Source organism: Musa acuminata, chromosome BXJ3-6, assembly GCF_036884655.1.
Source record: "Musa acuminata AAA Group cultivar baxijiao chromosome BXJ3-6, Cavendish_Baxijiao_AAA, whole genome shotgun sequence".
Classification (NCBI taxonomy): Eukaryota; Viridiplantae; Streptophyta; class Magnoliopsida; order Zingiberales; family Musaceae; genus Musa; species Musa acuminata.
In genome coordinates, this window is record NC_088354.1 from 11,606,682 (window position 1) to 11,851,045 (window position 244,364).

At 40.5% G+C, this 244,364-nt stretch overlaps 33 protein-coding genes, 2 non-coding genes and 2 pseudogenes across 55 annotated transcripts; 16 read left to right on the top strand and 21 right to left on the bottom strand.

Annotated features, from left to right (window-relative positions):
- Positions 1–13,501: 13,501 nt before the first annotated feature.
- Positions 13,502–14,056, bottom strand: LOC135641339 (endoglucanase 13-like). The gene is made up of 2 exons (XM_065156700.1): positions 13,928–14,056; positions 13,502–13,849 (listed from the first exon to the last, which is right to left on the bottom strand). The coding sequence occupies exons 1-2, from the start codon at positions 14,054–14,056 to the stop codon at positions 13,502–13,504; spliced, it is 477 nt and encodes a 158-aa protein (XP_065012772.1).
- Positions 14,057–15,711: 1,655 nt separating this feature from the next.
- On the bottom strand, positions 15,712–30,441 carry LOC135583888 (probable AMP deaminase). 3 transcript variants are annotated; one of them, XM_065154009.1, is made up of 20 exons: positions 29,960–30,441; positions 28,845–29,017; positions 27,282–27,489; positions 26,680–26,858; positions 26,517–26,568; positions 26,293–26,423; positions 25,961–26,140; positions 25,800–25,867; positions 25,570–25,712; positions 24,647–24,708; positions 21,458–21,571; positions 20,055–20,195; positions 18,185–18,337; positions 17,934–17,987; positions 17,748–17,858; positions 17,434–17,607; positions 17,215–17,295; positions 16,692–16,790; positions 16,494–16,590; positions 15,712–16,063 (listed from the first exon to the last, which is right to left on the bottom strand). In XM_065154009.1, exons 1-19 carry the CDS (start codon positions 30,351–30,353, stop codon positions 16,522–16,524), a joined length of 2,586 nt encoding a protein of 861 aa, XP_065010081.1. In that variant the 5' UTR covers positions 30,354–30,441; the 3' UTR covers positions 15,712–16,063; positions 16,494–16,521. The 3 variants fall into 3 exon arrangements, 2 of the variants coding, with proteins under 2 accessions (XP_065010081.1, XP_065010080.1); XM_065154008.1 differs by having other exon boundaries at positions 15,924–16,063; positions 27,282–27,552; XR_010497113.1 differs by lacking the exons at positions 15,712–16,063; positions 16,494–16,590; positions 16,692–16,790; positions 17,215–17,295; positions 17,434–17,607 and having other exon boundaries at positions 17,834–17,858; positions 17,934–18,037; positions 27,282–27,552.
- A 6,556-nt stretch (positions 30,442–36,997) lies between these two features.
- Positions 36,998–37,069, top strand: TRNAH-GUG (transfer RNA histidin (anticodon GUG)). Its single transcript has one exon. It is a non-coding gene; the product is annotated as a tRNA-His (tRNA).
- A 2,828-nt stretch (positions 37,070–39,897) lies between these two features.
- On the top strand, positions 39,898–40,981 carry LOC103988431 (LOB domain-containing protein 12-like). Its single transcript, XM_009406961.3, has 2 exons — positions 39,898–40,088; positions 40,169–40,981. The coding sequence occupies exons 1-2, from the start codon at positions 39,933–39,935 to the stop codon at positions 40,499–40,501; spliced, it is 489 nt and encodes a 162-aa protein (XP_009405236.1). The 5' UTR covers positions 39,898–39,932; the 3' UTR covers positions 40,502–40,981.
- Positions 40,982–42,619: 1,638 nt separating this feature from the next.
- On the top strand, positions 42,620–45,504 carry LOC135640593 (uncharacterized; annotated as a pseudogene). The gene is made up of 2 exons (XR_010497393.1): positions 42,620–43,695; positions 44,929–45,504. The product of XR_010497393.1 is annotated as an uncharacterized LOC135640593 (transcript).
- A 216-nt stretch (positions 45,505–45,720) lies between these two features.
- On the bottom strand, positions 45,721–51,094 carry LOC135640216 (uncharacterized protein At5g01610-like). Its single transcript, XM_065154453.1, has 3 exons — positions 50,921–51,094; positions 46,981–47,035; positions 45,721–46,303 (listed from the first exon to the last, which is right to left on the bottom strand). The coding sequence occupies exons 1-3, from the start codon at positions 51,005–51,007 to the stop codon at positions 45,933–45,935; spliced, it is 513 nt and encodes a 170-aa protein (XP_065010525.1). The 5' UTR covers positions 51,008–51,094; the 3' UTR covers positions 45,721–45,932.
- Positions 51,095–51,332: 238 nt separating this feature from the next.
- On the top strand, positions 51,333–54,722 carry LOC135640234 (small ribosomal subunit protein eS7). Its single transcript, XM_065154493.1, has 6 exons — positions 51,333–51,412; positions 52,437–52,532; positions 52,610–52,683; positions 52,778–52,901; positions 53,630–53,812; positions 54,340–54,722. The coding sequence occupies exons 2-6, from the start codon at positions 52,458–52,460 to the stop codon at positions 54,460–54,462; spliced, it is 579 nt and encodes a 192-aa protein (XP_065010565.1). The 5' UTR covers positions 51,333–51,412; positions 52,437–52,457; the 3' UTR covers positions 54,463–54,722.
- A 1,065-nt stretch (positions 54,723–55,787) lies between these two features.
- On the top strand, positions 55,788–58,071 carry LOC103987921 (protein trichome birefringence-like 33). Of its 2 annotated transcripts, none has more exons than XM_009406385.3 (5): positions 55,788–56,562; positions 56,637–56,808; positions 56,885–57,090; positions 57,160–57,318; positions 57,389–58,071. In XM_009406385.3, the coding sequence occupies exons 1-5, from the start codon at positions 56,030–56,032 to the stop codon at positions 57,726–57,728; spliced, it is 1,410 nt and encodes a 469-aa protein (XP_009404660.2). In that variant the 5' UTR covers positions 55,788–56,029; the 3' UTR covers positions 57,729–58,071. The 2 variants fall into 2 exon arrangements, with proteins under 2 accessions (XP_009404660.2, XP_065013381.1); XM_065157309.1 differs by having other exon boundaries at positions 55,908–56,562; positions 56,634–56,808; positions 57,389–57,862.
- Positions 58,068–61,171, top strand: LOC135641689 (CASP-like protein 4B2). Its single transcript, XM_065157311.1, has 3 exons — positions 58,068–58,565; positions 58,636–58,771; positions 60,800–61,171. Exons 1-3 carry the CDS (start codon positions 58,198–58,200, stop codon positions 60,989–60,991), a joined length of 696 nt encoding a protein of 231 aa, XP_065013383.1. The 5' UTR covers positions 58,068–58,197; the 3' UTR covers positions 60,992–61,171.
- LOC135641883 (U6 spliceosomal RNA) lies at positions 59,091–59,184 on the bottom strand (annotated as a pseudogene).
- Positions 61,172–62,106: 935 nt separating the features above from the next.
- On the top strand, positions 62,107–86,318 carry LOC103987923 (transcription factor IIIB 60 kDa subunit). Of its 7 annotated transcripts, XM_065157191.1 has the most exons (23): positions 62,111–62,176; positions 62,823–62,950; positions 63,029–63,151; positions 63,621–63,658; positions 64,143–64,233; positions 64,380–64,461; positions 64,571–64,646; positions 65,979–66,064; positions 66,150–66,226; positions 69,331–69,387; positions 69,502–69,614; positions 75,420–75,499; positions 75,612–75,698; positions 76,914–76,994; positions 78,053–78,199; positions 78,287–78,442; positions 79,880–79,958; positions 80,099–80,196; positions 80,359–80,439; positions 80,522–80,659; positions 84,794–84,883; positions 85,020–85,067; positions 85,778–86,318. In XM_065157191.1, exons 5-23 carry the CDS (start codon positions 64,169–64,171, stop codon positions 86,000–86,002), a joined length of 1,866 nt encoding a protein of 621 aa, XP_065013263.1. In that variant the 5' UTR covers positions 62,111–62,176; positions 62,823–62,950; positions 63,029–63,151; positions 63,621–63,658; positions 64,143–64,168; the 3' UTR covers positions 86,003–86,318. The 7 variants fall into 7 exon arrangements, with proteins under 7 accessions (XP_009404666.1, XP_065013263.1, XP_018683415.1 ...); XM_018827870.2 differs by having other exon boundaries at positions 62,823–63,151; XM_018827873.2 differs by having other exon boundaries at positions 62,823–63,151; positions 80,108–80,196.
- Positions 86,319–87,030: 712 nt separating this feature from the next.
- LOC103987924 (wound-induced protein 1) lies at positions 87,031–88,026 on the bottom strand. Its single transcript, XM_009406394.3, has one exon. It carries the CDS (start codon positions 87,716–87,718, stop codon positions 87,356–87,358), a length of 363 nt encoding a protein of 120 aa, XP_009404669.1. The 5' UTR covers positions 87,719–88,026; the 3' UTR covers positions 87,031–87,355.
- Positions 88,027–91,873: 3,847 nt separating this feature from the next.
- On the bottom strand, positions 91,874–94,177 carry LOC135639751 (protein NRT1/ PTR FAMILY 2.7-like). The gene is made up of 4 exons (XM_065153635.1): positions 93,918–94,177; positions 93,609–93,826; positions 92,961–93,499; positions 91,874–92,849 (listed from the first exon to the last, which is right to left on the bottom strand). Exons 1-4 carry the CDS (start codon positions 94,012–94,014, stop codon positions 92,003–92,005), a joined length of 1,701 nt encoding a protein of 566 aa, XP_065009707.1. The 5' UTR covers positions 94,015–94,177; the 3' UTR covers positions 91,874–92,002.
- A 2,323-nt stretch (positions 94,178–96,500) lies between these two features.
- Positions 96,501–97,522, bottom strand: LOC135641225 (mitochondrial import inner membrane translocase subunit TIM23-2-like). Its single transcript, XM_065156437.1, has one exon. It carries the CDS (start codon positions 97,349–97,351, stop codon positions 96,746–96,748), a length of 606 nt encoding a protein of 201 aa, XP_065012509.1. The 5' UTR covers positions 97,352–97,522; the 3' UTR covers positions 96,501–96,745.
- Positions 97,523–100,572: 3,050 nt separating this feature from the next.
- LOC103988436 (adenine/guanine permease AZG1-like) lies at positions 100,573–102,397 on the top strand. Its single transcript, XM_009406966.3, has one exon. It carries the CDS (start codon positions 100,601–100,603, stop codon positions 102,305–102,307), a length of 1,707 nt encoding a protein of 568 aa, XP_009405241.2. The 5' UTR covers positions 100,573–100,600; the 3' UTR covers positions 102,308–102,397.
- Positions 102,398–102,531: 134 nt separating this feature from the next.
- Positions 102,532–106,556, bottom strand: LOC103987927 (CBL-interacting protein kinase 18-like). Of its 2 annotated transcripts, none has more exons than XM_065156435.1 (3): positions 106,376–106,556; positions 103,606–105,246; positions 102,532–103,242 (listed from the first exon to the last, which is right to left on the bottom strand). In XM_065156435.1, exons 2-3 carry the CDS (start codon positions 104,919–104,921, stop codon positions 103,164–103,166), a joined length of 1,395 nt encoding a protein of 464 aa, XP_065012507.1. In that variant the 5' UTR covers positions 104,922–105,246; positions 106,376–106,556; the 3' UTR covers positions 102,532–103,163. The 2 variants fall into 2 exon arrangements, with proteins under 2 accessions (XP_065012507.1, XP_065012508.1); XM_065156436.1 differs by lacking the exon at positions 106,376–106,556 and adding an exon at positions 106,167–106,364.
- Positions 106,557–112,110: 5,554 nt separating this feature from the next.
- Positions 112,111–113,283, bottom strand: LOC103987928 (uncharacterized). The gene has a single exon (XM_009406398.3). The coding sequence runs from the start codon at positions 112,789–112,791 to the stop codon at positions 112,231–112,233; it is 561 nt and encodes a 186-aa protein (XP_009404673.2). The 5' UTR covers positions 112,792–113,283; the 3' UTR covers positions 112,111–112,230.
- Positions 113,284–113,713: 430 nt separating this feature from the next.
- On the top strand, positions 113,714–121,004 carry LOC135640956 (alpha-galactosidase 3-like). The gene is made up of 15 exons (XM_065155848.1): positions 113,714–114,097; positions 114,337–114,395; positions 115,736–115,792; positions 115,878–115,912; positions 116,835–116,938; positions 117,110–117,182; positions 117,328–117,386; positions 117,485–117,550; positions 117,625–117,708; positions 117,790–117,854; positions 117,968–118,050; positions 118,366–118,456; positions 118,813–118,871; positions 119,859–119,999; positions 120,750–121,004. Exons 1-15 carry the CDS (start codon positions 113,916–113,918, stop codon positions 120,858–120,860), a joined length of 1,269 nt encoding a protein of 422 aa, XP_065011920.1. The 5' UTR covers positions 113,714–113,915; the 3' UTR covers positions 120,861–121,004.
- Positions 121,005–121,175: 171 nt separating this feature from the next.
- On the bottom strand, positions 121,176–125,972 carry LOC135640955 (rhodanese-like domain-containing protein 7). The gene is made up of 5 exons (XM_065155846.1): positions 125,443–125,972; positions 123,227–123,478; positions 122,982–123,080; positions 121,887–122,174; positions 121,176–121,765 (listed from the first exon to the last, which is right to left on the bottom strand). The coding sequence occupies exons 1-5, from the start codon at positions 125,857–125,859 to the stop codon at positions 121,406–121,408; spliced, it is 1,416 nt and encodes a 471-aa protein (XP_065011918.1). The 5' UTR covers positions 125,860–125,972; the 3' UTR covers positions 121,176–121,405.
- Positions 125,973–126,016: 44 nt separating this feature from the next.
- LOC135640957 (transcription factor WRKY45-2-like) lies at positions 126,017–127,475 on the bottom strand. Its single transcript, XM_065155849.1, has 3 exons — positions 127,072–127,475; positions 126,829–126,933; positions 126,017–126,729 (listed from the first exon to the last, which is right to left on the bottom strand). Exons 1-3 carry the CDS (start codon positions 127,458–127,460, stop codon positions 126,255–126,257), a joined length of 969 nt encoding a protein of 322 aa, XP_065011921.1. The 5' UTR covers positions 127,461–127,475; the 3' UTR covers positions 126,017–126,254.
- A 5,215-nt stretch (positions 127,476–132,690) lies between these two features.
- Positions 132,691–134,047, top strand: LOC103987932 (bZIP transcription factor 11-like). The gene has a single exon (XM_009406403.3). The coding sequence runs from the start codon at positions 133,420–133,422 to the stop codon at positions 133,885–133,887; it is 468 nt and encodes a 155-aa protein (XP_009404678.2). The 5' UTR covers positions 132,691–133,419; the 3' UTR covers positions 133,888–134,047.
- Positions 134,048–134,277: 230 nt separating this feature from the next.
- LOC135641241 (large ribosomal subunit protein uL16) lies at positions 134,278–138,042 on the top strand. Of its 2 annotated transcripts, none has more exons than XM_065156467.1 (4): positions 134,278–134,435; positions 136,107–136,608; positions 136,818–136,899; positions 137,739–138,042. In XM_065156467.1, exons 1-4 carry the CDS (start codon positions 134,426–134,428, stop codon positions 137,817–137,819), a joined length of 675 nt encoding a protein of 224 aa, XP_065012539.1. In that variant the 5' UTR covers positions 134,278–134,425; the 3' UTR covers positions 137,820–138,042. The 2 variants fall into 2 exon arrangements, with proteins under 2 accessions (XP_065012539.1, XP_065012541.1); XM_065156469.1 differs by lacking the exon at positions 134,278–134,435 and adding an exon at positions 134,444–134,555.
- Positions 138,043–138,612: 570 nt separating this feature from the next.
- LOC135641240 (reticulon-like protein B1) lies at positions 138,613–143,242 on the top strand. The gene is made up of 6 exons (XM_065156466.1): positions 138,613–138,774; positions 139,047–139,221; positions 140,788–140,968; positions 141,406–141,547; positions 141,639–141,708; positions 142,831–143,242. Exons 2-6 carry the CDS (start codon positions 139,053–139,055, stop codon positions 142,998–143,000), a joined length of 732 nt encoding a protein of 243 aa, XP_065012538.1. The 5' UTR covers positions 138,613–138,774; positions 139,047–139,052; the 3' UTR covers positions 143,001–143,242.
- Positions 143,243–143,816: 574 nt separating this feature from the next.
- LOC135641242 (protein LURP-one-related 8-like) lies at positions 143,817–144,995 on the bottom strand. Its single transcript, XM_065156470.1, has 2 exons — positions 144,648–144,995; positions 143,817–144,351 (listed from the first exon to the last, which is right to left on the bottom strand). Exons 1-2 carry the CDS (start codon positions 144,897–144,899, stop codon positions 143,992–143,994), a joined length of 612 nt encoding a protein of 203 aa, XP_065012542.1. The 5' UTR covers positions 144,900–144,995; the 3' UTR covers positions 143,817–143,991.
- A 1,847-nt stretch (positions 144,996–146,842) lies between these two features.
- On the bottom strand, positions 146,843–151,423 carry LOC103987936 (protein EIN6 ENHANCER). 2 transcript variants are annotated; one of them, XM_009406407.3, is made up of 4 exons: positions 151,314–151,423; positions 150,985–151,187; positions 149,931–149,998; positions 146,843–147,205 (listed from the first exon to the last, which is right to left on the bottom strand). In XM_009406407.3, the coding sequence occupies exons 2-4, from the start codon at positions 151,157–151,159 to the stop codon at positions 147,074–147,076; spliced, it is 375 nt and encodes a 124-aa protein (XP_009404682.1). In that variant the 5' UTR covers positions 151,160–151,187; positions 151,314–151,423; the 3' UTR covers positions 146,843–147,073. The 2 variants fall into 2 exon arrangements, with proteins under 2 accessions (XP_009404682.1, XP_009404683.1); XM_009406408.3 differs by having other exon boundaries at positions 150,985–151,196; positions 151,314–151,420.
- Positions 151,424–154,713: 3,290 nt separating this feature from the next.
- Positions 154,714–156,207, bottom strand: LOC135640156 (transcription factor CSA-like). Its single transcript, XM_065154337.1, has 3 exons — positions 155,827–156,207; positions 155,168–155,638; positions 154,714–155,079 (listed from the first exon to the last, which is right to left on the bottom strand). The coding sequence occupies exons 1-3, from the start codon at positions 156,128–156,130 to the stop codon at positions 154,841–154,843; spliced, it is 1,014 nt and encodes a 337-aa protein (XP_065010409.1). The 5' UTR covers positions 156,131–156,207; the 3' UTR covers positions 154,714–154,840.
- A 4,426-nt stretch (positions 156,208–160,633) lies between these two features.
- LOC135639995 (WUSCHEL-related homeobox 6-like) lies at positions 160,634–162,442 on the top strand. Its single transcript, XM_065154064.1, has 3 exons — positions 160,634–161,237; positions 161,658–161,833; positions 162,276–162,442. The coding sequence occupies exons 1-3, from the start codon at positions 160,682–160,684 to the stop codon at positions 162,291–162,293; spliced, it is 750 nt and encodes a 249-aa protein (XP_065010136.1). The 5' UTR covers positions 160,634–160,681; the 3' UTR covers positions 162,294–162,442.
- Positions 162,443–169,535: 7,093 nt separating this feature from the next.
- LOC103987938 (protein ETHYLENE-INSENSITIVE 3-like 1a) lies at positions 169,536–173,795 on the bottom strand. Its single transcript, XM_009406412.3, has 2 exons — positions 173,550–173,795; positions 169,536–171,844 (listed from the first exon to the last, which is right to left on the bottom strand). Exon 2 carries the CDS (start codon positions 171,776–171,778, stop codon positions 169,871–169,873), a length of 1,908 nt encoding a protein of 635 aa, XP_009404687.2. The 5' UTR covers positions 171,779–171,844; positions 173,550–173,795; the 3' UTR covers positions 169,536–169,870.
- Positions 173,796–180,291: 6,496 nt separating this feature from the next.
- On the bottom strand, positions 180,292–187,255 carry LOC135583925 (RNA-binding protein P-like). Of its 3 annotated transcripts, none has more exons than XM_065153136.1 (2): positions 185,697–187,255; positions 180,292–180,549 (listed from the first exon to the last, which is right to left on the bottom strand). In XM_065153136.1, exon 1 carries the CDS (start codon positions 187,189–187,191, stop codon positions 185,707–185,709), a length of 1,485 nt encoding a protein of 494 aa, XP_065009208.1. In that variant the 5' UTR covers positions 187,192–187,255; the 3' UTR covers positions 180,292–180,549; positions 185,697–185,706. The 3 variants fall into 3 exon arrangements, with proteins under 3 accessions (XP_065009208.1, XP_065009207.1, XP_065009206.1); XM_065153135.1 differs by lacking the exon at positions 180,292–180,549 and adding an exon at positions 183,287–183,556 and having other exon boundaries at positions 185,697–187,254; XM_065153134.1 differs by lacking the exon at positions 180,292–180,549 and adding an exon at positions 183,287–183,567 and having other exon boundaries at positions 185,697–187,253.
- A 1,101-nt stretch (positions 187,256–188,356) lies between these two features.
- On the bottom strand, positions 188,357–196,945 carry LOC135639398 (tRNA-specific adenosine deaminase TAD2-like). Of its 3 annotated transcripts, none has more exons than XM_065153139.1 (11): positions 196,792–196,935; positions 196,013–196,078; positions 194,933–194,970; positions 194,407–194,473; positions 193,198–193,357; positions 193,019–193,115; positions 192,167–192,267; positions 190,126–190,646; positions 189,564–190,000; positions 188,504–189,395; positions 188,357–188,422 (listed from the first exon to the last, which is right to left on the bottom strand). In XM_065153139.1, the coding sequence occupies exons 2-8, from the start codon at positions 196,076–196,078 to the stop codon at positions 190,600–190,602; spliced, it is 576 nt and encodes a 191-aa protein (XP_065009211.1). In that variant the 5' UTR covers positions 196,792–196,935; the 3' UTR covers positions 188,357–188,422; positions 188,504–189,395; positions 189,564–190,000; positions 190,126–190,599. The 3 variants fall into 3 exon arrangements, with proteins under 3 accessions (XP_065009211.1, XP_065009209.1, XP_065009210.1); XM_065153137.1 differs by having other exon boundaries at positions 196,796–196,929; XM_065153138.1 differs by lacking the exon at positions 190,126–190,646 and having other exon boundaries at positions 196,792–196,945.
- A 2,130-nt stretch (positions 196,946–199,075) lies between these two features.
- On the bottom strand, positions 199,076–202,983 carry LOC135583933 (F-box protein At4g18380-like). 3 transcript variants are annotated; one of them, XM_065155803.1, is made up of 2 exons: positions 202,882–202,983; positions 199,076–200,677 (listed from the first exon to the last, which is right to left on the bottom strand). In XM_065155803.1, the coding sequence occupies exon 2, from the start codon at positions 200,599–200,601 to the stop codon at positions 199,447–199,449; it is 1,155 nt and encodes a 384-aa protein (XP_065011875.1). In that variant the 5' UTR covers positions 200,602–200,677; positions 202,882–202,983; the 3' UTR covers positions 199,076–199,446. The 3 variants fall into 3 exon arrangements, 2 of the variants coding, with proteins under 2 accessions (XP_065011875.1, XP_065011874.1); XM_065155802.1 differs by lacking the exon at positions 202,882–202,983 and adding an exon at positions 201,005–201,415; XR_010497497.1 differs by lacking the exons at positions 199,076–200,677; positions 202,882–202,983 and adding exons at positions 200,684–200,899; positions 201,005–202,874.
- Positions 202,984–205,836: 2,853 nt separating this feature from the next.
- On the bottom strand, positions 205,837–210,213 carry LOC135640928 (calmodulin-like). Its single transcript, XM_065155804.1, has 2 exons — positions 209,896–210,213; positions 205,837–206,468 (listed from the first exon to the last, which is right to left on the bottom strand). The coding sequence occupies exons 1-2, from the start codon at positions 209,969–209,971 to the stop codon at positions 206,095–206,097; spliced, it is 450 nt and encodes a 149-aa protein (XP_065011876.1). The 5' UTR covers positions 209,972–210,213; the 3' UTR covers positions 205,837–206,094.
- Positions 210,214–212,957: 2,744 nt separating this feature from the next.
- On the top strand, positions 212,958–213,030 carry TRNAA-CGC (transfer RNA alanine (anticodon CGC)). The gene has a single exon. It is a non-coding gene; the product is annotated as a tRNA-Ala (tRNA).
- Positions 213,031–213,304: 274 nt separating this feature from the next.
- LOC135640927 (calcium-dependent protein kinase 2-like) lies at positions 213,305–218,346 on the top strand. Its single transcript, XM_065155801.1, has 8 exons — positions 213,305–214,074; positions 215,323–215,466; positions 215,547–215,699; positions 216,334–216,449; positions 217,039–217,206; positions 217,323–217,450; positions 217,566–217,665; positions 217,766–218,346. Exons 1-8 carry the CDS (start codon positions 213,429–213,431, stop codon positions 217,856–217,858), a joined length of 1,548 nt encoding a protein of 515 aa, XP_065011873.1. The 5' UTR covers positions 213,305–213,428; the 3' UTR covers positions 217,859–218,346.
- Positions 218,347–221,463: 3,117 nt separating this feature from the next.
- On the top strand, positions 221,464–225,988 carry LOC103987946 (F-box protein At2g32560). Its single transcript, XM_009406421.3, has 5 exons — positions 221,464–222,727; positions 223,091–223,170; positions 223,484–223,662; positions 223,838–223,912; positions 225,546–225,988. Exons 1-5 carry the CDS (start codon positions 222,050–222,052, stop codon positions 225,731–225,733), a joined length of 1,200 nt encoding a protein of 399 aa, XP_009404696.2. The 5' UTR covers positions 221,464–222,049; the 3' UTR covers positions 225,734–225,988.
- Positions 225,989–226,556: 568 nt separating this feature from the next.
- LOC135640926 (calcium/calmodulin-dependent serine/threonine-protein kinase 1-like) lies at positions 226,557–231,799 on the bottom strand. The gene is made up of 11 exons (XM_065155799.1): positions 230,688–231,799; positions 229,721–229,851; positions 229,524–229,565; positions 229,295–229,403; positions 229,065–229,143; positions 228,662–228,958; positions 228,480–228,589; positions 227,638–227,745; positions 227,502–227,564; positions 227,236–227,403; positions 226,557–227,038 (listed from the first exon to the last, which is right to left on the bottom strand). The coding sequence occupies exons 1-11, from the start codon at positions 231,168–231,170 to the stop codon at positions 226,901–226,903; spliced, it is 1,728 nt and encodes a 575-aa protein (XP_065011871.1). The 5' UTR covers positions 231,171–231,799; the 3' UTR covers positions 226,557–226,900.
- A 5,416-nt stretch (positions 231,800–237,215) lies between these two features.
- On the bottom strand, positions 237,216–240,485 carry LOC135640403 (tubulin beta-1 chain). 2 transcript variants are annotated; one of them, XM_065154795.1, is made up of 4 exons: positions 240,436–240,485; positions 239,399–239,798; positions 238,772–239,041; positions 237,216–238,143 (listed from the first exon to the last, which is right to left on the bottom strand). In XM_065154795.1, exons 2-4 carry the CDS (start codon positions 239,790–239,792, stop codon positions 237,464–237,466), a joined length of 1,344 nt encoding a protein of 447 aa, XP_065010867.1. In that variant the 5' UTR covers positions 239,793–239,798; positions 240,436–240,485; the 3' UTR covers positions 237,216–237,463. The 2 variants fall into 2 exon arrangements, with proteins under 2 accessions (XP_065010867.1, XP_065010866.1); XM_065154794.1 differs by having other exon boundaries at positions 240,370–240,485.
- Positions 240,486–244,364: the final 3,879 nt, after the last annotated feature.

The following is a 244,364-nucleotide window of genomic DNA, read 5'->3' on the forward strand; positions in this document are numbered from 1 at the left end:
CACGCATATGGTAAGTGTTGCGATGAGTAGAGATTCAGATATAAGATATCCGTTGGAGCCCCTATCTTATTAGATATTCAATAAGTCTCTAAATTATTGGATCCTATGGATGAGATCCAATAAGAGCCAATGAGAGATTATTGGGTAAAGACCTACTAATCTAAGAGGCTTGGGTAGTTTGATGGAGATCCAATACCCAATAAGGTAGGATTTATAAATAGGAGAAAAACAAATGGTCATAGGCTAGACCTCTTTTAGCTGTCACTTTCTATTCTCCTCTCCCCCTCTCCTCCTCAGTTACCAACTCTTGCTTAGGGTGTATGGACAGCAAGAAGGGCTAGCCCCTTCTTGATTGTGTGGTTCGCTCAGCGAGGAGATTTAAGCAGCAATTTGAGTAGCGTTTTCGCAGCCCCTGCCATGTGGATCACCGCTAGAGGGGAGGATAGTTGACCTTCTTCATCTTCTCTCACATATATATAGATTTTTAGAGATAAACGATTTTCCTAGGTAATATATCTTTCTTATACGTGTAATTTTTTGTTTCATAGGTTTTTACGCACCAATCTTCGCATGATGACAAGAGAATATTTTTTGGTGAAAATTTGAGATTTTTATTTCTATTCTTCCACTGCACATATAATCTTTTTGAACATATTTCAAGAAAACCATGTTGGTTCCCTCACCGTAGTCCGACCTTAAGAACTTTAGGAAATCTCATCTTTCTTGAACCCACCACCTTTTGTTATTCATTCCCTAATGCAACAAACATTGCACCGATTCATCAAGAGTTCATTGTATTCCTCCTTGCTATCACCATCCCAATCGAAGCACTTGACAAAGTGGAGGGAATCGATAGTGAGGGTCTTGATAGGAATGAGGTTGAGGTCTCAAGCTCCACGATCACTCCTTTAACTACTTCGATAGAGGTTATTTCTGGTGTCAGCTTTGTCACCTCATCGGTTGGCTATCTCACTCGACCTCTTCATTGAGTTTGACTTCACATTCTTCTGCATGAGCTAAAGACTCACTGTAGTCATCGATTCCATCATACCGATGAAAGATACTTCATTATCGATTAGGTATCTTCGCACTAGGATCTTCAAGAAGATTGAGCCTAGCATAGTCGAAACATGATCGTGAAATCGCGAGTTCACATCCAAAGTTGAAAAAGTTAAAACTCAATTCGGCTAGCCCCTTCTCGAACCATTGAGATGACTTATATTCAGCCACTCCTTCAGCATTGATCTCCATACGATATGCCTCCTCTTCTTAAAGCTGATTAGTCAGGTGCTCCAATATGTATTGGAGGAGTCAACCTCAACTTGTAGTGTAAAGTCTTAACTTGAGCATCTCACAAATTATGATCCTCTTAGCCTTCACTTATTGAATGTGTGCTTGTACACATCTAACTGGTTCTAGAGCTCTACGGTGGACCTTCATCCTGCCTCAATCTTGTGCTCTAGCTCCTCAATCCGAAGTTGGAGTCGTGTAGCTTGCTCATCATAGAAGCCACTCTCGATCATCTTATTATTTAGCTCATCCCTCTCTTTCATCTACATGGACACGATAGACTTGGTCAATCAATGTTATCATGAGGTGATGATTCTACAATAAATAACAGGTTAGAAGATGAAAGAATAGGAATTAAAGTTCAAAGTAGAAATGATTGAGATTTGGCTACTTACTATTATAGCATGTTTATGGGCATCAGCCATGAGGTCCTGGGCCTCACCTAAAGGTCTTTCATTTGACTCGAGTGCAAAATGCTATGGTTCTAGTAAGCAACCTCTCGCAACACCTGTCAAGAGTGGTTGGCTTCCAAAATTGCCCAATTAAAAGTAAGAGGATCCTCTACCTCCTCCGGCTAGCTTGACACTAACTCACAACAAAATGAGGTCCACTAACTTGGATAGACATCAAACACACTAACAGATGATAGAATACTCGAGTGGGTAGAGGGGGTGGACGGTTGTGGCTGTGTGATAGAAGATAAGATTTTCCTAACTATATGAGGAAATTTTTCTATTCTGTTTATTCTGTTGAGGGAAATCCTTCCTCCTAATCTATATAAATAGGAGAGGGAACATGTTAATAGATTCAAGCTAAAAAGCTATTTCACCTTTTCAATAAAATTTCTTCAATTATTATTCTTATCTTCTATTATTTCTATCAGTGAGGGCCCTCCTTTCTTACTTGGGCATTTCAGGATGCTTAATATGAGGCTTCAAGAGGCTTGAATCTATGAGAGAGGCTTGTTTTGCTCTCGATCTGCTTGCTTCTCATGGCATGCCCTGATCGATGGGTGCATTACCATGATATTCTTTTTCTTTTTCAACTTTTTTGTTGCTCATAAGACATTCCCACGAAGATTCATATCTGCTAAAGGCAAAGCAAGATTAGTCTCGAGTAAGACATACAAGAAAAATTGAGAAGAATCCAATACCTTACCCTAACATGTTGGGTTGAGACTTGTAGCAACACTGCTTGCTCATGTGAAGTAGGGTGATAGACTTGGACAAGACAAGAGCAATTCAGCATAACTGCTCCTCCAACCCATGCAACCTCGGAAGGCGTTGGAAAACATATAGGTGCACCTTGACTTTATAAGAGGTTAGTGTCCTCTTGAACTTATAGATGGATCGGGTTAAGAAGAAACAAAAAAAAGTATCTTTAACTTTTGTTAGAGTTCAACGCTCTCCTAATTTTATGCTAGTCATAAATATCAACATGATACATACTTTTTTTATTATTATTATATATTTAATACTTTTCTTACTTTATATTGCTTATTACATATATTGTGATGCTTATGAATCAGTACAATAGAAATCGGATCGTGATGAGATTATGATAATGAGACCGATTTGCTAGAAAATCTAGGGTGACATCATATGTGCAGCGAAAAAATAGAAAATTAAAATCATAGAATTTTCCATAGAAAAGAAGGTTTCATCGTCGTGCAAAAATTGATGCGTAAAAACCCACAAAACCGAAAACTACACATATAAGAAAGGTGTGTTACGTAGGGAGATCGTATATCCCTGAAAACCTACAGATCTATAGAAGAGGATGAATAAGATCAACTATCATTCTCTCCAGCAGTGATCCACATAGTAGGGGCTGTGAAGATGCTTCTCAAATCTCTACATAATCTTCCTCACTATACGCATCACGCAATAAAAAAGGAGCTACCCATTTTTGCTGTCCACACGCCCCAAATAGGGGCTGCATGTTAAGGAGGAAAGGGAGAGAGGAGAATATGAGGGGGCAACCAAAAAGAACCAAATCCATGACCATTTGGTTCCCTCTTATTTATAGAGGCCCTTTATCAACTTAGCCATAATGGATCCTACAATATTTGATAATAGATCTGCTAGTCATAGGTGCCCAGCAAGCCAATCACGTGAGTGATGACACGTGTGACTTGATACAGAATCTTTTTGCTTATTATATTTTGACGTATATCACTTTATAACTATTGCATATACGTATATATATATATTGTGATGTCCTTGGATTTGTGCAATGGGAATCGAATCGTGATGAGATCACGATAATGAGATCGATTCACCTTTAAACACATATCCTAAATAATCTCGGTCATAGGTTACTCGAGAGGGACATCGTGATAACCGGACAGACTGGTGTGCTGTATACCCGTCCATATGATGGATGCAGCTGGTCTCATAGTTGCTCGTGTAGGGACACTAGGGATACAGTGCAGGTGCTCATTGGAGAATGAGTTCACTGATTGATCCGCTTACGGAATGCTGGATGGTTGATGATGCCTTATTGTCAAACAGTGATTTCGTAGTCCTAGTGGTATATCTGGTCCTTAGACTTGAGACACCAAGGATGTCCTGTATGAGTGCTCTACTCTTTGATACCAGATTTATAGGTTTGGTTGTCCCAGATCTAGTACAGCTGGTCATTGTGAGTGGTAGTCGACCTTACGAGGGTTATTGAGTGTCGATAGAGGATCATCCACTCCCGACGTCATGAGAGGAATATCCCATGTGTTCTTGCTCAGAAAAATCCCTGGTTAGGGTCATTCGGGTTGAGAGAGAAAGAGTTCTCCGAGAGAATCCGATTAGAGCGAGACTTGAGTAGAAACCGTATGGGTCTGACAGCACCATGCTCGATATACGGTCTCTGGGATATTAGATAGATGAGGGATTATAGGTACACGGTAACCGAGGATAGACAGGTCCAATGGATTGGATTCCCTTGTATCGTCTAGGGACTACGGCGTAGTGGCCTAGTACATCCGTAGTCGATGAGTCAAGTGAATTATTACAGAGATAATAATTCACTGAGTTAGAAGGAGTTCTCACAGCTAGAGAGAAGGACGCTTGACCTCCTTCACCCTCTCCTAAGGATCTGTAAGGAAATAGGGATATACGCAGTTTTAAGTTTCGCGGATTTTGCGCACAAATCTTCGCACGACGACGAACATCTCTTTGGGAATCAAGGATTTTGTTTTCTTGTTCTTCTATTGCGCATCTGATGTTACCCCCATGATTTTCCAACAGTGGTATCAAAGTCAAATTGTTCGTACGAATGATTGGTTTTGAACTGCGTGTGTTGTGTTTAGGAAAAAACTTTTGACGTCAACGATTTTGCTGCCCTTGATCTGCGTGCGTGCAGCGCAGCCGCAGGCAGGCAGCACATGGGCTGTGTCTGCAGCAGCCGGCCGGTGGCCTGCTTGCAGCAGGCTTGCGTCCGGCGGGGCTGGCAGCCCGCGGGCAGAGGCGCCTGTGGCCGCTTCTCCCGCGGGGTGAGGCGCCGCAGGGCAGCGGCGCCTGCCGCCGCTGCTCCCGCGGGCGAAACCCCCCACAGGGGCGGCCGCCCGGCGGGACAGCACCGCCTGCGGGCGGTGCCCCGCCGGCAGAACCGCCCGCGGGGGCGCCCACCCGCAGCGGTAGTGCCGCCAGTGGGCGTGCCGCCGCCAGCAGGGTGGCGGTAGCAGCAGCAGCAGCAAAGCGGAGTAGGGCATGGGGGTTTTCTGGGCAAAAGATAGTTTTGTCCCTCGGAATTTGAGAAATTTCAGTTTCTGTCTTTTATCCAAATTACTAAAATACCCCTATGAATTCAGAAATTTCCTATATCCCTGATTTCACAAAATACTAATTAATTAAAAGATTTAGTTGATTATTATTTTTATCATTATCTAGTAGTCCTACATGATAATGATTAATTATACATGTGATGTATGATGTGTGGACGGGTGATCATGGACCGTATGATGTGTGTACTTGTGATTATTATTATTGAGATCTGCGAGCCTCCATTATATTTCTCGTTTATTGTCGGGCCTGCGTGCCTATGATTAAGTTGTAATCACAAGAGGAGGCGCAGCGGGAGCGTTGATGCGATAGCGGGACCCACGAGACGAACGATCGCGATGCATGAAGATGCATCAAGATGTCGACGGAACCAACGAGGACGAGATAGACGATCACAGGGCATGGAGATGTACCGTTGCACACATAGATCTTGATGTGAGTGATTAGGCCTACTGGCTCGGGCCTAATCACATTAGGTTGTGGTTCATGATCATCTGGTGTGATTGCTTATATACATACTAGATATGTATATATATTTGCATGCGATGTAGATATATATTAAATATGTATATGTGTGACATGTCATATTAGGAGACCAAATCATAGAAACATCTCTCTCGATAATATTAAGTCGATAAACGTGAGGCAATTAGATTGACCCACATGGCCTTCCATCGTTATAAGTAGGAATCGATTTCCGGTGTAGGTTGAGTTGGTCGAGTCCCTCGAGACTCACCTATATCGTGATTCGCTATCTTGCTTATGACATAGAGATGTCACCGGTGACCTGAGGACATGGTATGCTTGGTCGAGTCCCTCGATGGTATATTATCAAATCAGACTCATCTTGTAACGAAGGTGTTGACTTACCCGAGCATCATGGTTGGTCGAGTCCCTCGAGGCCATGGTGATTCGGAGGTCGAACAGGACGGGAATCACAAGGAGTTGTGATCGGCAAGAGTTGCCTACCTTTTAGGCTTAGTGTGATTGGTCGAGTCCCTCGAGGTTACACTAAGACGCTGATTAGATCCTGATCCCCACTAGAAGTCTGCCGGAGACTTCCGTTTCATGTGCTGAGGGTGTCGCGTGACTCGTTAGTAAAATAGTGGGAGCTCTGTAACTTGAGAATTGTTCTCACAACGGAGAAAATCGTGTACGTCCTTGATACAATAATGCCTACGCCCGAAGAAGGGGCAAGCGAGGATGAGATCGCTCGCTACGTGAAGTACATTGATGACTCCACTCTTGCTCAGTGTTATATGTTGGGCTCTATGACTCCTGAGTTACAGAGACAACATGAAAAGATGGATGCCAGATCCATTCTCCTACATGTCCGCAAATTGTTTGAGGAACAGGGAAGGACTCAGCGATATGAGATATCCAACAGCCTCTTTCGCGCTAGGATGACTGAGGGGACACCGGTTCAGAACCATGTCCTAAAGATGATTGAGTGGATAGAGAAACTCACAGGTCTAGGAATGGTCCTAGAGGATAACTTGTGTGTGGACATTATGCTTCAGTCCCTACCAGATTCCTTTTCACAGTTCATAATGAATTTTAATATGAACAAGCTTGAGGTGACTCTCCCAGAGCTCCTCAATATGTTGAGGGAGGTAGAGAGTACTATTAAGAAAGAGAAGCCAGTTCTCTACACTGGTGAGAACAGAAAGAAAAGGAAAGTAGAAAGGTCCATAAGAAGGGAAAGGGCAAGGGTAGACCAGGTAAAGCAAATGTTGCTAAGAAAGACCCAGCAAAGGACAAAGGCCAGTGCTTCCACTGTGGTAAAGATGGGCACTGGAAGAGGAACTGCAAAGAGTACCTTGCAGAAAGGGCAAAATAAAAGCTTGATGAAGCTTCAGGTACATTCATGATCAATCTCCAATTGTTAGATTTTTGTGATAGTGCATTGGTATTGGATACCAGTATTGCTTATCACATCTATAATTTATTGTAAATTCTAACAAAGCCGAGGGGAGATTGGCGAGAGGAATATTGCATAAAGATTTATTTATGCTAGACACTACTCCACATATCATGAATGTAAATGTGTCCAAGAGGAAACGAGCGAGATGAACAGTGCATACCTGTGGCATTGTAAGTTAGGTCACATCCATCAAAGAAGGATTCAAAAGTTGCTAAATGATGGATATCTAGATCCATTCGACTATGTGTCATATGCAACTTGCAAATCCACTAACAAAGTCGTTGTCTCAGATTGTCTTTGAGCATCATAGGGGTCTAATGGGGATCAAACACATAAGTGATTGGCTTTAGGTCAAGTGGGAGATTGCTAGTCATAGATGCCCAGCAAGCCAATCACGTGAGTGGTGGCACGTGTGACTTGATACAGAATCTTTTTGCTTATTATATTTTGGCATATATCACTTTATAACTATATATATATATATATATATATATATATATATATATATATATATATATATATATATATATATATATATATATATATATTGTGATGTCCTTGGATTTGTGCAATGAGAATCGGATCGTGATGAGATCACGATAATGAGATCAATTCACCTTTAAACACATATCCTAAATAATCCCGGTCATAGGTTACTCGAGAGGGACATCGTGATAACCGGACAGACTGGTGTGTTGTATACCCGTCCATATGATGGATGCAGCTGGTCTCATAATTGCTCATGTAGGGACACTAGGGATACAGTACAGGTGCTCATTGGAGAATGAGTTCACTGATTGATCCGCTTACGGAATGCTAGATTGTTGATGATGCCTTATTGTCAGACAGTGATTCCGTAGTCCTAGTGGTATATCTGGTCCTTAGACTTGAGACACCAAGGATGTCCTGTATGAGTGCTCCACTCTTTGATACTAGACTTATAGGTTTGGTTGTCTCAGATCTAGTATAGCTGGTCATTGTGAGTGGTAGTCGACCTTACGAGGGCTATTTAGTGTCGATAGAGGATCATCCACTCTCGACGTCATGAGAGGAATGTCCCCTATGTTCTTGCTCAGAAAAATCCCTAGCAATGGTCATTCGGGTTGAGAGAGAAAGAGTTCTCCGGGAGAATCCGATTAGAGCGAGACTCGAGTAGAAACCGTATGGGTCTGACAGCACCATGCTCGATATACGGTCTCTGGGATATTAGATGGATGAGGGACTATAGGTATACGATAACCGAGGATAGATAGGTCCAATGGATTGGATTACCCTGTATCGTCTGGGGACTACGACGTAGTGGCCTAGTACATCTGTAGTCGATGAGTCAAGTGAATTATTACAGAGATAATAATTCACTGAGTTAGAAGGAGTTCTGATAGGTATGACTCATGGCCGGCTCGATATTGGGCCTAGAGGGTCACCCACATATGGTAGGCATTGCGATGAGTAGAGGTTCGGATATGAGATATCCGACGGAGCCCTTGTCTTATTGGATGCAGATCCAATACCCACTAGGGGAGGACCCATTAGGGTTTGACAGGGGACCTCTATAAATAGGAGGGATTTAGAGCCTCATATGCTAGAGCTTTTGCTTGCCTCTCCTATTCTCCTCCCCCTCTCCACCTCAGAGTAGGCATGGAGTTTTGAGGAGCGTCGTCGCAACCCTACTATGTGGATCACCGCTAGAGAGGGGAACGCTTGACCTCCTTCACCATCTCCTAAGGATCTGCAAGGAAATAGGGATATACGATCTCCCTAGGTAACACAATCTACTATATACGTAGTTTTAAGTTTCGCAGATTTTGCGCACCAATCTTCGCACGATGACGAACATCTCTTTGAGAATAAGGGATTTTGTTTTCTTGATCTTCCGCTACGCATCTGATGTCGCCCCCCATGATTTCCCAACAAGATCTCCATCCAACTACCTAAGCTTCTTAGATTAATAGGATTCTACCCAATAATCTCTTGGTTCTTATTGGATCTCATAAAAAAGATAGGTGCTCCTGCGGATATCTCATATCTGAACTTCTACTCATCGTAACGCCTATCATAGTAACCCTCTACCTAATATCGAGCTGGTCATGAGTTATATCTATTAGAACTCCTTCCGGTTCAGTGAATTATTATTTTCATAATAATTCACTCGACTCATCGACTACGGATATATTAGGCCATTATGCCGTAGTCTTCAAACGATATAAGAGAATCTAATCATTTGGACATATCGATCCTAAATTATCGTGTATCTATAGTCTCTCATTTATCTAATATCCCAAAGATCATATACCAGCTATGACGCTGTCAGGACCATACGATTTTTACTCAAGTCTCGCTCTAATCGGATTCTCCCGAAGGACTTATTCTCTCTCAATTCGAATGACCTTAGTCAAGGATTTGTCAAGCAAGAATACATGGAAAAATTTTCTCCTAATTCCAAGAGCAGATGATCCTCTATCGACACTTAATAGTCCTCGTAAGGTTGGCTGCCACTCCTAATAACCGGCTATGCTATATTTGAAACTTTCAAGCCTATAAGTCTAGTATCAAAGAGTGAAGTACTCATACAAGAAATCATTGGTGTCTCAAGTCTAAGAACCAGATACACCACTGGATTATGAAATCATTGTTTGACAATAAGGCATCATCATCCATCCAGCATCCCGTGAGCGGATTAATCAGTGAACTCATTCTATAATGAGCACTTGTATTGCATCCCTAGTGTTCTCACATGAGCATGTATGAGGCCAACCACCTCTATTATATGGATAAGTATATAATACATCAATCTGTCCGGTTATCTCGATGTCCATCTCGAGTAACCTATGATCGAGATTTTTTAGGGTATACGTTTAAAGGCAAATCAGTCTCATTATCATGATCTCATCATGATCCGATTTCTATTACACAGATCCATAGACATCATAATATATACATACAATAAGTATTAAAATGAGAAAATACCATAATAATAATAAGTAAAAAGATTGTGTGTCATGTCACACGTGTCATTACTCATGTGATTAGCTTGTAGGACACCTATGACTAGCACGATTCGTCTTTAAATACATACCTTAAATAATCCTAGTCATAGATTGCTCGATAAAGACATCGAGATAACCGGATAAATTGGTGTATTGTATACATGTTCATATAATGAAGGTGATCGATCTCATGGTTGCTCATATGGACACTAGGAATAAGTGTAGGTAATCATTAGAGAATAAGTTCATTGATCGATCCGCTCACAGAATGTTGGATGGTTGATGATACCTTATTGTCAAACAATGAATCCTATTAGGAATAAGTCGGCACTAAGAGGGGGGGGTGAATTAGTACAACAGATAAAATCACGTCGGTTCGAAAAATTCATTTTGATTAAACCTATTTCGTAAAGATGCTTAAATAGAAAGCATACGAAAGAGTATAGCAAGTAAGGAAGTTTACAGTTGAAGTAAATTGCTCAAAAGAAATTATAGTTATAGTGGTTCGATCGTTGTGACCTACATCCATTCTTGATTCCTCTTCTGTCGAGGCCACCGACATCGACTAATGGTCTTCCTTCAATAGGCGAAGACCAACTACCCTTTTACACCTCTCTTCTCCTTTTCACAAGTTTAGGAGATAACCTTTTACAAGCACACACTCCTCTCTAAACAGAATTCTAAGTTTAAGCTAGAGGAAGAGATCTCTCAAGTAATTTATACATCATATTCTCACTTTTAAGTTATTTGTGCTTATATGTGTTAATCAGAGATGAGAGGATATTTAGAGGCCTCAAGTGGATTCAAACTTGGAACCTAAAAATATTTCATCCCGGGTCCTCCGAGTACCGGCGATACCACCACCAATGCTGGCGGTACCACCGTCAATGCTGGTGGTACCACCGCTAGTGCTTTCTGACACTGAGCGGTACCACCGCCTAGCACCCTATCACTGGGCGGTACCACTACCTGACAGCCTCGGAGACTAAGTCTGGGCGATACCACCGCCCAGACTGGCAGTACCACCGCCTGACATAGTCTCAAAGACTATGCCACGACGATTTCACCCTGTTTGAGCCTTTCACTTGGCCCAACACAGCCCATACATGAGCCCAACTAGCCCCTAATTAGGTTGGCCCAATTTCGATCTCAATTATGTGCTAGCTACGAGTTCTAAGACATACACTAAGCAAATCTGGTCCGGTTAGTCTTGGTTTCTTCTAACAAACTTTCGGCGATCTTTCGACAAACTTTCGACAATCTCTCGGCAATGTTCCAGCGGACTCCCGGTAAGCTCCTGGACTTCATAACAATCTTCTTGATGATTTTCGATGAGCTTCTTCGGCAAGCTCCTAGACTTCTTGGTCAATTTTAGTAGAACTTCCGATGATCGTCCGTATTTCTGATGAACTCTCGAACTTCCAACGAATCTCATTCTCGACTCTAGGACTTCAGTTTGCTTTATGCCTTGATTGCTATCGTAGTTAATCCTGCACAATTAAAACCTATTTTGATCTAGATAATTATTACAAAGCTTGAATTATGTTGTCCGACATGTCATTAGTTCATTGGCGCTTCGTCCAAATATTTGGCACATCGTCCTCTCTTGCGGGCTATTGCCCAATCGACTAGTTGACCTCCGCAACTCCGATATCCTTGGCATAATTTTCGCTCTTCTTGGCCTGATGCTCGAACTTATGGCCCGAAACCTTCTACCGATATGTCGATTGATCCTCTGGCTCGACGTCCAATCTTCTGATATGTTCCATTCTGGCTCAATATGATTCTTCCTGCTTTTAATTATCTCTCCCTGATCGAAGCTTCCTGCGTCACTTAAAACGCAGATCAAATTATAAATACTATTAATTGGTTTTATCGTCAAAATCTAATATTCAACAATTCCGTCGTCCTAGTGATGTATCTGGTCCTTAGACTTGAGATACTAAGGATGTCCTATATGCGCACTCTACTTTTTGATATCAAACTTATAGGTCTAGAAATTTTAGATCTAGTATAATTATTCAACGGGAATGGTAACCAATCTTACGAGGGTAATTGAGTATCGATAGAGGATCATCTTCTCTCAGTGTCATGAGAGGAATATCTCATATATTCTTGTTTAGGCAAATCCCTAGGCAGTGTTATCCGGATTGAGGGAGAAAGAGTTCTCCGAGAGAATTTGATTAGAGCGAGACTCGAATAGATATTGTATGAGCTTGATAGTACCATGCCCGGAATATAGTCTTTGAGATATTAGATGGATGAGGGACTATAGATACACGGTAACTGAGGACAGATATGTTTAAAGGATTGGATTCCTCAGTATCGTTTGAGGACTGCAGTGTAGTGGCCTAGTATGTTCGTAGTCGATAAATCGAGTAAATTATTATAGAGATAATAATTTATTGAGCCAGAAGAAGTTTTGACCGGTATGACTCTTGGCCAACTTGATATTGAACCTAGAGGGTCACACACATATGGTAGGTGTTGCGACGATTAGATGTTTGAATATGAGATATTCGCTAGAGCCCCTATCTTATTGGATATCAAATAAGTTTCTAAATTATTATATCCTATGTATGAGATTGAATAAGAGTCAATGAGAGATTATTGGGTAAAGATCTACTAATTTAAGAGGCTTAGATAGTTGAATGAAGATCTAGTACCCAATAGGATATGATCTATTAGGGTTAAGTTGATAGGAGATCTCTATAAATTAGAGGGAACCAAAGGGCCATAGGCTCGATCCCTTTTAGTTGACACCTCCTGTTCTCCTCTCCCCCTCTCCTCCTCAGCCAATAGCTCTTGTTTATAGCGTATGAACTGCAAGAAGGCCGACTCCTTCTTAATCCCATGGTGCGCATAAATAGGAGATGCGTAGCGATTTGTAGAGCATATTAATAGTCTCTACTATGAGGATCACTGCTAGAGAGGAGGAGAATTGATCTTTTTCATCCTCTCTCATAAATCTGTAGAATTTCAGGGATATACGATTTCCCTATGTAACACATATCTCTTAACACATGCGATTTTTTTATTTTACGAGTTTTTGCGCATCAATCTTCACACGATGATAAGAAACTATTTTATGTAAAAATTTAGAATTTTTATTTTCTATCCTTTCACTGTCATGCTTTCCCAGACTTCCCAATACTTTACGGCTAGAGCGGACAAATAGGAAGTAAGTTGAATATTTGTAACAAACATTATAGCATAGGATTGACGTCATGATAATATGGAGTCTGCAAACAAAAATTTCCAATTGTGACAACCCTTACAAAAAAAAAATGTATTTGAGGAAAAATTTGAGACCCACCTTCAATGTATCGGTGCATATGCAAAAGAAGTAACACAACTTGTAAAGTCAGTCGCTAGGCCAAGCAATAATTAGTTAGAATTTGATTAGACCATAAAAAGCCAACTATATAGGTTGAAGCCATAAATAACTGAGTCAAAGATAAATAAACCCATCGAGAGTGGTGGGTATCTATTGTCGAGTTTAAGTAACAACCACTTCAACTCTTTCATAAGAGGAGAAGGTTTTCCTTACCATCACTAAGGGTGGTGATAGTATCGATGACGAAGAGGTTGGCATCCAAAATGTAGTCCACCAGCGAGGTGACGAAGGAGATGAGGTCTTTAGGGCCGACGTTGCCACCGAGGCATTCCAGGGTGGCTTCTGCCGCTTCGAGGTAGTCGGCGTAGACGGAGAGGACCAGCATGGAGGAGGTGATGTACTGGGTGTTTCCCCACGGCTGAAACCACAGCATTCCGCCGGGGCTCATCCGCACGTTGGTGTCCCTCGCCTTCTGCAGTACGGAGCAGACGAACATGTCGACGTTCTCCTTGTACGCTGCCCAGGGATTGTCGTTCTGCAGTTTGCCGCGCAAGATGAACTGTAGATAGCATTAGCGCTTGCAGGTGAACGTGAGGTATGTGAGAGGCGATACCTTTGAGACCAGGAGCTGGACGCCGAAGAACTTGTCGTCCCAGGAGAACATACTGCGCACGCCGCCGTTGTTTCCTGAGGACAAGATGTCCAAGCAGGACTCGTTGCCGGTGGCGCGGAAGAGCCACATAGCAGCTCAAGCTATCTCATCCTGTTGCAAGGGAGATCCCGAGTTAATGCGAGCTATCAGTGTTTGGTTCCTCAAGGGTTATGAGGGGCTTACATCGTCTTCGCTGCAGGAGTAGAACTGTCCAGCGGGTGTCCCTGTCATCGCCTGTGTTATCCTTAGGCCGTCGATTGATGAGTCGGCTCGACTCGATCCAACGCCAAAGTGTAGGTCCTTCTTGGGGAGTTAACAATGGGAACTATCATGGAGAGGTAGCGTAGGGCACGAGCATAGATAACTTTCCGCCTATGAAGGAGGTGGATTGATCTTAGGAAGACGAACTGTCTTGCTCGTGGGAGTTGTCATGCAATGCCTACTCAGTTGCACCGGGGATCCTGCACGGCAAGTCAATGTCAGGGAAGTCTTGACGAGGAAGGTGGGGTAGGCGAGCCATGCCACTAGCCATTGATGTGGGAGCGTGACCCTTTTAGCGAGGAATGGTTCTTGCGAGCTCATTTTAGGAAGTTAAACGCAAGGATCGCAGGTTGATCTCTTATCGGCAACTAAAAGGGGTTGGTGGAAGCTCCCATATTTTTGCTTTTGCTTAGGTGGTCTGCTCGGCCCAAGTGACGAGATGAGCCAGGATTGGAGTCGTCGATCTTGTTGGACGTGCGAGGGGTGGTCATGTCCTCCGGCCTCTGCCAGGACTCGTGGTCGGAACTGCCCTCGCCGACCTCGACGTAGAGGACATTGCGCTGGGGGTGGGCACGGATGAGTTAGTCGGTGCCCAACCGGATAGCGGCCAGTGTGTTCTGGAACTCTTTCTTCGCCACGAGGCGGGCGTCGAACTCGAACGCCCCCAAGGTGAGTATGGTTATGACGTAGGCCATCGGGAACCCAAACTTCACGTTGTCCCCGGCGTCGTAGTATCCTCCGGTGAGATCAACCTGTTCCACATTGATCCGCCAAACCTCTAAAACCTGAGAAGAGTATGTGATACGAAGGGCTACGGAGAGGGACTCACACGGTTATCCTTGCCGTCGTTGAGAGCAGAGTCGCCATGCCAGGTCACTCGCTGGCCGGGTGGAAGCTTCGCCGACCTCTGGGCTTGGAAGAAGAGCAATGACTTGGTGAGAGCCAATCCATAGTCAATCGCAGCGCCGGTCTACCGTAGGAGAAGGGAATCAGCGCAAGCAGAAGCTAGGTCCTTGCGGCCATTCTATCGCTGTGTGCTCGTTGTTGTTGAGACGACTCAGCCATAGGTATATACGGAGGAGGGAGGAAGGAGAAGCAGAGTTATCCCATGCATGGGTGAATGGAGGAGATCAAGGTATGGATTGAGAGGACAAAAATGCTGATTTCAACTACATAAATAAAGAGTGAAATATATCAGCAAACATGATCTTAGTATTGGCTCCATGAAGCTTCTAGGATTGAGTGTATCACTCATATACATTGTCAACTACATCAGTTGGCAAATCTCATCGGAAAATTTAGGATCAACTAGAAGCCAACATACAAAAATCTGAACCATTGGCTCCATGGAGCTTCTGATTTCATATCATCACAAGAAGAATGGAACTCACCTTGATAAACAAGCATGCATGCCTTTATAATAACCTTTATGAAAATTATGGAACCTCCATAACAATGACTATATTATCATTCACTCTGGAAAATTTGGTTCACCAACAGATGCTTCTTTATTTCGGAGAGTTGACTGACCAGAAGACATTATTACAACAATGAATCAGTAGGAAAACAAAAGCGCAGCAAAAATAGCTAGTGACAAATAGATGAATCACACCCTCTACTAGTTCAGCTACTTGTAAAAGAGAAATTATGTACATTATTGCAATTATCCATCAAGTAAATAGAATATATGCTCTTTCTAACCCCCCCTGGGTGGCCTTGATATCATGCATCAGATCCGTTCTTCCTGATCCATTATTCTGCTGATAGGTAACGCTGACTAAGTTCATACTTTCTAGCTTAGGCCAGAACGTAGTGCCAGGCGAGGTCATCTCTAGTCTGCTTTCCATAACATATGGCCAAAAGCACACAGAATCAGTACTTATGTTGGGTTCATGTTTGTAACAGGAAGAGCTACTTTGATATAATATGTGATGTTGCAGATTGAAGAGTGTATCAAGACATCTTACTCAAAAACCATCTGGTTCAAGAACAAATGCTAAGGCAACAGGCAAAGTTGATCGATGATAATCTCAAGAGAAAAATACTTGTTGCCCCATGAATAACAAGAAAATGAATACTTGCACTTTGTTTGGCTATAGACTAGATAAGTAACAGTTGATCAATAAAGATAAATCATGTAAACTCTATTGCAAGTTATTACAAGGTAAGCCCCTATACCAGCAATTCTCGAACCGTGATGGCCCTAGGTTAACTACCAGTGCTAAAATACAGGGGTAAGGACTATTTCTGCAAGCATATAGCTTACCAGGTTTCAAGCTGCTGGCCAGAAGGATTCACTTATCAATTTCTTCAGGAATGATGGCCTTTCCTAAAGACACCAGTTGCATCTCTGCCCTCCATATCTGAAATTTCAATGTGGAAGATGGATACACATAAGAAGCAAGACAAACCAGAAACATCAGAGAATTGAGGAAAATAAAGTTTTTAAGTTGGAAACAGTTACCATGTAGCGAAATTCAACACGGATATGAGGCACGTTTGTTTTATGGATATCATTTCCTTCAGGACCTCTCTTATAGTAGCTTTTTCCAATCCAATGCGACTAGAAGAAATTGGATGACAATATCAAAAATGAATTTTCTGACAATAGATGACTTGATAAATTATCATGTACAGCAAGCAAAGGCATTATAATTAATAAAGATGACAATAAATGACATGTTTAAACAGAAAAGATATGCAGTGATATGACTTTGTAAAGGCAGACTGCAAGAAAAACAGATAAATGCAAGCACCTGGGGTTGCATGATTGACATGATTACCATTCACACAACTCAGAAAGCATAATATATAATAGGGCTTATTTGATCTAGTAGCAGCAGCCAAAACATAATGGCAAACACTAAAAAATCAGAAAAATCCAATTTCATCCACGAAAAAATCCACTAGCCATTTCAGCTTGCAACAACAGCATCTGCTGTATGTTTGGCACAATCATTTGATATTGCCTAACCTAAAGTACATACCTTGAGAGCATGTGAAAAACCAGACTGTAAAACTGAATTCCTAGCAATTTCACATAAATCACATGAACTTAGCTTCCAAACCTGTAAAATCAACAAGTAAACCATCAATAAAGAATAGCAAGGACAGAGTAAGTGTGGAAAGGGAGGGGGACACAAGGGGAGAGAGAGAGAGAGAGAGAGAGAGAGAGAGAGAGAGAGAGCAGATTAGATGAAGATTACTGAGGCTGCAATGCTGTACTCCTCCACCAAAGGTTCCTTTGTTAGGTGGATTTGCAGAGGATCATCCGTTGAAAGTGAAACATTTAGACCTCGAAGGAAGAATATCGGGAATGGGTTTCGATGATAATCAAGAAATAAGGAGTTGTTGCTCAAAGGAGACATTGCCAAACCAATCTGATGACATATTAGTCAAGTCACATATTAGTTTGTGGAATATAAAGAAAAATGAAGACACGACATCACAAGGAATCATCGATGATATATGCACAATAAAACAAGTCTAAGCTCCAAACAAGGAACACAGCGTTTGTTACCTGAGCAAGATAATACAAATACTGAAGAACAGGCGACTTTCTTAGGTTGATCCCATGAGCAATATTATTTGCACAAAGAAAAGTTGCAGCAAGGTGGTCAATGTCACCAGCCTGTGGATAACTAATGCCACTGAAAACATGCAACATATATGACTATGAAATGAAAATGATCTTTCCAAATATTACCTCTCCACAATGGGGTCGAAACTTGATAGTTGTCATGCCCTTTGACTCACGGAGCTGACACATGTCAATGGCATTTAGAACTTACTCAAGATCATCACAGATCTCTATAGAATTAAAACATGATTAATATCTAAAGCATAATCAGATACCAATTTAGTTGTATATGGATATTGACGGTAAAATACATGGAGGCTTTGGGTAATGATGCATTAAACTAATATCCCTTTGAATTGAGTGAGGAGAAGAACTACCTTATTGAGTGTGTACAGGTTGGCATGACAGTAGTACACATAGTACGAGAATGCAGGATTGAAAACATTAGTCCACTGTTCTGGTGTTGGCATGTGTTTTGTTGGCCGTCTTTCTGGTTTGCTTTCATCATCCACCAAATCCAACCCCACAACCTGATAGACATAGTAGCAATGACAAATAATCTTATGCAGGTCCAGAAACTATAATTAGATGGACTAATAGCATTAGAGAAGAACACAACTTCAGAAAGGGCAAGATGAAAAGGCAAAAAATATATGGATCTCACTAGCAGATGAAGTTTACAGTAGGGAATTTTTAGGATACCTTCATTCTTTAGGTTAAAGAAATGTATGATATGCTCTTATGCATAACAGATTCAATGAAAACGACCCTAGTAAACCATCAGTGATTGATAGGGAAACAAATTATTTGCATGCAAAACCCTAATGGGCTTTTTTTTGTAATTTTAATTCAAAGTAGAAATTTCAAGTGAGGCTCTCACCTGGAACAAGTAAAAGAACAGGAACAGCAACAAAGTCTTAACGCCCAATTGTTTGGCATGAGCTATATGGATCATCACTGGTTAATTGGTTGTGTGACAATGACAACTCAATCACAAAAAGCTATGGTGTATATCCACAGAAGGAAGCACAAGAAGTAGAAAAGCTGCAAGGAGATACGTAAAATGATGGCCCAGTTCACCAAGTTCCCGCCAATCCAAACAAATATATCCGGAATCAAACAGACATGAGCTCTAAAAGAAGCAAGGAGTACACTCTTCATAGAAAGTCTACAGCACCCAAAGTGCAGGTCAAATCACCAGAGGAAGAACTAATCAACATGGAAGACACACTAATAATATTGTTAGCTGATAACCAAGAAAATTATTTCAGTACTCTTACATGCTACCAGTTACATCAGTAGTAAAGAATTTAGTCATGACTATCAACTCATTCCCAAATTTCCTAGCACTGACTTCATACATTTAGCACCACTTAAATTAATTGGTGATTTAGCAGGATAACTAAAAAAATACCTGATCAGGTAATTCACACACATTCAAGTACCCAATAAACACATGCATTTGGTGTTGGCATATGAGAAACAAAAGCAAATAGAAACAAGCACATGTTTAAATGGACCAAAGGGAAAGCTGATAACCATATGCCCTGATCAAATTTATTCAGCATACATGCCTCTAACAAACATTTCACTATTTCAGTCCTTTATTATATGATAGTTAACTATGAAAAACAAAAGTTTAAACTGAATAGGAAACTGATGGTTTCTAGAGGATGAAAGATTTTAAGAAGGAATATGTGTTCATAAATATCAGCTAGCATGACTTCCTCAGAAACAAGGGATTTCAAGGGAACTGGCCGAGTAGTTTCTAATTCCAAGCTTTTCCATCCACCATACAAATGTTTATAACTAGGGTTGGTTATATGAACTCAATCCGCCAAGTCCAATTAGTAAACAAAAAATCATGTCAGGAAGCATGAATCGTTCCGATCAAAATGAAATGATTGAAAGTCATGCTACCAATATATTGCATGCAAAAAGTATCTACTTATGACATCAGAAAATCAAATAAATTTCTAATTTCTCATAACTCAGGACTAAGGAATTGTTAACAATGTGGTGGATTTTTGTCAATCAAGCAGACAAAATGGATTGCAAGATTTTTTTTTTTTTTAAATGTCATCTTAAAGAACATTAAATTTACGTCAATCCGCCTACTTCTGTTTGTTATTACATGAAAGCCAAGTTAGAAACATAAGAATTAATTATGGAAAGGCAAACCAGACAAGTGGATGGACATGCAGATAAAGCTTAGACTACAAATAAACAAATAGGATAAAGAGATACCTGTTTCAAGAAAACATGCAGCTGAGGGTGTGAATCTGGGTCTACTGTGACCTCAAAAAGAGGAAGGAAAATATTGTCAAGCATGTTCTGGAAAGATGTAACTATGCCCATTTCCTTGTATATGTTATATAAACGTGGAAGCTGCAAGGATAAATGGTGCTAGTCAAACCAACTTCAAGTAGATAATTTTTGGAAGGAATCAAACAATAATATTGACTACTTAAATGTGAAAACCGTAACTCTGTGAATTTGATCAAAGAAGGTTGCTTTAAGAAGTACTATCAAAGAAGAATTTAGACAGTCTGAATTAATTTTCCTAGCTTTAAGTTATATGCAAAATATCGCCATCTTAATGACTTGACTATGGAATGCGACAAGCAACACTTTAGAGGCCTTCTGAATATGAATGACAGATTTTTGTCCACCCAGCATTTTTTAATCCGAAGTCATGTAAAAAAGGATATTTTTGGTGTGACTTCAAGATGAGATTATGGAATTCAAAGATAGGAATATTTTTTGACTGAAGGCCCAAAATGCTCTCAAGCCCAGATTTCACCCAGAATTGTTTAATAAACTTACAGTAGAATCTGAAGGTCAACCACCATGAAGTAAAAGCTAGTTCATCAAGTAGTTCTTTGGCAAGGTCGCTCAGACAAAAGTGTGCTCAGGATAATTTCTAATTCATAGGACATTGAAGGTATCAACATCAAATTTCTACACACTCTGATGCGCATGGTTAATTACCCAGAAATAAAAAATTATTTTCTAGAAAAGGATTCCTTCTTCAACAAAAGCAAAAAATCAGTAGCAAAGAAGCAAAGTCTAAAAGATGACTAATTTTATTACTGTCAAATAGCAATGTTCAAAATTTACCTAGACAATATAGTTCCATCATGCAACCCACCATCAATGTTTTACATAATAGTCAGTACTCCGTGGTTCAGATATTCATCAGTGCAAAAACTCTCAAAGGTTTTCATGTGCAGTTATCTAATGAATATCAACTAACATGCATAGTAACAACTACATGATGACTATGATGTTTCTCGGTATCAAAGCACAGGGAAAAAGAAAGACAAACGAGATATCTCAGCTTAGTATTTAGGTAATGTTAGCCAATAATGGAGCTATACAAAGTAACACCTTGGTGCAGATATCGTGCAGTCATGAACAAGATCACTTTGGAAGTCGATCATAATTACTACATAATGCTCAAACGAAAGATGGACAGAATAAGGTAGATAAAGTATCTTAATTTCACAAGAGGGCAAAACATAAAGCAATATACACATCACACAACCGAAACCAAGGAAACAAGAAGTTATGACCATAGAAGGAATTGAAGGCTACGCACTTGAATGAAAAAGAAAACAAGCAAAACAAGGCGAGACTGATGAAAATACCTGAATCAGCCAAACAACATTTTCACTGTACAATTCATTATTCACTATCCAACTTGCTAGTTGATCCCACTCACTTTGTTTTCTTCCGTATATTGATACCCTATATTCAGCCATCTGACAAAGATAGACAGATATTTAAGCTATCTAATAAAAAAGTGATTTGAGGATAGAAACTCCAATAGAAAATTCTGATTTATAATAAGAGACATTACAATAAAATTTTGGAAGATTTTTATAAATGAAATATTACGTATTTAATAAAAGGTATCTTCAACATAGTCCCACCTTATTAAATATTACCTATTTAATAAATGGAAGATTTTTATATAATAAAAGGTATCTTCAACATAGTCTACTAATGATGTAATGCTCCAATGGTCCCACCTTGGCAATGAATAATTGGTTGGGTCCATATAAAATTTGATAGGCTTACTACCAATAACCCTGACTTAAAACATTTTGGGCCACAAAACTAAGAGCCAATCTATTCAAGTTATTAGGATAGTTGGTCTATCAAGCCATCTCAGATAATGTGCATAAAAGCCGAGATCGCCCATCAGATGTGGATTAGTGAAACCAATAGGAAAAGGTGATATCAGTTGCCAATGCAACAGGTACATCACCATGTGGGGTCACTATTGGTGCTATGCATTGCACATGGGATATTGGGTTAGGCCTCTGGCATTGAGTCACTTACAATGACGCTAAGCCTTTGGATATAGAGATAAATCTTGTAAATCCCACAACTTCAAATTAGTATTGGTAGCTACAGAATTTGCATTGTGGGCCACATGACTAATCGCCCATTCTTCTCAAGTAATAGTAATACAGCTAGTAAGTCTATCAGATGGAAGCATGATAAGGATGCAAAAGAAATCAAGTATTTGGCATTTGAATATTATAAAACCAAATAACAAAAACAGATCTTTTATGTGTCAACAAGTATTTATGCTAAATGCATTTGATTACAATAAAGGCTGCCAGGTAACTAGAAATTGTGGCCACTGTTTGTTGGAGATAAGGTTTATATTGTTCTGATCGTCACCAGTTTGCAATTTAACTAAGTATTAAACTTCCACAATGTTGTAGTTGTGCATATCCAAGTTCCTCCAAACTATTCACCAAAATACTGAACTTAAAGCTTTGTTTCGAGCAGGGTTCACTGTACCACAGTATACTGTCTAGTATGAGCGGTATGTACTAGTCTGATAGGGATCGGCATGGACGGTACATACTAGTCCGATAGGGACCAGTACGCAAATCACATTGTATCGGGTGGTATATACTAAAAGGATTTGTATCGCCTGATACAGGCCTATAACAGTCAGTAACAGTCGAATTTCTACCGTTACCAACAAACAGGTCAGATATGTCAAATCAATTTGAAAGGGTTTTTAAACTCTTTCCTCCCCCTCTTTCAACCTATTTCACTCTCTCAATCTCTTTCTCTCATTCTCACATTTGCACTCTCTTAAAACTTCATAAAGTTGCGACGTGAACAGCAATGCCTCGATCAATGATGGCATTCAGCAACTCGCTCAATCCGGGGACATGGCAACGACGTGAACAACAGTGCCTCGATCAACGATGGCGGTGACGTCGGGGAGTCGACAGTCCCATTTACACAGTTTGAGAGTGGTACATGGAATAAGAAGCAGCATTTTACGCATGTCACCTAAGATTCAAATCATGGAGCTCAACGTCATAGTTGGTCATTCTTCTCTGCGCAACAGTAAGATGATCGATTTTATGATACGAAGCAACAAATCAATGGCAAAAGTAGAAGTTCTAACATTCTCCATGCTCTACACAAATACATACCATAATTATACTTACCACGGGAGTCGTCTCAAACAAGTGTGGTTTAAGACAATTAGACTACGATCATCACCATATTGACGTACTAATGGTATACGGTGTACCAGTATACTATGTCCTGGGATCAATTTCAGGATTGGGCTCGACTAACATAGCAAATTGATATACAGATACATAGGATTGAGGACCCCGATCCACCACCCATGGAGTCTCGTCGTTCTTCTTGGTAGTAGAACCAGGTATATCCATCGATCGATTACTTGATTCATTTAAATCTTAAAGTTTAAGTTGTTTAACAAATAATCTAATAATTTAAATCATTTCTTTGTAGATAATTTAATATCAATGGAAGGACGGTTCGGAACGTACCACAAAGCTACTCCTTAAAATCTAAAAAAGATATGTGACATTATTCTTTTCTAATTTAGATCATTTTTGCTAAAAGTATACTAAATTTATATTTATTTTCAACTTAAAAACCCTAATCTAACTTTTTTATATTTTTTAAGAAATTTTGGAGCTATTTTTTATCATTTTTTCTTGTCGTTGGTACACCTCACCATAACGACACAGTTCGCCGTATCAACACATTGTATGTCGATACGGAGCGATATGTACTGTACCGTCGACCGACCAATACATTGGTTCGGACCAATAAGACGAACCTTATTTTAAGTACAAAAGGTCACCAAGTATTAAACTTCCACTATAGTTGTACTTGTGCATATCCAAATTCCAACTCTTCACCAAAATACTGAACTGAAAGCTTTTTTTCAAGTACGAAAGGTCACCAATTCTTGGCATTATTGCTAATTAAATAGTAATAGTTCAGATCATACAAATCAAGCATGCTTCACAGATTAAAGTCTATACAAGCACAATTCCATGTTGGTTCTATATTTGTACTTGACTGAGAATTCAGAAAAACTAAAAGAATGGTCAAGAATTCTACTGTTAGCTTAAATTGTAGATCCTTACTAAAAACGAAGAACCACACTCATAAAATGTCAATGGATAAGTTGTCTATTAACCTGCATAAAGAAATCCATCTTGAACTACTGCTAAATCTAGACAAGATATTATAGACATTCAATGACAGCCTTGAAGTAATAGATCTCATGCTTTCAAGGAAGAGAGTCAATCCATTGACCTTTATATCTTGCATTGGCGGAAGCTTCGTGCACTGATTTCACTTCTTTTTTCAAGAGATTACCCTAAATGTGGTTATTGTGCAGCCAAACGATATGAATAGACACAGATATGAAGACACATGGACATTAATGTCAGATCTATATTAATTTAAAAAACCAGCAAATAAAATCACATGAAACCAAGTAGCAAGATCTTTGAAGGCCTATGAAAGGATGATACCTGGTATTTACTTGCAGCAAGATCAGTAAAAACTTCCTTTGTCAGCTCGGCAAGGAAGCGACCTAATAAAATCGAAAATATGACAAAAAAGTAAGCAACACTTGCAGCTCTAGCATCTGGACAAAAGGTTCCTCAAGGTGACTAAAACGAAAATGAGCAAATATGCCAATCTCAATTATCTCTTGTATGGAACAACCGTTTAAGATCATCAAACAAGCTATAGTCAGAAGACAGTTTCAATTACCAAAGGCATAATGAATGCAACATTTGAAAGTTGAAGCATGACATCAAGATTAGATACTATTCACAAAACCAAATGGAGCTAAATAACTAGACAATTTTGCTAGGGCCATACCTTTTTTTATCTATAAATGAGTCACTTGATTTAGAATGTGCAAACTGAAGGTGGATGGCCACAGGACAAAACAGAAATTAAAACATGCCAGATAGATCCTTTGGTGACCAGCGTACACTGATCAATTGGATGACATAAGATATTTTAATTTACTCTGAAATTTCCAAATTTTCATAGCAAGAAAAAGTTTCTATTCTAAGAGAGTTGTGAAGTGAGAAATAGAACAGAGACAATGAGCACAGGAATTTCTCTGGAACATGTCCATAGCATACTAGAATATAATGTTCATGAAGCACTTTTAAGTACCTTAAAGAAAAGAAAGCTTAACATCACCCTCAGCCAAGGACATTCAATCTACAAAGTGTAGGAGAGGCTACAACATACATTTGAGTGATATTGAAGAAACCATTTCTTTATATGTAGAAAGAGTGGCTCACAAAAACAGTGGTGGTGTTCGGTGACATACCAGCAACTTAAAGAATCACCAGAAAACTCACAGATATATTCGAAACATTAAAATGTACAAACAGGACCAAAGCCACACATGGTTAATAAGTGAAATGCATACCTTGTATGAGATTGTCCTGCTTCAAAAAGATCTCCCTCAGCCTACTCTGGCCACATGGATTGTACTTGAGGTTGAACTTGTCAAAACGATGGAAGGTACTCTTGTCTGCATGGACATCTAGAAGATCAACATTTAGGTCATACCTGTTCATAAGCAGATGAGTTAAAAATGTGAATCTAGAAAACTGACAAAAGTTCCTGCATATATGTATTTGAGACAAGTTCCATCACCCAGTTAAGTCCAAACTCTCGAAAACCTCTTTCAATGTCAGATATGTCCCATCTCTGAAAATTACGACCTAGAAAAGCATCCAAGTGAGGGTTCAATTTCAACTAAATAGAAAAACACATAATTACTCAGACACCATAAAAAGAAACTTAAATAGTCTAACCTCATCAGGCTCCTTCCTCAACTTTGACTTTATAAATCTGAGCAGATGCTTCTGGTTCATGCATGCAGAGTGATGAACATGAGTGTCGACCTTCCTGACATTGTAAAAATCACGATGCGGTGCACTTTTCTGGGCAAGGAATTCTCTATCCGCATTGAGCATTAAATGAAGATTAAATTTCTGCAGATTGCCAACCAGGATAGATGCCACATCTTAGCTGCTATTGTGCAAATAAAAATAATATACCAATTATATCCAATCATCACATGTTTATCTAGCAGAAAATAAATTGATCAAAGAATATATACACAAAAAGTGACAAAAGAAACTACTTGCTCAAGAAGAACCAGACGACGATGGCATAAGGTTCTAATATTTCCTGCAGCAATTACTCGAAGAAGATGATGCAAGTCTGTAAAAAAGGTTGTAGCATCAGCTACAGGGAAAAGTCTTCTATCCATTGCTGAGAGGGAAAAGAAAATGAGTTAGACTCAACACAACTGAAGATGTGGATAAACAACAAAGAAAACAGATTTAGTCGAAGCAGATGTCTCACAATATTTACTCGCATAAACATGCACTACTCCATCTACCATTCGAAACACATGCTACAAAAAGAATCATTCAGGAAATTAGAAGAAAAAACGCATAGAGAATATCACTTCAAAGTTAAATCAGAGAATATTAGGTAAAGAAAGAAGATAATGATCAAGACTCACATCTGATTTCTGTTCAGGAGTGTAGGCGAATGGACTAGGATTAGGCTTTGGTGTACTAGGGTCAGTTATGACTTCTTTCTCCCATGGAGCAATCTCCTCTCTGAAGACATAACGTTCCCGAAGATCAAGACAATTCTGGAGAATTTTATAGACCTCAACTTCATCAGGAGATGGTTTCTCTGAAATCACAACAATGATAAGAGAATTCAATCAGCTAAAGAAACTTAAGGACATAAGTTGAGCTTTAGTTATTATATAATGGACGTCTTTGTAATTTTTTTAGCTTCAATGATATATGTTCAAAAACCTTTCTGTTCAGAGAATAACATAACAAGTTGGAAGGGCTATGGTAGCAGCAATTATGAACTTCTTCCCAGAAACTTAGCCTAAAGAATAAGCAGCATGCTATTCATGCTAATGAAAAATAAGGTTTAATTTATCAGTTCAATCAGCAAACAAGCATGGCGGTTTCATTTGATCCTAGTTTTAAAACATCCTTAATATCACACAAAATAAGCCATGGTGAAAACAACATAGAAGGAACTAGGGACCTGAGTAGAATAAATTCATACAACATAACTACCATTAACAAGGGGTCATACCATTTGGTGTAATCCTCAATCTGACAAAAGTTTCTTGTTCAGGTTCTTTTCTAAGAATATCAGCTGCTACTGGGTCATGCTGCGCACCATGCAGATTACCAGATACACTGTGAGATCGAATGATGGTAGATGCAGATAATGATTTCTGATCCCCATTGTCAGTGATATGATCAGGCAATGCTTGAAACAAGTCCTTATTCTCTGGGCCCTTTGACAAATACATTCCATGTAAATCAGATTTGACCACCTGGGTCTCCATTATCAAATATGCCTTAAAGAAAATCATTATGACATCAAAGACAAGAAAAAAGAACCAAAATTACTAGCAACATATCAGGACTGTATATGATGAAATATAACAATAACAAACACTTCTAAGCTTCTAGCAAATAAACATAAAGCAATCCATGGTACTAAAATTCAAAGAAAACCTCAGAATTTAGATATCAAATTATTAAGATCACCTTGTGGAAATGGCCTGTGTCCTCATATACTCTGACCACAACAAAATAAATTAATAAAGAATTATGTAACTGATGCAGAGGAAAAACATTGAGTTAAAGAATCATGGCATACGAAGCACAAGCCAGGACAGAGAACAAAGCATATTCTTTACTATTATACAGTTTCTTTCTCCTTCATATTACTAATATCCTTCTAAGATATCTTAAGGAATATGAAGGGAAACAATCCCGTCAATTCTGCTTGCATCTTCCGTAGCTGATCCCAATTATAATCCTGTGACTTTGCTGAAAATTCATTTCTTTTGAACAAGTATTTTTCTTAAACATATCTGCCATGTCCCCCCATTTATCCTTGTAAAACTTATATAGTATGACCAAATTTTGTAAATTAATATTATTTTAAGTTTTTGACCACAGTGCATGGCGCTCCTATATAATTGAAATATGAAAAAATGTTATATGATTAAGCTATAAATTTTATTTAGATGCCTATGAAGACCTAGTCTTCAGTCAAGATTCATGATATCTTCTACTCCTTGCCACTGCCTAACCCATTGATTGCCCACGGATGACATGTTTGTGTCTTCCCACTCATACTGATTTGTGAGGGACAAAAAAGTAAATGAGGTTTTAATTCCTTTATGTTGTTTTCTAGATCCCCATAATAAAAGAAAAATCAAGAAAATCTATTGTTGTGTTGGATTCAGCTTTTCATTAGGAATCTTTCATTTTTTAATGTTAGTACCCAGTTAATTCTCATGCATCATGCCACGACTTCAGTATGACTTCACTGTCTTAGAGAACTTTTCATTTTATACTATTGACCTCAAGAAATGTATTTTTAAGTATTCAAATAACATTTCCACAAAATAAGCAAATAAGTGAAACAGGTAAGTTGTCTCCAAAAAATGCTGAAACCACCGCTCATTTGTCCCCAAAAAGATGTGTCAACGTCAGCCCTACATAATGACAGCAAGATAAGGGAAGGAATAATTGAAAATGCTATCTGAGACAGTGAGACTAAATGTTACTTTATATATATGCCACAGAATACAACATTATGTCTTTTTGTCAACAATGAACAAAGAAATGAACTTACCATGTCCCCATTTGTATGCAAACAGGTATTAGCAAGGATCGGATCATTTGGCAGAATATCATCTTCATCAGATCCCTCTTGGCTCCCAAAGGCACTAGCAACAGGAGACTTAGGAGAAGTTGGTCTGATACCACCTCTTTTGTTGAAACTTGCATGGACACATTGCTTATTACCTGACACATCATGAAAACCAATGTCATTCCATGCATTATAACAGCCCACAAGAAAGTCATGCAGCCATTCACTTGCATAATTTCTTTCTACATGTGCTAAACCATAGACATATAAAATTGATGACACGTCTATAAGATTGTCCTTTAATACCCCCAAAAAGAGTTAAACTAAGTAACATGTGATGCGTACTTGAAAGCCTATGATTTCAGTCTATATCAAGATTCAATGACAATTTGGTGCAAATTTATTAGTGATATAACTTCTGACAAATATGTCAGTTATCCATCTATTCCCATGAAGTGCAAATGTATCTAAATGCTACATACCTCAAAGATATTGGCCCAGAATACAAAGTAGTGACATCCTTTGGTTATCAAACAGATACCAGAAAAGATGATTCATTAGAAAATATGTCAATGAATAAAGGACTTATCACTTCGATTAACACTAGATATAATAAATAGAAGGTACTTTTACCATACAAGAACAAAGCTAAAGATATAACAAAAACAACCAGTCTTTTTCAAACAAGAAAATCTATTTATAGTTTGGGAAGTAAAAACCAGATTGACAACAATTAAATGATCTAGCCGATGTTTTGGAAAGCATATCTAGGTTCATTCCATATAAACATATTTCTGTAGTCAACTAATATCTAGTCCTGAAATGGACATTTCCTGTCTCATTATAGGAAAAAAATTATACATATACTATTTATCAAGAATATGTCTATCTTCAATTTTATTGGTGAATATGCCTTCGTTCAATCCATCCATTGCACATAAAAACATGAAGATTTGGAACACAAAGTTACTCCTCGATCAACTAACATTGACATGTCCTGAAATGATTACATCTTTTACCACTTATAAGGATTCAACTAGCAAACTTCATCGATCCCGGTCACTACGAGGGGCCAGAGAACGGTGATCCATATATACCTTCCGGAACCGTCTGCAGACGAGGTAACCCGGGGGGAATCGGAAAACTTGGGAGAACATCCTCATCCTCATTCACAACGGGCCGTCGCCTCGTAATCGGCTCATCATCATCCCCCTCCTCTTCTTCCTCCTCACCATCCAAAACAGCCGCCGCCATCACATCCGGCAGCGACAACGAGCCTGCGCCGCGGCGGTAGTACCCAGGCCCCTTTCTTCGGCCGCCGCGGCGCGACGAGGGACCCCGCTTAAGGCCGCCGTCCCGATCCCGGTCCACGGCGCGGGCGAGCTCGAGGAGCTGTGCTAGGGTTTTGCGGTGGACGTAGTAGGCGGAGACGGCGACGAAGGATGCTCCGAAGAGCGCCGCCATCGCAAGGTGGAGCGCGTAGGCGTTCATGGCCTCGCCTTCGCCAAAGATCCCCCGAAACGAAGCCAAGAAGTGGTAATGGGAGATGAGGGCTCGCTCTACTAATTAGCTCTAATTACTGTATGGATATACATATATATAGAGGTCGAAGAGGAGAGGAGTGGGGAGAACAGAAAGAGCAGCGGGGCCCATCCAAACCTCGCTCATCCCTCTCCCACCGTTGGTGTAGGTTTTGCGTGCGGCATAATAAAGTTGCTTGATACACATTACGTACATTAGCAATGTTATAGGATCTGCTAATGTTATGTTTATATGGCACATGGAATGTTTCAGTCATGTCATGCACACGCAGATACCGATGTTTGATTCGGTACATTTGTCTTCTTGCTTCATTCGTGATGATTCTACCACGTTAACATGACATGTCGGTGCTCCATCTCGACCGTCCACGTTTCGATCATGATGCAACACAACTTAGCTGATCCTCGGCACGTACCGACCCACGAATGCGTCGTTTCGCTCCCATCGCTTCCTCGTTCGGAAGCGAAGTGACGAGTTCACGGGTCACCTGTAAAGGTTCTGCTCGATAAACCTGAGAAGAGAAGATGGAGGAGGGCGGTGGACGGAGCAGAGACAGTCGAAGCATCGAGTTCATATCAATCCGCCATGGCTATGGGATGTGGAGCTTTGCTGTCCTTTTGTGAGATTTCTATTATAGTATTAAATGAACTCATGAAGAACAATGTCGTTTCTGATATGAAAAGCTGTTGTTGAGCTGTTCTCAAGCCTGAAGAAGTCATGGAGTTCTCATGCTTGATAATAATCTTTTCACTCGATATTGTGCACACATCAAATACATGAGCAATATTGATACCTCCAATAAGTATTGCCTGGATTTATAGTACGGATGTCTCGTCCCATAGCATAATCTCCATTTTGGGATCTCGATGTTGATCCTTGTATTAAAAAATAATTAGAATAGGAAGTTTTGGTCATGTTAAATGTAAAATGTCTTGGGTGAATACATTATGCGTAGACGAGATGCACATCATGTCGGACGTATCTAATATTAAACGTAGACACGAGGGATGCTTAGAGAGTATCGATTGCATCATGTAGAAGGAGATGTTTTGGTCATGTTAAACGTATAATGTCTTCGGTGAATGTCTCATGCATAAACAAGATACACTAATCATGCCAAACATATTTGAATTTTTTTTTTGTCATGGACAAAAAAACTAACATGTAAGAGAGATGCTTTGAAAATGTTTTTGAATGGACGCATCACATATAAGAAAGATAATTTTGGATTACGTTGGATACTTCAGATTTTTTTTTTTTTTTTTTCGAAGGAGGCATGCATAAGAGGAATGCTTTTGATGCCTCAAATATATTTTTTACTATAGGTGGATACATAACATACAAAGAGATATTTTAGTCGCATTGGGCACGACAAATATTTATTTATCTTGGGTGGACGAATCACGTGCATTAAGACACTTTGGGACACATCAAATATTTTAGATTTTTTTTATCTTGAGATAATTCTTCACATTAAAAAAAAATACTTTGAACCATATCAACCTCATCGAGCTCCATATACTTTATCCTATTAGTATGTGTTGGGTCATGTTGGGCTCTAGGCTCAAATACACATTTATGTATATTTGTTTTATATTTTAAACTTTAGTAGTGGCTTGCATAATGGTAAGAGCGATCTCTCTGAAGTCGTCTAGTTCGAACATAAGGAAGAATGAATAGATTCCCCCTTTTATCTAAAAAGGGCTATGCAAGCTTAAGCCATGCCTGGAATAGCATGCAAGGGGGCTTGACATAGGATGCAAGGCAAGTCAAGCACAAGCAAGATGGGCATGCCAGGTTCAAGCATACGATAGTTGGGCTCAAGCGCATTCCTAATCAAGTATCATGGGTTAAGCACTTAAATTGGTATTTGACAAATCGACATAAGATCGAGTAGTTTCACATCGAGTACATATGCCGACAATTAGATGCACCTATATCAACATAGGGCGTGCAAAAATCGATGGTCGAACGACCTTAGTTCAGCATCGAGCACATATTCAATGGCTCAATAGATCAAGTATGGGCAAGTCTAGCATGATAATTGGGCTTAGGCTTGAGTTGTGCTCGTTCGAGCTACACATTGGCTCTATAGACACTTGACCTAGGCTACTTAAGCTAAGCATGCCTTGTTGGGTACAAGCAATCTAACTTGGCCTCAAGCCTGATCAGATGTGGTTTGGACTTATGCATAGCTATTTCGACGTGGGATGGTCAAGTTGGGTTCGGTGGCTAGGCTCGTGTTTAACTTGACATGCACTAGTGATCGATTTCACTTAAATCAGGTTAGTCATGTGATTTTGCCCCACCCATGGTTAAGTATCATGTCTTATTTTTTATGCCTCTTGACCTAGGCTAGTCAAGCACGTCCATTGGGCTCCTTTTTTTTTTTTTCCTTTTTTTTGTTTTGTCATATGTTCAGCTTGAACATTTCAACTTGATCTAGTGAGATAGGGGATCTTGTTATATCAATAGTGAGGGGAGATCTTATATGTCAAGGCATTATCGTAGAACACTTCACCTTGTCTATGATTCATGGCTTTATTTGTTGTCCAAGACGTTGCCCACCATCCACAACTTCATTTGTGGCTGCCTCCAACATTCATGGCTTTGATCATTGTCCATAGCTTCCTTCAACATCTATACCTTCAATCATCATATATGTTTAATGTTTGCAACTTCCTCCAACATCTCCATAGTCAACAACTTCATCTACCATCCATGATATCATCAGCCATCCATGGCTTCCTTCGATGTGTGGCTCCAATCATCATATGTGACTTCTTCTTTGAGATAACTAAAACATCTCTATCTGTCACAACTTTAAAATGACCATGATGTCTCAGTTTGCTATAATATCAAGTCAGATGTGACATCTTTATTGGCCACAAGTTCAAGAAGACCACGATGTCTCCGTTCACTATAACTTCAAGATGATCATGATATCTTTATTTGCTATAATCTCAACATATTTGTCCACCACATCTTCAGGTTGATCATAATGTCTCCACCCGATGCATCTTTTCGAGATGGCCATGACATCTCAAGTACTTGGCACCATCTCCCTAACATTCTCTACATATGTACTCCAAGTTAGCATTTTTGGGTGATCTTATGTTTTTCCTAAGTTTGATATTCCTCATGTCTTGAAACCCTTATGTATCTCTTGTGACTAAAACTCCCTATATGGGTAATTCAAGTCCATGTCCTTGGGAGTTTATTGTGTTTGTTATATGTTGGCTAGTCAAGTCAACACACTTCAAGGTCCTAGAGAGTTGCTTATGTTTGATATATGTTAGCAGTTCAAGTCAGCACACATAAGTGCACTCGCGTCTCCTATATCTAGCACTTTTGACATAGGTAGTTAAAGTTATGATGCATAACTTAGTGCTCTCATATGTCTCTTATATTCTACACTCCCTATATAGATAGTTTAAGTCGGTATGCCTTAATATACTTACATATCTTTTAGTTTAATGTTTTCTATACAATTGTATAAGTCAACACACCTTATACTCTCACATATCTCTTTTGTTTGGTGCTCCCTATAGAAGTAGTTCAACTTAAAATGTCGTGGCACTATCACACTTCTCTTACAAATACCGTCGCATATCTCTAATATTTGATACTCTGTATGTGGTTAGTTCAAGCTAGCATGCCTCGATGTCTTCTCATATATCATTCATTTAATACTCTATATAAGTAATTCAAGTCACCATAACTTGATGCACTCCCATGTCTCTTGTATCCAACATGCCCTATGCATCAACATGCCTCGATACTTTCTAGCATATTCTAGTTTTGAAATTTTCTATGTGAGTAGTTCAAATCAACACACTTTGATATTTTTATGTGTCTTCTGCTTCTCACACTCTCTGTATGTATTGTTCAAGTCAACACACCTTAAAGCTTTCATGCATCTCCTGCTTCTCACACGTCCTATGTAGGTAATTCAAGTCAACTCGCATCAATGCCCTCACGCATGTCCAATATATGATATTCCCTCTTCAAGTCAATAAGCCTTAGTGCCCTTGCATGTCTCCTATGTCTGATGCATCCTACATGGGCAATTCACGTTAACACAACTAAGCGCCCTCATGTATATCCTAGGTTAAAAATTCTCTAAGTGTCTCGTATATAGGAAGTTCAAGATGACGCGACTAAATACACCCACATATATTTTATGTTTGACACTCTCTATATGGGCACTTTAAGTTATCATGCCTCAATGCCCTTGTGTGTCTCTTATATCTGACATTTCTTATATTGGCAATTTAAGTCAGCACACATAGAGCCCTCATGCATCTCTTGCATTCAATGTTCAATACACAAGTAGCACACCTTGACAACCTCCTATGTCTCTTATAGTTAACACTTTGACATTGGTAGTTCAAGTCGATAAGCCTCGATATCCTTATGTGTCTCCTGCATTCAATAGTTTATATGTAAGTGGTTGGTGTCATCATGCATCAATGTCTTTGCATATCTGTTATGTTTGATGTTCTCTACGTGAGTAGATCAAGTGGATATATCCCTATGTCATCATGTGTATCCATCCTACAACTGATGCTCCATACATGACCAATTCAAGTTGGTGATCCTCTAATGCCCTCATATATCTATTGTCTTTGATGATCCATTTGCGTGCAATTCCAACTGACATACCTTGAATCCCCCCATATGTCTCCTGCTTTCATCATTCTCTATGCTAATAATTCAAGTCAGCATGCCTTAATATCCTCATACATCTCCTGCATTTGATACACGAGCACTCGAAATCAATATGATTTGATGTCCTTACATGTTTACTATATTTGATACTCTGAATGAGGGTAATTTAAATTGGCATGTCTTGATGCCTTCCCACATCTTCTTTATCTTGTCATTCTTCAATACTTGTGTATCTTTTACATCCGATACTTTCCACATAGGCAATTCAAATCAACATACCTTAACGTTGTTATATGTTTTCTGCATTAAATGCTCCCTACATAGGCATTTTAAATCAGTATGCCTATTTAGTGCTCCCAGCAATTCAAGTTCGCATGCCTCGACACCTTAGCATGTTTTTAATATTCTAACTTGGCATGTAATGACTCCCTTGCATTTTTTACAGTAAACAATACTTAGAGAGGTCACTCAAGTCTACACGTTTCAATTCTTTCATACATCTAGTATATTTGATATTTTTTATATGGTAAGTTCAAGTCGATATGCTTATACACTCTCATACATCTTCGATGTCTAACACTACTAATAAGAGTCATTTAAGCCAATTGCTCTCATATATCCCTTATGTCTGATGCTTCATATATGAGCAGTTAAAGTCGACATGTCATGCTCTCATGTGTATGCTTCATCTGACACTCCCTAGATGGGTAGTTTAAGTCAATATATCTGGCTCCCTCATGCTTTTCCCATGTTTTGACACACTTTATATGGATTCTTCAAGTGGGCGTATCTTGATATCTTTGTGCTTCTCTTACATTTGTTTAATGCTCCCTACATAGATAGTTTAGATCAACATTTCTATACCCTTTTCATGTCTCCTATGCTTGGTAGTCCTTAAGTAGGTAATTCAATTCAATATTCCTCAACACCCTTGTGAATCTCCTACATTCCACCCTACCAATGTTGGTTGTTCAAGTTAGCGCATCTAGACAACCTCAACGTCTCGAGTTTGATGTCTCTATGTGAGTAGTTCAAGTTAGTATGCCTCAATGCCCTCGCATGTCTCGAGATTAAGGGTGTTTAGACCCATTCGAATCGAACCATTAAGGGTCAAACCAAACCGAATTGATTATCTAGTTCGATTCAACTAAAGTATGGACTCTAAACTGGAACTAATTCGGTCCTACATAACTAAATCTATTTAAAACCAATTAATCTGGTTCGATTAACTGGTTAACCAATTTCTAATTTCAAATAATTTGAAAGATAAAATTTCAAACGAACCGGTTTAATTAATCTGAATTGAAATCTTATTCAATTGGACTAACACAATAAGATTTATGAAATTGAGCTCATGTCATTTGTAAAATTAGGCCTTTGGGTTGATTTGATTAACCGGTTTGAACCAGTTAAGAGCTTAAAGTAGTAAACAACGATGGGTACTTTTTGATATGATAATCAACTACTGCAATTGATGAATTAGAGATCTATCGATAAATAAGAGAATAAATTTATATAATAATATGATTCCTAGAAAATTCTACCCATATATAATTATAAGAGTCCCTCACATTAAAATCCTAATATATCTTAACTAATTAATTTGGGCCTAAAACCTAATAATCACATAGTAGTTTGGCAACCTCACTGTGGCTCACCTCTCCTGATGCACACTTCGTTGAACTGATCTCAGTAGCACATGAGAAACTACATCTTAACTCATGTAGATCGTGGCAAGTTGCTATAGGCCAACACATATCCTTTCGTAGATTAAGCATGCTATGGCAGGGGATAATTTTCAATCAGGATAAGACGTTTCGTCGATACGGGCAATTATGTTGACTTCATTTTCTCTGAGGTGGATTCCCATCATGAATATATAAATAGTATAAATATTTATGTTGTAACAGAATTATAACAATGTGGCTGTAGTTTAGTGGTAAGAATTCTACGTTGTGGCCGTAGAGACCTGGGCTCGAATCCCAGCAGCCACAAATTTTTTATGCTTTTATTTTTCTTCGTATAATAATTTTTGAAGCAAGACATGGTCCCACATTTGGTACCCGCGCGGACCCCTGTCGAAGCTCCAATGCCTTTGTAGGTGGCCGAACGGGTATCTCCGAAAACAAAGGAAACTACGATAAAAGCTACTCAATCATATGTTTCTCGAAGACTTTCTTTCCTCTTCATTGGAGGAAGACATGGTCCCAAAAGGTGCTCCAGTGGACCCCAACCTAATCTCCAATAAGATACAAGGTGAGCCAATGGGTACGTCAGAAGGAAATATTTACTTTTTTATATAATATTTTTTTAGTTAGGTATTGTTGTCATTGGATAAAGACATGGTCCCACAGGTGGTTCCCATGCGGACCCCGTGGTCTAATCCCCAATGATATGGAAGGTGGGCCAACGAGTATCCCTAAAAGGAGGGATACTATGCTTAAAAAAATAAAACGGGAGTCTTTTGTACTCATCGTTCTGTGTGTCGATCAGGTTCTTGCCACTTAATTGGATGAACATGTGGTCCCAAAGATGGCTCCCACGTAAACTCTATCTACCCTCCAATGAGATGGACGGTACCGAAACAGGTACGTTAGTAAGAAGCAATACCAATGTTAAAAATAAAAAGAGAGCTCTTTTTACTCGTCCATCTCTGTCTTGATCACTTTCTTACCGTTTCATTGGTCAAAGACGTGGTCCCCAAGGTGGCTCCCACACGGAGCCCCTGTCCAATCACGAATGTCATTGAAGGTGGGCCGACGGGTACCTAATAAGGGAAGCTTTAATGTTATAAAAATAGAAAGAAAGCCCTTTCCATTCTTGGATCTCTTTCCCGTTCACTTTCTTGCCTCTTTATTGGTCAAAGACTTCGTCTCAAAGGTGGTTCCCACCGGGACCCGGATCCAATCCCCGATTTCATGGAAGGTAAGACATCGGGTATGTCAAAAAAGAAGATAACTAATCTGAAGAGCAGAAACAAGCACACACTATTCTTTTACCTTTCAATGCTTATATATATATATATGAGTTCTATTAAATTTGATAGTACAAACTTGTTATACTATAAGTTTCATGAATACAATCCACATATATAAACATCCCTTCATCGTAAGGGAAGTTGAGATGCATTGTGAGTTAAGCAACAAGAGTTACAGCACTCGATGCACAACACCAAGACCAACACACAATGTATAGCTAATGGGCTCATCCAAAAGGAATCTCCCTACAACAGCGTGCACCATTAATTGTTGCAATTCTCCAAGCAACGGAAAGATGTCTGTGTCTGTCTTTTGCTTAGTTAGAGGCCTCTCCTCCCTAGTGCTTAGAGCTACCCCACAAGAGACATGCTTTGGAAGCAAAACAATCATTTTGTTTTCCCCGTCACCAAGATCACACTGCTCCTTTTCTTACTGCAGGTGCTCATGGCGGGCGAAGGCCATGACAAGCAGCAGGTTGAGCAAGTGTAAGGTTGAAGGCTGTCATGTGAGGGCATTAAATGCAAGAGTGGTGGTGGATGTAGAACTTGGGTATTAGCAACTCGTGGTTCAACTTTCAATAGCCTTATTATTTCCCACCACCCCCTCGAGATGGGTTGCTTGTTGTCTTTTTTATGATCTCTGTGCTTTAAATTGATGTCGGAGATCATTAAAGAGGACAAAGTTCTACGTAGCCTTAGCTTGCATTTCGTCAAACAGTTTCCTCTCTCCTTGTTTTCCAATCTTCGCTGCTACATGCATGTGTACATGTAAGCCATAGCAGTGATGCCTGCAATCTCATCAGCTCTACATCTACTCTTCTTCTACTTATCATACATGGGAAGTGGCTCGAGTTCGTACAAATCTTGTGGTGGATGAAAGCTTTCGCCTGTATTCATATAGATAGATAGGTAGAGAGAGAGAGAGAGAGAGAAAGAACAAGAACTCGTGAACACGTGAACGTCTGCCAACAAACATTCACGTTGAGCCCTTCTCTCCTCTCCTTTAGAGTTAGGGTTTTGCGTCGTTTCCACACCCTCCCTCATTAATGGAGATTCTCATCTCTCTATGTACGTGAGAGGAGACGATAGAAAACAATCTACTGCCTATATATATATATTCTGTGGAGGATGGAGTGTATATATCAAACATGTTGTCGATGAGCACGCCCCTCCCACCTGGTGTTTCATAGATTCTTCCTTCTCGACCTCTCAAGTTAAACTCGTAACATACTTCATGTGCGACGAGACCAAGAAGATGTTGTCTTACCCTCCTTGCTTCATGTTTACTACTATATGTCATGCGCACAAAGTATGGGCAACCATAAATGTGTTCTTGCTGAAGGCTGAGTTGGGATCAGTACCTGTAGTCACTTTGATCTGCGTCCTTATGTAACATCATAAAATAAGACTGAACGCTGCACTGGTTTAAGAGTTACTGTCCATCGAGCATCACATTAACAATGGCTGCATACGGCATGCAAGTAGCTTAATATGAGGTTACTGTATATTTGACTGCAGGTATAGCATGTAAACCAGTATGTTCGTCACATGATCACATGCTCGATGATGAGCAGAGGCGCTGTAGCACAGTTTTATATGCAGTTGATTGAACTTTGGCTGAGTGAGTGACTTGGAAGTAGGATTCTTGATGATGAGCTATAGGAACAGTTCTTCCTGTATCTTTCTGACCACAGTAGTGAAGAAGGTCAGATTCCCTCTCTGAAACCTAAGATTTTATTACTGTTTTCTTCTGGTATTCAAATCAGTAATCAGCTTAGGCTTCAATGATAAATAGGTAGAGGCATCTCCATCTAACCTCACCGTGCCAAATTCCATATCTGCAAGTATATAAACAGTCTTCTTCTTTGCTGCCCTGTCAAATGGGTGGCAACTCGCCTTGTGCTTCTTGCAAGCTTCTCCGGAGGCGATGCACCAAGGACTGCATCTTTGCTCCTTTCTTCCCTTCCGATGAACCCCACAAATTTGCCATGGTCCACAAGGTGTTTGGCGCAAGCAACGTTAGCAAAATGCTGCAGGTTTCTCTTCCTCTTCCTCTTCCTCTTCCTCTTCTTCAATGTGGTGGAGCCAACTGATGCCCTTTGATGATCGACTGCAGGAGCTTCCGCTACACCAAAGAGCGGACGCAGTGAGCAGCCTCGTCTACGAAGCGAACGCAAGGATGAGGGATCCGGTGTATGGCTGCGTCGGGGCCATCTCCTACCTGCAGAACCAGGTGTCCCAGCTCCAGATGCAACTCGCGGTGGCGCAGGCGGAGATCCTGTGCATTCAGATGCAGCAGGAGCCGGCCTTGCCTGAGCCGCAGATGGACGCCGACGACAAGTCCTTCGTCGTGCACAACGAGCTCAGCAGCATGGCTCAGTTCATGAACCATCCATCTACCAGCAATGTACCCCAGGAGGCTCTCAAGAGAGAGTATCCATGGACATGAAACCTTTGTTTCTGTTCTGTTAATGGAATCTAGACGGTGCCTCGGCCGTAAGCATATGAGACATGGAGTAGCATTTTTTGTCTTGTTTGCTACAGAGATTAACAAGCTCGCTCCACGGTGGGTCGGTGTTCCGCTCATCCTTATCTTCACATGGATCAAGTGCTTCTTCCACGTACGTGTCCCCCGTCATTGCAGTGTTTAGGTAGGCAGAAACGCTACAGACACAAACTGGAAGATTCCTGCTGCTCTTCCTAACACAATTCCCTTTGTCAGAATCATAGGGTGATGATGCTTGTCATGGGAGAAAGATGAGGGCAGCTGCCAATATTGAATCATATGTCCAACTTTTACTCTTCCCGTCATCCTTTTCCTTGAAGAAAAACCTAGAAGCAACCTCTGCAGCTCCGTGATGACCTTCTTCTCTTGGCCTACATTGTGTTGTCAGATCCTTCGCATTCAGATGCTGCAGGATTAAACTAGAAGTAGGGCATTTGGCAGCTTATGCTTTCTCTGTGCTGCCATTATACTAAGTGTGATGGTTAAGCAACGGGGATGACTACCGAACGTGTACGTGCGACACGCATGTGTTTGAGGAGTAAAGAATGTGCTTGCAGTTCTTCTTTATACCATAAACTCTGTTGTCAGAATGTTGCTCATGCAAAGATGCTGCATGAGCCAAAGAGTTTTTGGTTTAGGGATGAACTCAGAACAATCCAAACTAAAACAAATGACAATATATGCTTTAGTTTGATTGAGATAGAAACCAAGAAACTGAGTAAAATAGTAAAGTAGCACGTCTACTTCTTCTTGATGTTGAGATGGAGCTGCCGATCTCATCAGCTTTCTTTCAAATGCGATGGTAGATACTTATTAGCCCTGCGTTGATTCAGCTCAAGCTGTCGATGCTGTAGTCAACATATAATCGTAGCTTAAATAATGACCATTCCACCGAGAACTCAATAGATCAACCTTCTGCAAGATTCCCAAAAGTGTACTTGAATCAGCCTCACAATATTATTTCTCTGGAACAGATCACCGTCACATCATATATTAATCCCACGTCTGGTTTCTCTCTCAATCTCTCGCTGACCCTTAGGACGAAGACCTCAATCACTCATCGACATGGTGCTGACCCTTCTCACTGCGATGCAGAATAGTGTCATCTGCTTAAGCGAGGCCTCGAGGAGGTCGAGGAACAGGGGGGGGATAACTCGATAACAATGTCGACATTTCTTGTCTGCGTCAGGCTTCGGTGGATGAGGAGTCGACGGGAACACGTCGAGGGAAAAAGCTGTGGCGGGACGCGACAGCTGGCTCCTCTCCCGCCGCACAAGCTCGCGTCGTCGTCGCCGGGCAGTGCTATCCGCGCGTGCTGTGCGCAGGGAAGAAAGCGATGACCGCGACGGGGTTGCGGTGCTCTTTATCTCGTTGGAGCCTGTGGAGGACGCGAGCAACGAAGAGCGCAGCCACAGCTTTCGCCCAAGATTTTATCCGCTGTCGCTCGTGTCGGTCTTCTTCGCCAATTGACGGCTGCTTGGTTTGGCCGTATTATCTTTGGAAAGAATATTTCTATGTTGAGATATTTTGGTCGTGAAAATGTATTACGAATTCGTGAGAGAACATTTGATGTGCAGTTTAATGTAAAGAATATTTCTACGAGAGGAATTTATATTATTATATTATTTGTGAGAGCCAGCGTTTTAGCGTTAGAGAATTAGCTAGGATCCTCCCCACAGCATACGAAGAATGAAGTTCTTCAACTCCCACATCTAAACCGTCCATTTCTCGGATCCTACGGTTTAGAAGTGAGTCACGGAGGATTTGAAGTCCTTGCCGATAGGAGAGATTCACTGTCAAGCCCGCTGCAGGCTTCAGCTCGTCCTGGCACTGATAGACGAGAATGAGAAGCGAAACATGGATTAGTGATGGGTCCCACACAAGATATGAGTCCTCAATCGAGAACCGTGCGGCCGAGCCCCCAGCATTAACTAACACCACCTCCTTCCAGCGGCAACGCTGACTACGTTCTCTTCGAACATGACGGCGAAAACAGAAACAAATTCACACGGAGGCGGAAACGCATAAACAAATTGGTAGAGCGAGAAAACAAAAGAAAAGAGATGTGCCCACGGAAACGGGAAAACAAAAACAGAGGGAGAGCAGAAACAGAAGCAGGCATGGGGAAAACGAACACCGCATCAGGCGAAGCGAAGACGGTGCTGTCCACGACCGCTTCGATCCAAAACCTTTCCCCCCCTGTCGCTCTCGCGATGCCTCTTCTCCTCCTGTTTTCGATCCGATGTGACGCTTACCCTCTCCCAATCTCCTGAATTATTGCGTGGGAGTCAAACCCCCGGGTCGATGCATGCCCTTTTAAGCCCCTTCTGATCAACCCTAACCCTCGCAGCTTGATCTTCTTCCATGGCCGATGCCTCCGCCAAGTTCCGCTCGCCGGAGCTCCTACCGCCGGCGGCCACGGCCGCCGGCGACCTCAGCATCGAGCAGCAGCACGACGGCCTCCACTTCTGGCAGTTCATGGTGGCCGGATCCGTCGCGGGCGTCGTCGCGGCCTCCACTTCTGGCAGTTCCCCGTCGACACCCTCAAGACCCGGATGCAGGCCGGCTCCCCTCCGTGCCACCCGCCGCTCGGTCTCCGCCAGGCCGTCCGCTCTGTCCTTCGCGCCGAGGGCCTCCTCGGCCTCTACCGCGGTCTCGGCGCCATGAGCCTCGGCGCCGGACGCGCCCACGCCGTGTACTTCTCCGTCTACGAGATCTCCAAGGACTCGCTCTCCGGGGAGAACTCCAACAATTCGATCGCCCACGCCGCCTCTGGGGTGCTCGCCACCGTCGCCAGCGACGCCGTGTTCACGCCCATGGACACCGTGAAGCAGCGTCTCCAGCTCAGAAGTAGCCCGTACTAGGGTGTCGCGGACTGCGTCGCCAGGGTTCTGAGGGAGGAGGGGAGCAGGGCGTTCTTCGCCTCTTACAAGACGACCGTCGTGATGAACGCCCCCTATACAGCCGTGCACTTCACAACGTACGAGGCAGCCAAGAGGGGGCTGATGGAAATCTCACCGGAGAGTGCCAGTGATGAGCGGCTGGTGGTGCACGCCACCGCTGGTGCTGCGGCGGGTGGCTTAGCAGCAGCTATAACAACACCGCTCGGTGTGGTGAAGACCCAATTACAGTGTCAGGTAAAGCTTCCAAGCCAATCTATAATATATAGTAGCTTAAAGATGGAATCTTTTTTTGCTCTTAGTATTTGCATCTCATATATTAGGTGTTTGTTCCATGAAGTGGCACTTAGTCTCTGATATCATGTCCTTGGCAGATAATAACAAAGTTGCAAAGTCTCTGTATCATGTTCTTGTCCATGTCAGTTGTTGCATAGCAATTAATATCATAACATGATAACAATGCACCTCAAGCTCCTCATTTTTCACATTCTGCTTGTGGCCACTGGCCATACAGGATCTGATTTTTTTTTTTGTTTGGACTGGTGTTCTTGAATTTTTATGTATTTATGTGTGCTTGGTTGAGATCTAACTCATGGAATTGGAGACAACAGTATCAAACTGATTTGATGAGGAAACATATGATGAAATTCAACAAAGCAGAGACTGATTGCTTGTGCAGGATAAGAACACTTGGATACATTACCACTAGTACTACAATCACGGTAGGGAAAATACCTTGATAGAGGGTGCTTGCACAGGAAGATTATGCCGTAGCAAAAGAAGGGTGTCAAAGGGTTCTAAGTCAGAGAAATTGTCCCTCTGAATGGCAGGATAAGTCTCCATATGTCTGAATTTTCGAACTATGCTCTGGTGGGAGGCTGGTGCGTTGGATTTTTTTTAGTCCTTTAATCTCATAATTGGTACAGCCTGCGACGTGGTGCTACTCTTTGCCTGATAGGTGGTGCAACATCATTCCTGCACTGTAATTGCTTCTTATTACCTAGTTAGGGCTGAACCATTATATTTCTTTGTTAGATTGGCTTTCAAAGTCAAACCTCCATCTTAGCACAGCCACCTTGGTAAATCAGTGTCACCTAGATGCTGATTACTGATTGTTAGAGTTAAGAAGACATTAGAAGTTATATATGGGAAGCTTTTGACTCATGGAAGAATGAAAGTTGGCGAACCATTATTTTGGGTTTTTGGTTAATGTTGTATGTTATCTTTGTGATGGTTGATTTGGTATTCTCTCTCTTTCATAAAAAAATAGTCATGATGTTAGCATTTGAATATGTTCTCTGCATGCCCTTGCATATTCTGTTGATTCTTAATCTGTCAACTGTTTTATGTACTTATCTTTTCAGCTCTCTTAAGTGACTTTTATGACTTGTGGAATTAGTCAACTGGACATTCCCATAATCTGTTTTCTTTTGTGTAATCTGAAGTTTTATTATTCCGTTCTTCAAACAGGGTGTTTGTGGTTGTGATAGATATTCAAGCAGCTCTATAAACGAGGTTATACGGGCTATATTAAGGCACGACGGTTATGCTGGGCTGATGAGGGGATGGAAACCTAGAATGCTGTTTCATGCACCAGCCGCAGCTATTTGCTGGTCGACATATGAAGCAATGAAGTCCCTTTTTGAAAAGCTGAATGACCAAGAGTGAGCATCCCAAGATTCCAAAAGGACGGCTTCTCTTTCAGAGTTCTACATCTCATACAGAAATATATGCCCTATTCACTGATTAAAACCAGCATAAAAAATGTATGCTGCCATGGCTGCGGCTGTCGAATTGTGTTACTCCCACATCTATTCCAAAGTTGTATCTGTACAAGTTTTCTTGTTGAAAGAAATGAGGATCATGCTTGGAGGTGGGAATTGATGTGGGATCATGATTCCATCATCACATCATCATGCAATGTGTTGGAAGAAACTCATGCTCAAACGAAGATTGATTTTGTTATCTGTATGTGCAGAGTTGAAAAGACAAATCATGAAAAGATTACTCGTTCAATGGAAGGATGATGTTAATTGGCTTCCTGAAGTGTGGAAGTGATTTTTTGTATGTTAATGATTACTTGTCATGCCTCAGTTGATTTTTATGCCTGTGATGTCGATCACAAATAATTGAAAATTTTTGATTTTTTGTTGTTGTTATTTTATAGAACAATTGTTTTCTTAAGCAAGAAACGAAAAATCGATAGCAGGAACCAAACAACAAAACTTATCATCACAATCCAACTTGAAGAAACACTAAGACTGCAACATGGGAACAGTTTGTAAGCTGCATAAAGCTGATAAGAAATGGTGCCTTTAATTACAAGCACATTGACATACTAAGAAAAAGAAAACAATAGAGAAGCATCTTGAAGTGCAGGGTTTAGAGATTAACAGGATAACATCATGTAAATGATGACATCTTAGCTGACATTAGCAGCTTCCACACACAGTAATTTACCATCTCAAAGCAGCCTAAAATTTATCCACAGTGATACCAGCTCTGAGCACCTGATATGCATCACGACTCCGGGTTTTCTTCACTCCAGTGGTGAAATGTATTTTGGATCCTTCCGTGGAGATGCGAGTTACTTTCGACCAAATCAGCACTTTGGTCTTGATTCCTTCTATGTCAACTAGCTTTCCTTTCTCCAGATACCCAGTCACGATGTTTAAAAATCGCAAGACCGAGGAATCCCTGTAACCCACCTCGCATATGGAGGGTATGAAAACAGTAAGCTTCCCCGTCTCTTCGTTAAATTCGTAGTGAGTGGCATCTTGTGGAAAGAGGCCTATTGGCATGTCGTATTCCCTCAGCAGTTCAGGCAATGATTTCTGCATCTTTCCTGGAACAATACAGTTCTTCTATGAGTTTGCTCAAGCAAGTTCATGAGAGATTAAAACCACCAGTATGCATTGCACAAATTGAAAATGTCTGAACAAAAGAAAATCGAGTTATCAGAAAGAAATGTCTTGCACATTGCATATGAGAACATGTATATATGATCTTAGAGGAAGTTGACAAAAAGAAACATGAGTTGTTTACGACAAGTCCAGGTAGCGCACAGGCATTATCATGACCACAGAAATTACCGAGAACCCCAAAATAAATGTTTCTATTTTTCTATGCTTTATTTTGGCAGATTCAGCAAAGTGTCACGGAAGAGTCTTTATCGAGAAACTCCAGCAATTTGATTTTTTTTTTTAATCTCACTCTAGATGAGCCTGCTTTTGTTGTTTTAAGAAGGTTAGATAAAAGATCATTGCAAGGTCCTGGGATGTAAAAAAAAGACTCTTCCATGCAAAGGGTAACCTTAGATGATGCTTGCAAGTATCATTACAAAAATTTGACCAACTTGTCTGAACTACATGGAAACAAATTGGAGATTACAGCTCAACACGAATCGATCCAACTTACCAAGCCTTATCCTGTACAATGTTAGGTTTTAGTCAGCTTGGTAGCTTTTATATGCTAATAATGCATAGAATGCAGTAGGGAATCTGTGGAGCTCAGAAATTGCACCTTTTAACTTATTGACCAACCATTTTGCTCCCCCTTCAATGCTGCTAGAGAGTGACTGAGAAAATAACAAAAGATTATGTCACCAACTTTTTAGTTCAAGTGAGTGGAAAACAAATGTACCAGCAAACAATATATAACATTACACAAACTCAGCGACGAGATCTCAAAAGAAAAATTGTTGCAAAAAAACCCATCCATCAGGAAATTAAGATGTGCACTATACTTTCCTGCAGCAGTATGTTCAGGTCTGAACTAAAAGTAAAAAAGACAAACCATTAAAGGAATCAAATTGTACAATATACAGTCCAGTAGCGGAAATCAGTATGCCGACCCTTGCCTTCAGCTTGCCTTGACCAAAGCTCATGTTTTTGACATTTTGATTGCATTACAGCTGAAACATAGAGTTTTGACGATATTGATTTCTTGGTGACCTGATCCCTCTGAACCAGTCCACTTCAATCGCCTAGCCCCTTCTTGAATCACACCTGGATTAAAGCAAGAATTTATGAGGGGAAGTAGTTTTTCTCCTTTCCACCGTCCTTGCTTCTGTTTCTGGTAAGAATGTGTATCAACACATGAAATATCGATCCATACCATTGCAATCCTAACTATCCATTGGCCATGTAACACCCCTGATTAGTCCCACATCGAAAGTGGTCAAGATTAAGATTGGCTTATAAGGTCTGATGATTGTATTATTATTAACTTTAGTTTAAGTATTTTGGTCAGTGGTTTGGACCGAACGAAGTTGATAGGCTAGTTAGCCCATCAGACCTAGGTCGTGACAACCACCCATCATAGTGAGTGATGACCCAATTAGTTTTTGAGATTTAGATTTTGAGAATTCGATTATAATGCAACTAAAATATGAATTTAAGATATTATGATCATTTTTGAGTCAAATATGATTTTGTTTATAAAAATAATTGATTAAAGATGTTACTTAAAGAGAATCTCGTTAAATGACTTGAAATGGGATTATAGAGTAAAAAGTCAAAAATTTATTTTTCTCTAAATTAAAATAAGTGTTGTATTAGTTTATACTCTCATAAGGTTTTACATTTTGAATATAATTTTTCCATGACCCTTTTGTCCCCTTTTTGAAAAGTAGATTAGGGTTGTTAATTTAAAAAATAAATAATATCAATTGACTTAGTTATTCATGAAGATTATAGTAAGCTTTAGTTATTCTCTGTAAAAGTTTTGATAATTTTAAGTGCAAAAATTTTATAGGATCTTTTATAAATATAAAGTATTTACCTTTATAATTTTGGTTACCATATATTATTCTTAAAATTGATATTAAATTTGACATATGTTAGGATGGTTATTATTGACATATGTTAGAAGTTATTATTGACGGTAACAAAATGTGCCTTTGAAGTTGAATAAATTTGATTGTACATTGATATTTAAACTTAATTGTATGAGTAATTAATTTAAATAGGGTTTTGATTTAATGTCAAATTAATTATCAGATATTATTTAATGCAATGATGAGTCTAATGAGAATTAAATATAATGTTATTTCTTTGACATATATAATATATAAATCATTTGAAATTATAAAAGAATATATGTTGAATAGTTGGATAAATTTTCATCATTTCAATTGCTTTTGTTTGTTGAGTTGTACCTCAACTTATATTTTATGTCAATTAAATAATTTTTAAAACTTCAAAGTTTTATTGATCTATCGGATATAAAATTTAATATACTTGTTATAGGGTAATCTAAAATCAAATTTATTCAATGAGTTTCATTAATTTTTCATATATTTTATGTTAAAAAAATATATATCTTTTGACTTAAAAGTTTTAGAGTGACACATTAAATAAGCTAATTTAGTTTTGTCCTTTGGCTTAGTATTTCAAAAGCTAACTATATTGATTAATGTTATGTTTAATCAAATTTGGAGACCAAATTCCTATTAAGTGAGGGAGAAATGTAATCACCGATAATTTCTCCCTTAACATAAATTAATTACTATAAATGATGTCTCACTTTATTACTAACTTCTATATCTGTGTACTATAGTTAAGGAAATAATTAAATTTAGTTTCCTTAATCACATGGATAAGTTAGGAATTTTACTAATCATTTAAATTATTAATTGATTTATTTCCTAATGAGTGATTTGATATTTAGGAATTAAATAGTTTACATTCCATTTTTGTGTGTGAATAACAAGAGATGAATATTATATTACTTTCTTTGTGTGTGAAAGCAAACGAAAAATAAATTAAAAATAAAAATTAAATTATTACTTATCTTTCGGGGAGATCTTATCTTCTCCTATATAAAAGGGCTACTTCTCCCACATTCTCCACCATAATGATGTTTTACTTTCGAAATTTCATGGGTAGTAAATAATGATAATTGATTTGTGATGTTATAATGATTATTTAAGTGGGGGTGATTGTAACACTCCTGATTAGTCTCACATCGAAAGTGAGCAAGATTAATATTGACTTATAAGGGTCTGATGAGTGTACTATTATCAATTTCAACTTAAACATTTTAGTCAGTGGTTTGGACCAAACAAAGTTGATAGTCCAGTTAATCCATCAGACCCGGGTTGTGACAGGCCACCTGATACCCGGTCTTGATTTAAACTCTCATACAATCTACTTTAAGGGTCACATTACATAATTCACTATTTCATCACATTTCTATTTCTCAAAAGTTGTAACATATAATAATAAGGAAACAATAAGTTAATAAAGAGTAATGAAGAAGGAACCATAGCGAAGCAAAAATCAACAATAATGACTATAATAATCAACCAAATCAACTTACAATAAATTTAACCAAATCAATAATATATATAACCATGAAAAATTGGCTCTGCAGTCCATCATTATATCTCCTGCTCACAAATATTTTAATATGACTCTAATAAACAAACTCTTCAAATATTTAAAATTTCTCTTCAACTTTTTTCTTATTTCAACTAAGCGCCCTCTCATGGTCAGCAAATATGGAAGTAATCTACAATACATTATTATGGAAAATAGTCCACCTAAATTGCTTCTCATTCTTGCTGACGCGTCAATAAAAAATTCTTTAGTATCTCTCACGACCTATTATCTTTATGTGACATAATTTTAATTTGTTGCTCCTCTTCTGGTATTCATCTTTGACATTTTTCAAGAACAGAAGCTAAGCCTTTTTCATGACAGGAATGTGCATAACCACAATATCCAAATTTTTTGGTTAAGCTCCAAAATATTCTAGTATCTTCAATGCCCATCACTTTTCATTAATACAAACCGAATCCAATGAGTAGCCTACGTTTAACAAGCATTAATCTGACGCTGAGGCTAAAAGAATTAGCAGAAGGCATCATTTAGGATGATCCACCACACTTTTCTTTATCATCTCCAAACACTGAAGCAACATAATAGAGACAAGATCATCAAATAACAAGAATAAAAACTGTATTTTAAAATCTTGATAAACCATCGAACTGTATCACATTCTTTGAAACCTCTCTTCAGGTTCTTTTAAGTGCGAACTTCGGTTCTGAGTAGCTCAAAGGTTCCACCTTTCATGCACCATCCAACAATTTGATTGGCCGTTATAACAGGAACATTTATACCACCAGTTAAGTTGGCAATTTTCACAGGAACATCATAGCACCAAACTAAAACAAAGATCATACCTTTCTTTGCTGGAAATTCTTAGATCCACATGAATAGTCTTACACGTAACCATCGACAGGAAAAAGAATGTCCAAGGAAAAAGATTCAAGAAATCAACAAAGTGAAAGAGCTAGAGGTGAGCTCAGAGTGCTGATTGAATCCAGGTTTCTACGGAGGAATGAGCATCACAATCGCAAGAAAGCACCCAAAATCCACAAGCCCAAAAGCACAAAGGGAGCGGGAGCTGGAATTAAGCGCACAACTGAAATGAGGGGAGAATCGGAAGGAGCGCTTACGTTGAGGTCGTCACCGACGGAGGAAATCTCCTTGTTGGCTCTCTTGTTAATCCAATACGACCCGACCTTGTTCAGTATCTGATCCATCTCTCGCTGCTATCTCTTCCACTTGGGAAGGAATCGAGATCCAAAACCCCCCTTTCGCCTCTCCTCCTCGTCGACGGGAAGAAAAAGGTCGACATCTCAACCGTGAACAGTCATCACATCTATTCCATCTCAACCGTCCACTTGGCATGTCAAGAAAGCATGCGGCAGAGTGACGCACGGTTGACATCAGTTCCAGCTTGCGTTGCCAGCGAGCGATCGTTTACGCTGTTGGACGGTCCAGATTTAATCAATCAATGTCACTAAATTAAGGGCAAAATTGGAAATATGGAACATGAAATCCCTCGTTGCCGTCGAGCGATAAAGAGGATGCGGCTTGAGACCAAGAAACCCTCAGGGCGCCGCTGTGATCTCTGTACGTTGCTTGCGTCCTCCTCGGCCCCAAAGGTAACTCCTTTCACCCGATCTCGAGTTTGAGAGTTCCGATCGGTGCCAGCTGGGTGCTCTTTTCTTCACTCCAGTTTTTATTCTTCTGGGAAAACAATCATCACGTTCTTTTCCTTGGGTCGCCGTGTTCTTCTTTGGTGCAATTTTTTGATTTCTTGTTTTGCTGTCCATGGCTGTAATTTTTTTCATGGTAAGATCTGCAAGTTGTTGCATTTTAGGTTTGATGAGGGTGGAATGGTGTTCATCTTGGTAGAGTGTGATTAGAGGTTGATACCATTTGATGTGTTTCTTTTTGCCTTTTACCAACTTTCGAATTAGTTGACGCTCACTGAGTTACCATGTTATTTCTCAACGATTGGAAAGATTTTGACAGATGCTACTGTCGTTGGACAAGACTCTGCCGCAGACTGCAAAACGTGACGGAAGCGATCTTTTATTAGATCATGTTGCTAGTTACTATATGTTTATTCGCTCGGCACTGGCTTTTCGGACTAAGTCTTTAGTGAGCTCGCCGTGGCTGCGAAGAGAGGATTTAATGACATTGACCTCATGCATTAGGAATAGGTCTCTTTGTCTTTGTTAAGTGTTTTAGGGTTAGGCATTTAATTTCTGAAGTGTTATGAGCCGTGCAAAATATTTATCTAATTGGCATATTGTTAGGTTGAGGATTTGCTTTTTTTTTTTTTTTTAGTGTGTGTGTGTGTTGTAGATTGGTAAGCCAGAAAATGGCAGTCGAATGTTTCTATTAAAAAATGATAATATTATTTCATTTCATTTGCATAATACTTATGCAAGATATTTATCTAAAAAATGATAATATTCTTTAATTTCTGAAGTGTTATGAGCCGTGAAAAATATTTATCGAATTGGCACATTGTTAAGTTGATGATTTGCTTTTTTTTTTGTGTTGTAGTTTGGTAAGCCATAAAATGGAAGTCAAATGCTTCTATTAAAAAATGATAATATTATTTCATTTTGTATGCATAATACTTTATTTAGTACCCTCTGGTGTAATGTTATGTAGGCTAAGCGATAAGAAAACAAAATGTTTACTGCAAGGAAGAAAATCCAGAAGGAAAAGGGTTTGGAGCCAACAGAGTTTGAGGACACTGTTGCTCAGGTAGTGATACTTGCTTTAGCCTTGTTTTCTTTTGAAGTTTTGGTTTTAGTTGCTGATAGGCTTTTTACTTCTTGTAGGCATTCTTTGATTTGGAGAATGGTAATCAGGAGCTGAAGAGCGACTTGAAGGACCTCTATATCAATTCGGCCATGTGTGTATCAATTTTGACCTGTGGAGTACATTTTTTTTTGTCCAAGAGATAGGGTAGCTGAATTGTTTGTTGTCTGCTATGGTCTCTAATGCAGTCAAATGGATGTAGCGGGCAACAGGAAAGCTGTTGTTATTCATGTTCCTTATAGGCTTCGGAAGGCCTTTAAGAAGATTCATGTGAGGCTGGTCAGAGAATTGGAGAAGAAGTTCAGTGGGAAGGTTAGGCTTCATTTTCCTGTCTTCTTGCCTCTTAATATTATAATTTGTAAGATGAAGTTTTTTTCTGTGGACACTCAAAATATGTTTATAGTTCTCATTCATCTTCAGCATTATCGCTGAATGCTTGTACTGAATTAAGATGCTCTGACTTTATTTAATTAAATGACAGTGATTGAATTGATCCTACTTTCATATTTCTAAGAAAACCTACATAGTCTATCTTGAGCTTCTAAATGTTTTCATGTGAGGTATATATTTTTAATTTACACTACTAAATTCTTGTTACTTTATTTTTTTGAGCTAATCTTGAAATTTAACTATGTGATTGATTTTCTTGTCAGCATTGCTGATTGAAATCCAATGTTCTTTTGTGCTACATGTTAAGGAAGTGGGATCTTTGAGGCAAATACCAAGATAGAAATACTGATGTACTATTTGTTTGCTGGAAGATGAAATAATATATTTTATTATCTCATATCATATGTATAGACATCTTTTAATCAAAGTGGAAATTTTCAAATTTTTACATTCTTAATCATTGAGAGTTATGATTCTTTTGCTATATGAAATAGATTGTATCTTTACTGGTCATACTTATTTATTATCTTTGAAGTTGTAATGAACTCTTCTATTATTTCTGTACATTGAAGATGGCTATATGCTGTTTAAGTTATATTTTCTTTATTCATGATTCTTTGTGTTGCTATGTTAATTGTTTTTTCCAATAGGATGTGGTTCTTATTGCAACAAGGAGGATACTCAGACCTCCAAAGAAAGGTTCTGCTGTTGTGCGCCCACGCAGCCGCACTCTCACTGCAGTTCACGATGGCATCTTGGAGGATGTTGTCTACCCAGCTGAGATTGTTGGGAAGCGCATAAGATATCGTTTGGATGGCTCCAAGATTGTGAAGGTCAGTTCCTTCTGGTTATTGGTTCTTGATTTTTTGACCTTAGGGGTCTAGCGTTTTCTCTTTTGTGGGTTTATGTATATTTATTGACTTAAATGCCAGCAACATTTTAATATAGTTTCTTATTAAAAATCAGTCTCTAGGTGTACCCAGATGTGCATTCAGTGATGTGATTAAGTTAAACAAATGGTTTGATTCCAAATGGTTCTGTTTTGTTGATTATCGGTTTTCATGAACCACCAATTTTTATATTTGCAGCTGTCAAGATGCTTTTCGATCGTTGCTAACCTCTAAATGATTTGTCCATATCACTTTATTATCTCAAACAATGGGTTCTTTTGGGTAATTTCATTTAATGGCACACATCTGCAGCATAACTAGAAGGCAATGTTTTTTTTATTAAGGTTCTGCCCCTTGTGGAATCTAATTTTGATGGCATTGTCTTCTATGGTCACTTGCAAGCAATCTCCCTTTTTTGCATGCATTGTGGCAAGCGATGGTTTTATTTAATATGAATTTGTTTGAATCAGATATTCCTGGACCCAAAGGAACGCAACAACACGGAGTACAAGCTGGAGTCATTCACTGGTGTCTATCGAAAGCTTTGCGGAAAGGATGTTGTCTTCGAGTACCCTCTGACCGAGACTGCATGAAATGCAGCATGCAGCCCTATAAATCAAGACAGTTTTGTTGTCGTCTCATTTAGTGTCGAATTTCTTGAAGATTTGATGTTTAGTTAAATTATGCCAAAGATCATCACAGAAGCTCATCCTGATCCTCTTGATTTTAGTTTTTGAGCTTGAAACCTTTTAAAAGTCTGTCATTCTCTCTTTACTCTGCAGCAATTTTCAGATTGTAACACTAGTTAAACTTGGATCATGATTAATGATCATTGAGATTTGCTCCCTTTTAAGATAGGATCCTTAATTGTGAGTATCCCATATTGGATAATGTACTCATGAAATGTATCTTGTTTGTTTCTAGACTCGATTATCTAAACCTGATCACTTTATTTATACATCCCAATCCCAATTATTTGGTATCATAATTCAGTAGGTCAGATATCTAAACATGAAACATGAGAGAGTTTTTTCATTTCAAATGTTTCAAGGAATGATTGATCTATTTACTTATCCAAAATGTTATAGATGAGTTTGTAGTAGCTGATCCATGAATTGTGTGATTAAATTATGATGTCATGTCACAATCTTACTCGTTAAAAGGCTTTCAACATCATTGTTTAAACATAACCCAAAATTAGATGCTAGTAGGATGCACATGCGATCTATTTCAATAATAATTTTATGATATTGTTTTTTATTTGAATCTCTCAACATCTGATATCACTGTTTAATTTCATGAAAAAATTGATATATTATTTAATTAATTTGATGAATCTGATGTATAATTCACTTAAATTAACAGTAACCTACTGGATATCAATGTATGAGGGGTAGCTGTGCAGTCGTAGCGTGGATGACATCATCGATGGTGACCGAAGCAGTGACAGGCCAACCAGCGTCGGATGAACAAGACAAGAAGCCACACCTGTTTCTCCCACAAGCACCCAATTCAAGTCAATCTCGTTGCAAAGTTGTCCCATTTTATCTGCAACGTCGGATTCTACCGACAATTTTGCTCTCCAACTTCGTTACAACTGATGAATCCTCCCTTTTCTTTCCCAAATTTTGCTCAGAGCCATTTCATCGAACACCTTCGATACGAGCGAATAAGGTAGTAGATAGCCTGCACTTCAAATTTCTTCATGTTCAGTGCAATTAAAGTTTGATGCTTCCCCAAAACAGCATCACCGCTCATGATTGCGAAGTACCATCGGAAACATCCCATCATAACACTCTTCCTCATGGGAAGTTGCATGAACCTAATGGCATTCTCCTGTTCGAGGGATGGATATTGTACAAAGTGAACTCATTTATACCATGATTTGGATGGCGGAACAACAGGCTGTCCTGCCTCGTGACCTTCTTGTTTGGTTGGTGTGTCCCGTTCATGACACAGCTCTGATGCATGCAGTTCTTTGGAGTGTTCATCTGAGGTCTCTACCGAAGCTCTGATCCCGCTGGCTTACTCGTACTGCACGCAGCTGCAGAAACCGAGAACGAGTCTTATATCTGATGGTCCAAAGCTTCGCGTCTCTTCGAGGCCGAAGAAGCCACAGCCGTTCTCTCCACCTCACAGCCTACCTTTTCCTTCGTAAAGATGAGTTCCTTCACTATCCACCTCACGACTCTCTCCCTCATCGTCTTCGTTGCCATTCTTTACACGGAGAAGCGGTCTCTAGAGAAACCCCAGCAGCTGAAGCTAATCATACAGCAAGAGTACGTGCCGGTTCAGAGCAAGGAATCTAAGTGGAAGGACGTGGGCATGCCATTCACCACTGATATAGCGAACGATATCAGCTTGCAGATGGCCAATGGGAGCACCACGAAGGGTGCAGGTGCGCCCCTCGCCGCAGGAGGGACGGAGAAGGAGAAGGAAGAGGAGGAGGAAGAGGAACTGGACGTGGATGTGGATGGCGAGGACGATGAGTATGTGCCGTTCGCCGTCGGGAGGACCGAAGAAGGGTGTGATGTGTTCAGCGGCAAGTGGGTGTACGACAAGGCGTCGATGCCTCATTACGCCGAGCAGGAGTGCCGCTACATCAACCCTCAGTTCAAGTGCGAAGCTTTTGGGAGGCCCGACAGGGCTTACCAGTTTTGGAGATGGCAACCTCATGGATGCTCTCTGCAGAGGTAAAATGAGGCTGTCAAACGTACTGTTCTTGTGAGAAGACTGTCAACACTGTTTTGCCATGCTCAAACAGCAGATTCAACGCCACGTTCATGCTGGAACGGCTGAGAGGCAAGCGCATCTTGTTCGTCGGAGACTCCTTGAGCGGCGGCCAGTTCTTCTCCATGGTGTGTCTCCTGGACCGACACATCGCCCGCTTCCGCAAGGGCCATAAACGCTCTCCATCCCTTACCATCTTCGCAGCTCCGGTAACTCATCGCACAGAATCATGTCGTGAAGGACATGCAACCAAAAGTGTTTGCTGATATCACCATGCACATTTAGGAGTACAACGTCACGATCGAGTTCTACTGGGCACCATTTCTCGTCGAATCGAACTGCGACAACTCGACGAATCACCGGGTGAAGGAACGAGTCATACATCTGTATCCAGGATCGATCGAGAAGCATGCCGAGGACTGGAAGGGAGCAGATGTTTTGGTCTTCAACACGTATACGTGGTGGCTGACAGGAACGAACATGAAGACTCTGTAACTCTCACGATCACATCCGCTATCTTTTGCCTTCCAATTCGAGACGATACTGATCGAGATTTGTAGGCGCGGGGCTTCTCGAGATGGAGCAAAGTTCATCAAGGAGATGGAGCTTGAGAAGGCGTACCGGCTGGTGTTGAAGAGGATGGTGAGGTGGCTGGAGAGGAACTTGGATCCCCTCAAGACCAGAGTCTTCTTCACAAGCATGTCACCTACTCATTTCAGGTAAACCTTTCTCATTCTACATGTCCATGTACAAGACAGAGCATCTGACTCGAGCCTGAGAAGATGGCAGGAGCATTGACTGGGGAGGGGATCGCCAGGGGAACTGCTACGGGCAAAGGATGCCGATATTTGACCCAACCTACTGGGGCTCTGCTTCGAAGAAGAGCGTGATGCAGGTGGTCTCCGAGGTCCTGGGCAAGACGAAGCTTCCCATCACCGTCCTCAACATCACACAGCTCTCGGAGTATCGCAGGGACGCGCACACCAGCATCTACAAGCAGCAAAGGTACCCGCTGACGAACCAGCAGAGAAGAAACCCGAGGAGCTACGCCGACTGCGTGCATTGGTGCTTGCCTGGCCTCCAGGACACCTGGAATGAGCTCTTCTACAACAAGCTCTTCTTCCCTTAGGACAGAGAGGCTCATCCATTCAGTTCATCGTCTTCAGTAAACTCCAGTCTTGATCTCAGACTGTAGTGAAGCAGCAGCAGTTAAGCAGATCAGACTAACACTTTGTTTAGGTCAAAGAAGGATTACAATTGCCTGCTCCTCATGCATCTTGAGGGACAAAGAACACGCATCAACAAACTTTCTTTGATGGGACCTCAGAACATGTTCTGCTGAGATGCAAAACCACATCCGGCCAAAGGCATTCCTTTTCTCATCTGATTCCACTCGCTTTGTGCTTCTTTCTCATAATTTATCCACCTTGCAAAAGATAATAAAAAGGGGAAATAAAATTACTCCTTTCTTTTGTTCCCCAAAGATACCTCTATCTGCATTCGGCGAATTTTGATGGGACCCACCAAAAAAGGTTTGCTCGCTGGAAAGGTAGAGCTTGCGTGTGTGTGTCATTGGGGTGGGAAAATTATATTTCGTTATGTCCATGAGCACCAAGCATTTATTTATTCCCCCCCACACTCCACTAGTGTACTGCTTCTTCCACATGGCCGCCGACGACGAGGACGAGAGCGCCGAACCGAGGTCGATCGTGCCGGTGATGGCCCCCGGGCCGCCGCCTGGCATCGAGAAATCCACCCCGAGCCCCCTCCCCGCCGCTGTTGCCGCCGATGAGGGCAGCGTGGTGGTGCGATCGGTGGTGCGGAGGTGGAGGAGGGAGCACCTGCTGGAGAAGAGCGGGCTGATTCTACGCGCGCTGGCGTGGATCTTCTCGCTGATCGCCGTCGCCGTCCTGGCCTCCAACCGGCGCGGGGGATGGATGAGCTTCGACCACTACCAGGAGTACCGGTGGGTTCGACGAATGGATTTTGCTTGACTAGGGTTGTGGATTGAGTCGGTGGTGGATTTTGGCTTATAGGTACTTGTTAGCGGTCGCAGTGGTGGCGCTCGTGTACTCGACGGCGCAGGTGCTGAGGCAGGCGCACCGGTTAGGCACCGGCAAGGATTTGGCGCCGAAGCAGTACTCCGGGATTGTGGACTTCGCCGGAGATCAGGTTGGTTGGAATTCCACATTTTTTGCCTTTAGGTATATGAAATTTGAACACATGAGATCCGGTAATAGTTTGTGAATTGATTACTGGGGCAAAATTTGTTGCCTGTGGATTCTATTGAAGGAAGATTGCTTGAACTTTGTGAGAGAATTCCTTAATAGTTAAATGTAGTAAGAAAATTTATGCAGCTTACCAGGAATGTATGAAGAAAATATACTGTCACTTTTGATCTCAAACACTAGCCTTGATAAAATAAAATAAATAGAGGCAGAAGTGCTTTGATTTTTCTATTTAACCCTTTAAAATATATATAATTGTTTAAAAAAAATTGGATAATTTCTCGATTTTTGCATGTCATCCTTGCGGTCATGCTAATCTTCTCTATATCCAATCTTATCGGATGTCTCTGAAGAGATTAAGTAGATATATATTGAAAAAACACAAAAAGCTTATGCATATGCTATTGTAGTTAATAGGGTCGGCATAATGACACTTGAACAATGAAACTCAAAAAATATTACATATATTACCCTGACTAAATTGATGATTTCGAGCCTAGAAAACAGAAGGTCAAATAATCGGTTAAAGAAATAGGGAGCGCTTTAGGTATATAAAATTAATACTTTCTCAAACTCATTCAAACTTCTCTAAGTTCATTGGATGGATGCGAAAAGGAGTAGAGTTTTTGTAGGACTGTTACATATTTGAAGGGATAGAAGTAAGATTTATATTATTTGGAGGGATGTATATGTTGTATTAAGAGTTAGAGGGCTGGCTGCTGTTTCCAAACTTCAAAAGCATATATATACATAATACCCACCAAAAAAATTATAAATTTGTTTTGACCGAAATAAGCTAATGATTGAGATCAAAAGTGATCATGGAACAGACAATTTGGTGAACCCTTTATAACATTCCTGTTTCGGTACCTTGCATTGAATTTCTATTTGCTTACCAGTTCCATATATTTTATAGCAATCTTAAGATAGGAGTGCTAGTGATTGTACATGTCTTTACAGGAAAGACTGCTTTTGATGTTGGAATGCACTGTTTGTATGGGTACAATCTGGGTTAACAGAAACAGAACCTATGTGAAATATGAAGTACATTGCTAAACGGAGTTTCACTCCTACTATAGTTAAGGTTACAGCTATACATACTAAAGAGAAAATTGAGTAAGTAACAAGAATATAAAATATTTCCATATGACTGTAAGGCTTCTCTCTGTTTTTGCTCCAGCAGTTTCTCCTTCCCAGTTCTTTAGATATCAACCTCACCTTCAATCCATTAGGTCATGGCGTACCAAAAGGTTTGATTCTGTCTCATCCCTATATTCTTTTCCTAAGTGTATTCTGCCCAAAATCACAGTAATGAGCATTTTTAACTGCACCCACAGATATAGTGATGATAATACTTCTTTATCGAGTCATTAAAAAGTAGGCAGTGTAGTATCACTTCGTGAGAGTTGGAGTTCATTAGACTTTACTTCCATGCATCTGAGCCGTAAAAAGTATTAACTTTAAATATCCAATACCTTCCCACAAGCAAACACATGCTAGAGTAGACCATTAAGTGTTTTCAATGCTAAATCTAGTATAACTTTTGTAACATACTGTTTTTCCTTTTGATGCCATTCCAGTGGTTCTGCTGATTCTGGTACTATAAACGAGGACAATTTACTGAATTGCAACTTCTTGTTTAAGAGGTCAGAGGGCCATGACCTTGAAAGTTCATATGAATTTAAAGAGATTTAAGTTCCACAACAGAAGTCAGAAACCCAATCAACAGCTTCTAAGTCAACATCTCAGGGAAGCTAATTTCACATGAGCATGTATATGTGTCCAATTATTCACCACTGCACCTTGATATCCTGGAGTTCCTTTCTTTTGGTTTGCGACGCACCTCTAATAAACCAATGATCTAAAAGAGGGATGATTAATTGTTGCCGTGTGTATGTAGATTCACCTGTCAAATCCAGATCAAGATGCTTTTCTTGGTGATACAACGAAACTAACAACTTGGTTACTGTAGGTGATTGCGTACCTGCTGATCTCTGCATCATCTGCAGCAATCCCAATCACAGACCGCATGCGACAGGAAGTGGTGAATACCTTCACAGATGCATCAGTAGCTGCAATCAGCATGGCTTTGTTGACATTTGCAGCACTTTGCTTATCTGCTCTAATATCGGGCTTCTTAGTCTCTAAACGAAGTTATTTTTAGAATTACCAAGTTAGTGTGTTTTCTTCTCCTTCCTTTTTCTCTTCTTTTTCTGTTGGTCTGTACTATAAGTTTCTCACTGGATGCTGGTGTGATCTGCCTTATTTTGTTAAGACTGTAAATTGGAGATGTTATTTGGCCCTTTCCTTTATCCTTTCAGAGGTAATGATAAAAATTGCTGCACTGATGTTGTTCTTTTGAAAGAAGTACAGTTAACTCATTCTTCAATTTAGATAGAGTTGCTTGTGTGTATGAGCATGCAAAGTGATAAATTTGTATAACATCTCGATTCTCCTTTGCAATTTCTCATAATATTTTACATTCGGTAATTCTTCTTCAATTTCTAGTCTTTGATATTCTGCAATATTAAGTTGTGAGAACTTTTGTTTTTAATATCGCATATCGACAGCATGTTGCCAATTATTATTGCCACTTCAGATGATAATTGTTTATTTTCTTGAATTTAATAGTAGGCCCGGAGAATGATAAATATGTCACGCATGTGCTATTTGCTTTTTGGATACGTTGAACATTGAATTCTTATTGATGTTCATAGTCAAATTTATATTTTTATATTGTAGATTTGCCTTTAAAATGATGTCTTGCAGAAGAAAAAAGGGCAAATTACTTAAATTCTTGTTTAAAAATATGTATTGTGTTAATAATAATAATAATGAAGTAAAAAATATATGAAAATAATTATAAAGAGGAGGAGAGTGGGAAGGTGAGAGGTAGACTACATATACAGTGGCGCACCAGATTCGGGAGTGGTTGTGGATTCTCGGGTCATATCACCGTCACGGTATACGCTATAACCGTCTGATTAAGATCGTCTGGTCCAGAGTTTGTAGACGCACGTGTATCGATGGGCGCATTGGAAGGATACATTATACATTGTATCAGATCGTTATATTCAGATTGCATCCATCCGGGAAACAGCTTCGAACCCAATCTTAAATAACCGAGCAAATTGGGTTTCAATTCGACTGGATTGAACCGAACTCAATTAGAGTCCAAGCGACCTTAAGAAGCCCTGGGCGTTATTGGGTCGGGTTGAAACTGACGCACTTCGAACCGTAACCTATATAAGCAGCCTCGCCAATCTCTCTCGGGTGCCCTTCCCACTCGTTCGTTCGTGGCCTCGTGCGCGGCCGCCGCGGTGTTGGTTCGTCTTCTGCCTTCCTTCAGGTGCTCTTACTTTTCTCCGTCCTTTCTCCCTCCCCTTCGCCCTAGTTTTCTTGTTCTTTTCTTTGTTCTGTTTTCTTGATTTCTAGAGGTCTGAGGGTTTTCATTTGATTGATTCGGAAGGTCCTTCCGAATGATCTTGCGGTTCATTTACATGGTTTTGTTGATGTATGATGGTCCAATTCTGTCAGGTAAATAGTATGCGTATTGGTTTGAGGGTTCTTGAAAGGTTTTTGCATGGTGATGTGCCTACTGCGATCTCGGCGATTGCCTACCGGCTTTAGTTTTCATTTGCATATTGGTTTGAGCCTTTGAGGGTTCTTGAACGGTTTTTGCTTCTTGTTGTGCCTAGCGCGATCTTGCGATTGCCTAAAGGCTTTAGTTTTCATCCTCTCTCTCTCTCTCTCTTCTCTTTGCCCTATTTTGTTTTTCCTTTTGGTTATATTTTCTTGATTTCTTGAAGGTTTTCATCTTAATGCGAATGTTCTTGAAAGGATTCTTTTTTCTTTCTTCTTTTTTTTTTGTCTGATTTGTTTTTGTTTTGGCACCAGTCAGTTAGGGTAAACCTGAAGCTGGATGCTTTTTGCTTCCTTTCTGGAAGCTCTTTGGTATCTTCTTGCCATCCCCGTTATCCGCGTTCTGCGTGCAGGTGCTTGCTGCCATCTTCTTGCCACCTCGTATTGCATCCTGCCAGCGCTCGCCTAGGCGAAGCGCGTGGGCCTGGACGCCGCCCACGCGAGCGCCGGGTGGCCCAGCGCATCTGATCAAATTGCTAAGGTTTGGATAAGATCTTGGCTCGAATCAATTGGTTTGGTTAGATCCTGATTCCAGCCGCTCGGTCTGATTTGATCGAAGTCAGTAAAAACCCAAACCCCCTCCTCATCCCGTGCTGCCCTTCGCGGCGACCGACGACCGCTACCGGCTCTCCTCCTCCCTGTAGACGACGGGCGACCGGCGGTACCTCTCCTCTCGCGGACGGTGACCTCTCTCTCCCTCCTCGCTCTCGTAGTTTTCCCTCTCCCCTCTCTCTCTCCCTTCCCCAGTTCCCTCTCGCTGTCGCTCTCCTGCTTTCCCCCGGCTTCCGGCAGCCACCTCCCCGACCCCTGGCTCTCCTTCTTTCTCCCGGCTGTCTCTCTTCCGGTAGCCGCGTCCCTGCCTCCTCGTCCTCCACTTTTCTTCCGCCATTTTCAGCCCCTCGCCGACCTCCTATTCTACCTCTCTCCCTCCCCTGCCGTCACAGGACGGGCAACCCCTCCCTGTCTCTCTTGCCTTCACCGCCCTCCCTCCCCCTCTCTGGGAACCCTCCTCCAGTTCTCAGCCTCCTCCCTCGCCTCCGCCTGAATTTAATAGTTGTTAATAACAGTAATGAATTCTTGTTATTAATAGTTTATGAATTATCTCAATTACCCAATTTGTCGCTGATAGAATTTTGAATTCTCACTTCTAGAATTCTTGTCAAAGTTCTTGGACTTTGGACTTTTGATGGTAAGCTTTCTTTTTTTCTTATTTTTGTTATTAGATTTGGGCAATTTAGCACTTTAATGCTTTTTAGATAGTTGATGTAATTCGATGTTTCAGTTGTGATATTTTGAATATAAAATGATATGGAACTTATATATTATCCAATCTTCATCTTAATGATTGTAACTTTACTTAATTATTTTTTAAATAAGTTTTATATTGATGAGACACTCATTTGGGGGAGTGCCCTTTGGGCATTTTTTGAACTTTGGCATCTTTTAAGGCCTAGCACTTTTGACAACACTGCCACCACCACAATGTTTCATTCCATAGCTGTAGAGTCTCAGGCCAACCCGTAAACTGTTTTTCGTTTCTAGTTTGAACATTATAGTCTTTAATCCTTCCTTGGGTTCACTAGGTACCAGAACATTGAGGTAGACATTGGCAATCTATTCAGTTTTCAAATGGAAATATTTCATGGAAATAGCTAATTTGGAATCATTTTTAGGTTGTCTTAAGTTGTTGGTTCCCTCAATGGGTTGGTGTACTCATTGTGCTGAAGAATGCCCGACCGTTAGAGATCCTGATAAAGGATACATGTAAGTGGTTCTTTGTTCCATTCTATTCTTTCCTTGATTGTTTTTAGTTACGTTTGTTGATTAGATCTATATTGGCACTGAAATGCTAAAACACTTAGATTGTTATATTATTCTTGGATGATTGCTTTTCCATGATGATATTTTAGATGCTGTGCCTTATGTGGAAGGATTATTGATGAAGATATATACTTTACTGGGCCCACCTTTGCGAAGGATAGCAGTGGTCAGGTTTGTCATGCGTCAACCCATGGATTTCCGAGATTCATTTAAAGCCTATGGTCTTTTCTTTATTTTAATATGTCAACTTATCTATTCTGCTCTGTTTTTCATTTTCCAGAGCCGATTCGCTGGTAGCATCATGCATAGTGTTCAAAGTGGATATTCTGCATCACATGAAAGAACTTTAATGAAGGGTATGCTGGCATATAGGACCTAATCTGTTTATGGGTGTTGAATATAGGACTACTATCTTTGTCTTTGCTCAAGGTTTAATCTTATCTTTCTCAGCTTAGGTAACTACCAAAATAATGCTTCTGCAACAACATAACTTATGATAGTTTTGCAACTTTTGGTACTACATTTGCATCGGATTGTATGCCTGATTTTAGGGAGGGAGGGAGGGAGTGAATAAGTTAAGTTAGCTTGCTTGCTTGGTTGAATCAAATCAACTAATTCAGGTTTAACTCAAGCTCAATCAAAGTCGATTTGGGCCAGACTACTGCTTGGACCACCTAGTTTCTGGGCCAGGCGCATGCTTAAGCGGCTCCCAATCAAGATTGCTTGCACGCAGAATTTAGAGGCGCTTGAGCCTCACCTCTCCTTGCACGCAGAATTTAGAGGCGCTTGAGCCTCACCTCTCCTTGCACAGGCGCCTAGGAAAGCACTCGAGTGCCCCATGACCATACTTGTAGAGATGAACCTTAAATGCCACTCGATACAACATAGATGAGTAGAGATGTTCTGCATACTAGTGCACATCTATAGAGATGTTCTTAATGACTAGGTTCTGCATCCATTTTTAGTTTGCAGATGCATACATAAAACAAGTGTTGCCTATGAAGTCTAGAAATCTTTACTTTCCTGTATAAGTTTCTGGATCATTGTAATTTTTTCGCAGCTAATAAGCACAATGAACAACCATGACTGGTGGCCTGTTCTTGGGCCCTTGTCATATCTCACCTAGTCTTATTGTTTGCTGTAATGAATTATGGAAATATAGCATGTCTGAAATTACAAATCCTATTGTACCTTTTGAGTTTCGGCTACTGACTTCTAAATTCAAGTGTACTGTAGAATTTTGTCTCTTAAATGTATAAAAATTTTATTCCAAAGGCTAATGAAGAAATAGACCATTTTGAATTTTTATGAGAATACTGGTGCTAAATTAACTGTTATTCGATCAATGGGTTTGCAAGTTTTACCATTCTCTCCATGTGGATGTGTATGCTGGTGTCAGCATTTAACTTTGGTTCTAGTAGCAAAATTTTATCATGCTTAATGCATCTAAAGTAAAAGCATATCAATTTTATATTATAAACAGCTGTAATTTTCATTTTACTTGTATGTATAATCTTTTTTAGACATCCTTTATCTGATTCTTCCCCCTTCCTATTTCTCCATGTAAGCATTAAAAGTAAATGTCTCTTATCAACTTTATGTTACCAAAAGTGCAGTTTACGTTTTGTTCCAGTGCACAAGTGTTTTAAGATTAATTCTCAATCTGGTTTACGCTCCTATTTCTCCAGGAAGAGATGAGATTAGGCATATTGTTGATAGCCTGCGTGTTGGTGGTGGAGACTCTATAATCAACAAAGCTCATGCTTTTTATCAGGTACACAAAGTGTAACTTCAAGCTTGATTTGTGGTGAGTGCGATATAAACATATTAGTTTAATCTCAATTTCCCATTCTCTGAAGATAGCTGTTGACAAGAATTTTACCAAGGGACGTAGAACTTCTCAAGTTGCGGCTGCATGTCTTTATATTGCTTGTAGGTGAGGTACACACTTTAAAATATGAACATGATTGTTCCAATATCAGTCATGCCACACTGTTATGGTTTCTATCATGCCTCCATTAAGTATTTTTTTTATGTTTTAAGAGATGGCACTTTCCTTTTTTTGCTTATTTTCTTGTAGACAACTTGATTAAAGTAATATGCAAGTTTTTTTTGTTTTTTTTTCCAAAGAAAAAGGATTTACTCCTTATATTTCATTTGTTTACACCATGTAAAAGCTATAGTATGTATTCACCGAATGACTTCAACTTCTTGGTGCTATGTATCTGGATTAAGGGAAACAAAGGATAAAAAAGCTTCTAAAGCAAGTATGACATCGAGTTTCTGGATGGATCAGTTTTATTCTAGTCCAGATGGCCAGCAACTGCTCATTGCTGATTACAGAACATTATCCACTGTTCACTAACACATCAGCTCAAACTAGATCCACCTATAGCATGTCATAAGTTTATGAGGAACATATGTTTAGATGTGAATAGAGATTCTTTTTATGAGGACCCTCTAGAAGTTTTGATTAATATTCAGGACTATGAAAGCCATTAGCTGCTTGTCTGGGTTAAATTCTTTACACCATGAGTGTTTAATCCAGTTAGATCTGTGGACAAGTTGACTCAATTCAAATTGAACCGAGGCTGCCATTTGTATATAGGCATGATTTGAACCTCGGCTTCATGTGGGTGAAATCTGAACCATCTTATATAGCTGGTGTGTTGGGTTGGGGTGGGTCGAATTAGATCCTCCTGGTAGGTAATGGCAGGTATTCTTTAAGGAAAAAAAAAGGATCAAATGGGATTGAGTTTGGTTGGACAAACATACACTTGGATGAAACGTGATCCAACTTGTCAGCCAGTCAAGATCTTCTGAAATGATCCATGAAACCAAGTGGGTCATTAAGTGGTCACTTGTCAGGTTAAAGGTATTGTCACTGCTGAAACCAACCTAATATTGAATGCAGCCACGATAGTTTCGTTCATTGGCTTTATCCAGCAGGGAATTGGAAATCGACTCATCAGTTGTCCTTCAACGAGTTGCTATAAGACTTTAATGTTTGGCATTCTAATTTAGTTATCTGTTCACTTCTGTATCGGGGTTGACATCACTTTATGTAAACATTTTTAAGTTTTCATGAAGACTTGCTACATGATAGCATGGACAATGCATGGAAGGTATGACAGCTTGATGGTTCCACAAATTTGAATGCCTATTTAATGTGTGTTCCGCAAATTTGACTAAAAAAATTCTTTTATGTATCTAACATGGCTGACAAGCAATTTGAAGTGCCGATGTTGTGCAAAATCTAATCATCTGGGAATCATATGGTTTGCTAATGTTGAAGATTCCTTGAGTTGGACCTAATCTGTGAACCATATAAATTATCTTTAATGGGTCAAGTCTGGGTGGTTTGTTTGACTGAATGATAGTGGACTTTTAGACATTTTAACTGTTGGGGTTTTTTTTCTTATTTATTTTTGTGGAGGGACTTGTGATTGTAAGACTATCATTGCTTGTTCAGTTACCTTCTCCCACTACCTTGTGGATGAATCAGATGTCAGTCATTTAGTTACTCTTATATGGCATAGAAAGCATCAGAAGTTGGATAGGTGGATAGGTACACAGACACTTTTGAGGGTCAGTTCAAGAACACAAGGAAATGATAAGTTTCAGGGTCCTTTGGTAACTGAGAATAGAGACTCGAGACATCTTTCTACCAGTGATTTAAAAATCGCTAGGTGTCAAAAGGCGCTAAGGTCCAAAAACGGTCGAGGCGCTCGCCCAAGCGAAACGAGTTAAAATTTTAAATAAAAATATGTTATTAAATTAAGAAAATTAACAGTATTAAAATCAAAATAATATATTATTAATCTAATAAATACAAATACTATTATTAGTATACTGTTAACAGTATATTGTATACTGTTAATAGTATATAGAAGGAGAAGAAGGAAGAGGAGTGTAAGGGGGTGCTGACTGAGAAAAGAGGAAGCGATAACAGGAGCGGGAGCGGGAGTGTAAGGAGGCAGCGGGAGCGGCGAGCGACGACAGCGGCAGCAGCAGCGGGAGCAGGAGCGACAGCAGTAGCGGGAGCGGCAACGAGCAGGGTTAGGGTTGGGCAGCGACAGCTGATATAGGTTTTAGTTGGTTCGATTGAACTAACTAACTATCGGAGATCGAACCAGACCTAAAATCCCGGTTCGGTCGCCTGGTTTAACTCAGGCGCTCGCTCGAAGCGCCCAGTGCCTGGGCTCGTGCAAGAGCCCAGGCGACGCCTCTTTGAAGCGCGCCGCCTGGAAGTGAAGCGAGGCACTCGGGCCTCGCCTCGCCTCACCCGAGCACCTATGCGAGCGCCCGAGCGCCATTTTAAATCACTGCTTTCTACAGCTTATAAAAGGACCAGGCCTTTTGCAACTTTTAAACCAAAAAATTTCTCTTGCAAAATATTATTGTTTGATAACAGATTTTCATCAATTTTTTTGGAAAATAATGTAAAATGTTGCTTTTCAGAGAAAGGGAGCTGGAATCTCCTCCAGGTTTATCATAAATGGTCTTTTGCTCCCTTTATTTAAAGCAATGAGCTGAAGTAGGATAGAACATATTCTTACAACTCTGATATTTTTTGAATTCCAACTCTTCTCTTTTTTATGGTTAAACATTATTTATAATCATATTTGCTGCAATCCATTCTAATTGTTATCTTAAATAGTCCCACTGGTTTGTAACCCTCCTCAGCATGTAATCATGCTTATTGCCTTTTGTGGTTATATTGCTTCTGTCATAGCTAACTCGACTCAAAATGTCTTCTTAGTTCTCCTTAGTTAAATTTAATGACATTCATTTCCTATGTGGCATTCTTTAAGGATACAGTTTTATCTTCATTTCGAAAGCATATAGTTGTATTAGCTCTCTATTTCTCTCATGAAAATTATATGTAGGAAGTGCATGACAACACAAAAACATTGTTTTCTGCAGTGATGTTGCTTGGAAGCAGGAAAGAACTATTATTTTTTATTATTGCAGTGAATTGAAGGATCAAGTATCAAAATTGAATTGACGCTTTAGCTATTTATATTGTCCTTTATACAGGCAAACTAAAAAGGCATATCTTCTCATCGATTTTTCGGACTACTTGCAGATTAATGTGTATGAAGCATCTGGCTCTTTGCAGTCTATTTGCCCTCTGTACTAATTAAACATAGTAGTCCTTTTTCACTATAAATATCGGTTATCATGCTTTCTAAAGTAATCTTTTTTCAGTTATGTGTTAGGTGCTGTGTTTTTGCAGCTTTGCAAAACATTGAGCCTTTTGGAGCATCCAATTGTTCAGAAATTAGTAGATCCAAGTCTTTTCATTCACAGATTTACAGAACGTAAGTGCATTATATCTTTTACACTATTTCTGTAAATTATTTTTTCCATTATAAAACTACCTTAATTTTCTTTTTATAAGGAACTTAAATCCTTATGCTGCAGAGAAGATCCTAAAGTTCATTAAGTGAAAGTATAATTTTACAATGGTGTATAATAGATTAGTAAGTGATTTCATTATAAACATTGTATTTGCAGTGTATATAAGATTATTAAGCGATTTTATAATTCTTTTTGAAAATTTATATTTGCTCAAAAACTTTGGTTCTTCAGTAGTGGACAAACTATTTGAAGCAGCGACACATTTGCCTCTGGTATTATGTTTGTATCAGCGGTTTAAATAGGCGCCCGAGCGCCTCAAGGGCCTTGCCTTGCCTGAGCACCTCAAGCATGGACCAGGCTGTCACGGATAAACTTCTAAACAAGATGTTTGATGTAATGCTTATGTATGTCCGTGTCTTTTGGCATGTTCATGCCTTGTACAGCATGTAAAGGGGCGGCCGAAGACTTAATATTCCCATTTTAGTTGGGTTGGTGGCCTATTTAGGCTTGTAAATAAAGGTTGTGTCATCTGGACACGTGCGAGAGATTTTCGGTCTGTAATGGACCATTTTACCCTTTGTTGTGCCACTGTTCAGAGCTTGTAAAGTCTGTTTGTAATTTGCATTGTCTATGAAGTGTTTTTCGGAGATGTTTGCTTGTGGATCCCGATTGAGGCGTTCTCTCTAACCCGTTCTCTCTTTTGTTGGTCCTAAGGGACAATGGGAGGCTTCGGGGAGGCTGACCTTTGCGGATGGACACGCAAGGGTGCCGCACGACTTAGGCAAAATCAGCTAAGTCCGTGACAGATGGTATCAGAGCGGGACAAGCACTCATAGAAACACTTAACATGCAAACGTGGGGGACCTAGCGGGGCTGCGTTGAGGGCAGTCAGCACACGCGCGACCGTTTGGGGGAAAACGGGCATGGAGATGTAGGGAAAAGGAGTCGCTCGGAGGAGCGGGCATCTGACATTGGCATTCAGAGGAATGGCCAACCCTTCGCGCAAGAGGCACCACGAGAACAGGCAAGCTTGGAAGAATGCGGAGCGCACAAAGGTTGGGATGGTTGAGTTTGAGCTACGGCTCAACGTTGACAACCATACTTGATGATGCTTAAGACAAGCAAGGCGCTTGGTAAAGGATGAGACCATGCAAGGTGGAATGAGTTGCGCAACGACCAAAAGAGTTATGCAAAGCTCACAGAGGTGAAGGGAATTGCTAACTCGAAGAATTTGGTACTCATGCATGGGCTTGTATGCGGACGATGGAATGTTCGTGGTCGTCCCAAGGCGACCGAAACTCGGCGCCATGGAGCATTGAAACTTTCTCTTCGGCATGGGAAGGATACGTCCGTAGGAGGCTGAAGTGTGCAACGAGTTCAACATGTTGCTAGGCCTTGAGTGGTGTAACGGGGGCTGTATTGACATGGAGTCGCAATCTAGCAAGTGCGTTTGCAGGAGGCAGAACAATGCACAGTTTGTTCAGCAGATCGGAGTAGTCCAAGGGGATGGTGGTCTCCGAAACGAAGAGAGATGTTACTCCAATGGGATAGTTATCCAGGAGGGATAAGTCCCGGCTCTCTAGAGGGAGAATCATGTGAGACGGACCTCACATGTTGAGGAGGAGTACCTCAACAAACAACGACTCCACGAAACTCAATGGACTGAGCAAGCGGTGAGGAGTCGTCGCATGATCTCACTTGAGAGAATGCATTGGTGGATGCATTGCGAGATTAAGTGGGGGAGCGACCCAAAGCAACACAAATGAAGGCACACTTGGAGTCGATATGGAGATCGGACTCAAGGGAGGGCTGACCCGTGGAATGGTGGGCGTGAGGACCACCATCGACTCAATGCAAAAACGAGGAGCGGAGCAACTTGGGTGTAACTTGGCGAAGTACCCAAGCCGAATGAAGGGAGCCAGCATAGAAGTTGGAACATGGAGCGGAGACACGGTGCTTTCCTTAGACAGAGGTCAAGGACATGAACTCTTGCAGAGGCAAGAGTAGAATCATGTTGTTCTATGGGTCCTTCATTCTGACGGAGCGGACTCATCTTGCATGGTGCCAAAGACGAAGGGAGCTTCTGGGCACATGCACCTTATCTCGGAGGAGCATTTGATGGAGGAACTAAGGCGACTCAATTTGCGGAGGCGAAGTTGGGTTCGGGAGGCCTTAGCACGGGGCAAGAGGACTCAGAGGTGGGTACTCTTGAAGAATATGCTACAGTGTTGCCATTCAAGTTGCCATGAAGGAAGCGGTGCGCAGCGGAGATTGTGCTGGTAGGGGCAGACGCCCAGGATCCAGACAATGGTGCATAAACTACAGTGAAGTCGGTGGACTTCAGGAGCTACTAGGCGACGGACTGTCTTAGAGCGGTGCTTCATCTAGGTGTGACCCAAGAGTGGGTGGATGAAGGTCGATTGCCAAAGGAGCGAACAAAATCGAAGGTGGAGGAGACCCTGCGATATATTGGCAGAGGCCACACATGGAGGGTTCACAATTCGAGTTTATTCCACAAGGATCAGAATGCAATGGAGATGTCACCAGGAGGCGACATGGTGCAGCGGATCGTGGTGGAACAGTTCGTGGCAATGCGATACACATGACATAGTCCCGTGAGGGACTAGATCATACGGAGGTATGATCGGGAGCTACTGGGAGCTCCACTTCGGTGAACAACACGACGACAAGAAGGGCTATGGATTCAAGGAGTGAAGGCCATGGTATCGCAGAGGCAGGTCTTTCGGGCGTGCATCGAATTTTGCATCGGATGAAAATCTTGGTCATCAGCATATGGGGGCTGTGTTCCACCAAGGGAAAAGTTCGAATGTAAGTACCAGTGAGTTCCATGGGAGGGACTTGATCATGCAGAGGTATGATCGAAGCAACTGGAGAGTTGGACTGCTCCAGAGCTCATATTCGCTTAAGGGAGCCCGGCAAGTCAGAGGACAAGGTCGAGTAAGCGAACGTTGCTACCAAGGAAGCTAAGGAGAACAGAATCGGTGCAAACCCTACAACGTGATGGCAGAGGCCATGCATGGGAGTTGCAGTTTGTCTTTCCATCGACCAAACAGACTGCTTGGAGAACACAGAGGTGTTGAAGCAGGGGGTCGAAAGGGGCGAGGAAGCGACGACGAGTCCAGAGGGACTTAGCTACCCAAAATCAAGCATCAGTTAGAATGGAGGTGGACTCAGAGGAGTGCCACGGAGACATATCTACTGATCGTGAAGAAAAGGGATGCAGATGCGAGGTGACGGATAGTAGGGCCATGGACATGGCAGCGCCATGGTACCGCAGAGGCGGGACTTCCGTGAAAGTCATTGATCCCTTGCTCTCATGGAGGGAGAGCGCTTGGTCGTGAAAGGGGCCGAGGAGGTGGAGCATGCAGAGGCAATCTCCAAGTACCGAGACAAGGCTGAAGGGCAGAGGCCGAGGAACTTCGTAAGACCAGTGTCAATGAGCTCATCAAGATAGCCGAAAGTGAAGGACTTCGGGTCATGCAAGAGTGCATAACCAAGGAACGAAGCAGGCAGTACGCGGTGCTGTACCTTTGCTACTCAGTGGAGTAGGCGGCAGGGTTGATGGAGAAGACGGTACAATCCCAGAGGCGACCAAACCTATGAGAGAATTACTCCAAGTTGGGGTGAAAACTTCTTGCATTCCAGAAGTTCGATGGCATTGAGAAGGTGAATCACAGTAACTAACTCAACGCAAGGAGTGCAAACACTTCAAGTGCTTCAGAAGTGTGAGCAAAGAGCAGGCGAAGGCTAGTAACCAGCTCGATGCATGGAGTACAACCTCGAGGAGGCGGGCAAAGTCAAGTAACCTTTGCCTTCTCAACCCTTAAGAGAATGGGCGAAACCGAGTACCCCAATTCTCTTATGTATCCAGTAGAGGAGCTCTGCACAAGTTCAAAGACCCTTCGAAGATAATGGAAGACAATAGTTGTCAAATCCTCACCAACGGTGATCAGTGCTACTGAGAGTAGATTGTCCGCTTCATTTCCCAACGAAATGCCAATCGAAAGCGGAAGTGATGCGAATCTACTTGGATGTGACAACTAAGCGAAAGAAGAGTCAATGAGCAAATATTGTGGAGGAAGGACCCAAAACTTTAGAAGTTTGCGAGACGATGCTCGTTAAAGCTCCAACAAGCATCCACCCAGTTCAAGCAGCATGAGGCATTTGAGAGACTGGCGCAGTAAGGATGGTCTTTTCCTTCATCTGGGGGATTCGCAGGAATCAACAAGGATCAACACAACTCAGCCAACCCCACACCAGAGTCAGAGTCATTGGTGAGTTGAAGCAGCATGGCGGATCAAAGGTTCGACTACTCAAAAACAGCAGCGAAGAGCAGCTAGGAGCCAAGAGGCGCATTGTAGCTGGAGAAGAAAATTGAAGACTCAGCAAAGGCGAGGAGTTGCAGTGTCGACAAAGGCTTTAACGAGGACGTCGAAGGAATAAGTGGGGGAGAATGTCACGGACAAACTTCTAAACAAGATGTTTAATGTAATGCTTATGTATGTCCGTGTCTTTTGGCATGTTCATGCCTTGTACAGCATTTAGAGGGGCGGCCGAAGGCTTAATAGTCCCATTTTAGTTGGGTTGGTGGCCTCTTTAGGCTTGTAAATAAAGGTTGTGTCATGTGAACACGTGCGAGAGATTTTCGGTCTGTAATGGACCATTTTACCCTTTATTGTGCCACTGTTCAGAGCTTGTAAAGTCTGTTTGTAATTTGCATTGTCTATGAAGTGTTTTTCGGAGATGTTTGCTTGTGGATCCCGACTGAGGCGTTCTGTCTAACTCGTTCTCTCTTTTGTTGGTCCTAAGGGACAATGGGAGGCTTCGGGGAGGCTGACCTTTGCGGACGGACACGCAAGGGTGCCGCACGACTTAGGCAAAACCAGCTAAGTCCGTGATAAGGCGACGTGCTTCAGTGAGGTGTCACTTGGGTGCTTGCCTGAACCTAGGTGCTGGGAGCCTTAGGCGAGCGCTCGATTCAAATTAAGCAATCGAACCAGACTTATAAATCTAGTTCGGTTAAACAGCGGCTAGTTGGTTCGATTGAACCAACTAGTCACTTTCTTACCAGCAAAAGCCACACCCTGCACCCCCACGCGACCCCGAGCCATCAACCCTAGCACAGCTTTTGTCTCCACCGCCAACACTTACCGCCACTACCTTCGCCATAGACGCAACGGACCGCGGCTTCTTCTATTGTCGATGGATGGATCTGACGGCCTAGCCTTTGTTTGCAGCTTCCTTCTGCCACCTCTGTTTCCATGTGCAGCGCCTTCCACCATCAAAAAAGAGGATCGCAGCTTCTTCCACCACCGACAGGCACCTCTAAAGCTTCCTCTGCCCACGACGTCATTGTTCGCAGCTTCTGCAACTGCTATTGTTATCGTCTGCCACTATCGCTGCTATCGTCCGAAAGTTACACTGTCGATGACTTTTTCTCCCCCTCTTAACAGTTCTTTTCTCCCCCTCACTTAGCTCGGGCACAATTCTTTTCTCCCCGTCCAAAAGTTACACTGTCAAAGTCCCTCGCTTTACTCGGGCCAGTGCCTAGCGCTTCGGGCATTTTGGGATCTTAGCGCCTAGCGCTTTTTAAATCATTGGTTTGTATAGTAGTTAAGTGTTTTTTTGTAAACAGCTGCTTATTCCTTTCATTTCCATTCATAATGTTCCCTGGTCATTTGTAAGAGTTAATTTTGAGATTAGTTTAAATAACAGATCATTTTAAATTTTGGTTTGCATTGTAGGGTTATTGGGCAGAAAGAATAATGCAGTTTCTGAAACTGCTCTCCGTATCATTGCAAGAATGAAGAGAGATTGGATGCAGGTATACATTTTTTTATTTGCATTTTGTTCTATCTTTTTCGTTTGTAAATTTAATTATTAATGCATTAGATCATAGATTTTATTTTATCTCTTATATCATGTTATATTTTTAGACAGGGAGAAAACCTAGTGGATTATGTGGTGCAGCACTGTACATATCTGCACATTCTCATGGGCTCAAGTACTCCAAAATAGATGTTGTAAGTAAAATTTTGTAGGTTTGCTTCCACTATGAGATATAAGGTTGATTGTTAATATGAATTTCTTTAGAATATGATAGCAAATTTGGCACACAAAAATTGTCAATTATGATCTTCTGTTTCTTGGTAAATTAGTTATCCTGTTCTTCTTAGGTTTATGGAGGAATTAGTGACTTGATATGCTAAGTCTGCAGGCCAATTAGTGACTACATTGTGAAAATGTTTTTTAAGTAAAAGAATGCTGTTATGGTGTTAGAATAACAGAACAGAAATGCTGTCAAGAGGAAGAAGCTGAAAGATATATGATGTTATGGAAAACAATGACTATCATATTATTTTAAAAATATTAAGGTTTATCATGTTATCGGGCCAGGTCAAATTGTTCCAAACAGTGTTGATCCATATTGGTCATGCTGACACATGACTAGGATATTTTTTGTCCAACACAACATGGCATGTGCCCCTTGCCACAAAATTGTAATCTGTTGGAGGGAACAATCAGAAGAAAAGATTACTTGATGACGTTTTACATATGAAAGAGGGAAAATGGGGATACAGTTGAAAAATCTAAGGTTAAGAGAGGAGATATTGGTGAAAGACAAACAATTGGTAGAATTTTCTGTAGTCATACCCTTTCCATCCATGACCCTCAAAACATATAATTAACTAATTGGAAATCTCCTTTTTATTCACATCTTGCTTGTGAAAAGAAGGAAAAGGGATGTGTAGCAATAATTATTTCTCTTATTCCAACTGAGAACCTCTTTTACAAGGTAAGTCAAATCCATGTCTTACTGAAACTGTCAGAATTTGTTTCAAATATATTAAGGTTAACAGATTTGTTGAAGACCTCCAAGAGAGCAAGCAATGTCACATGCTTTGTCATCTTGTCCTACATGATGGTCCAAGATTGTCATTATTTGGCCTGGAAGCCTCAGAAATCCTTGCAAAGGCACAGACTCTAGAGTTTAACATCTAATGTTTAGTCATAAAGTCAGCTAAATTGATTTTTACCTTCAACTGTGTGCTTTGTAGTTCTGATATTCAATTTTTTTTTTATTTGTATATTTTAGTTTTTGTTAAAACTAATGGAAGGCTTTCCTAGTGGCTTTATAAATATATCTCTCTATGATATTTAAACACAAATATCGCTTTAAATCTTTGATTCTTGTTTCTTTTGCCAACTGCTGCAACACATCCTTCTTGTTTAATCAGGTCTCAGTTGTACATGTTTGTGAAGCAACTTTGACCAAACGGCTGATTGAGTTTGAAAATACAGAGTCTGGCAGCTTAACAGTAAGTTTCTCTGACTACGATGAGTATTAAGTGAAAGTTTGACTGGATATGATGCTTACAAGTTAATTTATGTCAAAGACTCATTGGTCTTTAATAACTTATGCTGCATATTTTAATATGAATGAGTTTTTCTTAACATTTCAATCTGTTTCAGAATTCTTGGTTCTCTGATTGCTATCATCTGTTGCATGTCCTGAACAAAACATACTGGCATAATTTTTCAAAGATTAAATCTTGATGTAATATTGATTTTGGCAACAGGTTTGACTGGTATGGTACAGGTGACATTTGTCATTCCACCAACTATTAAGCTGATGTCATCCATGTAAAAACCTTTTTGTTTACTATCCAACCAATTGAATGTGACAAATCGCCATAATAATCAGATATTCCACATATCCAGGTGTTAATGATTTTCCATCAGGCCCTGCGAACCATTATCTTAAATTTTAGGTAATTAAGCTTAGACTGTGCACTTAGATGTCTAGAGATATGCAGGAGTACAAGCTTCTTTTTTGTAAGATCAGGTAAGTAGATCCAAGAAGGGACATAAGGTTGCTGCCCACAGTCTGCTTTATGAGTTGCTTGTGACTGTTCATATGAATGTCCTTAATGTCAGCTATCCTTTATGTAAAAATGATAAAGATCAAGGAAGTAACGTGCCCAGAATTTAAGTTGGTAAGTTGAGAATTTTGATAATGTAGCTACATGGATAGATACAGTGAAAAGTCATTGGTTCATGGTATGTTTAAGGTGGCAACAATTAAGTGCCTGTTAAGGTGAATTGGGCTAAATTATCCATATGGCTGACATTATTTGGTTTGAGAGGCTCATAAGGGACACAGACACAAAAGGTGTCACATGGCCTTTTGAAGTACCACTGTAACCACACTGGCAATTGACAAAACAAAGATTTTTGGATAATGCTGTATCTAAAGGCCGGCAACTAATCATCTGTGCTTGCATTTGTTATGATTGATAGTTCTTATAAGCAATTATTTGTTTGAGGAATTCTTCCTGAGATTTCAGGGTTACCCATTTTCTTGTAATGTCCTTAGATAGAGGAGTTCCTTGCAACAGCTGATGAACTAAATGCAGAGAGTGAGCTAGACCAATTGCCTAAGGCGGGTAAAGTTCTGTGTAAACATAAAGATTCCGAGGTGCCTCATTTTGCACATGGACTTTGCAGAAAATGCTATGATAAGGTACATCCTAGTTTTTTTTTCCTTCAAAATTTTATCTTAATGTTAACCACTGTTCACACTGGTGTTTCTTTTTTTTTTTTTCTGCAGTTCATTAAAATATCAGGAGGACTTCAAGGTGGTGCTGAACCTCCAGCCTTTCAGCAAGCTGAGCGGCGCAGGATGGAAAAGGAAGAAAAGGAGAAAAAGATGAGAGACTCCAACCTAGATAATCACCATACTTATGAGAAGAGCGGATCTATTCATGTGTGCCATCAGCTAACATTTTGCTTGTTTACATTTTTTTTTTTTGTCAGTATTTCACTTTTAACCAAAAAACCATATAAGATTGGATTCTTTCATGCATTATATGCTTTTATTTGTATGACTTGTGGTGTCTTTTTATCTACACCTGGGTTGGTGAATTTTTTAAACTTCAAAGGGCTCTTGGATCGGAAAAAAGTTTGAGAACCTTACTCCTGTGTAGATTGATCTTTTTTTACATATTAAGTTTGAAAGATCAAGATCAGTTTCAGGCTTTGGCAACTGAATTTGATATCATTAGATAGTATCTGCTAAATCAGATTGCCAAATGGTGTTTCAGAAAAATGATAACTTAAAAATTAAGAAAAAGAATAGCCAGAACAAATATAGATAAATCAGGAATAATTTAAGAATAATTAAGAGATCATAGCAATTGATAAAGAAGCCTATGGATTCACTGAACAATGTGTAGTACATGATCCAAATGAAACTATAATATAATAAAAGACAGCTAAACTTTAAAATGAAAATATTGAGAATTATACCAAATAATTCAGAGATTACTTCTTTGACAAAGTCAAAATTTGAGGAGGATTACCTACAGTGTAGAACTTAATTTAAAGAAGCAAAACCTAAGTTGGGGTTTTCTGCAAGTGGAAGGACCGTTGAGATGTTCTTCATCTTCTTCGTAGTTGGGATTGCCCTGTTTTTAAGCCATGTTTGATATCATAGGCATTCTTAGGCCCAACTTGACATCACTATGATGTACCTTTTTCTACTTGATTCATGAATTATGCATCGTATCATTTTAATTTCCTAATTTGGGTTTTTCCTCTTTTTTTTATTCATTACGCAAATGAACATCCTCACAGCCTTTTCTTGCACCATTTTGTATTTTGATAGTTAAGGTCCTTATAACAACAATATATTTTTATTTACCTGTTAATCATTTCCATAAAAGACTATGTTCATGTTTATTTTATGAAAGCCAAAGATGTAAAACTAGTGATAGTTTGTTTTTGCCACCATATCAGGTGCCAGAATCATCATGCCATTGACATTACGTTCTGAAACTGACCAGATTCCCTGCCACCTTTGTTCAACATTTAATAAAGCATCTTATATTATGGGGGGACACCTCATGCATTGCATATTCTGTTCCTTTTTAAGCTTTTTTTCTAGCTTTTCCACATTCATGTCAATATTATCAATTAGGAATTTTCTATTGTTGTATGAGTTTCCATAAAGTAATGGCGGTATGCATCACTTCTATAGTCCAGAATCACCATTGGGAATATCTAAAACTATCTCAGAGTATCATGACTGATCTGGAAATTGTTTGTGCTACTCTTGCATGTGGATCTGTATCATGTAAGACAGTTGCCGTTTATTGGTATCCTATTCTAGTTTGATGTCATCTGTGGTGGCATATTTTTCCAGGACAAGGAAAACGGTTCTGCTAAAATTCCAGATATTGGCCAAGCCGAAGGGAAAACAACAAATGACCCTGAAAGTGCTGGTACCATCACTAGTTGCACAAAATCTTTATTTAAAGAAATCATCGAACTATCAAGCCCACTAACATCTATTGTCCTTTTTTGGTATGTATTCTACTACAAACAGTAATGACTTGGTTGGGAAATTCTCTGTTTTTGCAAGGATCTGCAGGAGACAACTCTTTGGACTCAGAACAACAGGATTTAGACGACACAGCAGATGATGAGACAGAAAATTTTTCTGATATTGATGATGTTGAGGTATGTCATATTTGATAGAAATTTTTTTGTGGACGCCAAGCTCAGAGTTTGAGTTATAGATATCTCTATATTGCACCTGTTCTTTTAGTGGTTGTCCACCAGCAATGTCTGCATATATGGAAGAGTTTTGATTCTATCTGAATCAGTATATTTTTTTTCTAGGTTAATGGATATCTACACAATGAGGAAGAGAAGGAACTTAAAAAGATTATATGGGAAGAAATGAACAAAGAGTATCTTGAGGTGATGAGGGTCAATTTATAGTGTGTTGATTAGGTATATCCTTGATTAATAAATCTGATTTGTTGAAGTCAAATCTTTGCAGGAACAAGCGGCCAAGGAAGCAGCTGTTGCAGCTGCCAAGGAGGCTTATGAAGCTAATTTTGCAGATGGTACAGAAGATGTTTTAGCTGCAAAGGAACTTGCTGAAGCAACTGCAGCAGCCCTAGCAAAGTCCAGAAAGGTACTGATGATTAATGACTTGGTGGCATGGTACATAATTCAATTGTTGTTTATGTGGCTTTTTTCTTTCAAATTGCTAATCTAGGGCTTTAGGAATCTTGTATTTTTCCCAAATATGTCCTTAAATTGCTAGTTCTTTTCCATTTTCTTTGTACATTTTCTCTAATTTTTCACCAGTGCTAAGAAAATTGCTTTGTCCTTTTATAAGAAGAAAATCTGAATCTAAGTTTTGACTCCTTCAAATAGCATCTATTATGTGAGGATAATTATTCGCAAATGGATAGTTGCTTAAAAATATCAACTTATTTTTCGAGAGGGGCATACATCCTGGGATGCCCTTCACTTTTTCCCCTTATGGAGAAAAAAATTTAAATATGGAGTCATTTATGCAAACAAATAGACGGGCAACAAGACCTTTTCATGGCTACCTATTTCCAGAAGGTTCTATAGGTCTTCATTATTTGTGGCTTTATGAGGAATTGTTTGCGCCCGAGATCCATTCCAAATTCATTGAGGAGGCAGCTTAAGCTTTATTGTTGTGTTTCTTGTTGATACATGACTTTGTAGATATAATTGTGCTTGCCCAAGGAAATCAAGGAAGTATGAAACTCTTGGGAAAATTTATTGACCACAAAGCAATATTGGTGTTGGATCCGGAAGTTAACGATTAATTTTGTTTTGATGGGCAATAAATACAAATGTTCTGATGAAGGCATCTCCATCTAGTACAATAAGAAATGATTGTCAGAAGCTGCAAAATAGTTGATAAGATATATGGAAATGTTTTTGTAATTATTATCTTTTATTTTACGAGTCTTTTGCATATGTCATCTGCTAGTTGCATAATTGCCTATATAATTATAGCATGAGATTGCCATGGAGTAGGATACCTGAGGATGCAGGACACAATTGAAAGGGCCTGCAGATCAGGATGAAAATGTGTGGCAGATTGTAAGCTTCTGGAACAGTTAACTGTTTGTTGATTCCTGTTGCAAAGACATTACCAATGTGATTATGCTCCCAAATTAAAAACTATATATATATAGTACAAAAGTTATTCACACAAGTCTTCTCTAAAAAATTTAGTAAGTAGTATCTAATATTCTGTTAGAAAACTATCAAACCAGCTACAAAAGAGAAACCTGCAGGAATTTTAGATCTGAATATATGTATTCAACATGTGGCAAATTATTATCAAATCTAGTCATGCAGAGAGATATTACTGTAAGAAGGAAAAGCAAGGAGCAAAGAAAGTAGAATCAGATAACGAGAGATTAGCAATCAAATCAGGCGGAAAGCTAGGAGAGGCTTCTCTTTTTTTAAGACAGCAGCCAAGTTACCTCCTATAACATAATCTATGGGCTTCAAAAATTTTCCCCTCCAAATATATACCACCGATGCACCTTCTTCAATAGTTTGACCTACTAGATGATTCATAAATTGGATACTGGTTTCACTTGGTATCTGATGGTGCTGTTCATTCTTCATTTATATGACTGTCAATGGATCACTTTTGACCCAATTCAAGATGTGATCCTGTCAGAATTGGATATATATTCAGTTAATGATCTGATGATTCAAACAGTGACCTGATTCGATGATCCTTTTTATAATCTGACCAGATATAGATTGGATCCATCTGATCTGAAAATTTCTTCATCCAATTCCATATGGTATCATATAATATCATATATAACATGTAATATATACACTATGGTAGCTCTTTTGTCCACCTATATATATATTTAAAATGGTAACATAATAAATATTTCTTAATTTGGATCATGTACTCCAGCCACCAGAGATCGGATATTGATTAATCCTGATGTGATTGGGCTCAATCTGTTTACATCCGTATATAGACTTGATAGTGATAAACAAGTCTGTCTCATATTTCTTTCAAGAATAATCAAGATGTCTAACATCTGAATTTTTTTTTTTTTTTTGAGGCCCTCGCTCACTCCTATTAATTGTTATCATTGGATGGAATAATTTTTTTAACTTGTACTGGTACAACTCCTAGAAACATATTGTGCAAAATTGCTTGGCACTGCACCTCTGTGAGGACTTTAACTTGATTTGTAATTCATATATGTCCCAGCCTACAGATTCATTAAGAAAAGGACATGGTATGAGGTGGGATGGTGGCTGAAGAGGCTGAGGTGATCTTGTTCAAGCAATCATGCAGCAACCATAGCATATACTGGTCCTAAAAGCTTGCAATATAGTAGCTATTGCCTATTAGGACCATAGTTGGGTGGTCAGAGGATTAGAAGAGAAAATGTTGGCATTAGAAACATGTGTAGAAATGGATAGGTGAGGTGTGGTCCACTGGTCACAAACATTGAGAAGAAACGGATTTATGATAAACATATACTTTTTGTGTCATGACAGTCACTGACATATTAGCAACCGTCTCTCAAATGTGGCTCTTCTGAAAAGCCTTGTAAGAATTTTATTAGTTCTCTTGCAAGGAACACTCCATCAATCTTCCCTTGTATTCAGCAGCACAGAAGACTTTTTAGAGTCCAATTAGGAATTTCTTTTAGTGAGTGAGCGAGTGAAACATCAGGCTCAAGTATACAGATGCCTACTATATGACTTTGATGATAAGCAGTCCAGTCAAACTCGGCTAATCTGCCTCTCCATCCAAATCTGAAGAGGCTGATCGTTTTTACCGAATACTTTGATTCAAACTTTGATGGGATGAGGTTCATATGTTTCTAGTATATAAGAAAACAGCTATTGTCTATTGATTCTTGTTTGCTGGCAGATGTGTCCTCTATCAGTGTTAAGTAGTGCTGATTTTATTTTGACAAGCCTCAATCAGCGCAATAAGGTTATGTTTTCAGCTTATGTTGCAGGACTTGGTGGTCAGAAACATTTGGGTGTCAGATAGTGCTCCATATGTCTCTCATAGATCAACCTTATCCTAGTAACTCCTATGTTGTTTTTGATTGGGTGTCTCGTCTTTTAACTCCAGGGATAGTGGCTTATGGTTCCAAGAGTTTGTATAAGTTTGTGAATTGTGAAGGATAGCATTACAATGAAGGATTAAGATTTTGATCCGGTACGGCAATGGTTGATGGTCACTGGTACAATGTTGGTACTGTATGGTGTATACCGGATATTTTATTGAACAGTGCCAGTCAGACCATTGCTAGCGAAGGGAGAAAAAAAGGGGGAGAAAGGATGGAAATAAGGATGCAAATAAAGAGGAGTGAGAGCTATAGTGGGAAGGAGCCAACAGTGACTGGCAGGTAGGATGAGAAGAAGTAGCAGTGTAAGAAGGAGCTAAAGGTAAAAAAAAACAGGATACAGTTGATACCAGTACTAGTTAGCCAGGTGTATGGTTACCAGGCACCTGGTGTATGGTTACCAGGCAGTAGGTGTACGATCAGTATCGCTTGGTACCAATTAGCTTACCGGGTGTGCTTGGTGTCAAACTGTTAGAAACCTTGCAGATTCTAAACTTGGGGTTGATCTCTTTAGGGGATCGGCCTCCTTGGAACTATATAGGGGTTCCTTCCTCCAAGTTGCTGCTCAAAGGCTGCAGAAAAGATTCATCTATTGCTTATGAAAAGAGGTGGAATACATGACTATTTATAGGGCTTCTAAACCCTAACTCCTAATAGGACTCTTACTTAAGACTCCTACTTCTAACCAACTCCTAATATGACTCCTAATCAAGACTCCTACTTCTAACCAACTCCTAATAGGACTCCTACTCAAGACTCCTATTCCTTTACAACTTCTTATTCTTCTCTAAGAAATAACCTCCTAACCCTAGCCGGCCACTTCACATCTTTAATAGGGGTTGACTTAGGTAGGTTTTACATGAATGTCCCTCTCAATTAGGACTCTCCTAGCTAGAGTCCTAACACAAACCAGATGGGAGAAATTGCCTGGTCTACTAAACAGTTAGCACTGGTACAGTTCAGTTTTTAAAACCTTGGTTACAACAATCATATTGTGCCGAAAACAGACGTTTGAAATTTTATTGTCAAATTTGTTCGCTTTTGGTATATTTGTTTTTTGTGATGGTGTATTCACATTCTAAATATTTCTCATTTGAAATATGATCAAAGTTGTTTTTGCACCTTTTTTTTCTGCTATAATGCAATCTCGGATACAGGAACGAAAAAAGAGACGTGCCGAGGAATCCAAGAATGCAGCTCCTGCTCAGACTCCTCTCGAAGCAACCCGTCAGATGCTCAAGAAAAAGGTGCTCTTTCTTGTCAACTTAATAGGTTGTCATTGCATGTGCTTGCGATAATGGGAGATTTTTGCTAGTGTTCATATCGTTTCATGGATTTCAACATTTTCTATTGTCTAATCAATATGCCTTTTTTTTTCTACAGACCTTCAGTTCGAAAGTCAATTATGAAGCATTGGAAGCTCTATACACTGTAATTCTTTGTCCCTTCTCTTAATGAGCTTTTTTTATGCTAAGAACTGCAATTTCTTCATGTTTATGCCACACAATTATTTGATGTACCAGGAGAAATGCTCTTAATTTTTTTGTGTAGTTAAAGCATTGTTATAGATCATTTCATCATACATCTCTTGTAGTTTAAGAATCTTGTTGTTTTTTGTAAAAATTAGTTTATATTGAACTATCACCTAGTGTTGCAATATCTCAATTTTAAATTAGATATTTTTGGCAACAGACATGCTTCTTACATTGAACAGGAGATTCCAAATACACAATGCATTTCTAGAAATAACTGATATTAGTCTCTGAATCTTTCTGCTTTAAAGTACATATCCAAGAGTTGCATTGGTCCCATTAGAACTTTTCTTTTTCTTTTGACGCACTGGGAGTTAAGGAATGAATAATGATGTTCTATCAGCTCTCTCATTATCGTTACGGAAGAATCCTGGTAGACTTCACAGGTAGTGCAAAATATTGCAATATGTAAGGTTGACCTTTGTATCGACATTTCTGCATCTTATGAGCTTCTTGGAATAGTAGTTTGGACTGTCAATAGATATACCACCTAGTAAATGCAAAATGATATACTAAATGCAATGCACTGGGAATTATTATGAAAGAAATGTTTCTTTAAATGTAGTTTTAGATTTTTATTCTGCCTTAGTGATCATGTGTTTTCAACAGTCTGAACAAGACAATGGGAAAAAGCAAAAAATCGAATCAGATGCCGCTGATCCTTACAATCTCCATGACAACATTGAGAATCATGGAGTTGATCCAGGTGCTACGGAGGATGGTGACAGGCCTGAAGAATTTGAAGACCACAATTTTGCAGAAGTCAGTTATGATGATTACAATGGGATTGGTGATGAAGATTATGGGTATGACGAGGATTTTGATTTTTCGTGATGGCATAACGTGATCTTACACGCTCCCTCTATCCAGTAAGACTCTTCTAGCTACATGTTGAAGTGACTGCTGCCTCTCCTGTAGATTTATCTGCTATTTATTTTATCCTATTTAATTCTTCTTCTTTTTTACATTATTCTTTATAATGCAACGCTTGCTGGGTTTTTGAGTCGATGGTGCATTGACTAGAGTTACTATAGCTGTATCCCTGACTTAATAACAACTTAGTAGTTGTAATTAGCGGTAGTCTGAGGTTACTGTGTTTGTGAGCTTTGTGAATATTATTAAGTTTATATAATTATGTATTTCCGTTACACATCATTGTGAGCTTTCATGTGGCATGTTGTGGGCCCACAGATTGGGATGCGAAAGTGATGTTATGTGATGATAGTAATGTTATATAATTACTGTTTGATCCCAAGCCATGCATAAAAATTGTTATGTAGTTATAGCTACACGCTATCTCACAAAGTAATTGCCCTACCGATAAAGTCGAGGGTTTTTACATCACCTGATATGACCGGCTAACAGAAATAAGTCGTTATAGGAACAAAGAAGGGATGATGTCAAGACAAGCACTTGATGTTTGGAAGCTCAGACCAAGAAAAGTAGGTGAACGACGACCCAAAGTTATATCTGTTTAATTTGGTCGTACTGTCTTTCCCATTCGTTCTCATCGTGTGAATGGAGGAGCGATGGTTTCAGAAGAGACGGCAATTCGGAGACCAAATGACCCGTAAATTATCGGCTCCCACAACATCACACGTTTCCTCCATTAAATATCTTCCCCGCTGCACACCCACTCACGTAGCTGGAAATAGGTTGTAGCGACGGAGACAGAACGTACGATTCTTAGACGTGGCCATCGCTCCGCTGTCTTTGTTTGGTCCACACACGCTAGCTTTCCTCGATTCATCCTCGCTTTCTTTCCTGTGTTCCATCGATCGTGATGTCGATGTGGAGGTTCTTCCTCTCCTCGTCTCAAATCTTATCGCCTGCCAATAGCCTTTACCATCTACGCACGTCGATTTAAAGCAATCACACGGATATCTCTTATTCATGTAACCAAACAAACACACAGCAGCATGACCTGAAGAAGAAGAAGAAGAAGAAGAAAGGAATCCTCTCCCCCTCTTCATCTTGGACTCCTAACACGACACACACACACACACACCAGACTTGATTCCTAAGACACGACTGACTCGGATTCCAACAAGAAGAAGAAGAAGAAGAAGAAGAAGAAGAAGAAGAAGAACCCCTCAGCCCATATACGGTATATGGCAACAGGCGAAGCCTTCACCTCCTCTTACCTATCTATCGCGATAACAACTTATTATTTGGGATTATGTCGATTTAGATAGCCAGGACGAGGCCAGGAAAGGACTTCCCGGCTCGCTCGGGGCGGCTGCTCTCCCACACGGGAGTCCCGTGAGCCGACCCGGAGGAAGAAGAGGAGGAGCAGGAAGCGGCGGATTTGGAGGCCGAGTCGGCGGCGACTCGGGTGATGGTGAGGGAGGTGTTGAAGTACTCGCGGACCTGGGTGATTATCCCATCCGGGGCGATGGTCCAGGCGTGGACCCACGCGGTGTCGGCGTCGGGGCCGCTGCCCTCGGCGACGACGGTGGAGCCGAAGGCGGCGACTCGCTCGGGCTTGAACTGGAAGGCGGCGGCGGCGGTTGTCTCCTCGTAGTCCGCGCCGGTGAGCATGCGCATCATGTGCTGGTGCTCCGGCGGACCATGGAACCACCACTCGATGTCGGGGGCCAGCAGCTGCTGCACCCGCTCCACGTCCCGCACGTTCAGGGCCTCATACAGCGTGAGCACTGCCCACTTGTTGCGGTCCTCCACGCTCTCTCCGCTCTCGTTAGCCAGTTCCGGTCTGAGCCCCTCTGGCTCTCGCTCTCTCTCTCTCGCCTCTCTTGCCGCGCTCGCACGCACCAAGGGAAAGGAAGGGTAGCTGTGGGAGGACGATCGAACTCGGAGCGAGTTGACGACTCGGTGAGCAACCAAGGGAGGGAGGGCGGTGTGGTTGGGTGGGTCGCGTTATATAGAGAGAAAGAAGGGCATGTGTGGCGGGTCCCACGCACCCCGGGCGTCATTAACTCTGGGCCCCGCCACCTAACAGGTCGGTCGCGAAGGTGCGAGACCGCGTGTGAGTGCGCGGGCGTCATCGCAGGTGCGGTCGGTGTGGGTGTGGTGGAAGTCGTTGTGCTTGGTTCGGAAAGCTACGAAAAAGTCAAGCCTACCTCTTTTGACCAAATCGAGTTCCGTGCGAGCAAATCACTCGGCAATATAGTTTAAAGGTTGCTTCTCATGTGATCGTGCTAATAAATCGGGGATGATTCGTTGAAGTAATTCTCACATAATCTTGAATTCAATTATTTATAATCCCAACTATGGCATTAGTGTTCATTTGTAGACCAAAATTAAAATAGTTATTAGCAAATATAAAAATCATGCACGAAGCAATTAATGAGGGAAGAGACGGCTATCAAGTCCAAAGATAAAAGAAATAGATAATAGTTATACAAATTAAAGTCGAGAAGAAGAGGAAAATATAAGTTGGACAATTTTTTAAAAAAATATACTATTTTTGGAATTTTTTTATAACATCTCCATCTTAAAAATTTTTAAAACTAAATAAAAGATCATTTTATCTCTTTTTCCATTGAATCTATCATCGCCCGAAGATTGATCATATAAAAAGATTATCTTGTTCCTTTTTTCAGTCAAACTTATCATCACCCATGACTTACAAGGATTGCTTCCGCTGAAGATTAGCATGCGATTACCCCCTCTTCTTTCTTCCCTTGTTGTCGATGATAAGAACCGCAAGTGAAGAAAGAAGGCGAGTCTACAAACGACGACGAGAACTACAAGCGATTATTCGAGACAAAGGAAATGATCGATGGGCTAGAGGTGGGCGAAAGGCGATTACCAACGTGGGTAAAAGGATCTTTATCAAAATAAATATATTGTTTCAATTTTTTTTTAAAGTATGAATGCTTTATAAAAAAAATTTAAAAAGAAGATATTTTTTAAGAATTTACCCAATATTTTTTTGATTTAATAGTTCAATGTCCAAGTGCAATATGTGTTATTTAAGAAGGTTTAATTTTCGATACATATGTTTACAAGTGGTTTATAAGCAAATCAAACATTAATAACCCTCTTGCTATAGAATTAATTACCTTCTCTACTGGTCATTATTAAAGCTTCTTAAGAATCTATTGATATAAATAAATAAGATCATCCAATCACGTAGACAAAGGCTAAATCAATCATTCAATTACTATTTTATTTTCTATACAACCAAGATGATAACTGGCAAATGAACGCACGATCTAGAAATCCTTATCTATATCTTTCGTGACATTTTTTTCTACATGTCATGGTGTATTATTGTCCTCAAACACTAAAGTATGGATGGGTATGTATGATGGTTGTTGGGGGTGCTTTGATGGTGGATGTTTGGGGCCATGGCAAGTCCATTATGATTTGAAGGCAAAGGCTGCCATCATGCAATGTGGGTTGGCGTGTACCGCATTAAATAGTTATCTTCGTCCTCAGTAGGTTCCCGAAGCATAGAGGTGCATTCCGGGGTTGGATGATGTGGGGAAGGTGAGTTGGGACGCTCATCCCAATTTGGATCCAATTTCCAATAAATATAATTTTAGATGGGAATTGATGTGGTCGAAAATGATAAAACAAGCTAATTATATAACAATAAATATTCTTCGAATCAAAAAATAATTTTAATGATAAACAATTGAGGATAGGTATTTTTTATCACTTTCACGTTCTACTTTACCTCAAACTATTTACTCATTTCGAGCGGTAGCTTATTTCATCGTCAAATGAGCTTACTCATAGAGCAATCTCTCATCGTTAGTCTCTTTTCATAGGTAATAGATAGATATAAAGAAGATCTTCTTCGGGTTCCTTTTACATTAATAATGCTTGCTCGAGATTCATATTAACAGATCATGTTATTTTAAATACTCGAATTGATGATCAAATTTGAAACCAATAGGAGTAGGAAGTAACATAAATTAATCCTAATTTGTCATATCATGTTGCAAATCATGATATGAGTTAGGATAGAGATTAAATACAGATGATTTAGAGTCAAATGTTGTTATCCCTAAAGATGAGACAACTCTTGTTCTCATGTGCAAGAGATAAGTAACATGTTCTAATTGTAGAATTATTGATTGAAATGGGTCTAACTCTACAAAAACATAATGTTGGTGATTCCTCAAATCCATGATACATTCTTCAATTTAAAGAATTCATGAATGAGATTGTGTATGTTAGATATAATCTAACAAATTACGGTTTCGAGATAAGTTTTTGAATAGGAGTTTGAATCTTATTCTACCTCTCTTTATTTCATCTAATATTTATGTTTCTTCTAATTAGTTTGTACCATGCCATGCACTTGTTCATAAATTTTGTCTGAGAATGAGAAAAAAGAAAAATCTAATAACAAAAGTTTGGCAAAACAAAGAAATTTTTTTTTTCTTGTTCTTGCACTGATCCTTTTGTTCTTATAAACAATTCCAAGTCTCCTTATTCTTAGGAGCATTTGTGCCACTGTTAATGAGAGGGTGATATAGCCACTGTGAATGTTCAGCTAGTAAGGAAAGAGAGATGTGTCCACTTGAGGTCCCACCACAATGTATTATTAGTCTTCTTGAAAGAAACGTTCTTCTTTTCTTTTTTTTTCTTATGCAAATAATAATAGCACACTGTGAGGATAAGTGGAGCTTTTCGATAGTGCCGTCCACAGTAAGTGAAAACAACAGCTCGTTATCGTCCGATCTCTCCAATTTTTTTTTTGGTGAAAAGACATAGAACACAGAGAGAGAAAAAGAAAAAGGTCGAATTCTCAATCGTGAAGGAGCATATGATGCTCCTAAATTTTATTACCTCTGAGAAAACTGAACTAATCAGGTTTTATTTTGAGTTGTTGGTTGAAATTTATCTCCTCCAGCCCATACGTGGGTTTGGACCGGATAATTTAATCTTGGAGCCCAAATCAATAATTAAAAAAAATTAAAAAAGAGATAGCGTTCAGTGAGTCACGACGCACAGAGAGAGAAAAATAAGATTTTAAATTTTTTACTTGACGATCAGAGATAAAACTTTGTCAGTTTAAACCTAAATTATATTTGGAGAATTCTTATAGCAAGCTCTACAATCCTAATGATGCTGATATACAATTTACCCTCTCTGAGGTACTTTCATGTTATACCCACTTGGGGAGACTTAAACTTTTTATTGATGAGATCTGTGATATCCATGTGATGATGATATATTATTATTGAGCCAAGATATGTAGTCTTGATGCTATTATGTTATCTTATTATTTTAGAAAAGATTTATTATAAATTTATTATCATTATAGTTTGAGGTGGACTACGGTCCCATGGTTTTTTCCTGCATTATGTTTTTCACGTTAAAATTTGATCTCACTTTGTGATTGATTTATTACTCTACTGCTCTAGTTGATATTTATATTTTGATACCACTAAAACACCATTTTAATATTTACATTTTGATATTAAAAGAGGTGGACTACTAACTTTTTATTTAATGATGAAATTATTGTTTCTCACTAAAACACCCTCACTAAATTCTTCAAATTTAAAAATAATCCATTGTCTTATCACTGAATAATATATTGTAGAGTGACAGCTTTACATATATATATATATATATATATATATATATATATATATATATATATATATATATATATATATATATATATATCTTTAAGCTTTCAACTTTAATAATATGGATTCTTAGATCCCCTCTCATCATATAATAATGAATTTTGCTGAGTTGTAAAAGGATTCTAGGAAAAAGGAGAAAGTATTCAGAATATTTTCTCATGATGTGATGGAGAACAAGTCCTCAAAATGCATACAATAATTCATAGGCAATGGTCTAATGATCTCATGAACATCAACAAGCAACGCTATTACATGGAGATCAGTGACCTCCTTCATTTGCAGCGACACCATCTGCCTCCTTGGGAGCACTTCGATACTTGTAGAGCATTGCACACGTTAAGTAGTACACGAAGTTGACCATTGTCAACGCTGTCAGCAGCCAATACACGTTCTCCATCTTGGAGCCGTTTATGTTGTCCGGCAGCCACCCCGTGGCCCGTCGAACCAAGGATACGACGGCGGTGCTGAGGTAGAAGCCGACCGCGACGAGCACGGCGACCATCCCCGTCGCCGTGCTCCGCAGCGACCGCGGGAACTCCTGATAGTACAGCGCCACCTGGCTTGGGAAGTGCAGCGCCTCCCCCACCCCGGTCACCGCCAGCGGCAGCACCAGCCAGAGCGCTGTCATCGGCACGACCCACCCGGGCTGGCCCTCCGCGTGGTGCGCGTGCACGACGGCCGCGCGCCGCCGCTCCACCAGAGCCGACGCGGCCATGCCGGCCGCGTTGATGACTTGGCCGAGGCCGATGCGCTGGAGCGGGGTCGAGGGGCGGCCGGCGAGCCGGCACCAGAGGGGGAGGAGGAGGCGGTCGAGGAGGAAGAGAGATACCGTGGTGGCGGCGAAGGAGGAGACGGCCATGGAGCCGGCGGGGATGGAGAAGTGGGGGCCCAGAGATCGGTCCATGGTGAGGGCTTGCAGCACGCTGAGGCTGAGTTGGATGCCGATGGAGATGCTGAGGAAGATGGAGGCGCTCCAGAGAGGGAGCACGCGGACGATGGCCTTGAGATCCTCCACTTGTCGGACGGTGCAGAGGCTCCATGGCCTGGCGATGGAGCCGTCGGCCCGCGTGTTGCCATGGCAGATCCATGCAGCGCGGTTCAGAAACCTGGAGACATGCATCCGCGGTCAAAGTCAAAGGACACAGCACAAACATGTCAGCTGCAAACACTTGTTGATGCAGCTTTCCTTTACGACCGGAGTCATGTATAGCTTCTACCTGAGGCTTTGAGTCGGAACATCACTGTTAGGATCGTCATCCCCACCTGAACCGTAGTAATAACTTGGGTTCTGCTGTGACACTTTCACGTTCCATTTCTTGAAGGCGGCAACGATAACTCGAGCCATGCCGGTGAATGGGCTTCCTTGGGCGGCAGGCCTTCTGTAGTACTTGGTACCGAGGAGGAGGACGACCACGGCGACGGCGTTGGCGACGGTGCACAGTGCGTAGCCCAGAGTCCAGCTGACGCTGTCCTCCACGAAGACGAGGACGGTGGAGCCGACCACGGCCGAAACGTAGAGGACGATGAAGTACCAGTTGAAGAAAATGACCTGGTCCCGAACCTCGTCGAACTGGCCTCCTCCCATGGCGAGAATGTTGAACCGCGACCCGCCAGCCCCGACGGCCACCAGCGCCACCGCCGTGAAAAGGAACGCCATCTGACCCGCCGTCGGCGCCTCGCAGGCGTCGGAGCCGAATGCGCATGGCGGTGGCTGCAGCGACCGGACGGCGGCGGTCAGCGTCAACAGAACCACCGCCTGCAACGGATTCAGGTTGATGAGAACCACCAATTAGGTTCTTGGAGCTGCATAAGCATGCAACGACGGAATATGGAGTGTGATAGTTTATGAGGGTAAGTCAAAGTACCAGCAGGGAGATGATAGTGGAGGAGACAATAACAGTGTAGCAACCAAAGAAGGCATCTGAGACGATAGCCCCGACCACGGGTGCAAGGTTGGTGCTGCCGCTGACGATGTTCCCGATCTGGGCGGCGTCGATGCTCTTCACGTTGTACTCCTCGACTAAGTACACGATGAGGTTGGCTGTTGCTCCCGACAAAGCCAGCCCCAGCCCCAGATTGCTTACTGGAACCCAAGCAATGCTGCTTCTTTAGACGAAGGCACTTGTACACACACACACACACAGAGAGAGAGAGAGAGAGAGAGAGAGAGAGACCTAAGATGAAGGGGAAGGTGATCCACCCCCCTGTGCGAACTTGCTGTGCTTCATCGGGATCACCGAGCCGAGGCTGCTCCGATTGTGCCGCTCTCATCCTCAATCCTACTCGACTCGTGGAAGGTCACCGCTCCAATATATACAAGGAACAAAGCACCGTGCGTTTGACCTCTCCCGTTCTCCTTTTATCTTCTGTCGAAGAGACCGGCCACCCCTCGATTCACCCCATCAGAGACTGCAAGCCAACTTCCCTCGACAGAAAATAGATTCACCACTTCACGCAGCTTTTCCGTCAGTTGCACTATCTCACCAAAAAGTTTCCCCTTTGATGCCGATGGAATAAGTTGTATGCATTGGTATGCTGGCATCTAAACTTTGTGGAAGCGAGATGGCTTCTTCAAAACGTTTGTATACACTGTACCACGATAAACAATGGAAACTACCACCCAGTGCAGAATCAAGAAGATTAGAGATGTTCTGTATGATTGATGTTGAGCATGTGATCCATCAGACAGTGGCTGCAATCGGTGACTGCTCCCACTGTAATCTCACTGTCAGCCGGACTGTGTAACGAAGCGATTTCACCTGTCGAGGCCTCTTACAGTTGACTGTCTGATAGTAAAGAAGGCGGTGAAGAATTGACGTGGACAGCTCGAGGCACTCATCTTGCCCTCGCTTTCTAGTTTTGTGCCAAGCAACACATGCAGACAGCATTGGAATATAAATTTTACCATTTTAACCTTCGGGATCCCTTACGATCGTCCTAACATGTGAGAGAGTTATCGATGGCGTGTTCACTCGAGGAACTTCCGATATTAATTCGACACGTGGATATTAGAACCTACGTGGCACACCCACGACCACTCGATTTGCATACAGTAGAGCCCAAAATGATCATTGACATCACATGCAAATGAACAAAAAGACATTGACGGGAGGAATCCATCGGTTGGATTTCATGCTTCCATCAACGGTCAAAAAGGCCTATGTGCCTTAGATCATTGATCAGGTACTTCAAACGCCTGCAGTTGCTACATTTAGCATATTTATATAAATATAAAACTATACTGTGACTAGAATTAAAATCACATAGTTTAAACATAATACACATAAGACATGACGCCCCAAATACAAAGAAGCAAGTGGAAGCATCCACCATAGTAAAACATCAGCAACACAGATAAGAATCCTACTTTGTTTCCAATAACCATTAACCACAACTGACAATGGTAAACAGGTAGCAAGCACAACGGGGACATGATAGTTAGGTCACACACATGCAAGCAATACCGCATACCTTGATGGATGAACTTACAAGATTCAAGAGCATACATACCTTTCATCGCCACTGTTCTTGCTATTATTCTTTTAAATGACTTGAGCTATCCACTTTACAGTTCCAGATGGGGATAATGGCTACTCACTAAAAGGTAGTCTTCACATCATAACTAAGCCTGCCCATAAATGACATAAGGTTATATGCAGATGAGAGTCATAACCACTGATTTGAACCTCAAGTGGAACCGAGACTTGCTTTCTCAACAACTAGAGCTGCCTTGGGACACAATTATAGCTTCAGAACACAAGTTCAGCAGGGCATTCTTTTTTTGTCATTGCATCTGCAGGCACCAGAGTTTATAATGTAACAGGCAGACACCGATAGTGTTAAGACTGTAGAATGCAACACTACTAGCTGTTAACAATGAATTCATCAAATATAAGTTATCATGGCTGTTTTATAGAATTTCTATGGTGGAAGAAAGCATTTACTAGCTTTACAAAATAACATTCAAATATCAGTGATTAGCAAGGGCCACATGCTGAGTATTATGACAATAGCAGCAAGATATGGCTACAGACTTACCAAAAAATTTCAACTTACCCAAAAAATAAAGATATGGCTACAGGTCATCGTCTAGCGCACTTATAAATCGGTTTCGCTAGCACAGGCTCATCAACCACTAAAAATTAAACTCATAAACAGCTGATACTTAGCTTGTTCCATGAATACCACATTAGGTTAGTAGATTAGCATGGTCATCAGATAAACAAAGATGTGGTCTTGCAGAAAACAGTTTATTGACGTTAGGTTAGTAGATTACCAATGTAAGGTCACTTACAGGATGTGGTCCTGCAAAAAGCAGCTGATTCACAGTGAGCAAATGGAACTTAGATCCTGCCAAAGAAACAAAAACAATTAACTCAATAAAAACACTTAGTTCCTGGCAGAAGTATTCAACTTTTGAGCAAGTCACTGAATAACAGACATGAACAGCTGAAACATGGCTCCTGTCAGACAACTCCCCTCCATGCCCTAATAATGCAAACAAAAGACAAAAAGGCCATCTTGTCACTTACCAGACAGGTGAATCACTTAGCCTCCTGCACATTGTTCTGGCTTCAAGTCTGCAATCTGAGCTCCACTTGATGAACTGCCCCAATAGCCATCCTTGAAACTAATGAAACTAAAATCAACATGTCAATTCAAACATTAGGGCATCATAAGGAGAGAGCAAAATCAACCACCAAAATGCTTCAAGAAACATCTAAACCCTCCAATACTACAGAAGCAAGAGACAAGACTGAACAAACTCAAATATTTCAATGCTACGGAACAGAGAGTTTCAGTTCTAAGGCTACCAAACATACAAGAAAAATAAAAGAGAAAGAAGAGAAAAGAACGGCAAGATCCTAATCGAACCCCTACAGTTTCTAATTGCTCCAATACTAAATCTATCGAGCATAGAGGACAAAGGAAAAGCATTTGAAGTCCTCAACCACTACAGTTTGTACCACGGAAGCAAAGCCCTCCACAAAGATCAATCCTTTCATATTGGGACATATCTCTTCACCACTTGCTTCCCGGCGACGGCGAATCCCGCCGCCAGCCCTCCGATCGCCCCGGCGACCGCGGCAGACCTCGGTCCGGACGCAGCCTTGAACACCGCCCCGGTGCCCAGCCCCGCCACCACCGTGCTGACGACCCCCTCGTCCCCCGTGGCGGCGGCGATACCGCTCTCGAGCCCCGCGAAGATCAGGCCCAGCACTCCCGCGGAGTTCCCCAGCTGGCGACCGGCATGCCCGGACGCGTTGAGCACCCGGTTGACGCGGATCTTGAGCGACTCGCCGGGCTCAGCGGCGCGGATACCAGAGAGGGAGCCGCGAGCAGCGCCGAGGGCAGCGCCGGAGAGGTATCCGACGCCGGCGCAGAAGCTGAGGTTGTGGCCCCAGGAGCGGCGGCGGAGGGCGGCCTCCTCCTGGAAGAGGAACTCGGGCGAGGTGGGGAGGTCGTAGATGCGCTGGTACATGGGGAAGGAGTAGGGGTTGTTGAAGGACTCATAGGGATTGTAGAGCTGGTGGGTCCGCCGCCTTCCGTCATCGCCGCCTCCGCCGCTACCGGCGTCCGACGAATCAGCAGAGACGGAACCCGACATCTTCCGTGAAGGTTTTGGCGGGTCGACGAGTCGAACGAGGAGGAAGAAAAGGAGGGATCTTTGGGGAGGCAGGAAAACGACGAGTAGGGTTTAAGGAGGAAGAAAAGGAAGGATCTTTTGTGGGGTGAGAGGGGGGAAGGGAAAACGACGACTAGGGTTTAAGCGCGCAGGGTTTTGGGCGATCGTGACAGAATCGAGTCGGTGCCTACAATAAGTAGGGGGAGATGGACCCGGTTCGCCGTGAACCGGCCATGACGTTGACTACCTTTGACTACTGGTATCATACTCGAAAAAGTAATTCTAAAAAAAAAGAAAAAGAAATATGAGCTCCAATGTGATTATTTTTATAAGAATAAGATTATTTTTCACATTAAGTTAAAGAAAATAACACAAAATAATAAGTATATATTACGGTATTATCTTCTATTTGACTATCATGCATTTCTCCCACCAAATAGTCAGTCAAACAAAGATTAAAACATCAGAGGATGGTCAACCAACACAAGTCAACATCGGCCCATCCCTGATCTAATGTTGCATCGTTAGGAAAAGGAATCTTGAGACATCTCATCCATGTTCATACTTTTGTTGGACATCAAGTTCTTCCCTATCCGAGTTGTAAGATAATCTTTATTGAATGTCTATTTCTCTATTAATTTCATTGATGTGCATATATAATAGGAATGCACCTATAAACGCCTAACGCGCACTTATAAACTGTACGTATAATATAGGAATTTCAACTCCTAACTCATTAAAGTTGAAAATTAGGTTTGGTTGAGGATAAATCTATTAGATTATGTGATCAGATAAAATATTTTATAATTATAATTATAATTGAAAAAAAAATAATTTTTTAGAATATGATTTTGATGGGAGAAACCCTCCTAATTTTACATAGACTAAATAGAAAGTAATGAAAATTTAGTTCGACTATGGTATTGATTACAAAGTGTTTTTTCAGATTAAATAAAAAAATTTTAAATGACATCCAAGAATATGTACATCTAATCTTTGATCTATGTTTATTATATTTCAGTTCTTGATATTAATTTTTTTTTCATATAATAATAGTATGATTATAACTTTTATATTTACAATTGGTACAAGAGACTACTATTTTGAAATCAAATACGTTATATCATAAATGTATATCAGATCTGTTTTATCTTTATATCTATTTGTTACTACACTTCATTTACGAAAAGGTATTATTCGATTTTTAATTATACAATGTTTAAACGATTCGTCTGTACTATCAATATGTTTTGCTATCTCGTCCATCTTGTCACATACTTGCGGACGATGCAAAGTTCCTCGCTTTACGCAAGTAGAGCCAAGGATGGCATATTACCCATGTTTGGTCAATGGGTTATCCTAGGTAGCTTGCTGGCAACGATAACATTATGGAAAGTGGCAACCTAGTATGATTGTTGATCCTACCGTAGGCAATGATACTACTGTCGTCAGCTATTATTATGGGTAGCGATTAAGGAACTCACATGTGGCAGTGCTACGTGCAATAGTTGTCGCTAAGGGAAGTAGTGGCATTGTGTGTAGCGGTTGCTACCGTGGGCAGAGGCTACGTTCGATGACAGCTTGTGTTATTAGATTAAAATATTAAAGAATATATCTAAAAAATTATTAGAACTTTTTCAAATAAAATATATTGACGAACTCTCGAAGAGATTTAGTACGTAACTTTACTCGACTAATGATACACAGATAAAAAAAAATTTAATTAAAATTAGTGTCCTAAAAATAACTTTTAAAAAATCAAATGAATCATATTACTTATGCGTACGTAATTTAAATTTTATTATATGATCAAACTTATATAAGACATCAAACTTATATAAGACAAAAATTAGTCTTATAATTAAAACACTATATAGATATCAAAACAACGTAGGAATGAAATAATGAAAAGTTACAAAGAAAATGATGAAATATCTACGAGGAATAAAAGATTATATGCGTATATACATAAGATTAAATCAGCTTAAAGCAACAAAATATTTAAATGCTAATTTTATAAATTACTACAGTATGAAGCTCAGGATTTATATTCATACTAGTTGGAGAGAGAATTTGTTGAAAAAATGTAAAATGTAAGGCTATAAATATACTTTTATAGTTGTAAAATTTCATCTGAGAATTTAGTATGATTGACTCAATTGTCAGACCATTGAGGATATTTTAAGATAATACCATAGTATTTTTTTTTTCTAAGAATAATAAGTACTAGTAGTTTCATACATATCAAAATAAATTACTTGTGGTCATAGAAAGTATCTAAAAATAACATGTATCAATTGAGAACTTGAGTATTATTTTGATAATATGATAATACATATTTAAGTAGATATTATTATTAATTTTTTATTTACTTAATTAAAATTATTTATTTTTAATATCCTATTTATATTTATGTATATGTATAGTATAATTGAACATAATAATATGATTATCTTGAAATGATAAATTATAAGGGTTATTATAAACTATCTTAAAAAAGATTGATAGTGTCGTAGCAAGACGTTGATGACATACAATTGATGAGTCTAGTTCATCCTACAACTTTGTGCTGTTACTTTTGACCTATGAGAATACGAAATATGTTTTCGAATCAAATAAAGATTTCATAAGACGTCCAAAGAATATACATATTTAATATTTAATTATTATATTTAGTTTTTGATATTAAAATTTTTATATAATAATTATAATTTTTTATGCTAATCATGGTAAGAAAGTCAACGGCCGACTCATCGGCTCTGAACGGTGTGTGATTTGCAGTGCAATGATCGTGGTGATTCGCGTATCCATCCTGCATGGAAACAAAACAGATGTCTTCGTCGTTGTTGTTGCGTGTGCGGACCGATACAGATGACAAATAATTCTGAGCCCCCATTCATTTTCTTTGATTCACACAGCATTGATGCTGAAATCTGGAGCGTGCATTCAACATCTTCCGGCTGTAATGGGGACGGGACCCTTCATGACCGTCCGATTTCGATCGGGCGATCGGGAGAAGAACAAGTTTGGGAGGAGTGGTCGTCCAAGTGGGGATTAGATGGAAGAAACAATGCATGAAGGGGAAGACGAGAGGGACTGCTGAAGTGGTGGAAATGACACGTGGGGAGATAAAATATTATATTTTTATATGCATATTATTATTAGTGTTATTATTAATGTAAACCAGCTGCACTCTTCTCCTTCACGGAGCGCTCGCTACTCTCTCCTACTATGGATTCGACGGCGGAATCTCCGCCGTCAGCGTCCGGTGTGACGGCGACTTCGATAGCGGGAAGGGGATCACGACTCGGCCGGCTTAACGCAGCGGTGGCTAAGTCGTGGGTGGGCCGACGGTTCAAGCTGGCGGAGCGCGGCACCACCTTCACAACCGAACTGCGCGCCGGAACCGCTACCTTCCTGACCATGGCGTACATCCTCGCCGTGAACGCCTCGATCCTCTCCGACTCCGGCGCCACATGCTCCGTCGACGATTGCCTCCGCCCCTCCCCCTCCTGCAGCTTCCCGCCGGTGGACCCGGGCTACGACGCCTGCGTTGACCGCGCTCGCCGCGACCTCATTGTGGCCACCGCCGCGTCGTCCATCGTCGGGTCATTTATCATGGGTGCCTTCGCCAACCTGCCGTTGGCTCTGGCTCCCGGCATGGGCACCAACGCGTACTTCGCCTACACCGTGGTCGGCTTCCACGGTTCCGGCGACCTCCCGTATCGCACCGCCCTCGCCGCCGTCTTCCTCGAGGGCCTCCTTTTTCTGCTCATCTCGGCCCTCGGCTTCCGCGCCCGCCTCGCCAAGCTCGTGCCCCGCCCAGTCCGTATCTCCTCCTCCGCTGGCATCGGGCTCTTCCTCGCCTTCATCGGCCTCCAGAACAACGAGGGCGTGGGCCTCGTCGGCTACAGTTCCTCCACGCTCGTCACCCTCGCCGCCTGCCCCCGCAAGTATCGCGCCTACCTTGCGCCCGTCCAAACCTTCGACAACGGCACCGTGGCCCTCATCCCAGGCGGCGCCGTCTCCGGCGACGTCCTCTGCCTGCACGGCCGCATGGAGTCCCCCACCTTCTGGCTCGCCGTCGTGGGGTTCCTCATCATCGCTTTCTGCCTCATCAAGAACATCAAGGGCGCCATGATCTACGGCATCGTCTTCGTCACCGCCGTCTCCTGGTTCCGCCACACCTCTGTCACCGCCTTCCCGAACACCCCCGCCGGGAGCGACGCCTACCGCTACTTCAAGAAAGTGGTGGACGTCCACCGCATCGAGTCCACAGCAGGCGCGCTCAGCTTCAAGGGCATCGGCACCGGCCGATTCTGGGAGGCGCTCGTCACCTTCCTCTACGTGGACGTGCTTGACACCACGGGCACGCTCTACTCCATGGCGCGCTTCGCGGGCTACGTGGACGCCAACGGGGACTTCGAGGGGCAGTACTTCGCCTTCATGTCGGACGCGGTCGCCATCGTGGTGGGCTCGCTGCTGGGCACGTCGCCCGTCACGGCGTTCATCGAGTCGTCGACGGGGATCAAGGAGGGGGGCAGGACCGGGATGACAGCGCTCACGGTGGCGGTCTACTTCCTGCTCGCCTTCTTCTTCACGCCGTTGCTGGCATCGATTCCGGCGTGGGCGGTCGGCCCGCCGCTAGTGCTGGTGGGGGTGCTCATGATGAAGGCCGTGACGGAGATCGAGTGGGAGGACATGAAGGAGGCCATCCCGGCCTTCATGACCATCCTCCTCATGCCCCTCACCTACTCAATCGCCTACGGCCTCATCGGCGGCATCGGCACCTACATCGTCCTCAATGCCTGGGACTGGGCCTACGCCTCATGGACTCACTACGTCCTCGCCAACAAGAGCTTACCGTTGGCTGCGGCAGCCAATGCTGACAGTGGCGACGGCAATGGCAAGCATAACGTGAATGATAATACTGTATAGCATTAACACTAAATCATAACTCTGCCGTTTATGCCGAAAAAAAAGGAATTTAAATGAAAGAAAATACAAAAAAATGATTTCTTGTTTTTATCTTTGGTTCTTATTTGGCCTCGCTTTAGCTGAGGACATGACAGACAGGGAAATGGCATATCTTGGTGCCGTATCTAATCGTATCAAAGTCTGCTTCTCCATCTCCATGTCTTGGATTCTGTTCCGCGTCGAAAGTAGTTGGAGAAGTCTGCGAGCAATCACGCAGTCCAACTTAAGGATTGGGACCCTCTCGACTTCTTCTTGCCCATCTTCGAAGAGGGAGGCATTCATTTCCTTGCCTGTGGGACATGGAACGCAGACACCTTTGCTTTCGTTTCTTGCCCGATACCTTGGAGTCTTCGCTTCTTGAACATGAGATGGGCCACATTGCAACATCACCGAAGAACACTGCACGAAACCCAGTCATTTTTATGTTATTAGCACTTGCAACGTTTTGCACACAGTAGAGAGAGAGAGAAAGTTGGGGGGAGTGAAGGAGACGGTTCAAGTGGCAATAAAGTTGCAGAGGGGCTTTCACAACAGCATGTGGGAGCGTGAGCACTCCGTCTTCATCTTTTGCTTTTCCCTCGAAGGAGGTCAAGCTGCCCTTTCTTTGGGGCTTTTGCCTCCATGGCCAGGTACATAACTTTCCATTGCCCTGTCAAGCCTGTGGTCCGTGCGCTTCATAATGAGCACGCTGTAGTTAATCCCATAAAAGGCTTCCCCAGGTCAATCCACAACTTGCCAATGGAAATTAATTTGCACACCTACATCATACTCGAGATCTTGTTTGAGAGTGACAACAATTAAGCCACCCTCATCAATCTCAATCAGCCAATTCAGAGCTAGCTTGCGGGTTCATGATGCAGGACAAATCAAAGTGGTGACGACTACTGTCATATTTCCTGCAACCATGTATTGTTCTATGTCAGTCCAAAGTGCTTCCATGCAAAGATTTGGTAAGATGTAATTGAACAGGAAGAGAATTTAAGAAACCATAAGCAAGGAGCATGTTTCATTTCTGAGATGGTGAGGACTATTTTTCTTCACTTTGATCCATATAGAAAGCTCATTGAAACAAATGTTCTATAGGAAGATAAGTATTACCACACTGAACAAGTTTACCAGAAGCAAGATGCCCACTACAGCAAGGTGACAAACTAAACAAAGATAGCAATAAGAGACTATTTAGACAAGTTATACTGCTGCCTCCTGCATAAGAACCTAGATAACTTCATCAGGTCAGAGCTGTTGTTGCTGCTGATCACCTTGCCATGTCCATCCAAACAATGTCTTTCAGGGCCGGTCTAATGTCCTGTTTCCACAGCTTCTCATACTCCCAAGTATCCCCGTCGGTCTTCTTGATCTCCACCAGATGAAGTTCAGGAGTAACCTCAAAGATCTCAGCATCAATGGCCAAAACGCCACTTCGCCCTGATTTTGATCCTTCCATTTTCAGTACCCCTTGATCCTTCTTCTTCACTTTTAACTTCAAGAGCTTGGCAATCTCCTCCAGCTTTGAGATAATAACAGACGCTGGGTGATCAGACGTAAACCTTGCTTCTCTCCTGTGGTCAGTCTCCTCGAACAAACCTGAAATATCAAATCCTGCTGAAAGAGAGATGAGGTCAAAAGCATTTAACGTAGCAAGTTTTCCCGTCTCCTGTTTTGCCTCAGCCATGTTGCTACCAGAGGAACTTAACTCTTCATCAACATGAGAAGGATCAGTTTCCTTTGTTTCCTTGGAGTTCTTAAATAGTTTGTCATCAAGTCTCTTTCTAAACCAAGGAGTTTCCATAATCTTTGCAAATGAGATCCTACTATTAGGATTTGGGTCAAGAATTCGTACAAGGAGTCTTCTAACATCGGATGAGAACCAAATGGGGCATTTAAAATCGGCTCTCCCAATTTTCCTATACATCTCCATCAGATTCGAATTATGAAAAGGGAGATGACCAGCCATCAGAACAAACAGAATGATCCCACAAGACCAGGTATCAGCCTTTGCACCATCATATCCTTTTCTGCCAATCACCTCAGGAGCAACATATGCTGGAGTACCACAAGTCGTATGGAGCAAGCCATCCTGCTGTTTGGACTCAGCAAGAGCGCTTAAGCCAAAATCTGAAACCTTTAAATTTCCATTTTCGTCAAGCAAAAGGTTTTCAGGCTTTAGATCACGGTGATAGACACCTCTGCTGTGGCAGAAGTCGATGGCACTGATCAGCTGTTGGAAATATTTCCGTGCAACGTCTTCTTTGAGCCTTCCTTTTGCAATCTTGTTAAAAAGTTCACCACCTTTTACATATTCCAGGACAAAGTATATCTTAGATTTGGTAGCCATGACCTCATAAAGCTGCACAACATTTGGGTGTTTCACCAATCTCATTACAGAAATCTCTCGCTTTATCTGATCGATAAGCCCAACCTTCAAGACCTTCTCTTTGTCTATGACTTTAACAGCAACACTCTGGGAAGTTCTCACATTCCTAGCATAATAAACTTTGGCAAAAGTTCCTTTCCCTAGCAATCTCCCGACTTCATACCTCTGCATCAACACACTTTCTCTATTTTGCCTTTCCATTTTCTAATATAGCTACAACCCAAAAAACAGTGTCTTATTCCCCCCTGCTAGGGTGATCTATGCTTTCTACGATGTAAAGGAATTCGGCACAGTTGATCTCAACCGTCTTCCACAAGGTCATAAAATACAAGAGCCAGATGAACACTTATAGCCCCATTGTTTGGTTGTGCATCAAGCATGGATTGGATATCGATGTGCACTCCAACGTCATCTGGGGCAACCACAGAGACCTCATTTTGGGCAACACTGTTGTATACCTTAGACGGGGATTTGACATACAAACACATCTTTCTGCATTCCCTGATATTTGTCTTCCAAATTTCAGCTGGAAATCATAAAAGAAACACAAACTATAGTTTAATTCCATATTAGATATAACTACTTGCAGCGAAACAAAAACAGTTTAAAAGATTTGTCTTGAGTTGGTTCAATTGAGTCATCAACGGATCAAGCTTGGTTTACCATGTTAAAAATACTTGGATACTGATGCATCACTGCGCAAATGTAATGGTACATAAATAAGGTTTTGTTTACTTGGCTTTTGAAGGACAAGGTTGTTTACTTGTCTTTTGAGCAGAAACTAATTAGATGGTTGATGGCTGTGAAAGAAACTAGAGTTTCTTGCATCATTTTTCTTTTCTTGTGGCTTCCCTTGTTTCGATTTCCCTTTGCTATCTTAGTTTTCTTTCCCAAAACAGTGTCTTCTTCCTTAACCTCTATGTTTCAACTTATTCATCCAAACTCACTACTCTCATTTTTCTACTACCTATCAACTGTCTTGTAAAATTTGAGCAGATAAACTAACTACACAAAGTATGAGGTTCATCACCAAATATAGAGCAAACATGTTCTAATTTTGTCCTTTCAACATGTAAGAACTAGCAAGCCAATCTAAATAGCAAAATATATACAGCAAAACCAATGCTTCAGAGCAATGGAAATAGACTTCGGCTATAGATTACTACATAGCAAATGCAGGATTTTCAATCTAACCATCCATTAGATCCTTTGTAGGAAGTAAAAAACGATCACAATTGAATAATAACAATATAACATGGTAGATTAAGAGGGCCGATAAAGCTAAATAAATGTAGATTCTTGTTTATACAGCGGTCTATAAAGAAGCATCCAGCAAGCAAGTCAAATAATAATCAGACAACAATAGTACCAGCAAATAGAACTAGAAAAACAAATCTTGAACCAAACAGACATTTGAAGCGAGAAAAAATCAAAACAAAATCAAACCTTCCAAGGAAGAATGCCGTGAAAATCGGATCTTTATAATATTGAGCGAACCGATACGGAATCCAACAAAACCAAATCTTTCAAAGAAAAATGCCACAAAAATGGGATCTTTTCGGCGCTACGACGCGAGAAAACATCGTGGAAGACGATCTGAAGAAAAACCATCCACCAAATCGGAAGAACCGAGGGGAAGAAAGCGCAAACGGTACCTTCCGAGCGAGCGGCAACGCCGAGACAGTGCGCTGCAAGAGTTGCCGAGAGATTTAACCACAAGGGGCGCTAGCTGTGAATCAGGTGGCGAATTGACTAACAAAGGAGAGGAGAAAGCGAAATTGGAAGCCAATCAATGATGGCGACAAAAGGAAGAACGCGGACCATCACCTTCCCCTCCCCCACCCCCCCACTTTTAATTGCCTCGGTCGTCGAAGATTCCTTAATTATTCCTCCGCGATTCCCATCACCTGTTAGTTAAACTACCAAAATACCCCCCCACCTTCTGTATCGAGTTGACTCGGTCATGAAGGTGACATCTAAAGGACCCTTTGGTCAAGTAGACATCAAATGTTTCGACGGTCTCATATCGACGGAATACTTTCTCCTTTCTTTTGTGACTATAATTGACTGGGAGAGGCGCATTGTGCTCGGTGAGCCGCCGACCGACTCGGCACCGCCACCGGCCGTGCCAACACTTGTCTCGGTCCAATGATCCTCTCTGTCCTTGCGGAAAATACATCACGTGACTTCTCCAACACGTACCTCAGGTACACGTGACTCTACTATCGAGAATATGATAGAATTATACTCGTTTGTTCATCACATGTCGAAAGATGCTAATGGTTTTTCACTCTTATCATTATAATAGTTATAATAGTACTGAGATAATCTAATTTATGTTATACGAATACATTATTTGTCATCCTAATTTGTTACCGAAATTATCGCCATCCTCACATCCCCAAGAAGGAAGTATGTTGTGTGGATTTGCTCTTATTATAGTATTTTAGTATTTTAGTATCATTTTTTTGTATATTTATATAGTGATATGCTAACGGGTTACTTCCAGTATAATCAATCGTCAAAGTGTTAGGAGTTAACGATTGTTATCTAATAATGATCTCCAAAGATCTCTTATTGGATGAAAAGATTCTTGTAGGAAGATTGAGCTATATCCAATAACTTTATCCGATCCCATTGATTGATACTCACGTAGTATCAAAGATATTGTTCAAAGAATAAATTTATTTTTAGTTTGACCATCCGTTTAAGGATAAAAGCTTACGGAGAAGTATAAATCAAATTTTAATAATTTAAATAATTTAGTTTAGAATTATCCGAAGAATCATGTTTCTCGATCACTAATGATATTATACAAAACTCCCTATTACTTCACCGCTTTCTTTATCATTAATTTTGTCGTCTCCTTGGTTGAGCAATGAATATCAATGAATGCTACATAATTTTAAAATTGATTGACCATTATGAATATCAATCCACCACTATATCGTTAGCAAGCTTGATATAAAATCTAAGGAATTGTTCTCTCACGATCTTTTTAGCATGAATAATGCTTACAAAACTCTTATTGGCTTTCGTTGCTCTACCTATCTTATTGGCAAGTAAGACACGTCTGAATATATACTTTTACATCAGTCTCTATCTTCGGCTAATAGAAGGTCTTTGTCACAATAGTCAACCTTTGGTGAATACCTAGATGTAAGAATCATGAGTCTCTCTCAAAAGTTCATACATCAAATTATCCACTCAGGAAATATAAACTCTATTATTTCTTTTAGTGCATATAAGTCATTCTTAGACCCAAAATCATTGTCTTATTTTCTTTAATCAATTACATCTAGATTACTATATGAGAATTACTATACAGTTTATCCTTGATCTTGGAAAGAAAGTTATAGTATAATATATAGAAAAGTATAAAATTATCTAGATACTCCTTAAATAAAACTTGTATGCTCCATACTTGGTCATATAAGTGGTCTTCGTTTTGTTGCCTTTAGCTATATACATCAGCCAATACCCCGACCAAAAGTTAAGTTTGGAGAAATATTTTACCTTGCATAATTAGTCAAATAAGTCTGCGATGAGTGGGATATGATATTTGTTCTTCACCGTCACCTTATTTAGAGCCACATATAATTGGAGGCTCTCATCTTATTTCTTTTGAAAGAGAATTAGAGTATTGAATGATACTTTAAAACTGCATATGAGAACCCTGCTTAGCAGTTTATCTAGCTGCTTCTTAAGTTATGCCAACTCTGAAGGGGTCATGCAATATGGTGGTCTCGCTAGAGGCTTCACTATTGGCTCCAGCTTAATACGGTGATGATCTATATCTCTGTGTGATGATAGAATTTTTAATAACTCAAGTGACATAATGTCTGTAAACTCCTTCACAATATTCACCATTGCAATAGATTTATGAGTGAGCTCTATACCAAGTGTCTCCAGTTTTATAACTGCTACAAAAGTTAATTCATCTTTTCACACCCCCTTCTTCAATTGCAAAGCGGATATTTGTCGTGGGTCTTCAATTCCTTCATAATAAACTAGAATTACACATGGGTCATCGCCTCCCATCAAACATAGGGAGTTTAGGAATGATATTAGCATCATCTTCATCACGTGCATGAACTTCATTCTAAGGATTATTTGGAAGTCGTCCAATAGCACAACGATCACATTTATGCTTTCACTCTATGTTATGATTTTGATAGAGACCCCATTTGCCAATATGAATATTTGCTACCATTCAAGTTCATAACTATTATTTGACTTGGGCTCTTCTCTAGGTTCAACTTAAGTCGCCTTACTTCTTGATTGACAATAAAATTATAGGTAATGCTTATGTCCACCATCGCATGAGTTGTTCAACCATTTTGCTTGATGTCTACGTATATCAGCTCACTGCTTATTATTTTCTATTACTTTCTCTTCACGTTCTCCCCTACTTGACCATGCAATATGTTCAACAAATACATTGCTCCCATCTAGGGTCCCTTTGACTCCTTATCATTATTGATGGATTCCAAACTACTCAAACTAATGACAATAAACCTATCCTTGTCCGGCTTAGGGAAATGAATTTATGTTGTCAATGTATTAGATGCTTACTTTTGTGGGTATGTGCAGTCCTCTACACAAGAAGTATCTACTAGGTTTTGAGGTCTTACCTTTTGAAATTTGCACTTTGTGAAATTTTTTTTCTTTTGCTCGATTATGGACTCCTTCCCGTAGGAATACTTAGATAGGTAATCTTTTAAAGATTGTTTCTTCTTCTTCAAGTCCTCCAAGGAAACAAAGTCAAAGAGCCTTTTTACAATTGTAATTGCCTTGATCAAATCGATTATATTCCTTTGATATAATTCTTATTGTGCCTATGGCTTCAGGCTATTGAGAAAGCTGAATAACTTATCTTTCTTAGACATATCTTGTATCTCTAGCATTAGTGTTGAAAAATACTTTACGTAGTTCTGAATAGAAGTGCTTTGGCAGAGTTGTCTTGGCTTCCTTCTTGTGATGAACTCAATGTTCTCGAGTAGAAATTAAGTTCTTAACTCTTATTTCAAATCCTCTCATATTGCCACTTAACATCAAACTTGTTAGATTTCCTCCCAATGTGTTCGTCATCAAAGCTTTATGTCCCCATTTAGATATATGGTTGTTATCAAAACTTTGATTTCTTTATAATCGAGCCTCGTAGCATGCATGGAGATACTATTTCATATTGAAAAGAAAATTCTTGAGTTCTTTCGTATCCCTAGCACCCCTGTAGCAATGCGACTTGCGTACCCTAAAAATTTTGTGACGAATTAACATAGGTGTTATTTTCTCATATATTAAGAGCCCTTGTAAGCAGTATAATCCTAGACGTGAGTTCTGTCACAACTTGTGTAGATGTTGCATGAAGTGTTTGGTGTCTTCCATTAATTAATCAACTTAGAACTCGACCTTGTTAATCTAAGATTTTGCTTCCTCTTATGAGTCTTCTATCACAAGAAGCTTTTGTTAGCCTCGGTAGAGTTCCTTTAGACTCGTTTTGAGAACATCAAACCAAGGTTCTATAACTATAAATCCTCTTCTTATAGCTTCTCTTTTGGATTGACACTTCAGATTGCATTTCCTCTGCTCGTGAAGAATATCCAACTTCTCACTCACCATTTTTGTTGTTGCGCTCCTCTTGAGCAACTTGAGGAATTTCAAAGTGAGCTTGTACTTGCAACCACCTACAACTACTTGGGGCAATGGTCCGACTTGCTCCATCTTTATCGATTTGCCATGGTGCTTCGCCATGGCGAGATTATCAACTTTCACTATTTACTCAAATTGCTTATTTGCTCTGATATCAAAATATCATGGACTTAGCTGAAATTGCCTAAGGTATAAGGTACTCTTGCATTATCCATTTGTAAAGGGTCAACCTAGTTGTAACATCACTCAAGTCCCGAAGGATCTATAAAATTACAATTTGATTAGTTACAAATATGAGCGATAAATAAGTCTCGATATCTTATAAAGGGGGCATCTTTATAAACAATTTAATAAACACTTGATATGTAAGAGAAAAAAAAGAGGAAAGAGAAAAAAAAGACTTTAGAAAATAAATAAATAGTCACTAAGTCCATAAATGACTATCACTGGGTGTCAAATATATTGACAAGTCCCAATAAGCTTTACATACAAACTTGTGAACCCATTCAATGCCCAACACTACCGAAACTCCTATATAACCTTATGCCACTTAGGTGATTTTAGGGTATTAAGATGACTAACATTTCATACCACATCGTAACATATAGAAAATAAGTCATAACATACAAAACTTGGCCATACTAGAGCAATTTTATCTATTTTACTGAGCAGTCATTCCGTAGCCCTACAAAATATTCCTACTCATAGCTGGTGTTTGAAACTAAATCTTCTAAGGGTCTGATGATGTTATTGATGCACAATTATATCGAAATATTACTTTATCCCACTAAAGGGTGGTACGATACTATTGCAGCCGTCTATGTTACTGCTCAGCCCCAATGGTAGCTCTTATACTTAAATTATTTATAATATTTTTTTATTGAAATCTCTATCTAGCTCTATTTAAAGCATAATTTGGTTTTGGATGCGAATAGGGATTTGGATCTTATTTCGATTTGAGTCAAAGTTTGTGGCAACTTTGATACTTAAGTCAACAAGGAGTTTAGTGGATTTGGTCAAGTACCAAATCTAAGTGTTGAAAAAAGTTAAGGTCCCAAACTTACCTAAGAGACCTTTTATAGTGAGGTATAGGACCTTTTGTATTAGATATCATGGTTAAATGTTTAAAACTATTATACATTTTCTCCAACAATAGTTGTGATCATGTGATGTGGAACTTGAAAAATATTTGATAACAATTGGTTAAATCAACTTTCTATATAATCGACTCTATAAGGTTGAATCGATTACACATTATTCGAATGACAATGAGGCATCAATCACTTGGCGTTGAGGTATCGATCCTATATAATCCATGTGACAATGAAATATCGATATCGATACTGTTTTACATATATGAGTATTGGTTGACATCTTGCTAATATAACAAATTGATTTTTAAAAAAAAGATTACTTGAGTAGGGATGAGATGGTCAAAGATACATACAAGTGATCTTGATTCGCCAATAAGATAATAGATCTTGGTTTGGACTTTGATATCTCTAGCTATTTTGTTCAAGTCACACCATGTTATTGGCTATTGTTTATTTTATCTTTATTTGGAGAATAAGACTGTGAATGAAGTAAGTGATAGGTACAAATATATCATTTAATATAATATATTTTTTTATTTTTTAAAACACTATTAAATTCTCTTCCTATCTGTAAAATACAGACAGATACTTTACCTAACAATAAAACATAGAATTAAGATTGTATAACATATAGTCATCCAACATAAATGCATGATCATATCTTTCATAAATCTTCACATGAATCATTTAGAAATAATTGCAAGAAAGAATAAGAGGATGGATGGAGTCCACAATATTATTGAAGGAAGACAAATATGTGTCCTTCACAAGTCTTCATGAAGCAGCTCCTCCTCCTCGCTGCCTATAAACAACTCATTGCATACTTGTTCGTAGAAGCTGCACACCAGTTCAACAAAAGCAGGCGACTTCAAGCTGCTCCAATGGTGAAGCAGCTCCTCGACGTTGACCAGATCCTCCACCCTGCCCTCCTCCGCCAGCATCTCCGCCAGGCAGCTCCGGAAGCTCCGGCAGGCCGCCTCCACCTCGTCAAGCCCCTCCTCGGGCTCCCTCGGCTGGAGACTCGCGAGCTTGACGTAGGCCGGAGTGATGGGTGACGGGAACGGCGCGCGGAACCGATCTCGTTCCGTCATGCTCCGGAGCTCGCCGAGTCTGTCCAGCTCCTCCGGCTGCCTCGAGGTGCAGAGGGTGAGCCGGAAGGATTGGAATCTGCCGCTCCAGCAGCTCCTCCTCTCCCCCGCGCGGCTGAGGCTTCGGAACCTCAAGGCTCGTATGGAGAACGACCGCTTGAAGGGCGGCCTGAGGAGCCATGAGAGCTTCCTCCATGTCCGGAGTAGCTTCGAGTCGCAGGAAACCAAGTCTATCATCCTTGGAACTGTCGATGGAGGGCGCTGCCGGTGATCAGGAGGATATGGAATGGCTACTTTGTTTCGCTTTCTCAAGGATCTCTAAGTTGCAGTTAAGTTGGGGTTCGACATAGACATGCATGTTTATGTATACACACAAGAGAGGGTGGTGGTGGTCACGTACTTCTTCTCATGGAGAGAGTGGGTAGCCATGTTCAAGACCTGGGTTGCATGATTGTAGAGGTGCACAGCTCTCTCTCTCTCTCTCTCTCTCTCTCTCTCTCTTATACATAAGAGAGGGTGGTGGTGGGTTGCATGTTTGCAGAGGTGCACAGCTCTCTCTCTCTCTCTCTCTCTTCTCTTCGAGTGGGTAGCCATGATTGCGATGCCTGCCATGGGAAGGCTTGCACTCTTAAGCAACTCCCTTTCGTCCTCAACAATACATCCAATAAAATGATGTCTCATCTTATGCTATCAGTGGGGTCGACATTAATTATTGTTCGCGTGTCATCTTACCATCCATTGATAAGTTGGAATCTTATTATATCCACGTAGTTAGGTGAACACATGGCGGCCAGTGATGAGTTCGAAGGGAAAATTTTGAGGTAGCTTTGACATTCGTGCAATGTGATTGATACAGATAAGGATCGAGATTGACTGTAATTATGTAAATATCAAGTAATTTAATGCGGATTATAAAGTGGACATCTTATTTCAGATGAAGTGATAGATATTGGATTCCACCTCTTCATAATGATGGGAATATTTATACAGGAAAAAGAAAAAAATATAATATAAATAGTAATTGCTCGACCATATTTTTAATTCCATGCATTAATTGTCTAAAATGTCATAAGATAATAATAATACGGGCCTAATAAAATCAATCGGATCAGGATCCGCATCTGGTTTTAATGGGACCCGTATCAACCATAAGTCCTCTCTGCTAAGGGACGCTCGCTCCACGCGGCGGTCCCGGTGACCGCGGGTTACGTCCACTGAGCGGTGACGGAAGTCGAGTACTTCCCCGTGACGACGGCTACCGAGCGCGGTCGGGTCACCGCCTCCGCTATTGATCCGTCGCCTCCTCTCGACGCTTGCTGTCCGACACGGGGAAGTGGGGGAAGAAGGGCGACGAAGGGCTGATGGGTTCGACATGCGTCTTTGTCCTCCTCTGCCTCTTCGGTCTCTCCGCGGCCGCGGCGGAGAGATTGACCCCGCTGATCGAGCAACTCGGGCGGCCGAGCGCCGTAGCAGACATCTTCGACACCTCCAACTACGGGAAGTTGCAGCTCGACAACGGATTGGCTCGGACTCCACAGATGGGGTCTGCTTCTTTGGTTCCTTCTTCGTCTCTTCTTGATCCCTTGTTTCGTGGTTCGGTTTTACGCGGATTTTGATCTCGGTGTGAAGCAAATGCTCTCGTCTTCCAAATCTTCGTATAGGGAAAGGGTTCTTGATCGATTCTTTTGTCTAAAGAATTGATGGTTTTTGGTTTTCGTGGGTTTCGTCTATGTGGCATTGGTTTGGATAAGTTCGTTGACGAAGGGAATTTTGTGGATGCAGATGGAACAGTTGGAATTTCTTCGCTTGCAATATCAACGAGACGGTCATCAAGGCAACAGGTCTGACCACCAATCGCCTATGTTTATTTGGATAGGGTGCATATTATGATCAATCGATGCCCTTCTTCTTTTTTCTTGCAAATAATTTGTATAGTTTAATAGATTCTATAGTTGGCAACCATGAAGTAATCTCGGTTGAACATATGGAGTTCAAAAAAGATCAAAGTGGGTCAGAAGTTTTTGTTTGTTACTCCTTGAACTCCTATATGGAACTTTCTCCATTCTCTAACTATAGGCTTAAAATGTTCCAAATATCATAAATCTTTGGTTCATGCTTAAAATTAAAGCAAGAATTCTTCTTTACCAGGATATTGAGTAAGTTATTTAATACTAAGATCGGTATCACGAAAGAAGCAAAACAGATACAACTTGGTGGTCTGTTTCTTGAGAAGGAGAGCCTATTTTCATGGCCAACCTTTTTACGAATTAAACAAGAGAAGCTTGTTTCTACCAGTTTCCTAGATTCTTCTCAAGCTCAGGAAGGCTTCTAAATGACAACTATTGAGGTGAAGATTTCTATGCATCAACCGATGTTGTAGGTTTTATTTCCTCCGAAGAGAAAGTCAAGACATCCATCGCCTAAAACTTTCTTTTGCTAGGAACATGGGACCAATTTAGAGGATTCTAAAACCATTGTTCTTGATTATGGTTGTTGTATTGTTGGAATTATAAAATGTAGATCACAATATTTTCCGTCATGCCTTCATGCCAAGCACCAGATGTGCTGACTCCTACAGGATTAGGCTGTGCCAACACTGTTTTGGCACACCTTCATAAGCACAATTTATGTTGGGATGGTGCATACTGACTAGCACTAGCCATGGAGTACATGTGCAATGCTCAGTAAAACATACCAACTCAATCAATGATGGATGAAACTCATCCGATCTCGACGACAGGCATGAGGTGCGTCAAGGATGGGCTAAGCATGTGCTCAGATGTTATGATGCAATCTTTGGTTTGCTTTTGCATAAAAAGTGAGGCATTCATATTATATATGTAAAGCAAGCACATAATCCACATTGGTTGTAATATGTTGTGAAAGTAGTCAAAATGCATTGCATATAAATTTTTGTAAGAAACTCCTGATAAATCATTTTTAGTGCCTCTGCTGCTTTCTTGCTGACACAATAGCATGACTTAGCCGTGCATATCACTTGCACTATATTATGTCACTGTGGCATAACATGTATTACTTTTCAGATTTTTGTTACCTAGATTTTCACAGTATATATTGTTCTTGCTGCCAATTTCTCAGTGGGCTTTGAGTAATTCATCAAATAGTAGATGGATAGATTGCTTAGCCTGAGTTGCAAAATTTGTTGTTTGTTGCTTTCCAGCTGATGCTCTCGTTTCGACTGGACTGGCTGCTCTAGGCTACAACTACGTTAATATAGGTAATTCCTGAATTGACCTTCTCACCATTGACTATCCAAATTCATTATCTTTTCGATACCCTTATTCTTTCATATTTTCAAACAGATGATTGTTGGTCTTCTGCAACTCGAAATCTTGAGGTTTGTTTTATACTGTTATTCTCTCCAAACATTCTCTTTTTATATATTCTTTTAAGTAGTTGACCTTATCCTATATATATGAGCTTTCTTTATTTGGAACGCAAATGGAAATTATATGTTAATAACTCAGCATTGATGTATTGTTAAATTGTTCATTTAACCATAATCAAAATGCTTTATGGCCCCTTTCCCGTCCCTCTTCTCCTTTGTGAAAGGCTAAAGTATAGGTTTTGATTTTAAATTAAACTAGTGGCACTTTCCCTGTCAAGTCCATGGAGTACATGAAAATCAATTGGGGGCTATTGAATTTTAGATTATCAGGAACAATACCACTATCATCTGGAGGAAGTCATGGGACAGTCTGCAGCTCTACCATTTGCCGAACAGATCTGCACCTGGCGTATCCAAGATATGAGAACACAGAGCATACTTAAGCTAATTAATCATGTATGCTCTGTGTTGTCATATATTGGATACGCCAGGTGCAGATCTGTTCGCATACTTTTAAATATATATGTTCAATACTTCAATTAGAATTGGTAAATTTTTAATCAATCAAATGAGAGTCTACTCAGATTATCCTCGAAATGGAGACTTTAAATTCAAGTTTTAAGCATGATATCAGATTTCTCAATAATTATTGCCATCAGGTCATAAATGAAGAGGAAAAGTTGGAAGAGGAAAAATCGTTATAGTTCTCCAGTACTTTGGATATTTTATAAACCTCCATATCCATTTTCATGATTGAAATTTCTAATTAGCCTGTATTCAGTGATTTGGCTGTGGATCTATTTCCTGTGTCATCCCTTGTGTAGGATAATTGCTAAAAAATGAGTGTGTTTTATGCCTGCATTCTGATGCTTGTTTTCCTACCTCCACACACATTTTAAGATGTCTCATACCAACTTTTTTGGATATTCAGGGGGAACTGGTTCCTGATCCACAGACTTTCCCTTCAGGCATCAAAGCTTTAGCAGATTATGTGCATCAAAAAGGCCTCAAGCTTGGTATCTATTCCGATGCTGGGTAGGATGTTAACTACTTAAGCTAATTAAGTATAGGACATTGGCTAGGTCCTTATGAGGAAAATAAAGTTCTACGACATTATAACTAATAGCTGGTTTCTCAACCATAATACTAAGACTCCTTAATCATTCTCTGCTAGAAATTTTTCTCTTAATCAAAGAAAATTTTCAGGATGTTCACATGTCAAGTTCGACCTGGATCCCTATACCATGAAATGGATGATGCAAATCTTTTTGCCTCATGGGTGGGTATTACTGCATTCTTCGTTGGAATTTCTGAATGTGCAAACTCTTGGCTTTCTTTCTAATGAGCCTTATATTATGATGGAATTTTTTTCCTTATGTAACTATTTACTGTGTATTGATGCTATTATTTGCTTGATTCTTCAGGGAGTTGATTATTTAAAGTATGATAATTGTTACAATTTGGGAATAAAACCAGAGAAACGGTACAACTAATCTTACATGTCTACAGTCATATATGTGTTAATTAACAGATATCATTTATTGGCAAACTTGGATTTTCTATGATAACTCCTTTTTCTAGTTACCCCCCAATGCGTGATGCATTAAATTCCACTGGGCACGCTGTTTTCTACTCTCTTTGTGAATGGTAAACTTCTTTGTCTTGATTGCTGACATTTGTATTCAGCATGCGATTACTCTTAGAGTTATTTTCTTTTGCAGGGGTGTAGATGATCCGGCCTTATGGGCTGAAAAAGTTGGGAATAGTTGGCGGACAACAGATGATATCAGTGACTCGTGGGTAAGGTAAGTTTTATTTCCCAGATTTTTTCATACAGGCTTAAAATGTTGCATTTGGATAACTGATAAGCTTATGATTATTTCTAGCATGACTACCATTGCTGATCTAAATAATAAATGGGCTTCTTATGCGGGACCTGGTGGATGGAATGGTACATTGGTCTAATTAAATCCGTTTCTGTATGATGTAATCCCTAATTTGATCTTCAATCAAATTACTGTTTAATCTGTCATAACTTGCCTATACATATTGCCTCCTTGACAGACCCAGACATGTTAGAGGTTGGCAATGGTGGCATGACCCATGCAGAGTATCGTTCACATTTTAGCATCTGGGCACTGATGAAGGTCACTTTTATATCCGACCAATTATTGGTTCTTTTTCTCTTTGCTCACAACAGTATTTTATCATAGCTTTATCTTCACCATGGTAGACATTGTTGGTTCAAATTTAAGGCATTGACTAACTCAATATGGCTGAAGTACCTGCTGGATATTCAATAGCATCGAGATGAATATGTTCTGTGATGCAAGTGTTGTTGCAGATAAAATTTTATCCAACCTGGCCATTGGTTGCATAAAAGAATGTCCGAAGCTCTGAGCCATCATTTTAATGCTCAGTTACTTTGTCTTAACATTCCTGATCATTACCAACATTTGCAGGCTCCTCTTTTGATAGGTTGTGATGTGAGAAACATGGCCGCTGAAACATTTGAAATCTTAAGCAATGAAGAAATTATTGCTGTAAACCAAGGTAACATTTTTCTTGCTGGTCTCTTTAACTCATACAAGTCTTCATTCGCCACTAAATCTCTGTTGGTGAATCATCAGAAGTCACTGGATGAGTATTAAAATTCGTGTATGTTGTATCTGAAGGATGAAATATTGCATGGTGTTTTAGTATTCAAGTAGGTCCTTAGTTTGTATTAGGGAACTATCAATTCTACTGTACACCAAAGCATGTCAAATTTGACTTTTATATATCTGTCTATATAAGTTTAGTATTATTGAACCTGTACTTATCTTTGCTTATTAATAAATTTTGCTTTAATTTAGTAAAGCATCATGAATTGATTCTTTCTTAATTGAACTCCAATTTTCTTCCTGCAGATCCTCTTGGTGTTCAAGGAAGGAAGATTTTGTCTGAAGGAAATGATGAATGCAGTCAGGTTGCAGCTGTGAAGTGCCCTTAAATTTTCTTATATACCAGCTGTTTCTACAGTTTTTACAGCTAAAAACTGCAAAAATGTTAATTCTAAAATATTCATTCACAAGCTTATTATTATTTCAAGAACAACCAAAATCGTTAGCTCTGATATATTCTAAAAGAAGATTATGATAATATTTTTAATAAACCAAATACTCTCAATGAAAATGAAGACAAAAGAGAGAGAGGGAGAGGGGAGGTGGGGTCTGTAATTATATTAATTTGCAAGGAGTACTTTGCTCATATGTGAGCTATACATTGAAAATTTTACATGCATCAGTTGTATGAACATGAAAATCAATGGTTTGACATGTACATACAGAAGCTGCAGTAGAAGGGTATGTTTAATAGGTGTAGTAGTTTAGTTGTCCCACAGACTGTAGTACTAAGCCATGTTTGAAGCAGAATCTAATCCTTCAATTATTTTCATGACCAACTCTGTTTCTTTGTTCCTTCTATTTAATGTAGTCGAACGACTTGTAGACTAGACACCTTTCTGTACTTATTTCCTTCAGTTTTTGTTGGCACCTGCACTTGTACAATGTTAACTAACCTTATAAAATGATACCGGTGCGTTACTTTCTAAAATTTTTATGTTTTAGTTGATTATAAAATACAGGCCTTGGCAAGATTAATAAGGTTGCTCCTTTTTGACATGGATAACTAGAGTTCAAATCACCAAAACATCCTCTTCGTTCGCAAATGTTAAAGGCTGTCTACATACACACTTCTCGGACTCTGCATGATGGAACATCATTCACTGAGCTGCCTTTTGGTTTGAATTGATTATGATGTTCATGGTGCTTTTGTTTTAAACTCGAGGCGTGACCATACCACTTGACTAATGTGCACATGATCTTGACTATATTATTTTCCTGAATGCTCATGAATTTATGTTTGTTGTTTGTGTTTCTTTTATATTTGTTTAAAAGTGCTTGTCTTAATCCAGGTTTGGGCTGGTCCTCTTTCCGAAAACCGCTTGGTTGTGGCTTTATGGAACCGATGTTCCCAAGCTGTCACAATTACTGTTACATGGGAAACACTTGGTCTCGACAACACAACTTGCTTTTCTGTAAGGGATTTGTGGAAGGTACGTGTAACTTTGTTTACTAAAGGTAACTTGCAGGATCTTGTTTGCTTATGTACTTGCATAAATGATCCAGTATCAATGTTTAAAGGATATCATAGAGTAAAATAAACTAATCATATGATGCAAATTGCTCAAGTGTCCTATGGACAGCAAGTTCTAGTAGGACTTCAATCTATCCAGTGATAGCTAGTTTGAAGGTTTGCTATTCAGAGTAAGTCTTCCTGTTAGAGTTATTATATTTAGCATTCAGGATCACTCAACACCTGCTCTGGGGTCCATCTGAAACGGGCAGCCGTATCAACCACTGATACAAATTAGGTGCAGTTTGCAGTTTAATGTACCATATCAGGTCAATGGTTCACGTATACTCTGAACCTATGTTTCATCAGTAAATATCTCCTAGACGAAAATAAAGGTTTGAACAATGGTAAGGCAATCAACCATTGGTCGTGTACTGGGGAGGTTTTGTAGCGAGTTCGACACTAGTAGTAACGATCTTTTGTTCACATCGTCAAACTTATTGTTTGGTCCTAAACAGGAAATTGTCTGATTCAGGAAAGCTATCTTAGCTATACTTATCTCCTTTTCTTCCTCTCTATTCTTGCTGCATGATTGAATATGATTGACTTATTGTTTGGTCCTAAACAGGAAATTGTCAATTCAGGAAAGCTATCTTAGCTATACTTATCTCCTTTTCTTCCTCTCTATTCTTGCTGCATGTTTAACTGATCTAGTCTTGCTTTAACACAGCATGAGACCCTGGAAGGAAACATGGCTGGAAGACTTGGAGCCGAGGTTGACTCTCATGACTGCAAAATGTTCATCCTCTTGCCGCTGTCGACTTCCATCGTTGTAATTTAATCGTCTCTCTCCGTATCATGCTCTATCTTGCACAGGACATCGTGTCATTATTCTTGTGGATTCTTGAAATCGAATTGAAGTGGACAGGACGCTTATGTCCAACATGTCTTTGTTGAGTAGAAGCATTAGTAGTGTTTGAGGTCATATACAGGCATTGTCGTGTACTCCAAACCATCAACTTGAATGCTAATGGCTAATCAAACTGTAGAAGACAAAAAATGAAGACCATGAGAGTTTAGAGCATATGCTTCTCACTAGAGATTCCTACATGTTGAAATACGGAACAACAAGTCGAGTAATTATGGCTACATGAAGTTATGGGAATATGTATGATGGAAACAACTCCGTTGTGGCCACATCAATCCGTTATCATAATACATACCTGATCATCACATCATCGGCAGACAAGCATGCACATAGCACATTGCGATACCCAAAAACAATCTTAAGGTCTTTGGGTGTACTCTAAACATGATCAGAGCTCAGGTACAATAACAATCCTAACAAAACCAACAACAGTTAACTCTAAGCAGGAACAAACCATGCTACAGTGAGCCAGAAAGATGTTTCACCACGCCGTCAAGATTGCGATGACCTTTATCTGGTCCACCAATAATCCCCCAGGCCTCGAACTGCCGTTGCCGAGCCCTTGCCCTCTCCTTCTCCTCTTCTGGTTTGGTTGAGAAGCAATGCGGGCAAGAAACACCATATTCCCATTCCGGGGCTTCCATGTCTGCATCGCTCACAGGTTGCTTACACCCATAGCACAGTTTATATGTTCCTTGCACTAATCCATGTTCAACAGAAACCCTTTTGTCAAACACAAAGCACTCCCCATCCCATAAAGACTCGGCCCTTGGAACTTCCTCAAGATATTTCAAAATCCCGCCCTCCAAATGATAAACCTGGAAGAAATTCCAACAAGGATTCAGGAAGAAAGTCACGAATCATGTTAAGTACATAAAATATGATCACATCTCGTGTTGGGATCCTGAGAGCCAACCGGGAATTCAGCTTCGAGCATACCTCCTTGAAACCTTTGCTAAGGAGAAAGCTTGAAGCCTTCTCACATCTGATTCCACCCGTGCAGTACATTGCTACACGAGGTAACTTTGTAGGTTCTTGTATTTGATTCTCCTTCGGTTCACCTATGGTATCAACCATGGAGTCTGACTGGTGGCTCTCTGTTTTAACCAACTGAAATTGATGGTCCACCCAAGATGGGAACTCCCTGAATGCAGTGGTGGATGGATCAACTGCACCTCTAAACATTCCAATTCTAGTTTCATAGGTATTACGGACATCAATTACCATCTGATACAGCCCAAGAGAACAACATGGTTGATAGAAGAAAATAAGAACATCATCTAGAAGAAAATAAATAAACAAAACTGTGTTTCTGGAACTAAGGTTCATAGTTACAAAAAACTGTCACATCTAAAATTAAAACAGTAGGACAGAACCAGTCAGCAAAAGTACTAGTACTTTCTAGATGTTTGCATTAACACATTGATTCATAAGCAAACTGGTTTAAGACAACATGTTATATTAATAATAATCTTAGTGAAGCACAGAGGAAACATTAATCTCATTAACCTGAATGAAAGAGCACAAGTGAACGCTGGTAATACATCAGACACTTGAATGACAACAGCATTTTCACACAAAACTACACAAGAAAACTAAATAAATCGATTTCCAAAATCCTGATAACATAGTGGATGAAGAATCAACTTGCCACTAGGAACTTCTGAAGTGCACCGGAGGAGAAAATAAAGCTTGCAAAGATTTATATAGAGAGGCTGTGCAGAGGTATTATTACTTTCAATTCTTGCTATATTCCCTTGCTTTCAGTATTCACTCACTTAGTAAGATAGTAAATTAGTAACAGCTAGAAGCATTTCCCAGTTTAGCTGTAATTAAGAAAGATGATCTTATTGACCATTATTTCCACTTCCATTTGTTCAATATGAATAAACAATAAATACACACACACACACACACACACATATATATATATATATATATATATATATATATATATATATATATATATATATATATATATATATATATATACTGGTAAAGCAATATAGCAAATTGAAACTTCAAGCTACTCACAGTATCTGGGTCACTTATCAATGTGTTCCAATCCTTTGGCTTTACATATTGGCCTACCATCTTGGTCGGCATTACTCTTGGATCTCCAAAAGAAACAATCTAAAAATATGAATACAGCATCATCATAAAACACAATGTGAGTTTTATTTGGAAAAAAAATCAACAAAGTTAGAAAACAAAAAGCTCACAGCTTTCCTCAATTTACATGAGGATGAAGGAAGATTCTTCAAGTCGATCAACAATACCTCTTGCTTCAGCTTGACTCGAACATGATCCCACCGAAATGGTGCATCTTCACCTGCACCAAGGGGGGAATGGCTAGTATGTCCATGGTGGATAGCCTCATCCTCAGGACTAACAGGTGACTCCACTAATCTAAGGCCCTTCAGTCGCTCATCAGACTGAATAAATTTCAAAACCTTCTCCACTGAAGCTGGTGTCCCGCATATGCTGCCGTTTATTCCTTCTGGTGCAAGAATAATACCTCCTGAGACACGCTGAACAGAATCAGCTATGTGAGTTATAATTCCGACTTGCACGAAAGTGTACTTGTGGCAGAAAGAAAGAGAGCATCTACTTTATGATGTTGATGAAACATAAGACAGTTGCGTAGTAAATATAAATGGTAATGTCCTTCTGGAAGGGCTAACAAGTGCAATCTATCTGCTGCCCGTCACTCTTCATAAAGACATTTGTTACTACTCAGTTGACTATCTACCCAAAGGGCTTCACCATTTTATGATTATAAGGTGTTTTGCCATCATCAAACACATACATCTAACCTTTGCCCCTAAGGTGGGAAACATATTCATGGTGATCATCTTGGTGACATTTACTCTTGGCTAGTCAAAGATTCGTGTTTCAACTAGTACATAGATCTCATGTGAATTAATCACCTAAGCTCCTGCTAGTTATTCTTGTTGTTTAGACTCTGAACGTTTATAGTTTGGTGGCTGAATCCCCTTCTTCAACAGAATTTACTATTACAACAGTAGTTTGTGATTCTGACATTGATCAACATTCTAATTTTTTACCCTTGTAAAAGTCTGTCACAGTGGCACCTGAAAATATGGGTCCAATACATATATCCATCTATGGCTTCTCATATAAAATCACCTGATTGAATTTGCAGGTTCTGTATTTTGCCGTCAAGTAGTAATATCTAATTACCTTCAATTTAAAAGTAGTAGTTAATTGTATATTTATCATAAATCTTACAAAAATGAACATGCTTGCCCTTTTTTACAAAAAAAATGATAGTAGATAGATCCTCTTTTCTTTTAAACAGACATTTATTTCATAACTATTATTACTACATCTCATGGTTTTCTTTATTCATCAAATTTAGAACTCCTTTATGGACCAATATAGCATACTAAAATCCTTAACTATGTGCCACATGCATTAATTAGATTACACCTGTGATGGCCAGAATACAAACCTAGTAAACTTTTTATTCCGGTCTTTAAGTTAACACATGCTGGTACAATTAACCTAATTGGGTTTACTCATATCAACAAGGAATATGGCTTTCCTCTAAAACAATGTATCCTGGGCTGAACTTTGCTTTTCAAGTCAGTGGCATACCCTATTTAGTCAAAATATAGTAAAGGAGTTCATAAGCATCCAAGTCCAAATGAGTTTGTCTTTTCGTAAGTGTTGATTTAGGCACTTCTATGGACGCATATTCTCAACCATGAATCTTAACTCTCTAACTAAGATGGACTTGCATTGTCCTCTAAACCTATAGTTTTTTATCCAAATAGCAAGATAAGCATTCACATCCTGTACAAGTCAATCTTTTAATTTAAACAAATAATTTTAATGTTCTACATCTCAAGTAAAATTTCATGTCTACTAAAATTACTCGATTGTTTATACGAACAATATTTTGGGTGGTTAAGTCAGCATATCCTTTACTATTCTGCGATTTCCTTTTCTTCCATTATACTTGGACAGACAAACATATGCATCTGACGTCTATCAACTACAAAAGACAAGAAACATCTAAAATTGTAATTTAAATTCCTCTAGTTGTTTCCTTTTAGCATGCATTCCAAGATAATAACAAAAGAAAATGACACATCATTAGCATACATGACGGAAAGAAGAAGAAAATTTTTGCACAGTAGTACATAAAATCTTAGGGATTCCACATCAATCCCCTAAATCTCACATGTGTATATTAGCCCCTGAAATCCCTAATCACGTCTATTCTTGGTTTCGAAACTGCTTGTTCTTTGCAAGCTTTCATAAATAGGAAGCACCCAAAGAAAGGAAATAAACCATTGTAAACAATGACATCCGAAAGATTTCATGAGGTCACACAGCATGGCACCAGACATCACTCACATTCATGAACAGAAAAGAACCAAAAGTACAATTTATATGCTAAGATAACACGAAATCAAAAATTCAAGAACGGTCGGAACGCACGAAGAGGTGAGATATTTCCACTTACCACGTCCTCGCAAAGATCTTTCAGTGGCTTCCGCATTGCGGCATGGTCCGGAAAATCCGCGAACCTGTAGAAGGACACTACCACGAGAAGGGGGGCCGGACCGTCCGCAGCCTCGGACGAGCTCAAGGCGGCGACCGACGAGCTAATTCCCCTGGCTCCAGAGAGGACTCGCGGCGAGGCGATCTGGAGGCTCCGGCGACTCGGAATGAATGGGTTAGGGCCGGAGAGATTAAGGGTGTGGAGGTGGTGAGCGATCACGGTTTTCTCCGCCTCCGAGGCCATGGGGAGAGGGAATCCACTAGGGTTAGGGTTAGGGTTGGGTTTCACGTAGGGGCGAGAGAGCATTCTCAGTAGAGCCGCGGCCGCGCCCCTACCGCAACTGCTCTTGGAGAAGGCGAGCGGCGGCGAAGATAACATCAGACTCCGTTTCCCACCGATCACAGAGGAAACGGGTTCAATGAATCCTTTTTTGTGGCTCTTATTGGGTTAGACCCGCTTTCCTAATGGGCTCCACCCGTTATTTAAACGGGTTAAAACTCATAGCAAATCCGCATTAGAATTGACACCGGGAAAATGGATTCAAGAAGCAGCATATCGGATCCAAAATTGGACTCCATTAGTCAGCTATCACGATAGTCTACTGCGTGCAGCTTGCACTGTACATGAAGAAGAAGAAGAAGAAGGGCATCTGTAGCCCACTGGCTTCAGAGGTGCAACTCTCAACCTGCAACCTCATAGCCACACAAACTTATACTAGCTTTACACCATGAGAGAACTGTGAGCAAGTCCAAGTCTTCTGAATCTGAGTTCTTCTACAGGAAGAAGCAATCAGAGTCGACGCCAAGCAGACTCTCCCACTCAAGCAGGCCCTCCATGAACTCCATCTCCACACTGCTGGTAGGAGCCTGGAACCCGGAAGTCACATCGCCATGGTCATGACCTGCAAGTGGAGCAACTGGTGCAGCGACTGCAGGGTTCGAGGTAGCCGCCGGCGATGAGCTGACGGTGGTCAGATTGCTCAGTACCTCTTCATCACACTCCTTTTTGAGAGAAGGATGTGGGGCTTCTCGTGTAATCTTCTCTGAGTCTGCTCCAAAGCTAATCAGATGGGAGGAGTTCCTCGAGTCCATGGCTGAGATGATAACCTGAGGGGCCATGGAGGGACTCTTGCATGTGTGCTCACCCAAGTAGGTGACGATGTAAGTGGAGGGATCATCCTGTGATTTCTGGACCTGCCTGACGGCCATGCAACCTTGATCATGCTTGTGGGTGCATCTGAAGTAGCTCCTGCAACATCAGAACCAGCAGTGTCATCAACTCAGTTCCTCCATTGCCATGACACTCTTGGCAATCTCAAACAGTAGTTTGATGGCAAATAGGAAGTACCTTGGATATTTGGCACTTTGGATAACCTTCTGCCCATATTTCCTCCATGTGTGGCCATCATCCAAAGACGATGATATGACCTTTGTCCATGAATATGGCCGTGATCTGCAAGACAAAATAACATATATGCTTCGATATATGTCTAAGAGATGTATCTATACGACACAAAAACTAAGATTAGGTTGCAATCTAATCTAACCTATCTACTATAGATAAGACAAACAAGGAAGCAAAGGAAGTCACCTTCTCCTGCAAAGTCTTCTCCTCTCTCCCACCGAGCTGATCTTACTCTTCCCACCTGAGATCTCGCGCAGCTGATCCTCTCCGGTGTCAGCCACCGCCGCTGTCTCCTCAAAGACGGCTAAGGTGAGAGCTCTCGATACCGAATCCATGAGCTCATCGAAGGTGGACTTGGCCGCTGCATGCTCGAAAAACAAAGGTCGTAGCATGACGCCGAGATGCGCGGCGGTCTCCCGGATTCTGATCAAGCTCTGGACCGCTGGCCGGTCGGCCACCGATGAGGCCGCTACCTTCGTGGGGGACGACGACATAGCCTGATCGATCCTTCCTCCCCTGTTCACCTGGACGACTTGTCGATTAAGCTGCAAGGGAAATGAGAGGGAGGTGTTCATCTACTTATATAGAGAGTTGTCGTTCTGAAGGAAAATTCACGGAAATACATGGCTAGAGGAAGCTACAAGGAAGAGAGGGCGACGTCGAGCAGTCTAGTTCACAGGCGTCATCTCTATCGTCAGTGGGATGACGACTCGAGGGTGAGCTTACGCTGCAGCCGATGGATACGTCGTGGCGGGTTCGTCGAAATCAAGCACAGCGCAAGTTGGGTGTTCTCATATCCACAAGTCTCGGAAAGTAACAGGAAAAGGAAGCGACTCAAAGTGTGAATGCAAAGAGAGGCTACATCACGATACACTTCTCAGATCAGCAGGTTTCAGCTTTGTCTTCGATGAGTGTCAGTAGAGTTTCTTGCGCGTGCCATAGGTTAACTCTGCATCTGATTGGTTGATTAGATCCGCACGAACGAGACTTCTTTAATCCTTGGCTTGTGTTCTTTTCCGATGCTTCGATGGTGACAAATCTTCAAGTTTCTTCACGGAAGCTTCTTGGAAGGGAATAAAAAGAGTACAAAACCTATGAGAGCAGGTGGCATTTGTCCATGAACGGACAAAGGAAAAGCCAAGGGTGGGGCAGATGCAGGGGGCGACAAGGCAGAAACTAGTTGCCATGGAGACAAGGAGAACTCTGGATGAGAGAGATCTGTGGACTCAAACCATCATGAGGAGATAAGGATGAGGAATACTGCATCTAACATGCATAAGAACGTACAATGTGAAGTCCCTTTCAACTTTCAATGTATGAGAAGTTTTCTTCTCTGTGTTACCTTTCAACAGTCTGCTCTTTCAATTCTTTCGGCTTTAGAATAATTTAACTATTTGATAAGGACACAGACATATATATATATATATATTGCCACTTGTGACGCACGAGCCCACTTTAGTCTCGCCTCCTACTAACCCGTCAAATCTAACGATTTCCGTCAAATGTACCGTCAAGAATCACGGCTTCACCGTCAAACGCGGTCGTCGTCGAACACCTTTGCGGTGGCCCCCCCCCTGCTCCTGCTAGAGAAGGCTTTGCTGGGCCTCTCCGAGGAGGTGACGCTCGCCAGCGTCGAATTCAAGCTCCTGATGTACACCAACATGCATCTGATCATGTTCAACTACGGCTTCCAGGGCATGCTCGAGGCTGCTGACGGTCTTGTAATCTCTGAAAGGAAGTACTCATCGACTCGCGACAAAAGGTGATAAGAAGGCCTTGCTTATTTGATCTGCAACATTGCTCATGTGGAAGAAGGCAAAGCGGGATGTGATGGTACTTCAATGCAGCTCCATGTTCGCAGTGCTGTGTCTGCTTTATGAGAAAAGGAACATGAGAAGAGAAGAAATCTTGCCTTCCTGTTCTTTTCTCTCCTTTTTGGTGGGATCACAACTCCACAAACCGACCAAATCTTGTGTGCTATGACTAAAGAAAGGATCCAAGAAGAAAGTTGAAGGCACGAAAGCAGCAGCAGCAGCAGCAACAACAACAACCAATCCCCACATTTTGGGATCTATCAGGTAGATGATATGAAGCACATTTTAAGTACAATCACGAAGCTTTTCAGCAAAAATCTACAATTAGAGAGCTGGGATTTCCAACCAGTACTACTTCTTTTCATCAGTTCTTTTATTTGTGTATATATGATTGAGAAATTGTGTTAGAGTTTTCTATATATTAATTTACGTTGTTTTTGAGAAAGCTTTACTGTACTTACTTATTTGATGTTTCATGTCTCATTAGTTTATTTGATCCAGTATTCCTCTTCCCTTCTTCCCTCAGGTTTTGCTGCTTATCAGCTAACGAGTACCTTAACCTTGAGCTGCTTGTAATATTAATGGTTTTAAGGTGGGGAGGAAAAAGGGACAGTTGAAAGGCAAAGTAGGTTGGCATGCAAATATACATCTCAATTTAAGAAAGTGAACACATGCATTAGGAAGTGTGGAGAAGCATAATTTCTTGTTATGCCCCCTCCAGAAAGAATCCAGTTGAGAGGGCATTCTTCAGCCCATGTTGCAGCTTGTCATGGTGAATGCTGCACAAAGATGAAGCTGTGGTTCTTTTTCTGCTTCTTGTTACTTTATTGATGTGCTTGAGAAGGGCAGGGTGGGGAGGATGGTGTGATGATGCACAAGCTTCCTGTCTAATTTATGGTGGAGGAGTGCTACATATCTTGACCTTGGATTCTAGGAGCTAATGAAATAGGGATGGCTTTTACCTTGTGTTGCCCAACATAAGTTGCATTCCTAGAGATCTTGGTCTCTTATTCTAAATCTATGTGAACATTTGCTTTCTAGCAGCTACTCAATGTCTCAGTTGCCCTTGTGCTTTACAGCACCATCATCTTTTGGAGCCTTCTTGAAATCCTGCTATTGAAGTCTTTGTCCCTTGAAGAAATCCCAATCTGTGATTTCTGATATATAATTGGATAAGAATCTACTTTTCACTAGTGATGAAAAGATGAGGCAAGAATCCTTGTAGCACCAGACTCTGTTAGGTGCTCCCAATTTCTTCCCCAAGGATACAGACTGCAATCTGATGACCATTAAGATGGCCTAAAGGCCAAAACCATTGTGTGTGGTTGGTCAGTGGCATAGCTTTGTATGTCCAGTGAGACTGCAAGATCATGAGTTGTTGAGAGCAGCTGGGACCTCATAGGTCACCATTAATAAACCTATTGAAGCTACCTGATTCACAGAGTTCATTGACTTCACCTTAAAATTTTAGCCTTCAAAGTTTATTCTTGGTATATAGGTGACATCTTCTTCCTTTTAAATGCCTCATCTTCTCTCCCCTTTGGAAATGATTTAGTGCTCCTGGAGAAAGCTAATAAAGCATCACTGTCTTCTTTGCCTGTTCTAGTACTGCAAAATAAAAGGCTGCAATCTATTTCCTCTTCTTGCCACTCATGAGTAATGTTCCTTGTTTGTGATGAATAGAACCAAATCTAGATGTTTTTTCCTTCAATGTTTTCTAAATGGTGATGAGCTATAGTTGTGAGGTTCTTCTAATATGCAGACCTAACATTAATGTGGTCTAACCCTGCAATTTTTTGAGTTGTAGAGCTTGATGCAACTAAATGAAGCTACTGGTTGATCAAACAAAGAACAACAGAGGATAATTTAGTCTCTTTGATAGAATTTTGATTGTTTAGCATAATAGAAAAATACAGATGTTGTCTATAGCATCATAATCAGACTATAAATATTAGTTCCTTTGAAACCACAGTCAATCAAAGGTCATCTGTGAGAGCATTAATCATATAAGCAGGTTTTATGGCCATCCTTGCTAATACATGTGGTCTGTGTGCAATGGTCCCATAGATATCAACAGTGTCATTCTGTCGGACAAAAGATCTAATGGTCACTTTCTAAATTGACTAAACTCCTAATAGCACATACATTTTTCCTGAAGAACTTCCACTTGTCCACAGCATTAATAATGTCAATAGTGCCAGTCTATTTTATTGAGTGTACTGAAGTAGGACAAGCTGAGCCATCTCTTTCGAGTTTCAGCTGTGACCATTGTCTCCTTTATCACTCTTGTGCTCTTATTTGATTTTTTACTTCAGCAAATGCAACAGGAACTCATAGACAACGATTCGAGGACCTGTAGTATTTCCCTAGTCATCTTTATTGATTGGGCACATTTTGGATCCCGGTTACGTCATGACCCACGCCACGTCATGCCCCTGACGAGTCAGCACGAGGTTGACTTCCTACGCTGAACCGAAGCCCGTACAGGGAGGATCCCCCTTGGTAAGTCCCGTCGTTCGGGATGGCACCGTATGGCGTCGCTCCATGCATAACGGGTGGCAGCCGCACGAATGTACCATCTCGTCACTCGGGGGTCGACCGTCATGCCAAGTCCGCGTACGATCGATCCTCGAACAACAGTATAAAAACCCTTGGTCGGCACTTGGCCAAAGGAAAGGAAAAAGGAGAAAAACAAGACTACTGACTTAATCTACGAGGGGCCCAAGTCGGGAACCTCCCCAACTAGGGCCTGTGTGTAGGAACTCGGCCACCCCCGAAGACGCAACCATCCTGACCCCTGATCCAGTCGACTCCAGTACTTCTTTCAACCGATCTAGAACTCTAGATATCGACCCGTGGATCAAGCTGTGCTGACTCCTTGGCCACAACGCATAAGTTCACCAACATTTACCATCCTATTAAATGAAAAGAAAAGCCATGGTTACTGTTGGTGAATGAATGTGCCATGGCTGATGAGTCAGCACGGCTTGGTCCATGGGTTGATGTTGGGAGTCTTTTATCGGTTGAGTCGGATGCCGAGGTAGGTCGGGCCCTCGTGACGGGGTGTTGATCAGTGTTTCTCGGCCCGGGCACCGTCTGTGTTGAGCAGTGACTCTCCGTCTCCAGGCTGGTTAGCAGCTCACCTTCATTCACCGGATGACAATTCCCAGGTTGAGACGCTCGTGGCTCGAGGGTGGCCGCTTTCCTGCAAAAATGACCTTCGTCGGGTGATTCCTAATTTTGACCCCTCTGACAAGCAAGTCAGTTGGTTCTCCTTTTCTTCTTTTTTTTCTCAGTCTCCCTGACCGAATGTCGGTCGAGGGCTTTTATACTACTATACGAGGGTCGGTCATACGCAGGTTGGTGTGGTGGCCAATCCTCGAGGGTTGAGATGGTACCTTCGTGTGGTTGCCGTCCCGGGATGCATGGAACGGTGCCAGGCGGTGTCGTCCCGAGCTTTCGTGACGGGACGTATCAAACAGTACCTCGGTATGGATTCTGACTTAGCGTGTGGGGGTGCTCCCCTTGCTGATTCTCGGGTTAGTATGGTGGTACGCGAGTTGGCGTGGTGGACGTACCAAACAACACTAACCCGTCTCGAGTTTCCAGGACGGGACGTACCAAACAACGCCTTGGTACGGATTCTGACTTGACGTGTGGCATCGACTGTAACGTCTTTTGGAGCCAAAATATACCTTATCAGTTACCTCATCAAGGTGACCATAAAAAAAGAAAAAGAAAAAAAATAAAGAGGCATATCCTTCAAACGCCTAAAGTTTGGTGTTTTCTAGTGATCTACTTTAGATAGCTTTTAAATGTTTCTTTATCTGGGGCTGATAAGCTGACATTTTGTGGTGAAAGCAAGTTTTGATTCATATTGCTCTGCTAAAGCACAAGCTGGCAGCTACAGTTGATTCTATCAGTGGTGTGATCCAAGAACAACTTTTTAGTTCTTTGGAAAGATCTAGGAAAAATAGTAGAGGTTGGCTGAGGAAGAGGAACTATTCAATCCACCAGCTAGAATTGGATTCGAATGTGGAAAACCATTTCTGACCCAAGTCTCTCTCTCTCTCTCTCTCTCTCTCTCACACACACACACACACACATTATTTTGTTGGTGTCGCTCTATCCTGTCTATAAATGCCACCTCCTCCGAAGCTTCAACTCCCTTTCCTCCTGTTCTCTCTTGCTTAGGTTTACTGAGGTTCTTCTGCTCTATGCTTTAATTGCCTCCCTCCCCTGCTTCTGTTGATCTTAGCTGCGCACTGAAAACCAAGTTCCTGCTGCAGGTCCACTATTTCTTGTGGAAAGATTCCTCGCTTTTGGCTGGTTTCTTCCTGTTGGTGACTCTATTTACCTTCTCTCTGTTCCAAGATCTGAGCTTTATGAACCGAGGCTTCTTCTTCCTTTTCCGCCATTCACATGCAGCGTCTTTATCTCTCGGTGTTTCTGATTGATGCTGCCTATCCGAAGTGAAATCGTCCCTTCGTAGTTCATGCTAAATTCCACTCTTCAGCGCATGAGCTACCTTGCACAATCCTTCTCTGTGGTCCTTCTTTACTGGTTCTATGTCTTCCATGAGTTTTGTTCTGAGAGCTGAGCACAATCTACTTGATTCAGCTGCAACTCCACCAAAATACAATATTTCTTGAAGCACCACATTTAAATCTTGTGAATCTACTAAAAAGGTATCCTTTTTCTGGCCAAAATTCAAGTTTTGATGGCTTCTCCCGGTGGGACTTCCTCCGCATCCAGTCTGCTCCACGGCTCTGGTTCCGACGAAGGTCTGCAGGCTGTGATGGACGAGAAGAAGCGGAAGCGACTGATATCGAACCGCGAGTCTGCGCGGCGGTCGAGGCTGCGCAAGCAGAAGCACTTGGATGATCTGGTGGCACAGGCGAACCAGCTGAGGAAGGAGAACAGCCATGGCTTCGCAATCTTGAAGCTCGTTACACAGCACTGTGCTGCTGTGGAGGCCGAGAATTCTGTGCTGAGGGCTCAGATGATGGAGCTGAGCAGTAGGCTGCAATCCCTCGATGACAGACTCCACAACCTGAATGGAAACAACGGCAGCAATCACCTTCTGTGTGATGGTCCTCAGTTCACTGACAACATCGTCAGTCCATGGAACTTCAACTATATGAATCAGCCTATCATGGCTTCATCAGAGGACATGCTTTACTTCTGAGAGAGATGTAGCCATTGAACCTGTTAGAAGAAACCTGACCATTGCAGGTCACACTTATTGAGTCCTAAAACCATGAAGGTTGTATAGACAGTCTTATCATCTACTTTTTTGTCTCTCTCAGCAACAAACGCAGAAACAAAGACTGCTATAATCTTGAAGATATAGTAATCGTAGTAACGATGGTGATGATGATGGTTTCCGCGTAGGAAGAGAGGGTGTGGAATTGAGTACTAATAGAAATGGTTGTGGTAATAATACTTGTAATGGTAACAGGAGAGAGAGCGTATCGAAAAGAAGAGCAATAATTTTCCTACCCCATCAAATTTCCGCGAGCCTACCTGCCTTGTGATTGGAAGCAGTCCATGGGTCCCAACATCAGCCAACCAAGAAAGTAATTGAGCCGGCCCAAGGAGGGCCACGGCCTATTATTGGATGGGTTTCATATCTTTAGGGTTTCCTTTCTCAATATAAACGAGGCGGGCGTCGCGGTCGCGCTAGGTTTTGCGCGTGGGTCTCTTCCTCTGCCCTCATTTCAGCGATGGGGAGGCGTAAGTTGCTCGATCTCTGCCTCGCTTTTCTCGATGTGTCGTACGGTAGTTCGATCGATGTGGTAATTATAGCTGGTTAGAAGGATTTCTAGGTTTTGTTTATTTCAGCGATGTGGAGGCGTAAGTTGCTCGATCTCTGCCTCGCTTTTTCTCGATGTGTCGTTGGGTGGTAGTTCGATCGATGTGACAATTATCGCTGTTTAGAAGGATTTCCAAGTTTTGTTTGATGCGATGGTTGAATGGGTTTGTTTTGTCATGAATCGTTTTTTTCCCCATTTTTTGAGCGAGATTCGACGGTGCTTCCAGCTTCTTCCGCGTTCTTCAGTTTGCGTGCGGTGGAATTGAGCGGATCTATGCTTGATTTTGTTGCTTCTGAGTGATCTATGAAGACAAAAATAAGCCGAAACTAGCGGTGTAGTTTCTCTTGTTGAAACGATGAGATGTACTATCCGGTGTTTCATCAATTGGGATCCTCATTGATCTACTGCAGACGGTATGTGTTAGGCATTGCAGAAATGTAGGAGGCTTTAATAGGGCCATACTTGAAGGGAACATATGAGGATTAAATGCATGTATGGTGGTCAGGGTTGTTTCTACGAGCCGCATGCTTGTGAATCACATTATGCCAAGGAAATGAGGGTACTTGCATCACCATAGTTACGTTTATCATTTTCGAACTTAGGTTTGGAATACTTTATAAGCACCTTGCTATGTGTGTTGCAATGACTTGTAGAGTAGCTTCTTTTTTCGATGGTACAGAAAGGTGTCCGTAGGCTAATTGTCCATTCTTTTAACAAATGGGCTTGCGAAGTCCCTGTTAGAGAAAGAAGAATCTCAGTAAAGCAGGTTCCCAAAAATGAGAAAAGGCTGATCGCATCTCCTTTCATAATTAAGTAAACAATCAACAACTGCATTCATTTATTTAAATGTGTAATAGAGGTTTCTTGAAATTTACAAGTTATTGCAATTGAAATACAGAAGGATTTTCCTCTGTAGTAAGTTTCTTGCTTGTTCATAATGTTGTCAAGGACTGATACATCGTTCTCAACTTGCATATTTGTGTCCTGATGGCTGCATCCTTCTTTAGCCTAAAAACCGAGGCCTTAATAAGAAGAGGTGAAATAGTGAAGATGGAATTGCACTTGTAAACAAATGTTAACCAGTATCAGTTAGTCAAACACTCTCCTTCAAGCTCATACTTGGTATTGCATACCCATCTGTGTTTATTTTTATACTTGTTATGGGTGGAGGGTCTACTCATAACGAGAGGTTTAAAGAGGGGAGCTGAGGCTCCTGGAAGTCAACCTCTCATTTAAATAGTATTGAGCTGTGGTTAACAGAATTATGCCTATGATAAGCCTCATTTGGTTAGCTTTTTAGATGTAATACTATATGTTTTATCCAAAATTAGAATTTCTTCTAAGTTAGAGATTGTCATCCTAGTTATTGGAATTTTTGCACGTTGTAAGTCTATATATATTAAAAATGAAGAATCCAGTAGACTTTGTATCTGGATAAAAGAATCTTGAGATCATAGACTTTGGCATCTCATGATCATATTTTTGATCCTTTTCTAAATTTTCCTCGGAGCGATATGTAATCATTGATGAATTTTTTCAACTTTGTTGGTAGGGTTTGGATGAGAATTTGATTTGACTATTCCTTATGCAGGACCTGCGAGATGTTACCGCCAGATTAAAAACAAGCCATACCCCAAATCACGGTACTGCCGTGGTGTTCCAGATCCTAAGATTAGGATCTATGATGTTGGAATGAAGAAGAAAGGAGTGGATGAGTTTCCCTTCTGTGTTCACCTGGTGAGTTGGGAAAAGGAGAATGTTTCTAGTGAGGCTCTCGAGGCCGCTCGTATTGCATGCAACAAGTACATGACAAAGTTTGCTGGAAAGGATGCTTTCCACCTACGGGTGAGAGTGCACCCGTTCCATGTCTTACGTATCAACAAGATGCTTTCTTGTGCTGGAGCTGATAGGCTCCAGACTGGAATGCGTGGGGCCTTTGGGAAGCCTCAAGGGACATGTGCTAGGGTGAGCATTGGTCAGGTCCTTCTCTCTGTTCGCTGCAAGGATAGTAATAGCAACAATGCTCAAGAAGCCCTACGTCGTGCCAAGTTCAAGTTTCCTGGCCGTCAAAAGATAATCATCAGTGGAAAGTGGTGAGCATTAGAAAACAACACTACTAGAGTCAACTTGTTAATGCATTCAATCTTACAATTCAGTATTCGTTTTGTTTCTCTAATAAGAAATTAGTCTTATACCTGTTGGTTAACTGATGCTAAAGAGCATAATATTTGGGCTATCATGTGATCATTTGATATTTGTCTCCTATTTGCTTAAATAGGTTCTTACTCAAATTAATTTTCAGGGGCTTCACTAAGTTTAGCCGGGCTGACTATTTGAAGTGGAAGAGTGAGAACAGAATCATCCCAGATGGTGTAAATGCAAAGGTATGTGCGTGATCTTTATACGATGTCTGTTTCATTTTATTTGAGTCTCACTATGCAAACCATAATATGTTACTTATCTGGTGCATGTACCTCGCTAGTGTATAGATGAATAGATTGACACTCACAGGCCTTTTTAGCAAAATTTTTTTTCTTAGCATCTTAGAAGGGCTAATGGGGGGAGGGAGAATGGCAAGGATGGTACACCCAATTTACATTGGGTAGGGTGCTAATCCATGCTATTCATATAACCATGATTGCTTTTCCATTTTAGTCAGACATTTGTATATGGATGAAGTCCATCAACGTGAACTTTTATCCTGTCACAACATTTGAGTACCTTAAATTTACTAGTACCACCTACTCCATGCTATTTCTGGTAGTGAATTGACGTCATGGATCTAGGAAGTACCGTGATGTCAACTTGTTATCCTCTGTCACAACTTTTGAGCACCTTAAATATGCTAGTGTTAACTATTCGTGTCATCTGTGGTAGTGAATCCATGTGGTAAACTATATTTGCTTTTCTTATTTATATATGTTTGTATATAGAAAAAGGAAAGTCTTCACCCTCAGGTCAGTGATTTTTGACCATGTGTACGTTTTTGGGGTTTTGGTATCATCAAACCAATCTTTGATACTCCAACTTTTTTTTTCCCTCTCCTGATGTGTTTTTACCAAGGAAATTGTCATTAAAAGGAATCAGCATGTTAGTGCTTACCCTTCTGCATTAATAAGTCTTTTTAGCATTATCCTTCTATGTCGAGGTTCGACAATGGTAGAGAAGAAACATTCTCACTCTGTTGTCCATCAATAATAGTCTGATATCTTTCGTTGTGCAGTTGCTTGGGTGCCATGGTCCAGTGGCTAATCGCCGGCCTGGAAGGGCTTTCTTGCCAGCTCCCATGGCAGAATCTTCTTAGAATTGGTCACTGGTGGATGATGATGATTCAATAGCTTTCTGTTCGAAAGGAGGACTATATATCATTTTCTGTTTGGTTTTGCAGCAAATTTAGCTTCTTTCTGTTTTAAGAACTATATCATTGCCTGTCTAATTTTGCAGCACATTAGTTTTGGATGTCAATTCTCAGTCATGTTATGACACCTTTATCTTACAATTCAACGTGATTCATTCCTTTTTCTTAATTGTTTGTGTTCATGAGAACCTCCTTTCTGGATATGTTTTCTTTACAGCATCTCTCTACAGATTTGTAGAGACGATGATGTCTGGTTGTTGAAGTTGCTCCTATTTCCCACACTCAATGTGCCTCGTATCTTAAGCTCATAGTTCTTGTACCGTCGCACATAGAGTATATAATTATAAACAGGTACTGATTCTATCTATGATGGATGATGACAAAACTTTTCTTCATTGATTAGATGATTGATGTTAGATTAACTTGGCGATTACGGCTACGTGCTGCGGAGACATCCAGTAACTGGGAATTAACCATATACGAACCGATGCGCCAAATACTTGTGATCCGCTTTTATGCACGGTAGATCGATTTGGAACGCGAGTCGCTTAAATCACCGTTCTATTATTCGATCATCCTTCGGGAACTCGTTCGCTCTATGGGTGTTTCGGTAATTTCACTCGCTCATTTAATTTCGAACCCGCTTCCCTGCCGTTCCTCAAACCGCGCGGTTAAATCCACGTAGACACCAAATAAGTCAGACGGCGTCATCTCCTCGTCGTGGCTCCGAAACGGTGAATCTCTACTGGCCGTCCGATAGCTGCGCGTAGAAACTCCGCTAGCCGTCCGATTCCCCTGACTGAGACCTATATATTTAGGCCTTGTCTCCTCTCCGTTTGCCGGTGCTTTCCGTTTCTGTTCGAGCGAGAGAAACGAGGAAACGAACGGGAGAAGAAGAAAGGCAAGCAAAAGTTTCTATTCGTTCGTAGATCGTTCTATTCTCGTTTCTAATTTCTTTTCTTTGAGAAATCGAAATATTTTTGGTTCTGAGATCAATTTTCTGCTTCTTTACGTAAGATGATGTTATAAGAATTTTCTTCTTGATGAATATTTTGTTGCACGATGGAGCGATGTTGTTGGAATCCGTTCGTGTTTTAGTCTTGATGAACTTTTATGGTCGGCTGTGGATCTGATTTGATGGTTATGGATCGGTGTTTGGGTTGAATGATTCAGGTGACGATGTCAGAAGTTGGTGATTTGAAGAAGATCAACGAGAAGATTCACGAGTACCAAGGGTCTTCGTCGTCGTCAGATTCAGATGATGAGAAGCCCTCGTTTCAGAACTCAAGGAAGAAACGACTGTTTGGAAGGAAGGATACTGTGCATACCGTCCTTGGAGGAGGAAAATGTATGTTTTCATCGAATTTGCTGGTTCTCCCATTCATCAATTTTGTTTTGTTGGGTATGATATTATATGTGTTTTCATTATTCTACTTGCGAATTGATGATGTGATCTGGAATTGCAACATTCTTGTGTAATTGTGTTTACTCTTGAATACGTCTAATGTGGCTTTGACATTTTCCAATTGATTGTTAGCAGACAGCGGATTTGATGCCAGGTGTTGGAAGCAATGAGAGAAGAATGACGTAGATCATTTTAGGTTTGAATCATGAGTTGCAATATGTTTGATGCCCTTTATCCCTTGCTTTTCTGGTTCTTCTCAGAAATCATCATCATAATTTTGGTGCCTAAGTTTAGAACACAATTAGATTATTCGGAGTTTATCTTGATCTTGCATTAATCTCAACTGTCGGGGACTGGTTGTTATTTGGATCGACTATCTTAAAAGGGTTTAGGAGTCCCTTCCGTTCATCCTCTGTTTTCATTTTTTGTTCGCTCTCACCCTTATCCTATATTCTGATGTTTCTATTGCTTTCTTTATGGAAAGAGACTCACTCTAAATCATCATGTTCAACATTTTTTCTGTTCTTGCCGGATAACTGGAGGATGAGATCTTAGCACAATAGAAAAGAAGGGTTTCCCTCACAAAGAAAGAAATTTTATTAAAATGAGAAGGATGGACTGAAGGATTGTGAACAAATGGATTGAAGTGTTTATTAGCAGCAATAGAGTCAGAAGGGAGCTTCGAGACTTCAATTTTTTTTATTTGCTGTTTCATGGATCTAAAGGATCAATCTGGAATTAGCAATCTAGTTTATTCTACAGCATTTAGATAAGCCAATGGTAGACTGGCCTTTATACAGCCATCTGAACGGGCTTCTTTTAGTGTTGTATTTGTCTACCTGGCCAGCATCCTGTCTTGTATTAGCTCATATGAGCATTGCATTATTAACTTCATGTCATATTCTTATTTCTTATTGAATCATTTACAAAGACATTTTGGTTTATATAATTATGATATTTGAAACAAGAATCATATCTACCTAATGCCTAGTTGAATAGAACTTTAGGAAGCTCTTCTTCTTTGAAATATTATTTTGTACTTGGTATTTTATTTGTATCCTTTAATCTTTTGTCAGACCTAATAATCCCTCTTGGGCTACTCACTTTTGCTATTAGTTTTTACTTTCTGTACTTTGGTCTCTAATTTATTTTAATGGTTCAAAATTGGTAGTGTTACATAAAGAAAAAAAAATAAAGGACATAACAAAAATGTCTTCTTTTTCTTGATTTTATCAAGCATAAATCACTGGTAACTTTTTCTTTATTATGTAGTAATTTTACAGCTCTTTGAATTTTATATAAATCACTGAATTACACTAATATTCTTACATATTGAAACTTTTGCAACAACACAAGCAACTTTATTATGCTGAACAATGTTGTTGTAAGTTCAATAGATATCATCAATACTCCTGCTTTTACCATCTTTTAGGATCTCTCATTTTCCTTTATATTTGAGTTAGCAGAAAACACATAGAACACTATTTAATAAGTTTCTTTTGATTTTAGCTGCTGATATCATACTGTGGAGAAATAAACAACTGTCAGGAAGCATACTTACTGGAGTCACTGTTATCTGGCTTCTCTTTGTATGGATGGGCTATCATTTGCTGACATTTATCTGCCACTTTCTTATACTTGTACTAGCAGTGTCTTTCCTCTGGTCCAACGGTGCATCATTTGTCAACAGGTAACAGTATGGTTTTGCTGAAAACTTGTTATACATTGGCTTTTACAGTGAGTGTTATACATACATGTTTTTGCCACTCGAGTTGATTTGCTCATGCATAGTCTCTTATGCAGATGAGTCTATGTGGACACGTAATTTAACAATTAGCTGCATTATGGCATGAGATATTCATTAACACTAACCTTGAATCTAGTCGCTCTAATGCCACTCTGAATTCTCAGCAGTTACATTAGCATGAGTTTTTGTATATATGAGATACATATTTTTGAATTTTTTGAGTTTTATACTTCCTACGTTCAAGATAAAAAAAAAGCTTATAACTATATGATAAGGTTTATATTTGTTAATTTTCATTGGTTAGCCCATCATTAATGTGACTGCTTTACATTCTGCAATTTTTTAAATTCTGGATTACGTAACTGATTCATCATATCCAGGTCCCCGCCCAAATTTCCTGAGGTTGTCTTGCCTGAAGACTTATTTATAACTATAGCTCAATCAGTAAGATATGAAATTAATGAGGCTTTGGCAACTTTCTACTATGTTGCTTGTGGAAAGGATCTGAAGAGGTTTTTGATGGTAGGATTTTAATGCCTCCTTTTCGTTTGTCTTTTTTTTTTTCCTGATGCATTCTATGCTCAAGATGTTAACAAGTAAGTCGAATATGCAGGTAATTGCAGGCTTGTGGATTCTTTCTGTAATTGGCAGCTGGTTCAGTTTCTTGACACTCTTCTACATAGGTGACTTAATTTTTTTCATCTCTTGCTTCCATCTTTTTTTTATTAAATGGCGATTCAACTTGGATCCATCGACTTGAGAATAAATGGGTTTCCACTTCTTTATATTATTGATATGTGATGGTGTACTGCCTCATTATTATGTATTAATGGGAGGCAGGGTTCTTCGAATGTGATAGTTTGATTGTAAGCGTTTATGTGTTATCTCAGGTCACCCTTGAGATGCTTATTACTTAGGAATTTTCTTTCTTCTGAAATAATAAAAGATACACTGGCAGTGCCATAAGCTTCCTATAAGTTAGGGAGACATCCGATAGTTAGTTAGGATTAAATATACATGTCTGCCAGATTATTGGTGCAGCCCAAATGCCTATAATTAAATATACATCTGATAGTATAGCCCAAATGCCTATACTCTTTGGTCTGAATTTTCAATAATCTCAGGATTTGTTTTAGAAAATCAAGAGAACAGCAGAATAGATCTGATCTACCCAGGTCTCGACCTGGGTAGATTCCACCAGAAAAAGAAGAAATGAATAGATGAAATATAGAATGAAGTAACAAAATTATGAGAAGAGACTGGCTTTGTTCAGTTCATTTCTCAACAAAACGACATATGGAAACTGCTTCCAGAGTAGACTCATATACTAGAGGGAAAGGAGGGTTCTGCAAGAGATGGATGCAGCCGTTTGCATATCTGAGACTCCTTTAGGAGGTGACTAAATCCAAATTTAGTATACATCGAGTAAAATTATTTGTTCTCAAGACACTAGCTAAGTTATAATGAAACATTAATAGGTAGATTAAACAAACATAGAGCACATTATGCACCCTTTATTGGTCCGTCAGCTCTGGAGTGTTTGTCAGCCGATACACCACACCACAGTAGTTGCGTAATCAAATGTTTGTACAGAATATATTTAATTTATCTTAAATCATGATGTTCTGATTTAAAGGAGCATAATCAAAGTATTATACAATCAAAGTATCTCTCATAGATGCTTTGATCTCTCATAGATGCATCTTTTTTTAATTCTTTTCCAATACATGGATGTTGTGATTGAGCAAAGACGAGATACATATAGGCTTGTCATTTAGAGCCTCGGATTATGTTTTCTGTTGCAGGTTTTTTGATTCTGTACACCGGACCAGTATTCTATGAGAACTATGAGGATCATGTTGACACTGCTGCTGAGAAGGCAATCCATGCAATCAACAAGCAGTATGCAGTGCTGGATGCAAAGGTTCTTCAGAAAATTCCATATGGTACTTTTGCTAATAAAAAGCAGCACTGAGACAGAAATTTCTCTTTTATCTCATATGTTTCATTGCTAGTCTTTCACTGGACATCTAAATTACACCATAGACAGACACAATAGAGTACCAGTTTTGATAAATGGATGGCCACAGTGATCCTGCTAGCAGATTTATACTGTTCCGAAGCATATATAGCAGCAGTTCAATCTATTGCTATTCTGTATCTAGATAACTTGATTATGCATCTGACTCACATTTTTGCCGTCATCAATTTTTCTTACATTCTATAGCAAGATTGGGCATGCACATAATTTTTGTGTGGAAGTAGAAACCCAACAGATGTAGCATGAAGAATTATTTGGTACCAAAAGGAACTGCTTTTTTCTGAAATGCATGAAATCTAATAGCACAACATGATGGAAAATTTATGCATCGACATTATTTGCTTTATGAATGACAGCAATGAACCGTGCCCCACAATGAATCTCAAATAGCCTGCCTGTAGTTAACAAAAACCATATGCCAAACAATGAGCCCCAGATATATTAGAGTAGAAAGAAGAACTAAGTTCCTTAGGAGTAGACTCTGGGACATACCAATTTCAGACCTAATTAGCAGCCTGTTTTGCTTCCCAAGTATATTTAGGGGACTTCACAAGTATCAAACTCATACAATAAGATGGTCTTGAGTGACATTGTTTGTATTCTAGAGACAACCTCCCTCTTGAATCACATTCAATGACTATATCTGCTTCCTTTTACAGCAGAAATTACCTGGTCTGTAGTCATTATAATTACCTTCCTCAATTATTATTATTATGGAACAAATTGGAATCTAGCTGACGACAACCGACCTTGAAATAAATCCCCAAACAAGCTTTCTATTATTATGTTTAGGCATCAAAATTTCGAAACACTTGTGTCCCATAGCATCCATCATCCATCCAATGGAAGCATCATTAATCTTTAGCCCTTCGCCTCCTACGTTCACACTTGCAAACATATCCAACACTAGTTTGAAGGATCAAAGTTATGATGGGGATCCAAACATCTGCTCCAGAAGCATCACAATAGCCATTGCGAATGAGGTGTCAAAGCCTGGCTGCACGATCAGGCGGAAGACGTCGAGGCCAAAGGTGATGCCTTTGGCAGGCTCCTTCCTCTTGATCTCCATCAATTGCCGCCTCTTATCATCGACGACGGCACAGCACCGCTGCAAGTAGGATCCTTGGATCTCGTAGGCATGGCAAGGCTTGGCACCTGAGACACATGGAGTGACATGTGCCAGTGCCCCGTGGTGGAGGAGACTCACATGCCTCTTGGCCACGAACCGTGGATTAGCTGCCTCCTCTCCCTCGTAGATCAGCCACTGGTCTTTTAGGCTCAGTTTCTGCATCACAACAGTAGGTATCTGATCGACTCAGGCACAAAAGCCTTTTAATCCTGATTTAGAACAACTTTGATGAGATGAACAGCATTCAATCAGCTAAATTTTGATGAAGCATTAGATTCTTTCAACATTAGGGCAATCGATGCAGATATGACCGATCGACAAGAGAATTCATAATTTTTGCCTTTCATTTTTGGTCTTCGATTTCAAATATTTGAGTCGATCCCTTTGGAAAAGGAAAAGAGTGAGTAAAGTAATACACTGTGCAATTGGGAAAATCCATGTTTGAGGAATACCTTTCTCCGAATGGTAAGGAGCGGTTTGCCGGTGGCGTCCATGAGGAGGACCTCCGCCTTGCTACCCGAGGCGTAGTTGTCGACCCGGAACACCAAGTTCCCCTTCGCATCGAACACCGCGAACCCGTTCCCGTTGAAGAGGAGCGACCTCCGCCACACGGTCAGCACCGCGGCGGGCCTCACCCCCCCGCCCCCGGTACACGCTGCTGCCGCTGCTGCTGCGGCTGCGGCGCTGGGGTGTACTTTCGCCATCGCCTCCGGGAGTCGCTCGCCGATCGCCAGCAGCCGGTGAGTGGCCTCGTCGCTCGAGAAGACGAGGCGAGACCGGTGGTGGCGGGAGACGTCGAGATCGAGGGTTGCCCATTTATAGTCTCGGTGGTGCCGGCAATGTCAGAGTCACGCGCAAACCAAGAGTTTTCAATCCCAGCGTCCTGCACCCATCGGCATACCTGTATCTCCATTGGACAGGCGCCTTGTTGCCTCCAATCATTTACAGACAGGTGTTGCTCGACGCGAACCCATATATGATCGCGTGAGACGGAGTCTGGAGTACATACATACGGGCGAATTCAATGTTCCACTTTTATGGGATAATAAGATGGAGGATTAGTGGTGGGGTCAGGACTAGGAAGGTAGATCAAATTCGTGGTTATAAGGATGCCACGTGGCAAAAAGATAGCGACAGGTTGTGGTCTGAGTTCGTGCATATTTCTTGGCCACGTAAATAATTATATCGTCTCATCCGATAATATAATTTTACATGTATATATTATTTGGGACAATGATGTATTCGATTCATTAATTTTAGATCGAGAGGCTTTGTTTGATAATTATCAATTATTATTGGTAAGATAAGATGTATTCTGATCGTTCGACATACTGAATTATGAAATTAATTTTACTTTTAGTTTCAACTCGGAACTTTCGAGCTCTCTAAGTGATATTGGAAAATAAAGTTATGATATGTTTGATGAAAATAAGTGATATTGGAAGACGAGTGGGCTCTCTTTGAAGCGTAAGTTAGTAACATTATGAAATAACAAAGTAAGATTTCGAGGAATTAAAGAGCTCCAAGTGATATTGCATACCTAAGAGCTTTGATATCGTCGATGGTAAAAAGATTATTTTTTTTAAAAGATTATTGGATGTCAAATAGTTCGAATTATCGTTCGTTATAATTGCATCGACATGTTGACTACGACGTGTTAACCACTTAGCGGGAATATCAGACTAGAAGGTCAATCAAGTGGGTATTAGGTTAGTGATGATACAAAGTGTAGCTATGTATATGTATATACATATATGTATATATCATGATTTGAATAATGCGGCATTTGGGACATTAATTAGTAGTGACAATTGGAATATTAGAAAGACAATGCAGTGTAGTAAACAGGAAGAGAGAAATGGATACGAAACTGGTGGCAGAGTTGGGTCTGCGTGGCATTTTCACCCTGCAACTGTCAGCAGTGCAAGGACATGTTCTACCCACTGCAAACAATCACACATGAAGCTTAACGAGTCAGATATTTGTTTATGGTGAGCTCATTCGAGACTACGTGCAGTGGTGTGCTCTCTTCTATCGATAGAGACTTGATGGCGATGAATACTGGTGTTTAGAGGCCAATGAAAGCAAACATTCATGCATGGTCGGTTAGTGTAGAAACATTCCCCCTTGGAGTGCTAACATTTTCTCATCCAGAGAGAGATGACGATGAAGAATAGTGGTGTTTAGACACCAAAGAAAACAACCAAAGAAGACAGCCATTTATATGGTTGGTGGGTGTGAGGTTGATGGTTAGGATCATCTGGTGCCTCGAGATCTTTTGCGGAAGCGGAAAATTTTCCCTTCGACTGTTATGTAACCTGTCATGGCATGTACTCCTTGCGGAAGCGGGAGCTTTGATCTTATTTATATTTATCAGATCCTTATAAGTGTCCTATTCTATCCTTATCTCTCCCTCCTCGAGTCGAGTAAGTGCAAACCAAGGTTCAACTGAAATGAATGTTCTCGAGGATCCCATCTAGGAATGTTCCGAAGCTTTGATCCCATCTAATACTGGGTCGATCGACATATTCAAACATATCCCCAAAAATTTTGTTGGATTCCAAAACGAATGAAAAGAGTGGATATTCGAATCGTCCAATTCGAGCACGATATAGATCTGCAGTTACTTCCTAATTTCATGAACATGGAACACCTAATACAAATTGTTATTTCACTTGGTATGTAATTCGAAAGTGACAAATATGCAACCATGAAAACATGATTATATTTACAAAAGTGATGAAGATAATATGAGTTGTAATACCTAAGCAAAAGTTCCACAACATTCATCTGGTTTACTATCTAGAGTCTTGAATGACATCCTAACTAAAACGATGGCAAAGCCATATACTTGGAAGACAACAAAGGGAACAAGATCCTATCGCAAAATGATCGCAGCATTCCTCAAAGCCAGATACCGTTGGACGTACTCATTAGGAAGTGATCGAACGCGCTTGAACACATCTGGATTTGCATACCGTAGCTTCGTCCTTGGATCAGTGTATGGTGCCTGCAAGCCAAAAATCCAGAACAGTTTCTTCGCCGTGTTAATTAAGCTTATTTAAATAAAAATGTGTCGTCTGTGCTGATGAAACATCGAGGCCAGCATGAAAGACTAGCAAACTCTTGAGGTGGGTAGTACACGAAACAAAAGCAAAATGCAACAATGCAGCAGGAGACGGGAAAACCAATCAGCGACATGAATCTTTGAGGGATACTAATAACAACAGAAAAGAGAGTGATTCATCATCATGGCAACAAATTGGACTTTATTTCCTTGTGCCAAATACGGTATCTTGAATACAGTTTAAGCATAGTAGAAAAGAATACCGCAAGGTCAGCATCAGACTGGTCAGCTAACTTCTTACACCCACAAAATCCTTACCAATTACTAAAATAGTATAAAATGACCAAGCATTATAATCCTTTTTTATGTTTGTTCAACTAATACTGTTTTTTTTTTTTCAACATAACTGATAGATAAAATCGAGTCCCCAAAATGAATTTAATCGAATTGAGGATATACAAGCTTTCAATACAGAAAAATCTCAAGACCCAAGCAATATGGATAAACAAAAAAAAATGACTAAAAGAAGAGTTTAAACATTTATCTTTAGATGAGCACTAAATTCTCCATTTTCTGACAGTATATCTAAATCAAACCATAAGGCTTCAATGAAAATTTGAAGCCGGATAGCACGTCAATTCTTGATGAGGAAAAAAAAAAGGCTATGAGATGAACATAACAAAAAGATAATTAAAGGACTCAACCAAGATCTATGTGGACTCAACTCACAAGTATCAGCCATCACCTTACCAGCTGAAACAACAGCAGACAGAACAAATGGGAGGAGGTAAAATTCAAGAAGATATTAGAACAACTCTTTGGGTTATTGTGGAAAGAATGTATAGAAATCCACATAGGATATCACCTTGATAGTTAGGGACAAATGGAGACTGAGGCATGCTTCCAGTGATCATGGACCAAAAAGAAAACAGAGCAGAGCGAGCAGCAGCAAGCTGGCACAACAAAATACTCTGCAGAGTTTTGTTATAAAGCTATTGATACAGGCTGACAATTGGAGACAGAAGAAATGTGACCAGTAATGCATGAGATGAGAAGAATTAGAGGCAGAAGGGAAAACCTCAGAGAGTAATGAAGTAAAAAAAAGGAATTATACGTGGAGGAAGGAACCAACTTTCAAGAGAAAGAGGACACAAAAAAGTAATGGGGAAAACAACTCACCCCACAACTCGAGGACCAGCTCAAAAAGCCAAACCACAAGGATTTCAGGGATTACCTAGAGGTGAAGTCCAGTTTTGTATTTTTTAGAAGAGACACAATGAAAATTTTTACTTACTCGAAAAGCCTTAGAAGAGACCATCAAGTATCATCCAATTATAATTATTGTCAGGGACATCATACGTGATCAAGGGTTCTGCCACAATCTGGCCAATATTTTGTTACACAACCAGCACTTGCTGATTGAGCTATGTCAGCAAGTAAAGAATGATGATAGTTTCTTTAACTGATGCTTCTAGACAGCTTTATAAGTTATATATGACGATCAGCAATTATTTTTACCATTATCATTTTAACACAACAAAAAGATCTACATCAATATGCATAGGTCTATAAGACAACAGATATGGTACCAAGGCAACCACTAACTGATTTTTACCCCCCAGAAACACCTTTGTTTACAAAAGTTAAGAGTTGCAGAAATAAGAATGTTGAGATGGATGTACGGTGTTATTAGAAATGATAGAACAAGAAATCTGTATATTCATGGACAGTTTAGATGTTCCAATCAAGGAGAAGTGACAGGAAACCATTGATAATATGAACATGTCCTTAGGAGTTTGATGCCTCAGTTAGATGAAGTGAATCGATTGTGACCGATGTGGAGCAAGGCCTATGAAGTTGCTCCTGGTTTGATTGGTAATATTGCACTCAGCATAGCTAAATGGTGGAAACACATGCATAAAGAACATCTCAGATAGCTAAGAAATTATGGGTTTTTTTATTATTGCTGCCATTGTCGTCTGCATTTTCATGCACAATAAATACATTCACATTGAGGGTGAAAAATAATCTGATATAGACCAGATATAAAAACCTATATCATCCACTATAATTCAGCAATTCTACATACAGAGAGACTATATGCTATAACTTTTTACCAATTTTCTATATACACTGTATATGGTTTTCTCGTCTTGGGTTTTTTCATCTTTTTAACCAAGAAATACAATTGGTAGGTTTGATATAGTCTGTTTATCACGGCACATTGATAATGTAATACGTATATATACAAGGAAGAAAAAAAAGAAAATCATCCCAAATCATATGTATTGTAATAAAGTCTGTTCTAGTATAGAAAAGTGCATTTAAATGTATGTAAAATAGATCAGAGTGCTAGAAAATTGCTTTTGGGTGTGTTCACAAGAATTCTGTCATTGCAAATCCAGTAATTAGCATGTGTAAAATTGCAGAGGTAGTTAAGACACAATAATCTACAGCATTAACACACTAGTTAAATCATTAGCTTTACCGGTAACCACGAAAGACATGTAATCCAGTGAGTGCATGAACAAAATTTTTTAGCATTTAGAAGGCCAGAATTTCATGGTTCAGAAAATACAGTACCTAACAAAGGAAATCCATAGGCAAGTAGGTAGATGGATGACTAAAAGAACTATTTTTTCTGGAAGTATATAAAAAAAGCATTTACCTCAAAGCCTGTCATGTCACAATATTTCTTTGATGGATACAAGGATGGAGGTGACTCGATATTTAGATCTGGAATGAGAAAATGATTGTTAATGTTGAAAAAAGCATTGCTACGTTAAAAAAAAAAAATGAATGTTAGAGGTATCTGAATGCACAGATTTAAAACTAAGCATCCCCATTTTCAATTCTACATGAGGCATTTAAAATTCTCAAAAATTTTAAATAAAGAACTGTCCACAATCTGAAGAAAGTCTCAAAAGTTTTTTTTTTTCTTCCCAATGAAATCTTCACCAGAGTATACCACAAGATCGCCTTTTCTTGCTGCCATGGGGTCAACCTGTGAACAAGGTAAACCCGATGGAATGGGAACCAAAAAACAGGAGGGTACCGCATTGGGCAGAAGACGATCCAAAAAGCGAAGGCTCACCCTTCAAAGCACGGTGTGAGATAGGCGACATGTAGCTTGCTTCCAAGCTGGCCTGGCCCGGCCACAAAGAATCAATAGATCTTTGCCGGTGCTGACTTGGATCTCAGGTGACAGAATAAGGCGGCCAGAAGCAGCAAGTAATTGTGGTCGAAGCTTGGCTCTAGCCGATAGGCTAGCAGTAAGCTTGGCTACAGCGAAGCGCTATCACATATATTTCCATTTAGAAGTCTCCCATATAAATTCAAGTCACCCATATTTCCCCATTCCTTCTCCCTAGCTTTCAAACCTTCTTTTTCATTTTTCCATACCTTCTTTTCTGTATCTCCCAAATAAGATATTGAGTTTCTAAGAACCCTCATTATGCATGTCTCGTGGATCGATGTTCCACATATATACTCGATTTTCATTCTGTAGGAGACCAACTTTTTAAAATTACTGCCTACGGAAGAGCAATTTGCTCTAACCAAACCCACTCAATCAAGTAAATCAACAAAAGGACAACGATGAAGACTTTCCTTCCTTTTTTCTACGACCTAGTTATCAACAATAATATCTAATTGGGCATAACATCAGATAAAAGGAAACTCTTAGTGGACAAGGAGGAAAAGGAAAAGGGAGAAGATCTAACAGTTGGGTTCGTGGGCAGGTAGGGAGGCGTAGTTCTCGGCTTGGAGAATCTGCTTGAGGTGCTTCCAGTGGCGGCCTCTCGACTGTCCCTTCGGATACTTGTCTGACATCTGCACCCGCTTGAAGGGCAGAGCCGCCGGCAACACCATCTCTGAGCCCACCACCTCCGCCTCCATCCTTGTTGCCAAACTGCCGCTAAAGAATCTGGCAGATCTTAAAGGAAAAGAAAGAAGAAACGAAATCACAACAAACCGAGCCCGACATTAGGTATCACATACATCTCGAAATCAAGAAGGAAAATGAGAAGCGCAGAGGGAGGAAGAGGCGAACCAACTATCGGCGTCGAAGGCGATTGGAGCTGCGGAGGAGAAAAGGTGGGAAGCCGCGGCCGAGAACGGGAGGAGAAGAAGCCCTGGAAGAATGAACGGGAAGCGGGTACGGGTAGATAAAACGAGGCGGTCAGGCTTATATCGGAGTCCAGTTGTGGTTGATCCGAACCCGATCCAACTCATGATCGGATCCATCAGATCCGACCCGAAATCCGACAACTTTGATCCAGGTCTGATCCATTGAACGGGTCGGATCTAATTGCAAAGTTCGATCGAAGAGTACATTTAGTCGTTCTGGAATAAAACTCCTCAAATTTTGACTTTGTCCAATACAATTCCTAAAGTCAAAATGGTTGACCTTCGTTTTCGTCTTCTTCCGTCCTCGAAATCTAGAACTCGGTTTCACCACAAGGCAACACAGAGCAGTGCGAAAAGGCGCATTATTGTTCTGCCATATCTCTCCTAGAGGATTGTTGTTCTTCAGTTCACACTCCACGATCTCCACCGGTCCTCCCAATGGAGGCCGAGCTGAGGCGAGTTCTCCCCGGCGTACATGCATCCTCGAGCTTTCTCTTTTGTAGTAACCGGGAACTACGTCGCCTGAGCACGGTTCCGTCGCTCGTAAGGGGAGCAGGGGAGGCTGACGAAGGACCGGGGACAGGCGACAGGGGAGCAGCTTCGGCTTCAGAAATGACGTTGCCTTCCTCCTCGACTCCGGCAAGAGTGATATCCGATTCAAAAGAGAGACCTAATGCCATGAATCCCGAAGGGGCGACTTCCTCCGGGCGATGGAGGACCACAAAAGAGATGTCATCCATGGTGATCATAGGCGCGGCAGACGGAGTCTGGGTCGAGGGAAGTTATTGATGCAATATGAAACTGTGGGAAGTAATGGAAAGGCCCATTGCTCCGTGAACTCTTATTTCTTGGTTGGAAAGACTTTGCTGTTGTCTTCGATAACTATGCTTAGCTTACCAAAAGTAAGCACATCATTCTGAAAGAACAATGGAGGAGTCATCAATGTCCTTTTGGCTTCTTGGGGTAACCACACAGGGGACCAAGTGTTAGGGAGCAATGGCAACACTTTTCTTTGGAACTTGGATGGTCATAAAAGCCATCACACAATTAACAATGTTCATGTTTCCTTGATTCTTTCATCTGAGTAAATATGCATCTTTTTTAGTGTGTCATCTTCTTTGTAAGTCCAAATTTACTGTCATGTGGATGATGAAGAATGACTTGGAGAATGGTGGATAGCCATTTCCTTCCTAAGAAGTTGAAATGTGGAGGAAGTGTATTGATTTTGAGTGATCAATCTACTAAATTCGAGTGAGTTTTTTCCTTTGAGAAGCAAAGAAGAAGAAGAAGTGTTCATGTCTGAAGCTTTACATTAGAACGAACCATGCAGCAGTGAGTCTCATCCTGTTGTTGTGAGACTGATCTCAGCAGCTACAGTGCTGATTCAAGAGAGCCCAACAGGTTTCAGACATGAGGCAGTCACCACCACCAGCATGAGGCCCAGCGTCGCGCTTCCCAAGCAAAAGTGATGCCCAGAGTTCATCCCAAGAAGAAGGATGACTCAGAATTCTGCAGTGGGTTAGGCTTTGCCCACCCAACTGCTTGCAGACTTCCCACGTGCCACAGGTCAGTGGCTCCTTGTTCCTTCTCCTCCCCTCTGATTCCATAATTGACATCAGATCCACCTCAAAAGGATCACCAAATCTCTGCAGTATTAATACTTGGCCATAGTTGTGAATCCCATGGCTTCTGGTTTGGCTGTCCCATCTGTCACCTGCCAACCCCCTTAAATGGTGTCTCTTCAGTTTAGTTTGATGGCACCTTCAAACCTCTGCAGCCTCTTCATGATGCCCACCTCATCCGGCTTCTTTCTTTGATTGTTTGTGTCGATTATCCAAAACCTACAAGCTGATCCAATTCTTACATGCACATCTCACATGTTCTTGCTGAGGAATCCATGAGAGTACAAAGAGGTTTACATGTGAGTTTGGCTGCATGTTACTTTTCTTCTCTCTTTTTTCTGTGCTGTGGATTGGCTTGAGCATGAAGCATCTTTTCACCACCCTGTCAAAGACTGAGACACTGTCAACAGTCTCTTCACCTCTCCTCTATTTTTCCCAAAGATTTAAACGCTTTGCTGGGAGTGAACTGTTCCTCACCATGATTGTAGTACCTGTGAGCACCAAAATGGTCCTCAGAGCTGGGGGAAAAAGACAACACAAAGGGGTCTTTACTTGCTTTCACCCATGGCTTCTCCCTTGCCATATATGGGTGGGGAAATCATGACCCCACCATAGCATTCTGAGCCAGACGAGCCAGGGAGCTGTTGCTGTGAAGGGGGGCCGTTACTAATCCTGAGAGGAAAGCCTGTGGTGGTGCAGGACATTTGGTGAAGTGATGTCAAGAGAAGTCAGTGTTGGCTTGGCCTCTTTCCATTGAGGCACTCAGTGTTCCACTGGGGAAATCTTTGGGTGGCCTCTCTTTAACCTTTGGAAACCAAGAGTTGCAGAGGAGAAAAAGAGTGTCACAGTTGCCAGTCACCATTCATGGCTATTCATGATAGAATGACCAGCTACAGCCTTCAAAACTTTGGCCTTCACTTCTCCCCCACACAACCTGCACAAGAGTAAGTTGTCTCATGCTGATGTTGCAGAAAAGAGAGAGTGACATTGCCATTCTCTTCTTGTATGTTCTTCATCAACTTGGAGCAATGTTGTTTGGAGACATGGCCAATAGAAATCTGTTGTGAGCAATCTTCTGGGGGAATGAAACTTCTGCTCTCTCTATCTTCTGGGCAGCTTTGTCCACAGCTTAGGAACTAACAAGTTAATTGGAGCTGTAACCTGCTTCAACTTGTCATGCTTGATAGAGTTTCCATTTTAATGTCTCTAGTCCGATCTCTCATGAAATGGTAGCAATAATTCATCTGCTCCAATGCTTTTACTTCTTGTTTATGTAGCAAGTTTGAGGAGGCAGAGATGACTTCCTCCAACAAAAGATTTGGTACATTGCTTGTGAGTTGAATGAAGGCTGTTCCAAGCAGGCAAAAGAGGACACTGTGCTTGAGAATTTCCACATGATGTGCCCCATTGTCATCATGTCTCACATCAATGGGAGAAAGCTTCCAAAAGAGCCTCTCACAGAGAAAGGGAACTGAATTGGACTTAAAGCATAAAGAAAGACAAACCTGGCAACAGTTGACCAGGAAAACAAGGAACAACTTGGTTTGAGCTTGATTGGAGCAGCAAATATTAAAGCAATCATAAGATTCTTTCTGCATCACATATGAGAACACATTTGCAGGTTTCATGGAGTTCTAAACCATGACTTTCACTACTTTTCGCAACTGAGAATATATACTGTTCTATACTAAGAACATATGATGATCATACTAGGGACTATGGCAAAGGTCATATGATGAAGGGTTCAAGGTCTCAACAGCAATAGCGTCACAAAACTTCCCCTCTCTCACATTTTGTGGTTCTATGTAACTTTACTGTTACCCTCTTCCTACGTTGCACCGACACCTAGGAAGTCAATGAAGGGTATCCTTATCTTCTCCCTTCCATGAGCAGTTCCTCCTTGGGGCCAAGCATTGCTCATGTGGAAGGCCACTGTGTCACTTGCTGAAGCCTCAGAAGTGGAATAAGGGTAATCGGCCTGATCAACTCCGGGAAGCAACTCCATGGGGGCAACACTAAGCTTCCCGTAGCATCCATTCTTTGCTGGAAGTACACTCTCATGTAAACCTGCACGTAAAGCGAGCAAGAGATAAGAGAACTACCAAACACTTGGTCTCGTAGGCAATGTAAGAAGGCAGCTTTCGACAAGGAATACCATTGTAGATGGCATAGGGATGTAGCCGTCGGGTTGGGCTGGTGGATATGTTGAGGAGGTGAGGCAAAGCTCTGCTGGTGAAGGAATTGAGGGAGAGGTCTGTGCAGGTGGAAGCAGACTCGTCTCTGATGCTGGTGATGGTGGACTCACCACTGCAAGCATTGATGCTGGCGATCACCTCCATCCTCCTAGGGAGGGCCTGAGTTGACGGAGGAAGGAGGGAGGGAAGAGTGGAGGCCTTCCTCCTCCTATAAGCGTTGGACTGCTCCCTGTGCTTCCTGGCCATGATCACATGCCAATGATTCTTGACTGCATTGTCTGTCCTACCAGGGAAGAGCCTGGCAATCAGTGCCCATTTGTTGCCATAAAGCCTATGGGCAGCCAAAAGCCTCTCCTCTTCTTCCTCACTGAAGGCGCTCCTGTTGATCCTTGGGTCCAACTGGTTGAACCACCTCAGCCTGCAGCTCTTCCCTGTCCACAAATGTTAAAACCCAGAAACAAGATAAGGCAGAGGAACTGCACATACATCAGCAAAAGTAGACAACATTTTCTCCCTGTTGATGCATGCAAGTAGATAACCAAAAGTTCTTTCCAGGATAAACAAGGAAAACAAAATGCCTAGTCTTTGTTCATATTTGTGTATGAGGGTGGATGAGAACCTGATCTTCCATCTAGTTTCTCAGCAATCAGGTTCCAGTTTTGGGGGCCATATTGGGAGACAAGCTCCTTGAGCCTGGCATCCTCAGCTGGCCTCCAATGACCCCTAACACAGAGCTTCTGCTGCTGGCCACTCTCATGTGTAGTATCATCACCACCTTCATCTTCCTCATAATGTTCTTTCACCCCTGCCAGACACTGAAACCCCAAGGCTTGTTCACCACTCATGCATTCCCTCTCTCCTGAGGAAGAGCTCATGTTCCCCAGAAATGAAGGTGGTGGTGGTGGTGGTGTAAACAACCCCATGTCACCTATGAAGGTCAAAGATGACTGAATGAGAGCTACAACAAATTGAAAGACAAAGGAAAAAAGAGTGTAATGAGCTAATACCAATACTCAAGGGAAGTGTGAGGGGATCAAAGCCTTTAGAACAGGATGGATAACTGCAAACACTCATCTAAGAAATGAACTTAAAAGATTGGCAAAGAAAGGGACAGATAACTAGCCTTTGGTACAAGAGAACAACATGACTCTCTCTCTCTCTCTCTCTCTCTCTCTCTCTCTCTATGCTTTCCCTTAGTCTCAGACTGATAACACTCGGGCTGTGAGCACCGGGGGTCGCAAAGCACAGTGTTCAAAAGGGAACCACTCGTGTGGGTTGGGAGTCCGAGTCCCTTACCATTCTCCTTTATATTGGAGCTGCTCTCTGTCCCTCCAAGCCTGGGCAAAAGCACCAGAACTCTCTTGTCCATTAGCTCCCTCCCTGTTTTATCAACCCCAGAAAGAAAAGAAAAGAAAAGACAGAGGACAGAAACATAAAGGTAAAGGAAAAGAAATTGAAACACATCAGTAGAGGCAGTAGTACAATTGCTAGTTGGCCATCTCATTTTTATGTTACAACTTTATTTACAGGGGTATGTATTCCTTTTCTCACTCTTGTCCTCTAGTGTGCCTCATCACAACCTTTCTTTCTTCATGTTCATCACACATATATTTGCTTTCAGAATCATGATAACATTGTGACTCTCTCTCATGGCCATTGACATCACTACTACTGCCCATAGAGTTCATGCAAAGTATGAAGCTTAATGTTTGTATAAGGCCATAAAGCTGCTAAAACTGCTGATTTGATCAAACATTTATCTGGAGCTGCATTAATCAATCGGCATTATCATTCAGCTTTCTTGTTTTCTACCTGTAAACATTCAGCTCCTTGTGCTGCAACATAAGAAAACAAGCTCTGATGTTGGTAGGCCCATATTAGCCTAATATATTCCAATTGCCTTGCCAACATAATCCAGTTGAACACTAATCAAACTCCCCACCACTTGGACTGCTTCAATCACATCATTATATTGGGTCAAATGCAGAGTATCAGTAAGAGAGTACTTCAATGGAATTGCCATACTTAGCTTTCTCTTAGCTGTGGAAATGCAGAGTACTTCAATGGAATTGCCATATTTAGCTTTCTCTTAGCCCAGAGACACAGAGAGAGAGAGAGAGAGAGAGGTTAAGGAAACTAATGACCAAGCTTTGCAAACCATGATGCTGAGCACCATCACATGAGGAACTAACAGAGCTCAGAAGCCATTGCTGTGATTCACCTTATATCATGTCAATTTAGGTAGGCACTCATCAGTCATCCCCTGCCGTGGCTAGGCGCATGATGGCAGCCACCACATTTGGCCTCTACTGGAGCAGTTGCAGGTGGGCAGGGAGACAGCAGAGCGAACTGCTTCCCTTCTCCCCTTCACCGACCCACCCACCCGTCCCATTTCCCACATCTTTTTTTGTTCCTCGCTCTCTCTCTCTTTCTCCTCCAATCCTTTTCAGTGTTACAGCCCACCACAAAGGTATTAATATTCTCCTCTCCTTTTGCTCCTTTGACAGCCTTCAGGATCTTTTGAAGGGGCGCACAGCCATGGCTGGAAATCTTCGGTGCAGGGAAATGATGGGCAGAGGACGGCCGCTACGGGCAGCTTTAATTTGGAGGTACGCTCAGAGGCATGTGTGGGGCGCGGCGGCAACCCGTAACGCTCCGGTCGCGTCGTAACGGGGACGCGTTCGGCGACTCCCTCTCTCTGTCATCCGTCGTGGCATCTACAGCTCCCTTTTATCGCCTTTTCCCGGAAAACGTTATCGCCGTTTCGTTATGGCGGGTTGGACGCTTCCGAAACCGTTTTATGCTTCATGCGTCTGTTGCGTTACGTGCGACAGCGAGGTCCTGACACGTGCCACGGCGCCGTTGTTGCATCGACCAGGACACGCGTACGGTCACTTTTTTTTTAGAGAAATAAAATATCGTAGCTGGATTTTGATTCCTAACAAACCATTCAAATTGTATTGGGCCTAATTGGGCCGTGAGGCCCAAATTCTCATCGTAGCCCATTGGCAGACAACATCGGATGGATAAGTCATTCGCTCGAAGCCCAATCTCGGGTGGATTCGGCCTTCCTCTTTTGCAGCCGGTCCACAGACTATCCAATCGACAATCGCCACGTCAATTCGATCAATAAAGTCAATGACTCGGGATTTGATCCGATCAGCATCTGCTGTCGTGCTAATAACTATACCCCGGACGACTAATTTCGTCGACGTCGCTCGATTGGACAGTCCTCGAAGTCGAATGGAAGCACAGGAATGCAGTAATGGCCATTGCTAAGGAAACTCTAATCAGGGATCTCATCTCATCTCGTCACCCCCAAAGCTATCTTTATCCGGTCTGCTCCACCCACACGCTCAGGGCCCAAAACCCTAGACGCCCCCTCCCCAAAGTACAGAGATCGCCTTCCGAGCAGAAGGAGAGAGGAGAGAGAGAGAGAGACAACTGTGTGGACACAGTAACTCACAGGACATGACGAGGGTAGCTGCCGAGAGACACCGACCAAGAGCCCGTCGGCTAGGCTTTTGGGGCACATGCACAAGGAAGCGGGTTGGCTTTAGAGATCGGTGCAGCTTGGACCCTTTTGCGGCACTGCACCAAGCTTTGCCCTCCTCGTTCGGTCCCATCCTCGCCTGCTCACTGTTGCTTGCTCACAAAAAGCCACGGGAAGCAGACTCACCTGTGTTCATCACAGGAGTTTCTTTATTAACGTCTTGTACTTGCACAATATACAATTGCCTTCCTTTGTCATGTCCGGCACCACCTTTGCCGGGGAATCCAAAACAAAAGTATGGCGGTAGATGTTTATGAATCACCAGCTTCAGCTGATAACGTGATTCCATCATGTGTTGCCTTCCGAACAGTGTCGTGCATTAGCAGCTTATAATCAAATCGACCGACAGCGGCTCTTCGGCTCAAAGAACGCAGCAAGTTCCAACCATCAGCAAAGTACTGCTTGTCTGCACAATTATGATGTTGAATGCCATTTGTTAACATTAGAACTACATCAAAAGCAAAAGGGCAGAAAAAGGTTCTTTGTATCTGGTTTGACTGCCAGTAGCTTTAAGAATAGTTTAAAGGAGCTCCATGATCACTTAGGGTGGACAATGAACATGCAGTTCAGAGATCTGGTCTGAGGAGCCTTGTAACCTAATTAAGAAAAACTCTGGTCGATAGAAGCAGCGGAAAACCTTGGAAGACACAGAATGAGGTGACACCAAACAGTGTGGCACATGGAGGGGCCTTTTGAGGAAGTGTAATGGGGAATCTTCATGACAGGGATCATCTTTGTTTGAGGAGAGCGAGTTCATGACATTCTCATCTTCGACAGTGCAATTGCTTAAAGTATGACAACCTGACAAACAAACATCACTCACTGGACCTTTTTGACTAAGGTCACCAACCAAGATGCTTCTGTTTGCTTAATGAAGCATCATCTCCTGTCTCATGCCCTCGTTTCTAGGGTGATGTTTAGTATTGGTGCAAGTGCATGGATGACAGATTTCTCTTGCAGATTATTCTGATTCCATTCGGGCGGTTTGTCCATTTGCCGCCGTATGATGGATCCACACACACACATCAGTAAATTATAAGGATGATTTTGTTCCATGGTAACTCCAAGAGGAGCAGCAGAACTGCTGTATGTTAAGCTGGGAATAGTTCTGATGACCAGAAGAAGATGAAGACTGCACGTCTCTCGATGCGATCATGTTATCCTGTTTCGGGTAATGGGAATGTCGATCGATGGCCTGCCTTGTACTGATTTGTTGCATGGAGTTACGTAGCAGTCATGCATGGTGAGTTGAGCTACGGTAAAACTCCCATGGAGAGGAAGATGACCGACTCTCACACAGATTTATCTCGAGGACAAGGACAAACCATGCGTAATGGTGAACGCGACAGAGGCAGACACCAACAGGCCTCCGCAGTCTCCGCTGTCACATCGGGTTCTGATGTGATAAGACGGCAAAGCCAGCCGAACTTTGGGCCAACCCTATGCCTGCATCCTTCGCCACACCGCGTATATGCTTCTGCTGCTTTCGTCTGAACCTGTCATTTCCTTCTTCCCATGGGTTCTCTGTGCCCATGCGTGCGACGTCAGCCCTAATGATTCGGTGCTGCGGTTCTTTGACCATTCGGTCTCTCGGTCCTCCCACATACCCACGCTTCGCAGCGCCCCCTTCACACTGCAATTGGACACCCAACATAGGAAACATTAGACTTCCAAGGTCAATGTTGACCAAAAGAGCCCACATCGCATGCAATATTTCATGAGAACCATGCGGAAGATAAAAGGTAGACGGTGTCATTTTGGTCATTTGAGTTTGTCCTAAGCAAAAGAAGACAGCCCCTTATCCTCTCCAACAAAGCTATCTATAAATACCTCACCCCACGCTTGTGCTGTTCAGGCATATACGCATAGTGTTCGATCTTTTTCGATCTTTCTCTCTCTTCTCCCATCTCTTGCACTCGCCATGGACGGCCGGAACGGCAGCCCAAACCGCGGTCTCGCCGGCGCGGAGCCCGTGCGCTCCCGCTGGACCCCGAAGCCGGAGCAGATCCTCATACTGGAGTCCATCTTCAACAGCGGCATGGTTAACCCCCCCAAGGATGAGACGGTGAGGATCCGCAAGCTCCTCGAGAAGTTTGGCTCCGTCGGCGACGCCAACGTCTTCTACTGGTTCCAGAACCGGCGGTCAAGGTCCCGCCGCCGGCAGCGGCAGCTGCAAGCCGCGGGCCTCGCGGCGGATCCCGGAGCTGCGATGCACGCACGCCAGGTCGGTGGTGCAGCTCTGTATGAACCGACCTCGACCGGCATGTCATCGAACAACTCGTCTGGTGGAGGCAGGCTCTTTGCTTGCTCTTCTTCTGCTTCTTCTTCTTCTTCTTCCTCCTCCTCATCCTCTAGCCTTGTGGGGGATGATGGAGGTGCCGATGATCTCTTCTTCTCTCGCCAGATGGGCTTCATGGAGAGTTGCCAGAATCCTTTTATGTGCTATCCTGACGTCGGTCCAATGAACTATCAGCCTGGTTAGCGCATGGCTTTGTGCTTACTCCTTTTGCATAAGATTTTAGTGGGTGCTCATTGGAGATATATAGTAGTAAGATTTACTTACACATATCACAACTAAATTAGGATTATATTTATTGTTTGGTTCTCGAATTCGACAGCTCGACAAAAAGGATTATGTCGACCTAAAAGCAAATGATTTGTGTTTCTCTGCTCAACTAAAAGGAGCTCCTTCTTTTGGAGTCAGAAAGAAGCATGTTAGCAAGCACTCTCAGCATCAACTAAATCGATCGTTCATGTTTTCTATCGATGATGCCTGTTCTTCTCCTAATGTCTTGTTGTTGTTTTCTTCTGTTGCATCGATGAGAAGCATGCTAAAGATTATTTTGAGGCAATAACAAGTGAAATATTGAGTTCACCAACTGCATGTTTGAATGCAGGGACCATCACTGTCTTCATCAATGGGATCCCATCAGAAGTTCCAAGAGGACCTATAGACTTGAGAGCTATGTTTGGCCAAAATGTGATGCTCGTCCACTCCTCCGGAGAGCTTCTTCCCATCAATGAATACGGAATTCTACTGCAGAGCTTGCAGATGGGTGAAAGCTACTTCTTGGTGAGCTTCTCAAAACAATTAATGCTTCTAATATCCATTTCTCTCTCTCTTTCTCTCTCTCGCTGTGTGTGCACATGTGTGTATACACATATCTTCATGTTTATCCGAAGAACAAGACATACCCCATGGTGTGAATAGTAGTACATGGAAATGTGATCTACTTCATTCCAGCTGAATGATCAGATTTTATATCACATATAAAAGTTTTTATCTTTATTTGATGCTTGTGTGTTATTTATGATTTGGAACTATATGCTATGCCATCAAAATAAGTTACTTCTTATCCATCTTCAAGCTTAGAAAGTCTCAAATATATGATATTTCACTCAGAGACCATTTAGTATTCCATGTTCAGTGGAGCTGATATTGGTCTGAACACTTCTGCTTTCATGCAATGATAAAGTTCATGAGAAAGATTAATATGATTTTTACCTCTTGACAGGTATCAACATCTACTTAATCCATGAGAAATGGCATCAGCAGAATCGAATGCCTCTTCCAGTGATCACAATTTCAGAAGCAATCTCACCTCTTGTCATAATTTAATGATCTACCACATCCTTATGTGTCTAATTATTACCATGGCTGAAGCTGTTTGTAGCTTTCCTATTATTATTTATCATTATGGTGTTGTATGCACTTGATAGTGTTTGCTGGAATACAGAAATCTTAATTGTATTTGCACCTTTGTTTCTTCAATTGCATTGGCAGAGTGCATCAAAAACACTACATCTTGGAACTACAGATCTCCCAAGTGTTCTGGATCTTACAATTAATTTGATTGAAGGAGATCACATATGTAAGAGGATGGATGTCTGATGTCTTCAATAAAATTGTATGCTTCAAATTAGTTTTTGTTTGGGTACAGAAGTCCACTGTAAACTCTGTTTTCATTTTGTTGAAAGTTCATTTCACATTCTATCTACATGAGTTGCCAACTTTAGCATTCTCTATTACATGTGGATCATCTTATCTAAGCCTCTTTGAGCAGCATCTAATTTACTTTAGAGGTGAAGAGTAAATTTCATGACACAGTCTGAAACTTTCATTGCTTTTGAGACCCACATATTGGCTTTGTCTTTGATACTGTTTAGGTCCTACACAGGGATGGACATGAAAGAGAAGTACAATACACCACAGGAAACAGAGATGTTTAAGACCTTGTAGTTTTCTGATGACTAAACAAGGAACAGGTGTTCTCTTCTTGCTAAGAGGAGAGACATGAGTTTTCTTTTGAGAAAGAAAGGGTTCAGGAACTGTTTAGAACAATTGGTCATAAAGAATTCAAATGAGCCAACAAACAATTTTGCGGCTGAGAACAAATGCACTGCTTTAACATCATTTGGTTCAGATGAAAATTTGATGAAGAAGAAGAGATGAAATGCTGCTCTCTCTGGTAGTTTTCAGCAGAGCAAAGTGGCCTTGATCTCAAACAGTTCTTCACCTTTGTCTGAGCTCAACAAGACAGAGTTAATTATCTGAAACAAAAGCCATGCAGTGGTTAACACGCAGTTGCTTCATTCCTTCTTTTTCATGTATCCACTGTATTGTTCTACCCAAAGATTCTTCCCTTCCAACCTGGTTTACTGATTCAGATTCACATGAGGATCTTACATGATCTCACATGGAATCTTGGGGGAAAATGCAGCGGATAATGATCTCTCAGATGCAATCAAGGAATCTTAATCTTCTTATTGACTTGATGCAGCTGGTAAATAAAGTTTTACATGTCACATTACAAGGTTGCATTTTTGAAGTAAAACTGAACTCTACATAAGCTTCTCAGTAGCTTCAGCCATCTGCTGAATTGTACAGTCTTCAATTCGCTGCGTCTTCCCGAACTAACATCTCTCTCGTTCCGCCTTGAGAGAGGCATATCAGTGTCATGGAGAGAGCAAGCTTTGTGCAAACCACCTTCCAAAGCAGTCTCTCTTTCATCTCTCTCCCGCCAAAACCGCACCTCAGGGAACCCCCATCCGCTCGGGTGCTCCCCGATCCGACACCGCGGCCGGCGCAGACCACCGCTTTGGCCGCTGTGTGGACGACGCCGAGATCAGCATCTTCGACGCCGAGCGCTACTACAACGAAGGCCACGGCGGCATTAGCGGGACCGTGATTCTCGACGGAGCGGGCGAAAGGTGCAAACTTTCCACCCATGGAGGGAGTTCTCGTTCTCCTCGACCGATGGCTACGCGAGGCACGGCCGAACGCGTTCGTTCTACTCGACTCCGACAGGCTCGTCGGAGGCCAGCTGGAATAGCGAGTCGGGGCTACTCTCCCACCCCGCCGTGCTCCATCGCTGTCGCCGCGAGCGCCTTGCTCTTGAACGAACCAGCGAAGCCGCCGTCCTTCCCCGTTTGCCGTCTCTTCGGCCGCAACTGCCCGTGTTATGGGAGGAAGTCCGTCGACGTTGATGAGACGTGCTCGGAACCCAAGAGCTCGATTCGCTCTGGTTCGGATTTGAACGCGTCGTCCACCGCCAAAAATCGCTGCTTTAGAACAGGGGAAATGGGCCTCAATAGCTTCCCGGACAGAGTGATGCCGGAAGAGATCAAGAACGAGTTTGGCTTCGAGGAGATGATAAAGGTTAGATAATTCCTGGAAATCGTCTCAAAAGTCCCAGCTTCTTAGCTAATTTGACTCGGTCCTTGCTTCCCGCCGAAGTTGGTTGCCGGATGGTGAATTCCAGCAGCCTATTCGGCTATTCCCATGTCTTCTCCTGCCCCGTGTTGAATCCGTCCTCTTTGAACAACCTCGCCGAAGAGCCACCACGAGAATCCCTGGAGGTCTTCTGGCCAACCAGGCATACCGCAGCAGCGCTGAGCACACCACCGGATTCACAACTTGCCGCCGTGGTTTTCCCATTCTCCGACCAGGTAAACCGCCGAAGTTTCACCCGAATCCCCCGCCAGACGACGACGTGGCGAGCTACACAAGCTCAGACCTTTTCGAGATCGAAAACTTCTCCACCCAGACGACCTACCGCCGACCCGACTCCCTCGACTCCCGCGACCATCTCCGTGGGGGCCTTGAGGCGGAGGTACCGCCACCGTCCAATGCGCCCAGCGAGGCGAGCGTCGAGTGGAGCGTCACCACCGCTCCTTCCGGGAGGAGCGCGAGCGCTGCGCCGCCACGGGCGGGAGGCGGAGATGCCGCGGTCTTCTGAGCTGCCGAAACGGCAAGGCGGTCAGCGTCGGCCCAATCCCACTGCGATTAACATCTCCGGTCGGATCGAATGCGGTGCGCAAACCCAAACCCGGTTCGAACGCCCTAAACCGGTCGGAGGCGGTTTAGAAGTCCAAAGTGACGTGTGTTGTCATGATTTCTATTTGGATTCTCTCATTAATAATAATCTAATGCTGAAAATTATTGGATTCTCTCATTAATAAGAATCTAATGCTGAAAATTATTGGATTCTCTCATTAATAATAATCTAATGCTGAAAATTATTGGCTTTCGCAATCTCTCTCTCTCTCTCTCTATATTTATAACGTTTAGATACTGCTATTTAATCTATTGACTGTATGCTGTGTGTCCTGCGGAGTACACATCTTGTGATACGTACACCAACACGAAGGTAACTCCAACAAGGCCAAATACCCTCAACTTTGTGCTGCTACAGCTATCGATTTCCAGATTCAATGTGTCACCGTCTTGTTATACCTGCCTGCATTGACAACACTGCTTGATTAGATTTCCATGGCTGCACGACACCTGTTTGTATAAATGCACCATCCAGCACCAGGCTAACAGAAGACTCCAAACAGGTGGGTCTCAATCAGATTCCACGTTGCCCCGAATCATGGAAGGGTTTGATGTGGTTCTTGAGCTTAGAGAAGACCACCTCCATGAATCATGTCATTTTGCTCACCTAACTGGCATGTGGACTCAGCCTCATGTCTCTCTGGAGCAGGACAAGCAGTCTGGAAACAGATCCATGCTTCTTTGTGTACGAGGATATATGATTCTGCTTTGCACCTTCACATGTGGGTGACCTGCTCAGGGCCTACTGATATGGGGTAAACCTTTAATCTTTTACTCGATTTGAAGAATGAGTTGAACAACCATGACTTCTGAAACTTGCATGTTTTAGTTACTGTACATATATTTTGTTTACATTGTGTTGTTGCTGGTTGTTCTTCTGGTCATTATTTTGACATTAGTTATCTGTAGTGTCATGACCAAAAGTATTTTGAGTTGCATTCTAGTGACATATATCTATATGTATATATTCAGCTTTTTGGAGTAACTATAGTTCTAGTTCAGTTCACAAACACAGCTAAAGCTTTGCCTACTGTATGTGCATCAATCATGCATAATACAGAATTTCTGTATAATTAATGCATTTGTACCTGAAGTAGAAATGTGTTGCTTTCAGATTGTGTGTGCGTCATGGAATAGTTATACTTCATGGGTAGTTAGCACTTGAAACATTTACCAGCTTCCAGTGCTATCTAAAAGAAATAGAAGAAGAAAAATCTTATCCATGTTAGTTTGAACAGAACTAAGAACTCACAAAAATGACTGCTTACAGTTGTGCCATAAGTTACATGCTTTCTGAGATGCAGAGAACTTACATGTTTTAGATGAGTAGGTTGGCTGGATATAGATTATAAGTTTGATACTCCCTTAATTTTGAAAGATTTTGTAGCAGTAGCCTCAGAGTAACAGCACTCCAGTGAAATGAACTGTCCAGGGAGTAAACTATAGATGTTTTAATAAGGAAAGAAAGAAAAAAGTATACCATACGATCGATGGATTTGACATTGTCCAACCCTCACAAACAATGAACCACACCATTGCTATTGGACTGATTTTTATCTGGTTTTCCCTTTTGTGAGTTGGTTTCCTGATCGCATTCACATTACAAAATTGCCTGAACAATGACTCTTTGATATCTAATACATTGTTTTAGATATTGAAGAACCAATCATTCTGATGCCATGTTGTTGACATTGAAATAAGGGTAACATAAATCTCCAGTTCTGAAGACTCTCATCATTATATTGTTAGTTGTTTCATTTATTCTAGAGTAGATTACATAATACAATGTGATCATTATATGTTGAGGGAGATTAAGAGATTATAAAGGCCATCCATGAGTTTGGTCCCTTCATGAGGTAGTTCCTGCACAGTCTAGTTATTACTGTTTTATGAGAATTAAAAGAGAGGGACATTAATTCCCACACAGAATACCTGGTCAAACACTTGGGCTCTTGAACCTTTAAAATTATCATCTTAATATATGTTCTGAAGTTGATTTATGCATCATGACTTGCACTAGTGGAGCAGCCAATCCACTAGACAAGCAAATTAGCAGCAAACAAACCAATACCTGAACGCACTACTTCTTGCAAGATGGAGAGTCAATTAAACATTCACAGAGAGACGAGAAGTAGTATTGCAACTTAAACCTGTCACAAACTACTACTCTTACTCCTGTAATTAATACACAGTAAGAGGCACAGTTCTTAGAGGTTCCAATCCTTTTTGTTCTGCATTTTTTTGCAATATAGTGGTTTTAACTTTGTCTCAGAAAAAGAAAAACACTATTTTATCTTTTGTTTTATAGTTAGAGTTGATGCAACCCTATTTTATCTTTTGTTTTATAGTTAGAGCTGATGCTCCCTCTTCAGAACCAATCATGGGCCAAGAAATCGGAAGGCTTTCTACTCTGTGTCAGCTTGACGGTCTACAGTAGTGGATAACCGTAGGGATTATTAGCCCAGGAGTACCCACATGAAACCTTGTCTTGAATTCCATGGTGAAGGTTCCATTGTGGCACTCCTGATGACACACAATAAAGGTCACTAATATCTATAAAGACATCAATTATAGTTTAAATCATAGCTTAAAAGAATTATAAATGACAATTTTTGTAGGTTGATAGGTTTAATTGCTACAATGTTGAACAAATCAACACTTAATAAGTATATATTCTCTAACCTATGGTGTTCCTCTAATTAAATTGAAAGTTGTAGAAAGCCACTTTGCTGACTTCAGCTCTAAGCAGATAATGCATGTTGTTTATAGTTGCTCATCAGCCAATTAGGATGTAATTCTAGAGCCAAATGTAAACCACATCTCTGTAAGTCATACATGTTGGAATTGAATTCTTTATCTAGAACTGAACTTTCATATAGATTATTAGCTCACATCCTTATCAAACGAGTCATTTAGTAATCAAATGTCCATGTTGTTGATGCTGAAACTTCTCTGACACAGTCTAAACCCTAGAGACATGTTCTTTGAGTTTATCTGCAGATCACAGCAATGAGGGCCAAGAGATGTTATATTCTGATCATGTATTGGACCAACAGAAAATTATATCCAATCAATGTCTGCCAAAGAAAGAAAACCACAGTTGAGGACAAGATGGGTCTGAGCAAAACCAGTGGCTGTAGTGTGTTTGCAGCCACTGATGAAAGCAATCCTCCTATCACATCTTGAACAACTGGGACTGGAATGGGCTGTCACTTGCTATATAAAGGTTTGCTTATAGAATCTTTCTTCCCCAGTATGCATAGGATGAAGTGATAGTTAGGTTCAGACCAATAGAATTTGTGTTCTCTAATCTCTTTGGACCAGTCTCCCATTTTGATCAAATTTTTGACATGATTATAGAAGTGGAATATATATTAAAATGAATCAAATGATGATAGTGTTCCATGTAAAAGACACCATACAGTCACATCTCAAGGGACTTGAATGTGTATCAACTCTTCAAGCTCTCAAAGGGAGCCACATATTTTGGAATGTGCCCCTTGAGCATATCCTCAAGGTGGCCCATGCACAACTCTACCCTGTTCATATATGGCTCCAAGTTGATTGACCTCATCCTCATCATTTACAAGAACATTTCACGTGTTGCAGAAATGCTATGCTTCTCACAGAAATCTCAATGTCAACCTTTTGGATTGCCCCTTCCCTAGCATGGCCCTCCTGAGTCATGAAGTAATAAGATCATATCTAATCTCATGTTAATTTTGAGAGTTAGAAAATCAAGATGTTGTAAGGGGTCCATCCTAGAACAGACACTTCCTTGCCAGTTTCTGTGCTCGTAATGATGAAAACAAATAATGATTTATGTCATGAGATATGAGAGAAACATTGATCCCGAAACGAAGGGAGTTTTGATAAGATCATATTTAGTCTCATATTAGTTATGTCTCTATCTCCTAGAGTTTGGGGGGCTTATCTAGAGCGGATAATTCCTCGGGTGCTTGCACCAGATAAAACCTATCTCTAAGAAGAAGAGTCACATCAGGAAGGTCAGGTAGGACTCGGCAGGTTTTAAAAGGCACTTTAAGACTTTGAGCTGCCAAACTTTGCTTTATCAACAGCACTGCAGAACAGGAGGAATTAGATGGCCTATGCAACATCAAGCATTGTGGTGAGTTTTGAGATATGGGGACTAACAGCAACAACATGAAGTTGTGCTTCAGAAGGTTTTCTCCCAACCTTCATAAATCAAGCGATAATTGGAACATCCATAAGGTAATAATAACCAGAGCACATAAATCAAAGACTTTATTCAAGTATTTTTCAGCTGGATTAAGTCCATAAGGCAATAGTAATACCGAATTGAACAAGGTATAGAAAGGTATGACAGTCATACCTTCCGATGAAGACATTTAGGCACAAGAATCATTTGTTTGTAACCAATACTAGAAGACAATAAGGTTATGCAAAACAATCCATATTGACCTAAACAACAGCAAAATTACATTTTAATTACCACAACATAAAGTTTATACATAAGTTGTCTATCGGGATTCTATTGAGAGATTGGATCAAACTACTTGGTTCATCAGTTCCTGCGATTCATACAAACCCTACAACATGTACTCTCTCCAAGTCACTCTGGAATACTAATTCTTGCATGGTCTACTAAAGAAGAAACTGTGATATAGTGCAGCGAGATCACCTGAACACGAGGTTTCTATATTGAGAATCTACTCCACTGCATCTTGCACGATACTTTGATCATATGATCCATTGGCTCATATTATCTTGGTCAGGTCATGACCACTTATTTCAGTAGAACCAGCTGGATCCATCATGCTTCTGCAGCGAACCCCCCATTCCTCTCTGCGATACATCAGAATAATCCATTGCAGGTATGTTTAAGCCAGATCTGAATCTGAAGCCACCACTTAATTCATTGGGTTGGTTGCTGAATTGTTGCCCGAATGGCATCATGTCCTCACGGAGGAAGAACTGTGGTTGCTGAACCAAGCTGCCAACTTGTTCGAAGAGACTGCCACCCGTTCCTGTCTCCTGCCTGAAGAAGTTGTCTTCCATCTGAATTCTGCTCTGGAGAGAATTTGACCCTTCCAACACAGAAACGCTTCCCAAAGCCAAGCTCTTGTTACCATTAACATTGCTGTCGTAGAAACCCATCAACTCATTGATCGACTTTTGTCCATCAGAAGGAATTCCCAAATCAGAGACATGTACAGGATTGAGGCTTGACCCGAGCCGAGTTGCATTAGGTTGAGCATTCGATGACATAGGAACAACCGGGGGCTTGCTCTCATTCACCTGAAAGTTGTCAGATAGCATTGTGAGAGATTGAGGAAATGTGTTCTGATACTTGCAGAGGTACTGGTGTCTGTTTCGAGCATTCCTGTCTGTAAATCCTTGGCGAAAATCATGGTGTGGGCACTTTGCATTATCGCAGGTGTAAACGCGCTGGTTCAGCATCAGTTGTGGCTCAGCAGCAGTTCTCTTTTGGATGAAATCACAGTTGATCTCTTCTTTCATTGGCACGGAGATGACAAACTTCTCGTTCCCCATGGTTGCACTCAGGCTAAAAGTATTTCCATCGGCAGCAGGATTCTGAATTACTGCATCCTCGCTCTTGCCTTCATCAGCACCTTCTATATCATAATCGCTGCAGCTGCTGTTGAAGGAGATGGCACTCCCGGAGGATGGGGGAGGGCAAGTATTCGGGTGCAGCTTCAAATACACATCCTCTTCCTGCTTCACAACAGCAAGCCATGTTGCGATCTCCTTAGCAGTCATCTTGTCTTGAAGGCACTTAGACTGCCTGACTAGCCGACGAATCTTTTCGATATCAGGAGACATATGCTTGATCACCGCAGTCAAGACGCTAACTTTCCAAGCCTTCTTCAGATCATGTGGTTTCTTGTAGGGTGGCGGGCCCTGATCTTTCGGAAAACCCAATTCAGGCCACCATTCCTCCCTTCCAGTAGGCCACCACGGTGGTGCAACTCCCTTCTCCAGGGGGAACCTCCGCTGTGGTGGGTCGCAGTGCTGCATAAGAGCTGACAGGAGAGAGCCCAACGTGGTGTCCTGAAGCTCCTGCAAAGAATGAGGGCTCACAGTCCCAGGGATCGTCTCACTACTGGATCCAGGGATGGCATTATCGGCCTGGTACTTGGCTATAGCCGCAGGTCCGTTCCTGTCAAACCTGACCTTCTCCTTCCACCAACCTCTAAGGTTGTCAGAGGCGCCGCTAACCGGTTTGCCCTTCTCTGGAATAATACCATAAACGAATCCCTGAGCTTGGCATACCTCCATCATTTTCAGCATGTACTTAAGGATCCCGTCCTGTGCACGAGACATCTTCTTTCGGCGGGCTTGCTCCTGCGACTGATGCTGCTTTGCCGTGTCCCCTTGCTCCTTGTTTTTGTTCTGTTGTTGTTCCCTCAAACGCTTCAAGCGCATCCGATCCCTCCACATGCGTCGTTCGAGCTCTTCTACGTCGATATCTTCATCACTTTCTTCATCACCAGCCTCAGCAAAGTTTTCGGGAGGAGGATCTACCAGGTCTCCTTCTCCCACTATGCATTCACCCAATGAAGGCTGATGGAGGAGGCTACCATAACTAAGATTCTTCTCATCATTCGAGGCGAAAAGTTGCGCATAATTAGGACCTCCAGGATACACCATGCCCTCCATTAATAGCCCCCCCATCATCGCTATCAGCCGAGGCGATCGGATCAGGTCTATGTACTCGGAGTCGAATGGCAGATGCAATATTCACTGCAAGAGCATGAGAAATAAAGTTCAGGCAGCGGTAATCCTCAACCATATCACGCTGTCGGGTGATATTATTATCTAGAAAGCATGTGACATTAAGCAATTTGATGAAAACACATGATGAATTTTCTTAACTTAGCCAAAGAATCTATTCCCGTATCGCCAAAGTTAATATGCATTTATTAAATTCATTACATGGAAATCAAGAATCATCACGTTTTCCACAAGTAACATAAATGAGAAACACGCTCCGCGAGTTCATCTCGGAAGAAATATATTTTGTAGATGGCATTAGTAGTAAGTAGTCTACGACAAGCAACCAACAAAGGTCGTACAAGGAAACAATTCGGTTCAGCATCTCGCCGGGCACATAGAAAGATACAGAGCGAGAAAATACTTTCTAAACAGATCTTAAAACACAAAGAATTCTATAAGCTACTCTCTATCCGAAAACGACAAACTCAGATTAGAACAGCAGCAAGCTTTACAGCCACAGCTCATGATTTATGATCCTCGTAAAAGAATCGGCATCAGATCTGATCCGCCAAATTCTTGATCAGAACAATTGACAATTCCCGATGATCGATTATTACTGTAAATTGAGAATCACTAACACCAACCAATTGCCTTATTTTATGTGGATCAGAGAATGATCAGAAGGCCATGTTTCAAGATCAGAAAAAGGATAAGGCAACCTTTGTCTCCACATAGTGTTGCTAATACTGAACAAGCACATGAACAGTTCCCAATCCAGCATAAAGATTATATTCCATTGTCATACAAATTCAACAAGATGCAGCAAAATCAATCAAAAGATAACATCCCCCTTTACCGAATCTAAGAAAGAAAACATCTATGAAAGACCCAGCAGGAACAGTACAATGAATATAGGAAACATAGACAAATAGATGAACACTTTGTTGCTATCCATAGAACATGTAAAAGGAAGGAAGGAAAACTAACAATATCCCAATCAGTATGAAACGAAAATGGAAGTAAATTTGGCCACATAAACAAGTATCCAAGTTTCAAATCCATTCCCGAGATCAAACAGAACCAATATGCTCATCAACTCGGTGGATCTTATCAGATGCAACATGATATAGAGGTGGAGATTTTGTATGCAAGACAGCAGGAAATAACGAAGATGAGAAGAAGCAGAAGAAGAACATGCTCAAACTTCACTCAGAACTTCTCTTCCTCACTGAGACCCAAAAAGGGACTCTAATTCGTGTCTTTAGATCGAACTAAATCCTTTTTCTGCTTGTGGCGAATGAAGCAAGCACTAAATGGCCGAAAAAATCTGTTTTTTTCTCTTGTAGAAAACAAAAAAAAGGAAAAAAAAATGTCAACTTTGAAGGATTTTGTTGAGAGTTTTATCGATTCGTTTCATTATCGCTTTAAGTTTTCAACAGCAACAGAGAGATAGAACGACAAGAAAAGCAGAGAGATCGATGATCTGTAGAAAAAACAGGGGAAGGAAAGGCTTGGAGCAACCAAATCGACGCCAGAATCCTTAAACCACCGATCCACAGAAGGCAGAGAAGAAAGCAAGCAACCCTAGAGATCAAAGCAGAAATCTCAGCTACTCTCGAAAACCGAGAAAAGAAAAGGAAGAGCTGACTACGAGAAAGCCGAAACCAAACAGAGGTAGAAATCAATCGAAAAAGGAGTCGCCTTTACGAGCCAAGAGGACGCAAAATCGCACCTTTTAGCTTCTATCCCCGTTTCTGGTCTCCCCTTACGCCAATATTAGCCCATACTCGCTCATCTCCAACTCCGAGCAAATTTTAGATGGGCAACAGAGATCACAGATTTTTTATTAGAGGAGGAAAGAAGCGGAGCTGGTGCTCTTCCCTTCCGTCGCTTTATAGCCCTTCACTCTTCTTTGCCTCCTGCGTTCTCTCTCTTCCTTTTTCTCTCCGTTTCTCGCCAGTGGAAGGTGGGCTTGTCGGGGTCGCATGTGAAGCGATAGAGGTCGCTGATATCGACGGGAGAGAGAGAGAGAGAGAGAACGGGTTAAAAAGAAAGAAGGAAATGCTAAGTGATGTGAGGTTGATTGGATGTGGATAAAAGTTGTCCAGTAGTGGAGACGGAAATCTAAGACGGAGCCAAAAGCCTACAGTGATGGAGTCGACGTTGCTGCAATGCCTGCCTTCCTGGAGTCTTCCCCTGGATTCATTGAATGCCATGGATTGCACTGCCTGCCACTGCTCCAGGAAGGGATCAAAAATGAGGTTGGTGGTAATCATCGGACACCAAAAAGCAATCTTTCTAACTTCATCTTCCGCAGATTTTGTTCATCTTGATACCAGTCTCAGAGTGTCGACAACTGGCTGTTCCAAGAAGTCCCTCCTACATGAACACCTTCCAACAGCTCAAACATGCAAGAAATCCAGAGTTCCTAGTTAAATCCTCCTCTTCTGTCTCAGAACAATGGTTGAAGATAAATTGTCATATCATACTCAGGCTGTGTGTGATGTAGTAACCAACCAAGGAACCATTTTCTTCACATTATTGGACCAGAACTGTACCTCTCTGGTAAACACCCAATTAACTATTCAGATAGATACACATCATCCTATGCTCGAAAGGATGGGAAGAAGTTATTTCTAACCAGTGATGCATTACACAAGAAATACTAAAAGATTCTACAAGTTTTATGAATCCTAAATAGTCGCAATGTAAATGTCTTTGCAGGGTATATACACCACTTATTATTTGAGGACTTGTAGTATTCAGTTGAATTTTTGTACCATCCATTCAACATTAAATTTGGACCATATGGAAAGGGGGAAGAGAAAAAGCTGGCCAGTCTTGACTAAGCTTGTGTGGCCTGCCTCATGATGAAGACTTCGATGATAAGAATGGAAGGCATGTGCAATGGGACTCCGTGGCAGCAGGCGACATCAAGACATTGACACCCAAATTGAGGTATTGGACCACTAAAATGCTGCAGTCTTCCCATGTCGACGTACCACAAGCCACAAACAAGAAGGCCAGAGTTGTGAGCAGTAGTAGTAACTCGGTGCCGACTGGGACAAGAGTGTGGATTTAATGCCCTTAAATGAGCTAAGATTGTTGTGTTTTTGCTGTTGCTGCTGTAAGGGAGATGAAGATTACATTACATCCTCTGGGGATGATCAACTTTGGAATTATATTATCTTTTTTCTGTTTATGTTTCTGATTAGGTGTTTCATCCACTTTTTTGTGTGGATGAGATGTTCTCTCTCTCTCTCTCTCTCTCTCTGCATCTGTGTATCTATCTATACTTTAATGCAGGGCGAAGTAGAGATTTAGGTGTCGGCAGGGGCTAAACATGGGAAATGTTTGAATTGTTGTTTTCTTGTTTACTTTGGATTGCATTTCCAACCAAAACCTGTGTTCATCAAAGGGTAAGAAGATGCCAAGAAATTATCATATTAGAGCTTCCCAAAATGAACAAAGAAGTGAATTCTTATTAGTCAGATGCTTACTGGTTCTTGAAGTCGACTCGATCTTGATTACAAGCATGGCATTTGGTGGGTGGGGATTCAGTTGGACTCCCTCATCTTGACTAGAATTCTCCAGCAATAATAACACAGGATCCTGTGGAAAAGCAAATTGTTCCTACTCTTTTGTCTGAATTGGATGGTACAAGTGTAAAAGGTTTGCCATCCATTTCCTTTTGATCAAGGAAAGAAATCTTTGGTGATGAAGCAGCAGATACAAAGGAAAAATACATTGTGAGATGAGAGCAAGGATTGTTGAGCATCCTTCAGCAAAGCAAAAAAATTGAGGCTCTCATCGAATTCTTCTCGAGTAAAGGAACAAAAAAAAAAAAAAAGATTTTGAGGAAGATCAGTGATTTCTTCAGCTTACTCTTGAACTTGATAGATAATATGATGATTAGTTATAAGATCATTGAAGAATTTTATTTGATATACCTCCTACCACCAAAATAGATCTACAATTAGAAAACCAAACTGCAGCAGATGCACATGTTGTTCTGTCCAATCTGCTAGTAGTAGTCCAGCCACCCCTAGTTTGTCATGACAGATAGGAAAACATACAGAGGATGACATGATTTAGATGATTGAATTTTGTATGCCTTTGCACATGATTCTTATTACTAAAAGTATAAGATGATTGAGAGACCCTCAGAATTCAGTCCACATCATTTATCAGTTGCACTTGTCTACAGATGATGAATTTCTAGATTCAAACTACAGCAGGTCAAAATGTTCTTGCCTACAAAATATTTCAAGTTGAAATGGCATTTGGTTGCCCCAATGCATAGGGAGGATATATCAAGAATGAGCTCTCAAGATGCAGAAGGTGATGTTCTTGCCTGCACCAAGCCTCACCTTACCGGTAATATATCTGAGAAGTTCGGCATCTGATCCAATCATTTTGAGACCTAGCAGATGGCATCTGTCATCTGAACATAAAAAAGAAATATTGTGATGGAAAAATGCAACAAAATAATATTTTATTCTTCGTTCTCTGAAGCCTGTTGGATGGAGCTGAACACATTGCAGACATGATGAAATAAATATCAGGGATCAAGCCATGTGCAACTAAAAAAGAATGTCTTAGAGAAACTAAAAGAAATGTCTTCCTGCAGTGCTGCACCCTGATCATGGCAATGCACCAAAGATGTTAATTAATTGCAGTGCATTAAAATTTTATGAGTTACCTTTTTATTGCTTCATGGAGAGAATTCAGTTCTATGATTGATTTTTGTTTAGTTTCTATGTAACAAAACTATTACAATCACAAGTTTCCCTAAACCAAACTTACATTTAAAGGTCCAAAAGACCAGTCTCATCGACCATTTGATTTTGTGCTGAAGGTTAAAGAGAAAAATTCTAAGCTAGTTTTGCGGTATCGGCGTCTTGACACAGGTAGCCTTGTCTGTTCAGTGAAGATCAAGGATCATCCATAGCTCTCTTCTAAGTTTCTTCTGATACAAAACTCTGAAGTTGTTTGAAGAAATGGTTTAATATCACTTGCTAAATCTGGAGGTTCTTGGGCTTTGAAATAATGATTTAATTGGAACCTTTTCTAATGCTTCACTTGTGCATTCCATAAGTATTCATGGTTGGAGTCGAAAGGATGATACTAACTTGCTTTGGTTGACAACAACTCTTCATCAGAAAATGTTGACAGTTGATTAGCAGACACATCAAAGATTGCTAATTGCAATCACACAACTTGCTTAGAGTTTAATTCCAAATAAAATGAATTTTTAGCTTCAAAGCAGAAATCAAACTAATCTAGTGTTGAACTATTCGTCCCGAACTCGTATGACAGAAACAAAAGATGGTGTGATTGTTTTCGGTCAACCAAATCAAATTTTAGAATGCAATTTAGTCAATCTAAACGATCTGTTCAGAGTCGACTAAAATAGAAGGCCAACTCAAATTCTGCTCAAGATAAACCACAATCTTTTTAGCAGAATTTTGATGCCACATTCAGGATCAAGTAGATAAAAAGAACTCTATCATTTGGTCCCTGTGAAAGATCAGGAAGAACGACGTATGGTTTAGATGAAGTCATTAAGCTATAAAAGGTAAAAGCCAAAAGATCGTGCCAAAGTATACCGGTAATGCCTAAACTTATGCATTCTGAATCAAGAAGGAATCTAATGAAGAAAGTGAGATGGATTGATGTACTCCACAATTATGCAACAGGCAGTATGGACATGTAGTTAAATAGACTTGAAGAACAAAGTAAATCACCACCGAGAGGAAAAATCATGACTTTCTGAAAGCAAGAACAGTTAACGTGCAAATCCACTATAATAGTCATAAACCAAGTTGATACAAACTCCATTCTTATCGTGTTCTCACATAAGCAGCTTTACTTTCATCGGAGGGTTTAGTCGAAGACAATCAGGGTGATGTGAGTTATCATGCGATTAAACACATGAATCTCTGAATCAATATATGCATGTCACAATAGCATTTCTGCGAGATGATCAGCGATATATTCCTAAGGTTGTTCTCCATGTCATTCAACTGAAGCAGTATGAAGAAGGCTAGGTAGCCTTGAATGATAACAAGGAGCACTCCAAGAGAATGACAGCAAGGTGAGCTTCGTTTGATGCTTGCTAAACGGAAGAAACAAAGCATAGTGCATGTGTGATGTGTGTCTCCAGATTCTAGCTCATCTCTTTGGCTCACTGCCCCAGAGACCTCATAGTACTCTTAAAACTTTTATGGCACATGCCATAGAACCTGAGAAGATGCAATTTAAGATGTTTGAGGAACAAAGACATGTGGGAGATTGTGAGAGAGAGGATTAAACTAAACAGGAGATGTATAAAGGGTTGATCAGGTTGATGCTCATTAGATCTCTCAAGATTTGGTTGTATCCCTGTTCCCTCGGCCCATTGCATTGTCTCAAAGCTTGGTGATGCCGGCAATGATATTTAATACAGGAAGCAAATGGCTCAGGAGAGCATGGGAAGCAAAACCAAACATGTCCATGTTCACACCCCTGTTTGGCTGTATTTTTTGGGCTCCTCCCTAATTGACTGTCATGCGTTCGTATTATCTTAACTTTAGGGAACATTTGCACTATGACTCGGTTAAGATGAGCTCTGTGGGGCTCTCTCTTGCAGAATCACAGGACAAGGGGTTGGCCATTAGTCAGAAACATATTATGTTGTTGTTGTTGAGTCTTCTTTTCCTTGGTGTCGTCGAGTGCCCACCAAAGAAAAGCTATATTGCCACTGATACTTTTTTTCTTTGCTCCCATGTTGCTGCAGCTACTCTTCGTTGCCACTTTGGTGGTGACCCTATTGTTTTGCTTTCCTCGACCACCATGGATCAGAACAACTAAGAAAAATGGAACTCTCTAAGACAAATTACATTTGTGCATATTGATGTAACTTTGGAGCCACCCTCGTTACTGTCAAGATGATTCATGTCAGCACACGTTATTGGATTAACGACCGTAACTTGTTCACATAGCAACATACGATCGATTCTTATAGTAAGCAAATGGCTCTCCTCTGGCTGACACGATTTATTTGGTGCATAAATGGCAAGCGTTGGCTTGGATTATAAAGGTTCAATGAAAACACGGATGCTCAGGAAAGGGAGCAGATACCTTGCTGGCTATGTTGCCGGAAAGCCAATCAAGTCCCTCGTACAAACCCTCACCAGATGTTGCACAAGTGCTCTGTATATACCTGCGCATAATAAGTCCAGAAATCCTCATCTCCTTCGCAAACAGGCGGCTAAAGAGTTTTGCAAAGGTAAGCCCCATCGTTTTCTTCGCTATTCTATCAGAAGCGAACCGTACACCCACGGATCTAAGCAAGAACACGAATGGCGCATTGGATTTGGCCAAGAAATCAAGTTCAAGATATTAAAGAGGGGCAAAATACTACAAGGTCTACACTAATAGGTTGCGATCCGAAATCAACAAGGAGAAAAAGAGACTGGCCAACCGATCAATCAAGAATCTCCAAACTAAAGGCATCCGCGATTCAAAAGGACTGTAACCGATACTCAAAGCGATCTTCTGAGCCAACAACCAAGAAATAGAGGAGGGAGTTGTGGCTACCTGAGATCTCGAAGGCCGGATGGCGGAGGAGGCGAGGATCGAGAGGGGTCTCCGCTTCCGCTCCTCGGCATTGAGGGGAGAAAAGGTAATTAACTAAAACAGAATCTCCCAACTTAAGAGGACGATTCAAGGGACGAAGGAAGTCGGCAGGGACAGTGCGCTCGATGTAGGCCACATCCTCCAGTCATGTACTCAGTCGGGGCAAACGTTTATCTAACAGACTGTTACAAGTAATTATCAGTTGTTGCAGTCATATAATTCGGTCACAAGTAAACCCCTCATCTAACAGACAGTTTTGTGTTAAATTTGACTCAAATTATCAAATGATTTAAGTTAATCCTCAGACCAAGTGTCAGATTTATTCTCATAAACGCAGATCCATACTACCGGCCAAAAGATAAATCATCTGAAATGGTCCAAAGACATCAACTCCTACTTGGGACACTGATGAACACATTTTATGCATGAAAATTCCAGAAAACTGATAATTTCTCACAGGCTACAGTACCACACCAAGTTTCTAATACATGCAACTCAGCACCGTATGATATCAAAACAAAACAATTGACACACGTACATACGTAGGTCATCATAATCGTTATAAGATGTAATACTTGCTTCAATGATGCTGGAAGAATTGTCTTTTGAGATCATTAGATAACACGAATGAGAACACATCAATAAATTTCATGAATAGAAAACAAAATAGAATATCGAGCAGTTAATTTCTATATGAATTCCTCAACACCAGTTCAAAGGTTGCCTTACCAGTTAGGTTAGTAGGCACAAATACCACAACCACAATTATTCTTTTGAACCCTCGACATCCAACTTGTGCTGGTTATGAGCACAAGAAAGTGGGCGAGTGACGAACTGGCAACTGAACAATCATATATCAAGTCCTGTTTCATCCTCACAAATTTGGATTCAATCATATCTTTTGAAATAATTATCTCACTGCCGACAGCCAAATTTGATAAATAGCATTAATCAAGAACGAACAGATCAGTCATATATCTCATCATCCCCACATAATGACTAACCATGCATATTAAAGAACACATTTTTCCCTTTTACCTTGACGCATGCATCATCTCTATCACCAACTTGAGAATGACCAAGCAATTTACATAACCTGCATGTTTCACGCACTGTAGAAAATTCTTGGTGTAAAGGAATTCCCCATTATGTTATAAACATTTTCAGTAAATAATAATTAGCCATTAATACTAGTTTCAAAAGGAAAAGTGAACATTTGTTTTATGCCACCACAAATTTCAAACTGTGGCATGGCCCATAGAAGATCAACTCCCAACAACAACCAATACTCCAATGATGCCACAAATCGACCAACAGCCTCATCTAATCTTGGGATAATCTGGTTTAATTTCTAACAAATGGGGTTAAAGATGAAAGACAGCACCCTAGAAGAGTAAATAATTTCAGGCGGGTTTGCATATCTTATAGCTAAAGCATAGATATACCACAAAAAATCATCCTTCAAAAACTTCTTCAAATGTCATTACGAAAAGAGCTAAACAACTGAGACAAAATCCTCAGCAATCAATCAATTCCATAATTACCTACAAACAATCAATCAATTAGCTTCATAAGACCTTATGCATTTAGTTTCACCTAAAGATAGAGCATTCCAAAATACCACTGCAAATCTTCTATCTACATTTTGGAACCAAGACTTCCAAATTTATGTCTTTAAAGGGTGATCCAGTGCTTAATTTAGAAATCACTAAAAGAGCATTAAAAATGATCTTAGTGTTCCGACTGATTCTGAAAATCATTAAACACATTTCCACTAAAAACTTCAGTTATTTTCAAAGGAGAAATAACGTCAAATTGATATGATGGACATGTCTAACATCTACAGAAACATCACAAGCACCAAATATTATTTCCATAGGTTCTCCAAAAGGGAGAAAATTTTCTAAACAATAAAAAAAATAACAACAAAATCAAACTAATTTTTTTTTTTTCTGTCAACACATGCTATCTAACTGTTAGATATTTTTTACTGGGTCATATCTTTTCAAATACCCAAAAAATGATTCAAATAACCTTCAGCCATTTCATCCTACTCCTTGACTCCCAGTTGAATTTTGTTAAACTTAGTGATCTACAAAGACTAATGTTCATAATTACAAAAAAGTGACAGCAATGAAAAATTTAAACCACTTGATGTTCTAGCTTCATACCTCATGCTGTGATAATAAATGCTTATCTCTGTAGAATCCAAATCAGAGGTACCACATCAAGCTACATTGTAATTTCCACAAAGATGGAATACTTTGAAAGTTCAGTAGCTATAAACTGGTGGTCAAACAATTTGGTTTAAGGGCTCCTCAAAAGAAAGAAAAAGCAGAGATTCCAAATAGAACAGTATAGATGGGATTAAGAAGTCATTGCAGCATTAGATAACACCATCTCAAACGAGACAAACATGTGAATTTAAGGATCCATTCAGTGACATATGATACATCACAGGAATATTGCCCTAAACAAACAATCAAAACAGATTTAAATGATGTTAATTTGACCAGTGTTGACCCTAAAACAAAGCTCAAATGTGGGAAAAATTCCATATAACCATCTCCACATAGTTACAAAGTAAGGGCTTTCGCTAGCATTGCTGCAGCCCAGGAATTTGTTGAAATTAAAGGAGAGCTGCTCAGCTAGAATAGATGCACCTTAGATTAATAAACAGCAATAGCAAAATATAAAAACTCTCGGTTTAACCAAAGATATTGCCCTAAACAGAGCTCAGTGGCAGGAAAAAGAATCATGGATGCAACCCAAAATGGCTGACACATTAAGGCTTGCTTATCATTGTTATGTTATGGAAATGAAGTGTTTCAGTAGATCAAACAGAAAGAGAAATGAGAAGGGAGACAGAGAGGAACAGAGATGAGATGAGAAGGAATACTGGTCCAGGGCAAAGACAAAATTACTTCCATCATGTAAAACAATTTCACCACATATGAAACAAAGCCAACCACAAGTATTTAGTATTGGATATACCAAGATTCTCAATGTCTAAGATCAGGATATCTGTAACTTGAATCAAATATATCAACATCCTGCTATCCCTTACAAGGACCAGCTGCCTTTCAAGCCCTAAAACATTTTCAATCCAGTTAAAATACATCTATATCAATCACAATTGATGGATCATGTTGAGAAGCTAATAACAGCAATGTATGTTGGCCACTAGTGCACACTTCTAAAGGTTCCTAGATGGACTCAAATAATGAATCCATGAAATGATTTACCTGATCAATATTAACCATTGAAGCAGAACCATAAAAACAACAGTTTTAACATGACCAAACCCACCCAATCAGAACACTAGATTATACAGCGTGCAAATTGCACAGGGAGCAAACCAAAGCATTGAGACTTCTCCATACCATCCAATCCAGTTTCAGGTGTCTAATAACTGGGTGCATCAATATACCAACAAATACAATAAAGGTATCACTAAATAAAATAAAAGAAAGGCCTCACATGAAAGAGATGAAGTGATGGAAAGCTTAATCATGAATCAATTAGCAAACACATCAAAATTGGGACTTGGAACAAAACTGAACCTGAACAAGCATTACAAACCACAACATTTGAACTATTTCACCATAAAATAACCAGCATTTTCAAAATACAAAAGTAGGTTTCAAACGTTTCATACTCACATTTTGCAAAACATGCATATAATAATAATAAAAAAACCAACACCATCAACTTAAAATCAAATTTTTAAGAAAATTACATACAGAAACCAAGCCAAATAAATAAAATGCTAATGGTATCTTACCAATTAAAATAAATACCTGTAACTAGAAAAAATTAATAATATAGTCAACAAATCAGAAAACACAGTTTAATAAACTAGAAAGGTCAATAATCTTTAAATCAGCAAGGTTCTTTTACAATTTAGCAACAAGTCATTTATAGGGCTTTAAGAAGGAAATATAGTAGCTCAAAATATTGCATAAGTGGAAAGGATAAAAGAAATTTAAGTATCACAAGGTGGTTCCAAAAACTTGAGTTTAAAATTCATTGCAAACTACAGAAAAGATGCATTTCATTGAGCGCAGAAGCAGGAACTCCAGAAGGATCATCTGCCCAGAACAAAATAGATTTATGCACCTACAAAGGATCTGCAATATAAGGAAGTGTGAAATTATAAAAAACCAAGCTTCGAACTAAAGAACTGTGCATGAAAAAAATTACTGCCAAGAAAACTTATCCATTCAAATCCACAATTAATGGATGGAAGTTACAAAAGGCAATAACAATTTGATAAAAAGGCTGTATAAGATAAAAATGAAATAATCAAATGGAACCTGATAGAATCAAAATTGAACAAGAAAATCCAAACAATATGATAGCTAATGTAGGAAGCTTGGCAATAAGTATTTTGTATAAGGGAAAAAGATGAAAGAGGATATGACTTCAAACTTTTGATGCAACTGGATATGCAAATCATGCAATTAACCAGTTTTGATGCCAACTGTGAAAGACAATAAAGTTTCCAAATATGCATAAAAACTAGTAAACCAAAGGTTGTCAAGATGGTTGGCATCTTCCATTTTCTGATTACTTGTCAAACAGACAACAAAAATTTAGCCTCAAAAGATTTTGGAAAGCTAGAATCAGCTGTGTTTTTTCTACCAGAAAATAATTCTAGATGAAAGCAGATAGTCGGGAAAGAAAACAAATGCAAGACATTTGATGCTGAGAAATGCCAAATGTCAACTGAAGCTTTGACTAATATTACTCGTAAAACTTGCTAGACCACACCATTCCACTAACGAGTTCACAATCAAAGCACAGAGACAATAGTACATGTTCACGACAAAAGAGCATATTGAAGACATTATTGCAAATTAAAATTCTTTTAACATCCAATCAATCAGTTACTTAACACCTCATCAACATTTTGCTAGGCATTCATGACAGAGATAACCTAGTAATATTTCTATGTTACAAATGCAATTAGTTGGAATGTTGAATGCTTGAGATTTGAAGGTTAACAGTAAACAAATGATCAATATTAAAGAAGAAAGAAATTGTTCAAACTAAGTTATTTATTTGAAGCAAATTAGAGTAAAGAATTCTTATAATTATTTGCCCCGATGTATCTGCTGAGTATTCCATGATGGCACTAGTATAGTATCATATCATCCAAATTCTGTCGAACTTACACAAGCATTTCAAGTGATAAAAATTTTCAAATCACCCACTGCAATACATTTAAAAAGTTACTGTATGATCCTATAAAAATATTGTTTAACTTTGACATGTCCATAACAATCAAGTGAATTGAACTTGTTACTCCTTTTTCGCTTCTTCAAAGATTCTACTACGTTTTGTAAATCAAAGCTCTTTAATGGGATAGATATCACATTATTCATTTAAAATTAAAAGAATACACAATGTAATTGTTCAAAGAAAAACAAATTGAAGCAGATGGATGCATAACAATCAGAAGCAACTCTGTTTTCAGAGGAAATGGAAATGAAGAGAGGGGAAAAGAGAACCAGTGCAGGATATATAGAGAACGATGGTGTGTATTCTTGCATGGAAATTTTCACGGAGAACACTTTTCACTTAAAAGACCTCCTTTCTGGTGCTTCCTTGACAGAGTAATCAACCTTTTATAGCTTAATTATTTAATTCTCCTGATTTTTTATTTTTTTCCAAATAACATTTTCAATATATTACATGATTGAAAATATAAGGTTACATGCAACAATACATATAAATAGTAGTCATAACAAGATCTAAAATATTCTCTATATCTTTATGTAGATATTTTTATCTTTTTTATAATTTTATAATGATTAATATCTATCAATTCTCAGTTCAAAATTTTTTTACAACCGACGTGATTGTATCATCATCAGCCAATACTCATACTGATTAATAAAGGTCATATTGCCACCTTTATAAATGTCTAGACACATAGTTCGTTCCTATACGACCATGAATTAGTTTATAGACCAATCCTAAAAATAAAATTATCTTGACCAATCGGGAAAGAACTTCCTATTGAAGTAGAAGATAGCCATGACGAGAAACAGCAGCAAATAGATAGATAGGACAACTCTTATGGACTTTTTACACTATATCATTATGTATATGTATATTGATGTTTAAAAAAATTGAAAGAAATGTAGCGGATGATAAAAAAATCATAACGGTAAGACATCTAAAATTGCTTCTAACTGTGATTCAAGTAAATGAGATGGAATTGTCAAAAATTGGAGTTAGCTAAACATTATACCTGCACTTAACTAACGACCCAGGTAAGGGCCTAGGCCACCCATTTGCCCAAATCCTGTTTGGTTCCTTCCAGCGCCTCCCTGTCCAATCGAAGCATTCCCATATCCACCCTGCGTATGTGACTGTGAGCCATATCCTCCGATCACCCCCGTATTCATGTTTCCCCCAAGGCCACCACCATAACCACTGTTCAATCCATGCCCAGAGCTGTTTGCCAATGATCCAGGAACTCCCTGGTTCACGACTGATCCTGCCACAAGGTTCGTCAAGCCCAAACCAGCTCCTTGAGTCGCAAGGAATGCAGTCAGAGCCTGCCCCAATGCAGGATTCAACCCTGCTGCTGCAGCCACTGCAGCAGCAGCTGGTTGAGAAGCCTGGTTGAAACCCAATCCACTCGCTGAAGGGGCCATCAGGTGCCCAGCACCTGAGGCACTAGACAGATGACTCCCGACACCTCCCAAATACCCGGGCTTGTCAGTCCTCGAAAAGTGTGAACCAAGCAGTCCACCAGCAACCTGATGCAAGCTACCATGGTGAGCCGCTGTAGCCTGAAACTGGAACCCCAGCTTGTTTGGCTTCGGTCCATCGATTGCCTTCTGGCAATGCAGAATGTGACCATCGAAATTCTTGTGGGGCTCCTCCAATGCTTTCTTTGCACTCTCAATCGTCTTGTAAACAAATAAAGCAAACCCCTTGGGCTTCCCGGTCAGCTTATCCAACCCTAGTGGCCCCTCCTCGATCTCCCCAAACTTGGCAAAGAACTGTAACAGCTTCTGGGGATCGATCTCCGCCCCAACGTTGCTGACAAAAATCTTCCTCTGGGTGTACTCCGACACCGGCGGTGCTGGTGGTGGCACAGGACCAGCGGACGCGAGCTGGCACGCGGTCACGCGGTTGCCGATCTTCTTCTGAGGCTGCTCGAGGGCGTGGCGGGCGCCGGCACGGTGCTTAAAGAGGATGAAGCCATAACCCTTGGACTTGCCGGTCGCCTTGTCCATGACCGCGTTGCAGTCCTCGATCTCGCCATATTGGCGAAAGGCGGCGGTGAGCGTCTCTGCGTTGGTGTCCCAACCGAGGCCATGGACGAAAATCTTGCGGTGGGCAGGGTCCAGGTCGGCGATGCGGTGGATCTCCGCCAGCACGTCCGGGTGCCTCACAGCGGCGTCGCGAAGGAGCTCGATCAGGTGGTCCCTGGGGAATGGCTCGAGGAGCTTCTGGATCGAGGTCGGATCGTTCTCCACCACCTCCTCCGCGTCGTTGCCGACACCGACGCCCCCGGCGGAGGCGCCACCAAGGTCTTCAGAGGCCGCGTCGGATTGGGCGTTCTCATGGACCGGAGGGTTCGCATCGGCTCCGGTCGGGGTTTGTTCCTCCTGGGACTCATCGATCGGGACATCCGGGCCGGACTCTTCTTGGACGGGCTCCTCCTTGGGTTCTACGACGGGCGCGGGCGCTTTGACGGCAGAGGAAGGCGTGAGCTTTCGCTTCTTGGCCATGGCAGCAGAGTCGACGACGGCAAGCCCTCTAGGGTTAGGGTTTGGCGCGGCAACACGACAATATAATATAATGGATAAAGGTGAACATCGTCACGTGGCGCAGGGTAATGTGGTTCGGAACAGAGTTCATCGAACGGCCAGAATTCGATCATTACTTGGCTCAACTCCTGTCTAATTAGGGGGGCTGTCGAACCGGCCTTTGCGTGGATACGGTTCGGCCCAACAGCTGACGAAGTCCCGCTCATTCATATCGTAGTCCCATTTAGTTATAATAGTATGTTCGCTGTTGTGTTGACTCGTATTAAAGACAATGGTCAAAGGTTGACCATTATTTGTTGAAATCCTAACATTCATAACCATCATAACTAAAACTAAGACAGGTTCTTCAGTCGCTTTGATGGTGTAAGCTCCTTCAACCATCTCCTCAGTCATCGATCGAACTTCTCTATCGGTCATTGGATGGAATTGTTCGACGCATGATGACGACGAGCGGATGTCTTCAACACAAGCACTCTGGTCTGGTGACCTTTTCATCTTCTCCTTCATCATCTGGCTTGGGCTAACCTTGCATATGCCAAAACAGGCCACTCCGATGTTGCTCTCGTCGCCATCATCTCGGGGTATGTCTTAGTGAAGGGAGACCATTTTAATCTGCTCGTCGCCTACTTCGATGGCCTTGTCCTCCGGTGTCTGCTGATTTAGGCCTTTGTGGCGCTGCAGCTCAGAGAAGTGCTCTCCGATGCGAGGACAGGCTCCAATGGCATTACACAGAGACGCACCTGTCATTTAAGCTAATTGTGCAGGCGATTACCAAGGCAGATGAAGGCCGTACCTGCGTTCATGGGAACTCTGAACTTGACCTCTCTCAGATCAAGGCCATCCCCTAGCATTAGAAAACCGGCGTTCGACAGGTGGGTTTCAGATCCATTGTCCTTTCTGCACCGGGAGCACGGTACTTTGAGGAAGAGGACGGGAGATAAAAGGGCGGAACCAACCAATGACGAGGGAGGTTCATGGTCTAGTTGCTGCTCCACTGGAATAAAGATGAGCGGTTCTCGGACGTGTCCTTGCACTGAGCAATGGCATCTCCTCACGGCTCAAGGACGAGGAGTCCATAAAAGCTGGAAGATGGTGGGAGACTCTGTCGTTAGATGATGCACACATGTGATCTCGAATGCTTGGCTGTCCTTTCTCTCGTTAGATTAAAGCTGAGTCTGTCATCGGAGGAAATCTTTGGAACATAGTATTTTAGTGGGAACAGTGAGAGAGAGAGAGAGAGACATCACCATGAGCGCAACATATGTCCACTGACCTTATGTAGGAGAGAGAGCTCCTTGGTGTAGAATTGAGAATTCAGGTGGGAGAACTCCTGCAGAAGACCAGTTCAGATGTCTTCTGTGTTCCTCTGGCTGATTACAATCTTGGATTTGATTAGTTCCTCTTCATTGGATGTTTTGTTTTGGTCTTGCAGATCGGAGGGGTGTCGAGTCTTGCGTGCAATCTTTGGTGGATTTGGTCGAGCACTGAGAGCAAAGGAAGTTGATGAATGAGGTTCGGGACGAGGGCAACTGAGGGCGGTGGCAACCGACGGAGATTGGTGAGCTCCAAAGCCGCCAGGGTGGGCCTATGAACCGGGCAATGATGGAAGCCGACAGAGGCTGCGGCTGCGAGGGAAGCATTCCGGCGCCTCATGCAGTGAACAGGACGATGGCGGACGAGGTGGAGAGGGACATCCGACAACGGAGGAGGAAGGAGAGTAGAGAGCAGCAGCCTGCGCTGGGTGAGATGATCCTAGAAGACTTCCTGGTGAATGCCGAGGTGGGAGCTGAAGACTCTTGTATTGCCTTCATGCCTCGCGAGCACTGGTTGCAGCATCGCCATTGTGATCACCATCATCAACAGCTGCAAGCTTCAGCGTTGGCCAGTGACAACCCAGCGACGTCCGATCCGCAGACGCCAGGGCGGAAGAGGGCGGCAGGAGGAGAAGTCTCGGAGAAGACCACGGAAAGGAGGCACAAGAGGCTGATCAAGAACCGGGAGTCAGCTGCACGGTCGCGAGCAAGGAAGCAGGTGGGTCACTCTACTTCCCCACCGTGGAGTCATCTACAGCGAAGGCAAGGTGTTGGCTTCCTCTTCTCCGTTTTAAGGTTGCTTCACTCTTTACACAGGCTTACATGAATGAGCTGGAGAACAAGATCTCCCTCCTACAAGAAGAGAATGAGAGGTTGAAGAAACAGAAGGTAAGACAAAAGATTAAGAAAAATCTTAATTTCAAAAGGATTTGATTCAACTTTAATAAAAAAAGCTCATACCACCATTATACTTCATGAACTAACATATATACATATTTGCTGGTGAAGGGTTATATTTACCTTTGTTTTATTTGCAGGAATTGGAATCAGCAATTCATGAACCACAACCAGAAACAAAATACCAGCTCCGCCGAACGAGATCAGTTCCTTTCTGATCTTTATTTTGTGGTACAGATGCTTGTATTTTGTGTTGTTTGAGCTCTCAATAAGTTTCATGGCAAGTCTTGTGGTCTTGGCTTTCAGGATGGGCTTCATTGTGAATGAAGCATTGCCTTTTTAGCATCAAGGAGTGATCGAAGTTTCTGCTTGCTAGTTTTCCTGTGAATTGCAGGCATACATAGGGCTCAAAGAGAAGGCATGGAAGTGTTCTTTACCAGGCTGTACAAATCATAAACTCTTCAAGGATGCATTTCCATGTCCAGGTCCCCTGAATAGAACCTTTCAATGCATAGACTCCAGCGAGAGACTAAAAGCAGCTTAAATCATATGTAAATGACCTGCAATGATAAGTATTTACATTAGAGAGCAACTAAAGCAGCTTAAATCATATATAATGACCTGCAATGATGGTATTTACATTGGAGAGTAAAAACAACAACAATGAGAGTCGGTATTGACATACCTATCTGATAGAGCAAGTCACCTGAGAATAATGCATAAGATTCAATTTGTAGAACTCATTATGCACAGAAATTATACTTTTAATTTGAAATACTTCAGTTCTTTCACAATAATAATGCAAGCAAAACAAATTTCACCTGTATAAAATCAGTCAGATAATGCTGCTTATGAGACAATTAATATAACTTTCTCTGAAAACATACAATTAAAAACTTAAGTTACATGATTTGGGTCCTTCGACTCTAATTTTAATTGACTATGTTCCTTGTAAGAAAAGCACGAGGGTAACAGCTTAAGCTTAAGGCAATCATCAACTGATAAGGATGATTGTCTTGGTGCATTCAGCTGTCCTCGTGTGGAATGTATCACGCTTATGATCCCCAGTGTCTCTCTCAAAAGCTTTTCAACATACAAGAAGCTGTACCAGATACATGGAGTTCGGGAAATGCGACATCAATGAATAAGAAAGTCAACTTTATTCTGTTGATTGAGGCATTCGGACAGGTCGGTGAGGCTTTGGAGCTGCAATACACATGATAAAATTTTGACAACATTATATTGCTGTAAAACAATTTAATTTAAAGGAAAAAGGTTAGTTTAGATTAAAAAAGGAACAAGACCAAACAATGTGGTCTTTGAAAAGTCGATTCACAATGATAACTAGAAGGAAGTAGCGGACCACATACTCGGATCTACCAACATAACAATCCTCTCTCATTTATTTGCTGTTTGGGTTGGAAATCTGTCATGTTATTTGTGTAGGTCATCATGAAAATCTCAAAGTTGCATACACATGGATTAGTTCATTACATAGGACGTGACTCACAAATTGGTTTCTACTTCAAGTATGCTAATAAAAGTTGGTGAACTGAGGTCAAAATATTAATTTGCAAGTCTTTGTGCTTCACTGGATAAGCATCAAATCCATTCTTACACCATCCTGTTCATGTCACCTGCAGATGATGTTAAGGTGAATATGGGTCTTACAAAAGAACAAAAAACTGGTTTAAGATGCAAATTTTGTTCTACCATGCAGGTTAACATGGCAAAGTATCATGTTGGAGAACATGGATAAAGATTTTGATAGATGATGGAACTCGGGATAGGTGGCATTCTCACAAGAGAACGTTCAGAACAAACATGAGGCATTGTAAGGAGAAAGACCTGAAGCATGAAACTTAGCAATTGAAAGGAGAAACAACATCAAATTATGGATGAAGCATGATAGATCATGAGGTGATGTACCATCTTCAGGGAAGTTGACTTTCAGGAGGTTTTCCTCCATAAAATAAGTACAAAAAAATATAAGGAGATGGAAATGAACCAGAAGATTATAACTGGTTGAAAAAAATGAGTACAAATCTTAAATTGATGTGAGAATACTATGCTGATCTAAAATTGATGTGAGAATACAAATCTTAGGCGAGTTTATAAAGTGAAGATGTTTCAAACTTTCAACATTCAAGCATTGACAGCCTTGCTACTGTATTGCAATCATGATGTTCCAGCAAAACTAAGGCCTTCATGAGTACAACTCGGCAAATCAATCAAACTGGCTAATCAAACTAAGGCCTTCACCATAAGAAAATAAAGAGTGATGAATAATTTTTGAAACACAATCATAAAGCCAAAGACCAAAGAAACCAATTGTCAGGCAAAGTAACACCAACCACAGGAACCTTGAAATGAGAAGTTTCATTTTTGATCCGGAATGGTAAAGTCAAATGGGAAATCCTTTGCCTTCAGAGGCTGCTCTCTGAATGTGGTGATTATTTAGTATAGCAAAGTGAAAATTATCAAGAGAGATAATATGTTGTCCTTGCGACACCGTGTTCAATATGAGTTTTATAAAGTTTACAGGAGCATATCCAGAATTTCAATGTGAGACGAGGTCCACATTAATTTGATTAATGAATTGGTAATTATGGAAGTAGGTCATCAAAATAATTAAGGGTCTCAGAGTGAATATATTGATAATAAAAGACAAATCAGAAAAGATGAAGTTAATCAATAAATGAAAGGACTATGTCGGTAAGAAGTACCATTGGGATTTCCTTGTTCATAGAAATTTCGGAAAAGTGCAACAGCTTCTTCTGACATTAGACCTCCAGTACATTTGAAACTCTTTGCTTGTAAATCACCTCTGCCACAGAACAACCAATAACAGTTATAATTTAACAAAGCAGTAAAATCTTTCATCGAGAGAAAGCAACAAGAATGGAACATTCACTGGGAGATATTCTATTCTATGTAGTTTCCTTAAGGTGGCTGATCAAAGTACATGAAGAGGACAGTTGAGGGGGCACACACACATGCTCAATTAGCTTCACTGGTATCCAGAAGAAGCTATAATTTATAACCTGAAGTATACAAGTACAAAGCTCTTTAAATTTTATTTACTGGTAAGAACAGGACATCCAAGAGAAACTCCAGCAGCTTGGATATAAGAAACTTACAAATAAGAAGAACAATGTTGTTTACATCCAATAAAAACTCCAAGCAATTTGGATAGAAGAAACAAATACAAAGAACAGACAGCAGCTTCAGAAGATTTATTATTCAACATGAAATTGACAATAAAGTATAAAAATGAAAAAAATGCCATATAAAGCATGTTTGCAAGTCAGAAGGCTAATCCAGCTACCATCCTCGATTCATTCAAGCGGTCCTCAAGCAAATTCAAGATCCATGGGGTAAATTAACCTGCCTCTGGAAGGTGCTAAATTTCTATGACCTTAAGCACAACCATAAAAAAACAAAGAAAATATTTCATGCTATTATTTTCCTAGACAACGAAAATATAAACAAGTATTATGGAACTCAGAAAAACAATATTAATTTTTCATTAAAAGAAAAAGACCAAAAATAAGAAGTGATGACAGTTAGAAGTAAACCTGGACAATTTTTCAGAAGCACTTTCATGTAGGGATAAGACAGATCCACAACCTCCAAATTTATCATTGGAACAACCGTAAAATACTTTTCCTATTCCTAAAAAAGGAGTATCAAGAGTAATGACAAACTAAGATGTGAATGGAAGAATATCAAGCTGAAGAAGGTAGAATGAGCAAACCAAGAATGGACAAAGCCGTTGCACACATTATGCATGGTTCACATGTAACATATAGATCACATCTTGAAAATTTCTCTGCAACTTCTGATTGACCAAGACCAAGCTTTTGCCACTCCTCAAGTAACGCATCAATAGCTTCCATTTCTGCATGTCTAGTAGCCTGAACATATGATGGTGATAACATTCGCATTACCCTTCCTAAGATCACAGGAAGTAATTTCTCAGATACATATAAGAACTACAGTCTTCCACAATAATAAGTTAGGCAAGTTATAAGTAAGCTTTCTCAGATGCACAACAGCACACTGTGGTAGACAATCAAGGAAAAAAGAACAAAAATTGCTGGGCTTTTCCCAGAAAGACAACTAATAACAGTGAGGATACATGAGTAGAGAAGCAGAGTGTTGACAGATCACACTCTGCTGGATCCTTTCCATTTCAAGAGAGCTAAGAGAAGGGTGAGTATATTGACAATGTAAAAGAAAAATATTACCAGGACCATTGGTTAAAAGAATTCGCTTTTAATAATTGCACACAGCTTTTCCATCAAATAAATTCTGGTGTTATGAAAAGACCACTTTAGATTCTTGTATACTAACATAATATAATTCCTTTTGCTATTGATACTATTCGAGTTCAACAAGAGTGAACTTATATGTCATATATTACATATCCTGTAGAATCGATACCATTAGTTAATTACATATGTTAATGATGGTAAGATGGTGAGTGAATCATATAATCAATTAATGTCATTCATATATCAAAACTTTGTAATAGAAGGTTTTCAATGTGAGGAATATACTGAGAGTACATAGATTATATATCTAAGGAGAAAGAAATCGTGTAGTTAACATCAGTTATCTTGACTAACAGGAAGTAAATAATATTTTGACTGATTTTAACTTTCAGCCCATGACTTACATTGACATATTGTATGCACCTGTGCTGATGGTTCGACAAACACTTAAAAGTTCATAAAAATTATCCAGAAACACATTTATGTTCTGCAACAATTGTGCACATATTGAACCTAAAACTCGGATGGAACATAAATCTACATCAGAGTTAAATTTCCAATAAATAATTGATTTTTTTTAGTTTTTAGGAGTACAGAGAACCCATTGTTGGTCGACTCAATGACAAAAAGAAAAAAAAAGGTTGCTATACATAAAGATCATAATAGAAATCAACTAATTGCATACATACATTTCGTGTTGCTGAGGTACGGTTGCTACCCGAGGCTATGACTTTTCCATCCTCCACAATAACACATCTAGTAATTCAAGAAAAGATGTTCAATGATAGGATGGAATCAATTAAAATAATCATACACACAGTGCTAGAATTTGAATCCTCATTAATATACTCTAAAAATTTTAATGAGACAGACGCATGATGTCCATCTGTATCTCTAATTCCAGAAACAATTTAGTGCATGTGATAGGTTCATGATCTCTTATGTGACAAAGTATCATTCTTTTTTGCACCAAATTATATTATTAACAAGAACTTGTAAAATGTTTTCAAGTAGATAATAGTAAGAATCAGTGCACAACATTCAACCAAGTGACTAATACAACCTGAAAAGACAGGAAATGGTCATTACAAAGAAAGAAGGATTATGTTATGTAAGCTCCAAATGCATTATAACAAGATCCTCCACCATTCTTTTAAAAAAAAATTGGAAAAAAACTATTAAATAAAATCTCTTGAAAGAGGAATATAAACTTACCCAACTGGAACTTCTAGGTTTTCGAGAGCAAACCTGGCCTGACAGATATAAGAAGAAAAACGGAACAGAAATCAGTCTCCATTTTTCAAAAACATAATATATAAAATATTTGAGCAAACACCAAATAATTTTAGGTTCTATGACACTAAACCATACTAATGTACATAGCACGAATTGATCATGGCTGGTAAAGTATTATGGTTCTGAAGTTCCCATATAGGAGCGTCAATGGTTTGTGTTCATGGTTGTGTTGAGACAAGCACCAAGAACCCTATTTAAGAAAAGTGTGAAAGATACAAGGAAAAGATAATTTAAAGGTCCATGTGCCAAGAAAAATTATCTGTACCCAGTGGTTCATGACCACATTCATGAGATCAGCATGTCAAAACACTATAACACATAGGCCATAACCATCAAAACCAAGCAAATTTAGTTCTAATACAAGTATCCACAAACACAATCTCTATGACATGTGCCTGATCCAATAGTTAAACCTATAGTAAGTTCAATGAAGATATATCCATCCAAGTTAGCATCAGAATTTAGTTATCATAGACCTTAAGACTATACTTTGAAGATAAATATAATCAATACACTTAGATCTGTTCTAATGTGAACTTACGTCAACTTCTGTGTAGAAAAAAATTATAAGCACAAAACATAACAATTTCTCAATCATACATCTTTATTTTTAAAAGCATTATGTGATTTAACATTCAATATTTGTTAGGAAAGGGAGAAATACAGGAGAATGATAATCCTTTCCAGTTTCAGATTATAATAGTAACGGCAAACTAACAAGAAAATCAAAACATAAAGCACAGCAGAAGATAATTCACAAAACAAGAGTATATGGATAATGGACTTGACTTTCAAGCCTAACAAGAAAACACTTATTCCAGGTTGCACTTTGAGTTATAAATGCAAAGATGACAGTCAAAACGTAACACCAAGATATATAACACAGAAATTAATGCAAGAGGTAGAAGGAGAAATGTAGAGTGCCTGACAACAAGAAATTTTAATATAATCAGCACGTAAAGCTATAACTTCTCAAGATTAATTTAAAGTTCAAGATACCTGCTCCAAGGCAAGCTCCATGAATCTCAGTTCAGTTAACAAATCATGTCCTGTTTCCAGTGCCATCTGACGGCATAACACGGGAGTGTTAACTTAGATGCACAAAACCAAAACTAACAAATTTGCTTGAAAGAACAAACTATTGCAATCAGACATTTGATAGTTACATTGTAAGTCAGGAATTTTGTCAAACAGCTGGAGTACACAACAAACAGTACCATTTCTAAAGTGTTAAAGACCTTCGATTATAATAGGATTCAAGTTTTGCTGTTGAGTTGTTGAAGACAGAACAACTTAGAAGATTTCCAAATTGTTGAACTAAAACACAATGCAATTGAATGAACCAACTCATACAATGAGGGACGGACGGGACAGAGAGGCCAGAGGGAGGAAAGTAATTCTCTCGGTGAACGTCAACTCTAAAGCTGCATGGTTCCGCAAGATTTGAGCATGTGAATGCAGAGAATTGCTGAGTTCATCATGTATAAGTATAACCTTTTCCCCTTAAATCCGAATATCTGAGCAACGGAGACCTAAGCAAGTTTTAGAGAGGGGAGGAGAGGGCAGAACAAAAGAGGGGAAGAGAGGAGGGCATAGGAGAGGGGAGAAAGCGGGAGGAGAAGAGAGGAGGTCCGTGGATGAAACAGGAGAGGGGCAGAGAGGAAAACACAGGCGAGCGAAGGTGAAGAGAGGGGAGGAGACCTTACGATCAACCAGACCTCCAAGGTAGGAGAAGATAGGGGGAGGAGACGGAAGAGAGGAGAGAAGAAAAATAGTACCGACAGTTGTCCAACGGAAGCGGCTCGGCCAGCGTCGCCGGCAGCTGAAACGCTAGGGATCGCTCGTCGCTCGTCCCGTGCACGGTGCGTCGGCTTGTGGTCTTTTATAGGAGCCCGATGAGTCGACTCGGACGAGGCGATCGTTTGCACCGAGTCGACTCGCAAGAGGACCCGATGCCACGAGACCCACGTTTGAAAGGCGCAGCCGACTCGTCAGGCTTGATCTGGGCCGTATGATCGCACGAACCTACGGCCCAGATCGCGAGTTTGATAACCTTGAATTAACGGCTTCCCCGTGGATCATCTTTTGCAGCATCAAATGCTAAATAAATATTATGGAGAAAAATGTTATTGGCATATTAATAACAAATAATGTCTCTTTGAAAGTATTCACAATCTTTGGACTCTACTATTAGATAAACATACCATTGAATCTCTCGAATCACAACTAAAACCTAAATTAAGCATCGAAAAGTTCGAATAAGGAATAATCCGATATGAAATTGATGACCAAAAGAAATATTAACATGAAAATAAGGTGTGATTTTTTTTTTTTTTACATATTTATGGTGATCTCATTTTTCAAGTTATTGTTAAGAGTGGCATTACATTTAGCTTAGATATGTCATTACAACAGCAACCTCTTTAAGCTGCTACTTCTGTCTGCATGTTATCCTAATGCTCCTCTCTCTTCTCTCATGGTGATAGAGGAGGGAGAGATCATCATGATATGATAACTCAACTATTTTTTTGAGCTAAGACATAACTTTAGTTAAATTAAGAGTATTTTAATTCTTTTTTAATTTATTTTTACACCTCTAATGTTAATCATTTTATCACTCTATCTCCTTACAATTGAACTCTATACATTCACATTTACATCCTGCAACAATTTTTTTTTTAGCAAGTCTCGATATAATTTAATTGAAATACTTATGAAGGATTAAACAAAAGAATTGGGGCTTGATTAACATTGATCATGCCATCTTCTAATAACATTGTCAGACTATGAGAGCTAATTGAGTTGGAGTATATAATGGCTTCTTGTGATCATGCACAAGCCTCAAATTCTCCATATGGATTTATTGGGTCAACCTAACTCAGATTCATTTTGAGATGACAATTTAAGTGGACATAATTAAGTTTATATCCACAAATATTTAACTGCAGGCTAATTGAATCAAGTTCATGCCATCTTAACTTTACTCTGGTCAATCACTATTCATAAGACCATCTTATTGATTCACTGATGTGGACTTTCTTCACACCATCTCTCTCTCTCTCTCTCTCTCTCTCTCTCTCTCTCTCTCTCTGTGAAGCAGACCAGAGTGACCACAAAAGCTCAGACATTGTCATGCATTAGTGAATTGAGGCCTGGGTGAATGGGAGTCATGTGAGATCATTATGCACATCAGTGCAGTAGCAGTTGCAAACAACTGTACTATTATATTGTTACCATGTCATCCTCACATATAGTCAGCACCAGACTGCAAGTAGAAGCTTGAAACCTGTATCTGCACTCATAAAAAAAGTAGTACAATTGTTAGTAAGTCAACTCTGTACAGTGTCTTTGTGGCATCCAGGGCTGCATCTTACCAAATGCTACATAATATTGATTTCATTATGTATTTAATGCACATAGTATAGTAATATTCCTAGTCCTTTCACCAAGAAGCATCTAACAAGTCACATTGTTGTAACCAAACCATGTTTTTGCTGTCCACAGATTGTTTAGGTTGTCAAATTCTGAAAACAAAAGCCACAACAGATTATATGCTCATCTACAAGATTTTAGATCTGGTGCAGAGTGAGGTGGGAAGCTGCTTGGAATGAGCCTACAAACCCATGATGTTGAAATAAGAACAAAAGAAGAAGAAGAAAATTTCAAGTGAAATGAAGGAAGAAAACAAAACATGTCTGTTCTAAGGTGCATATTTACCAGGTTAGGAATAGAGAGATTGAAATGTATTGATGACAAGAACAGAGCAAGCACCTAAGACACAAGAGGAATAGCAGATATCACAGCTCAAGCAGATGGAGCAGGAAGAACAGTATTTAGCTCTAACAAAACAAAAGCACATCAAGCTGAAGCTGTTAAAATTTCTTAGTAGAAGGTAGATGTACAAAAGAGCTGAGAGATTGTTTCTCAATGATATGTGCCGTTCCAAGATAAAACAGAAAGAAAATATACAATGAAAACAAGTATTGGTAGTAGTGTTCTTCTTCGAGTGTGTTTTCCCCTTGAGATGTCATAGTGAGGTTTGAAATTATATGACAAGAAACAGGAGCAGTTAAAAGAGCCTTAGATATTATGCAGAGGTGGGTGATAAGTCATACTCTCACTCTATAGTACACAACTGATACTGAAACTTTGTGGGGGCAACACATTAGTATAGCCCAAAACACAACATGCTCAGCGTTGAGATGAGAATTCATGACTGGTACTCCATTTTATGCACTATAACATGTAGATCAGTAAATCAAAACATTCTTACTGTACAGGAATGCAGGAATGGAGGAAAATTGGATGGCTACTGCAAATGCTGATGCCTCTGTTCCTGAGGAAATGGCACTCTGCAACTGGTTCCACATAAACAAACAAAACGAACCACCGCGAGCCATAGGAAGAGAACGAAGGCGAGAGGCCGAATTGATTCAAAAACCATTCATCTCCAAGAGATAAGTTCGTCTCTTCAGTAGTGCCTTCGCTGCAGCCTGAAATGGCCCGTCAAATGCCCCACAAACAAATGCCTCAGCGTCCTTCCTGCTACAATTGCCGCTGCTGGTGCCCTCTTCTGCGGGCTTGATAGCCACCAGCGTGGCTCCCTGCAATGCCATTCCCTCGGGCAGCTCCAAGTATGGAGTGTATCTCAGCTTCATGTTTGATGCAGGCACCTGAGTCCTATTTGATGATGCAGAGGCTGCCAATGGCTTCTCTCTGAACTCTTTCAGCTGCTCCGCTCCCATGGTCAATGTTCCCTGGCCATCGGCGTCCGTCAAGACCACACTTCTCAACGTGGGGTGATCCCTAATTATCTGTCGGAGAAGATAGTGCCTTGTGGAAGCAGCAATCAAGGAGCTGATAGTCCAAACAACCCGCAACTTCAGACCTCCATTCGTATAGAACGGCTCCGGTATGCTCCCAGTGTCTTCCACTGACCCCTCCAGATTGGCTGAAGAAGGCCTGCGATCCATCTTGGTCCCACCCAATATCACACAGTTCTGAAGGGTGCTTCCGAACTCCGCTCTCCACTTCAAGAAGACGCCATCTTCCGTTCCGACGTCGCCAGCAGGGAGCTCGATCCTCAGGTTGCGGACATGGGTGAACTTCTTGAGGACTTGCGCAGGGGAATGACGGGAGAGATGCGGCAAAAGAGGCTTATGCCCGGCAGTAAAGTTCTGGAGGTGTTGAAAGGGCTTGAGAATAGCGAACAGCATGAGCTTCAAGAGATGTGCAAGGAGGTTTCGAGGTTTAGGGGAAGACAGGGTCAACGCCTCCTCGGCGTCACCATCCACCGACACATCTCGGTCGATCCTAACAGACACGTCGTGAACCTGGGGGACCAGGATGTTGAAGCGTTTTGACACGGCCAAGCAGCGGCCGAGGGACCGGATATCGGCGACCTTGTTGAAGATGAGGAGGACAAGGGAGTCTGGAATTTGATCGAAGTGGTCCTGGTAGAGGGAGGGGTCTGCATGGATTCGGGATTTGGACTGCATGTTCCCTTGTTGGGCAATCAAGCACTCTCTTTGGACGCTCGCGAACAAAGATCCTCCGATGGATTTCCTCCTGTTCAACTCAAATGTCATGGTTACATTGACGATGAAAGCAAGCTGAGATCTTTTTTCCACCGGGACAAAGGAAGGAATGCACCGATCTAATGATCTGCATAACAAAAGATAAGAATCCCATAATTGTGATCGATTTCAACGCCCAAAAAGAACCTTTTTTTCTCAACATTAGCAGGATAAAAGGAAACCCTTCTCAGGAACGGTGACCAACGGAAAATTTCAACCTCGGACGCCGAACCTCGAAATCAGGAGTTTTGGAAGGAAAACATAGCTCCAGAAAACAAACTCGCATCGTTCCTTGATGACGAGTTCAAATCTTTTTGAACCGAATAGACCAACATTAGATAGACGATTGGCCACAAGCTCGAAATCGAAGAAGAGCAGACAAAAGAAACATGGCTTAAAGTGCAACAGAAATTACCTCAAAATCGCCGACGGCTGCAACCTCGGAAGCTCCCAACTCCCACGAAAGTCCAATCTTTGTCCGCAAAACCACTTCCCGAAGGATCCGAAACCACGCAGCTTCGCCGAGCTTCGACTGACTCGAACGAAGCCAAATCTCAACCTGATCCGCGAGAAGGCAGATCTCGGAGAGTAGCAGAAGCAACACGAGGCGAATCTAGGGATCGATCACGGGATTTCGATGAACGGAGTCGGGCTTGGGGGAGGAGGAAGTGCTCGACATTTATGGATCTCTCTGGGTTCACCGAGCCGCAGGTTTTCGTTATACCAGAGGATACGGAACATGACGAAGACACGTTAACGGCGCGACGACCGAGCGTAACGGCGCACCGAACCTGGTAAGATATTTTGAGCCGCTGCTGTCCCATCGAATCGATAACGCGGACTGTTATGTCACGCTGTAACGAATCGATATATATCTTTAATTTCAACTATCCTTAAATCTAATATTTTTATCATTAAGCTCTATATAGAATAATAGTTTTGGTTAAATTAATATATTTAAATTATTATTTTTAATTTCTATTATAACCTTTTGGAATTTTTTATATATCACATCACTAAAATCTCCTTAAAGTACATCTATAATCCTACAAAAAATTCATCATAAAAACCTAAATAGACATAATCCTTGTACAATCCAAAGAGTTATATACTATAATTTCTAGCAACATTATGTTCAACATTATTATAAGGTTGAGAACTATCAAATTGAATTATTTATCATTTTAAAATATGATAAATATTTTGTGAAGGTAAATTATTTCTCCGGTTTTTAGACTTGCATTTCTATAGCAAAATCTATATGATTACAATGTCAATCATTAGAAATAATATATCAAAAATAAAAAATAAAAAATAATAGAATCCGAAAAGAATCAATATGCATGGCCTTTCTTCTATACTTGGAGGCACAATTTCTTTGCCTCCAATTTTGATCTTTAATGTGATGGAGGACCTTAACATTGTATCAAGATCCATCCTCATATATGGTAATAAATATTCTCCACTCTACAAATATAAACAGCACATTATTTATCAGCTCCTTTTCATTCTCTCCATTCTGGAAACACAAAACTCTGCAACTTATCCATGGGTTTGTTGTGTGCATGAAAAACCCTGAGCATTTTATATTGAGCATCTTGTATTTTCCTGATCAAGATTCTAGCATACATCTCTTTTTTCCAGATATGCAAACTCTCAATTGTTAGATTCTTGTGTACACCACCCCCCCCTGATTAGCTAGCTAGAACCTAACTTTTGAAGGATGATTGATGTATGTATACCTACACAAGTCTAAATTGTGAGATCATATTATAACAGGGATAAGATGTGCTAAATCTCCTTTGAAAATGATCACCAGTCTCCCTTGGTGAATCTGTAGGACAGATGTGTCGAAATGGTGCTCCTCATGTTTAGACAAATGACTTTGCCACCTGGGGACTATCTGGGTCTTGTCCAGAGACAGCAAATTCAAATCTAACCTATCCAATGATGCAAGATAAGCTTTTGATTTCTGTGGAGATTTAAGTAAACCCAAGGGGGTTAGATCAAGTAGCTGGTTCTGAAATTGAGGCCTTGAAGTGGTTTAGCATTACTACCAAGCATCAGGTAGATGGCCTACAATGCATGAGATAATATTTACTAACATGCAGCTTGTATGAGTAGGCTGCCTAGGAGTTGGGAAACCTTTTTTTTGCCTTTCAATGTACATAAAAGACTTGAGAGAAATTTAAAGAGATCATCATACTTTGTAAGATTTCAAACTGAAAGCCAAAAAACTCTGAGCCTAAGTAGATGAAATAAGAAAAGTGAAGGCTTGTAGTTTATGCTTACCCACAACAAAAGCACAGAGATTTCTGTGTCCTTGCTTCATATCTAAAACTACTTGTTTGCAGATGGACAAGGTTAAACCATCACATCTTCCAAGTTATTGACTCTGCTCACCATGAACTCTGTAATTACTGCACCAAATAAAAGAAACAGTTAAACTTAGGAAGGATGAGAACTTTTATCTGAGCTAAAATGTTCCACATGATCAAGTCAAATTCTGGGCATTTTCATGAATAACACAATAATTCAGGAAGGATGAGAGAAAGACAGAGATGATTGTCAAGATGATAGCAACTGATGCCCACAGGAAAGATACACGGTCTGCAATTAAAGCTTTGCACAAGAATTGTGTCCTGGCAAGGATGAATCCAAATAGGCGGTTGATCAACGACATCGATCCAACTACCAACCAGATCAGCAAGCTGAGTTGCTCTTGTTTGAGCATGTCAGAAACAACCAACTAGCTTTGCAGTTCGAACACACATCCTTCTCACCAACCTAATCAGCATCAGTGCCAAGCTGCAAGTGTCAGGGAGGGAATCTCATAAAATTCTGGTCCTGGAAGCATTGTTGCTGACTAAGTGGTGGTCGCTTTCCACTTTTCTGAACTTTCACTTGAGAAAAAGAAGGAAGGGAAGTTTGAATTGGTTGTGAGAAATAAGGCTGTCCAGAACTCAGACATACTCATGCCAAGCAGAAGCATCTCAGTGAATAATGCCAGAGCAGTTGGAAAGAGAAAGCTCAGGCTTGCATCTCACACTCTTCTTACTATGATGTCCCTTGGTATTGTCACCAACTTCCTATCAGTGTCTTCTTTGTGGAAATAAAAGCAAGTGCTCACATGCTTTCGGTGTCCTCTCATCTTGTAGGTTAAGAAAAGATTGCTGCTTCCAGAAGAGCCATAGTTAAAATAATGTGATACTTTGGAAAAGCATTAGCTGCACTGCTTTGTTCAAGGACAAGAGAATATAGTGGAAGAAGAAACAGACAATCTAGGCTGGTGTTTACCTTGTGGAAAAAGGAAAAATCTTGATCAACCACAGGCAAAAACCAAGGATGGTAAGAAGTTAGCAAGTTCTGGCTTACAAGAAATGCTTGAAGGATCCAGCTGCAATTTCATTTTTGTCAGAAAGAAACATGGTCATTGTCATATAAATTTTCTCACTACTGATATAGGCAACAAATAAATAAGTAAATAGTCAGTCGAGAAGAAAATTTTCTCAAAAGCAGGCTTCAAATTGCATTTGCAAATCTGTCCAAATCAATTTCCACAACATATCTAAAATGAGTTAGCATAGTTCGAATATGATCAACAGAATTCTAAGCAGTTTGAGACAGATGACTTGAGATCCAAGAAATCAAATGGGTAGGAAACAATCATTCCTCATGTATGAAAATATAGAAATCTACAAACAAAAATTTGAACTTTGATAAGCACTTCAGAAGAAAATGCCAGTTGAGTGATATAGATAGAGGGCAGTCCAAAGCATCTAAAAATGCAACAGGCAGCAGCTCATACATCCATCTCCAGAAACAGACATTGATTAATGAAGAGCAGAGCCACAGATAATTCGTATCTATCATCCTTGAAAATCTTGTTATAACTTTTCATCCTGAGTTGGGTAGAGGTAGTGAAGATAACTGAGACATCAAAAGCATGTAAGAAAAGATAATTCCCATACAGCAACATGATTGAAGGGCTCCAGAAACAAACTGTTTCCTATCTTTCCATTATCCAGGGGACTTCTGTTGAATTAAAAACACTATGAAGGGAAACAAACATTGATGCAAGTCGATCAATCCAAATACAGGAGTGAATGCTTCAATAACCAAGAACAATTCACCAGGCCCATTGAAATGCCTGGCCAAACATCTGCCCAAGTTACAGTGCTCCTATATCTTTTGAACTGGCAAAGATAAGATTGTATCTGCCAGTTTGTTTTCACCAAACATAAAGGAATTGTAGAGTTGTTGGAATTCTTGTATTGTTCAGTCGTATTTGGGTCTTTCAAACACAAGAGACTTCTCTTTGAGCAGCTTTGTATACATGTCTTCACCTTCTCATGGCTAAACATTCTTAGAGAAAGGAATAAGTATCATGATTCTGTCTGGAAGTCCATGAGAGGCCAAGTCTCACCACTTGGTTCTCATAAGGTATACTTTTTGTTGGTGGGCTGACAGCATTCCATCTCTCGTTCAGAGTTCCAAAGCCATGGACACAGATCATTGGGCTGATTTTTATGAGACTATAAGTGCCATGTTCATGTATGCAGATATGCATCATTATGCAAAATTTGGAATTAAAAATTATTTATTGAATTAATTGCATTGTGTAACTTTCTAAATCTGCCTCCGTAGTTATTCATACATTAGCAGTTAGTGGTGTGCTTCTAATTGACCATTTAAGCATTTTATTTTCCTTATAATCCCATTTAGCACTATTACATTTTTCCGGTTCTTCAACTTTTATCTGGTTAATTATTTGCTTATGTTTCTGCAGACTATTTATGAGAACTTTTGGTACCATTATAGTGAGGAGGAGAATCCAATTACTAGAAAAGGAAACAGAACCATATGAGCGAAATTGAACTGACCAAATGCAACCTAGCTATGCTCCTCAGTCCATGCTCAAAAAACACAGAAATGGTATGCCCATCTGGACCATAATTTCAGGTTAGAACTTCAGACCCTGCTTCAAATGATGGAATAGAAAGCAGTTAAACCAATTGATATGTGACAAGATGAGCAGACATATAGAATCCACCAACATAAATAATGAAGCATACATAATACCTGGTAAAAGCAAGCTGCAGTCTTTGTAGCATTACCTCCAGTAGCTGGCAGAATTAACAAGAAACTATGGAGGTTTAAGATAGTCCATCTAATTGCAAAGATTTTTAAGTGCTATGACTAAAACAACCATCACAAGGCAGCAGTTTGATAAATAAAGATGAAAAATTAAAGCAGAACATCTTCAATGCTTTTTAGGGTGAATCGTTTAGAATATGATGAGATGGAGACAATCAGTACATATTGGTCTTCATATAGATGCAAGTGAGACCTGAGAATTCTGGAATAAAGAGACAAATCAACAGAAACAAGATAAGACAGTCTAACAAGGCACAACCACCACAAGAGATACGAGAATATATAAGAGAAGGTTTTCCTACTAGTGTGCAATGATTTTTTCCCAACATTTATCTTATCTTGTGGGATTCACTTTGCCATCATGACTTTAACAAATTCGTCATAGTTGATCTGACCATCACCATCAACGTCAGCCTCCCGAATCATCTCATCAACCTCCTCATCAGTCAGCTTCTCACCAAGGTTAGTCATGACATGACGGAGTTCTGCAGCGGAGATGAAACCATTCTGATCCTTGTCAAATACTCGGAAGGCCTCTTTCAGCTCCTCCTCTGAGTCAGTATCCTTCATCTTGCGAGCCATTAAGTTGAGGAATTCCGGGAAGTCAATTGTACCATTGCCGTCTGCGTCAACCTCATTGATCATGTCCTGTAGCTCAGCTTCGGTAGGATTCTGGCCCAGAGAACGCATCACAGTTCCCAGCTCCTTAGTTGTAATGCAACCTATTTAAATTCCAGCAAAAAAAGATGCTATATTAAAGTATCCACATGAAGAGTGAACTTGATAATTCCAAAATTCTTTTGGGTTTCAATTTTAAGGGCAAGTTACTCAAAGATCTACCCTTGTTCCATCCAAACTAGCATACATCGTTCACGGGGAACTGGAAACTTGCATGTCAATAAAAAGGAATAGCATTATTATAATACTAAACTAGTAGTTTAACAATTTTTGAAAGCACAAGTGTAACTTTGAGGTAGATAATTGAAAGGCAAGGTCAAGCTTTAAGAGTGCAGATATTTTTCCTTTGGATGTGGAGTGATCAAGCCTAGCAAATGATGTTCTTCATGTTTCTTTTAATAATACAAACCAAGATTCATTCATCCATGAAAACTCTCAGGAAACAAAAAAGTTGTTTAGAATATTTCTCCCTAGTACATCACTAGTCGTACGTGACACTGGACTATACTCCCAAACAACAGCTACATGTGACATGCAATAGATGTTTAAAAACAACATCTGCTAGAGTGTTGAAAAGTCTACCGAGAGATGCTCTGGACAAAAATCCAATGGATTACACTGATTTGACAAAAAGCAACGATCCAATGAATCATAAGGATTAAACAAAAAAACATGGCTCATTGAGTCCATGAGCCACTCTCTCTACATATCTGCCTCACCATAGAAACCCACTTATTTCACCTAGAATTCATTTCTAATGATTCTTTCATCAAAACTAACACAGCTTAGTCAAACGAATACGCGGATATTGATGGTACGCCTCATAATTCTCCTGAAAATACAATTCAAATTATTGAGTACTATTGAATCCATATTTATATGAAAAACCTATGACAAAATCAATGAAAAGTTTCAGAAATTTTCAGGTCATGAAGAAACTACCAGAAGTAATTTTCTCTAACTTACAATAAAGATTAATCAAACCCATCAATGATAAGTTTCACAATTTCATGTCAAGAACAAAGTATCATAAGTAATATTCCTAATCAAGGATAAACTTTTACTTTCAGCTTGCTAAGCCACAAGTTAAATAAGTTGAATAACAGCCATCCTTCATTAGAAAAAGTAGATAAAAAGGAAGAGTTGCAATGATTCAACAAATATGAAGATAAATCTGATCACTGACAATGATGCCACCTGGAGTATGGCTCATGGTGAAAGCTGTGAGATTTCCATATATTCCTGTGCACAAGCACATATTTTCTAACAGGCAGTACACTACAAAATCTAGCATGTTCATCAGTGAGAATTTCTACAAGTGTTTATCTGGTAACAAAAAAGTAATTAATTGCATATCCCAACATAAGGAACGTACGCTACATGGACTACCTCAGTAATAAATATTACTTGGAATTTGAAAACAACCTTGATGATAATACCAAAATATTTGTGTGGCCTTTGGTTTTTGTTTCATATAACATAACCAGATGATCCTGATCAGATGGTTGCAAAAGACATGATTGCAATTTGTCTCTTCCATTATGTTTTTAAGAAAGAAAAGAAAACTAATTATGCTTCCTCATACAAAGCATCCCTAGAATATTGAATGACAAAATTTGAGACAGACATGCAGGAAGGACATGGCCAGTCACAAGTGGTAGCCTCCCAAACTTGGCTAACCAATTTGTTGGTTTATAACATCCTTCCAGAAGAGAAAACAGGAAAGGAAATCCAGTGTGTGTTGTGCAAGGCAAGTAGATATTTCATATCTTCCGGATAAGACTATCAGTTGCACCAAGTCCTACTTTACAACTATTAAAAATTAGTTTACCTGTTTACTAAATGGTTATGGGGGGGAAAAGGCAAAAAGAAGATCTACTAACATTTCTATCATGAATCACTTGTTAAAAGAGAAAAAACATGTTGAAAGTTACAAGCATCATAGAAAAAACAGAAATCACTACTTCCACCAAGAAACCAGTGTCTACTAGTCATTTTATCAGGATTTGTTGAGAAACTGATTGATCATCTGTTGGTCTGGCATGGAAGATAACTAGCATGATATGCGCACGTCATTGCGTGCTGGGTCATAATGCGCACATGCTAACCTGCATAGCGAGGCATGATACACATGTAATATACCAGACACCACTGACTCTATTATTTCTACTGCTACAAAAGCTCTTATCATTGACAACTCTGCATGATGATCTCTTCTGCCAACTTCTGCAAAACCCAGTAGAGTGGAACACTTATCTTTTGCCAATCTCTGAATAACCAATCTAATCTCTTAATCTAATAAGGTTAGGCTGCACTTGCACTTGTGAGGGTTCTAAATGAATTCCTATGTTGTATGAAGAGGGTTATAAGCTTTTAATTGCTGTAAGAACCGAAGGGATAAATAACTAAAATGTAATGTCGAATTGTGTTGTAAATGGGTGAATTAGTGAAATGCAAAGGTTAGGTGTGGTGCTGTAAGTATAAATAAATTCAACATATGCAACATGAGACACATGTATTCCTCTAAACAGTTTGCACATAAAAATAATGGTAAATTATTTGGTCCGGGCATGAAGTCTAATAACTATTGAACCCTTATCATATTCTGTGAATAGACCCTCTTTGACATATATCCAATAATCCAAAAGAGTGACAACGCATGCCTCCCACAATATGGCCAAGTATATGTTCCGGACAAAAAGTAATTTCACATCATTGACATGTGAAAAACGTAAAGTCAAGCGTATCAGTCACTCATCTGAACAAATGGCACCAAATGCCAACCATATGACGAGTGGACGAGTTTATCCGGACGGCCATGTCAATCGTCCACACTTCATATTTTCCCTATTATACTACTACGGTTTACGCCAAATTAAACAAAGATGCAAGAGGAGATCAAACAGCCACATGGATCCTATCGTTTATTAAAAAGTTAATAGTGCCCATTAGATATGTACTGTGACAGCGAATGCAAAGACAAATCCATCAACATAGTCCACCACACAACAAGAAGAGAGCGGTCACCCACGAAACCTGATCTTGATGAGATCGAAATCGATCAGGAATTAATGCATGAACACCTAGCGTAACTATAGCTGAAATATACCAAATTATACAAAATGTTCAATCAAAAGGAGAGGAAGGTCCTCTAAGGTTTAACTCGATTGCATCTTAAACAACCTAGCCATGTCTATCTACGACAGGAAAGATACCCATATAAGACATTCTGAAACACGGATCACAACACAAAAGATCAAAGCGAACCGATCGAGCAATCCAAAACACAACAAAAGCTTCAAGGATCCACATCTCAAGATACCAGAAAAAGAGAAAAGAAAATCATCAATCAAAAACGAAGATTTCGACAGACAAAACCCTGGATCGGCAAGCAAGATTCGATCCCAAGAACTCTCGAATCGATAAAGAAAATGATTGAAAGGAATCAAGGGATCGAAAAATGGGTCTGACCATCGCCATCTTTGTCGAACAAGCTGAAGGCCTCCTTGAACTCGGAGATCTGCTCGTCGGTGAGCTGCTCCGCCATGGCTCCTCCACCCAGCAACGATCGACCTCAACAGAGATCGAGATGGAGAGATCTCTTGGTGGGACGAAGAAGCGATCGATATCAAGATGGAGAGAGAAGAGGGAAAGGCCTCGAGCGCTTCTGCCCTCGAGTTCGGAGGAGGTTTCGGTTTGGGTCTACCTCGCTCTCCCCTTCCCCGGCGTCCAAGTAAAGGCCCCACCGTCTTGAACGGACTTTACGCTACCGTCATCTGACACGAAACGAACCCTATTCTCCTTTCCGCTAACGGTTCGTCAAAAACTCCGTTATCTACAACAGCACAAATAATAAAGTTATAAAGTGCATGAATAAAATAATTTCATGAATAAGATGAACATTATGTTTTATTATTATTATACAATCATGTGGGTGGAGTTGTGATAAGAGAGCGTTTGATACCCTTTCAACTTAAAAAAAGATCATGTACTTCTCAATTAATATAGGATTAAATAATTTTATGAGTGCTCCCTCCCATAACCCGATCGATTTGATTGATCGATCATGGGTGCGACTCGTAGACTCATGAGGAATTATCAGTTTTAGACGATTGGCTGTACGATTTTGCCCTTTTAGAGCATGTAAACTCTGAAAAGAGCCTCTAAGGAGGTTTCAGTTTTGATCTATCTCGCTCTCCCCTTTCCTGGCATCCAAGTAAAGGCCCCACCATCTTGAACGGATTTTACACTATCATCATCGAAACGAACCCTATTCTCATTTTCACTAACGGTTCGTCAAAAACTCCATTATATACAACAGCACAAATAATAAAGATATTAAGTGCATGAATAAAATAATTTCATGAATAAGATGAACATCATGTTTTATTATTATTACATAGTCTTATTGGTGGAGTTGTGATAAGGGACGATTTGATGCTCTTTCGGAGCATATGAGTTCTAAAACGGAGACTTCATACTCTTCAATCAACATAGGACTAAATGGTCTTATTAGTACTCTCTCCCATAGCTCGGCTGAGGTGTAAGCCGAGGGCCCTCCTTTTAACGTCAATCTGATAAGGGACCATTTAGTTGGTCGGTCATTGGTGCGGCTCATATGCACACGAGGAATTATCCACTTTGGGCGATGGGTGTATCTATACGGTTTTACCCTTTCCGAGCATATGAGCTCTAAAAAGAGCTACTAAGAGTAAAGGAGACATGACAGACTTATGAGCCCTTTCGGAACATTTGAGCTCTAAAAAGAGCCACTAAGAGTAAAGGAGACCTGACGGACTTATGAACCCTTTCGGAGCATTTGAGCTCTAAAAAGAGTCACATTATGTTTTATTATTATTACATAATCTTGTGGGTGGAGTTATGATAAGGGACCATTTGGTGCCCTTTCAGAGTATGTGAGCTCTAAAAAGGAGACCCCATACTCCTCAATTAATATAGGACTAAATAGTCTTATCAAATGGTTGACCGGTCATTGGTGCGGCCCGTAGGCTCGCACTTTGGGCAATGGGCGCACCTATACGGTTTTACCCTTTCCGAGCATGTGAGTTCTAAAAGAGCCACTAAGGGTAAAGAAGATATGACGGACTAGCCCTTTCGGAACATGTGAGCTCTAAAAAGAGCCATGTGAGCTCTAAAAAGAGCCTCATCATGTTTTATTATTATTACATAATCTTGTGGGTGAAGTTGTGATAAGGGACCATTTGGTGCCCTTTTGGAATATGTGTTTTCAAATGGTTAGCCGGTCATCGGTGCGGCCCATAGGCTCGCGCTTTGGGCGATGGGCGTACCTATACGGTTTTACCCTTTCCAAGCATGTGAGCTCTAAAAAGAGTCACTAAGGGTAAAGAAGACCTGACAGACATATGAGTCTTTTCAGAGCATGTGAGCTCTAAAAAGAGCCACATCATGTTTTATTATTATTACATAATCTTGTAGGTGGAGTTCTGATAAGGGACCATTTGGTGCCCTTTCGAAGCATGTGTTATCAAATGGTTGGTCAGTCATTGGTGCGGCCCATAGGCTCACGCTTTGGGCGATGGGCGTATTTATACTGTTTTACCCTTTCCGAACATGTGAGCTCTAAAAAGAGCCATGTGAGCTCTAAAAAGAGCCACATCATGTTTTATTATTATTACATAATCTTGTGGGTGGAGTTGTGATAAGGGACCATTTGGTGTCCTTTCGGAGCATGTGAGCTCTAAAAAGGATACCTCATACTCCTCAATCAATGTAAGACTAAATGGTCTTATCAAATGGTTGGTTGGTCATTGTTGCGGCCCATAGGCTCGTGAGGAATTATCCACTTTGGCCGATGGGTGTACCTATATGGTTTTACCCTTTTTGTGAACTCTAAAAAGAGCCACTAAGGGTAAAGGAGACCTGACAGACTTTTGAGCCATTGATTCTCATACTCAACCAATGTAGGACTAAATGACCTTATGAAATTGAAACTATTAGTTTTGTAGTAATCTCATATCATTTATATATTTATATTGGCTTAATCATTTTAGATTGACTATATGTATTCCTTGTGATAGAATTGTAAAAAGTAATATATTTAGTTAAATTTTAAAATATATGTATCTATTTATAATATTTAGATATAACTTGTCTTCATCTTAATATTTGTATCTCAACTATATAAATCTTTTACATATTTATTATTCATAAAATATCCTTATCTAATAATTTTATTTTTTAACTTTTTTTATTAATCTAAAATGTAGTCCATCATCACATTGTCTTTCTCAATTTTAATCGTTTAATTTATATAAATAATGTATTTATCAATCTCTTCATTTTAATTACTAACTGATATAAAATAACTAAATCTGGTTAACTAATATTTACTTAAAATAGAATCAATAACACTTCACGTTGGGGGTGTAGCTCATATGGTAGAGCGCTCGCTTCGCATGCGAGAGGCACTTAACTTTTTACGTTCCCTTAAACTGCCTTTAAACTTCTTTTAAACTATATATATATATATTTTTTCGATCAATTGTCATCACGGGGGTGTAGCTCATATGGTAGAGCGCTCGCTTCGCATGCGAGAGGCACGGGGTTCGATTCCCCGCACCTCCATTATTTTCTACTTGTTTATTTTTTGGTTGAAGAGTTTCCCTACTTAATTAATGTCTCTATGCAATATTTTTGGAACCAACCCGAATGATTAGTGCTGTAAAGCCCAGTTTATACGAAGTTATTAGTGCTATAAAGTCAACAGTTAGTCAAACCCCAACAATCTTAACCTTTAACAGCAAGCAATTAATTAAATCCTTTCGAATCGAACAAAAGGAATCCCTATAAATAGACACAACAGAACAATCAATTCCCGCCAATCTCTCCTCACCTTCCCTTGTCATCCATCCCTTTACCCCCTCCTCATAATCTTCACGCACGCAAACCGCCTTCTTTCCGCCCCTCCCGCTCCGTCCCCGTGCCCTCGTCTCCCCTCCCTTCCGACCCACCTCCATCCCGCCATGGGCAATTGCTTCAACAAGGAAGAAACTCCCAGCACTTCCAACGATCCCAGCCCTTCCACCACCGATGGCGCCTCCAACCCTGCCTCCGTCGTCCCTGTCTCCCCCTCCCCTCCGCCCGCCAAGACCGGCCCCATCGGCCCGGTGCTCGGTCGCCCCATGGAAGACATCCGGACCATGTACACCATCGGGAAGGAGCTCGGGCGGGGCCAGTTCGGCGTGACGCACCGCTGCACCCACAAGGCCACCGGTGAGGAGCTTGCCTGCAAGACCATCGCCAAGCGGAAGCTCCGGACCAAGGAGGACATCGAGGACGTGAGGAGGGAGGTGCAGATCATGTACCACCTGTCGGGACAGCCCAACATCGTCGATCTGAAGGGGGCTTACGAGGACAAGCACTCGGTGCACCTCGTCATGGAGCTGTGCGCCGGAGGGGAGCTATTTGATCGGATCATCACGAGGGGACACTACACGGAGCGGGCGGCCGCGGCGCTGCTGCGGACGATCGTGCAGGTAGTCCACACGTGCCATTCCCTGGGGGTGATTCATAGAGACCTCAAGCCAGAGAACTTTCTGTTGTTGAACGAGGACGAGGATGCGCCGCTCAAGGCTACGGACTTTGGACTCTCCGTCTTCTTCAAAGAAGGTCCGGTGGTGTTTCTCATGCATATCTCTTTTCCTCTCTTTTCTCTCATTTTATCCTATTTTTTCTCTAGACATCCGCTGCAACGCCATCAAAGATCACAATATCCATGGTTAATCATAGAGGAAACTAAATATCAAGTAATGAACCGAAAAAAAACAGGGCCAGGGATGCCTTGCTTTTTCTCAAAACATCCATTCAACTCATTTAAATTTAGAAGAAAAAAAAATTGTTTATAATTTTCTTATGCTGTATACCTAATGCTCTTGCCTTCCAATTGTTTGCAACAATTCTTCTGAGACCGTCACAATTAAATCTAGCTTTTTAAAGATTCTCCACAAGCGACCTGACAGTCGATCATAAATCAGTCTAGCTTGAACTCCGAAAACTTACCATTCTAATACTTGGGCCTACAAGCAAATGTGTATTGACTTCTATGATAGAAACTACTTGCTTCCCTTGCTTTGAGTTTGATCCATTTCACATACTTCAATCGCTGTTAAGAGAAAACTTAACAATTGCAATCCCAAATTTCCTGATTTCCTAAAAGAAAGTGTCCAAGCCTGAACAACTGCATGAACAGTGAGTTGCATTCTGGCAAGATTGCATACAATCATTGGCATTCTCGTCTGCAATATCTATAATTCATTGCAGTAACGACTTATTATGCATCGGTTGATCTGGCTCTTCTAGGCAGTCACATTTACTGGTATGCTGTAGGAATTCAGATGGGCAAAAGTCGTGCATGCATGTAGCATCAGTTCCTTCCTCAAGTAAAGATGAGTGACTTATCCTGATATTGGAATCTTTTCAATAAATTCTGCAATGCTGTTTTCTGTAAACTCCAATTTATCATACCATGTGTTGCTTTGTTAGAAAAAGATTAATCACCATATGCTGCTTATGCTGTTGACCTGAATAACTAAGCAAAATAAGCCCCCAATTTTTTTTAAATTTTAGTGATGACCTTTTGAAGGCACTAATATCTATGCTAGGTAATAACTTTAGGTCAACAAAGTCCTACAAAGTTGAGGCATTCATATTATAAGCAGAAAAGATGTATGCTGGGTGTTGCTTATAATGGTTCTCAAGTATCTTTAGAATTATACTCTGCAAGACGCTTGTCTGATCTCTGTAACAGTATTTCTTCATCTGAAGGCTACAACTTCAGTATTTTGCTTATGTTGTTATTTAAGCTTGTCCTAATTGCGGAATCATATGTTTGCATCTGAAAGTCTCTCTCACGAACAGGTGAAGTGTTCAAAGATATTGTTGGCAGCGCATATTACATTGCACCTGAAGTCCTCAAAAAGAAATATGGACCAGAAGCAGACATTTGGAGCACTGGGGTTATGCTGTATATTCTTCTATGTGGCGGGCCCCCCTTTTGGGCTGGTAATGCTGTATATTACTTTGTTCATATTATGAAACGTTATGAAAAAGGATAATATCTCTCACAGTTTTCATTCTTACAGAATCAGAACATGGGATCTTTGAAGCTATTCTACGAGGACAGATTGATTTCACAAGTGATCCATGGCCCAATATCTCACCTGGTGCCAAGGATCTAGTGAGAAAGATGCTAAATTTGGATCCCACAGAGAGGCTAACAGCATTTCAAGTTCTTAGTAATATAACTTCTTTTTTTATATCGAAACATTGCTTTTCTAAATTATTGGTTTTACATGAAACTTAGGGCATGATCATTGAAATTTGAAAATACAAATTATTTTTTCTTCCCACTTGTTATTGACATATGTCAGTTGTGGCATGTGAAGTGTGTCACTTTGCAACCATAATTATAGAACAATATTATGTTGTTTCCAACAACACTGAAGTTTTGACTTAAAAGGTTATTTCACTTAAATCTTTATGCATTCTGTGTTAGGTTTGCATGTTATAAAAGTACCCAAGCATACTCTGCTTATTTTTTGGTTTTTACCTCTTTTATTCTTGAGGGTAAACCTTTTACCTCGTCAAAGTTATTTATTATGTAACTTGTGATTTACAATGCCTTATTAGCATCTTCCCTGTGCAAATAGTGAACATCTTAGTTGCCTGAAAAATCTGACTTTTGAAACATATTCATTTTCAGTTGGACATTTTCCTCCTTGATTCTATATCCTAATTAGATGAGACTCTCCCAATGTGACAGTAATGATGGGCTAGAAGGGGCACAACATGTTCCTTTTTAATGTATTATAATAGTTCATATTTGTTTGCAGGTATGAATCTTTTGACTATGTGAATGTTGCATTGCAGACCATCCTTGGATCAAAGAAGATGGAGAAGCACCTGATACACCACTTGACAGTGCTGTTTTCAACAGGCTTAAGCATTTTAGAGCAATGAACCAGTTCAAGAAAGCTGCTCTGAAGGTAGTTCCTTGCTTTGCATGCACATAATACTGACTAGATGATTACTATTTCAGGGAGCAAGTTTATAGCCACAGAAAGTACCAGGATGGCTATTTTTCTTCCCACTTCATCAAGATATAGCTGTAGAATATGTTTCATGTTGCTAAAACATAACCGTGACTGGAAACACCACTTCCATCACTAAAAGTAGCCTTTGGTGATAGAAGAAATTTCATTGCTACGACCCTTTGATGATGGAAATTTTTTAATGCTGAAGACTAATTTTGTTGTTGCACCATATCAAACTGAATAAATCATGGTACAATGAGTGACCTAATAGCCATGACAATTTAAACTTGGATCTGATGGTGAATTCAAATTCTTTTATCATGATATCCTAAAGGGTATCTCTTTGTTTTGAACCTTAGTTCAAATGTCGCAACAAATTTTGCTTTCTGATGTGCCAAGGCATAACAGGCTTAGTAAACTTAAACAGTCTCCTAGAAGTATGAAGAGTATAGGACATTTAGAAGGCAAATTGCTAGGTATTCATAATCAAGTATTTGTACCCTTTTCATGTACTCCTACTCGTTTCCTTTGTGATGTATAGATAATAGCAGGGTGCTTATCAGAGGAAGAGATCAAAGGGTTAAAAGAGATGTTCAAGAACATGGACTCGGACAATAGTGGAACCATCACTGTCGAAGAGTTGAAAGAAGGTCTTACGAAGCAAGGAACAAAATTATCTGAAGACGAAGTCAAACAGTTACTGGAAGCAGTAAGCGGCAAATATATTTGTTATCTTATTGGCCAAAAGTGCATCCACAAGGAAGGAATCTAATGTTTTCTCTCTTCTCTTTTACTTTTGTGAATAATGATGTTGCATTGACATAGGCTGATGCAGATGGCAATGGAACTATTGACTATGATGAATTTATTACAGCCACAGTGCACATGAACAGGATGGATAGAGAGGAGCACCTCTACAAGGCATTCCAGTACTTCGATAAAGATAATAGCGGGTAATTCTAACAAGCCTGGAGGCAAACACAAGTTGTTGATAACAAAATAATCTTTTAGATGACATAGCAGTTTGTATTGAACTTTTGTAATTGCTTTCTTCTGCTTTCACTTCAGTTACATCACAAGGGAGGAACTTGAACAAGCTCTCAAAGAGAAGGGAATGTATGACGGGCAGGAAATTAAGGATATCATCGCTGAAGCTGATGCCGACAATGTAAGTATTACTGCAGACCTGACATGGCAACAACCAAGTGGCTTTTGCGATAGCTGTTTCACGGTGGAAGAGACTGATACATTTCACTTGTTATACACAGGATGGAAGAATCAACTACGATGAGTTCGTGGCGATGATGCGAAAGGGGAACCCTGAACCCAACCCAAAGAAGAGAAGGGATGTATTCATTTGACACAAAAGGGAAGGGGGATGAATGCTGATGAGAGAACATGGTACTGATATACTCCATGTCTTGGCATTGTGGGTAAAGTGTTTGAAAGCACATCCAGAAGGGAAGCAGGCAATCATGAAATGGAACATCCAAAATCTACCTAACGGAAGAAGCTATTCATGGAATCCATGTAGAAATATTGATTGAGATGGCGAAACCAAGGAAGTAACCAACCATAATTGCAGATATAGCCCAAAAGTGCTGGTTTTTTTCCACCTCACTTTTGTCAGGCAAAGTCATGTTATATAATGGAACTCACAGAGGAAAAAAAAAGAATGTTTCAGCAATATCATTTATCTGAACTGTAAATGGATCTTATAATGGGAAGCTCAGCTTCAATTTATATCAATCATAACTTTAAATTTGTATGGTTTGTCTACGACAATAGCTTGTCACACCTTTTGAAAAGGTTGGAGATATGAATTGCATGTTGATCTTTCTATTTTCAACCTTCTGTAAAAGTCAAAATCGTGATGTGCTTCTTGGAGCAAGCAAAATCTTTAGGCAGATACAATTGAAGATGTTAGCTATTTTAGATTACTTTAGGATCTTAGGATGATATCTCGTCAACAACGTTTATCCTTTGCCAAAAAATCTCCAAGCAGTGGGAAACAGAAGTGAAACGTAATTAGAGTCTCGTTGACAAGTGATTAGAACACACTACTTCGGCAACGTTGACTTCGACCTCTGGTTCACCGTTGACTCTAGCTGGATTTTGGTTCTCACACTGTGCGTTGTACCGACGTGCATAAGACGAGAGCGCAAAACGGAAACGGTGGGTGGGTGGGTGAAGCATTACATCGAACAACTGAAGGCTCCGATCCTCCGCTTCTCCATCTATGCGTTCTTCTCGCCCACCACCTCGTTTCCTTCCTCCTCGTTCCCTTGCGATCTCTCTCGCCCTCGCCTCCTGTCCAGGTCCTCCTTGTTTCCTGTGTTTAACTTGGTAAATTAGTAGGAAACTCATTCATTGCACTCACAATCGAACGTCTTATTCCTTGAGACCCAAAATTGTCACTTTCTTCCAGATTGATATGAGGAAGGAACTCATACGGATGTCTGAGGATGATTCAGATATTTCTTACTACCTGCATGACTGCATCGTTTAATTTGCTGCACCTGTGTTCCATTTCTTTGGGTGGTTTTGTTGGTGTTCTTTCATTGAAAGGAGCAAATGGATACTGTTAGGTAATTTATTGGTAGATTACTTGATGTCGATGCTTGGTGTCGTCTTACACAAATAGGCAACTCATTGAACACGCTCTCCAGTGTTCTAACATCAGTGACTATATTATCATGTAATTTTCTATGATATCTATATGTAATTAAGACCACAATTGAAGGTAATGACAAACTCCAAGTGTATTAACATCTATTGCAAACCATGTATCATTGTGTCCATCAAAGTTGATCCATCTTTTTGTTGTGTTTGACTTTATGCTTTGAGTTAAAAATGTCAAAGTTTGAAAGCTTATGCCATTGGAAACTTTTCTTTGAGCAGTTCTTGGTTACAAGGAGGACAGAGTGGTTAATGAGTTCCATTGCCACTGATAAGGCAAGTCCCTACTTTTCCCTGGAGCTTGAATGAGATAGGCTTTTGCATTTTTGATGCACAGGCAAATGAATCAGATTCCACTAATTGCAGGCTGATGCAATGTGCTGGTCTTCATCTCCAGAAGGAAAAGTTCTTAGGTGACACCTTAAACAAATGACAAGTGCCAGGAATCCCAAAGCTAGCTAGTTGATTCTCTATCATACCCTTCAAAATCTTTGGAAGGCCCACAAATATCTCCCATGACTAGGGCATGTTCTCCTTGCCTCTGTCACAACCTTTCCTCTCAAAAGGTGGATGCTACAGTGTGCATTTGCAGATGCAATTATGCCATTTAGCAAGCACCAAGCCTCCCTCCATCCATTGGCATGTTGGCTTTCCACCATCTTCCTGTAACTCTATCCAAACCACAGCAGACTGGTACTTTCTTACACCACCAACCTTGTAACCTGCACAAGCTTTTGTCAAACATTGGTCAGAATCTCATATCTTGCTGCAGCTTAGCAACTTTATAAGTTTGCACAACATTAGGCCCTGACCCACTTTGGTTCCCCTTAGCAGAGGCTAGTTCCTTGGCAATCCAATCTCCTGAAATATAATGGTTTTGGCAATCCCTTTAGAATAGCTTGTGTCAATTAATAAATTACTTGATTCTTAAAGATGGCCACTCTCTTTATGAAGTCATCCATTTACCATTGTGGACTCCATGCTGGACTGTTACCACCATAGGAGACCAAGCAGAATGATGATGGGGAATTTGTGTATCTCCTGAACCTTGCTTTTTCTATTAGTCTACCATCTTTAGTGCACCTAAGATTTTGAGGATAAAGACAATCCAGCTCAAGATCCCAATACCCTGACCAAGTACACTTGTTGAGAAAACAATTAACTGGGAAGAAAGGTGACAAAGAAATCTTGAAATTGTTCATGAATTGACTGCTACTTCCCCCATGTTAAAGCTTTGGTCAAATTTGAGGACTACTTGAGCAAGTCACTTGCTCATTGATTACCTGCATGTTAAACACATGGCTTCCTCCAGAGACATTCCTTTTGCTAAGCCTACTTTTTTAACTTTGTGACTAATGTAGTGACTGGATCTGCATTTTCCTATGAATGTTCATACATTGAGATTATCATGTCAGTATTAGTTATTTCAGTATCATCTGTTTCAATTTAAAAATTCTTCAGTTGAACATTATTAGCATCAAAACAATAGGAAAAGCTTGTCAGTTCTTTGCTTGGTGCATCATTAGTCACATACAAGAATGATGAGAGTGATGCAATGGACTCCTTGATATGGTATGAGCTCACTGAAATGCATGTGCAAAGTACTGCTGGTCACTACAGCAATATATCTTTTGACAAGCTGTATTATTCTGTAGTAGATGGTCACTTTCAGTGTATAAAGTAATTCATCTAAAGGTCATATCCATCCATGCTTTGTCCAGTGCTTAAATGGCAACTACATGATCACAAACCATGTAATCTTTTATCTTGATCAATTTATAAAACTTCAGGCTAGCTCAAACCAGAGTAGATCAAGGATTTATGAAGCAGAAAGAGAGAGGTCATGGCTAAACTATGGCATGCATCCATTATCAGTCCTAAATCATCCATCCAACTTTACTTCATTGCTGTAGATGTCATCTGACTCAATCAAAGATGTCTGATAAATGTAAGATGGAGACAGCAGGAAGAACCTTGCAGGCTTCCAATGCCCAATCAGCACAAGAAACTTTTACTCAACCCACCAGCAACAAGAAGACATGGTCCTTCCTCTTCCACAGCAGTGATGTGCCCAGTTGTGACTTGAGCTATTATCTCTACCAACCACATAAGCCATTGGTGGCTGAAAGAGAGAGAGAGAGAGAGGTGCGCATGTGTTTTTTGATAATGATTGGCTACCTTATTTTCTAATGCAGCCTGACACAACCAAAGAAAAGTAAAAGGTTAAACTCGCTCTCAGCCATTTATAGCTGATGTCCCATGTATGATTAGATAATAGTCAATTAATCCTTCTTTCAGTCTGTCTCTCCTCACCGTTTCTTTAATCTGTGATTCCCCAGGGAAGGGAAGGGAAGAAAGAGAGGGAGGGAGAGAGATTTGGCGCTGGTGGAGCTGAGGATTTGGTAGGTTGGGAGGAAGATACTGATGAACTGAGAGGAGGGGCCACCCTCACCACCTTTTTCTATGTTCAGCTCCATCTTCTTCTCTTCCAATCCTCTCTTCCTGACCCCCATCACCCAGCTTATTCTTCAAGCTCTGTCCTTCTCACACCTCTGTAATCGTGGTGTTGGCTGCACCCGATCTCCTCTCTTCCATTACCTCTCATCTCCTCGTCCCTTTTCTTGTTTGTTTCATAATTCTTGCGCTCCCAAACCTGTGTTTTCGGCTTCTTTGATCCGAAAGTTGCTGCGATGGAGTTCTAGTGGGCTTCGTCGCGTCAGCACCGAGCCATTCCTCGTTCCGATACGCCTCAAATCTTTGTCAAGCCGCTGCCTTTCGAGCAATTGGGAGTTGTTTGTCTTTCTTTCTTTGATCTTCATGTGGAGAACCCAATCGAGCACCCATCGGGAAGATCTCGCGGCTTCACCTCTCTGATGCTCTTCTTCTTCATCATGCCATCTTTCCCCTTCTTTCTCCTCCTCTCCAAGTCTCTTCCGCTGCAGCCCCTGCCTCCATGGGCCGGTGAGGTGAGACCGCTCTCTGTCTTGTTCTGGCAGGAGTTATTGTCCTCTCTGCTGCATTTGTTCGACAAGTGTAAGCCGATTAGTGCTCGAAAGTCTGGTGCTTTATCGTCGGTCACGACGCCTCCAAGGAAGATATGTGGCCAAAGGGTGGAGAATGCGGAGGAGATGTCGGTCTTGGATTTGCCAGAACTGGCCCTGGAATGCATTCTGGGGAAGTTGTCACCGGCCGGGCTGTCTAACATGGCAGCTGTTTGTAGCTCTTTGAGAGAGAGGTGCAGAAGCGATCACCTCTGGGAGAAGCACATGAAGGAGAAATGGGAGAGAGTGATTGGCGATGCGGCACGCAGAGATTGGAAGCTCTATTTGGCTTCGAGAGAGGACTCTTCGGCAGGCATCGCCGGCAGCGACAGCAGCAAGAATTGGGTGGTCAGTGTGCTCTCTCGTGTGTGGCATATTTCCTGGCTGAAATCTAGGATTGATGGTGGTAGCAAGACCAAGAATCCTCTGCCTGATGACTCCATTATGTCCTGGTACCAGTCACTGGAGAGTGGCAAGTTCTGGTTCCCAGCTCAGGTTTACAACAGGGAGGTAATCATCTGTACAAATTCACCAGTACCAATAAGTTTGATGTGCAATTTCCATCCCTTTGCGCATGCATATGCTTTATGTCTTACAAGCATTAGGTTCTGATTCCTTGTGCCTGTACATTAAATTAGGCAAGATTATGATATAGATGGTGGATTCATAGTGTCAAGTTGCTAGTGATCATTATTTGTTTAATTAATATGTGAGATACATGATCATGTTTCATGTCATAAACTCCCATCTTCATGTGTTCTGTCTGAATATTTTGCAGCTTAATATTTACAACTTTTGCTGTCCTAGAAAAACTGTTTATAGCTCTTCTCCTTTTAGCTTAAATTACTAAGAGTTTGTAATGCTTCTCTGCAGCATGGGCATGTGGGGTTTATGTTATCGTGCTACGATGCTGCAGTTAGATATGATTGCCAGACGGACACTTTTCATGCAAGGTATCCATAGATTGGCCTCATTGAATGCAAAGTTTCTGCTCTTTGTGTAAAATGTTTTTGTTAAGATGCTAGCGCATCATACAAATTAAAGCTTGGTAAGTACTAAAACTGAAAATATGAGCATGAAATCACTAAAGTTTCTTACAACTTAAAGCTTTGGTAAGTATTGAAACTGAAAATATGAGCATGAAATCACTGAAGTTTACATTCATGAATTTTCGAAAGGTAAATTATGCAGTCTTGTAGTATGTATGTGTATAACTGGATTTAATACCTGTACATAGCTTTTGATATCTATCATCATCACTTGTAGGTACCCACCACATGGACGGCGAACTACAGTCGTGGAGGAGGGAGTGCAGTGGGATAGGCTAAGGGTCCCCCCTGTTGAGACTCCTGCTCATGATCTTCATATCTCAGACTGCCTCGATGATTTACGTCCTGGCGATCATATTGAGATTCAATGGAGGAGGAGCAAGGAGTTTCCATATGGTGGGTGCTTTAGCATTGATCTACCTTCCTGGTTGTGATGAAATCAATGTAGCACATTAAGTTTTTCATTTTGTCTTTACTTCAATACAAAGACTCAATTTCTTATTTGTAAGAAGTGTCATACAGTTCAGATATTTAGGAGAATAAGTTAACAATGTCTCATTATGTTTTGCAGGCTGGTGGTATGGAGTAGTTGGTCACTTGGAGCCTTGTGATGGAAATGAGCATTTCTGCTGGTGTCATCTTAGCGGTAAGTAAATTTATGCTGTTGTATATCCCAGGGTTGATCTTTTGCTTCCTAGATGTTAGTGATAAAAGGTCTGGCTAGAAGTTCATAATTTGCGCAACCTTTAAATCTTATGGAATTTTACTGAACACCGTCCTTAGATCAGAAATTTCTTAAACGGAGTTATTATAAATAGTAGATTAAACTTTATTGTGGAAGACTAAAGAGTCTTAGGGTGCTTCTCCCTTGTTTTCTTTCAGTATATCAAATCAGGATGGTCTATGAGCTGTTCTTTGAAGTTGCTCAAGTTGTTGTGGGAGTTCTCTTTTATATGACTCTATCAATCTTTTTTTCTTATCTATTCGCTCTTTGACTATTGCTTTTTGGATACCATTTAGATTTTATTTACATTTGGTGCTGCCTTTTCTTTCAGAAAATGATGGCATGCAAGCAATTATCATTTTCGCACATTCATTTGCTGTCAAAATTCAGTAATGTAGTGTTGCTTATCCTTAATCAAGTATTAGTATTTATCTTTGATGCATCTCGAATAATTATGACTTCTGTCTTCAACCTTTGTTAACTTACATACACAAGAATAGCATGCAAGTCTTTTCATCTTCCAGTTCAATCAGGCATCATGCATCCTTTACTTTTTTATGATAGCATATCTGACAATTACGTCAATTGGTTTTGGCCTTATGAAATCATGCTTAAGCATTATTGTAAAATAAATGAATTAAAAAGAGAAACAAAGTCTGCCTGCATTATCATACATTTCTCCTCGGTTAAGTTCATTTCAGCTGGTAATTATAGGATGATTGGCACTTGTTCTAAATCATTCGTGCACAAAGCATTTCATTTTAGGAGCTTCCTCCCAAACACCTTATCAGGATCGACTCTAAAAAGGGCAGCCCAATGCAGGGCCAAATCTGCCTTACGTTTGCAGCAGAGTAATTGTTTCCATTGCAGTTATTTCTTTGATGTATGCAGGTCTGAGATTTTTAATCGTACATTCATATTCAAATTCTTGCTGCATTCTCCTCCAGCCATCCAAAAAACAGAAGTATCTTTGCAAGTGATGACTCCTCTGCCATTACTTCCTGATTTTTCTTGGTCTTAATCTACTGTTGACGGATAAGATTGTCTTTTTTTGGTTTTGGTGAATAATGGCATTCGTGAATTCCCTAAACTTAATTTTCTGTATTATTCATCAAAAAATTCACAATGATAGAAGTACTTAGGTTTGGTGCGAACTCTGATTAGCACAAGCTCTCTATCGACAGCCACACTTTACTTTTTTGACATTCTAGGAGTTCATTTGAAATAAAAACAAAATTTGGTGACTGAGGTGAGGCAGGAATAAGAAAACTGGCTTGTAGTATGTTGATAGGTTGACTTCAGTACCGTCCACCTCATGTAACTTCGGAGTGCATGAACTTCAAATTTGCCAAACTATTAGCCTTCATAATGTTATTAAAAGCTAAACTATTAGCCTATGTAATGTTATTAGCCTTGGTAGAATATGTGTATGTGCCTTAAGCACTGCACTAAGCTTATTTTATCTCTATCAGTGCGTTGTAGGTTCTCTGATGGTTGTGATTATGATTCATCTTGTAGTAGCTAAAGTTCAATCATTTGTTATGTGATTTACCAGACACTGTTGTCTTAGAATTCAACCAGTACACACCTGGTTCGAGGTGGAGACGAGCATCAATCAACCCGAAGGATCACAGAGAAGGGGGTAATGAAACAGATGGATTTTTTGGAGGAATGAGAAAACTCAAAAGCAAGGATGAAATATCCAAGTGGAGACAGCTTTGGCCGGCAGATGCTTTGGAGTAGACTTCATCAAAGTCCTGGTTCAAGCATCATCTGTGCATACTCCATCATCATGCCCAAAACACGACGGAGGACCTAAAAATTATTGCTGCACTATCCATAAGTTGTAGAGATGATTAGTAGCAAACATAGCTGAAAAGCTATGAGATCGAGCCTGATGGCAATCTGCAGCTAGTTCTTGCAGATTATGGATCGTTGTTGGACACAAGGAATTCAATGTAAATTACATATTTTAGCTTCTCATTTTTTCCATTCCAACTCGAGCATTTTACGATCTTGATTGATAGTTTTAAGTTGCTGGTGAAACCCCAAGTCCTTTGAACTACTCTCTGCCAAGTTTTTGTGATCTGTTTCTGGGGTTTCAGGTTTCATGCACCAAGACATTGCAGGTTCTTTGTTCCATCAGCAACTCCACCTATTCACTCCATGAACTGCAAATGGATTGGCATTAAAGCTTTTATCATTCTTTATCTTAGATTTAGTCAGACATTGTTATTAAGGTAGAACAACAAATTTTACCAATATGATATTTTATTACAAGCTAAAACAATATACAGATTTTTTTATTGCTGGATACTGAGAGTCGATTTTGCAAGACAAATATCATCAGCATAAGGCAAGTGGTGGCATTATCAATCATAATTTGAAATTTAGAGATGAACTCAGCAACCAATGTGTTTTAGGTGATTCAACAAACCAAAGTCTGTACCACTAATCTTACAGTATAAACTCCCTACTTATTCTGCAGGAATTCTGCATTCTCATGCCTGAGATATTCTTTCTACGTCAGTATTACCGATCGCAATCTTTCTCGATGCGATGCATGTAACCGTGCAAAGACCTTGTTGACAGTCAAAAAAAAGCATTACAAGCCGGTCAGCAGGCCTCCATTTCCTTCAACCTTCGTCTACACATGCTGTTCTTATCTGTACATTCTTCTGGACAACCATTATAACACTAATCATCAATATGGCTAAATGCGAAGCATCTTACACAGAGGAAGTTTTCATGTGTGTCACCATGGCTATGCTATGATGATCTTGGTTTGGCTGGTCTCCTCGATCAACCTCATTAGGGGCATGCATAGATTGTCTTCGGTCTACTTCAGTCGACTCATTAAGCAATCAGCCACTGCTGCCTTATTCTCCGTGCCTGATGAAGAATGTTCTGCTAAGATTTTGGAATTGCGCGTGAAGAAACCCCATGAAGAAGTTTAACGAATCCCAGGAGGCTCAGTTTCCCATCAGAATGCTTTATCCAGTCCTGGAGGACAACATGAACGGGAACCGACGGACTAAGGCCGAGTTCCTGTGCATGCATAGTAAAGATTGCCGCTATCAGGTACATTGCAATAGTAAAGAATGACAACAGCTAGCGCATGTGAGTGCCAAGTAGAATGACTGCCATTAAATGAGGATTTGAATCCAAGTAATTAAAGGATCGATTGGATTTTTTTAACATATGTGCTGTATAAAAAATGTGAGGCAAATAGACATGATACGTACCGATGCAAGTTCCTCGATCATGATAGGCCTGTTCCCATCCTTCTCAAAGAATTCATATCCATGACGAGCATGCTGTTCCCAAGTATCCAGTGCTTCCATCTGAAGCACGCTTATGGCTGCGGCAACAAATTCTTCGAAATCTAGTTTTCTGTACTGAAGAGAACTCACCTAATTCCAAAAGAACCAATGGAGGATGAATTGCTAAGTTTGTAACATTAACAGACAGAATTTTGTTAAGGTAATCAGTGTGTTCCAAAGAGGAATACCGTGTTGACATAATCAAGAACTTTTGAGTCCTTCATTGCTTCTGTCGAATTTCTCGACAAGGCCTGCAAAAATAAAAATAAATTTAAAGATCTATGATTAAGGAACTTGGTGCTTATTTCAATATGAGAAACAAACCGTCTTTAAGTTTTGAAGGGAGATGTAGCCACTCTTGTTTGGCCCTAACAAAGCAAATTGTTCTCGAAGGCAATAGAGCTGATCTACTGTCAACGTCTTGGCGAGAGCCTGTTGCATATGAAAGAATCAATAGATAATGAAGGCAGTTTTTTTTTTCTTTTCTTTTTCTTTAATTTTTTTGGTGGCTGGCATATACTCTTCGAATTGGTAGATGGCATGGTGCAGAAAAGCAAACCAGAACATATGAATACTCTAAAGTCAAACTAGTCTTCATACTAAACTATATTCGATTACATTTTTCTGATTATCTAAATTCATCCTATTATCAGCATTAAAATGCTTAGACATATATATGAGCTTAAACTATGTATTAATGTTAGACTATTTTACTGAGTTTCCCAGCCGATGTACTTGTCATTCAACCGATCTCAAAAGATAGGTTCAAGACTTCTAATGAACACTTTTACCTGTGTGCGCCATGTTCTCTTAAATTCTAAAAATTACTAACAGCACTTATTACATGATTACATAAAACTACCGTAATAGTTACATGACTATATTTGTGAGTCTAATCATGACATATTTCAAACCCTTGAAAATTTCTGCTAAGATGCAATTTGACCCTTTGAAGACCAAATAATTTTTTCATTATCTTATCTCAAAAAGCCTGGACCGTATGTAAATTGAATTTAAACTTGGGCTCATCCTTCCTCCACATGACCTAACTCATTCTTTGAAGGTTTCATTAGTTGATATAAGGCAGAGTGAGAAGGTACAAAAATCTCAATGTTCCAAAAAGTTACAAGACAATAATTTCTTGTCAACTGAAAGATAGCGCATACCCTCAATGCTGATTTCCTCAGAGAAGAAGAACATATATAAGCTTTTACAAGCTTGTAGACAATAATATCAAGAGGAATCTTAACTTCAGTATTCCGCAGCCAAGGATGACCTGAGATCAGGTGATTACAGTTATTAACCAGCTTATTCCCTTTAATAAACTATACCAAGGTAATAAACTTACAAAGGGCCTGGGCAGCAGTCATTCTCTTACGATAGTCCTTATTCAGCAATTTCTTGACAAAATCTTTAGCTTGAGAAGACAAAGAAGGCCATGGAGCCTCATCAAAAGTTGGTTCTGCCTTCAGAACAGCTCGAAATATACCTGACTCCGTGCGCGCCCAAAAAGGGCGGCTTCCACAGAGTAATATATATGCAATGACACCAATACTCCACATGTCTGCCTCAGTTCCATAAGATCTATGAAGAACTTCAGGAGCAACATAATATGCACTTCCAACAATATCATTCAGTCTCTCATCTGTAAATCCAGTGATGTCAACATTGTTAGTTTACGATCTAGAACTAAAAAGAAATATCTAGAGGTGAAAACTTTATCAAGGTACTAAAATATTTGAACGACCAACCTGGCTTGACGAAGTCTGACAAACCAAAATCAATGGCCTTCAAAGTAGACTTTTCACCCTCTGAAGTAAAAAGAAAGTTCTAAACCAACAAAGTAGGAACATGAGTTACCAAGATGGTGAAAACTAAACCTTAACATGAAGAAATGACCAAAGATTCATCAGAAAACCCTTCTCAAGTTAGACTTCTTAACGTGAAAAATTCTGGCATTCCAGTTTATAAAAGCAACTACCTCTGGTTTGAGGTCTCGGTGAACAACTCCTTGAAGGTGACAGAATGATACAGCACTCAAAATCTGCACGATGACAGCTTTTGCGTCTTCTTCTGAATACTTCCCTCCCCTATAAATTAAAAAATTATTATTATTGAACCTCCTTATTCAAGTCCAGCAAAGGGGTTGTTACGACACCAACATCCTTGGAAAGGTAATTGACAGATACAATTCTAAATACATAATTTACCTCGAGAGAATCCTTTCTAGTAATTCACCACCTTTGCATAACCTGTTCCAAAGAAAGTAGACTCAAATTGATCAAACATCGAGCGAGTTGTTTTAAATAATCAGCTGCACACAGTAGTTGAATCTATGCCCCTTCTAAGCCATGAACAAATATGGCACTAGAACCTTGAAGAAACATGAAAAGCAGTGTACACTTACTCCATCACGATATACACATTATCTTCATCCTCGAAGGAATCATAGAATTGCACTAGATTCTTATGTCCTGTGAGACAACTCAATATTCTCACTTCTCTCCGCACATCTTCAATGGCAATAGCAGTTGTCATCTGCAAAGTATTTCCACATGTGACTAGACAGAGGAAATTTGTGTGTTTTTCCACTAATTTAAATGAATGTTAAAGTTACGTGAAATATGCGACTGAGGATAACTGTTGAGGACAATATGCTACAGTGGCCAAGCTCAAAGAAACAACTAGCTGTGCCTTAGGTAGATGACAACCAGCACAAAATTGTCATCAACAGAATGAAGATTTAACTACATGGAAAAGAATATTAAGCTGCATTCAAGTAATCACGATCTGACGAAAATTCTATAAGCCAGCATTCATGATGAAACAGAGGATCTCAGCTGGTTGCTCCCACATACTTCACATCTTGATCCTTTCCAAAGAAAAAGTCCAGTGAGTGGTGGCAAAAATGAGAAGAACCTTTCCTGTATCAGCCATGTAAATACATACTTGGCGGTAGAAGAGGAGACGCGTACAAGAACATTCATGCACATGGGAGGACAACAGTGAGTTCCACTGTAAAAGTGGAAGCATCATCCATCTTACCCCATTCAAAGACAGTGTCCAGTAAGTGGGAGAAAATGTGAAGAACAGGAGAATGCATGTGAAATTATTCATGTGTGTGGGAGGACAACACTGACTACCACTTTCTTCCCCAACCAGTGGATCTCACAAAAAATTATCCAGATCCTAAAATAAGTAGAGAAGAAAAAGAAATGCCCATTCCACAGAGAGCCCACAGTATCTGGTGAGACTGGATGAATGCCAATGAGATTACATGCTGGATTCCATAGATAATGTAAAGATGCATGCCAAAGGTTTCAGACAATGAATAGAGAAACATAAGCACAGATCAACCGCAATAAAACACCAACCTTTGCCTTTGGAATAACCTTCACAGCCACCTCCTCCCCCTTCATATCACCCTTCTTCACCTTTGCGGTGCACGTATAACCAAAATGCCCGCGCCCAATCTCCTCGCCAAGCTCGAATTTTGAGAACAACTGCTTCGAGAAACCGAAGTTCTTATCCAAGCCGACTTCGACCTCGCTCCCCTCGGGGATCGGTGCCTCGTTGGGCTTCACCGAGCCATGTCTACGAGCGAGTAGGGCCTTAATGTGCTTTGCGGGCGACGGAGGAGGGAACGGCCGCTTGAGGAATCGCAGTGGTGTCGAGGTCACGCTTGAATTGGCCGGCGAGTTCTTGTAATAGCCCGGAAGGGGGCTTGGGCTGCAGAAGGGGAACTTGGGTTGCCGCGGGGTGCCTGGAACGGTTGTAGGCTCCTCGGTGTTGGGGACTGGCTCGCCCTCTTCCTGGGATTCCGGGATTTGTAGTGGCTTTCCATGGCAACCTCCCATGGAGTCTAAATCCAAGTCCAAGGAAAAAGATCAAATCTTGGAGAAGATCAGACTCTGGTATGGAGCTCCAAGTGTCAGGATCCAGTAAAACCGATCAGAAACTGAAGCATCAGCAGTCGGTAGAACATCTTCGCTTTGCAACAACAACCACGAATCCAAGTACAGAAACAAGGGGCAGAAAGAAATCCAATCCTCAAAGGAGAAGACTCAGATTCTCACGCGAAAAAGACTACCAAAGAAGTGGGAAGAAAAATCAAATTTTGGGAGGGATGAGCAGGAAAAGAGAAGACCGGAGCAAAGCTTCCAGCTTTCAGGAGTAGAGAGGAGAAAAGGAAGAAGCTTTCAAACGAAAGGAGTCACAGGAAGTGAAGAACAAAGGATCAACGATGGACCAAGATTGCAGATCTTTGGGAATTGCAGAGGAGAAAGGGCTGTTGGATTCCCTTGCCCAAGTGGGAAGATGCTGAAGAGAAGGGTGTTTGAAGGTGGGAACGAAGCAAAAGAGAGGAGGGGAGATGGCGAGGAGGTAAAGGAGTCGCCTTTCTTTTGCTTTTACAGCTTTGAGGAGGTGATTGATGATGGCATCTGTTTTATGTCATTTGGAAGGAAATGCCACATCCAATGTTGGCAGCTTGGGATTCTGTCTCACCCCTTTATAAGCTGCCCAGAACAAAGAAGTTGCTGTTGCACTTCTTAATTTCCTGTGCACCTCAGTGATTAAGCTTGAGAAGAAGACAATTGAGTTGTTGTTATCTATTAAATATGAACTTAGATTTATCTACAAGTTAAAAGTGAAATCATATAAAAATATATTGAAAAAATAATTATAAATATAGATTAAACAGATGAATCGAATTATGACATTTGATCTAAAGAGTAGATGAGCCATACATGAAAGCCACATCAAATCCACAGGATATGTCAGAGAGCAAGTTGGCATTCTGAAAGATCAATAGCTCAGCAGCCTTCATCACCCATGTGGCATTGCTAAGACATTTGCACATTACATTGCCTCTTCCTCCTCATTCTTCATTCAACTCAGGGCAAGCAGTGGAAGAAATTGCCTGATGATTTAGGAATGTGATAGGAAGAAGAAAGTGGTTCAGCAACCACTGCTTTTACAATACAAATTGTTGTACCAATCATGTGCTGCAATAGGAGACACATTTGCTTGGGGCAATTATTGGAATTCAAACAAGCCCACCCCTCTCAGAATCCAGAGAATTTTCTTGGATCAAAAGAATAGTGGTTGTCATATGGTGTCCTTGGGCAAATTGACCTTTGTGGCAGATAAGATCACATGTAAAGCCAAACCACATTGGCTTGCTCTCTGGTCTTAGGAAGGAACTCATGGAGAAGTAGAATGTGTCAGAGTCAGAGCCTAAACTAAAGCTTCAACTGGGGTTTGCAATGGTGGTAGCATAGGGAAGAGCAGAACCAAGAGGCTAATGTCAGACAAGGAGGCAAACCCTAGAAGCTAGGGCTAGAAAAACTAAAGCTGTTCCAGGCAACTTTGATGCCATTGCAAGAAGCTCCTGAAAACCCTAAATGATTTTTTCACATCAAGGGTTGACACTTCTGATCCAATGTAGACAGCACAAGGAGGATTGATTCTATTAGAGTTCCATGTATGAAGTTACTTCATCACTAAGTAAAAAGGTACTGAGCATGTCCTTTCTCTCAGTGTTACTGTGAGAGGACTCCTTTCTGTGATGCAATTTAATTATCCCCACAATTGTGGTAGCCATTGGGTAATGAACTTTTTGATGGATGCAAGCAAGAAGAAGATGCAACACCTGCCACAGGTTGGACCATGACAGTGAGCTCTTTCCTTGGGCAGTGATTCTTAGTCCTTACACTTGAGATAGTGTCTGTGGGTTGTGAGATGTCTCCCTTCCATACTAATTTAAACACTTTGTTTAAGGTTTTAGATTAGATTGAAGTAAAAAATGTTAAGATTTTAATACAGTTATATAAAATATTTCCTACTGTGTCTCTTAGTAAATCTATTGCACTATATCAGTGAATAGAATAGAATCAAGAGACTGACAGGGTTGATATTAGCTCCATGATGGACCATCCAACTGAGTAAAGAGCTCCCTTGTGGGGCACAAGTATCATTAAAAGCTGGAGTTGGTCCTCTGCCAGGATAATTAACTGTCCATAAATTATTGTACTGTAGTTTACAGCAGAACTCATTACCCTGGAAACAAGCATCAATTCTTCTTTGAGTTCATCCATCAATGGCTTCCAGCAGGTTACTGATCTTACTCCTGCCACACAGTTCTGTCAATCGGTTACTCTGCTTGAGATCATTTCTCAGACTACAATCATTGTCGTGCTCATTAAAGAATCCAGAGGTGCAGGCAGTGATGGTAGCTCTTTAAGTCGAGAGATTTGCTATGGTCTCTTTACCTTTACTTTCGACTGTGATACTGATTCATCCTTCCAGTTGCTCACTTTTGCTTCACCTTTGACTACAAATCTACCATTTTATAGTGCCACCATCATTTGAAAGCTTGTTTGATGCATGTTGTATCTAAAGATTAGAGCTTGGTGGTGGCAAACCCTGTCACAGCCTGTTAAACCTCATTCAACCTAATCCACTACAATCTGGCATATGTAGGTAGGCTTGTCTGAGAATAATTTGAGGTAGATCTTGGACATCTTTATAATCAAAATGCAGTTGATGTCAGCTATGACTGATGCACCAATTCATGCTTAACAGGAGAGGGGATCACAGCATGAGGACAAACACTTGAAGATAGAATTTGTTAGCCACTAAAGGTATTAGAAACATAGAAAACTGGAAGATGTTGAAAAGGAAGTTCCAGCAGCACAATATTCCAATGTTGCAAGCTCTGCAAGCAGATATCTCACTCATCTTCATACAGTAACATGGGAAGTAGAGGGTAATCAACAGTCCTAAAATGAATGATGGAGATGTAGCAGTTACATTTGCAGTGGACATGGGTTGGGTTTCAATTCAGCAACAGTTAGGGTTGAGTCCAATCCAACTCCCAAATTGCAATGCTAATAAGCTTTTGAACAATCTCAACCAAGTTTGTCTTGTTTGTTTGATTATTATGACAATGGGAGAAGACCTAAATAGGGAAAGAAAAAAATCTAAAGATTAATAATCGAATACAAATCGAAAAGATCGATATAAGATTTATGTAATCTGACACTCCTTACTTATGTTCACATAGAAAAAAAGAAAAAAAAAAAACAAGTACTTGAAGTATCTTCTCTTGATGCTTGAATTCCTCATCCTCAAAGATACTAGCTTTAAAAATCTAGAAATACTCATCAACCCCAATATATAAAGGTCAAGATTGATTACATGTAAGATGTCTCATAAGATTGAAAGGGAAGAACACAAAGAACTGTAGACCATACCAAATAAAGAGTAAAAATAAATAAATAAAGGATTTTACTCTATCACCATCCAAAAAGTATAAAAGGGGTGAGACTTCACTTGCAGATTGCTGAGCATGAAAAAGAGTTTGTGTTCTATAAATTGACATCTTCCAAGAAAGCCATCATGAGGGGACTTGTCAGATTGCTGAGCAGCTGAGGACTGCAGGGGCTTGTCTTGCTCTGTATCCTCTGCTGCTCTTCCTCATCAGACAGACCCTCCTCTTTAGCTCATCTATTCTGACCTTTCTAGGTTGACTTTGATGAACACAAGTAGGACAAGAGGATTGAACAAGGTGGACTGAGTTTGGGTTCCATAGTCCTGTAGTGTTTGATAGCAAATGCCATCTGATCCAATCTTGATGAACAAGTCTTTTTATGTTCTCATTAATTACACCATTCCAGAAAAAAGAAAGAGAAAAAAAATATTTATGTCCAATTAGAATTCTACCTGTGGAGCTCAACTAATCAAAATCCATCACATTGATAGGAGTTTGAAGGAAGAATAGATATTTATTGTTTTAAGATTATTTTCTAAACTTGTATGCTAATTAAGAGAATCATACTCAAGAATCATCGGAGATCCGTTTCTAAAGATGTGACGATGTTCGACAAATGTGATGGATTGATTTAATTTTTATTGACACAGCTCGATGATCAATTTTGACACTATAACAATGTAGTATATTATATCACTCTCAGATTAATATCTTAGTATTTAATTGAGTAGGAGATGAAGATTAACTCTTGTTTCATTGAAAATTTTGATTATTTATGTGAGATAAAAAAAATTGAGTATGGAAGATTTAATTATTTGCATTCTAGCACACAAAAATGCATGTAAAACTTATGATAATATATATATATATATATATATATATATATATATATATATATATATATATATATATATATATATATATGATACAAATTATATATGATACGATTTCATATAACTCGTATGAAATATATACAATACGATTTCATATATGAAATACGATTTCATATATGGTCGTATGAAATATATGACCATACCAAATACGATTTCATATATACAAATTATATATGATACGATTTCATACAAATTATATATTTATACGATTTCATATATAATTTGTATCATATATATATATATATATATATATATATATATGATACAAATTATATATGATACGATTTCATTATCAACAGAAGTTTCTTTGTTGCACATAACCCGTGTTCGATGGGCGCTTTTAGATTAGCACAAGCGCTTAGAGAGCACGATTTTTAGCGTGCCCTGATGAGATATCTTCAAATTTCACTTTTCAGGGTTTAATGAGCAAATATAATTTGTAGAGGATTAATATGCAAATGTGAAAAAAGGCCGTTTCCGAATACAAATTACTACACTCTTAATATTATTCAATATAGTCCAAAAGACACATCGAAATTTCACTTAAGGGATTAATTAATACAGTGGATGAAAAGGTAAAATGGAACAGGGACTAATCTGAAAAATGTCATATTTAGATAATAGATCGAGTGTCGCGGTCGATGCGCCGCGATGCTTTTTTTTCTCCTTCGATGTTGGAAAGAGGGAAGACAAATTTTGCAGCTTTGCGGCTTGGATTTTCGATTCCGTTCTTTCCCCAGTCTGGGGAGGATTTGGGCTCGTCCAAAAGGGGGAAATCACAAAGAAAAGTGATCCATTTTGATCGGTGAGAGATGGGGAGAGAGGTGTCGAAGACGTTCTTCCCCTCCTCTCCTTGCCAAGAAATTTAGATTCTTTTTAGTGCAATTAACTGAAGAAACCTCCGTCGAGGGAAAAAAAATCCCTTCTTTTTGTGCTCCTTCTTGGAAAGAAACAATTTTTCTTCGTTAAAGCTGAGATGAAGATTTGACGGCGCAAGGTAACGTCGATTGTAACTGATTTGATCGGCATAAAGAAGGACCGATACCTGTCCGAGTTCTCCGTCCGCGGTCAAAATTCGATCTTTGGGGTCGTTCTCCATTCGAGGACCACCTCGACTGTGTTCTTGTCTCTGGCACAGTCATCGCTGGCATGGCAAGCTCGTCCGGATCGATCCACTACCGGAGGAAGTTCTTCCGGAGTGCAGCCCAGTTGATTGGCTCAATTTGTCTTGTAAATGCAGTGATCCATTTGTTATTCATATGATGCATGCAGCCGACGATACAAGTAATGGAGTTATTGGCTGTACTCTAAACAGCTCAATTCATATGATACAACTTTTGGCTGCCACAAACCTTCCATTTCTTTTCTTTCGTAAAGGCAATCTGCACATCATATTTATTGGCTGTACTCTAAACAGCTCAATTATACACTTCCACCAAGGGGAGACTGAGAAGCCCCAGTTGACTCCATTTTAATGGTTTATAATAAGATTCTGGAGATTCTGACTTCACCAACGACCCATTGCCCTTCTTTGTAATTTCTAAAAAAATAATTCAGACTTCCATGTAAGATTGTTTTATAAAGCCATTGCGTTAATGGAGATTTCTCCAGGTTCTGTAAGAGCTGATCATTGCATCCAAAATCTTAATGGAGGCCAAACATTCCACACTGGCATTGAGACATCAAATACTGGACAGAAAATACTCGAGCACACCCTTTCGAATCGAGCACCAGCACTCATCGGCATCAAATACTGGCATCGCCCTGACAGCAATAGCAGATAATTATCTTACACCACATACTTGAACGATCATCTGATTCATTAACATACACATGCATATTAAGCAATATGTCATCATAGCAACGGATTCAGGTACATTAGCTGCTACAGTACCAGAGAAATGCATAGCTACTACTGGCACGTAATATCAAAAGCAATACGGCAAGATAATCACTACATGCAGCAACTTGTTCGGTCTACATATCACATCTCTTGGGGTATTTCCTCCTCCTCGTCCTCGTAATCACCCTCTTCGTCGGCAGTGGCATCCTGATACTGCTGGTACTCTGATACGAGGTCGTTCATGTTGCTCTCAGCTTCAGTGAACTCCATCTCATCCATACCCTCCCCGGTGTACCAGTGCAAGAAAGCCTTTCTCCTAAACATGGCAGTGAACTGCTCACTCACCCTCCTAAACATTTCCTGAATCGATGTCGAGTTCCCAATGAAGGTGGATGCCATAGAGAGACCCCTAGGTGGTATGTCACACACACTGGACTTCACATTGTTGGGAATCCACTCCACAAAGTAGGATGAGTTCTTGTTCTGGACATTGATCATCTGCTCATCAACTTCTTTAGTACTCATTTTGCCTCTGAACATAGCAGAGGCTGTGAGATAGCGACCATGGCGAGGATCAGCAGCACACATCATGTTCTTAGCATCCCACATCTGTTGGGTCAGCTCGGGGACAGTCAGGGCACGGTACTGTTGTGATCCCCGTGAGGTCAAGGGTGCAAAACCAACCATAAAGAAGTGGAGACGAGGGAAGGGGATCAGATTCACAGCCAGCTTTCGGAGGTCAGAATTGAGTTGCCCAGGGAACCGGAGGCAGCATGTGACACCGCTCATGGTTGCAGATATCAAGTGATTCAAGTCTCCAACTGATAAGAGCAACCAAGATATAAGATTCCAAGTACCAGTTTTGCCAACAATAAACACAAATATTATACAAACAATGAATGCAAATAAAAAGCATAACAAGTCAAAGACACTACAGGAAATAACACGACCAAACCAAACAATTCAGGTTGGTTGTTTTCATTCAGTTTACACCAGTTCAACAGTGCTGCCATGTACTTTTTGTAAATTGGCTCATTAACTAGTAAACCTACTGGTGTAACATGTCCTGACAATAGATGAGCATGGAGGAAAAAAGCAGTGCCGTTGTAGCATATTTTATAAACCACAATTTCGAAAAGTGCTTAAGTTGTAAAGCATGAAACTATATCTTTTCAACATCACAGAAATGTGATGTTTACTTATAGAGGGGTGAAAAAAAAAAAAAGGGTTTTGTTTCTCATCAAGTGCCATTGTGGCCTTCCTCCGCATAAATGCTGTTGTATCATCTTCATGATAACATAACTATTAAACGTGCTATCATTATCAAGAAAACGACTCTGACACAAAAGCAACTCCTCTTTTTGTTGCTAAATTGAAATAAAAACCATAATTCATAGTTTAACCACAAGTTTGAACAAGGATAAGAAAACATTAAATGGTGTGACTTACAGCTGGGAGTGGTTAACTTGAGAGTGCGGAAGCATATATCATAAAGTGCCTCATTATCCAGTACCATGCATTCGTCTGCATTCTCAACTAACTGGTGGACGGAAAGGGTTGCATTGTAGGGCTCAACAACGGTGTCTGAAACCTTGGGTGAAGGGAAAACAGAGAAGGTCAGCATCATCCGATCAGGATACTCCTCCCTGATCTTTGATATCAACAGAGTTCCCATTCCAGAACCAGTTCCTCCACCAAGAGAGTGGCATACTTGGAATCCTGAAAAGAAAAACACATCTACTATGAGTGAAAGTGCATTTTAAGTGTTAAATATGTGTAATAAACAAGCTCATGATATCTAAACAGTAAAGAAAACATCACATTCCACCAACTTCTAAAATAGCAAACAAAAGAATAAAAATGCCAGTGAACAATTCCAAAAGATTAGAGAATTTTCTTAAGATTAAGTGCATTTCTACAAAGAAATTGAAGTTTAGGCGATAAGAAAGGGTTGAGTTCACTCTGAAGTATCAATGAGTATTGCTTTGATTTCATGAGACAACAAATCAAATCAAAAAGATATCAAAATGCAGATGAACTAAAACTACGCATAAATAAGAGAGAAGGCAATTATACCCTGAAGGCAGTCACAGTTCTCAGCCTCCTTCCTCACCACATCGAGAACCGAGTCAATGAGCTCAGCTCCTTCGGTGTAGTGACCCTTAGCCCAGTTGTTTCCAGCACCAGACTGACCGAAGACAAAGTTATCAGGGCGGAAGATCTGGCCATAGGTCCCAGTTCGTACGCTGTCCATGGTACCAGGCTCCAGATCCATCAGCACGGCCCTGGGGACGTACCTCCCACAGGAAGCCTCATTGTAGTACACGTTGACACGCTCCAGCTGGAGATCTGACGTCCCAGTGTACCTCCCGGTGGGATCGATCCCATGCTCATCACACACCACTTCCCAGAACTTAGACCCGATCTGATTACCGCACTGACCACCCTGGACGTGGAGGATTTCTCTCATTGTTGTCTAAATCAAAGAAAACGAAGCAAGATTAGGACTGACAACGGAATCGGTTTCCGAAGGTTCTCCAAAACCCTCAGAGAATTCAAACCCTGATATTCAATTGAAGCGTAAGACAACAGATCCAAGCATATTCACCCAAATGCAAAGAATCATGTAAGAAAATAGAAATCCTCGCATTCCTAAGAATTGGCTCTGGGATCTCACCACGATGGTGAAATCAAGAACTGTTCTGGGAAAACTCCCCAGTACAAACCAAAACACAGAACAAAATGCAGATCCGTATCATCCCAAAGATCAAATCAACCAGATCAACAGTACAACATTCATCCATATAAAGCATGCCATAGCAATTCACATGAACTCAAACCCATTAAATTGAAATTTCAAAGATTGTTCTCAAAGAAATGTGGGTAAAACCAAAAACCCACTCATATTCAAGAATTATACACGGATCAAAACAAATTGGTTCGAAATCTCGTGCAAAAACCCAAAGACTCTGTTTCCTCGATCGGAACGAACCATTCGCCACAAAGAATTGCAAGAACCGTCGGGAAAAAGCAAAAGAACTCCATACCGCAAAGATCTTGGAGCAATATGCCGCGAGTGGAAGGATGGATGGATCGCGGAATGGAGGGCTTACCGGCGAGAGCAAGGGGATCGGGGTGGCTTCGAGAGTGTCAGAACGGGGTTTTGAAGGGCTCGAGGCGTGGCGAAGCCTTGCAACGGGTTCATATAGGTGACCCAAAAGGATCGGACGGCCAAAGCTCTTTCCCTCCTTTTTCTCCTGACGATCTCTCGGATGCCGTCCGATGTGCAGATCGGACGGCTGTCGACGCGGGTGTCGCTTGCGGGAACCGGTGCTTTGAGTTTTGAAAATGATAGAAAACCTTAGATGACGATAATGCCCTTTCGAAGGATTTCAGTTAATGGCCATTCTGTCCTCCATTTGTTTCGGGGTTAAGTCCGTAATTACGTGGCAGTTACACCGCAAACGTTGTCTCGTGGCGGTGCGCCTCAGCTTGACCTTTTTCTTCCAGCCGTTGGATTCGGAATTGGATGGCTCAGATGTATTGTCGCGTCAAGGGCCAAGTACACCCGCTCTATTGATCAATTTTGTTCAAATTTATCGATTATGAAAACTTACCGTAAGAAATTGAATACCATCGGCTGGTGAGTCGGCTCCAATCGGCATAATTGATTCACTGTCAAGGGTGCTAGTTCATTTGTATCTCTTTCGTATCAACGTGGGAGTGTTGATGTGATGAACTAGCATTGAAAATCTATAAGGGAGACGGTTTATCGAGACTGATTTAATTTTGGAGTGGTGAGGTCAAATAGAGAAATTGGGATTTGTTCGATCGCGAGATCCTCTCTTGATTATTGTGTCATCTTCAAGATGTAGGGTTGTCTCTTGGTCGCTAATGATTATACGATCAATGTTGAGAGGTTTTTTGACTCAACCTCTTTGATGCTTAAGTCAATATAAGATGGAGAGGATAAAAAATAATGATAATATAAGTTATATAAAAATAAGAGAGTAAAGAATCAAGGTGTAGCTCTTATACCGGGGTGCTCTACACTCTGGACTTGTGTTAATCGAGGTGGTAGAGGTATTAATAAGGGTGTGACCTGTATAGCGGATGAGTTAATATGGGTAATTTAGATGAAAAGGTTCGGACTTACTATCAGGATGGTTACCGATTCTCATGCGTTTGTTGTCATTTAGTTCGAAGGGAGCTAGAGGATACCAAATGTCCCTATCACATGAAATTATATATATATATATATATATATATATATATATATATATATATATATATATATATATATATATATATATATATATATATATATATATATGCATGAAATTATACTATAAAATATGTAGGTAGTACAAAACCTTCGAAATAAAAGGAAGCATTTATTTCAAGTCCGAGTGGCTCAACCAGGTTTAGGAGATGTTATTAATCATCATTCATGTAGTAAAAGTGTATTTTGATTTTGTCAGTTGCAATCCTTCAACTTGTTATATACTACTCATAACTTGCTACAGGCTAAGTATTACTAAGTTGAGGAAGTTCACATCAAATCATTAAATGTGACAGATGTATTTGTTTTCATATAGAATTTCATCTTAAGTTTAAAAGAATATATGAAATTCAAAGTGTGTGAAAGGCTGAACATCTCTTTTCAACTTTACCTTCAAACCATTACTCGGAAAGACTCCTTAGGCTATAAAAAGGAGTGACAGGACATTTGGTCTCCATGCAAAAATTTGTTTTATCCCGCTGTGATATGTTTTGCTGCCACTGGATGTTGATGTGTGAAGCACAAGGAAGAAGACAAGAAGCTGGCACTGGCACTGACACTGACACTGAATTTCTCAGAAGTGTCACATGAGAGAAGACATGACAGCCATGTGATCTGCTTTCTACCGGAGCCTCTGTCTCAGTAGTTTCTCTTCACCCCCACCTCTGGATTACTACTGCTGTTTATTATTCATCAGCTCCTGACACTGAAGAATCCAACCATGGTTGAGGTGTCAAGTGGATGAAGAAAAACTGTGGGGGAGGTAGCTGTTGGATCACACCCAGATCCTTGAGTAGTTTAGAATCCAAGCATATTCATGACTTCATGGCAATCATACACTGTTGAGACTGGTTTCTTTATCCTTGCCATGACAGTTCCATGTGACAAGTCCACATGAATGCAGATCACAGTAGTAGATGCAGCAATAAAGTTTTTCCAATGGTAACAAGAACTGGTTTGACTAAGTGCAACTAGGGATTTGAGCTTGGCTACTATTTAATAGTCCCTCCTGACAGAATTGACTATGAAAGTCTCTTAGAAACATTAAAAAAAGTAAAAGACTACTTTGTTTGGTGCTTTCACTCATTTTTTGGATGGTCCAAATTGTAATGTGCCTTCAGTCAGTATCTGAAATTTTAGATTTTGATGACATTGGTATGTGATGGTCGTATCTTGCAATCTCACTATGAAGAGCCAAATGGAGATTTTTTTTGAGCTACAGAATCAGTGAGTGGTAGGTAGACAGTGCATCCCTTTCACTTTGACTTCTTGCATCTTCCACACAAACAAAATAGTAATTCTTTCAAGATGTATTTGATCTAGCTCAGACTTTGCCATTTTCTCCAAATGTTTCCACAAGCTTTGACTGCTGGATTAAACTAGTTGCATGATGTGGTTACTGTCTCCTCTTTGAGGTATACCTGTCATGTGTTCCCTGAATTCCATGCATCTTGATGAACATTTAAAACAAAACTTCAACATCTTTAATGGATTTTGCTGGCTTTGACTTCTATCTGCATCGGCCAACTTGACTACTTGGTCATATGAAAGACAATAAATCATCATATTTTGCAGGGCAGTATCTTTATTGCTTTGTTTGCAGAAGTTCATCCACTGTGAGTCAAACCTGAAGACCAGCAGATATCTGAAACCCATATAATGTTAACACAAATGCCAGCACATATGTCATGGTTCCATTCCATTTGGAAAGCCTTTATTATAAAAATAACTGACAGTCTTCATTCTGCAAACCATGTCAGTGATGAGGGATGAGAGATTTCCCACCTTAATTTCATTACAGTCATTTGGCAATTTTGCTAGCCAATGTTACTTTACAGGAAATTCAAACATATTTCTATTTGGCTCTTAGTTACCAGCACCACAATGGCAGTGTCACTTGGCGCTGCACTAATACTATGATAAAAAAAATATTTAAGAACCAACACCAACCAAATACCCAAGCAAGAATACAAAGATAGCATTCTCAACAAGCATAACAAAATTGATCTTTTTAGTCTAATTAAGCATCATTATCATAATCATATCAAACATAGCAAAGCTGTCTATATACCATGATCAGTAGGAAGATGTCTTGCTAATCGGAAAGAGAAATAACATGGTAAACATACGATGAATTTTTCCCAATAACTGGAACATGGATCATTAGATTGCTTGTTTGGCCATTCATTATGTGTTCTTATATTGGCAGTGACAGCACAGGTCACATGCTGCCTGTGAAACCTTTGGACATGGCAGTACACTAGGGTCCGCGATCCATGTTAGCTCATGAACAAGGAGCTCATTGAATAGTACTCAATTATTTGGCATGACCATGTGAACTATATTCTCATCCTGATTAAAGTCTAGATTAGGTTATGCAATGGCAATTATCCTATCATCATGCCGTCATGCTTTTATGAACTAAAAAGACGGAGTGTGTAAGAGACAGATTAAATGGACATGCTTCTTCTGACACCTCAAAATTTCAAGGTACTAGAAATATGGAGCATTAATTGTGGTCCTATGTGTGGGTTGGATTGGCAGGACTCAGAATCTCTGTGGTCAACATGAGTGCAGTAGCCAAAGCTCCTTGCAACTGACAGGCATTTCTTCATTCATTAAAGATTGAAGAATACTGAAGCAAGGCAGCATTAATTTTCATTGCAAAGGCCAGCATGTGAGACACATGATCTTGGAATTCAACAAGCAACTGGAAATTGCTTTGGTGCTGTCCCATTATGTTCTGAATTATCAATTTTT

Bases quoted from the DNA above. Each gene is read 5' to 3' on its own strand.
- LOC135640956 (XM_065155848.1), top strand. From the start codon at position 113,916: ATGGGTTCGACATGCGTCTTTGTCCTCCTCTGCCTCTTCGGTCTCTCC. The intron at 115,913-116,834 runs GTTTGTTTTATA...TTGGATATTCAG, and splicing joins CTGCAACTCGAAATCTTGAG to GGGGAACTGGTTCCTGATCC. The intron at 117,855-117,967 runs GTACATTGGTCT...CCTCCTTGACAG, and splicing joins GGGACCTGGTGGATGGAATG to ACCCAGACATGTTAGAGGTT.
- LOC103987928 (XM_009406398.3), bottom strand. From the start codon at position 112,791: ATGATAGACTTGGTTTCCTGCGACTCGAAGCTACTCCGGACATGGAGG.
- LOC135641225 (XM_065156437.1), bottom strand. From the start codon at position 97,351: ATGTCGGGTTCCGTCTCTGCTGATTCGTCGGACGCCGGTAGCGGCGGA.
- LOC103988436 (XM_009406966.3), top strand. From the start codon at position 100,601: ATGGATTCGACGGCGGAATCTCCGCCGTCAGCGTCCGGTGTGACGGCG.
- LOC135640234 (XM_065154493.1), top strand. From the start codon at position 52,458: ATGTTTACTGCAAGGAAGAAAATCCAGAAGGAAAAGGGTTTGGAGCCA. The intron at 52,533-52,609 runs GTAGTGATACTT...TACTTCTTGTAG, and splicing joins TTGAGGACACTGTTGCTCAG to GCATTCTTTGATTTGGAGAA. The intron at 53,813-54,339 runs GTCAGTTCCTTC...TGTTTGAATCAG, and splicing joins ATGGCTCCAAGATTGTGAAG to ATATTCCTGGACCCAAAGGA.
- LOC135641240 (XM_065156466.1), top strand. From the start codon at position 139,053: ATGTCAGAAGTTGGTGATTTGAAGAAGATCAACGAGAAGATTCACGAG. The intron at 141,548-141,638 runs GTAGGATTTTAA...TCGAATATGCAG, and splicing joins ATCTGAAGAGGTTTTTGATG to GTAATTGCAGGCTTGTGGAT. The intron at 141,709-142,830 runs GTGACTTAATTT...TTTCTGTTGCAG, and splicing joins CTTGACACTCTTCTACATAG to GTTTTTTGATTCTGTACACC.
- LOC135639751 (XM_065153635.1), bottom strand. From the start codon at position 94,014: ATGAGAGCGGCACAATCGGAGCAGCCTCGGCTCGGTGATCCCGATGAA. The intron at 93,827-93,917 runs GTCTCTCTCTCT...CTTGGGTTCCAG, and splicing joins CACCTTCCCCTTCATCTTAG to TAAGCAATCTGGGGCTGGGG. The intron at 92,850-92,960 runs GTAGAAGCTATA...GCATGTCTCCAG, and splicing joins GTTCCGACTCAAAGCCTCAG to GTTTCTGAACCGCGCTGCAT.
- LOC135640928 (XM_065155804.1), bottom strand. From the start codon at position 209,971: ATGGCGGAGCAGCTCACCGACGAGCAGATCTCCGAGTTCAAGGAGGCC. The intron at 206,469-209,895 runs GTCAGACCCATT...GAATTTAAATAG, and splicing joins GTTCGACAAAGATGGCGATG to GTTGCATTACAACTAAGGAG.
- LOC135641339 (XM_065156700.1), bottom strand. From the start codon at position 14,056: ATGTGGCTCTTCCGCGCCACCGGCAACGAGTCCTGCTTGGACATCTTG. The intron at 13,850-13,927 runs GTATCGCCTCTC...GGCAAACTGCAG, and splicing joins TCCAGCTCCTGGTCTCAAAG to AACGACAATCCCTGGGCAGC.
- LOC135640926 (XM_065155799.1), bottom strand. From the start codon at position 231,170: ATGGGAGGTTGCCATGGAAAGCCACTACAAATCCCGGAATCCCAGGAA. The intron at 228,959-229,064 runs GTTGGTCGTTCA...CTGGATTTACAG, and splicing joins GTCAGACTTCGTCAAGCCAG to ATGAGAGACTGAATGATATT. The intron at 227,404-227,501 runs GTATTCCTCTTT...TTTTGGAATTAG, and splicing joins TTCTTGATTATGTCAACACG to GTGAGTTCTCTTCAGTACAG.
- LOC103987924 (XM_009406394.3), bottom strand. From the start codon at position 87,718: ATGATGCGCATGCTCACCGGCGCGGACTACGAGGAGACAACCGCCGCC.
- LOC135641241 (XM_065156467.1), top strand. The intron at 136,609-136,817 runs GTGAGCATTAGA...ATTAATTTTCAG, and splicing joins ATAATCATCAGTGGAAAGTG to GGGCTTCACTAAGTTTAGCC. The intron at 136,900-137,738 runs GTATGTGCGTGA...TTCGTTGTGCAG, and splicing joins CAGATGGTGTAAATGCAAAG to TTGCTTGGGTGCCATGGTCC.
- LOC103987927 (XM_065156435.1), bottom strand. From the start codon at position 104,921: ATGGAAAGGCAAAATAGAGAAAGTGTGTTGATGCAGAGGTATGAAGTC. The intron at 103,243-103,605 runs GTGATCAGCAGC...ACATGGTTGCAG, and splicing joins GTTTGGATGGACATGGCAAG to GAAATATGACAGTAGTCGTC.
- LOC103987921 (XM_065157309.1), top strand. From the start codon at position 56,030: ATGAGTTCCTTCACTATCCACCTCACGACTCTCTCCCTCATCGTCTTC. The intron at 56,563-56,633 runs GTAAAATGAGGC...ATGCTCAAACAG, and splicing joins CATGGATGCTCTCTGCAGAG to CAGATTCAACGCCACGTTCA. The intron at 56,809-56,884 runs GTAACTCATCGC...ATGCACATTTAG, and splicing joins TTACCATCTTCGCAGCTCCG to GAGTACAACGTCACGATCGA.
- LOC135640403 (XM_065154795.1), bottom strand. From the start codon at position 239,792: ATGAGAGAAATCCTCCACGTCCAGGGTGGTCAGTGCGGTAATCAGATC. The intron at 239,042-239,398 runs GTATAATTGCCT...TTTTCTTTTCAG, and splicing joins GAACTGTGACTGCCTTCAGG to GATTCCAAGTATGCCACTCT. The intron at 238,144-238,771 runs GTAAGTCACACC...TGCTCTTATCAG, and splicing joins CAAGTTAACCACTCCCAGCT to TTGGAGACTTGAATCACTTG.
- LOC135640957 (XM_065155849.1), bottom strand. From the start codon at position 127,460: ATGAACACCTCCCTCTCATTTCCCTTGCAGCTTAATCGACAAGTCGTC. The intron at 126,934-127,071 runs GTGACTTCCTTT...TTTGTCTTGCAG, and splicing joins AGAAGACTTTGCAGGAGAAG to ATCACGGCCATATTCATGGA. The intron at 126,730-126,828 runs GTACTTCCTATT...CTGATGTTGCAG, and splicing joins CAAAGTGCCAAATATCCAAG to GAGCTACTTCAGATGCACCC.
- LOC135640156 (XM_065154337.1), bottom strand. From the start codon at position 156,130: ATGGGGTTGTTTACACCACCACCACCACCACCTTCATTTCTGGGGAAC. The intron at 155,639-155,826 runs GTTCTCATCCAC...ATTTGTGGACAG, and splicing joins GAAACTAGATGGAAGATCAG to GGAAGAGCTGCAGGCTGAGG. The intron at 155,080-155,167 runs GTATTCCTTGTC...CTTTACGTGCAG, and splicing joins TCCCTATGCCATCTACAATG to GTTTACATGAGAGTGTACTT.
- LOC103987923 (XM_009406391.3), top strand. From the start codon at position 64,169: ATGGGTTGGTGTACTCATTGTGCTGAAGAATGCCCGACCGTTAGAGAT. The intron at 66,227-69,330 runs GTGAGGTACACA...TCCTTTATACAG, and splicing joins TGTCTTTATATTGCTTGTAG to GCAAACTAAAAAGGCATATC. The intron at 84,884-85,019 runs GTGCTCTTTCTT...TTTTTTCTACAG, and splicing joins GTCAGATGCTCAAGAAAAAG to ACCTTCAGTTCGAAAGTCAA.
- LOC135640216 (XM_065154453.1), bottom strand. From the start codon at position 51,007: ATGGATCAGATACTGAACAAGGTCGGGTCGTATTGGATTAACAAGAGA. The intron at 47,036-50,920 runs GTAAGCGCTCCT...TTATTTTCTCAG, and splicing joins CCGTCGGTGACGACCTCAAC to TCACTCTCTAGCAGCATTGA. The intron at 46,304-46,980 runs GTGCAATTTCTG...GTATTGTTCCAG, and splicing joins GTTGGTCAATAAGTTAAAAG to GAAAGATGCAGAAATCATTG.
- LOC135639995 (XM_065154064.1), top strand. From the start codon at position 160,682: ATGGACGGCCGGAACGGCAGCCCAAACCGCGGTCTCGCCGGCGCGGAG. The intron at 161,238-161,657 runs GTTAGCGCATGG...GTTTGAATGCAG, and splicing joins TCCAATGAACTATCAGCCTG to GGACCATCACTGTCTTCATC.
- LOC103987938 (XM_009406412.3), bottom strand. From the start codon at position 171,778: ATGATGGGGGGGCTATTAATGGAGGGCATGGTGTATCCTGGAGGTCCT.
- LOC135640927 (XM_065155801.1), top strand. From the start codon at position 213,429: ATGGGCAATTGCTTCAACAAGGAAGAAACTCCCAGCACTTCCAACGAT. The intron at 216,450-217,038 runs GTAGTTCCTTGC...TGTGATGTATAG, and splicing joins TCAAGAAAGCTGCTCTGAAG to ATAATAGCAGGGTGCTTATC. The intron at 217,207-217,322 runs GTAAGCGGCAAA...GCATTGACATAG, and splicing joins TCAAACAGTTACTGGAAGCA to GCTGATGCAGATGGCAATGG.
- LOC135583888 (XM_065154008.1), bottom strand. From the start codon at position 30,353: ATGAACGCCTACGCGCTCCACCTTGCGATGGCGGCGCTCTTCGGAGCA. The intron at 25,868-25,960 runs GTTAGACTATTT...ATGCTTTTCTAG, and splicing joins TGAGGAAGGAGCCTGATGAG to GTCGTAATTTTCAGAGATGG. The intron at 17,988-18,184 runs GTAGTTCTTCTC...GACATGTGTCAG, and splicing joins ACCTGTACACACTCAATAAG to CTCCGTGAGTCAAAGGGCAT.
- LOC103987936 (XM_009406407.3), bottom strand. From the start codon at position 151,159: ATGGAGGCGGAGGTGGTGGGCTCAGAGATGGTGTTGCCGGCGGCTCTG. The intron at 149,999-150,984 runs GTTAGATCTTCT...TTCTCATTCCAG, and splicing joins ACCTGCCCACGAACCCAACT to ATCTAAATATCGAGTCACCT. The intron at 147,206-149,930 runs GTAAATGCTTTT...TTTGGCTTGCAG, and splicing joins GTGACATGACAGGCTTTGAG to GCACCATACACTGATCCAAG.
- LOC103987946 (XM_009406421.3), top strand. From the start codon at position 222,050: ATGCTCTTCTTCTTCATCATGCCATCTTTCCCCTTCTTTCTCCTCCTC. The intron at 222,728-223,090 runs GTAATCATCTGT...GCTTCTCTGCAG, and splicing joins CTCAGGTTTACAACAGGGAG to CATGGGCATGTGGGGTTTAT. The intron at 223,913-225,545 runs GTAAGTAAATTT...GTGATTTACCAG, and splicing joins CTGCTGGTGTCATCTTAGCG to ACACTGTTGTCTTAGAATTC.
- LOC103987932 (XM_009406403.3), top strand. From the start codon at position 133,420: ATGGCTTCTCCCGGTGGGACTTCCTCCGCATCCAGTCTGCTCCACGGC.
- LOC135639398 (XM_065153139.1), bottom strand. From the start codon at position 196,078: ATGGCACTGGAAACAGGACATGATTTGTTAACTGAACTGAGATTCATG. The intron at 192,268-193,018 runs GTTTACTTCTAA...GTTCTGTGGCAG, and splicing joins GCTTCTGAAAAATTGTCCAG to AGGTGATTTACAAGCAAAGA. The intron at 190,647-192,166 runs GTACTTCTTACC...TGTGTATTGCAG, and splicing joins TGAACAAGGAAATCCCAATG to CTCCAAAGCCTCACCGACCT.
- LOC135583933 (XM_065155803.1), bottom strand. From the start codon at position 200,601: ATGACATTTGAGTTGAACAGGAGGAAATCCATCGGAGGATCTTTGTTC.
- LOC135583925 (XM_065153136.1), bottom strand. From the start codon at position 187,191: ATGGCCAAGAAGCGAAAGCTCACGCCTTCCTCTGCCGTCAAAGCGCCC.
- LOC135641242 (XM_065156470.1), bottom strand. From the start codon at position 144,899: ATGGCGAAAGTACACCCCAGCGCCGCAGCCGCAGCAGCAGCGGCAGCA. The intron at 144,352-144,647 runs GTATTCCTCAAA...GTTGTGATGCAG, and splicing joins TCCTTACCATTCGGAGAAAG to AAACTGAGCCTAAAAGACCA.
- LOC135640955 (XM_065155846.1), bottom strand. From the start codon at position 125,859: ATGTTATCTTCGCCGCCGCTCGCCTTCTCCAAGAGCAGTTGCGGTAGG. The intron at 123,479-125,442 runs GTAAGTGGAAAT...GATTCTGTTCAG, and splicing joins AAGATCTTTGCGAGGACGTG to CGTGTCTCAGGAGGTATTAT. The intron at 122,175-122,981 runs GTGAGTAGCTTG...GGGCTGTATCAG, and splicing joins TGATAAGTGACCCAGATACT to ATGGTAATTGATGTCCGTAA.
- LOC103988431 (XM_009406961.3), top strand. From the start codon at position 39,933: ATGGGTGGCAACTCGCCTTGTGCTTCTTGCAAGCTTCTCCGGAGGCGA. The intron at 40,089-40,168 runs GTTTCTCTTCCT...GATCGACTGCAG, and splicing joins ACGTTAGCAAAATGCTGCAG to GAGCTTCCGCTACACCAAAG.
- LOC135641689 (XM_065157311.1), top strand. From the start codon at position 58,198: ATGTCCATGAGCACCAAGCATTTATTTATTCCCCCCCACACTCCACTA. The intron at 58,566-58,635 runs GTGGGTTCGACG...TTTGGCTTATAG, and splicing joins GACCACTACCAGGAGTACCG to GTACTTGTTAGCGGTCGCAG. The intron at 58,772-60,799 runs GTTGGTTGGAAT...TGGTTACTGTAG, and splicing joins TGGACTTCGCCGGAGATCAG to GTGATTGCGTACCTGCTGAT.